At 39.2% G+C, this 209,326-nt stretch overlaps 1 protein-coding gene and 1 pseudogene across 5 annotated transcripts; both read left to right on the top strand.

Moving 5' to 3' along the window:
* Positions 1-12,252: 12,252 nt before the first annotated feature.
* On the top strand, positions 12,253-16,706 carry LOC147229431 (uncharacterized; annotated as a pseudogene).
* Positions 16,707-54,996: 38,290 nt separating this feature from the next.
* adgrb1a (adhesion G protein-coupled receptor B1a) lies at positions 54,997-198,466 on the top strand. 5 transcript variants are annotated; one of them, XM_086154899.1, is made up of 32 exons: positions 54,997-55,524; positions 86,101-87,024; positions 115,270-115,428; positions 116,786-116,890; positions 119,163-119,327; positions 119,675-119,839; positions 120,931-121,095; positions 121,550-121,714; positions 121,845-121,946; positions 122,043-122,149; positions 123,107-123,301; positions 123,469-123,537; positions 125,689-125,797; positions 127,898-128,041; positions 134,455-134,530; positions 137,102-137,204; positions 137,308-137,351; positions 145,164-145,290; positions 164,932-165,035; positions 165,695-165,797; positions 165,884-166,034; positions 166,517-166,586; positions 166,827-166,893; positions 169,512-169,597; positions 178,914-179,012; positions 185,853-186,024; positions 186,948-187,043; positions 187,162-187,201; positions 189,753-190,414; positions 192,191-192,226; positions 192,432-192,590; positions 196,748-198,466. In XM_086154899.1, exons 2-32 carry the CDS (start codon positions 86,295-86,297, stop codon positions 196,940-196,942), a joined length of 4,770 nt encoding a protein of 1,589 aa, XP_086011025.1. In that variant the 5' UTR covers positions 54,997-55,524; positions 86,101-86,294; the 3' UTR covers positions 196,943-198,466. The 5 variants fall into 5 exon arrangements, with proteins under 5 accessions (XP_086011025.1, XP_086011026.1, XP_086011028.1 ...); XM_086154900.1 differs by lacking the exon at positions 178,914-179,012 and adding an exon at positions 173,838-173,897; XM_086154902.1 differs by lacking the exon at positions 119,163-119,327.
* The last annotated feature ends 10,860 nt before the right edge of the window (positions 198,467-209,326 follow it).

Here is a 209,326-nt window from a genome sequence, read left to right as displayed (position 1 = left end):
TTGATTGGGTGTGAGCATGGTGGCACTGTCACAAACAGTACATTTCAACAGTCTATGACACTCTAAGACACTCTAAATGTCAGATGAGATACATTATTCCGCAAGCATGGTCTGGGAACGCTATGGGACCTTCTGCAAGGTGGTCGTGCCGAGAACTCCCTAACTGGAGAGGAACTCGAAAATTTGGTGCGGATATCTGGTAAGGCACACGTCCCACAGCAAGGAGAGTGAGCCACATTTGTAGAGCCAGCCGTGGAAGGGGAATTTTGCTTGTGCGCTCTCAGTGGCTGTTTGCACAGTCCAGAAAAACTGTTGAGCCACCACCCTGTGGACTCACCACTTGCAGAGAGTGTAATCATGGTCAGTTGCAGTACTTTGGCCAGCTGGAGACCTGGAAATACTGACTCCTGCTATGAAAGTCCAAAGACCTTTAGACGCTTCTGTTGAAAAAAAGAAATACAGAAAGCTTTAAAATGACCTGTATTTTGTGTTAAATTACTAAAATCTTAATTGAACTGGGCACCATGCTCTGTCCCCTGATCATCCAGAACAGAATGAAAATCAAAAAAACGTATTCAAGATCTAAGGCGTGATTCTAATATTAAAATTCCCCTCAGCTCCATATTGTCCATTTGAACCCTACATCCCTCAACCCGCAACGGTGGCAGCTCTTTTGCGGGCAAAGTGTATTCTCTCTTGGGGGGTTGTGTCTACAGAGACATCTGCCTCACAGTAACCAAAGTGACCTTCACCCCCTCCCACTGTTGGATCACTTCAGTGCATATGGCAAGAAAAGTGAGAGTCTGTAGCCAGCTGTCCTGTTCAGTATGAGATAATATCCAGTAATCAAGCCGGTAATGACACCTTTGGATGTAAGCCAATGAGCTTTATAAGGGATTCATCCTTATTTGAGTCGGTAGATGTCTATCTATCTATCTATCTTAGTCAAGATAGCTGACATTCCTCTCTGTCTTTGCTGAGGTGGTAGCAGTGGTCGTCTTAAAACCAAAAAGTTCCTATTTTTGTTCCTGAGCTCCTCCTGCACAGTGGAAGTCTTGTGGAGCGAGACACCGAACCTCTAACTGCTCTCTGGGTGCTGCCCACAGCTCACGGTTCATCCGTGATGAGATGAATAAAGAGGATTAACAATTTCCCCCATGGAATTAATAAAGTATTAAAAATCCCAAAAGATATGGTTTTACCAATGAGGTTCTCAAGCTTCCAGATATCCCACTTAACCTATTTAATGAGGTTTTGCTCAAAAGGGGCTCCAGACATCTAGAGATATTTTTTGTTGATGTTCATGTATTCAAACATTCTTATGTAGAGAAGAGAAAATTTGGTCTAGTATACAACCTGATAATACAGAAAATAATAAGAGCAATAATATTTTCTAATTCACTTTATTTTCTTTAATTTAAATTTTTCACTTTCAAGCAAGTTTTTTGGAAAGGAAAAAACAGAGAATGTGAGAGAAAGGTATTTTGATTAGGATTTTTAACTGTAATGTTAGGATGAAATATAGTCAAACCTATTACGAGAATTGTATATGCCACAGTCATATCAGTGGAGCTATTTTTGTTTTTTGTTTGAATGTCCCTGAATTTTGCAAAAAGAACCAAAATACTGCCCTAAAATGTACTAAATACTGTTTTTTGTTTTTTCACAGCTCAAAAAAATACAGTTATTTTGATGGATTGCAATACTTGACTTTATTAGTAGAGGGGAAAATGTTAAAAAGAAAAGAGAAAAATGAAACCTTTACAGCTGAAGACTCCTGGTGTTCCTTTGCCGATTACCTGGCAGAACTGCTTGAGTGGCATTTTTTCCAGATATTACTATACATAAAAACTGTATTGAAAGATGGACCCGCCAATCCATGTGTGATAATGACATTTTGTAGATGACGAAATTTCTCTAGGAATTCCATAACATGGATCAAAAACTCCTCTCACTGTGTTGTGTTGAATGTAATAGCCCTTTTTGGTGGCCCCCGCATTACATAATTTTTCAACCAGAAAGAAATCACTATCACTGAAGCGTCAACATTCAGAACTATCTCCTGTGTTTGGGTGGTGGGGTCAGACCCTGGAACAGAAATGATATGGCAAATCTAAGCAGACATGATGGAAATAGGCAATTTGATGATGTTCAGCCAAGGGGATTGGGGTCTCCACCTGGACAAAAGTTTTGTCCTTTTGACAGTATTTCCTCATCTCCACACATCCCAAACCAACAGTGTAATCTCGTCACTTCCAACATTGAGTGAGGCCATACATATAGCGGCATACCAGGCAGTTGGGGGGGGGGAGATGAGTGGTAGCTCAGGCTCTCCCTCTGTTGCCAAATCCTGCTTTGTGTCTTTGGGAACACCAATGAGACAGGACAAAAAGCAGCATGAATCTGCCTCCAGATTGAATTATGCATGGCTCCATCTGCTAACAGACAACAAGTCTGTCAGGGCCCCTCAATGTCATTACACACACACATTACATATACACACACACATTACATACACACACACACACACACACACACACACACACACACACACACACACACACACGCACAGCACACACATGCACACATGCAGACACACCACCAACCTTTTGATTGATTTCAGTGTTCCATTACTATTCATCTTCACCAAAATTGTAGAGTGGGGGAAAAATAGAAAAAATCTGAATTGAAAATCAGGGTTTTTTATGTGTTCTTTGTTTGTTTACTAGGTTAGCTTTTTGTTGTCTTTTAATACAGGCAAAGGATAGCAATTGCCCAACTGGTAAAAAAAAAATTCTGGGCACAGTTGCAGTTCATTAAACATCTCCTAAAAGATGTGATTCACCTGCATTCTTTTCTTCATTTTTCATTTTTTCTTCTTTAGTCCTGATGATATACCTGTAGAGGTATGGAAGGGTTCGGGAGAGGTCAGGGCAGAGGTTCTGGTTAGATTATTCAACAGGATCTTAGAGAGTGAGAAGATGCCTGAGGAATGGAGAAGTGTGATGGTGCCCATTGTAAGAATAAGAGGGATGTGTAGAATTGTGGTAACTATAGAGGGATAAAGTTGATGAGCCATTCAATGAAGTTATAGGAAAGAGTAGCGGAAACTAGACTGAGAGCAGAAGTCAGCATTTGTGAACAGCAGTATGGCTTCATGCCAAGAAAGAGCACTACAGATGCAGAATTTGCTTTGAGAATGCTAATAGAGAGGTACAAAGAAGGCCAGAGGGAGCTGCATTGCATTTTTATAGACCTAGAAAAAGCATATGACAGGGTGCAGAGGGTTGAACTCTGGCATTGTATGAGGAATTCTGGAGTAGCAGTGAAGAATGTTTGACTGGAGCAGGACATGTATGCTGGCTGTGAGACAGTTGTGAGGTGTGCTGTAGAGGTAACAGAGAGGTTCAACGCGGAGGTAAGACTCCATCAGGGATCGCCTCTGAGCCTCTTCTTGTTTGCAGTGGTGATGGACAGGTTAGACAGGAATCTCCATGGACCATGGTGTTTCCCCTGAAGGGAAAAGCTAAAACGAGAAGATGATTTTTAATCCCACAGAGCTCCTGTTCATGGCTTAAACAATTGGAAATAAAGTTCAAAATCTGGTGAATGGAGAGATGTCGATAAGAGAAAACAGACAATTCACTTCTTCCTCCACTTTTCAATTTTTATAAATTTTATTATTTGTTTTTACTCGATTGTCATATCCTTGGGATTTCCTGTTTGTCCCGATCCTGTACATCAAGGTCAGTTATTTATTTCTATTTTCCCATCAATGGCTGAATGGCTTGGCTTTGTTGTTGCTGTCTTTGTTCATTAAGTTTTTCCCGATAATTGGACTTGTGAGTGGTGCCTGCTGCTCATCTAGACTGTTGCCAAACTGTTTACTATCCTCATCCACCTGGAGTTTGTTATAAAGAATTCAGAGTCAATATCCTAGTTTCCATATGGCCTTGCCAAAGGGAAAAGAGCCTACTGTTCCACTGTTACTAACCATGATACTGACCACAGTTAAGTGAGGTTTTATGTTAATGTTTTTAGGAGGAATACTTCTCCTCTCGATGTAGCAAAATTATTTCTTTCGGAACAAATGTTTATACATGTAAATGCATATTTACAGAACCAATCATAGTCTATAAACCAGAATATCAGGAAAAGGTCTGGATGAACACCAGCTCAAGTCCATGGTCTCAGGACAACATAGTGCAGCAGTAAAGCTGGATATAATGTATTAGTGCCTAGAACATTTACACATGCCAAGAACATTGCCTCTATTTCAATGAAAGTCAATGTTCCTTCTTCTAATGACATTGCTTGTCATGCCATGAAAGTGAATGGATGAAGCAGAACTGAATAAAAAACAATAAGGCTTGTCTTCTTTGTTGTTTATTTCCTGTATAAATCAGTTAACAAAGTTTCTGGGCCTGTGATGTCATGGGCCCTAATCCTGCTGGGTACTGGTAAGCTACAGTTGGCTATATAAGTAGCACAGGTGAGTATTGATTGAATAGAAGCACTATACTGTTCTTAGGTCTGTTGTCATGTGCATGTTACTAATTGAGCTCTTGAAACAGAAAATTGGTACGTGGAGGATAATGTTGACAATGGGATGAATGCTAATTTCAAAGAATTTGCAAACAAACACTATTTGAAAAAGGAAACACTTGCCACTGCGCCACCATGCTGCCTTGCTTACACATTTTCGGGCAAATTTACTTTTACCATACCGGGCTTAATGATCGATGTGAAACTAACTTATGGGGAATCCTGGAAAGGGAGCATCTTACTAACTTTGATGAAGCAGTGATTATGTGGTAGCCCTTCCTCTTTGGCAGCACAAATGCACCAAAGCATGGATTTTAGCAGCCTTCCTTTGTAATAGATGTCCCAATGGATAGGTGAGAGTCAGTTTATCTTGATCTCCATGAAATGTGACAAAAAGCTGCTAAAATCACCTTACAAATAAAAAAAAAACACTCACTCTATACGCTTTTCTTGAATTCAAATTAATGACCAGGATCAAAGTTAAAGTGAAGGGCATTGACTTCCTCTATGATGTCAAATCAAGTTTAGATTTAACACCAATTCACAGCTAAGCTCTATCATGGCACTTCAGATCTGGAACACACTCTTAGAAATGATTTACAGAAAACCACCACTTACCAAGCAGTTGGCGACAGTGGGAAGGAAAAATTGCCCTTTACCAGGGAGGCTCCTTGGATGGAACTGAGCTCACCGTGGGCGGCCTTCTGTCTACGCCGGTTGGCGTAGAAAGAGAAAGAGTGAGAGACGGACAAAGATTTAGAAAGCAAATGTCGCGTCTGAAGGTGAGGAGGGACAGGTACAAATGATCGCTTACTAATGATATCATGTAATATAATGTAATAATGTAAATGAAATTTGAAATGGCCAATGTAACATGGCCAATGAAAAGGAAAAAAAAAAAAATCAGCAAATTGATGTTTTACTATCACATCTAATAGTAAGGTAGTTGTTTTGTTTTGTTTTGAAAGAAAATATTTTTGTTACCAGCTGACAATGTTGCTTCAAGCTAATGACAAATCTAAAAGTATTCATCTATGCAAGGAGCTCCAGGTAGCATATGACCATCCAGTTGATCAAAATCAAAATGAATGTGGACCGTGGGAGAAATTTCTGCTTTTATGAATTGCATGTAGAACTAATTATTAACAGAATTGTGCTTTAATTTTGGGAAAAGCTGAATAGAATGCGTCTTGCTCTTGGAGAAAAAAAGACTTGAAAGGTTGTTGCATGTAAATTGCATCAGCCACAATTAATAACACTTGTCCCTTGACCTGGAGGCCTCAGTGAGCTGTATATTACTTTTATTTTCTAAATGAATGGATAAATATTCAAGGAGAGCATATCCGAATTCTCTCGAAACAAATTAAGATTCATCCATTAAAAAAATGATGAGATCAGTAGAGAACTTTTCTGGGAAGATCACACCGTGTTGTTTACAGCAATGGAAACCAAAGCGTTTCAAATATTATTTCTCCATTTGCATTCACTGGCATCTGGAGTAAAAATTGTCACATGATAATCATCATTACACAGATTTACTTTGCTTGAGAGAAAGCGCCTCTCTGGCTTGATTTGAGATAAAACACTATTTGAAAAAGGAAACACTTGCCACTGCGCCACCATGTTGCCTTGCTTGCACATTTTCGGGCAAATTTACTTTTACCCTACTGGGCTTAATGATCCCAGTAGGGTTATCCAAGGCAAAGGCACCAGGCCCTGGGGGGGGGGGCTTGATTGTGAGCACATGGCAGCCAAGCCTCGACCTTTGGGGTCCTGCAGGGCACAGCCCAAGATGGCAGTCTAGGTCACCCTTATATAATTTTTTTTTTTTTTTTATTTCATCGTCCTCTGAAACATAAAATTGGAACCATAACTGAATGTAAATTTCCCAATTTATATTTCCAGTACTTGGATGGCTGGTCTCCACACCAATGAAATATGTTAAGTAGCGAATTCTTTGAAATTAGCATTCATCCCATTGTCATATTAGAAGCTTATTTAAGACCATTGGTCATTTGTGAACGACCCCAAAATGTCAGCCAAAAACAGATGATATTTGCCAACTGCAACAACACAATTGTACCCCACTGCTCGTAAAGCCTGTTAGCATGCAGAGCCTCCTTCTGAAACATGATTGCAGTTATTTACAGTGTGTTGCTCTCAGCTTCATTTCATGTCGCCATTATAGAAACTCATGCATGGCTTGTTTTGTCTCCCTGCGTGATGCAGAAAGTCTGGCCATGAAGTGACTGCCTCCCACACAGATGGTAGCGTGTGGAGAAATCCCACACAACCATGAACCAGGATCCACCTGGAGAAGCACAGCAAGAGGGAAGATGAGCGCTTAGTGAAGCTCTCAGTCGGCTTAATAAAACTGAATATAGGCCAAATAGTCTCTTGAACAGATAAGGCATCTGCTTTTCTTACTATTCCAAGTAGTGAATTCTAAAAAAGTTTCCTGTTGATCCTTAGACCCGCACCAAATAAAATAACACGGCTGCTCGAGAATATTTTTAACCTGGTGGTCTTATGTAGAGGTCCAATAATTTGTATCCTTAGTGGCATAAAGGACGAAACCGATCTAGTGCTATTTTGTCTCTAATTTATCAGCAATATACTTTATAGCATCCCAAATTGCAATCAAAATGAATTCAGAGCAAAGAGTGTCAGTTTAGCACAAGTTTTAATGTTTTAATTTAAATTCAAGAGCCTTGTTAATAATCAAAGTATTTAAATTTGCCTTTTTATGGTCTTTTTTTCAACTGCCAGAAAAAGGCATGAGTTTTTTTTTAACTTTATCCAAGCCAGGCCTCTCCCTGATGTTATATTACATCTTTAAATCATCTACCAAATAGTAGAATACATTAATCTAATTCAAATGTCATCATTTAAAGGCAACCTGTCATAAAAAATGCCAAATAGTGTTCTTATTGATTGCAGTTGTTTGACTATCGAGACATTTTAGGAATTCAAGAAAAATTGTTTTAACAGTAAGCACATTGAGTTATGCATTTGAAAAATGTACTTCAAGAACTGGCATGCCTTATCAGCTACATTACAGTTTTACAATATAAACTTTCTATCATGAAAGTTTAAAAAACATAAGGTTTGCTTTGTAAAAATCATTGGAATAACTAAATTATTACAGGCATCATGACACTGGCTTTGAGAACAAAGACATCATTCAAATATCTCCCTTCCAAGAATGACTTGAATGGCTTACTTTTAAGCCTACTGATATCCCATCAGTCATAATGTTTGATTATTAACCTCAGAAATTTAGATCTATCATTTTTTTTGAGACAAAATTCTTTATTGTTGCCGAATTAGAAGCTATGAAATGGGAAGCAATATTGGATTTTAGTTTTCAAAGAGGTCAACATTATGAACACCCCCCTTCAGCCAGAGGTCAAATGAAAAATATGCTAATTACAAAACATTCATTGGAAGTTTTCCTATTTTAGATCTTTTAATTAAAAGACTGGATTGCTACAGAAAGGCTAAAAACCCAGATAAAAAAGAATGGCACGCCTATGTTACGTCTCACCCATGATGAAACATGAACTTATTCAATCATACTTGATGTCATTGCTTGACTTGAGTCCAACTTGCATTGGAAATTGAAGAAATTCCTTTACTGTCTCATTTAGTAATACACAGCACAACATCAGCTAAAGCTGTCCACTGTATTTAACCCATCATGGACAAACCCTGAACAGAAGTCAGCTAAGGAGCAGCGCCAGGGGAGCATTTAGGGGTTCAGTGTCTTGCTCAACAAAACTTCAACAGACTAGGAAGGACCAGAAATCAAACCAGGAATGTTCAGTTCCGCAGATGATCGCTCTAGCTTCTGCATCACACCGCCCATAGGCCCGTGCTATTTTCTGGGCCAAGCCTCTTCAAGTATACAAACAAGCAAGCATACATACATACATACATATATTTTTACATATTATTATAAATTATTTATTTATTCTGCATCTTATCTAAACCAGAACTGTCCCATTCTATGCCTTTATTTTACCCCAAAGCTCCATTTTTGCTTCCAAATCCTTCCTCATTACTCTAAATCCAAGACGTAATAAACGCCTTCTCACTGCACCACGAATTTAAATGCCATGGACAACATCACACACTTGTTTTTGGGGAAGTTGCAGTCACATGCCTCCCACAAGCTTGGAGCCTGGAGATAACAAGAGGGAGGTGATTCTATTATGGGCTGACTCTTCTCTCAAGGTCTACCGTAGAGAGCAAGATAACAGTAAAATCAGAAGCAGAAATTAGAAAACAAATTGAAAGGGAACCCTTTTGACAATGCAGTGAGTATGAACAGGAGTATGAGAAAAAAATGAATTTTAGGTCAGAGTCCAAGTTGTTCAAGTGGCATTTAATAGATTAAAGAGGTAGGTACAGGTGGTCCTCACATAAAAACAGGTTTACGTTCCAAGGGGTCTGTACAACCGTACAGTATTTGCATACATATCAGCCATTTGTACTGTACTATTTTACCTATTTTTTCATTTAATATTTATATTTGCATGATTATAGACCAATTACAAGTGCAGGGAAGCGTGTACAATACATACTCATTCACAACTCCGCTGTTAGTGCATCCGTCATAACTCCGAGTCGTCGTTAACCAAGTATGTCGTTAAGTGAGGACAGCCTGTACTAAGTATCTGTAAAGAACTGTCCGTCTCTTACAGACCTTTTGCCTGATGGATTGAAATAAAATGTTTGCACCACTGCCACTCACCATTATCTTTGCAAGGTTTCTTAATTTGTTTTCTTTTTGATGTATTTATTTTCTTTCAGCCAGATTTTCTCACTGATATTAATATTTGTTATGAAGCGGGAATTGCATATATATCACTGCTCGGAGGGTTTCACTGAACTCTGGACACCTGACATTATAACATCATCAATCACATATAAGATATTCCCAGCTATGCTGATTAATAGATATTTATTAAAATGTTTAAAAATCTCAAAGCCTTGCGTATATGTTAAAATTGTGTTTTCTCACTATTTTCTCTGCACATGTTACCTGAAGGAAAATTAAAAAATGATGATAATTGCAAGTCATAAAAAATGTGATTCAAGTGTTGTGTGCTATGGAAAATATTAGAGAAAGGGAAAGATATGAAATGACATCTGCTTCACGCTGCCTCCTGAATATTTAAGTCCTAATGTTTAACTCGAAAGTTTCTTCTCACAGAAAGAAACAAAACAGCTGGAGGTTCCCATTTAACTTATTTATTATTAGCAAACTTGCCATGCGTGAACGGCTCATAAAGTTTTAATTTTTCTCCATTTAACAAAAGTTTAAAAAGACAGTTATTTATTATTAATAATAGTAGTGCTTCCTATTGAAAAGAACAGCACGCTTAGATGCACATGCATGTACATGTGCACCTGGCCACATCTTTATGCCAAATTATGATTTTTTTTTTTACAAGGACACTCTGGGGTGTAGCAGAATATTTACATCTTTACCATAAAACCCATCCCACAACATAAAATAGTATGTTGCTATGACAATGCCTAATTGATCAACAAAATGTATGTAAGGGAGAAAGACAAAATTATTGATAGCAGTCTTGTGATAAATGCCTCCAAAAATCATTAACCTAATTACAATTCTATGGAAAACTTTTTCACATATTCTACTGTGCAACCTGTCACACTTACTTTTCTTTCTTTTCTTATCAACCCCCAAAGGAACACTGGACATCGCTGAATGTCTGATTCAGTGTCTAATTAAATTATTACAAATGATTTAGAAATGAATCACAATCACTGATTTGTTGGTTTTTGTTTTTTGAAAAGTACATTTTTTTATAGCAACTGCAGAGGAGGATGGTTATATGACGGGAATTAATAAAAGTAATTGGGAGACGTTTCCCTATTGGAGAAATTTCCCTGTGAGACGATTGAAGACACTTTCTATTCTTTTCTATTGTAGTCCTGATAATCTGTGTATTCTGTGCTGAGGTCTCCCTGTCCCTCACTTCATGTAACAAATTCACAATAGAAATAATCATCATAGAATTTCTAACAACAATAGAACACCAGGGACATTTCATTTGATTTATGCAACTTCAGGGTGACACAGGCCAGTGTCTTGCTGAGCGAGCCATAGGGGGACACAGGCCAGTATGTCCAAGGGACGGTCACGAGCCTGGATAAATGCAGAGGGTTGCGTTGGGAAGGGTATCTGGCATAAAACTTTTGCCAAAACCAAGTATCCAAATCAAACCTAATCTCATATCGCTACAGTCAAGAAAACCGCCATTGGTGCTGGTAACCTACAGGGTACCAGTGGAAACTGTGCTACTGTGGATCAAAGAAGGAGGAGGGCTTGTTTGGAAGCAGAGAGAGAAAAGGAAAGGCAAGAGTCTGGGATTGAGAGTAGAAACTTTGAATATTGGGACGATGACAGGAAAAGGTAGAGAGTTGGTTGGCATGATGCAGAGAGGGGAAGTGGATGTACTGTGTGTACAGGAGACCGGGTGGAAAGGTAGTAAGGCTAGTAGCTTAGGAGTGGCTTTAAGTTATACTCTCAAGATAATTGAGTAGGAAAAATTGAGTGGGAGTTGTCTTGAAGGAGGAGTTTGCTAGGAATTTTCTGGAGGTGAAAAGAATGTCAGATAGACTTATGAGTCTGAAACTGAAAATTGTAGGTGTGATGCTCAGTGTTGTTAGTGGCTATGCACCACAGGTGGTCTGTGAGTTAGAAGAGAAGCAAAAGTTGTGGATTGAGTGAGATGAAGTGATGCAGAATATCCCCAGAAATGAGAGAGAGAAAATTGGTACAGACTTCAATGGACATGTTGGTGCAGGTAATAGAGGGGATGAAGAAGTGACGGGCAGATTTGGTATCCAGGATAGGAATGCAGAGGGACAGATGATGGTAAACTTTCCAAGAAGATTGGAAATGGCTGGAGTGAACATTTTTTTTCCAGAAAAGACAGGAACATAGGGTAACTTATAAGAGGGGAGGTAGGAGCACCCAGATAGACTACATCTTGTCTCGATAAGATAACCTGAAAGAGATCAGTGACTGCAAAGAAGTGGTAGGTGAGAGTGTAGCTAGACACCATAGGATGGTGATTTGCAGGGTGATTCTGGTGACAAAGAAGATCAAGAGGACAAAAGCAGAGCGGTGAAAAAGTTGTAGAAGCTGAAAAGGGAGGAATGTTATATGGTTTCATCTTACACTGTAGACAACATAGGGTCATACCAAGCAGACTACATCTACTTTCGTCAGTGAAGGGACACAGAGCGGAAAGTATTCTGCAGAAAGCTCAATTACAGCTTCTGAATGAAAGCATGACCAGGCACATTTGATGACAAATGTCTCGGAAATCATACTCACAGACAAGGAAGCACATCATGCCTACCAAGTTTCAACAGGTTTTTGAAAAGGTACAGACAGCTCAACATAACATCAACAATGAAAGACAAATGTCAATTCTGCTCCCTCCAAAACAAACTAAACAGGTCACAATACAGAAACTGAGCAAGTCCAACTTAATGTCTCAGCAACATTCTTCAGTGCCAAACCACCTCCATCCAATCTCACTTCAGAAGCGCATCTGTCAGGGTCTCACACGGCTGGGTACAATTGGTAATCAGCGCAGGCTGCCGCTAATTACCCGGCTCCATAAAGAGCAGCGGCACGCTCTGCTCGGCGCCGGGGAATTCATGAGGGGCTCGAGAGAGCTCGAGAGGGCTCGAAGGAAGGAGCGACTGGAGGTCCCAGGGCTGGAGGATTGTGGGACCCTTCCTGAGACCCTTCTTGAGACCCTTCTTGAGACCGGAGGATTGTGGGACCCTTCCTGTGACTTTGCCTGGGACCCCACTGTCAGGGTCTCACACAGCTGGGTCCAATTGGTAATCAGCACCAGCTGCCGCTAATTACCGGGCTCCATAAAGAGCAGTGGCACGCTCCGCTTGGGGACGGAGAATTCGTGAGGGCTCGAGGGAAGGAGCAACTGGAGGCCCCAGGGCTTGAGGATTGTGGGACCCTGCCTTGTGGGACCCTGCCTTGTGGGACCCTGCCTTGTGGGACCCTGCCTTGTGGGACCCTGCTTTGTGCGACTGTCTTGGGGCTGGGGAATTGCCAGAGACCCTGCCTGTGTGTGACCCTTACCCTGTAGCTCGGCCCACCATGTCCCCCTCGTCTTGCCCTGCCTAAAGAGTTCCAACCTGATTTCAGCCTTGGTGGTGTGGTTCCAAATCCGAGTCCGCCCCCCGCCCAGTGACAGCATCACCATCCTACCAGCCGATAAAGGTAAATGTACAGTGGTTCTAAATAAAAATGATTACCATGAAAAGTTTGCCAATCTCCTCAAGGACGCAAAAATGTATGAAACAATGAAACGGAACCTGACCACACATACAAAAAGAAAGAGGTCAACTGTCTACAGCTTCTAGAAGGCTTGGGCCATAGACAAATCACTTTATTATCAACTGTACCAAGGCGAAACCAAGCCTTGCATCTGCGGACAACTGAAGATTCACAAGGAGGGAGCTCCTTTCAGACCTTTTGGCAGCATCAACTCCGTCACATACAACATCGCCAAACACGTGGTAAAGCTTTTGTCACCTTTGGTTGGCAACACCAGACACCATATCGAGAATTCAAAGGACTTTGTCAGTAAGATCAAGCAGATCAGACTGGACAAGGGATGAAATCATGGTGTCGTATGATGTAACCTCACTGTTCACATGTATCCCCACATAAGATGTGATCACAGCAGTGAGGGAACACCTCATTAAGGACAACACCTTAATAAACAGAACAAAACTCTCCAGTTTTTTCCAGTTCAACGGCAGTTTCTACCTGCAAAAACATGGATGCCCCAAGGGCTTGCCTACATCTCCCATAGTGGCGAACGAACACATTGTGGTGGTTGAGAGCAAGGCCCCCACTTCGTACAGGGGAACACTGCCAAGCCACCGGCTCAGGTACGTAGATGACGCATGGGTCAAGATCAAGAAGAATGAAGTAGCAGTATTCAGTAGTCACCTCAACACAATCAATGGACGTGATCAGGACGTCAAGCCTGGACATCAAGATTTACAGGAAACCATTAAACACCAATTAGTATTTACTTTTCAACTCACACCAACCCCTTATGCACAAACTGGGGGTAATCAGAACTCTACACCAGCGGGCCAAGAACATCCCATCATGCAAGACTGAGGTACAACACATTGGGAAATCCTTGACATCTTGTGACTACCCTAATTGGGCCTTTGCCAAATCAGAAAACACTAGACACAGGAACATAGAACAGGAGGAAGATACCAAAAAATGAAAGAACATTGTGATACGATATGTTACTGGTGTTTTGGAGAAACTCTGTTGGGTGTTCAACAAACAACGTATACCAGTATATTTCAAACCCCACAACATCCGGAGGCAAAAACTGATGCACCCCAGGGGCAAAACACCCAGGCATAAGATCAAGAATGTGGTGTATGCTGTCAATTGCACTGAGGATTTTGACGACATCTATGTTGGACAGACCAAACATCCTAGCACAAATGGATGGGCCAACACAGAACCATCTGTGTTGGCCCATCACTACGGATAGCAACGTCTGTATTCTGGCCAGAGAAGACAAATGGTTTGAGCGAAGAGTCAAAGAAGCCATCTTTGTCAAAACAGAAAAAAACATTCCTGAACAGAGGAGGGGGCATGTATAACGCTGTACTGAGATCAATACCGAGACGGATTTGCACACATGGACCAGGTCCATCAACACCCCCCAAACAACCAGGAAAGACCCACCAGCAGAACCTGCCACTGGAAATGTCCACGTGAGCCTCAGTTCATGCGATCCAATTGGTTTAGTTTTACCCATTCAGATTCTAATCCAAGTAATCCCAGGGTTGCTCTTTTGTTCCAATGAACAACATCTCCATTAACATGACAATGCTTAGTTCCAACAGATTAACTCTTCGTTTATACAACAAACCACCATAACCTAAATGCCCCCCAAAAGCCTAGCAGTTATATTTGGAAACTCCCCACAGGTAATTAGAATTGAAGAAGCCTCTCGGATGAGGGGTGAAACGTCTTAAAGTGAAGAAACTCAAGTCCAGATGCTAATACAAGATTTCAACAAGAATTCACCACAACCTTGATGACTGTGAACCTCCACAAACATAAACAGGACCCAATACAACACAACCTTCATATTGAACAGGAATGACAATACCCCCAATAGGAGCAACAAAAACTGGGTAATTAACTTATCCAGCCACCAAATAAACCCTACCCAAGTTGGCGTCCTTTCTAAGGGTCTGAACTTTGTAGTCGCGCCAGACCTGAGCAAATCCACCTGAAAGTCTCAACAGCACTCCCAAGTGCGAAACCAACTCCAGCCGATCTTACACATGAGGAGAGAACAGTGCTTTCCTCACTCCAGAAGCTTGCAAATATCATCTTACCAGCCAACAAAAGTAGATGCACAATAGTAAGATAGAAAAAAATATCAATCAAGGATTCACAATGTCCTCGGGGACACAAAATCAGAGGAAACCCTAACACAGGACCCAACTAGCAGCTGAAGGAAGAAAGTGATCAGCTTTCTACAGCATCTTGAAAAGGATGCAGCCATCAATAAACCACTCAATCATCTACTGTCCCCAGGAGAAGCTATGCCCTTCATTTATGGACTCACAGAAATGTATAAGGAGGGAGCACCTCATTTGCAGCATCAACTTTATCATTTACAACATTACAAAGCATGTGGCAAGGATTCTGGCACCTCTGGTTGGCAACAACACATACCATATCCAAAATTAACAGGACCTTGCCAGCAAGGTCAGACAGTATAACTGGACCCAGATGAAACCATGATGTTGTTTGATGTGACCTCACTGAACACATGTATACCCACAATGGATGTGGTCACAGCAGTGAGGGAACCCCAAATGAAAGACAACACCTTGTTAAACAAAATGAAACTTATCACAAACCACATCTGCACCCTTCTGGATCCCTGCTTATGGACCACATATTATGAATACGACAGCAGTTTATATCGTTAAAAAATTGTGCACCATGGGCTCCCCATGTTGGTAAAGCTATACATGGAAGAAGTTGAGAACAAGGCCCTCGCTTCCTTCAGGGCAACATCTCCAAGCAACATCTCTTAGTACACACCTCAACTTGATCAATACCCACATCAAATTCCCTCGCGAGTATGTCACCAAAGACACTCCTTTCTTGGACTGATGCATTCATATTCAACGTGTTAGGAGCATGAGCGTCAAGATTTACCGGAAACCAATGCATACCAACCAATATTTGTTATTTGACTCACATCAGTCCCTTGAACACAAACCAAGGGTTATCAGAACTCTAAACCACCAGGCCAAGAACATCTCATCAACTGCTTAAGGCAAAAAATGGGGTCCAACCTATTAGGAAAGCCCTTAAATCCTGTGGCTATCCTGATCGGGCCTTTGCCAAATCTGAAACCCCCAGACGCAAGAGCACAGTACAGGAGGAGGACAATAACATATGTGAGGACATCGTCATACTGTATGTTGCTCGCGTTTCGGAAAAGCTCGGAAGGGTTTTCAATAAACACCAAATAACAGTACAATTCAATACTCAAAATACCCTGAGACAAAGACTGGTTCATTATTCGCTTCTCCCTGAACTCTTACCCTTCTTACAATGCGCTCACTCCCCATGATCATCCTTTGTCCCCTCTGTGACACCTCTTGTTTATGGGCAACTCTGGACTTCTTACAACTTCCTTGGAGATAGGTGCTACTAATATTCCATCCTTATTTGTTACACCCCCTATTTTGTGGGCAGAACCCCATTACACCATGCCTGTATTGTTCACTCCTGTATAAAGGAGGCTCACTATTATCAATAAATTGGAGTCCTGCTGGAAGAAAAGCAGAAGTAGTCTCTGTCTCTGTTTCTCTTCATTCCCTGTAGCTACAAACTAACCTCTAATACAATAGGGCTCATCCAGCATCAGCCAGGAGATCCGGCCCCCAGCTTTGGACTGAGGGGACGAGGGGGGCGCACCACTGTAGCTCCTGGGGGTCACCACCACAACCTCACCTTAAGACTGTCCACAACAATTAGAAGTTTTGAAATCTCTGTCACATTGGCTGGATAACTGAATAATAATAACAATAATAATAATAATAATAACCTCCCGCACCACACCGCCCCTATAGATCAACCTCATTTAAGAATAAAAGAGAAAGATCAACCAGACATGGAATACTAAGACAACAGTCATGAAAAGTGTAAAAGGCATTGCATTGGGAATCCCAAGAGCTGTTTGATTCCAAAACCAAGATGCCCTACATCCTGTTACCATGATGTGATTGAAAACACTTTTGGACCAACAGGGGAAGAGGTATTTTTTGCCTTCAAGACACTGCCTCAAAAATCAAATGAAAATCTCAGCATTTCTGAGAAGAATGGATAATGTATTGAATAAAATACTTCAAAAGGGGGCTTAGCCCCCGGCTCTGCTAACAAAGCATGCCTTGGCCAACTCATCAAAGGTGCAACTCTTTCTGACATAAGACTTTTAAACCTTAGGCTTAGAGAGCATAGAGATCAACCATCTACTTTCCTACAGCTGTTGAATTAAATTTGCATCGAGAATGAGTAAGAAGCCTCTTGCCACAAACTGACCTGAACAAAAAACAGTTCTCTTCAAATGCTGTTTGGGTGTTTCGGTGAATATGAGGGCGGCAATCTGTACAGAGGCAACATTCAAAGAGAATTAGATTTTGGGTGAAAAAAAATCCGGCACAGTCTATACTGGCACTGCTATCCCTGATCTCGGTCTTTGACACAGCATTCCTTTTCTTGTTGTTACCAACAACAGTGACAATATCAGAACCTTCTTTTCAAATGAGAATATATTTGAGGAGAGCCCATTCCTTGCATATACAATACACCTTAAAAATCTACCAAAAATTTTTGGGTGATAAATCACACTTTTTTTCACGGGTTGGCTGGTCTTGCAATTTATATTCAGGTGCGACTTTTATATATATATATATATATAAAATTTTGCACTGACAGCCATGAGAATGCGCTCTAGACCTGTGTTCCAGTATCTCCTATTACACCTGTACCAGAGAAAATGTAAAATTTAAACATCAACTTATATAGACAAATAAGAAAAGTAACCACAGAAAGAAAATCATATTCTGCAGATTACAAGCTGCAAGTACTGAAATATGCAGCCAAAACTGGTAATCGAGCAGCAGGAAGAAAGTATGGAGTGATCAAGAAACTTGTGAGGGGCTGACGAAAAGTGTGTGATACTGTAACTGCAATGCAAAAACAAAAAAGCTAATAGCGGGCTAAAAGCTAGATGGCAACAGCTTGAACAACGTTTTGCCAGGAGAGGCTTGTCAACGGTGCAGTTACGTCTCCACGCCCAGGTAGTTGCCAAGGTAATGAATATAAATGACTTTACTGGGGGGACTTTCTCTGTGTTACCGCTTCATGCTATGCAGCCGCCTCTCTATCACAGCACTGATAACGATATCCCAAAAACAGACACGCAGAAGAGGAAACGGTGCGCCGTCTACCCCCGGAGTTGGTGGAGTTGCTCAGAAGTGGCACCCAGGATGAAAAATTCAATGGATTTAGTGATTTGGAGTGAGACTGAAAGCGTGTCAAACTTTTTATGCTATGTTGCTGTTGCTGATATAGTTATCTGAATTGCTGTTAATATGTCACGTTGTCATGTAGCAGTCAGGGTGACAACTGACGTCTTCTTCTCTCCTTTAGGCTTTTCCCTTCAGGGGTCGCCACAGCGAATCAACCTTCTAGATCTAACCTTATCCTCTGTATCCTCCTGTCTCACACCAACTAACTTCATATCCTCTCTAACTATGTCCATAAATCTTCTCTTTAGTCTTCTTCTATACCTCCTGCCAAGTAGCTCCAATTCCAGTGTCCGTCCACCAATATATGCACTATCCCTCCTCTGGACATGACCTAACCATTTCAGTCTGGTTTCTCATCCTCATCACTCCCAAAGAGAGCCTAGCATTTTCATCTGCCTTTTCGTCATTGTTACTGTTTCTAGGCCATACAGCATCGCTGGTCTCACCACTGTCTTGTATACCTTTCCTTTCATTCTGGCTGATAGTCTTCTATTGCATAGTACCCCTGACACTTTTCTCCAACCATTGCAACCTGCTTGAACCTGTTTCTTTGCCTCTTTTCCACATTTTCCTCTGCTTTGGACTGTTGACCCCAAGTGCCTGAAATCCTCCAACTTCTTGATCTCCACTCCCTGTAGCCTCACCGTTCCAACCAGGTTCCTCTCACTCACACATGTATACTGTGTCTTGCTGTGACTAACCCTTATTCTTCTCCTTTCCAGAGCATACCTCCTCCTCTCTAGATTTTCCTCAACCTGTTCTCTGCTGTTCTCAGCTAGCATGCACCATGTCCTGCACCAGTCAAACATATTTCAATGCTACTCCAGACTTCCTCATACAATACCAGTTCCTCTCTTGGCACCCTGTCATACGCTTTTTCTCGGTCTACAAAAATGCAATGCAGCTCCCTCTAGCCTTCTCTGTACCTCTGTACCTTCTCTATTAACATTCTCAAAGCAAATACTGCATCTGTATTTGTGCTCTGTCGGCATGAAGCTACTGCCTTTCACAAATGCTGAATTGCTCTAGTTTCCACCACTCTTTCCCATAACTTAATTGAATGGCTCATCAACTTTATCCCTCTATAGTTGCTGCAATTCTGCACACCCCTCTTATTTTTAAAAAATGGGCACCATCACACTTTGTCTCCATTCTTCAGACATATTCTCACTGTCTAAGATACTGTTGAATTATCTAGCCCGAAACTCTACTGCGTGCATCTCCTAGACACTTCCATACCTCCACTGGTATATCATCAGGACCAACTGTCTTTCCACTCTTAATCCTCTCTAATGCAATCCTCACTTCACTTTTACTAATCTCTGCTACTTTGTGGTCTACAATAGTCACCTCTTTTACCCTTGCCTCTCTTTCATTTTCAACTGTCGTAAGATCGTCAAAGTAATAGTTCCATCTTCCCATCGCTCTTCTAGCATTTGTCAATACATATCCCTCTCTATCCTTATTACCTGCTGTACATCCTGTCCATCTCTGTCTCTGTCTTGCCAACCTGTATTGATCATTCTCTCCCTCCTTAGTGTCCAATCGAGCATACAAGTCATCATATGGCCTTTGTTTTGCCTTTTCTACCTCTCTCTTTACCTTACTCCTCTTGGGGTTCTAACCTTACAACTTTTCCACCTGGTCTCCTGAACACACAGTATATCCACCTTTCTTCTCTGCATCATATCAACCACCTCTCTAACTTTTCCTGTCATAGTCCAGATATTCAATGTTCCTACTGTCAGTCCCAGACTTTCACCTTTCTTCTCTCTATGCTTCCGAACATGCATTCCTCCTCCTCTTCTTCAACCCACAGTCGCCCAATTTCCACTGGTACCCTATAGGTCATCGGTACCGATGGCGGTCTTTGTTAACCTGGGCCTCGAACGATCTGGTATGAGATTATTAGGTTTGATTTGTTTTTTTGGTTTTGGCAAAAGTTTTTTAGCCGGATGCCCTTCCTGACACAACCCTCTGTATTTATCCGGGTTTGGGACCGGCTCAGGGAGACACTGGACCGTGCCACCCTGAGGCTGCATTAGTTGCCATCTCTTTATAACTATCTTTGTAACTCTTTATAACTTATCCTTTGAGTCATCTATAATGCTCATTCTGAATTAAATATCTGAACAGAATCACTTGCATAGCTTAAAAATATTATGATACTTTACCTGGAATTGAGACAACATACATAAGGGAACAATGTAATGGATATTGGTCATACACCTCACAATGCAGCTGTGTAATGTAACATTTTTTTCCAAAATAATTCAAGAGCTTATATAATATTAAAAGACAAACAGTACCAGAGCTTGATCATTAATTGACAAATACCTGCCTTTCAACAAGGATTAGTTGTTTTGATCACCACCTCAGGGAGACTGTGTTCACAACTTAACGAACAAATTACACCAAAAGGAAAAGTGAACCTGAGTTCAATCAAACAGGACTCAACGGGGCCAATGTAAAAACATCACAAATTCGAAATCCATTTTGTGCTACTCCTGTCATTCATGGTTTACTGATAGTGTAGTGCAACGAGGAAAGATGGCAGAGCCGTGGACGAGTAGAGACTTTATTTCTGAAACACTAAACAACAACCAACATTGAACTACCATGGACCATAATGCCCCCGTCCTAAACCACGTCACAGCCAATAGTCCCGTGGGGTGAGAGGTCACATCCCTTAGTGTCTGCCACAATAGAACTTTTCTTTTATCAATAAAAGCATAATTTGCCTCGAAATATAACGGCTGGGTCAACTTCACAACAATAACAGTGGTTCACACATTCCCTCAAGTGACTCTTCAGAGCTCAGAAACTGAATGGAATGACACTTTGGAGAAGAGGGGGGTAATAACAGGGCAGCGCGATAAACAAACCCTGAAAAGAAAAAGTTGGGAATAAATCTTCAAAAATCTATAGGCCCAGTTGCCCATCAATCAACCTTTCATGTATATCTATGAAAACATACAAAGATTCAATGTCTGTATTTTTGATTTATGGACCAAATTGATTTATGGACCAAATGAATTGAAAAAAAAAGAGAAAAAACTCTTTTAATTCCCAAAAATTTGTTATTTCTAGTGCTTTTTCTTCACCACATTTAGCATTTAACTATGATACTGTGTGTTTGTGTTTGTGTGTGTGTCCGTGTGTGAGTCAATGTGCTTGGTCGGTTTTTGTGTGTGGTCGGTATCAAATGTTGCCCTTGCCTTTCAGTGGCCTTGATGAAATTTAAAGTTAAAGTGTTTTTCTCAGAATCAGCATGCTGGTAGTTGCATGTGACAGCGATGGATTTCCTGTCAGTCCCCAGTTATTACCAGCAGGGTCAACATTTTTTTTCTTTTTCTTTTTTTTCTCAAAACGTGTTTGGATTTTCAGCCACACAAAATGTGATAGATTATCAAGAGACTTTTATCAGCTGTCAACACAGACATGACAGAATGAATCAGAAATTCCGGGTAAGACTCAGTAGACTACTTAGTATCAAGTTGGCTTATTTCATTTTTATTTTGTTATACAGCTGTATTGACTGCTAACATTTATTCATTATGTCTAAAGAAATGCTAACATTTGATGTAAGCAACTAAATCAGGAAACTACACACACACACACACACACACACACACACACACACACACACACACACACACACACACACACACACACACACACACATATGTTTTGTAGCAAGAGATGCTGAAGCTCCGAGGGAAAATATTTTTTTTGACATTACCACAGTTCAATGTTTTGAACTGAATATCTAAAATCTATCAAATATTAGATGAAGCTGAAACAAAAAAAATTGAAACCTGAAAAAGTTTGCAAACATGATGAGGTGTCAAGACCAGGAAGCTGTGAATGTCCAAACCTTTCCTTCCCCTCAGTTTAGTTTCCATAGTGTCCAGCTGTTTCCATTTAAGAGTGCATCAGTGACATGTGGTCAGGGGAAGCAGTTGCAAATCATGAAAAGTGAAAAAAGATAACAATAACAGAAAATGAATATCAATATTTGTCCACTGATCTGTGTTTGAAATTATTTCAACCATTTTCAACATTTTCTTAAGTAAAAAGACAAAGCCAAAGCCATCTTTATTGTCAATACCGCCATATGTACACACAATCATTACCCAAAGATCTACGGTGCTGAAGTACAAAAAATCATAAATAATTTGTCACAGAGAACAAAGAACAAGTTTAATGAGGTAGAAATTGTAGGGTTTGATTTTTAAAGTGACAGGAGTGCTAAGGTGTAGTTGAAGAAAAAGTGATAGTATGAAAGTGGACTTGCATCAATAGTTATACAGTGCACTTTTCATTTAGTGAGTCCATGAAAGAGTTCTTATGGCAGGTACTTGTTGACTCAATGGTATATGGGGAGGCGATCAAATTCTGGGCAGAAACCTAAGGTGCAGCAGCTGCCTGCCAAGTCTCACTTTTGATTGCACAATCCCTCTCAAAATGGGCTGCAAGGTATGTGATTGTTTGTTTCAAATCACAACAATAACAAGAATTGAGGTCTGCTTACTAATTGCCCAATGGAAAGGTGGAAGAAAGTTCCAGACAGATACAACATGATGCATAGATTAAGCCTTGAAGGCGGCCAAACAGAGACTCACAGCCTTGGAAACATGTCTGAAGAGACATGTCTCTTCAGACATGTTCTTTCTTGCCTTGCGGGGGGTTGAGGCTTAAGTTTCTCTCAGAAACTGAGAACAGGAATATAACTAAACTTTTTTTCAGGCAATACAGCTTAAGTGTGCTTAAACAGGTTGTGAAGAACTGCCAGACAGATCCATCTAATGCTGAAACTGAGCTCTATTGGAGGAAGATCAGGGTGCTTGAATCGAAAGCAGACAACAGCAGCCTTCCAGAACAAGGACCAATAGAAATTACCACAGCAGACATCCAAGAAAGAATGTCCAAGACAAGGAGCTGAACAGTACCAGGGCCCAACTAAAGCAGATGATGACATGATCCTCACCTACTGGCTCAAGAAGCTAACTGTATCCCATCAATGACTGGGAGCACAGATGAACCATCTGCTAAGATCAGGATCCCACACAGGGCCCGGTAACATCCAACTAACAGCCTATAATTTGCCCAAGTGCAATATGGACACTCATGTCAGTCACCACAGCAGCTAAGATGGTTAGGCACATTGATCCACCATGAGCAGGGAAGGAATTTGCAACAGTACCAGAGGAGCTTCTATACTGGCTGATGTTGGTTGACAGGCCAATCTACCAGGGCTACATTACCAGAAGTACAAACCTGTGCAATGCCAGGATTGATTACAAGAACACTGAGGACTCAAAGCCACACACATGGATACCTGGACGTGCCTGGAGCTGTACAAACAGTTCCATCTGTGGGCACACTTGAGTGTTTGGCCGCTACTACTCACCAGTTAAGTCAAGTTAAGTCAAGTCAGGTATTATTTATAAAGCGACGAATCTCAAGAGAGTTGTCTGATGACTCTTTCCGTGTAGAGTAGGTCTGGACCACACTGTTGAAAAGCATGAAAATAAAAAACAAGCACTTTCAAGATTTTATAATTTAACCGTTATTGGATGACTTTGCATGAGAGTTTACAATCTAAGTTGATTGAAAACACAAGCAGTGTTCCTGAAAGTGCTCTTGTTAGTGCTGTCTAGATGGACTGACCTACTACATCAGGATCCCTCTATCTGCATATGTATGGAGCCCATTGCTTAGTGGAGCTAAGTGAAGCCCCAGCATCTGAACTTTGACCTCACCCTCCTCCTTCCTGTTTCTCTTCTCCCCCACCCCGGAAATTGCTGTCAGTACCGGCGCATAGTCAACCACTGAGGGTTCTGGTGGAACTTCAAGTATGAGTATGACACTCCCCTCAAATAAATCCCATCCAGTCCACAATTTTGTCCTCGGCACAACGCTCCCGTAATGCCACGATCAAGCCGAGCTCGGTCGGCTAACCCCTACTGTCAAACATACCAGCCTTGTCTTCTGTCTGCTAAATATCCGCTCACTCACGAACAATGTGCAGCTGATCGAGGATCTCTTTTCAGACCATAAGTTGGATTCCCTGTGGCAACAGTTGAATGTTATTTTAGAATGTTTGTTATTTTACAACAAATCCATTCTCCTTGAGTTTGCTCACAATTCCATCACAATTCCAGGTGCGAAGATTCACCGTAAGCAATGGAAAATCCTACCTGTACCTGCCCCGGCCTTCCACTCATCGCAGCGCCCTGGAACTACCCAGGCCATCGTATTCGATGTTTATCAAATATCTAAGCTAAACAGAGATTTTCTGAATTACTTAGGTGCTCTCCTTACTCGCCTCTTCATACTGCCTCTCAACTTTGCAATCAACATTCCTATGGAGATTGACAGTAAGCCCCTTGGCAGAGACTTCACATCCTGTCTGGATAGTTTTGGACTCGGTAATAAATCTAATCCCCAACTTACTGTAAAGTCTATATCCATATTTAGTGTTTTGTATTGGCAAGCCAAATTGATTCTGTTCACTGATCACTTGTTTATCTTCTTCTAGTGAATTGAGCACTTTCTAAAACATGCATTCCTTGCCTTACCGTATATAGGAAAATCAATAAAGATTTAACCAAGACAACTTCTTATCTGGCAAAAATTACCTCTCTCACACCCACAGCCGCTCAACCCAGATGAGTTGGGTTTCCAACAATGACACCCTCAGCAATCTTAAAACAGTCTCCTTCCCTTGCCATGCACCATGGTTGACATGTTCTACGCATCTCCTCAAGGCTCAAGAATGCCAAATGGAAGGCCTCAAGAAGAAACAGGACTCATTGTATACAAGGAACACAAGGAGCAAGGCAGGTTACCATGGGGAAACAAGCCTGCATAGAATTGTAGTTTAACAAAAAGTGATGATGTAGAAGATGATGAAGATGATTCTGTTGACACCGTCTTGATTACATAAAAAGATATAATCAAAAGAGCACGGCATCAAACAAGCACCATGATCTACCTGGAGAACATTCCGCTAATGTAAATGTCTTTCTCGATTTGTGTATCTCACAGGGTTATAATAGCTCCGTCTCTGGGTGTCTATCTTTGGTCATTTGGTCTTTACTTAAACAGTACCACTGAGTTGATTAGGATGGGTGTTTATTGTCCGAGAAAGTATCCATAACAAAGGGCCCTCGATTTAAGTAGTCCATACCTTTAACCTAGTTCATTCTTGCCAGATGTCATGGCAATCTTATGAGTTTTTAAACTCAAAAGAGATATAGGTGGCAACTATGTTGACTCAGACCATTTACGGCAGCTCAATTACCTTAGCATGTACCATTGGCAGCTTGAAGGACTGGGGGTACTAATGGCCGCACAAGAGCAGGTTTTGAGCACAAAATTGACCAAGCCCTTTCCAACACACCAGATAAGACCCCAGGCACAGGCTGTGCAAAGATGTATGATGCTGGCAGGACAAACATTCAGTAAATGGAGTGGCTTGATCTGGTGGCTAATATTGCATACAGGGGTGTCTGTACCAAGTACGGGCTAGAGGTCCCAAGATCTAGTTTGAAGACATCCAAAGAACAACCAAGCAAAGATCCCGTGAGGCCACCAGTTTCAGACAGACAAAGTGATGGCGACAAACTGACTGGACAGCAGAGACGGACAGGATTCAAAGACAGCCAAAGAGGTGAGTATGGCAATGCAAAGTGGCAGCAACATCAGGAAGAAAGAGTTCATGAAGCTGGTGGAATACTAGGGCCTAAGGAGGAGCAGTAGAAGTTATGGGCCATAAAGGCACATGTGTTACCAGTAGTGATCGAGTCAGTAGGAGCAGTTGCCCCCAAGGTGGGTAAATGGCTTCTCCAGATTCCAGGAAGAACATCTGAGATCTCTGCTCAGAAGACTGAATACTTGGAACAGTTAGTAGAGGAGCCAAGGCTCAAGGAGACACTACATCAGCCAGGTGAGGTGTTATAATAATATAAAGTACAGTTAGGCCCAGAAATATTTGGACAATGACACAATCTTCATGATTTGGGATCTTTGCATTGAATTTGAATTGAAGTGCAGACTTGACTTGAACAAAAATTATAATTAATCATGTAGGAATTGTAATGAACAAAAATTATAATTAATCATGTAGGAATTGTAACTATTTTAATACAAATGCTCCTCATTTCAGGGGCTTTCATTGGGCAAATAAACATGACCCAAAGTAAAATGTCAGTTTTCAATATGTTGTTGAGAATCCTTTGCAGGCAATGACTGCCTGAAGTCTGGAGCCCATGGGCATCACCAAATGCTTGGTTTTGTCCTTTGTGATGCTTTTCCAGGCCTTTACTGCTGCTGTCTACAGTTGCTGCTTGTTTGTGGGCCGTTCTGCAAAGTTTTGTCTTGAGCAAGTGAAATGCATGCTCGGTTGAAATCTGGTGATTGACCCAGCCATCGCAAAATATTCCACTTTGCCTTAAAAACTCCTGGCTTGCTTTTGCAGTATGTTTTTGATCATTGTCTATTGGTACTGTGAAGCGCAGGCCAATCAGCTTTGCTGCATTTGGCTGAATCTGAGCAGAAAGTATATTCCTATACACTTCACAATTCACCCGGCTGCTTCTGTCTTTTGTCACGTCATTAATAAACATGTGACCAAGTGCCATTGGAAGCCACGCATGTCCATACCATCACACTGCCTCCACCATGTTTTACAGAAGATGTGGTATTCTTTGGATCATGAGCTGGAGCACCCCCCGCAGGATTGCCTGCAGGACATGATCGAATGCCTTCTCCAGCTCCACAAACCACATATAGACTGGTTGGGCAAACTCCCGCTACTGTAGAGCTTTTTGACTGCTTCAGCAACTTCAGCCCCAGAAATAGGTGTGTCCACTTCAGAGTCCGACAGCTCTGCTTCCTCATTGGAAGGTGTTTCAGCGAGGTTGAGGAGGTTGCAGAAGTACTCCTGCCACAGATCTTGAATTGAGGTCAGCAGCACCCCTCCCACTGTACATAGTGTTGATGGAGCACTGCTTCTCCCTCCTGGGCCACCGGATGGTGGACCAGAATCTCCTCAATGCCCACCAGAAGTCGTTCTCCATGGTCTCTCCAAACTCCTCCCACACCCAAGTTTTTGCTGCAGCAAGCACCGAAGCCGCCTGCTGCTTGGTCTGCCGGTACCTGTCAGCTGCCTCCAGAGCTCCACATACCAAAAATGCCCGATAGGACTCCTTCTTCATTTTGACGGCATCCATAACTGCTGGAGTCCACCAGCGGGTTCGAGGGTTGCCGCCCTGACAGGCTCCCTTGGTGATGTTGTTGTACTTCTGCTGGAGGTGGGAGTTGAAACTCTTTCTGACAGTGGACTCTGCCAGATGTTCCCAGCAGACCCTTACTTTACGTTTGGGTATGCCAGGTTTGACAGGCATCCTCCCCCACCATCGGAGCCAGCTCACCACCAGGTGGTGATTAGTTGACAGCTCCGCTCCTCTCTTCATCCAAGTGTCGAGGACATGCGGCCCCAAGTCTGACGATACGACCACAAGGTCAATCAAAGAATAGTGGCCTTTTGGTGTGTTGGTGCCAAGTGTACATATGGACACCTTTATGCCTGACCATTCCGTTAGCTATCACGCCCTTCCAAGTTGTGCTGTCGTTGCCCACGTGAGCGTTGAAATGTCCCTGTATAACGAGGGAGGAGCGCTTTTTAGTAGCACCTCTAGGGACCCCAAGAAGGGTGGGTGAACTAAACTGTTATTGGGTATAGCCACAAACAACAGTCAGAGGGAGGCAACCCTCTCGTTCACCGGGTTGAGCCCCAACGTGCAGGCATTGAGACAGGGGGCAATCAATATGCCCACACCTGCCTGGCGCCTCTCAACAGGGGCAACTCCAGAATAAAAAGGAGTCAACCTTTCGAGAGGTCTGTATCCAGAACCCACATTGTGTGTCGAGGTGAGTCTGACTTTATCTAGTTGGAATATCTCAGCCTCACGCACCAACTCGGTCTCCTACCCTGCCAGAGAGGTGACATTCCTTGTTCCAACGGCCAGCTTTTGGTCCCGGCTCGAAATCCACCCAGTCCCCTTGGCTCTTCCTGTGGATGGTGAGTCCAGGGGAAGAGGCACCCATGTCGTTCATTCAGACCGAACCCCATGGGTAAAGACCCAGCCACCAGGTGCTTGCCACTGAGCCCCGTCCCCGGGCCTGGCTCCAAGGTCCAATGAGTCATGGGAGGTCTTCTGAGCCACACTTTTTCTGCTCCCTCACCTGGTACTTGTCTGCCTTGGTTGACCCTTCAAGAAGCATAAACCCCCCACCAACATAGCCCCCTGGACCACTTGGACACACAAATCCCTCCGTCATGGTAAGGTTGCAGCATATGGAGAGGAACAGCTTCCAAATGCAAACGCCACACCTGGAATCAACTCCAGACCTTTTAACTACTTAATTGATGACAGGTTACAGAGGGAAGAGCCCAAGCACCCTTGTTGTTTTATTTTGCAGCCTTCTGTATCAAGTTTCCAAATACTTCCCTTGAAAAAGAGGCTGCTACATATTAAGGTACTGTAATTCCTAAACCCTTGCTCCAATATTGATGTAAATGCTCTCAAATTACAGCTGATAGCTGCACTTTAAGACCATATTGATTATATAATTGCATCCTGAATAAGTTTTGGTAAACAGCCAAAATAAAAAATCTTTTGTCAATGTCCAAATATTTCTGGATCTAACAGTATGTACTGTATACAGAGCGAGAGAGTGTACAGAAGATATCATGAAAATGGGATATAACTGGCACCTTGTGCACTGACACACATTTTGGCATCAATTCCCCATTTACAAGACAAACATACATTGATGCTTACATTCATTAGTCCGTTGAACACCATAGATACAGATATGTTATTTTTTGTTTACATGATTTGGTTGTATAGCAGTGTTCAAGTGAGCAGGCTACTTGACTTGACAGCTTATTTCCACTGTTGATATACTAAAGTTAAGTGAAAGTGAAATCAGAGGCGTCTTGCATCAAGTAGGACAAGAGACAAAAACACCAAGAGGTAAATAGATGAAACAGCATAGAAAGAACTACAATATGTCGGAAGTGAGGGATGAAAAGGAAATGAAACCAAAACACAGTGCAGTGTTGTTTTTGTAGAGTGGCTTTAGTTTTGTACAATAGCTCTTCTTCAATGCTCCAGCACACACAAAGGAAACATCCAACACATACATTTAATCTACTACATGGGCTCAGCATTAGGAGGGAGCATTAGTGTGTGTAGAAGAAATCAACACACATCAATATTAAGGCTACCAAACCCCATATGACATGGGTACATGAAAACATTACGAAAGAACATAAATCAACGCTGTGGGTCACCGTAATGAGTTGTTTAATTAGATGTGTTCATATCAAGAAAATAAATATCCATGGGAAAAAAAAAACAAAAAACAGATACATTGAAACTAATTATTTAAAAAAAAAAAAGCTGCACACAGAAGTATGTAGAAAGACTGTAATTATTGTAATGACTATATTATATATTACATCCATTTCATATTTTTACAAGCTTCTGTTCCAGCCTATCTCTCCTTTCATTTTCTACTGATAATTAAAAAAAAGGGGAAAAACAATGCCTGTGATACAAAGGCAAGAATTTTAAAAGCAGTAAAGGCAAGGTTTACTAATATATCATAGTTTTAAATTATGCTTGTCTTTTTTGAAGAGATAATATGACATTGTTTTCTAAACATTTTTTCCTGAGTTTACTTAAAAAGATTGAAAAAAAATAACTAAGAGCAATAATGAGATTTAGTTACATTAATAATAACGTGATTCTTTGATATTTAAATCATTGACAATGTTTTGTTATTCTTCTTAAAAACCAATAAGGGGATTCACTCGTTGTACTTCTGTTTTTGTTTTTTTTTTTGTTTTTTGTTTGTTTGTTTCTTTCTTTCTTTGTAGTTTGTTTTTAAAAGAGTGCATATTCTTCTAGGAATGAGTCACCAATGATGATGTTGAAGATATGACATTTTACATATTTCCATGATGATGTTGCTGATTATTTAAAAAAATATCCTTAAAAAATGTAATCAACTTTTTTTAATGATCAATCTGTTATTAAATTATTTTCATACTTGACATGTAAATCTGTCAAATAATCACAAGATTCTAATTTTACGGCCCAAAGTGTCATTGTGCGCTGACATATTTAGTCCAAAAAGTTGTTAAGAAACTGCAAACATACATAATATAAGACAAACAATCACAAATGAACATTTCTAATAAGGACATCAATTCAACCAATGGATCAGAAGTAGCCAAAAAGAATAAGCAAACTACACAGTCGCCTATTGCTCGCCTTACAGGGGGAGGTTGTATAAGACCACATTATTTACTTAATTTTCCAATCAACCAAATAGCTTGATTTGGTGGCATGCCCGGGCAAGAGGAAGATTATATTTAACAATAATAGAACAACAGCCTGATGGAAAGGAAACAGGACTGTGAGCCTCTTGGCTACACATAATAGCCATTGACACCTCACACTGACAGTGTGGGTTCACCCCATGACAATCACCATGGAGAAACAATTGACACATACGAGGGTTCTGATTGCACTAATTATTGTGGTTTTATGAATAAACCGGCATCCAAAGCAAAGCACCACATCCATAGTCTTCCTGCTTGAATCACCAAATTAAGAGGGGTTTGTTCAGAGAATGACAGTTTGATATAAACATTGAGTCTGAGATGCATGAACTAGAGGAATACCAACGTCAGCTTCAAGATTGTTTTTCTGTCATTATGTGGTTGAAGTTTCCTTGTATTGTCGTCATTAGTGAATGAAAAGTTGTTTTTTTTTTTCCACTCTTACTTTGACGTCTATCCATCCATTGTTTTAGTGTCAGAGCTGTCTGCTATTTTTGTTTTTAATTTGTTTGACCTCACATTTTTCCATGTATTTAAGTCAAGATGGAAAACATTAACCTTAGGAAGGACTTAATGATAAAGTGATTGTGTCGCTTGTTAAATGGTACCATTTACTGTTCACTGAGCTCGATGTTAATAAGAAACCATCATTTTGAGTGTTTAAAATTAGACCAATCCCTTAAGATTGAGGCTGTTTAATCATTTTGATGGAGTAATTACCGTGGTTACCATCAGGATCAATGACCAACTGTGATTATACAGTAGATTCTGGATCTGGTTGTGTCACACCCTTTCTTCCATTTTCAATATATTTGGTTTGATATAAATTGATACCACAGTATGCTGTCTGGTCAGGTTTCCACAGACTGCCTTTCATTTCTCCAACATCTAGCAAATCAACCACTTAACCGGTTTAACTCATGAGGAGAAATTAATTATGACAGTGAATGTTAAATTGAGCAGTTGAAATGATAAACAGGAGCCTGTACTATTATGAGAGTATCCAAGAATAGTTTCTTTGTCCAAAGGTTGGGAAAAGACATGTCACAAACATTACGGATCACAGCCAAAATACCACCAAATGAAAAAGGAAAATATCACACAAACAGCCAACTCCGCTGTGGTTTCTCCACCCCTTTTTTTGAATGTATTTACTTCTACTTTTGCCAGTAAACCCTTACAATGAACATACATCCATCATTTCTCCTGACACTGTTAAAATATATGTAATAATTTAAATTTTCAGAGGGTTACTGGGGTCTCTTTGTTTGGAGTTTTCATCTTCTCCCTGTCCCTGTGAAGGGTTTGACTGAGCCCCACCTCTTCCTCCTTCCAAGGACTAAAAACACTAGTTAAGTTAATAAAGGAGTCTTAAAGTGCTCAAAGGCGTGATTGAGAGAGTGACAATACGCTGCCCCTATGATCAACTAGCCGTGAGTCCAGGTTTAACCCTGCCTCTCACCCAATGACAGCAAGTATTGGCTCCAGTATTGCAGTAAGCCCCATCTGAAGGATATGTGCTATAGATAAAGACTGAATGAAATGAAGAAATAAATAAATAAAAGAAAATTGTTTTTATCAGAATCTAAGCCCCGTGAATCATCTTAGCGTGTGTGTGTGTGAGAGAGTTTTATCCAGGCCTAACACAGCGCTTGCTATTCAAATGCCCCTCTTATATTCAGCACAGCCTTAAGCTATCAAAGCTATTTTCAATGTTGCCGAGCATAAACACCATTTGACCCCAACATGACCTAAAATTGATAGGAGTGGACATGCCTGAATGAATGTGATGGCTCTGTAATAGCTGCTTTTAAGATGGCTGCAACATAACATCCACCTAAAAGGCTAGGTTTTTAAGCATGCGGCATTCTGCTGCCTGCCTCATTTAGTGGGGAACATCAAACACTCCACTGGGAGATAATCCCTGCTAGTTTGAGCGCCCAGGCTTTCAGCACTAATCAGAGTACAGGTAGATGCAGAATAAGTTAATCCTACAGAATAGTGGGAGTGCATTGAAATGAAGGGAGAGTCCTAGTGTTGGAAAAGGAAGAAAAGTGGCATGCTTTCAAAATCCTAAAGAGGGGAGGCTTTTCTGCAGCTGCTCTCTGACAAAAATGTCCAAATCAATCTGCAGAGATCAATACCCCCATGCCTACATCAGTATTTAAACAACTGGTATCAGTTACTTGTATCAATATTGATCACAGGTTCCAAAATACATTTTCTCTGTTTAACTTGCTTCTTGTCTTCTCCACAAGAAGCAACGCAACTACACATGTGAAATATAATATGAACTATGCTATACCACAGCTACTTGGACTCTTAACAATTCAGCCATCCATTATCTACCGTTTATCATGCATTAAGGGCTAATGAGATGTTGGAGCCTCTCCCAGCTGTAACTGAGCAAGAGGCAAGGAACACCCTGGACCGGTCACAGGACAAACAACCACTCACGCTCTCAATCATACATCAGGGAAATTTGCCTGGAAGCTTAGAAATTTAAATGAGATGTGATTTTAAATTTTGTATCTGCTAAAATCCCAAAACATCACTGTGTTAATATTATTGAAGGAAAAGTAATCTGTATCAGTTGCACATGACTGGCCTTTGTCTGGAACACATTTCTGTAATTTTGTTGACATTCTGTAACTTTTTTTTTTTTTTAAGTCAATCATGGTTCCAAACCAGGTCAATATGCCATAATTACTGATATTACTGTTATCACATTAGAGTCTGCATTAGAGCTCTCAATTGTGCCATGTAGACCTGATATCTGGATCAGACTTAGGACCTGTATGGATCTAGATTGAGAGAAATAGAGCCTAAGAACATGACAGGAGACATTGTTTTGTTTTTTTTTGCTCAGGGTGAAAAAGTTGTTCTGAAAGCATATTTGTGGGTAATTCAGGGTAAGGACAAGTGTGTTCCAGTTGTAACCATGTTTTGAAATATCTAACTCAGTACTGGGTAGTGATCATTTTGACTTACAGAATATGTGTTTAAATATTTTACATGTGTGAATATATCAATACAAAAAAGAAAAATACCTCACACCTTTTAAATGTCTGCACAATCATTGTCCGACCTCAGTTTGTGCAGGACTATCACGAAGCAACCGATGGCAACAGACAGGCTCAGACACGCGATTTAATTTCTATTTGCTCCGTGAAAAGGCTTGAATGGTTAGGTGAGGTGCGGAAAAGCAAAATATCCACATAGACACACAAGGTAGTGAGAGAACAGAATGGTGCTCTGACCCCACTCAAGTGGAAAAAATGAGGTTCAGCAACAAAAGCAAGGAAGGTAAAGATGGACAGGACCGAAGAAATCTTTGTGGGGCATCCATTGATTGTGATGACTAATCTGAAAAAAAAAAGCCCATGTTTGGATTCAGTAATTGTCAGCTGCTCTAGATGGATGGGTTTAGTATGTTGTACTTAAATCAGTTAAATCAATCAAGGACTTTTTCCAAACATACTGTGTATTTAGAGAATGAGCTCATTTTAGACAACAAGAAGCAGACACAAATATAAACCTGAGCAATTCCATGATTATGTTTCAACCCTGTTGTCACTTGGCCACATCTTAATTTTGGCGCTCTAAATAAGAACACCCATTAAATGTGCAAGTCAATAAACACCATACATAAATGAATTAGAAAAAAATTGTTATGCAGTTGGACAGCTGTTCTTTGAATTATGTTGGAATATCTTGCAGAGTGATTTTTTTCTTCTCTTTTTTTCTGGATCTTCGTATTATTCTGTTGTATTTTGCAGTCGCATCCACATAAGTTGCCTTACTGAGGGCGAAATTTGGAGTGAAATGAAGTATAAGGTACACAGAGGTAATGTCCTCAAATGTCAGTCTCAGTCCATCACTGAGTCAAAACAGGTTTTTTGTGGTCTAAGATCTAAAGCCTTAGTAGCGAACAAGTTTATCTCGCAAGTTATTAGACTGTGTGCAGTGACCCGATAGTTCAAATCAGATGTTTATATATTCTCAAGCTTTAGGGTAGAAGATCTTACAAGCCAAGAGTATACATGCAATGTGTATATGTGTGTGTGTGTGTGTGTGTGTGTGTGTGTGTGTGTGTGTGTGTGTGTGCTTGCGAGTTCTGCAATGTGTGCATAAAAACTCAAATTCTTCTGAGTGTGTTTCTGTGCTCATTCCACAGTACATGGGTAATTTTTCCAGCATTTATTATGGGGTGATCATCACTTCAGGGTATCCGGACTTGAACAGATGAAGCACATGTTTGGTTTCCAGGGAGGTGACCTCCTTCACTCAGGGTCGTGTGCGTTTCAATCTGCTCCTTTGATTTGCAGATGGAGACCAGCCAGGAATCACCTGACAAACTCAGCATGAGCCAGGTGTGTGTGTGTAAGTGTGTATGTGTGAGAGAGAGGGGGGTGGGGCCAGAGGCAGCATGCACGTGTATCAAAGCAATGTAATATATATAATTATTATAATAATGTAATTATAGCCCCAAATTCCGAAACATTTTTTTTTCAACTCATTTTGTAATTGCACTGACTTAAGGCAACCATTTGATCCAAATAAACATTTAAAACCAATACACAATTTCATTATCAAGTAAACTCTGGGCACAAGAGTTCTTATTTGATATTTTTGTAATATTCACCATAAGATCTACTCATTTATCTATTTATTTTTTTATTTTAGGCAGCCTATGACCTATGGTTATATTTTGGATATATCTCAAGAATTGCATTAGTTTGATTCTATTTTGTTTTCCTCCCTGGCCCACAACCAACCCACAGGGCAAACAAGACCAATAATCCCGGACCTCCTGAAACCAGTAATTAGCAAAAGTAGTAGAACCACACACAAAGATGCTTCTTTCTCCCTGTAAAATTTTGACAATCATGCTTCCAGATTGATGATCATACCAAGCATTTGTTTAATGTAATTTCTCTGCAGTTATAATGTCATAACTCTGATCAAGGCAATTTTCTTTCAAGGTAATTTGGTAAAAACACTGAGATTTGTCCTGTAGTTTGCCATTAATATAGCATATGAGTAATTTTATCTAAAAGTTTGTAGCACGGGCGTAGATTCGATAGTTCAAGGTTAGCGTGGTTGGCCAGATGATATAACTTTGCCTTAAGCTGCTGCAGGGGTAAAAAATTGGGCTACTCTGCTGATTATTTTTCATTCAAAGTAGTTGCATGCAAACCATTAAAAGAATAAATCATAACTCTCCATTTGCTTTGACTATTATCTAAGGCAAACAATATTCAAGTTCAAGTTCAGGAGCAACACGCAGGTTAAGTAAACAAATACCTTCATGAACAGTGTGTGAGCAATTCAATACACGGAAGTGGTGCAGGCATACACGCAGAGGAGGCTCCGCCTTAATTTGAGTGCGTTACTCGCAGCCGTAAAAGCCTTCAAAGGACCTTCAACTATTGGTCAACAATTCAGTGGTGGTGTTGAAATATACGGACTGGATGGAGACTGATGAAAAAAGGTAATACAATTTGCAGAGGAAAATCTCTGAAGGACATAAACAACAACATACTGTATATATGTATATATATATATATATATATATATATAGGAAATAGCTTGGATCAGTCCCTTTGGTGTAGCACAATAACACTAATCAAACAATTAGTTTAATAAAGGTCTCTCTCTCTCTCTCTCTCTCTCTCTCTCTCTCTCTCTCTCTCTCTCACTCAGTCAGTCACTCGTTCTCTAAATACCCATATTGTTAACTTGAAACTTTGATCAAAATTAACTGGATGCGCCAAAATTAATTCCTAGTAAACACTGAAAGGACTGTCCATTCTACCCTTACACAGCCACTTTCTCTGCACTCGTATTTTTGGGCTCTTCGTCACAAATTACATCTCACAAGTGCAAAGAGCCTAAGCAAGAAATTGAACATTGCTGTCCCATCCTACTTCTTATACATCAAGGGACTTTCTAAAAATGTGGTCAGTAATATCCAGCAAAAATTCTAAAATAGCCACACATGGCTTTATATCCAGGTGCATGGAATTATTTGACCATAGATTTTTCTCCCATATTTTATTTCAAATTAATGTAAAGCCTGTTCCAGAAAAGGCTGGTCCCAGACTTTTCCAGGAAACCGACAAAGATAGCATTCAATTCTGATCTTTCCGTCCCTTCCCAGTCCAGTGCAGTATTTATTTTAATATCTGAGATCCTAAACCCAAGGTTCTTCCTAACATCCCATAGTTCAGGACCGGACCCTGTCTTAGGGGTTGCCTCCCTGTCCACATATCCTCCTTTCAGTTTTATTTTCAAATAACAGTTTCATACAGATGCCTTTCCGAAATTTGATTGCTTAATTTTAATCTATGTCCAAGTCAATTCCTTTTTAAAGTTGCATTTTTTCAATGGTATTCAAGCTGATTAGGCCATGTCTATATGTATGGGTCGAACAATAATAAGACTCTTGAGTATGACTTTTGAGTATGACTCTGAGCCTATATGTAGCTGAGTTGTGTAATTTTGTTCAGGGATTTGCCTCTCTTAAATAAAATGTTTCTGAGAACACGACCATTGACATTGATTGTGGTAGCTGGTAAATATTACCTCCTATTTACTTTTTGTGTAGTATATTCCAAATGGTAAAGTGTCGAAGGTCATTGATGGTTAGGGACTACGATTATGGGAAAGGATAATGCAGTATAGGAGGAATTATGGGTTCATGTGAAAAAAGTGATGTTCAAAAACCAGCATTCTGCAACTATCACAGGACCCCCAAGAGTAGCTCTCAAGTTGCAAATCAAATTGAAACAGGAGAACATCTGATTCTGCTCTTCCTCATGGCAGCGGTTGAAGAAGGAAAGAGAGTTATGCAATCAGTTGAACCAGTAGTTATAGACATACAGACTCCAACCCTAGTTTTAGCTTTGTTGAGTGATCCAGGACATGGCTTGATGAAAATGAAAATAAAAAAACCCTCATAATTTCACTTTTCCTCATACTTGGTCAAAGATTTTCCACTATACTCTAGTACATGAAAAACAATTGGGCTGTAACTTGCCAGATACAGTGAAATTTGTCGTCTCTCATCAACATTAAAATTAACATGGCAAATGAAATAACCTACCTTGAATAAAATAAAATAAAATAAAATAAAATAAAATAAAATAAAATAAAACGAAATATATCACTGTTGACTTTCATGAAGACTGGTAGCATAATTTCTTCATACATTTATGGATCTAATTTTTAAAGCACAACAACATGTTTTGTTGTTTGTTTGCTTTATTTCTCTATGCACACAAACATTTAGCAATAGCATGGTAATTAGTATGTCATGTCAACTTAGTTCATGTCATTTTGATGTAACTATAAGCCTTTATTGTCACTTCTGAGACATCACACTACACTTCTTTTCATCCAACACGAATCCTACCCTTCTTTAATTCATGATTACATTACACACATACATGCACACATGCACACATGCACACACACAGACATACATAAACACACTTGGTGCATTTCAGCTTTCGTGCAAACAGATTGTCCAATGCATGCTTCATAATCTGATACATCTTTTTATATTTTTTTGCTGTCAGCAGAAACACTGCCAGGAGGTGATATGTGAGCACTGATGACTCTTCTTACTAGGATCATTCCTGCCTCCCCAGCATAGTTAATATCCTGGCCAAAAAAGAAGTGGACCAAAGACAGATCCCACATCAGTATGCTTAGCCCCACAAATCCTGAATACATTCAAACCATCCTTGATTTAATGCTTCACTTTAAGTAAGTTGTGTACAAAAGGTGGTATTAAAATATTAGCTAAGTCTTTGGTGTGCTTGAAGATATAGGGAGCATTTAAAACATTACATAGTTTCTTTGAGGTTCAGACAGAGCTGGAAGCAAATTCATCAACCAAGGGTCTGCAGATTTATCAAGGCATTAGCGTCAGCTGTCCCTGAGAGTGCTATGCATTACTTACTATATAAATTGAAATGACACTTGGTTGCATTTAGACAGTACATAGTAAAAAAGGTCATGTGAAATTTTATTTCTAAGCATTTTATTTGGTATGTACAGGTAGAGATGTGTCGACTTTGTTTTATCATACAATGCTGGGATCTAAGACATTATGTTGTACCATTCTTTTACCAAATCCCTGAAGTGCCCAGGAACAAGACGGAAGTGGTGCTGCACTTTAAGAAATAATGTTGATAAAAGTAACTTTATTTATACAGCTTCTCATTACGCTTAACATGGTACTTCCGCACATTTTCTTTATAGGTTACTGATGGTGACTCAGCAATCTCATCATGAGATTTTTAAGCAATTCTTACACCAAGAGCGAATGTTAAGAGTCATGTTTATATTTTGTGGGTGAGAGTCAAATAGCTGGCTTTACTTTCATAAATGCAGTTGAGTGAGCATGTTCTGAATGGCAGAGAAATCGTACTTGTTAATCAAAAACATATTTCAAATGCACAACTCTGTTTCAGATAGTGCTAAATACTAACATTTGTATCCTCAAAGAATCTCAACCTCATAATTCAATCTGCTACTATCATTCCTGACCTCATCATTGAGGCTCTTGTTGCCGTGATAAAAACACTATACTCACATAGACGCTTTGATAAGAACACAATAAGAATAAATAGCTGGGAATTTTTTTGGACACACATTTGTTTTTTCCTTGAAAAGCCCTGAAAGAGAGTGAATGGCAACTACCAGCTATGTTTCATGCTGTGACATTTTTCTGTATAAACTCCACATTTATCAAATCTCAGAAGACAGCTGTCAGATTTGACTCAGAGTGCAGTGTCCAAGATGACAAGACCAAACCCCAAGAGCTAAAATGTGCCCAGGTAAACCAGAAGCTCTGGGCTTTCATATAAATGCTGCACAGAAATGGCAAGTGTCAGGTGGGTGGACAGTCTGTGGCCTTATTAAATATTTGATTACACATTTAGAGACTTTTGGCCACGTGTTGAATTAGTCATGTTGTATAATGGTATGCAATGAAGATGACAGGGCTCTGCAGTCTCCAGAGCCCTGAAGGCAACCTGCTCCTCCACATTACAGGGTAGAAAGAAGCTCAGTGTGCTTGGTCAGGGTGATTGACCATGCATACACATGCACACAAATCAGTGATAACACTGAATGTGCGTGTGTGTGTGTGTGTGTGTGTGTGTGTGTGTTTGTGTGTGAGTATGTACACAGAAAATACAAATGTATATGCTTAAGTACTCATTTCATGCATAGTTTCATCACAAAATAAAAGTAATTGCATAAAATCTTCACTCAGACTAAAGTAGACTAAAAGCACTGTCTGCAAGCAAAAGGAGCCTGTCTGTCCCTTCTCATGCATATACATCCATGGGTTGTATAAGGGGAAAACGGTGAATAATGTCATATCCCATATTTGGTTTGAAAACTTATTGGGGGAGACCAAATGCTATTTTTAAACACCATTTACCTTTTTTAATAGATCTCAATTCTTTATTTGTTGATTTTTTTTTTTTTTTTTGCTTTCCATTGTCAATTCTTAAATACTTGTGTAAAGAATAGGCTGATTTAATCAATATACCTGCAAGTCAAAGCAGGAGTTATTTAAGGGCACCTGAGAGCTGGTCACAACTGCTCTTTTTATGATATTATTCATAAGCTACATTCCCCCCCTGAGCACTTTGTGACACCAGCATGGAAAACTATTTTATTAAAGCCATAATATACAATCCTTTATCCGTTTAATACTCAAACATTCAGCCTCAGTGACTGGATGGATGTACATCCACACTGCATCAAGGTGGAAAGTAATGAAGTGTAAAAAAACAACAGCAAATGCAAACACCTCTACCAAAGGAAGGTGTCGTGTGTATGTATGCGTGTGTGTTCTTTTGCTCAATTTCTAACAAAGTGTAGTGCCGAATGTTTTTTTTTCTTTTACCTGCTTCTAATGAGGTTTCTGCAGGGAGGTAGACAAAGTCCATCCCCGGCTCCCTGGTCCATCAGCTGGTGACCTGTGACATTCCATTATGGTTTTCCATTTATTTATTTTTCATTTTTGGGGGGGAGGGGTAGATCAAGCAATTCTTTGAACTCCCAGTCACCCCAAATACATCTGTTATTGAATGTCCCATGTGTTTAAAACATCCAAGATACTTCAATGGAGTAGTCTGATGAGCTATTTGAATTTGATGTTGAATCACACTTAATTGCCAAAGGCGGTAAAATCTTTTAACCTGTGGTTTAATCAAAACCGTAGTAATATTGGCCCAAATTGTATTCACACAGAAAAGCTCACAAGCACATTGCCATACTGAGGCCATAAAATTATATCATAACAAACACCAGGCTGGAAATAAAAGAAATGCACCCAAAACTACATCATAATTCTCACTAAAAAGTGCTTGAGTTCTTAAATTGATGTTGAATAACAATGTTCATTCATGCCAGGCATGAATAAATGGAGCCATCGTTAATTCCTCCCTGCCTGTATTAAGCATTAGTCTTTCTTAAATGGTTTTCTATTAGGTCGACTGCTAACACAGCTGCTTTCCCTTCATACCAATTCTGGTGCTCTCCCTGTACTTCTGGACTACAGCTAGACATAATTCCCACACAAAAGGTTTCGGGAAATGCATTCTCAGCCTCCCATAAATGCAGTTCATGACGGCGCAGCATTAGACTTTGATTCTGCCAAGAATTTGGTTGCTTCATGGGTGCGGCAAAAAGAATTGCTGGAAAGCATTTCATATATTATGCTGCTTGTAAAAGAAAGTACTCTGAAATGTTCAGACATTCTAATGAACAGGAAATGGTTTGGTGGCATCAACACATTTCATCCAGCAGTAACATCAAATATTTTGAGGCCAAACAGCATGTTCATATGAACAGCTGACAACACTACATCAAGTGGTTTATAAATGGATTTATGTCTGTGCATCTGTTTGTCCTCGTATTTACTCGCAAATGCTCTTCTGATTGAAATGGGAACAATGGCAGTGAAAAAGGGTGAGGTGTATTTGTTTGTGCAATTGCCTCAAGAAATCTCTGCAACATCCCTTGGTAGAGCGATGGAAGACTCCCCCAGATGTGTGTCTGTGCCCAATGGCCGAGCTAAAACTGTGTTTAGGTTCGAGTGTAGCAGATGGCAGGAGGTAAGGCATTGCCTGAAAACATATCATCTGCAGTGTGAAGAGGTAGAGTGACTGTCCTGACTGTTTTCCATGGAGGATTTGGGGTCAGGGTGCTGCAGAGTATGGTAAATAGAACCACTTTAATCCCTAACATGACACACCTGGCGCAATCTCTGGGGATTTAATAAACTCGTCAACTAATTTCTGATACGTAATCTTGGCTGATTTAGCTCTATTTCATGTGAAGTGACATGTATGGTATTTACACCGGTGAAGGCCTATATTCAAAATATACATCTGTTTGCTTAAGAGAGAAATATATATCAAGACAGATAGGTGAAAATGCCATGCTTGCTGTGGAATCAGCTGTAGACCGCATTTAAAAAGCTAGGCATACTAATCTACCTGAAAATAACAAAATAACAACAATCAAATTGACCATAGAATTTTATAATTGCTGGCTACCTCAAAAAAAATAAGTGAGTATTTCTAATACTTCATTTAATAGTCAATAATCTCAGACTCTATCATTTTTTCAGAATCTATGAATAATCCTTGCTGTTGCTGTTACCCATGTTATCCACCAGATGTATGTCACAAGAAAATACCTTTATTGTCACATTCAGTTCTACATGTACTACAACTTCAGTGAAATTTGACCACATTTAACCCACCATGGATCATGAGCAGAAGGCAACAGCACCCGGGGCTCAGTGTCTTGCTCAACAACACTTCGCCTGGCTAGAAGAAGCTGGGAATCATACCAGATATATTCAGTTCCATGGACAACTGCTCAAACCCCCTGAGCCAAGCCGCCCCAAAATAAGTCCTTAATAAGAAAGTACTGAAAGATTTTCCTCAAAATTGCCTTAAATAAAAAAGCTCAAATAAATAAGTAAGCTTAAAAACACATGGAAAAAAGCATATATGTAGCCCTGGCTGATGGCTGTTATGCTATTCAATTTAAATTTAATTCCTCAGCAATCAGCAGAGGCGTCTATCTCTATATTGTGGACTTAATGAACAGTGACAGAAAACTCCCATAGGACAGCTGCTAATATAAGCAAATTAATGCCGGGTGTAGCTGGATTGTTGATCTGGCGCTCAATATCAGTTGATCTTGATGTTTTTTAGATTGTAGCCACTATATATTTCACAATTCTCTTTTGTGATTTGACTAACTGGTCTATATTGGTAAGCTATGTGAGTAGCCATTAACTAAACATGATTCTAGTTAAAGGTATACTGTTGATGTTCTACCATGGCATTGTGCTAGAACATTCAAAACACTCAAAATAGTTCTAATTATTTAAGATTTTCTTTTTTTTCTATTTCCCCACTCTATTTTTAAAATTGTACTCTGACAAACAGCTCAAGGAGTTTTTAATAGAGTCTCACCAAACTTGTTGAGCTTAGCGATCAGAAATCGTAAACTTTTTCATTCCCATCACAATGTATGGGCCTGGTGAACTGCAGAAACTCAATCTTAGATTTTGTGATATTTCACATGTTTGATAAGGGTATTACCTGAAGGCATCTATGGTTCAAATTTTAAACTTAGACACAGTGCCACCCGCTGGGAATAGAAAGTGGCTTGTTCTGATTTTAGCCTGTTGACTTGAGTCTTCCAAAATCTAAAGGCACAGAGAAACCTCCACCATGAATACAAAGCTACAACCAAGCCCATGTAGGCATATTTATCCTATACTGTCATCAATTGCAATTTGAAAATTTTAGGGTAAGTTCCTGGTGTCATTATGATGAAAAATGCATCATACTATTGTGTTAGTATGATGAATGCTACAGTAATTTGTTTTGCACCAAATATGCTATTGAAGGTGGATTTGTTAACATGTGGAGGCAGAGGTGGGCACTGTTTTGAGAAATAGTAACGCTTTGTGTCGGTCAATAAACATATTTGAATAGGTTGTGACCTACCTATCTCATTGGAACATTTGTCCTACTGGAAAGTCATTTACCAACCTTACAGTGCAGCAATTGACAACTTTTATGGCACTGTCATGGCTGTTTTCATGTTGTAGAATGGAGGGAACCTCCTTGGAGAATAATTCTCTCCTGAGGCAGTTGGTAGGATTCGTTTTTTAAAAAAAGAAAGGTCATTCCCGTTCAGTTTGAACCAAGACTGCAAAATAGCAGGGATTATATAGATTTAAATGGCTAACCCTAAAACAGACTTGGTGGTCATTTTATCTTATCTTTGAATCAGGATAAGGTAGGAAGGGGAGGGATGGACCCTTCATTGTTTGATATTTGAAATATAAAGTTCTTGTTGAAGCCGTCTGAAACTATGCTTGTTTTTGAACAGGCATGGAGATTTGGTTTCTCAAGTTTACTGGCCGCGAAGTCCTGGTCTCTGTACATATATGCAAAATTATCTTTTAAACATACAAGTGGCCTCTTTCCCGCAGTGACATTTTTAAACAAAATTAGTTATACTTTTGTTTTCCCTTGTTGTAATAATGCCTCACGCTTGCAATTTCAATTTTGCAAGAAATGCATTGTTTTGGAAGCTGGTATGTTTTTGTCTTGGATGTGTAAAAGTCACTGCTATCAGACTTTGTCTGTTCCTGCCTGTAGCACTAAACACAAATGGAAAATAATCATAGTTTGGGCTTCATTGTATTTTTAGGCTGTGCCCTCTGCACCATCACTTCATAGCTGTAGATTTCAAATTACTGATGCAACAGTATTTGTAGGTCAAGTCCCTTACTCACAATTGTGAATCAGATGATTCAAGCAGATACTAAAGGAGTATCGGGCTGAAACGTATGTTCAGTATCTCAAGAAGGCAAACTGGGGTGGTGGTCCACCTTTTGGTTGGATCCTCAGTAAGGTTTCTTTCTCTGCGTTTCACGTGGCTGTGGTGACTTCATGACCATGTGACCTCCATAAGGCAATAGGACATCTGATAAGACCGTCACCTGAACACCTTCCATTTACGATATTCTGGCCATGTTCATGTCACGGGAGGAATGTTGGTCAGCACAGAACATAATGGAGGGATTTATACCAATCAGCCATAACATTATGAGCACTAGCAAGCTAGTGGAAGGGAAATCTACAGGATCTCTTGAGCATTTTTGTTCCTCAGTTTGATGTGTTGGAATATGAAAATGGGCAAGCGCAAGGATGTCAACATGTTGTGGATCGACTGGTCTTCAGTGGTCACTAGCTTTCAAAATTATAATAAAATCAATCTGTAATTATTTTAGGAACATCTTAACAAGTTCAAGTTGCTGGCCTTCAAATTCCCCAGATGTCAGTCCAATTCAGCATTTCAGAATGTGCTGGTAAAACAAATCCTATTCATGGAGCACCCATCGTAGCATCTGCAGGGATCATCTGCTAGTCATTTTGCTATACACTGCAGAACACTTCCGGAGCCCATAGCTCAATGGCCCATTACTTCCTCATACAACCTCCACCATATGAGGCAGGTGATCATTGTATTATGGCTGATTGGTGTTTTTCCAATCTGGCCCATAATAATTTGGGGTGCCAAAAGAAAATCTAGAGCGCAATCCTGGGGACGGGGACTCCTGTGTTGAAGAGCTTTGACTACTATACATGTTGTTTTGCAGTTTGAGAACAAAAGAAGAAGGGTAAATGATTTTAAAGTTTGAAATTTTCATAATGCAGCAGTTTTTCAGGCATTCCCTTACTAGACTGGTATTTCCACAGGCTATAAATTTGATGTACCCGGTTAGATTTATTTTTTATTTGCAGAGAAATAAGGAACTGGTCTGGACAGTGGAGAAACAATAAACAATCACAGGAGAAACTAATAAGAACACTAGGGAACATGAGGATGAACATGACAACAGAGCTGACTGCGTAAAGAGAGGAAGTGACAAAGGCTCATGATAAAGACAAGGCTTAAAAAACAAAGTCAACTAATTAACTGGCTGAGACTGATAAACATTGGGGTAATGAGGGCAAAGCAGGGAGCTGATTGGATCAGAACAAGAGGAAGTGGGCCGGACAGACAAGGACTTAATACACGCAGGTGAAACACATAATGTCAGAGGAGGTAACCATGCGATTGTCTCTTGCCCATTCCCTATGTCTCGATTGTTCATTTTGAATGAATGTGGGTTCAAATAAATTAGTCTCTACGTACAAGGGGAGGCCTTTGTATCAGTAAATACCTTGTCCCAGGTTTTATGTAACTCTGCATAACAAAGTTGATTAACTTTGTATATTTATATATTATTGTAGTTTATGCAACACCATTGACTTTTTTGGAAACTATCTGAAGCTAAAACCATACCAACGAAATACTCAAAGCCCCTCGTACAATGGGCCAATCGAATGAGATGTATTGTGTGGTTTTAGCTCTACTCTTTATGAGACGTTTTCACAAGTTGGCTGCTTTTCCAGCCAGTTGAGAAAATTGAATCAACAGTGGAAGCTGTCAGCGAGCTGAATCGCTTTGATCACTCGTCATCTTCAATGAATCAGTGCACAATAAGAGAAAACAAGTGAGCAAAGCAGCAAAGTCGAAGGCACACAGAAATATTCTTCTTGTGCCTCTTTTTGCAATTTGACATTTTTCATTAGCTATACTGTATTCTCATTCAGAAGCTAAATTGTGTAGCCCAAACATATTTTTTTTAAATGTGCTGCATTTGTCTTTGCAGAAAAAACACTCTGAATTGCATTTTTTGAAGACAGCCATCCACCATCTAGAGGTAAGCAGATATTTACTCCAACGCATATGCTGCTAGTTATCCAGCTAAAGTCCCTTAAGTCAGCTCATATACTTATTTGGCAGAGACACAGACATGAGTCAATGCAACCCTCATTAGGTTCAGTGATTTGATGATGGTTTTGCGTAACTTCCCTCTTACTGAAAATAACTTCCATCCTGCAATAGAGATGATAGTTGTTTAGCATGCCCAGGAATTTCATTTTTCAAACATCTGGAATTTGCATCACCACCCCTCTACACAGGCATGAGACTCATTACTGGTATGCAGTGGGCAGAGGGAAGGGGAAATATAGTATTCTAATTTCGAACTTTAGCCAATATGGCAGTTTATAACGTAATACTGATGACTTCCTCTTATAGCCTTAATCACACTTCTGTTGAAGGTGACATTCAATTCTCCCCACATTATTTATGCATCAACCCCAATATTGTAACATCTTCACTATGCAGCTACAACCCCCCCCAACAGTTATAGAAGCTGTATAAAATTTTAAAAGAGGCTGATGCACTAAAAAGGAGATGGAGATCCCTTCCCTAAATTAATTCTGCTGGCTTGCATTATGCTACGATTGTAAGAACAAAGTCTTGTTGTGTGTTAATGTCTTGTTCTCTTCTGGCTAATACGGTCAAACTTTAAAATCTCTGTGTTCATAGCATGATCAAAATGATTTCTCTTTATTTTTTATTTGTGTATTTGTTTGGAGTTTTTTTCGTTGTTTGTTCAGTAAAATCAAAACTAGATAGCCATGCCTCCTGGTAACCCAATAGTTCATTGAAGTAAATAAAATGGTGGCAGTCCCGTAACAAAGCACCATATAGTGGCAGCACTACATCTATTAATAATGACAATTGGGTATTATGTAAAATGTGTTGACACACAATCAACATACGTTCATCATAGACAAATTAAATATCTATTTCAGCATGCAGCGCTGGTGGAAATGGGGAAAAAAAAGTTTTATGTTCATTTTGGACAGCACCAGTGAAATGTATGTTTCAGGAAGCACCAAACATGAAAAACCTTGACTAAGATGAGGGAAAAAAATGTAGGTGATATTGTCACGAAAAATGAAGTATAGCTAGTTGTGGTGGGTTGGCTGTGTCACAAACATCAGAATGAACATTTAACTCACTGCTTGATCAGATGTGTCCAACTCTAGCAACTTCAGACATTATTCTAACAAGAAGAGATAAAAAAAAAAAAAGAAAAAGAATGCTATGACTGAATCAAGACTTCCTTGCTTTAATAACAAAAAGTTTTTTTACAATTTTACAATTTACAAATTTACAATTTTTTCAAAAATTCAAGGTGACCCAAATGTGAAATACATTTTTCAAGAAGCCTTTAAGAATCTACTCCAAATACATGAGTTTTCTTTAAGAATGAAGGGATCCTGTTTTGGTCCTTTCGTGTAAGTGTTATGTACACAAAAACACTGCATTTATTGAAACAAGACTGGCATATGAGATCAATCCCATTGGTTTTAGAAAAGCAGAATTGTCCAAGATATCTTTTACATTCAGAAATGTGGCACACTTTTGCATCCTTTTTCTATTTCAGTTAAAGTCAAACTGATGAAAAGCTATAATTTTAACAAAAACATCTAAGATGAGAAACAAAAAAAATCAACGTGAATTCAAATTTGCTTAAACGTGTTGGGCTATAGTTGAGAGACAGGCATTGGTTTGAAAATGATCCCTCAAAAAATAAACAAACAAGATCATATGCATTTAGAAAATAGATAAAGTAATATCAAGCTGTTTGCCCTGGGCTGTCAAGGCGAACACCTAACCACAGGACACATATCCAGGCAACATTTCACCTTTTCAACCACATCCAGAGAGGCGCCCTCTCAGCAGTGTAAGCGAGTTCTATTGCTCCACTGTGAGTCTGCTCCCTGACTCATTTTCCTGTGGGGCTTAGTTGCAGAGCTGGTTACAAAGTCCCTGCACCCCATCTCGACTGGGTGCACCTTCACCTTCCACCTCCTCACTTCAGCAGCGATGTAGCTTCTTATGCTTATGAGCTCCATCAATCTCATCTTCCAAAGGGACTATCAGCTTGATGATGTGCATGTGTTGGCAAGAATTGGACCAAAGGACAATATCTGGTCACAGGGTGGCCATTGCAGTCCAGAGGGGAAAATTATCCTCTGTCCTAGGTCAACCTCCATTTTCCAATCCGTCGCTGTATTTCCCAATCCCTGGCTACATTCAGTGAGCCTAAGTCTGTAGATGAAGAGTAGCCTTACGTTTGTCGCCTTCACAGATTAAGGATAGAGTTTGTCTGAGCAGGACTGGACTCTAATGGATACCCTCCTGTGCTCAAGTTCATCTGCCAAGCACTATAGCATATGGTTATGAAGTCAATAGGATTGGCCTTAGGTGAGGCTGGTGTTGCAGTCAAACTAGATTTGTTGAGGGTTTGCTGTGGCATGATTGGTCCTCCCTATGTCAGGGATTGAGACTTGTGGAAAAGGTCAGAACGTAATGTATGGCCTTGATAATGAAACTCAGCCTGTTGGTTTAAATACTTGATATTTCTCTTCATGTACAGTAAGTCTTCACTCTCCCACTACATCGAGCAGCCCTGTCTTGGTTGTGCTACAACTTGCAGTCTCTTCCATTTCACACACCTCTTCAGCCACCATAGTTAAATGCTTGTTTGTTGTGTTTTTATTATGAAGCCAAGGCAACCTCTGCCTTGTAGGATGTGCTCTATGACAGCTTGGTGTTGGGGGCTGCCGTAAGACCCAGCAAAGGAGCAGCTGGGGTCCACTTTGTCCCTGTTGCTAGGATAGAAGAAACTTGTTTCCTTGGAATCTGTGGGGAGACATAACCAGCCTCACCTAGTCATACATGTGCTCTTCAACCAGGATTGTAACAGGAAATGTGAGGGCTCTGGTGCTGTAGAGCCAAGCACTGCTGAGGAACATTGCCAGTCCAAGGACTTCAAAACCACTGAGAGTAAATCAGCCTCTAATTTTACATGGGATAGCAAAATGCACACATGGAAGTGTGCAAGCTTCAATGTCCTTGGAAGAGCAGTGATCTTTATTGCTTTGGGCAATTAACAGTGTCTCACTGAAATTTTACCAGTTGCTAAGGAGTATGTGAGGTACGATTTGTACCAACGTCTGAGGACTATTGGGATATGCACATTACTGATGCAGAACTGGGGAATTGTGAGTTGGTATTTCACAGTGCAGATATGATTGTATTTGATGTGGTGTGGACTCCTTCCATGCTCACTTATTGTGTTGCTCTGGAGTTTCTGTAAGAGAAGTCACATATGACTGGACACACTGGATGACTATCGACTGTTGGGAAAACAGTCAAATTTCCTGACTGTGCCTTTGTGAAATCATGACTTCAATTAATAAGATAAAACTTGGGTTTCACATAATTAAAAGCTGTGTTATTAGTTAAATGTGGTATTTACGCAGCAAGAAGGTGCAGTGGTGAGTGCTCTCACCTCATAGCAACAGGGTTCTAGGTTAATTTGCAGTGACTGACTGAGTTCTGAGGTCTGATAAGGTCAAGAGATCCTCACAAAGAGCACAAACTTTGGACCGAGTTTTCACTTGCCCAGACATAGGTCAATGGGGCCTGGCTCCAGAGCCGGGCCTGGGGGCGGGTCTTGGTGGTGAGCGCCTGGTGGCTGGGCCTTCACTCAGGATTGACATGGGGTTCTCTTCCCTTGGGCTCACCACCCACAGAAAGGGTGTGAGCCGGGCTGGGCCGGCAACCCCCAAACCCATTGGTGGAGACCAGTGGTGAGGGATACCATCAAACTGAATAAGGAGTCCTATCAGGGCTTTCTGGCCTGCGGGGCTCAAGATGCAGCTGACAGATCCAAATGGCATGCGGCTTTAGTGGTCTCTGAGGCAAAAACTCATGGGAGGAGTTCAGGGAGACAATGGAGAATGACTTCCGGTGAGCGTCGAGAAGATTTTAGTCCACCAGCCGGCAGCTCAGGAGGGGGAAGCAGCGCTCCGTCAACACTGTTTTCAGTGGGACCAGGGGGCTGCTGACCTCCAATCAAGACATTGTAGATCGGTGGCAGGAATACTTCCGAGACCTCCTCAACCCCATTGAAACTACTTCCAATGAGGAAGCAGGGCCGGGGGACTCTGGGGCAGACACACCTATTTCCAGGGCTGAAGTTGGTGAAGCAGTCAAAAGCAGTCAAAACCTCTTCTGTCGCTGTCAGTCCCTCTGGACTGGCAGGGTGATCCCCCTTTTAAAAAGGAGAATCGGATCTTGTGCTCCAACTACAGGGATTCACACTCCTCAGCCGTCCTGGTAAGGTCTATTCAGCGGTGATGGAGAAGATGGTCTGCTGGGTCATTGAACCTTGGATCCAGGAAAAGCAATGTAGTTTTCGTCCTGGTCATGAAACAGTGGACCGGCTCTGTACCCTTGGCAGGGTCCTCGAGGGGGCATGAGAGTTTGCCCAAATAGTCTACATGTGTTTTCTGGATCTTGGTCTGCATTAGCGGTTGTAAGTCGGACCCGTTTCCGGTGAGAGTTGGACTCCGCCAGAGCTGCTCTTTGTCACCGATTCTGTTCATAACTTTTATGGATAGAACTTCTAGGTGAGCCAGGGCATCGAGGGGATCCTGTTTGGTGGCTGCAGGATTGAGTCTCTGCTTTTTGCAGATGATGTGGTTCTGTTGGCTTCATTAGACCATGATCTCCAGCTCTCACTGGTATTTATAGTGCATGTGTCCTGTTTTTTGTACTTGTTTCCAAATATGTAACAATTTGCTAAAGTTAGCCAATGACAATATTTTTAACAAAAAACATTTTCATACATTTTCTACCACTTATCTTCTGTGGTTCCAGGGTAAATAAAAGTTAATAGCATTAACTTTTATTTTTGCCAATTTATTCCTGTAACTTTGTTAAAGTGATAATTTTCATATATCTCCCTTCCTGTTTTTCTTTGCCTCATTGTTTTTACACGTTCCCAAAACTTGCATAGATATTCACAAAGAATATATTTTGTTGAAGTGGGCATAATGTGGACTTGGGGCAGAAAACTAAAGATGCATTGATAAAGAGTAGAGATTGGAAGGTTTATAAAAATCACTTCTGACTGCATCAAACAGAAATCAAGGTATTGTTTGTTGCTCTTGCTATAAACATTAACTGCAGTAAATTGATACAATTTTATTGTTAATCGCACATATACTGACTTAAGAAATAGTGTTATTTTTATGCATTGCAGATATCAAAACATTTTAAGGTTAATTACAGAAATCTGTTATTTTGTGTGGAACAAATTCTATTTTTCATGAATACAAATTCTTGTGCAAAGGGCTCAATTTTCAGCCCTGTCTTCCTGTATGAAACCAATTTATATACAAAATTTCAACCCAAAACCTACACATTACCACGATTGGTAGTTTTACTTTTTGCAACAGGTTTTTTAGAGTACCTTTTCCTCGAGTGAACTTTTCAAAAAGCTTACTTTGATCACAGGGCCACAAAATGTACAGAGACATACAATAATATCAATCTCTCATTCACACATCTGGGCAATTTAGATCTCCAATGAACCTACAGCATGTTTTTGGACTATAGTTTTGGACTTGTGTGAGGGAACCAGAGAACCCAGAAGAAACCCATGCAAACACAGTGAGAGCATGGAGACTCCATACAGAAAAGCCCAATGTCAGAATTGAACCAGCATCTTTTTTTCGCTGTGACGTGGATGCTTTCTGATGCACCACTGTGCCTCAATCCAGTACTGCATATATTTCTCTTGTAACATTAACCTCAAAGACAACGATTTATGTTCTGAATTGGGGGAGTTTAATCATAGTAGCTTCTTCTTTTTCATCTTCTTCTTTTGGCTTCTCACTTCAGGTATCGTCAAAAGTGAATCCTCTGCCTCCATCTAACCCTATTGTCTATATCCTATTCTCTCACACCAACTAAGGTTATGTCTTTCACTGCATCCATAAATCTCCTCTTGGGCCTTCCTCTAGTGCTCCTCCACTGCAACTACAACCTTCGCATCCTTTGACCAATATCTTCACTATCTCTCCTCAGTACACATTTAAACCATCTCAGTCTGACCTTATCTTCCTAACATATGCTGTCCCTGTAATGGACTTATACCTGATCCTACCAATCCTCTTCACCTCCAAAGAGAACCACAACATTTTCATCTCTATTTGTTGTCTTTGCCTCAGTGCCACTGTCTGTAAACCATAAAACATTGCTAGTCTCCACATTGTCTTCTACACCTTAGCTTTCATTCTGGCTGATAATCAGTTATTATACATTACCCCTGATACTGCATTGATGATCCATTGCTTCACTTCTATTCCACATTCTCCAATGGTGACTGTTGACCTTCAGTACTTAAATTCCTTAACCTTCTTTATCTCTACTCCTTGTAACCTCACTGTTTCTCACTTTGGTTAGTCTCATTCACATACATGCATTCAGTGTTACCAACTTTCAATCCACTCCTTTCTGGGGCATACCTCCTCCTCTTTAGATTTTCCTCCACCTACTCCTTGCACTAACTATGGATCACAATGTCATCTGCAAACATCATAATCCATGGAGATTTCTGTCAAACCTCATGTGTCAACCTGTGCACCACCACTGCAAACAAGAAGGGGCTCAGAACTGATCCCTGACGCAAATCCATACCCACCTTGAATGCCTCTGTCACACCTATGGCACACCCCACGACTGTCACACAGTTCTCATGCATGTCCTGCATCAGTCGAACATACTTCTCTGCCACTCCAGATTCCCTCATACAGTGTCATGTCTCCTTTCCCAGCACTTATTCATATGATTTATTTAGGTCTACAAGGCACAGTGACACTCCCTATGAACTTCTCTGTATTTTGCTATCAACATTCCTAAGGCACATACTGCATCCGAAGTAATCTTTCTTGGAGTTTAATGATAACAACTAGTTAACATATTACAATATTGATCCAACCTTAATATAGCCAGTTCAAACTTACATTAAGTTGCAAATCTGACACCAGTTAAAATGCCAAAAATTGAGCCTTAATGCCAAATAAATGAGAAAAGAAGATGGTGTCAAAGTAGCTGACACATGTATACATGTATTTATTTGTGAATTAGTGCTTGCTTTTATGCAGGGAAGAAAATTAAATGAATAGACATCAGTTGTTCTTGGACAGGTAAAGATGAGAATCCCAATGAACCAAAGGCTTGGCATCATTATCTGTGTAACAACTTCATGTGAACATCAAGAGGCACCATCACCTGGGGGCAACAAATGATTAAAACAACAACTAGGCCGAAGAAATATTTGTTAGATTTAGTATCCAAGAAAATCACTGAAAACTGAGATAAGGTGTAAGTCAGTAAGAAAAAAAAAAAAAAAAAAAAAAATCTGCCTTTTCAATCAGAATATTTGGCAGTGGATCTTCCAAATACATTTTAATATTTCAAGAAAAAAAAAGTTTTTGAGTGAATTATTGGTATTATATGTGTTGAATTATGTTATTTGCTATACGGTGTCAATCTGTCATACTTAACCTAATTTAAAATGTGATTTTATTTGTTTTATCTATTTTTAATTTTATTTATTCATGATTTTCATTTATCTATTTTTACATATGAATAGGGCATTACATCTTGTCAAACAATACATGTGGTGGATAAAGTGCTATAAAGTAACCAGGAAGTCAGCAGGGCCATAACCTCAACTTTTACTGTTTCCCATAAGACAAAATGTACCTAGGAATTTGTAACTAAGCTTTTTTTTTTCCGGAATTCCACGGATTCCCCTGCATTACTGCAATCCTTGAAAGGAAAAGAAATCTCCACCCATCAAAGTTAGAAAAAAAGTTATGAATCGAGGAAGCCCTTTGGACAATTATCTCCCGTGCAGGGGGAGGCTTTTTTAATTCTTCCCATCTCTGTAACAAACGAAGGTGGAGCCACAGACCTGACAAAACATCCAATTGACGCTGTTTGACTCCAGAAGAGGGGGCTGATGGGTGAATTTTCTGAGAGACCCCCCCCCTCCCTTCAGCTTTTAAAGAACCGAAGACGGAATCCGGTTGGAAACCGGGCGACAGGCTTTCACAGTAAAGGCATTCCCCGGGGGAAGCGACCCACATGTCTTTATTTTGAAAGATCCGTCTGGAAGTCAGCTTTGTGCACTTGGACTTTATTTGACGCCTGCGCGAACCCACGGCTTCCAAATAAGGTATCCGGCTGTTGCTGCGCGCGGACACACAGACTGACAAAGACGCGCTGGACCCGCGAGCAGCGTGGGGACTGCGCTTCCAGAGACGCGCACGATCGCTCCTTCATTTACAGCTGAAGAAATTCTAAAAGGAAAAAAATATATATATTTACAGAAAAGATGAATAAATTGATACAAACAAAGACAAAACTCACATACAACTAGAAGACTTGCAAACTGTCAACGGCGTGGATCTCCGACGCATGGAATGACTGAGTTCAGATGGGAAATTGAGAAAGTAATTGTGGAGTAACAAACATACCAGCATTTTTTCTTTCTTTCTCTTTTTTTATTTCATTATTATAATTTTTTTTTTTTTTTTTTATGATTGGATTGTTTTTGTCTTCACATTACAGAAGAGCCCAGGACGTTCGGGTTTGGAACAGTGAGACAAAAACTGCCGCGGTTTTCTGTTCCAGTTTAATCTGAAGAATTATTGGAACTAACAGACATCCAGAACTCCATTAAGAGCTCCAGCGTTTATTTAATTTCAATAACTTTACATCTATTTTGCGTGTCACGAGAGGGCATTTCCATTAAAATCGCGCTCTGTGGACTTACCTTAGGATTTATCCTGTTTTTTTTTTGTTTGTTTATTTTGGATTTTTTTTTTTTTTTTTTGGGGGGGGGGGGGGTGGCTTGCGTGTTTTGATTCTTTTTCCACCACCTTCGGGCTCTAGGAATTAGTTGATGCCCCAAAGACGCACCGAGATTTGCCCACTAACAGGATGCATCAAAAAGGACTCATAACTTTTACAAGGTAAACTCTAATTTTAAATTCATTTCTGCGTAAATGAAGTTGGTCACGCAGCGTGTTAATTTGAGGGGGGGGGGGGGGCAGCGCATTTTCTTTTGCGGGGTGTGTCGGTTCACTGTGCGAGATTGTGCGGTTTTGTGATGATATGATGTGAAAAGGGAGAGCGGGATGGGAGTAGCGCTTCTCTTTTCGCTGCCAGTTTGTGCTCAGCGGCGAGTCGCACCGCCTTTGGACAGTCGCTCATTTAGTTCGGAAGGATGGAAGGCAGGCGCGGTGCACCGGGAACTCGGTGTTGCCAAAATAAATGATCCGTAGGTAAAAAAAAAAAATCCCCTCAAAGGCTCATACTGCCATAATCTTAGATGGTTCATCTATGCCTTTAGGTGAATTTTCTAAAGAAAACATCATCTAAGCCCTTGTAATAAATGCATAATGTCTTATAGTTTAAAAGCATGCACACTGGTTTTGAATAGTTTGACGTTTTTTTAAATCCAAGGGAATAAAGGCTACCGTTTCTGGACACCCCTTTGGCATGACCCATTGGGCGTATTTATTTATTTGTTTGCAAAGGTCATTTTCTACGTGTGTTGTCTGTAAGTGGCATTTTCATGAAAAGGGTTAGACAGTTACTTGTAAGAATTATCTTTAGTGGAATCGTTTGTCCTATTGCATAGGATTTTGCCTTGTACAAAGACTAAATTGTTGATGAATATCATGAGTGCCTTTGGAAAGGATTTACAATGTACTTTTAGTGATGAAATTTACATGCAGATGTAAATGACAAAATTAAGTAAGAGCGGTTTAAAGCCATACTTAGCTCGGCGAAATCTTAAAGACAAGCGTAGAACCGATTGCAGTGCCATACTTTGGCTCTGACGGCCAGATGACTTATTTCGCAGCAAAATGGTTTGTCATTCACTGTCCCCAACTGGTTCAAGGAGCCTCCCTGCATTTATTAATTTATTTCTCCCCTTTTCTTTTGCTGCAGAAAAATATAATGAATGGAAAATAGAGGATTTTTGAAAGAATCTTTCAAGTAGTTTGCGCAAAAGGAAATTATCTTCATCATTGTTGTATTTTTTTTTTTTTTCTTTTTCTGTTGGTAGAATGAAAACAGTGTCTGAATAAAAATCTAGTCAAGTCTCAAGCAGATTCAAGTTCCCACCTCATGCAAGTGGGGGCGCTTTCAAACACAGAAACCCCTCCCTTTTGACAAAGAAGGTTAATTATCCATAACATTGTGCACTGAACTCCTCTGTGTTGATTTACAGCAGCACATGGATTCCTTATTTTATTAGGGGATAAGGAGCAAAATAATGATGGTAATTCTGTTCATATCTTGTCACCAAATGAGGGATATCTCAACAGGTGAGGATGGTAATGATCAGCCTGAAATGCATATTCTGCTCAGCATCTCCCAAAGGCTTGTAATCATGCTATCATTTTAATTTTGCATGCATACTTTAATCAGTGATCTACTGCTCACATTGACCGAGATCAGGAGACAGTGGTTGTCCATTTCTGTCCACTTAATTTCTGGACAAGTGTACCTCAAAGGTCCAATGATTGAATTTTAAAGTACATTTCAAGGGACCAAAATTGGCATGCATGTTCCGTTGCAATAATTTGTCAATCTTATTTATCTGTCAGATCTCTTGAGGTCACATGTCAGGATCAGATGCTTTTTTTTTTTTTTTTCAAAACATCAGTATTAACTTGAAAGGTGAACTTTAGATGGTTATTTTGATTAAAAAATGACAGAAGGATATCTGACTGGCTGAGGTTGTAAAGGATCATTGGTTTGATCTCAAATTTGGGCTTTGCTGAAGTGCCTTTGAGTGGGATACCAAACAAATGCTAATTGTTTACATGAGTAGACTGGGCAGGTGTAAATTTGTCAATGTAAGTATTAAATAAAGTGTGGATGAGCAGCATTGTGAAGCATTTAAATGCATCATTGATGTTGTATAAATAGAAGTGGTATTTAGTTTGCCTTTTAAGGCAATGGTCCCCAACCCCCGGTCCCCAGATGAGTACCGGTCCACGGATCATTTGGTACTGGTACGCACAGAAAATCTTTCTTGATACAAATTCTAGTCTTTTTCATTAAACCTTCCGTATCTTATTTTGAAAATCAGCTGTTTCCACCTCCGCCTTACTGCCGCACTTAATACTATAATTGCCTAACATAAAGGCGTAATCATCGTATTTAGATTAAATACTGTGAACTGATAAAAGTTTTTGTTATTTTAATCCCGGCGCCTTTTACCAGTCCGCTGAAATATTTTCATGCATAAAACTGGTCCCTTGTACAAAAAAGGTTGGCGACCACAGCTTTAAGGGACAAAACAGCTTCCTGTTGTAGTAAAATAGTCTTTATGAGGCACAAATCATACATCTACAAATGAGCACCCATGGTAAAAAGCAACACTTTTACCCCTAAAGATACCATGATGTGCTGTATTTTTGGTGCAGCAACACAGCCATGGTATATGGTACAACAATCAATGTATAGCAATAGTAAAAATGAATAATACTATAATGTAATTTAGAAAACATATAGAGTTTATGGTGAGAAAAGCACTGAAGTCATGCATGTGAGAGAGCAAGCCACCTTAAAAATTCTGTTTCTTGATTCTACTACTTCAGCTGTTTTATGTGTTTTTTTTTTTTCTTCTGAAGGGTGCATGTATACACCCTTCGTATCAGATGTGTTCCATCAGGTTAAGCACCCCAACGGCCCCATTAAATCCTTCAGGGCCTCCTTTGACCCATGATATTAGAGCTTGAGAATGCCAAGAACATCCCCGACTTGCCTTTGCTGCATCTATTGAAGTGGTGGTTCCCAGAAAAAAAAAAAAAGTCCCCATAGCCATACAATGTTGGGAGGAGTCATGTGTACACGTCTTTGCTTGTACAACAGTTGTGCTTTTGGGACGGTACCAGACTCAGAGTCTGACAATCATCTTTCTCAGTCTTAGCTAAAGATATTAGCAGCAACGGGGTATATAACAGAAATAGACTCAAGAGCAGTGCCCTGACAGGCAGGGCTGGCTCAGAGTCATAGGGATGAGACAAGCCAGCAGCACAACACAGGCCTTTTCAGAAGCATTCATGCATGTTTCTTAACCTAGATCTACCCCCTTTGTTTCTGCATCTTGCATCCTCCTGCTGCTTTAGAAAAATACCCATCCTCCCTTTAACTTCTCATCTTTATCCTCTGATCACTCTCCTCAGAACAAGGCTCCAATGTCCAAGGCTTTGTGCTATCAGGAAACCTCATATCTGAAGTTGTGACATCAGAGGGGGGAAGAGAAGACAGTGGGAAGGGTAACAGAGGGTCTCATTGAGAGAGGGGAGATGAATAGATGGGTGATGAGGAGACAGTCAGCGGGAGGATAGAAGATGGATTAAAGGCAAGATAGAGAGGGACTGTAGACACGGTGCTGTGCGACATAGACAGACAGTGCTATTCTGCTGCCTCCAAGCAGCACAGATGACTTTGTGTGTGACACCCACCCAGCTTGGGAGTGAATACACAGCAGTCAGTCAAACACACACACCTCAGCAGCACAAGGGCTTGGAAGGCAAAACATGCTTACATACCATGTCCTTAAAGTTCCTAATGGCTTTGTAACAGTGCCGCGGGGAGAATATCTTTGCTTGGAGTAAATTGGAGGTTCACCATATCCCACAAGGTCATCAGCTCCCCTAATTAGGGATGAAACGAATAGCTTTGGAAGTCTGCTTAATGAAGCTTGTACTATGTGCTGAGGAAGACAGGAACCAAAGTTAGATTGACCTGGAAGTGCCTAAACAACCACACCTCAAAACCTGACCCATACGGATCTGTAAGTGTTCTGACTGCTATCAATCTGTCAAAGTTACTTTGTATCTTGCTACCAAAAGAAACTTATTGACAGTGTTTACTGTATCATCTTGAGTCATTAAAAATAAAATTGCAATACCTTTTTTTTTATTTTACTGTAAGCACACAAACACATAAGACTGCTATTAAAAGGGCTTAAGATGCTCACCATAATAAGTGGAAGTTGAGGCTACTTGCTCATAATAAATCTACGAATTTGTAACAGATTCCTGTGCCCGACTTTTTAAAACTCCGATAGGGGAAGTACCTTCTTGATTGATCCGTTTTTTTTTTTTTCGAGAACGATAATTGACATTTTTTGTGAAAGCAACTGAGCAAGGACAGTTCATTTATCTTCTAATTGGACTTGTAAGTTGTAATCAGTGTGTTAGGTTAGATGGTTGAACCTCTACGTAACTGACAGGATTGGAGTTGTTTATAAGACATTGCTCAACTGAAGCCTAGTTAATCAATATTAGATAATCCCATAACACCCCAAATTATGTATAATTCATATTTTTTTTAACACCATCCTCCATAACTTTTCGAAAAAAAATGGAAGGATCAGACTTGGGATAAGTGATTTTGCTATGGTAAGCACTACCAATAGAACATTTTACAGTGAATGTTGCACAAACCTAAATCTCTCTGGTTTAGTTCCGATTTTTGATAGCTTTAATGGGAATCACAAGAGTGACATGCAATGGCATAAGAAATAACATCAAACTAAAATGAGGTTAAGGGAAAGGTAAAATGGGTTATCCAACCATAAAGCAAGGAAAAGGCCATGATTATAAATAAAAAATGTACAGCTCGCAAATGGGATATTATGTCTGTGAGGCTTCATCACCCTTACATTAGCAGTGAATCTAACCACTGAACATCCTGGTAGCTATAGAGTCCTAGGGTATGTTGATACTTTTGGTGTACCACAGGGTTTGTATATCACCCTCTTTGACTGAGGAGCGATATTAAAGTGGCTGTCATGCAGCCACTCTCCAGCCACAGTAGGCAGTGGTTACATAGCATTTCCATTCTGAAAGCCATCACGCTCAGCTTGCTCTAGTGTTGCTCAACAAATGCACATATGGTACATTATACTGTAATGTTGAGTAAAGTAGATTGATAAAGAATATGTAAACTTTCATGTTGATTATCTTGAACGTTTTTCTTTCAGTCACAAACAGTTTTCTCTCCTCGCTGGTTTTATTCCATGTTGAGAAGCCTCAGTTTCGATATTTTTTGGCAAATTTACTTTTCTCTGTCATATGAATTTAGACATTGAATGGAGATCTCTTCATGGAGGGATACGTTTTCATGACCACATTTTTTATGGGGCCTAGCGGGGGTTATCTCAATCGTCTATAATGCTGTGGCTAAAGTGTATGGCCTGATGTTTCAAAACCAAATTGTATTTTTATGTCTTTTGTAAAGGCTTTAAAGTTGAATTGAATATAAATTAAAGTGGTTGTTTTGCCTTTAATACATTTAAAGGGAAGCAACCCAGGGGGATATACAGGAATTTTTAGAACCTGTTAGCTCTCCTTATTGTTAAAGATTATTTAACTGTAGGTGAACATAAAATATTCACACCTCTGTCACTCTATATTGCAGCTTGTATTTTCTCATATGTACCAGTCTTTGCAGAGCTTGACTTTTAAATGAATATTGGAACCAAAATGGAATCTTAATGGATCTTAGATTATTGTCTCTTTAACCAGACCAGTCCATTGGACAAAGATAAATGTCTACTTGCTGATTTCTTCATAAAAATGGGATCCATAAATACATTGTTTGAAATGACTCTTAGGCCACACCCTAGAGTCAATGCTTTTCAGCTGGTCTTTGTAAGAGGCTGAACTCATGGACGCATTATTTAGCAGCATTTACAGTTTGGTTAGATCAGAGCTGCAGTACTATGAATCAAGGTCCTCAAATAACCAGAATTTCTTGCCTGGTTGCTATTTATATCCATGCTCGAGAGTGTGTGATAGAAGCAGAGGAAACACCTTCGCACCTCAAGCAGCTTCTCCAAAAGTCCCTTCTGGTTAAAAAAAAAAAAGACCACAGATTTAGGAAAACAACAATAAAAAAACAAATCAAATAAAACATTAATTAATATATACTGTAAAGATGTACATTTCTTTCTACATAAAAGCATGATTGTAAACTACCAGCATGTGTAAGGATCCGAAAATGAGTCCGATTGTCATGTAAATGAATTCAAATTGTGTGAAATCTGTAATCGTCAAATGCTTCAATATCAGCACAGGCGTTTTTTTCCTCTGTTACCATTTCCAGTTCATTTATGTTAAATAAAATCAGCGTATGTATTAATATCTACAGAGAATGCAATTCTCAAAAAATAAATAACAATAATATAATAAAATTTTATCAATGCCAGGGTAGCTTTTGATCACATGATGGGTAAGGTTGGGGATGAGAAAGGCACAACAAAAACCCAGTTATGTTTTAAATCAGCAAGTTAGACAATCAATGTTCCAAGAAAATGGTTACTGCCTTCAAGATAAGCATCGGTAAATGCATTTGTAAGTCACTGAAATTAACCTCAGCTCTTAATTTGACAGATTTACTTTTCTATGGGAGTTGTACTTTTTTTTTAAAGGAAACATAATTTCAAGGATCTCAAAGGACAATCATAACAATGTCATAAAAAAAATCAGTCATAACTTTTTCCTTTCTCTTTTTCTCTAGAGTTTTATTATTTATCCCTGAATTTTGAGCACCATGTCGAGTCATGCATCGCAAAGTTTATTTCTAGCATTAGTTTTAACAATTGCAATTTGTATACCAACACATATCATTAGTTAGTGTTCACCCTGTCTGATTAAGTTATATTGGATACTTGGGGTATTTTGTTACAGCGTTGCCTTCAACTTAATTATGTTTCCTCCTCTCAGTGTTACTTAAAAATTATGTTTTTAAGTCAGAGACTGCTTAGATTGGAAAGAAGGGGGGGTTAGGTTGGGATTATTTCGTGTGAAACCATTCATTTTATCATCAATAAATATTTTTTTGTTCAAACTGTACCTACTCTGATATTTACAGTTTAACTGGCAACAGCGTCAAAAAAGCCAAGATCATGTGTTTAGACTGTCTTAACAGTCTTTTTCTTTCTTTCCTTCTAATCTGCATTAGATCTGGTGTAAATGTGCAAGCCAAATGCAGTAAATATGAAGCATTGCTGCAGGTATTAATACCCTTATGTATTTAGCTGCTTTTTTCAAAGCTTCTGATTTAATGGGAAGGTAAAAAATAAAGTCCAAACCTCATTGTCACAACATCCTTTTCACTGTGATATGCTGTGAGATGAAAAAAGGCATAAAAATTATTCACATGGTTGTAGGCATGTTCTTGGGCACCCTCCTCCCCACCCACGGCGCATACTGTGCATAGACACCTTGCTGTAGGAATCACAGATGGTTCCTCCGCAGCTTGCTCAGTGGAAATATGACCTTCTTTCTGGCTGAAACCTGAGTTCTGTTATTTCTTTTAAAACTCCTGGCATTAAACTGATTCCTTAATTACCCCCGTGCCTCATGTAGTTAAATATTACGAACCATTTTTAGAGTTTTTGCCCAGAAATCATCAGTTTGTTCGTTATCTTATCCAAAGATATCCATATGTAGATCCATCTGGATGTGTGCAGATGCATACTGTCCTCTGTAAAAGGCAGACGACTGTGCTGCTCTTTTTTTAGATCATCTCAGTAAAGCAAACACACAGTATTTCATAATGTTTGGGAAAATGAAATTTCCTTTATCTTGTGTGATGAGACAGAGGGATATCTTTGATCTGGAGTGGCTAGATAATCATCCGTAGCTGAGCCCTGATTTCCATCTCTATTCAACTCTCCCCTGGAAGCTCCATAAGCAGCCATCAACATTGGAACTAATCAGGGTTATTACCACTCTCCCTACTGAACTGCACACTTGTGCAGATGTGGGCTCTGCTGCTGTTTTTCATATTATGGACAACATTGATGAATGTGTTGTTGATGCATTGTACTGCTACTGGACATTATGCGATTATACATTTGCATTACTAATCCAGTAACGTATATATGTATGTATACGTGTGTATGTATGGCATACAGGGCTGTTCGTAACAGAAATATAAATCAGTTTGCATTATTAGGATTGTAACCAGAGGAGAATTGATAATAAAAGTGGAGGAGCACCACCCTCCACCACTCCCCTAATTACCCCTAATTGAATAAGGCTGCAATGATAGTTTTGAATATATATATATTTCCAAATGTATAGCATAATCAACAAAGTAGTTTTATTTGTGTTTAAATTGACCAACTTGTTAAATAATGCATATTTTCAGCCTTGTGTGCAAGAATTTTCGCCAACTGGTCCCCATGTTACGATTTCATAAAAAGATGACAGCTTCTTGGGCTTTTTTTTTTTTTTTTAACCGTCTAAAGTTGGCTCACCAGTTTGCTCTGTAATTTAAAAATGAGAGCACAGGAAGAGTCGGATTTTCCTGGCCAATCCTTATTTCATGCTCATGCTGTCCGCAACAATCCGCAACAAGCTATTCTCTAAGCTATTTTCTACAGAGGAGAACAGCAGGTATATCTGGGATGTGTCAGACATCTAATTAGTCTTAATACATTTTATAATAAAATGATTTAAAATGTTGTAAGAAAAACAATAGCTTCATAAAGTTTTTGTAATTTAATGAAACTGCCAATGAGGAGGAGTAAGTTAGTACCATTCCAATTGTGTGAAGTATGATTTTAACATAAACATCAGGGAAATGTGAGACCCAATGTTTTATGAAGGATAGTAACATTTTCTGAGTAATATTAAAGAAATACATTTGGAAAGATGTAGTTTCTTGCAGTGTTGACCTCAGGTATGTGGGCTGTTGACAGCAGTGATGTTGTTATGTTAACACCATCTTTTCTTGAGAGAACACATGTAAGCCAGTCTTATGATCAAGCATATGAAACAAAACAAAACTCCTTTTAGTATACAGGTCTCTCAAGAGGACTTAATTTTAGAGTATGCAATATTTGTACAGTACAAACACTTTGTTACAAGCCAAGAAAATCCATATCGCACTCGGCGCTTTTGTTTAAATGTTTGAACTCCATCCTACTCAATAAGGTGTGCATCTCACCCTTCACGCCATCTGTACAATCCATAGAACTGCGCACTATTCTTATATCTTGTCTGTCTATTTATTTTTATTTTTATCATACTCCAAGCTGGGAACTGTCATCGCAAAATATCCCTTTGCTTGCACAATGACAACGAAAAATATTGATCCTTGATCTTTGATCTGTATGTTTGTATATATTTGTATATATTGAACTATAAAAAAGTGTGACATTTCCATATAGTATAAACCACATTTACCAGAACATGTAGTAACATTTTGTTTAAATTATCTCATGAACAGTAAACAAGAAGGTGTATATTTAGATTTAAACAAGCATAGACATAGCACACTAGAATAAACTTTGCTTGCAGCCAGATGCTCCCAAAAACAGATGCAAGTACTTATCTTGGGCTGTCACTGTCATAAAATCTCTAAAATTCCTCCAAACAGAGGTCCATATGTTGGCTACACATCTGCTGCCAGTTTGCCGTCTGTTTTATTAACTATAAATAGAGTCTTCCAAAAAAGCAGATTTTCCTGCCCATTGTTGTCAACTGTACTGGATGGACATTAACTCGGTCTGGTCAGAAACTCCTCCACCAACCTAGACTCCTACACTTAGAATGGGGCACCAAAAATGTGGATTGGGGTCCACAGGGGCATAGCAAGAAACAAATGATACAAGTTTGGTTTTTTTTGTTATATTGGATAACAGATTGTTAGAAATAACTTATTTTAGTATTACTATTAGTTTAAAAAAATAGAAATAAGGTAGGGATACTGCTGGTCATCTTTGGGGTGTTACTTAAAGGACTCCATACCTGCAGAATAACCTCAACATTTGTGAATTAAATCTATGATAATAGGGAAATTATTATAGGCAATGCAGGAGATGAGCACATCCTTTCTGACCACTCCTTTTGCTTATTTTTCATTTTCTTTTTCTCTTCCCTTTGACGTCCCTTCCTGATTGTAAAGATTTCGTCTCCTTTGTTTCAGTTTTCATCCCCTGTTCTGCTCAGTAGAACTCATCCCATCTCATCCCATCAACCCCACCCTCCCACCCCGCCTTCCTCCCCCGTCCTCTCATGATCTGATCTGCTCTCGTGAATGTTTCAACTCCTCTCTTGCCTGTCCTCCTGTGCCCCAGCTCTTCATACTCTTTTTCTCTATCCTCTGGTTACAATTTGGTGTTTATTAATTGTTTTGTTTGTTTGTTTTTGTTCTGATCCCATTTTAGTTATAAAATCACCCCCCTCTCCATAGGATAAGCAGTTTGGTACTTGAAGTTGTCCTGAGCAAAAAAAATCATAACAACCTTAAAAACCTACAATGTGATATACAGTAGATTAGAATAAGTTAGAAATTAGGAAAAAAATAAATAAAACAATAATAATAAAAAAAAAAAAACATCTGAAAATCAGGAGCTTTGTTACTTGCTGAGGATCATTGAGGTCACAGTTCTCTGGTTATCTTAATTTTCTGATATTAACACAATGGCAAATAAATTGCATTTCAATACAATTCACAATTCTTTGTATTTTATTCTACTGATAGGAGACATGTATCTAATGATTTCCAAGTGCCCTAAACTAACTTTTGTAGCAATATTGTGACTACGAAGGGCATATTCTTTGAGCCATTTGGAAGCCCTCCTCTTTACTGTAATTCTTTCTCTCATTGCAGTTCTTTTTGAGTATTCAAACCCTGTTTGTTGCGGGTGCAGACCTTGATAAAGAGGTGGCCTAAAATACAAGCCTTTATCAAACCAGTGCAGATCACTTGGTTTCATTTGTTTTGTTTTTTTTGTTTTTTTTTACATATCACTTGGTTTCATTTGTTTTTTTTTCTCTCTTTTTTTCTTTTTTTTCTTTTTTTTGATGGATTTTACTTGATCCTGATAAAAACTAAATAAGACCAAGGGAAAAACGCCACAGCATCTCATCGATTGATGCGGATTAATGTGGTGTAAAAGTACTCGCACAATTAACTCAGTCAGTTTAAGATTGTTCCGAGTGTTGCGCATGCTCGGTAGGAAACCCAAACAGACGGGATGGATAGAAGGGAGGGCGGGGCTGTAGCAAGAAGTTTCAGAAATAGCCAAAATGGGTTCTCTTAATGCTAGGAAAAAGTCCTGTCTGTGGCATCAGGGAGAATGCAAGTCATTGGAATAATTCCTATGAGAGAGGGATCCCGGACAGAGACAAATACCCTATATGAACTTGTGGTTGACCTTAACTTACATCAGAGCTGCTCTTCTCCCAGGCAGCTGGAAAACAAAAGTTTAAGCTATGACTTTGCCAACAAAAGATCAGGCTGTTGATTTGAAATCTTTATTTTCTTTGGCTCAAGGGCTAAAGAGGGCATTTTGGGCAAAAGCTGACAATGATCATAAAACGTTCTTGTGTTCCACTTCCCTTCAGTGCAATGACAAAGTAATTCCTTTATTCATTCAGTATACTTTTTTTTTTTCTAATAAAAAGAAAAATTATGTGTGTTCATGGTATGGCCTGCTCAGAAGGACTACGGATATTAGGTTTATGCTGAAAAAGTAGAAAGAGAAACTATATTATTCTCTTGAGTTTAACACCATGTTAATGCCTTTATGGCAAGTCAAACTCTTAATGTCGTCAGGATGAATGCAGCAAAACAGACATTAATGTAAATGGGAAATAACATTGTCAGTCGGGTAAATGTAAAGAGAAAAAGATGTTTGGTAAAAATGCAGAGCAGAAAGTGTGAAAAAGGTAAAAGAAATGAATCTTGCTTCGCAGACAAAGTGTTTAGTGACTGGAGGACGATAAGAGGGAGCTGCCAGGGGCAGTGTGTGCGGTGATGAAGCAGGCCTGTCAATGTGTGTAATCGGCCATGTACACTGTGGCTCGCCACCAGGGAAACACACACACACACACACACTCAAACACACACACACTCACATGCATCCGCACATGCACACGCACACACAAGATCAGGCATACAGTCACCATCATCTCTTAATTAAGTTTGAATCATTTACAAACTAAGGCGGGCATTAAACTCCCTAGAGGCCATAGCAGGTGGTGCATGCTAATACAGAGCTAATAAATTGTTGAAACACTTTAGAAGGACAAAAAAAGTGAACCCCCACAAGCTGATAAAATAACCCTTGCAAACTAATTCACCTGTGCTCTTTTTTCTTTTTATTTAATTAAATCATATTTCAGGCGGCGCAATATTAGTGCCTCTGTCTCACCAGATAAAGAACCCTGATTCAATACCCACAGGGGGGTCTTTCTGTGTGGACTTTGCATGTTCTCCCCATGTCTGTGTGGCTTTCCTCTGTGTTCTCTGGTTCCTTCCTACAGTCTAAAAACATGGAGAAGGTTAAGCTTTGTCTCAATATGTGGCCCTGCGATCAACTGGCGATTGGTCCAGGATATATCTCTTCCTCTCACTCAATGACAGCTGGGAGAGGCTCCAGCATTGTGACGACCCCTAACTGCTCAATATCCGGTACATAGTGGAAAAATTGAATGAATCATATTTCTCTAAAGATATAACGTGAAACTTAATATTAAATCTGTGCTCAAATAATTGTTGACTTTCAGTCAGATCTTAATTTATGTAGAGGCTATTTATGATCCTAGATTTGCATACACATCCAGGACTGTCTCAGAAAATGAGAATATTGTGATAAAGTTCTATATCTTCTGTAATGCAATTAAAAAAAACAAAAATTACTTTTTCATGATATTCTAATATTTTGAGATAGGATTTTTGAGTTTTCTTGAGATGTAAGCGCTTGCAATATTTCAGTTGATTTTTAATGAATCCAGAATGTATGACACTTTGTTTTTGTAATTGCATTACAGAAGATAAAGAACAATATTCTAATTTTCTGAGACAGTCGTGTACATCACATACATCACAAAACAAAAAAATAATTTTGACCTCCTAAGAACTACTTTATAGATGAATAGCAGTACCACTCCGTGTGCATGTGTTTGTGTGTGTGTGTGTGTGTGTGTGTGTGTGTGTCCTTGCCTCTTGCTTTCACTGGCTAAAATGACCACGGTATTCACCTATGAATTAATATTGTGCCCAGATTGTAACTTGTTCGTGTTTAGAGGAGTTGACATGAAAGTGGAGGGAAACATGCCATATTTTGTTAAACAGTTTACCTGGCAGCAAACTGGTAAAACTAATGAATATCTAAACATTTAAACGAAGATGTTATTTCATATATTCAGGAATTCTGGATCTTGACATATGAAGCGTAAATGTAGGCATTTCTTAAAGGATCTGAATGAGATGATGCAATGAATCGCAAACTGATGAAGGAATTGCCCTATTATTAAACAGTGTTCGCAGTAGTACAAGCAAGTAGTACAAGCAAATGTTGGTGAGGATATTCCTAATCAAAATGTAATGTTGAGTTGGAATTTAATGGCCTCACTTTCTGATTAAAAGCATGCACCAAACAAAAAATGATCAGCAAAGCAGTGACAGATACTCTGGGTTCTTTGCTGTTCCAGTTGAAATTGTCCAGTTCCAGAGAGTGTGCAATAGAAATTTAGGTATGTGAAATGGAATAGAAATTTAGACATTAGACAGTAGACATTTTAGGTTGGAAAAATAAGCAAAAAAATGAAAATACACATTATCGCACATAAATAAAACTATGGGGGCTTTTGCCACACCTGTTATATGGTATGAAGGAAACAGACTGCCTGTGTCTAGGGATGGAAGCATCTTTTATTGGACAAATATTTATTTAAAAGAGTAAAAAGGGAAACCAAACTTTATTTTTGAAAATAGGTTGAGTAAGAAAATTTTAAAATATAGTTGTACTGTAGGTTTAAATCATATACATTATGATTTAATGTATATGTAAACATTATACATATACATCATATACATTGGATACATTGTATATACATACATATACATTGGAAGTAAGCAACTATTATATAGCCGATATACTGTAAGGTAAATGGCACAACTTCCAATGCATCTCTTCAGCGTGTAACCTTTGACCCCGCAAAATGGGAAAGCTTGTATTAATGTAGACAGGTGATATGAGCTGTCAGGAAAATAATACATGTGTTGACTGTAATTTGATAATTCTGGATTCATCACCTTTATAATGGATTCTTTTTAACCCTGTAACTGTGCAACTTTGCAGTAGAACCTCTATACAAACAGAAAGAATAAAATCAAGGTTTCCTTTTTTGACTTATAAATAAATGCCAATGAATTGGCCAGTGTAGTTCTGCAGGAAAGACAAAGGGATACTGTTGTTCCAGATACCTGTTCCTTATAGAATGCTGATTTTACATTTTAACCCTTGTGTGATGTTCGGTTCTGTGGGACCTGTTTTCACTTTTGTGTGTGTGTGTGTGTGTGTGTGCCCACAGACCCGAACACTACACAAAGGTTAAGTAGAGTCATAATATAAATATGTTCAACCAATATTATAATCAGGACAATAGCACCAGAGAATGAAGTACGTTCTTGGATTTAAAGCACCCAACTCTTTTTAGTTCTTTTTTGTATCAATAGTGATATGATAAAATGGGGACAAAATGTGAATCAAATGAACGATAAATCAGATGAGGGGAGGATGGCAGGTAGAGTTATTCAGTCATTATCACGATGAATGTTGCGGATAGGCTCAAATTAAGTAATTTGGCAGTACTTTCAATGGCAAAGATAAATCTGAAATTAGAAATTGCTTCTACTAATCAAACTACGCCATGAGCGCAGGGGGGCGATGAGAACACCTCGGATAAATGTTCCGTTGGCTGGAAATGGCAGCGACCGGCTGTCACCGATTCAATTTTTCAGACCTGCCGTGGTGGTTCTCGTTCTCAGTATCAGTATGACATTATGCAAGATTTTGATAAACTGAAGTTCAGTGGGAAAAGTGAAGGACATAGTGGAGTTACATTGAATCAAGGCTTGGCTATATTATGTGTTGTGGTGTTCATAGAAGCAGGTTAGTTAACGAAACTCTTGTCTAAATATGATGAAGTACCGGATACTGCTTATCCTGCAGTCAGGGTCATGGCTCTATCCCAGCAAGAGTTAGGGTTCACCCTAGATAAGTTGGGGAACATATAGAGTCATATGACTATTCACTCCCTCATTCATGCAGCTGGCCTTTTGGGGGTCTCCAGTTAACCTACTACATGCTTCTGGACTGTGGAAGGAAATCCAGAGGAAACCCTTGCAGACATGCAAACGCCACACAGAAAGCCCCCCCATCGAAAAACACCAGGCAGCTTTTTGCCCTGAGGCAGACGTATCTCAGACAACACACTGTATGAAAACATCATCACAAATATTTTGCCAAATCAAAATTCAGCTGAAACATTAGTCAAGTAGGTAATCTTGCAATTCATGATAAAGCTCTTGCATGGGTTGTTAGGAGGAATATTGAGAGGGGTTATATTTTTACATGGTTTGGCATGATGGTTTGTTAAAAAATCTTTTAGATTGTCTGTAAGGCCCATTTCAAAAAAATCAAAGACGTTTTCAGACAGGTCTAGTGAGGAAGTCAGGGAGTGTTATGAGCTTATGGTTTCAGTGATATGATATGCTAAGGGGCGCGGGGGGGGGGGGGGGTGTTCATGTATATGCAGCCGATAAGTCTTTATGGTTAGGGTTATATCATAAATCCATTACTATGTCCAGGGTTGGGGACTGGGGTGGGGGGTGTATTCCCTTAGGGAAATTATTGTAAAGGAACCACAGTAATAGCAGCTTGCGTGGGGTAATTGTGCCCTAAAGGCATGTAATGTTTTTCACTTGGGTAGTGAAGAATCACACTGCACCCCCAACCCCCATCCCTCCCTGCACGCTTAAAAACCAAGTGCACTGTATGAAGGAACTGCCAGGATTCACAGAGAGAATAAAGGCATGAACAAAATAGAGAAGCTTGCGTGATGTCAATTTTACCCGGAACTATAAATTTTAGCCTCCTAGTGGTAACTGCACGTACACGCTGGGGGATGTTTGAGCTGTGTGTGAGCCTTGAATATATGTGAGTATGGTCCAGCAGCGCTGGAAAGGCAATGAATTTTGCAGGTATTGCTATTAAAGAAACTTCAAGAAAGCTCTAGCAAACCACAATTTCAGGGCATCTTGCCTCAGGATTGCTAAACTTGAAGTTGCATGATCATGCCAGGGTTTGTGAGACACACGATTTCAAAAACCTGGGGAGATCATTTAGGCAATGCATCCACTTAAGTTGTGCATTTCAAACTTCGGGCAATAACATTACACCCTCTTTCTTCTTTTTTGTAGAAATGACAGTGGCATACTAAAAAAGTAACACAGATGCCCACAGATCAAATCCATCAAGCACTTTATTTCTTTTGTATGTATGTGGGCTGGTTGCAATCTTCAGGCCGCAGGTGCCAGCCATAAATTTCCTCCCATTGATTTGCAGTATATATGGATTTTTCCCCCGTCCTAAAGCCCTGGACTAAAATAAGCTTTGTTTGGCGACTGATGCACTTGTAAATCTGCCTGTGACATTTTGATAGTGTATGACACAATGGGGGAGAGCAAATATCATTAGAATGGGACAGGATTGAAATCTGTCACTCAAAAAGACTATTATTGACAAAAGCAGTGTAAAATGCTTCACGGCGGGTGCTGATAGGAGGCTCTCAGGGAAGGATGAAGTTTTCAGGACGATGCGGGGTGGGGGGGAGGGGGGATTTCTGGGACTGTCAGTCAGGACGACCCCGGTAAACAGAGTGGTAAATATTTCAGCCGTCACGGCCGAGTGTAGGCAGCTGGTACCCTTTGCATGGCAATGAGAGGGAAGAAGGAGAGCCCATCTCAATAGAGCCCTTCAACTGTGGGAAACTTCCACAGACAGACACGGCAGCTGAGAGATGCCCGTAGGACAGTGCAGGTCTGTGCTGCCTTGCTGGACTTGCTTAATTCCCACAGCCTCAACTTCAATCGCTGATCAAACCTCCAAATTTACAAAAACAAACAAAAAAATTTCTGGGCTTCGTGCCAAGTTAGCTGATGTCTAAATTCTATCAGTTTGTGAAAACTTTGCATGTATCAAGGACTGTATTATAACAACTAAAAACCTCTGAATTCTGAAAAAAATCAGTGCAAATTCCACACCCATTTTCATGGAATCTTGCTGAGAGGAGTCTTGCGTGTTTCCAGCAAATAGCCTAAACCAAGCCTCCTATGGTCAGAAAATGACCACAAGTATCAATTCATCCAACCTTTCAGGTGGTTAAATGATAACATCCCATCTAAAATGATAGACTGAATAAAAGTGTTACATATAAAGAGTCATATTAAAATGTTTTGTCCAAAAAAAAAAAAAAAAGAATCAAACTCTAATGGAGCTTTTCAGGAGCTGCAGTACTTATGTTGCATTGAAGCATAGTTCAAAGTAACCTATTCATTACATATGACGCATACAGTATAAACTACCCCGCACTGTTCTTTTTTTGATTTTTCCCATGCCAGCTTTTGTTTTGGCTCTAAAAAAAAGGCAGGATACTACAGAGTGTGCCTTTCTGTGCATGGCTCCAGAACAAGGGTAGCCTACAACCCTTTTTATAAGCCAGTTGACCACCTGGTCGGGTGCTACAGACTTCCTCTTTGGTTTTACATTCCATAACAAATAATGATTTATGTCCCACTCACAGTTCTCCTCCTTTTTAATTGAATTTTAGTTTATGTTGATTTTTTAATTGTACTTAATTTTATTTAATTTTATTTAATTTTATAACCAAAATTTATATTTTTGTGTGCAATTGTATGAAGAGAAAACAAACTTACTGTCCCTTGCTCTCTCTCTCTCTCTCTCTCTCTCTCTCTCTCTCTCTCTCTCTCTCGCACACACACCACACACACACACACACACACACACACACACACTCAGAATGTTAGTCCTATACATGCATGCAGTAGTTCTCAAAGGTTTAACATTGCCTTTTGGTTCAGTTTCTCTTTATATCTCCCATATCCCTGTAATCCATTTTATGATTTGCAGTTGTTGCAGTTGACAGGATTCGAAGTCATGTTGTTGGTTAATAATTTTCATGCAGTCTTGTTTTTAGCAGGATTATCTGAACTACTGTTCCAAAATCAGACATGTCCTTTACTTTAAGTTTGAAATAAGTACATGAAACATTTTTCAACCTTTTTTCACATGACAAAATGATGAATATTTATTTCACTTAACAAGGTGCAAGAAATAGATTTTCAAAAAAAGTGATATTTTATTCCTGATGTTGTTTTATTGGCTAAAGTGACATCCTCGTACTCCTGTTATGATCTCTCTCTCCTCTTTGTCACATCATACATAAAGCATACATTCAGTCATTCAGGATCTACACGACTGATAATGGACTCATCCAGAAAAACATTAAAAACCCCATTCACAATTCACCAGGTATAAAGAAATTAGATCCCCCAAAAATAGTCCAACAAATGGACAGGTTATTCTTACATTTTTTTTACTTGCCAAATAGAACAACTTGAAGAGGCAACTCATGGCTGAGAAATACAAGCTGATGGCGAGAAAAGCAAATTAATTATACCCATTTCCATGAAATTCTCTAAACACTATATTGTATATAGTACATTATGTATGTATATATATAGCACAAGTTGGTACCAAGTTAGAAAAAATAAATAAATAAAATGTGTGTTTGTGTGATATTTTTTAGCTGTGCTTTCTGTATCCTAGTTTATGAAAATGTTCAAAGTACGTCTCTAATTGTAGAGCATTCCTTGGAGTTTTTGCTATGCTCAATTGGAACATTATAGCCTGACAATATTTAAAAAAAGAAAGTTAAAAGACAATAACACATTTAAAAGAAAAGTTCCAATGATGATGTTTATATGTGTTGCAAAAAGCACAAATTGTTTTTTTTTTTTTACAAGGATAGTTGTAGTACCTCATTTGGTCATCAAGGGGATATTTGTTTTCTTTTTGTGTTGAGAGATTGCAGCCAGACTCCAGCAGTATTAATTTGAGAAGGAACATTTGAAAGAGTCAGTTGAAGTCTATCATTATTGGGGAGCACAATGTTCTTATTTGGGCTGTAACATCCAACTGAATCAATATATTGACAACAAGATCAATTGTCACCGGTCACTGATGGTGTTTAATTTTTGCATTTATCATGTCATAATGCATATAATTACAGACTGCTGGTCTGAGTCCAATCGATACTATGCTATGGCAGTCTTTGTGATGTGTTCTATAGCAATTTTTTTATTTTTTTTATTTGATAGAGTACGCATTGATATGCTTATAGCATCCCATTCGAATGGCAATGACAATATTTAGATAAATACTTATTTTTCATGTGTAAAATATGTAGTCAGTATTGTCAGTTTATGCAGTTTGTCTCTGTTTAAAATTAGTTATAGGTGTGTCTCTAGGCATATGGTTTGAGATTTTCCCATACTCCCTTTTTTGTATTATCTATTTTCATTGAAGAATCTCAATAAAATAGCTGGCCTTTGGATTGGTTTGTTGGTTATTGGCGCTAAACAAGTCCATGAATTAATGAAGGGACACAACAGCACCCGTTTGAAGAATGGGTTTGGCATAGTGGTCGTATATTTTGTGTTCACAAAAGCAGTAGGAAATTTGTCACATCGCGAATAAACGAAAATCCCCTGCGCTGCATGGTTCTGACATGGAGTTTTAGATCATTAAAATAGAGGCACACGTCTTGGATGTTCGAAAAGTCATTGATGATGTAGACTGGGTTTAGCCAACTGAATTTAGAGGTCTTCCCTTCCGGAAAAAAAAAAATGAAGAAAGAAAAATGAAATATTGTTATTGTTTTGTATTGAAGTATGTGATGATAGATCCAGCCCAATACTGAAAATGCCGAATGATTATTGGTAGATCATAGACAACTCTCTTTTTTCACAGTTTTAGCGAATGTGTGTTTGTATCTGTATGTATGTGTGTGTATGTATGTGTGTGTTCACAATACATGTGAATGTTGTACTGAAGTGACAATATCTCATGGTTACACATTGTATGTCGAGGTTGCTGTCTTTGAGCTCACCGATGCAACAGGGAGTCTTTATCAGATTGTGAGATCATGGGTGGGTGATGTCACTACTTTTCATCCTGTAAGGTCACTTTCACAAATACTTACTATACTGAGTCATCTCCCATCTCCACCAGTGTATGTATGCCTATGTCTTTGTTAGACACAAACAAACCTTGGCATTCTGTTCGTTTATATGTTCTCTCCAACCGGTTTACAATTTGTGGAATTTGTGTGTGTAATTAGTGTGAACGGCATTATGTTTATTGGCATTCCAGCGGCAAATAATACAAGTTACGCATACACAGGCTCATCAAGTAGTTCTCTACCCATACATTGGCACTCCTGGAGTAATGGATGGAGTCATTTTCAAGCTGCTTCACAGCTCAACAGCACTTGACCTGCAGCTGATCAGGAAGCTGCTCAGTGTTGACAAATGGAGACATTACCCCAGTCAGTGTTTAGTTTGTTTGTTTGTTTGGCTTTTAATTTCGAAATTAATAAATAAAATACAAGCACAGAATGCTGTTACTGAATGATTAATAGTCAGCTGAAATGGATAGTCTTTTATTTCATTAGGAAAAAAATAACGTTTTTTAATAAAAACAGTACCATTGCTAAGAGGGATGCGAGAGACAACTTGAACTCCATAGATAATTTGAAGCAACTGAACACGGGAGAATATCAAACAATTAGTACAGCATTGCTTTCTCTTCGCTGAATCATCTGTACAAACAATTGTCAACATAAGAGGAATGTGGTTCATCTTAAATTCTTCTTCTTCGTCTTCTTTTGGCTTTTCCCGTCAGGGGTCGCCACAGTGCATCAACTTTCTGGTTCATCTTAAATCATTTTGTTGAATCAGTCACAAGTGCATATATATATATTTTATTAATTATAAATATATATACGTAGTGGTTAACAAAAGACCCTGATAGGAGATTCTGACAGGGGACCTTTTTGTGTGGAGTTATCCCTGTGTCCGCTTGGTTTCCACTGGGCTAGTTAGAAAAAATAAACATGTTTAAAAAAGAAGAAAAATTGTGAAAATTACCCAGATGGGTGAACGATAGATTGAATGGTTGTCTGTCTGTTTATGTGGCCCTGCGATGGACTGATGCGATCTGTCCAGAGTGTAACCCACTTCTCACCCAGTGACACATGGATGGATTCAAGACTCAGTTCAACATTCAAGTATTTATTGTCATGTGTAAAGTGTGGAAACGTGTTCAATGAAATTCTTACTTTGCTGTCCACAGTGCACTTCGATTTGTATTGACAGTACTATGTATTGTCTTAGTTACACTATTATATAGAAAAATGAACAGTGCTGGCAGTGCAAGTAAAACATTGAATGCAGCATGGTGTGCAGCTCACAAAGTGCAGGTGCAACCTTTTAAATTGCAAGAGTGAGTAGAGTTTAAATAGCAATAGTTCCATGTCAAGAGCTGCATATAGATTGCAGAAAAGAAGAATAAGTGTTCGCTATTTAGGATTCTGATGGCAGTCGGGTAGGTGTATTTGGATGGATGGATAAATACACACACGCATGCATGTGCCTGATGTATATATAGATGTAGGTATATATATGTGTATATGCATATACAGTTCGTATAAATATGTTATTTGATATGTCTTTTGCTGAACATGCCTGGCAGACCAAAATGAAAAACTAATATGTACTGCGAGATATAAATCCTAGTGCAGACGTTGCATCCGATGTTGTCTGATTGCCTCCTTCTTATCGTTTCCATCCATCAATTCCATAGCTAGCAATTAGTACAGGTCGCTTTCTCTTGGCGACCACTTATCCTGCACTTAGGGTCACAGGGATGCTGGAGCCTATCCAAGCTGTCAATGGGCGAGAGGAGAGGGCACAACCTAAGACCAGTCACCAGTCCATGGCAGGGCCACACATAAAGACGTTCACACATTTTGACAAATTTTCCAATTTAATAACCTCCATGTTTTTATAAAGTGGAGACTCGAAGAATATCTACATACATACACACACACCCTGTGACTGATTAGCCAACGGAGAACCTGGAGGAAACCCACACAGACATGGGGAGAGCATGCAAAGTCTACATAGAAAGGCTCTCCGAGCAGAGTCCTTTGCATTGTGAGTCGAAAGGACGAACACTTTAACCATTCTCCAGTATCACCTCTCCTCCACTAGAATTATTTTTGTTTTCGGGGATGATGAGATGACAAAAAATGTTGATAGACAAGTATCTGGTGGCTAATCCAAGCTATTAATGCATTGTTAAAATGTGACATTTTCTCTTGAGTGGGTGCACAGTTTTTCCAATTAAACAAAGGGATACAAAAGCTGTCCTTTTTCCAGCTAATGTAAGTATATTCAGTTCACATTTTGAAGACATGAAAGGTTTGCGTGAAATGTATTTTACAGTTGGGTGGAAGGAAGCTGAAATGACATTGGAAAGCAGCGGGTTGGACATGATGTCGTTTTTCAGTTTTAATCCCCTCTCCATTTGTGCAAACACATAGCTTTTCTGATGAACTCATTTTCATCTGAATGTGATCCGGTGTGATTTGATTTGCTATCCAAAGCAATTGCCTTTCATATTAATGCGATTACGTCGTAGAACAAAGCAGCCATTATACTGAGACTTATGGCGGTCGTGGGGAAAAAGGACCATCACATTGCCATCGGTAACATCCCTACTGAGAGATATGGGTATTAGGGAGGAGAGATAACACACACACTCGCATATGCATCAAGACTCTAATCTTGCTTTGCCTCTTTCTCTGACTGTGGCCAGGGAACTGCTGTGACTGCAGCCATGTTAGAATCCAAAGTAGCAGATGATGTTTGTCACAATCAGCCCATTAATGTGTTTGTGCAACCACTTTAGCTGTTTGTTCTGTATGTGGCAAGGCTGTAATCTGGGGTTACTCATGTCATAAATTCTCATTGTGGTAGAATCCAATTATTGGACTGTATTTAACTCTGGATCCACTTCAGCATTGCCGTTGTTTGTCGTGTGCAGAGCAATTACTCTCCACGGTATTTTCAGCAAACTGGAGTTGCTCAACAACTTCAGTTTACACATTTGTACAGTAATAATTGCAGAAATATGGAAAAAAAAATCTAAATGTCAGTTCTAATGCCCTCTGCTCTAATGGAGGTATCTGGGGAATTCAATAACATGATGCAGGATTTATCACGAGGGAGACACAAGCTTCTTCAAATTGCTGATCATCTGTGATCATATTTTAGTCTGATTTCATTACAATGGATATGAAATGGTTGATTGTTAAACCCATTGTCTTAACCCAAGTCTGTCTCCTCCACACACACACACACACACACACACACACACACACACACACACACACATTCACAAACAATTAGACCTGGTCTGATGGGGTTTTAAATTCAAATGGGCTTCTGTGCTCAATGTGGCTTTTCACCATAAATTTTCCACAGAATTTTGGACTGCAGGGTAATTTCCACCCACACAGATCTGATGAGATTTCTGAGACTTTTTTCCACACACATCTGTCAGGTTTGTCCTTTTCTATCTATACAGAATCGGGGGAAAGATATAAGGGGGGCACACATCTTTTTCAAGAAGCCAGCGGATGCTTATTTTTATTGGTTGGTGGCAGTGCACTAATGTTTATAACTTTATTAGAAGCCTGTTCCCTTCAGTTTAACACCACCCACTGTTGATATGAGACTTCCCATGGTGCTTGGTGGGAACTGTCATGAAACATTAATCTAAATTACAGCAAGTAAATAGGTGTCTTCATGCTAAATATTCAAAACTTTCGCATTTACCTAGATAAGCACACTCAGATAAGCACAAGGGCTAGCATGATGTGGCAACTTTTGGCATTGCAGTTCTTATTGGATGTGACTATATAAACTCACAAACAAGCCTTGTTATCAACTAGCCTGACTATCATTGTATATATTTGGTATTCTTCTGCCAGACAGGGTAAATGAGTAATCCAATTCTGGTACTGCTGTTATCAGCGTTTCACAAGATTCATTCAGCATTGTTTTTTTTTCCACGGGTTTATTTGTTTGACAGAGTGTAGCTTAATCTAATGACTTTCGGTTGTCATTTATTTGATTATCCCTGTTGTCATGAAACTATGGGTCATCTGGATTCTCGATATCTGCTTTACAAATAAGGAAATACTTGGTTGTTTTGTAAATCATTTCACGACCCTCATTCCTGACTTTAGTGGGGTTCTATATGCCATATATGCCAAAAAGTTGGTATCTTTGCAAGGGATTATTAAAAGGAGTAGAAAGAAATGACATCTTTTGTAACAGAGGAGCTTGCTAGATGAACTGCAATCCTATTAAGTGCTCCGTCTACAAGCTATCAAGAGGGAAAAATAAGACATTCATTTAACACATCAGCAACCCGAGTGGTTTTACATAGAAATGTTTATTGCCTTTAGTTGCACAACATGTAACTAACTGAAATATATAATCGCAATATGTTATTATGAGAATCTTAAAAAAATGGGGAGTAATTGACAGCGCTGCTGTAAGTGAAATAATGCAAGTCCATTTTTGTTAATGCTATTAATTGTAAGTATTTATTATAATATTCCTCTCACTGTCTGCTACCATGTCAGTGATGCTGAAAGGAATCATGGTAAGTGACAGTTTAATGCATCCTGGTCCTACGCTTCTTGGGGTACTTTATTAAACAGTCTTTGAAAACCACTTGCATTGCTGATGTTTGTCAGTGTGCCCCTTCTGCATGTCAAAAATGAAGACTGTACAAATCTCATAACAATGTTTAATTTAAAAACAAAGATAAATACTAAATTCATTACATTGATACAATACAAAAAGAAAAGATTTTAGCCAATCATCCATTGAACACAGTGACCTCATTGGGAAAAAAAGCTCTCGCATTTCTCATTTTTTCCCCCTCTTTAACATATTCACATAGCCGTGCTACAGGCTGGATCACTTCTTAAAATTAGGTTATAAATGATGAAAGCACTATAAGCACTGAGATGTCAAAAGAGATATAGTTTCCCAAACCTGCTTTTTGTATTCATGTTTTACCCAAAAAGCTGTTGCTGGTGTGTTTTATAATCATCTACAGTATGGTTACGGCCACAACAATACAACAGGGACTTTAAACACATACGAAAGACTAGTGGCTCTACTTAGTGCAAGGTAAACTCTGGCCCAGTTGGCAGCTGGTCTTGCATTACACTGGGAGAGAGCATAAAAAGTCCATCCAGCCTATCACTTTTCGAGGCAACAAAAATAGAAACTGAATATTTTATCACTGGAATGCATGAAAGTTTTACGGCTTATCACTGAAAAGTGCAAATATGTTTGCAAAGGCTATACCTGCATGTTCATGGCTTGCAATGAGTATCTATTACCTACTGCCACTGACATTGTTCAAATATATGTTGAATTTAAAGAAAACTGCTGGCACAAAAGTCAAAACAAGAAAATGATGCAAACGAAAACGGTCACTTGAGATTTTCATTGAACAAAGAATAAATAAAAACCCCACGCTTATTTCTCGAAGAGAGTTATACGAAACTAACTGGCAAACAGTGCTTTTCTTTTATCCATGGCCTTTTTTTGAGTGATGAGCAAATACTACCACCACCTGCTGGTACTGAGATATTTCATGTCACACAGGTGCAGAATGTACCTGCTAGCTTCCCCTTAGATAAAGCCTTTGCATTGGGTTCGTGTAAAGTTTTCGACGCAGGTGGCCTTCATTAGTGCTAGCTCTTTGCTGTCCGACTGGTGTGTCTTTGCCCCTAAGATGCAGGCGGGATAAAGAGGAGCTTGTGATTTATTGAAAGAAAAAAAAGAAAAACAACCTAACACCGACCTGTGATCGGGTTAGAATCCATCTGAAAGAGAATATGTCCCCCTGACCCCTGAATTTTTCTATTTCTGTGTGCAGGACACTTATTACATTTTTCCTTTCATTTTGAACCTGCAATGTGTTCCCTTGGCATATTTGACTTTTAAATATGCATGTCATCCGCCCCTATACCTCGGACTTACAAGAAAGTGCTTTTTCCATCCTCTCTTTGTGCTGTCATGACCCTGGTGTATACAGACTCCTCTATAATCAACATGCAGCGGCGCACGTTTCTTTTTTTTCTGATGTCCCTGCCAAATTATTTTGCATCTGAAAGAATTTAATGGTGCAGAGGAGCAATTTTACACAATTTGTACTTCATAGAAGAGGGAATCTGTCTGTGTCTGGCAGCCCGGTGGCTTTCTGCCTTGTAGTTCATACAGCAGAGTGTGGCAGCAGGTCCCTGTGTTACTCTGCTAATCAGCCTGTAATCCCTGATGTGAGAAGTGATGCTCCATGTGACTCTATCATTTTCTCATCAGTGCTCTCTTTGTCTTTCTCTCCCCCAGCACATCTCTGTTTGAGGGACTGTTGCTTCTCTCTGATTGGGCCATTGTTCTGACTTCCTTGCAGAGCCAGCCTGTTAGGCATGTTTACATGGATTCATGGTTCTAGGCTGCTCGCTAATGCAATACCTTTGTTCTTATAATTGCTTGCCGTGGGAGCCACCGGCTAAAAGGACCGGATAATTCTGCAGTGCAAAAATCCTCAAATTTCTACCAACTGAAGAGGTTCCACCTTGGGGATGTACTTTGTTTAGGGAGCAAGCGTATTTTATGCGTCCAATAATTCAAGCTTTGCCAATGTGTTTTTATTTTTATTTTTTCGGGGGGTCTTTGTCCAAAATGTAATCTCCAGAAAAATAAACTGAAGTGTATAGTAGTCTCTTTTTTGAAGGCAGATATTTTGACAAGTTTTAATGTTCCCCAAATGAGATTAACCAGGCAGCAGCTGCAGATCTAGAACATGCTTACTTTCTGAAATGGGATGCTGAGATAATTATTTTATTTGATCCATCTTCAAATGTCTGTCTGTCTGTCTGTCTGTCTGTCTGTCTGTCTGTCTGTCTGTCTGTCTGTCTGTCTGTCTGTCTGTCTGTCTGTCTGTCTGACTGACTGACTGACTGACTGACTGACTGACTGACTGACTGACTGACTGACTGACTGACTAATTCCACCAGGGTTATTTCTGAGTGGACTTTCCATGTTATCCCCATATCTGTGTGGGTTTCTGTCCAGTTTCATCCCAAAGTCCAAAAACATTTAGTCAATGGAGAGCCTGACTTCTTTCCCTATTTACCGTTCTACATAATGAATGAATGAATAAATATCTACCTATTTATTTATTCATTTATTCATTGGTAATTGTTGATGTTGTTTTCTAAGTTTCATTTAGTTGTAATAGGTGAATTATAGAGCCATTCTCTGTGCGTACTGGTTCTTGACTAGATTTCTGCTTGACGTAAGTGCTTAGTTGTAGGTTCTTGATGGATACTTGATTTGGCGGTACGGTATAAGCAATTTCAATTTATTAAATGTTTTTGTACAAAATTAAGACTGATCTTGCAATAAGTACTGTCATGTACTGTTAGTTCTGTTTTTAGAACTTGCTTATATGACCAACTTTGGAGTGATGGAATGATGGAAATAAGGAAACAAAACATTGACATAGTCTGTTGTCAGACAGAGATTTTGAATCTCTGTCTGACAATGATTTTGTCAATAATTTCTCAGTGATATCTCAATGATTTTTCTTAATGATTTTGAATATGAAGGAAATGGTTGATACTACAAACTATTAGTTGATAACAATTTTGGTTTTCTGTTGTTTTCTGCAGTAAATCCCTCTTAGGGCTATTGAAGTTTATGAAGTTCTGCCATTCTTCAGTTTGGCATTAATAATTTTGTCTATATTTTTGACATTTGGAAAGAAGCAGGAAGATTTTGGTTCTGACTGGGATCCACATGTTCAACTATGTTGGCAATTTTCTAGATTTTCAAGTTTTCTCCAGAGTCCAAAACATGAAATACAATTCTTTCCCAATGTCAGCTGGGTTTGGCTTCAGCCCTATCATAAGCCTCTGTGCTGGATAGGTAGTATCTACAGTTTATTAATGGATTTTGTTTGCAAAAACCCGAATGAAATGATTCACATACACATGCAATTGACGGGGCAAAATCAAGTTAGTAGTTTAACTAGATTTCAGATTCAGTTTATAAAGTCATAGATTTGATGCTGCAATTGATGGCAGTACACTGAACTTAAACTGCAAAATCTATGATCAGGATATGTAGCTTACCAGAGATTTTTGGATCAAACACCATATATTTGTCTGTTTAATAATAATTACAATATCTGAATATCATAGTCTTTTCTTACCACAGACTTCAAATTGTCATAAATGCTGATAGAAATATCCCCAACGGCAAAACAATGGTGCCCTTTTCAGTACAGATTTTTTCCATATCTGTTATCCTAAAAGACCAAAAGACAGCATTCTACAGAACAGATTCAAAGACCTGCATCGATTAATTGACAGCAAACATCAAAATTAATCTTGGGGTCAAATTTAGTGCTGAGAACTACCGCGGTGCCGCTCTGACTATAATCTCTGTCACTGCCGTATCCCATTCTCCTCTGTTGCAGAGTAGATGAAAGTGTGTTAATAGCCTCTCTCTATCTCTTGGCTTCTCAAACACAGAGATCAATAGCAGATGGTGTGTTTGTGTGTCTTTCAGGGTTGGAGGTAAGAAGGCGGAGTGCAGTTGTTGTTGTTAATCATGAAGAGAGGTGTGACATGAAGAGAAAGCCCCAGCAGGCCAATATACGTTGGGTGTTCAGATTCCTCAGTAGAGTAGAATATAGAAAAAGAGGAGGCTGAGACTGATGTATGGGTCTTGAGATGGATGAGGCAGAGCTCTCAATAAAGAGCAACTCTTTTTCTCTTTTAAATCTCTGTTCATTACACCACAGCCAGACTTGTCTGTTGCAATGGTCATTGATAGTCGTCCTCAGATGTTTTTGTGTACAACGTAATGTGAGAGTGATGCTGAGACTGTGTAATTAATAAACTGACTTTGAGTATGGTTTAAGGCATCAACACACAAAAAACAAATAAAACAAGTGGTTTAATGGCAAGTAGTCTAAAAATTTGAGCAGAAACACAGTTTCATTAAGCCGAGTGATATTTTCTTCCATCACACAGAAATAATCTGTATGCTTTATGCATCCCTCACAGAAAAGGGTAATATAGGGTCTGATTTGAGGCAGATTGACAAGACAATTTGAGAATTCAAAATCTGTTCAATAACAGACGTTTCTACTTTACTGAGCTGAAAGTGTCAAGTTTGCATTGCAGAGACTTTTGAGTATCAGGATAAAGCAAGTTTAATTTCCTAGTCTTTAATCAAAAAGAAAACCATGACTTTGAGAGTAAAACAAAACAAAGCTACATTTGTTAATTTTAATTTGTTCATGAAATTCATTATCTTTTGATTATGATCATGACTTCTGGAAGGCAGATTAGTTAAGCTAGTTACCAACACAAAACATCTAGTCTTCCATTTTAGCTGTTGCATTGATTTATTCATGGTTACCCATGGATTCCTGACCTGCATTTGCTTATGTATCAACATCGAAAGAGCAGCTGGGTTGTTGGTCACTTTGAATCAGATGAATTTTGAAAGGGGTTGTAAATATCTATAATTCAGGTTTGTGGTACTCACTTCACCCTGATTCACATTTGACCTCAAAAAGCTAAGATTATCAATGGTGTTTGGATTGAGTAAACTTTAATTATGACTATTGCACATTTTATTTCTACGATCATTACAAGTAAAACCTGTACTAACAAATAAAAAAAAAAAAACATCTTGTGTTCAGTTTGTATACTAATGTGTCCACAAATGATGGCAGTTAATTCTTTTTTTTTGTATTATCAGTGTACCGATTACTATTATTTTGCTTACATTCAAAACTTAAGACATCGTCCTTATAACCGTGGGATCCCTTTTTTGTTTACGATTGTCTGGAACAGCAGATCATTTTAAGTCATGAGGCAGAAATAGTACAATTACATTAAAAAGGAACAATAACAAAAAAATACAGGAATGTATATTGGATTTCTACTGTTTATCAACTTTAAGTAATTTTCCTGATCATATCTTTTGGAGTAGAGAGAGAAAATTAAATATATTGTTTAGATTTACCATTAAACAAGAACACATCACCAACTTGTTCTTGCATTCGTGGAAGAAAGAGCCATTAAAGATGACATTGCTGTCAGTGGTTCACAACTGATTAAGTGGAGTAATGAATTGCTGCAAGTATTGCAATTTTTGTAATTAATGGTCTCATAATTGGACAAAGAAATGAGCAGGACATGTGAGGACTGCAGTTGTCTCTCAGGAAGAGCACAATCTAACCTTGTGTAATGAAGAAAGAAATGACTGCACCCCCCTCCAATATGCTTCTATTCAACTTGTTGTTCTCCAGGCCCCCAAGTTGGTTTGCAGCGTAAACAATAAAAGCTGATAACGGCTTCTTATTTCAGAGATAAATAAAACCATTGTAATCCCATCTTGTTGTCTGAAAGGATATGAAATCTCATTCATATCTTGTCTCTTCCATTTCACAGGTTCCTGTGAATCTCGGGATATTTGGATGCAGCCATGGGCTTGCTGGATCTTTGAGAACGATCTACCTCCCCCTCCATCTCTTTTTCTACCCACCCCTCCCAGTTCTTCTATTTTTCCTCTGTCCCACAGTGCTGGAAGCTGGAGTCCTCCAAAGCCTGAAACCTGTCTGTTATACCCTCTACTGCTTTAAACCATGACAAGCATTATTGTCTGGCTACCTGGCCAAGCAAAGTGGCCTCTCCCAGTGCTATTCTTATACTGCATTCCTCTGCTGCTAATGGGGTGGTGGTGCCATGCAGCACCTTCGGGCCCCGAATCAGACACCTGCTCCACCTTGGTCCAGAGCCGCTTCTTTGGTTTTTTCCTGTCATCGTCAGTGTTCCCCACCGTGCCTTGTTCCTGGACCCTGCAGAATCCTGATCCGAGACGCTACACCATCTTCATCAAAGTGACCAAACCTACCAGGGGCTGCTTACCATCGCAGCTCCGTACCTTTCAATATGACTCCTTCCTAGAAACCACACGCACCTACTTGGGCATGGAGAGCTTTGACGTTGTGGTGAGGATGTGCGACACCTCGGTCCCTGTGGCTTTCCTGGAGGCCGGGAAGCAGTTTGTCCAAATGAGGAAAGTACCCGTTCAGGCAACCAGTATAGGTAGCGGTGGAGACTTCAAAACGGAGTACCTGGTGGTGGGGAAGCGTAACCCCAGCATGGCAGCCTGCCAGATGCTGTGCCAGTGGCTGGAGGACTGCCTGGCCTCCAGTACTTCAAACAGGCCCTGTGGCATCATGCAGATGCCATGTGTGTGCTGGCAGCCGCCACCTCATCGCAGTGAGGCAAACGGCTGTTATAACAATGGAGTTTACCTAGAAAACTGTTTAACCAGCACGAAAGAGAGTGCCAAAGATGCTGAGATAAACGGTAAGTGATATGATATTTTTGTAAAAACGTATTTACGAATCGAGTTTCAACCTGAGCGCTTAGACTGATGAGAATTGTTGGTCTTTTTTTTTGTTTTTTTTTTCCCCTAGAAGAACAAAGGCCAAAAGAAATGTTTTTCTTTTTCAAGAAACTGAGTGAAAGGGAATTGTTTGTGTTTTGTCTGACCTTAAAAGTTCACCTTTGGAGATTAGCATGCACTCAGCAAAGTGACAGAGTATCTTTAGAGGTAATGAAACAGGGGAAATTGTATGTGATTTTGGAAAAAGAAAGGGTAATGGTGTGGCTGCATTTCAGAGGCAAGCTGTGCGCATTGGCTGGAGAAGAGAAAAGAGGAAATGGAAGGTTTTGTGTTTCATTTGATGGAAACAAGCTCCATGACCTTGCAAGGTCAGCACTGTATTCCATCCTTTTCTTGCCCAGGGAGGGACACTTGATCAGGGAGTATCAAGTGCTGATATTGGATAGCGTTGGCGCGACTCAGCAAGAATGGTTGGTGAAGCACAGAAAGACAAAAGGAGAAGATAGAAAGGGAAAGAAATGCAGTGGAATAAGGGCCTGTGGCTTGAGGTCTAATTGTGTGCTACTTGATCCCCCCATCCCACCCCAGCAGACAGGATGTAGCCTGACATCTCTTTCCTGGCTTCGTCAGGGCTATGGCCAGAGGGCCAGAACATTGCTCTGCTCTCGTTCCCCGCCCTAACCTTTCCACCATCTATCTCTCCCTCTTTCCTCTCTGTGGTCTTATTATCTTGGTCCTCCTCCTCCTCCTCTCCTGAGCCACCATCACTGCCTCCCCATCTTTCCCTCCTGAGGCTGATAGTGGGCTGATACAGAGACGGTCGTGGGAAGCCAACCAAGCAGAGAAGATGTTGCAGTGGGTATCTCCCGCTTTATCCTACTTCAGACTCCTGAGCGGCTAATATCGTATCCCCTCGCTACCTCAGCCTCCTCTCCGCAAGTTATTGAACTTATATAATCCTGCTTATGGTGTTCAACAGAGGGGTGTGGGCTGTTTGTGCCTCAAGGTGTGAAAAATATAAAACGGTACACCATTCAGTGTTAGCTTATATGCAGAGATTTCAAGGGAAGGACACACTATGTCTTTTTTCTTCCTCTTGGTTCCAGCCCACATGGCCAAAGTATATCACATGTGACAACCCCAGGTTCAGAGTGGCTTTGGTACCCTGTGATCTGTTAAAATGAAGGAGCCGAGTAGTCTGTGAATATCTGTCTGGATTGATTGAATTTGTGGATGAAGATAAAGAGTGGCTGGGGACTATGTAATAGATTCTGTGTGGAAATAGGTTTGGGAAGAGGGGAATAGAGGAGTTATAGATGTGAGTGATGAATGAAAGAAAGACAATACAGTGATGAGAGAGATAGAGCGGGGTGGAAAATAAAAGAAATTGAAGAAGATGACATGTACTGAGAGGAGGAGTTGTCAAAGGTGGGCTGGGTATGATGAGGATAGATATTTGTGGCAAGGTTTCCACAAAGTAGTTCCTTCAAAGTTCAGCAAAAGCAGAATATTGGGTTTTAAGCTTTCAAAATTTTGAATAACATTTGAATGACCCTGAATAACACACTGACAAAACACCCCCCTCATTCATTTTGAAGATAGTTTAACTATATTGTTGAGTGGATTTGTTTAATGGGAAAATATGTAAAACTAACATATGTGTAAGTCTATTACAATACAAGGAATCACGATCTAAGTTCCTCTCCCATTCGACAAAATAATTACATTTTAATAACTTGTGGTTTTGCATATTTGGTTGAAAGTCATTAAGGGGACCTTCCTGTTTGGAGCTTGCATGTTCTTCCCATGTCTGCACGGGTTTCCCCCAGGTTCTCCAGTTTCCTCCCACATTCAGCAGGTTAAAAGGAAAAAAATTGCCCCAAATGAGTGAGTGAGTGAATGTCTCTGTATATGTGGCCCTTTGACTAACTGGCCACCAGTCCAGGGTGTACACCTCCTATCGCCCAATGGCAGCTGGGATAGGCTCCAGCATCCCCTGCGGCCCTGAGTGCATGATGCCGACAGACAATGGATGGATGGATGACCAATTGATTTAATGTAAACAAGTAAAATAATACTTGAAATAAGGGTTTGAATATGTGTGATTACTAGAAAAATTATTCGGTTGCTTTCACACAAAGGTCTGCACAATAAAAATTGCTGGATGTATATATTCTTATTGTTTTATTTAGAGCAACCATTACCATGTATAAAGCCTTTGGTTTCGGTTTCTTGAATGTTCTAGAATATTGCTCCGAAACAGTTGTCGAGACTTGGAACTTAGCTTTAACCACACACTGCTGAACTTGCTTGGTTTCAGCACCCTCAGTAACTGAGGAGTGAATAGGTTACAGTCTGTCACCATGCATTCTTTGCCAAGCAGCAGATGATAGGGCGAGACCTGCTGTCAGTGGCTGAGCTCAGGCCTCATGTTTGGTCACTAAAGGCTGAATGAAGAGTATGGCTCACTGTACATAGTTTGGGATAATCACAAGTAATCATAGTTGTCATATCTCTAAAAAGATAAATTTTCAGTCCACAAAACACTCATGGAAATCTCTACGTATTTCAGAAGACCCACTATTTACAGACTATATACAGGACTATTCACAGAAAGCAGGGGGAAAAAATAAGTTCACTCATATACATATAGTATATATGTTCATATATATAAGTTTTCAAATTGCCTGACCCAATTAAACCCAAAGGGACCCTATTTGCGTCCACTGGCAACTTACCTGAAGTCATACCACATTCAGATGGTATTAATGTTTTGTTTCTTGTTTTTTTTTGCCTTCTTAGCATTGCACTTATTTTTAAGACCAAACTTTGGAAAGGGGCAATTTTGTAACAAAGTATACGATCGCGTTTATTTCATTCATTGTTCACTGTGCTTATCCTGCACTGTCATGGTCCAGCTAGATTAGGAGCCCAAATGCACAACCCATGGAAAAACATTTAAAATAAAATGTCTTCAATGACAAAACAAAAACACACTTAGCCACAGAAACAAACTAAAAATCCCACTATACAGCAATTATCTAAGAAGTCACAAAATAACAGACCTGACTTGGTTAATGGACGGTTGTTACCTGACAGACATACGTGCGTTGAAACTGGGAACAGGTGGAGACAATCAAAGCAATCAGACTGAAGGGAACAGGTGTGGCCAATTAGGATAATTTCCTAGTCATGATGACACTCAGAGTCTTCAATTCATCTGTGCTGTGGGGTAAGACAATTCCTGTTTATTTTATCTATTATCAATGTTATTTTTCCAGGATCAATGTTAGCACAGACTTCATCTGTTTAAAAAATTAGCCACTTTAATTTCAGTTGGACAGACTTGCGCCCATCCTTATGCTATCCAGGTGCTGTTATACTATACAGAGTGGTGTTGTAATAACTAATAGTTGCAGCAACAGAACTCATTCACAATATTCTCTCTTATCCTCTAGCTTGAACTAACTCTAAAGTCTTCAAATGGTGCTCTAGTTGACGCTGGCTATTCATAAACAAAATGATTGGGTCAACATATCGTTTTAATATTATCAGACAATCTGTGAATGCGGCACCAGTGAGTTGAGAGAAAGCGTTAACCTTTTTAGCTGAGAGGTCTGGTAGTAAGGGAGCTATTTTTAGACTGTTCTGACATTCAGATGGTCAAAGTTAAAGGTCTCAGGACAGAATATCAGTTGTTTGTAACATCAGTGGAGAAATATCATCTATTATATTCCATTTGTCGGAGCATGTGTTTCGGATGACTCAAGACACATTAGAAGGAGATGATTCATTTTCTTTTAGTCACAGGTGCAAACAGGGAAGCCTGAGCGTGATTGCAAGATAGATTTCTGAAATATGAAAAGGTGAAAAGGCGTATGACTCAATTTGAACAATAGACATGACTGTGACTATTTGGGGAAGTGATGCACAGACTCAAAGTGAAGGTGGAGAGCAAATACTTGACTCAGTCGGTCCAGTCACTGAGCAACAATGTGGGCTAGTAATTATGTTAGGTCCAGCTTTGAACGCCCGCTGTCCAAATGTTAATAGTCTGTGCTCATCCCTCAAAACCCTGTGACGACTACCTTGAATTCATATCTTTTTTGTTTGGTCACAATGAAATCAGAAGCATAAAACCACAGTAGTGATAAGTACTGCACCAAACATCAGACCAGGGTCCTTGGTATTTGTGTGTGAGTGAGAACCAAACCAGATACATATAAAGAATGTGATTCAGGAGGAAAGACAAAGTAATGTGCAATATGAATTTAAAATGGTTGCTAATAGCCTCAGCGGGGGAAGACTTACCCTAACTTCACAAGAGTAGAAGCTATAGTTTAATGATTAATTACACCAAATGACACAAAGTTTTAATAAGTTAGGCAATAACATTGGAGCTCTAATGTTCAGTTTTTTATTCATTTATTTAATTTTTATGTGCACAGACTGTGTAGTCTAAAGATACATGTGATATCACATAAATTAATGTTCAACTGTTATTTAAGGCAAAGACTTAACATCCAATCAAATGGTTGCAACTAAATACATTTAGCCATGTTGTAGGGATGGTACAAATGGCCTACCGAACAGTAAACAAAGCATTTGAATCCGGAGATAAGTGATTTAAGTGTCGTGATAGATGGAAATGCCAGATTGGCGAGTCTGATTATTTGAGAAACTACCTGTCTACTGGGATATTCTTGTGCAAGCTTCTTAGGAAATGGTAATCAGCAAATGAGAACATATCCAGTGATTGGTGTTTCTATGAAAGAAAAGTATCCTTGTTGATACCAGAGTTTTGACAAGAATAACTGAACTAGTCTGTTGTGTGACGAGGCAACGATAAGTCAGGTAATGATTTAATTCCATCACAGGTGTATAAGAATAAGAAGAACTTGATTTGTCCCAAAAGAAATTGTTGTGCCAGAGTTACTAGAAAAATAGAACAATAATGAGTAAAAGTAGAAAAATTGTATAAACAGTAAAAAATTAGAGAAAAAAGGGAGAATAAGAAATACTAATAAACTATAAAGCGTCTTAAGTAGCAAGTGAAAGATAAGGAGGGCACAAGAGTATGAAAGAATATTGTACATGTGGCTGTTATGAAATGTTGCACAGTTATGAACATATATGCAGATAAACTATTACAGTTTGAATTATTACAATTTACAGTAAGTGGGTGAGTTTTTTTTTTAAGGTTTTAAGATTTTAAGATTCCCTGCAGCTGAAGGGAGAGGAATTAAAAAGTCTGATAGCCTCAGGTAGGAAAGACCTCCTGTGGCGTTCAGTTGAGCTCCTCGGTAGTATCAGTCTACGGTTGAAAGAGCTCTGACAGGACATCAGTGTGGCATGCAGGGGGTGATGAACATTATCCATGATGCTGAGGAGCTTCCTCAGCATCCTACTCTCTGACACTTGCACAACAGACTCCAGCTCCACTCCCAGGACAGATCCAGCTCTCCTGATGAGCTTGTTGAGTCTGTGAGCGTCAGCTGTCTTGTGCCTGCTGCCCCAGCACACAACAGCATAGAAGATGACACTGGACACCACCGAGTGGTAAAACATCTGCTGCATGGTTCTGCAGACGTTGAAAGATCTGAGCCTCCTGAGGAAGAACAGGCGTCTCTGACTCTTCTTGAAGATGGAAGACCATCTCTGACCTCACAGCTTGTCAGACATTGAATAGGTGGGGTTACCGCAGTAGAGGACTAGCTTTGGCCCAACTCTTCTAGGATGTGAACAGGAAACGGAGACCACAATCCATACAAGCTGACTAAAATTAGATTATAGAAGACAGGAAAATCATTACCTTGTCTGAGTCTTGATTTCTGTTCTAACATTTAGGTGGAAGGGTCACCCTATCTTGAATCAATGTTTTGCGCTGCTCCTGGTTGGTCACTGGTCTGGGAAAGGATTCCTTGGGCACCTAAACATCAAATCCGGATCAATTTTTTTGTTGCAGATCAAATTTTCTGAAGGCTCTTCCAGCATGACCATTTTCATGTTAAAGCTCATACCACCTCACCAGGTATTTTGAATTCACAAATGAGGTAGCAGCTCTCAGCTGACATCTGCAATCACTAAATATCATTCCAATAATGCACCTGAAGGGTGTGGCAGGAAAGGGAATTCATACCACGGATATGCAGCTAACATGTCTACAGCATCTATATGAAGTTACATGTCAAGACGGACTAAAATATCTCAGGATTTTTTTTCTCAAACCCGTTGACTAGATTCTATGGAGAGGCGCCTTTCAGTTTGTTGTTTTTTTTTCATGTTATATAGTTTAATGACTTCCCTGGTAATTCTGCCATTTGTTGCTTGTCAGAACTAGATGATCATCCATCATCCCCACCCAGGCAAACAATGTGAAAGAAGGGCTATTTAATTAAAAAAAAAAACAAAAAACTATTCTTTAACTAATAATCATGCTTCGATACTTCACCTGTTGATTACCAATAAAAACAAGTGTTCAGTTAATTGAAATAAAATGCAAAGAACAACTTTGCAAAAATATTCTTTAATGTAGAATGTATATCTTGACAAACTAATTATTCCCTGTGTTTATCTTCCTTTCAAGAGCTATTTCAGAGGGTAAAATTACATTTTATTTATATAGAACCCAAGAGAACATTGCTATATCAAGGTAATAATAAACAGTGTGCAATATGAATGTAGAATAATGTAATTAAATATAGAGAAGATCTGCAATTGTTCATGTCCCCATGAACAATAAGATAATTCATCACAGTATGTAGACTTCAGTGACTGTGGCACACAATGGAGTGATTAAGGATATACCATTTGTGTAGAAAATTTCCTTGTAAATGATGATGCCCAAAATAATTCGGGAGAACTTTTAAAGCATAATCTTTGCTGACAAATATTTTTTTTGTTGTTTTTGTTTTTTTTGCATTCCTCCCTGGTATACAACCATGTCTGGTACTGAAAGTAGTTCAGGTTAGAAGACCAGCTTTATACCCTTCAGTTCAACTTCACGATTCTGATGTAGTTTTAAGAAACACTGATATACTGTAGATCACAAAACCCAGGAGTGCAAACTAAAATGATAATGTAAATTGAAAAATTGTGTTTCGATACATTGATTACATGATTTCCTCCGCTAGCAACAGGGAGCAATAATGTCTAGTTTTTGACAATAAAACATGTACTGTAGTAATGGGAAATCTCTATTTTAGGGCCCCGGAGACCTTTGCGAGACATTTGTCTACCATTTTCTCTGAGAGACTTCTGGTTTAAGAGACCTTTAAAACCTGATGTCCAGGTGCAAACAATGTGAAACCTACACAAGCAAAGAGAGAATGTGCAAAGTCCACAAAGCCAGTGGTGAACATATCAGTTGATCGAGTGAGAGGCAGCAGAGGGATTATAGGAAGGCATTGAAAGGCTCAGAAAAATTCCAGATTCTAGCTTCTTTCTAGGAGCAAGCTGCAGTTTAGGAAGATGGATGTCTACCTTATTGCAGGACCCAGTGTGTGCAGACCCACATAGTCTCTTAACAAAAGGGATTTCCAACCTGCTTCAATGAGGAACACAAAGAGATTCTGCAGCAAGTCAAACGCACTTCCTTTTAAACTCACACACTGCATGCAGTGCTTGCACACATGCGTTGTGAAATTGTCACACCATAAAATGACACTCAGGCTGATGCAATTGTGCAGTGGTCCTTGGTGAGTGAGAGTGGGTGGCTGACAGAGGGGAGAAGAAAGCTGATCTGGTATATTTCTGTTTGTGTGTTGGTCTTGGTGAGTGCATGTGTGAGCATGTGTGTATGGTGTAGAAATGTGCAAACAAATAGGCTTGGTTTTTGCAGGAGATGTTGTGTGGGAAGAATAATATGAAGGGGAGATGGCGCCAAGATGCCCCCATGCTTATGGAGCAGTAGCTTGATCTGTCGGGCTTCTTGTAGTCTGCTTGGAAAGTTTTTAAAAGTAGCTTCTTTATTTGGAGTCTGAAAAAAAGAAATCATTAATCAACATGTGAGGTGGTTTCACTTCTTTAACGTCTGAGCAGAACTAGAACCATCAAATCAGTCCTATTGAAATTTTTTTGCCATTCTGTTGGGATTGTCATGCCTTACATGAATGGATGTGTTTAACACATTCATTCAGTGTAGCCTCAAAGGTGATGTTGTGAGTTTCGTTAAAACCGTAAAAAAAAATCAAGGCTGTATCCATGTTCACAATAAATGTTCCAATTAGTTAATTTATTCACTCATTGTCCAACCATTTATCCAGGGCTGGATCAGGGTAGCGAGGAGGTTCACCCCAAAACCATTCGTAGTCCAGAGAGAATATATAATTTCTCAAGCGTGAATGCACCCGTGCAACTGCAAAATATACAAACTGGACGTAATGCAATACTTTGCAATATAAAGCACTGATAAAACTGCTCCAAATGAGCTCTCAACCAACATGGGCTGAAGACTGGTTGTGCTAAGGCGGAATTTTCATGAAACCAGATTGTGTAAAGATGCAGCATCCTGACATAACTGGATGAAATAGGATCAGCACTTTTTTATATATATAGAACCTCTAAGATTATTATCATTTATTCATATATTATAAAAAATCATGGTATAGTGATTAGATGATGCACTCATCCCAGTGACAGCTGGGATAGGCTCAACACCTACCCCCACACACACATGCAAGCACACTGCCCTGACTCCAGGATAAGTGATTTAGCTGATGACTGAATGACAATTTTTTAACAGTTGCCTACAACAGTTACCTGTTGCCTCACATATATGTGTATATATATATATATATATATATATATATATATATATTACTACAGATGCAGGACCCAGTTAAGAAATTGATGCAAAAAAAAAAGTTTCCTTTCACATTTGCAAAGAATGCCTAATTTACCCTATGTTGTGTCATAATTTTGTTTTTTTTTTCTATCTGTTTGATTGTTTTTTTATTAATTCAAATACACATAAATACCAACACAATCTGTAATGAAGTCTGTTTTTCTAAGCCAACAGCATCTTTTTTCAAAATGTCTTTTTAAGTTACCTGAAAGCAGAGAACAGTTAATTACCGCTACGGCTAGATGTTGCCCAGGGCTTTGGTCACATCTGTGTCAGCTAACTGCGTTCCATGATGTTGTCGAAACTGACAAGACAAAATTTGCTTTTTGCTGCAGCTTTGATTCACTTTGTGGAGCACCGACAATTTTCTTTTTTTTCCCTTTTCTCTGTGCATTGAATTTTGGAGTTTCAAAGATTCAACCGATTGATTGATTCAGATTTGTTGCAATAATTATATATAAAACATCTATTGTTCTATTTATTTAAAGATTCTGCTTCTCCTTTTGGCTTTTCCCTCCAGGGATCGCCACAGCGTATCAACTTTCTCCATCTAACCCTTTTCTCTGTTACCTCCTCTTTCACACCAACTACCTTCATATCCTCCCAACTACCTTTAAGACCCCTTAATGTTAGGGGCCAAAACCGTTTTCGTATAATTGCTTCATATATAATGAAGAAGGAAGATTAGAGTCTTGTGGATCCAGATATATCTACTGACCTTTACGGCTTGAATCCAAAGAGGGTAATATGCGTCAGTAAAAGAGTTTAATTGGATTTCAGTAAATGTAGTAAACAAAAATTGTATTGAACTGATGATCATAGTTGGTCACAGCCAGCATTGCTTTTTAGGCAGGGCTTCATTTTAGAATGTTAAAAATCACTGCAAACTCATGTATTTTCTTTGTAATTTTGTACACTAATGATAAAAATAAACCCAAGGTTTAGCGATGATATATAATGAGTTAAGAGGTTTCTGTTAAGAGATAATGGTTGCTGTAATGTCACAATAGTTGCCCAGACAGTCCCAAAAGCTAAAACCATCCAGGCTCACCAAGTTTTCTGTCCTTTGCCAATTGTACTTTGTCAAAAGACTGACTTTTGACTCACTTAAGTTCAAGTCAGAGCAAAGTAAGTTTGAGAATTGTGTCTTTCCTTGCTGGAGGCTGCCAGTCAATGGACAGCCAATCTGAGGTCCCTCTGCATGCAGCCTGAGGCTTTATTAAACATTCATGCTTTAATTAAGCAATTTTACCGCTGCTACTTACCGGGTGATGATAAAAGTACTGCTCCAGGACGAGCACAGCGGGTAGACGTGTGTGTGTGTCTGGGGGGGGGGTTCCTATGTGATAGTCCATTAATTTCCTGCCATAAAGGAAAGAGTGAGGATTAGAGAAAAGAGTTTTTTTTTTTCCTTCTGCCTCCCTCATCAGTCATTTGTGACTGCAGGATAATGTTGGGATGATTGTAGGATGCGATAGGGATCCCTGTGTTGTCACAGCAAGTCACTGCTTGATATCTGCCTGTATTTTGCCTCTTTTCATGAAATCCTGTAGATTCAGAAAGATTTACCCCCAGCACACACTTTTGGGAGCCACTCCTTTACCGAGAGACTGTGAATCTTTGAAGGGTGAAATTGTGAATGAGAGGGGCAAACGAAAGCACTACATGTTCGTGTTGGAGGGCTGTCCGAGATGTGATGGCATTTTAGAGTCCCAGGGTGGTTCCTTGCATTTGATGACTTAAACAGATCTAGGCTTTCCCCAAACCTTCCACTTCCATATGTTGATTTAATGTGTTGACATTATACTGCGGGTAATGCTTGCTTCTTGCTGGTTATTTCTTGCTATTTTATTAATAATTTCTTCAAAATATTGCATGGCATATTATTCTTATGATTTCTTTGGGATTTTTGGTGAATTTATCAGGTAGTATATTGCACATACATATATTACTGTGTAAATGTTTGAGAGAAAAAATATAAACATATTGGTGTCAAAAATATATTTTTTGAAGAAAATAAATAAGATGTAGTTTAAAACATCTAAACTAAATTTGCCAAACAAATCTAAACAGATTATATGGACTATATGAAAAAAAAAAAAAAAAAACATGAATGCAGAAAGTGGCACTGAGGGGAAAAAAACACAGTGATTAATATTTGCTGCCATCAGACCTTTGAATATACATTTCATATGGACTGAAGGATCTTAAGCTTCAGAAATGTTTCCCAATGTCTTGTGATTACAAAAGAACTTTGTGGTGCCATGTCAGACATCCCAGTCTTCATCAGTAATTGGCTAGTTGTCTATAAACCCTGCCCCCACACAGCATAAGAACTGTCCATTTGTTCAGCTCTTCACAATATCCACAAAAATTGGATTAAAATGGTAGGTGCTACATGAATCTGCACATTGAAATGAAATTTAAGCTTGGCAGATCCGGCTGTTTGCCAGGCTAGCCATGTGTTAGATTCGGATGGAAAAAGTGTGTGTGTGTGTGTGTGTGTGTGTGTGTGTGTGTACGCGCGCGCCCATATGCTTGTATAGAATTGAATCTTCACTTCTGTGTCCTGAAGAGTAGCCAGTGGCTCTGTGGAATGGTTGTAATGGCTGCTCTCCTCAGTGGTATCACCTGGAATGACACCCAGAGGTGACACTGTCAGAACACACACCCTGTGTAGGACATTAGGTGCACACACACACACACTAATCCTTGAGCGAATCTTGCCTAAAGCCTGCCGAGTCCAAGTAAAGAACTCATTAGTGCTATGTTCCCTGTGCTCTTTAGCATCCAAGAAAATATACTGCAAGTTAGAAACCACACCTGTCATGTTTGAAGTACATATCAATATGCATTGCTTCAAATTTTTTGTTTTTTTTTCTTTTATTTATACATCTTCACCATATCATGGCTATTACAATGTTAGTTCAACAACATCAGTAGAAGTTTCTAATTAGTAAAATATATATAAACTCTTACTCTGATACATGCCCACACAGGTACACACATATATGCAATACAGATCTGCGGCCCACTGTATATTTAAATATCTATCAATAGATGTCCATTTTAAGGAAAGTTAATCCTGGATTCAACGTCTTATATTTTAATCCCCATCATTGGGCAGGCCAGGCTCACAAAGATTCATTTCGTTATCATTTACAACGTTTACATAACATTTTTACCGAACCATCATTCTATTCTCTGCCCTGGATGGTTCCTGGCTCTCTGCATTATTCATAAGATCCTGATAAAGGTCACCTGGTCTAGCATTATCCCTTACTTTCTGCGGACTGGGCACTACTCCAGTAAATCAATGCTTTCTGCACCCATCATTTACAGTTAAATTAGTAAACTAAACATAAATTCCCTTTTTGCACCACAGCATATTTGGTAACACTTTTTCTTGTGATGCAAAGACAATTAAGTGAATCACTTTTCATGAGCTGATGAAATGGTTTTATCATTTTTCCTTTGCACTCATTATAGAAAATCGGTTCGTGAATAAGCAGTTTGATTTCATTGAAATTATTTGGATTAAGTGACTATTAATTCTTCAATTCGGTGTATTGTCACATCAAGATCAGTGCGCATTTTTGAACAGGCTCTCTTTTACATGCCTGAATACGTTTTTTATTTTTGTTTTTTTTCTGTCTGCTTTTATGAGTATAAAAGGCAATTTCAGACATCCTTATCATTATGTGGTATCAAAAACCAAAAATAAAATAAAATACCCCCCTCAAAAAAGTGAATTATAAAGAGGTTATTGACTCAGACTCCAAAGGCTCAGAGGGTCAAATCTCTCCAGTTTCCTCTAATTCCCTTTTGTCTCTGTTACTTCAAGCGTCACTAGTGTGCCTCTGCTTACGATGTAACCGATACGTTTGCCTTGTATTTTTCGGTTCTTTAACTGTTGAAGGTCATAAAAACCATCTATGCCTGCTGAAATCAGCTTGCATCCACCATATGTGTAACTTATTTTAGGAGGTCATGATAGCTCGCAAACACCACCACCAAAGTAAATATATAACAAAAAATATGCAATTTAGCTTTTGCAAAGCAATGCTTTTCTCAGACTGTAAAGCACTTTTTTTATGCCAACACCATCAGATATCTCAGTTTGGAGCAAAATAATCTGCATATCACTTTGTGGATTGCAGCAGTCGACCGATTTTAGATAAAATAAAATTCTGCAATATGAACTCCTGCATGCAGAGCCAGATAGGTACAGTAGAAACTCACACACCCATTACTAATAAAATGCTTTGTTTTTTTTCTATTGTCCATTTAATTTTTGTCTCCTCTTGGTCATCCCTGGTTTACACAACCCGTGTCTGCATCACATGACTATGTTTGCTCATTTGGTAGTAATTCACATTGTTTGAGCTGCTCTACTATCATTGACTGCATTGCTGCTGAAAGCCCCAAATATCTAAATTGAGATGGCTTTGAGAATGGCCAATGTTGATTCATATTCTACATGTATGCTTTTTTTTCTTCTTCTTATGAATCAAATTGGTTTTGCAAGACAATTTAGCTGTAAATCCTGCTGAATAGACAGGCGTCTTTGTTTCTGTAACCCTGCAATTTGGGTATTGAGGCAAAGGCCTAGATGTTGAATGACAGACACATGATTCAGACTTCTGCTATTGAAGGGATATGTTTATCCCGGATTGATGACTGAATATTTTTATGTTAAAATTCTATGACACAATATAAAATTACCGGTACTGTTATTTACTACAGAAAATGTTACTTTATTGAGAAATATTTTGTGACAATGGAAAAACCATACTGAATTATCCCCAAGTCCAACAATAAAATTCACTTCCATGGGAACGTTGTTCAAAATTAGTCGGAAATATATGTTTATCTGTTTTGATGTTCAATAAGGTTACTTCATTATCATGACCCAACACTCTCCCAGCATGCATGGACACATGTCTTCTTTGCCCTTTCTTAGCAAATAAACTGGCAAAAAGGAAACTTTGCCTTGCTTTTCATTTCACATTTTTCAGCATTCCTTATGGCCACAGACAAAAAGATGATGGTACATTTAATAAATGAAAGCAGAAATGGAATGCAAACACTCAAAAGGCCATTTTTGATGTGGCCAATCTTCTGAGTTATTGTATTGTTCTCTCCATCTCTTTTTGGCTCATCAATCTTCATGTTGAGATTGTTTGCAGAGTGCTGTTTCCCTCAAACCAGATGAAAACTAGAATTCTTAAGTCCTTTTGTCAGCTTTCACAAAGGGTAAAACAACTCATCCACTTTTTCTCCAGTTTAAATCTAACGGGTCCCTCTGCAGCACAGAACCTTAAGTTCCCACCGCATAACTCAGTTCATCTTATGTAAAAAAAAACTCTTTCTTAAAGATAAAGGCACAGCTGTTCCTGCTAGTTAGTACACCAGTACTTTATGACAAGACACACTGTCACATAGGAAACATTACTGGGCTTGTATATCGCCATCTGTCGAAGACCTCAGCGAAGAGCGTTAATGATATTGAGCCATTTTTTTATCTTAAAGGATAATGTTCTGAACACAGTTTGCCGGTTTTAGATCCTTTGCTAATGTACACATTTTAAGATGTGAAGTGATATATTGTGAACGCTGCTGGTCAATTATCATCAGTTCCATAGGAATTTAGAAAGAACTTTTTGAGTATGTATATATGTGTGTGGTACTTGTAGTGGGCAACCAATAGCATAAAGTAGGTTTTGACCTGACACTTAAATCAGATTGGTAAGAGTGAAAGTCTTTATCACACTCGAAGACAGAACTGCCAGCTGAAGTTGCTTCACTTTATGAGGCGCGCTCAGTTCCATCTCTGTAGACTTCTCACCTCTCCATCCATGAGCTCATCCAAGCTCTGCGAATCCTTCCCACCCCACCAGGGCGGACACTTCACCAGACCCCCAGCCACCTCCTTCCCCACGTTCCTCTCGGTCTCTGAGTCACAATGCAGTCACCATCCCACACTGTGTGGGGAGATGAGGGCTTCTGATGTACTGGAGTGTTATGAAGCGTGGGAAGAGCAAACCGCATTGCTCAGAGATTTGGTGTGCTTGCATGTGTTTGTGTGCCAGTGCAAGACTTATAGGTTAGCAATCCCTGGATGGTGCTGAATATATTTCACAGCCCATAGTGTGCCGTTAGGGTTCAAAATGTGCAACTGAAGGAACCACTAAGAGAAATAATGATACATTCATCAGCTGGGGAGTGAATGAAGAAGCTACAGAGAGCTCAGGACACAGCAGAGCACAGCGGGGGCGATTTTCAGCTGTAATGGCCATGTGGGGGAAGGGTGGGGAATCCACTCAAGTCCATGGAGGAAATAGCCATAAAGGCTGTGGTCGTTCCCATAGGAACACTGCAGCCTGTACTGACCGCAAGGGCGCTGAGAAAGGCAACCTGTAAACACCAAACTAAGTAAAAGACATCCTCACAGCAACTTTATTTGAAATCAACTGAATGGAGAGAAAAAAAAAAAATGCTGAGATGGAAGGCAAGCTGGTGAAGACCTCTAAAATAATTTGACAGAGATGTTTGTCGAGCAAAAGAAGCGTGTGGCATTCAGCAGCTTTGCACAATCACCATGTGAATACGCGGACTTCATAAGTACCAGGGATGGATGTGTGAAAAAAAAGCAGGACAAAAACCTTTTTTCTGGTGAGCTGTCAATCAAACTGGAGAGAAAGTAAGAAAAACATCTGATCCCTGTTGGGAGGGACCTTTTTGGGCCTCTACTTATTGTTCCCTCTGAAGTGGGGCATCTATCTTCGGAATTGAAATGTCTGGTTGGCTGACCTGCACCTGAATCAAGGGAGCTGCCTACATCGTGTATTTATAGACAATGGGTGTGGGCAGAGAGGGTGCTGCTTGTGAAGGTGAGGGGTCCGACATTTGTGCTCCTTATCTAATGTCAGCACATTACGCTGATTTGACGTTGTTGCAGAATCTTGGATTCCCACTCAGGTCTTTTGGAAAAAAAAAATGATAAAGCTAGAAAATATGTTGTATATTTTCATATGAGCACATATTAGTCACATATTAGGCACATATTAGGAGCACATAAATGAATGCTCCTTATCTAATATCAACAATTTGACAGTGTTGCAGAGTCTTGGATTCCCACTTAGATCTTTTTTTTTGGGGGGGGTAAAGCCAGAAAATATGTTGTTTATTTTCATATGAGCACATATTAGTCACATATTAGGAGCAAATAAATGAATGCTCCTTATCTAATGTCAGCCCATTACACTGATTTGACGGTGTTGCAGAGTTTTGGATTCCCACTCATGTCTTTTGGGGAGAAAAAAAGGATAAAGCCAGACAATATGTTGTATATTTTCATAAGAGAGCATATTAGGTCAAACATTGATTGGATCTGATTGATGCAGCGATCAAACAAAGATTCAAGTAAGATTTGAGGCTTATGTAATGACTCACTTTCCTACCATTAATAATTGCTTAGTTACTCTACCAGTTCACAGACATTTCTTGATTTGAGATCAGACACTCCAGGTTTAGGGCATCTGGAATAATTATGATTGAGATCAGTTTTTGTAAAAAAAAAAAAAAAACATGTCACAATGTATCATTTTAAAAGCACTTTTCAGAATAATGTTGGTTTAACTAGAACCATCATCTTTGAGAGCAATTAGACATGAATAAATGAATGAATTAAAAAAAAACAACAATGAAACATTTTGCCTACAAACAAACAGGGAGCCAGTCAGATTTCCAAGCATCCATTTCCTGCAGCATTTTTGAAGGCATCCTCTGTAATCCCTTCCATGATGTCAAATTGTCAGACTACAGGCACTAGAGCTTGTCCAGAGGCCAGATGCGTAAACACTTTGTAAACACAGACTGGCCTTTTTTTCACATTGTCATTCTTGTTGGTGGTTTATGTTAATGGGTCTCCAGTTTGAATAATTGAATTGAATAATGTTGAAATGAAAAAAGCAAAAAACAAAAAAACAAAAAAATCAAAAAGAATGATTAAATTTGAATCCAAAACATGTTGACATGTAATAATTATTTTCATGAGCCACAGTAACTACTGCCACACATGCTTGCTTTCTTTTTGTTAAAATCCTTTTAGAACATGTAATGTATCTTTGCCAAATATCAAACATGATACTACTGATTTTGGATTTCTTTCTGGTCAAATACTATTCATTGTAAGGCAAAAATAGTATGAACTATATATGATATGCATCTATGGAAGAATGGGACCCCACTGAAAAGTGGCCATGACATTTGACGAAGTCATCCCTGGTCTAGAGCTCAAAAGCCAACCAAATTAATTGCTGAAGTTGATCTAGTTTTTGTCAATCATCAAAATAGCAACTCGGACGGCAAACAAAACGTGTGTCTACCTGTCAAATTTGCCAACCGTCAGTTCAGAATGAATAAAAGAGCTTCTCTTGTTCACTCTACCACCCTTTTTTTGTTTTATTTTTTTTTTTTCAGAAGGATGAATAATCAGCAACAGCGAAGGAAAACAGATGATATATGATATGTCCATCTCCATTCATTCATGACTGTCAGTAAACGTGCAGTTATTTAATAATGTTGGACCTAATGTTTGCCAGATTGCATATGTCTAACAAAGAGTGTGTTTTCTTTTATTTCTGTTTTGTGCATTGGCATTTATATATCTGGTCCCCGAGTGTTCACAAGTGCCTCACACACCCAGACCCTTCAATTTTTTGGCAATTTCCACACTTCTAAGACATTGTCTTGAATGTGGTATTAGAAAGGGGGTGTCTCTGTCATTCTACTCACATTTGAGATTGGGCAAATTAGGAACAATATAGATGAAACAGAACAAATAGTGTGTGTGTGTATGTAAAACTAGGAATTCATACATACACCCTTGCAGTAAAAAAAAATACTACCATTCAATCTATGATTGACTGAAGGAAACATGTTTTTTTCCACATAACATGAAGCTTCACATTGTTTTCAAGACCTTGCCTTGAACCATCTTCAAATGTGCTTTCTCTTAATATATTTCAGCTTGCTGTACAGCCACATAAACAAGACGCATTATTGAGCATTACTGATTTTTTTTTTTACCCTCTCACCTGAAAGAAAATTAGAAACAAAACCAGAAAACCAAATAATTTGTGAGAAAAGACTGACCGCTCACACATAGCTCAAGTGGATACATTAGACAAGGCCTAAAATGTTGTGTCCAAGCCACGCTGTCATTGAAATGTGATAAAGTAGCAACTCATTCACTGCAAGTGAACTGCAAGTGGTTAAAAGCCCCAAGCAGAAAGCCTGAAGAAAGCATTGAAACTTTGAGACAGCCTCTGTGTACAGACATGCGTATTGCTCATATTCTCTAGAGAGAGTGGCAAAGTGGCCTTGAGCGACACACTCAACCCTTAATTCCATGCATAGCGGCCCTTTTGTGAATGGCACAACACTGTATCAACTTTTACCCGCTGATGAGGGGAAGAGGCCACTTTATAACCCGAGTCCCTTTACCACTTTGCATATATTTGTTCAGTTCAGTTTTCACCCTGTACATGAGATGACCCCGCTCTCTCGGTCACCAGCTTCAGCTTCACATATAAAAGGCAGGATTTACATCATGTTCCTCCAGTCCTCACTTCCTCTTCATAGTGAGATTTTATCAGAAAAATGCATCACAGAGTGTAGAGGTTTTTTTTTTTTTAAACCACATTGATACAGCAGAAAGAGACACAAAATGACCTTGGTCTTGTAAGATTACCTCTCATACATTCTCTCCAAATACTGTTTTACAGTCGTTAATATCTTTTCAAGAAGCTTTTTTTGTGAAATAAGGATGACATAGGGTTTTGTAAACTACATAGCAATATTCATTTATCTGTTTCATTACATAGTTAACTTGGGGACGAAGACATTAGCAGATTTCAAGCCTTGACTAAGAAATGCAGTTATGGTCATTTCACCTGTGTTATTTCTGTAAAAGTTTATCTTTGGCTTTTTAAATGTATTCATATTATTATGATTTTATCTTTTCATATATTTTTGTTATTTTTTTGTTGTTTTTTTTGTTCCAGTGAGGATAGGGTTAAAGTAATTAAATGATCAAACTCTTTACCACATCATGTATCTCACATATCCATTCATCATAGGATGCTGTTGGAACTGTAGTATTACATTAACATGATTTACCGTTGCTTATGTTATGTGACACAAAGCTCAAAATGTTCATCAAACAAAGAAATGAGTCACACTGGTGAGGTGAATGACATATCCGTCAGTTGACATGAGCACATTGCAGTTTCTGTTGTAGTGCTGTTAGAAATAGTAAAGCACTAAATGTATTTTCATCAGCGAGAGTCATAGTGAGGTCTTCAGAGAAGAACTGACAAGTGTTTGATCCGGCTTCGTTTCATGGTTCTATTGACAATAAGTTGCTGAGTCCACCAGAATGGTAGATGATGTCTGCAATCTTTTATAGCAGCTTGAATGTCAAGAACACCGTGACTGCTCAGAGCAGTGAGATGAGGTTGAATCACACTCCAATACAGTGAAGGTGAAGAGCAGGTGTACCAGGGGTAGCATCCAGAGGCAAAGTGGCGGTGTGTTATTGTGTTGGTGGCAGCTTGCTTAATGTCACAGACGCCCTGGCAGGGAGCTGATTGGGCGCCGGGTGCTCTGCAGCAGGTTCACCTGCCGGTTAAGCTTCCAGCTCCCCAGAAAGAGGCTGATCAATGGGATGCAGTTGTGTTGAAGTGTTCCCTTTTTTTTAGCATGGTATAGAGAATAGAAACAACAGGCAAGTGAGGGAAGCAAAACTGGAGAGGAGTGGCATGGACTGAAAGCATGTACAGGTTGGAGTCTTTCATTAATCAATGTTTAGACACATTTGTATAATACATTTTGGGATTCATTTTCTTTGTATACATTTTCGGGGGGGGGTTCTTCTTTGTGAACCAATGGCCATTTGTAAAAGAAAACAATTTAGATTTTCTGACCTTTACGTACGTAACAAAGGGTTAATTTCGAAACAGAAGAGAAAGTTAATGTTTGTCCAAATAGATATGATAGCCCTATGACTATAATCACGCTAGGATCCAGAAGACCAGGAACAGACTGGCAAAATGAGAAACGGCAGCTAAATGACAGGAGATGAGTGATGAGGAGAATGGGCAGCTGTATCGAGTGACATCACACATAATCACAAGCTTATTGTTAGCTTTAATTCATTGCACTGTCATTATAAATGACCACAAGAAAAAAAGGAAACTTACCCAGAGCAAATGTGCCATGTGTGGCTTGTATCACATGTGGTTTATATATATATATTTTTTCTTAAATACATCATGCAATCAATGGTATACAAGATACTCACACTCTTCCTCAAGTAAGAAAGAGAGTGTGGGTGTTTGTTTTTTTTTTTTTCTTTCTCATGAGTTAACTGTAATTATAGTCACTGACCTTGGGAGTGGAGGATGGGGTGAAAGGGTTAGACATGTTAGAGTGTGTGTACGTGTCTGATGTGTGATGCAGTTGGTTCCAAAATTGAACTTTTAGAGAGAGTGGTTTAAACAAAACATGTTTTCGCTTGTGTGGGTAATGCCTTCCGAGAATCTTAAACCTACTCGAAACCCACCAAGGCAGATGTGTACTGCCTTCTCCTAGTGGGGGAAAAAAGGCTGCTGTAGGCAGGTGGAAGTTATTGTGGCTGAACAGATTCAATAATGTCATGATTGCATATCATAAAAAGCAACTGCACTTTACTGTAAAACAACTGCTCACTCCCTGAAGCACCTATTATTGCAGATTGTGACAGGTGAAGAACAGACTCCCCTTGCAGATGTAGCGTTATAAGACTAAGTGCTTTTATTTTACAAAATAAATTAAGCCAGCCATCCTTTTATTAAAAAGATTTACTTGTATGTTCTCTAAAATGTAGTTAAATTAAACCTTTTGTTGGAGACTGACACTATTTTTCAACTGTTTCCTTTCCAACTATACAGATTTCAGAACTGAAAAATTTGAAAAATACCTTTTTCTGGAGTTTAGATCCCCTGTGAGTGTCAACTGAGCAATCAAAATGGACAAGAAGATGCTTGTCATGTTATATAGTGAAAATATACATCCATCGTTTGGGTTGTAGTGATATCGTATTAAATTAGTATGTGGAGAATTTGCTGCAGTTACACTGCACAGGTCAAACAGAAATATGTATAACACATGGGACCTGATTCTGTTTGACTAATATATTCATTCATTTACATCATGGGAAATATATCAAGTACAGTTGTCACAATTAAGTCAGCGGGTACAAAAATACTGTGTTAAATGCCAAATTATGCAGCAAACAACACTTGCGGCAAATATGAGAGATATTCCATGTATCTGAAATGCTGACATTGTGTTTGTCAGCACCCCCCCTTTTTTTTTCAGCCCCTTTTCATTTCACATCTACTCTTATCTGGCCAAACATTTTTCCCTCCTCTCACTCAATTCCCCTGTCTTCTCTACACCCTCTTCCCTCCTGCTAGCTCACTGCCTGTTATCTCCCACTTGCAGTTGACTGCTTCTGTCCTCTGGGTGTCAGCACTCGCCTTATCCTTCATTCAGCCGTACAGCTCCATATGAACCGCGTGCCCCATTTCTGCCCTGCATTTTTGTGTTACTATGATTATTTCCTTTTTCCCCCTCTCAACTCTTGTCTTTTTTTCTGGCTTCCACATCCCCTTCTACTCTCCCTCCTTGCCTTGTTTCCCGCACAGTTGTCAGCGTCGCACCTCAACCCCCCATCCCTTCTTCAAATCACAGCCCTTAATGTGTGTGCACTCACTCACTCACTCACTCACTCACTCTCTCTCACACACACACACACACACACACACACATATACCATTAGATAGGGTTGCTGTAGATCTATTGATTGAGAAGCAGTGTGTGTGTGTGTGTGTGTGTGTGTGTGTGTGTGTGTGTGTGTGTGTGTGTGTGTGTGTGTGTGTGTGTGTGTGTGTGTGTGTGTGTGCGCGTGCGTCTGAGGTTTTGGAGGTTAGATGTAACTATTGATGAGTTGGAAGCTTCAGAAACTAGATCTGTAACAGGAGAAGCCCAGTTTGAAACAGAAGGGCAGGGTGACTTTTGGGAAGTTCATTAGGCACAAACTTGAGGATAACAGAAAAAAAAACACTCAAACTCAAGGGCCAATCCAGACACAGGACAATACTTTAAGCCTAGAAATGACTATTTGTGTCATGACTTGTCAAAAACATAACGGCCCTTCATTTGATTGACTGAAAATGATTTATTGGAGACAGAGGCCAAATCAATTCTAGACGGTGATAATTTTCTGAAACATCTACATCACCATTGCAGAGCAGCACATAGCATGTCACATCATAATATTGGATCTCTTTCCGTGAAGTTGTTTGAAAATCAGTTGATGCTATTATACCTGACTAATGGTTCATGAATTGTAGGTATGTCACAGTCTTATTTAAAAATTAACAGTGGATCTGGTATCTCTGCCGTCTCTTGTTGATATTTTGCAAATTCATAAACATGTACATGGGTGGAGGTTGATGGATGCAGGTCTTTTTTGTCTAGTCATGCACCCGTAAGTAAGTGGAAAATGAAAAATCAAGTGAAAAATCATTGCAAATCTTCATGTGTAAATACATTGTCAACAGATTCGTTCAACAGATTCATCACAAATTTGAAAATGTGACTGAGATTTATTTTTTTCAGAAGTCATGTGTATTTTGATTTAGGGGTTATGGGTTTAGGATTCGGCTCTTTCGGTTTTTGGCAAAAAAGGTGAAGAAATTTAAATGCCCCTAAAAATGTAGCTTTTGATTTTGGAAGCAGCTGATCCATTTGACCTTACTCTTTTGCCTGCAAAGATGATGCCTCTCTTGATAGAACACCCACAATTAAAGTTTGCCAGATTTCTTAAAATCTTAAGTTTTCAACACTTTTACTCAAGGTTTCTGTAGTTGCAAGGGTGAGGACCGTGTGTGTGTGTGTGTGTGTGTGTGTGTGTGTGTGTGTGTGTATTTTAAAGAATGCTGAGGCTCACAGTGAAGCAGGGATTTGGAGAGTTAAAAGAGCGAGGATGGCGTTCTCAGCCACGCCTGCTACCATTTGCGGGGGAGTGGTGGTGTGTGGATGTGTGGGTGTGTGTGTGTGGATGTGTGGGTGTGTGTGCGTGTGTGTGTACGCACAGGGGGGCATTGACAAAGCCCCTCTCTGAATTATTGAGAACATAAGGAAATGTCCTTGCAGGGACAGAAGAACACTCAATTTTTCTCCCTTGCCGAGTCTGATTATTGGTCAGGGAAGAAAAAAAAGTTCATATTCTCGTCATTGTGTTTTTTATCCTGCAGAAGAATGAATCTTATCTCTAAATGGACCCCCCCGCATCCCGCCCCCACCACCACCACCACCAGCACCACCACCATTTTTTTTTTCCCTCGCTTTGCCAAAGCCTTCATTTGATAGAAGGAGCTTCTGTCCTCTGCTCCAAACTGCAGCTAATCTTTCTTTGTATTCATACAGCATATTTGTTCAAAATAAATCCCGAATGATTGAAGAGAGCAAATGAAGGTTATTCTGCTGCATCATCCTCACCTTATTGCCTATGAGTCCAGAGAAATATGCGAATATTGTGAAATGTGCACTGTAATGTTCGTAATATAAACAGGAGATGCGCAGAGAATATTTATGTTCACTTTGTAAAATGAAACATGAAAATTGATTCTTGTGCCATATTTGACAATGTAGTGTTTCTGTTTTAAATAAGAATTTTAAAGAATTGTTCAGAACAATTATACAGCAGTCATTGGTGTCAAAGATCTGGTTGGTGTCCACAGCAAAATGAAGAGTGGTCCCTAGGGAGGGGTAAATGCAAGCTGGCAGTATGAATCGGAGTTATTCAAAATATGAAATAGAAAAATATTATTAAAAATGTTTTACTGATCCTAATTATATCCGTCCATCTATCCATCATCTACCGCTTATCCTGCACTCAGGGTAACAAGGGACGCTGGCGCCTATCCCAGCTGTCATCGGGTGAGAGGCAGGGTACACCCTGGACTGGCTGGCAGTCACTCGCATGGCCACATATACCTGCTGCATGTTTTTGGACTGTTGGAGGAAACCGGAGAACTTCATACTGCGAAGCCAAAGCACTAACCACTGTGCCACCCCCTAATTATATCCATTATGTTTATTTTATAAGATAACTGGGAGTAGGGGGTACTGTTTACATTTGGAATTGAAGTGTGTGAATCGCTTTTAAACATTAGTTGCATCAAAACATTCCATATCACATTTGATATATTGAAAAGATACTACATTACTAATGCTAATACTGATGGACTCAACACAATGATTTTCAACCATTTTTATAATTTCCTTTCATCCATATCGTTTACCCAGCACTCAGGGTTGCTGAGGTGCTTAACCCCAGCTGCTATTGAGAAAGAGTCAGGTAAACTCTGGACCAGTCGTCAGCCGATTTTCCACACACTGATGTAATACCATTCACTCTCTCATTCATACATCTGGGCAAATTAGAGTTGGCCGACTGTGTGCTTTTTGACCGAGGGAGGAAACAAGAGAGCCCGGAGATGTCGACACAGGGACAACATGTAAACTCTCCCGTTTGAATCGAACCCAGGACCTCCTTGCTGTGAGGTCACTGCATCACCATGCAGCCCTTCTTGAAAATATAACATGTAAGCGCCATCTTATTTTTATGAAGAGTGACCTAACACTCACACCTGTCCTGGTTCAGATGTTTTCTGAAATTGTAGCTTTCCATCTTTGAAACAGAATAATAATGTGGATTAAGTTTTTGGCTCGGAGTTGATATGGAATGGATGACTAGCTGAATCCGAAAATGGAGCTCTTGGTGTTGCAGAAAGAGTTGATGGATATTTTGCAATCAAACATTTAGCTGTGAGACATTGAGATAACAACCTAATCTTTCCACTGATTGATAGAAATTGCCATACTGCTAGACCAGTTTGTTGATGGTTGCTCTTCCAGTGAATTAACTGGTTGTTTTATGCCAGCTCAGGTGATTGATTGTGATAGCAGAAACATGGGCACATTCAATTTCACAGCCGTAAGTAAATGTTAGGTCTCACTCGGTCAGCTTGCTGACAACAAAAACATATTGATGGTGATCACTGGTGCCTGCTAATTTCATTTCTGAGGTTAAAGAAAATCGTTTACACATTTGGACTCTTTGCTGAAATGTGTCTCTTTCAATCCATAAAGTCTGACTGATCGCACTGACAAGCCAAGATACAGCTGTAAAGGAACAATGTGTGTGTGTGTTTGTTTGTATACGCAAGTGTGTGGCCCTCTTCCTCCCAAGCCCTCAACCCTAAGGAAATTGATTTGCCAGTAATTAAAAAATGTGTGTCTGTACTCCGGCCAACTCCATGTTCTATTCATGTAGATTAATACATATTTGTCATCGCCTGTGGGGGATGAAAGGCATCTGTCTGCGCCATTAAGCTTTTACGATCGTGCGGGACACAAAGAGAGCACTCTTTACTTGCTCCTCCTCATTTCAACACACCTCGAGTGGAGAGCATTAAATCAGGGGAGCCAAACAGGGGATTTCATAGTGACAATGGCATCCATCACACCTCTGTTTTTAAAGTGAAATCTCCCCTCCAGTCCTCCTTTAAAGGGGAGATACCATCAGTCTAGGAGGTTCAGCTTTGGACCTTGTTTTGCTCACCTCTGCTGGTTTTATCCACAATGTATCTCATAGATGGGGTTTGTTGATTTGGATTATTTTGCTCCTTAACAGGAGTGTCTCTTAAAAAAGTTTTTCTTGAGAACAAAACATAAAACCCATGAGTAAGAGATAAGTGTATTTATTGTATTCAAAAATAAATCAATAAAAGAGAAAAGAGTTAGGGCAGTTTGAGGAGCTTTGGTAGGCCTAGGGCTTTTCTGCATATTTAGTCCAGTATTAGACTGACTGACACTCATGATGAGAGGGAGACTCTCATCAGGAACAACTACACTGCTTTAGAATAATTGATCTTCCATGCAATTTTACATATTTGAAATGTCTGTGAAATACACCCTTGTTAGAGAGCCTTAAAACTTTCTACCCCCCTGTACTGATTGCTCTTCAGGGGCACTTGCTGTCGGCTGGCTATGAGGCTTTTTAATACAGAAAAATATTTATACTTCTCATAGCATAATGTCAAAGTGGTCAATATCACACCACATAAAAGGTTATATCATGTGTATTCTCATCCAAAGACATTGTAATTCATATCATATATGTGTGTAATACAAGTAGTAACCATGTTTATATCATGAAATTCTATTTAATTTCTCATTTAAGTAGATATTATATGAAAATATATCTTTGTTAGATTGTTACATGAAATCAACTTCTATTTAACCAGTAATGTATACCTTGTTTTATGGCTTGGTATGATAAATAAAAAAGTAATCAAACCTTCATATACCAATCAACAATCAACCCTTTATTTACCAATCAATATTTTATATACATGTGTGTGTGTGTGTGTGTGTATGTGTATATATATATATATATATATATATATATATGTGTGTATGTGTATTTGATACATTGCTGATTTTTCCCACTTGCAAAGCATGGAGAGGTCTGTAATTTTTATCATAAGTACTCTTCAACTGTGAGAGACAGAATCTAAAACATAAATCTAGAAAATCACATTGTATGATTTTTAAGTAATTAATTTGCTTTTTATTTCAATTTGCAATCCGTAGTTGACCTGGCCGTGTTTTTTGGGTCGCTGTCGTGCTGGAAGACCAAGCCACGAGCCATCTTCAAGGCTCTTACTGAGGGAAGGTGGTTGTTGGCCAAGATCTTGCGATACATGGCCCCATCCATCCTCCCCTCAATACGGTGCAGTGGTCCTGTCCGCTTTGCAGAAAAGCATCCCAGAGAATGACATTTCCACCTCCATGCTTCACGGTTGGAATGGTGTTCTTGGGGTTGTACTCATCCTTCTTTTCCAAACACAGTGGGTACAGTTTAGACCAAAAAGCTCTATTTTTGTCTCATCAGACCACATGCACTTCTCCATTCCTCCTCTGGATCATCCAGATGGTCATTTGCAAACTTGAGCTGGGACTGGACACATGCTGGCTTGACCAAGGGGACCTTGCGTGTGCTGCAGGATTTTAATCCATGACGGTGTAGCCAGCCGTGTAGTTCTGTGCTGAGCCCTCACCTTCCTCATAATCATTGATGCCCTGCAAGATGAGATCTTGTATGGAGCACCAGACCGAGGGAGATTGATCGTCATCTTGAACTTCTTCTATTTTCTAATAACTGTGCCTGCAGTTGTTGCCTTCTCACCAAGCTGCTTGCCTATTGACCTGTAGCCCATCCCAGCCTTGTGCAGGTCAACAATTTTATCCCTGTTGTCCTTATACAGCTGTCTGGTCTTGGCCATCATTGAGAGGTTGGAGTTTATTTGATTGAGTGTGTGGAAAGGTGTCTTTAATACAAGTGCAGTTAATAAAGGTAATGAGTGGAGAACGGGACAGCTTGCAAATGTATTACTTAAAAATCATTCAATATGTTTTTTCTGGATTTTTGTTTTAGATTCTGTCACTCACAGTTGAGGAGTACCTACGATAAAAATTACAGACCTCGACCCGCTTTGCAAGTGGGAAAAGCTTAAAAATCAGCAGTGTATCAAATATTTGTTCTCCCAACTGTGTGTGTGTGTTGTCTCCTTTAGTTCAAGTTTTGGAAAGATGTCTGGCCATCTCTGATATGGTCATATGTGCATTATTACATAAAGGGTTCCGGTTCTTAATGAGTAACTGGCAATGATGTTGATGGAAATTTAAGTTGTGTCCTGTCTGTTCTATTTAGTTTGGAATCATAAAAATTGAATTTAATTCAAACTATGATATGAATTATCAACTTCCTGAGAGCCTTTTTTTTCAATCTAAGTGCCCAAAAAAGTAAAAATGACATAATAAAAAATTGTTTTAACCGCACTCATTTTTTTGAGAATGTGTTTGACTTCACACATTTGGTCTTTGGTGAAGCATATACATATATAAATATCCTGCAGATTGTTAATACAGAAAAAAAGAACATTTTGAAAGGAAAAAAGATGAAGATTTATGTGTCTGCATCTGTAAAACATTTCTATCTTCAACCAATCCTTACTATGGTAGTTTTTGAATTCTACTGGTATAAACAGCTGAAAACCATTGATATGTGAGGAGTTTACTCTTGTATTTGAACTGTAAGTTACACTTGCTATTGAGACATCTTTTTGATTCAAACATGGACAGCTATGACATTCTATTTGTGTTTGTTTGTCCCCAGAGGGGTGGAGTTTGTGGGGCCAGTGGGCAGAGTGCAGCAGTGAGTGTGGAGGCGGAATTCAAACCCGTACTCGGACTTGTCAATCACATCCTGAAGAGTCCTACCAATGTCAGGGGGTGGTGGAGGAGGGCCAGCCTTGTAACTCACAACCCTGCAGCGGTAAGCCCACCCCCACCTCTGCCTCTCAACCCCCTCCAGCAACTGTGTGTGGATTCATTTGTGAGTTCGCATTGGGGGTTACACTTCAGCATGCAGTTTCAGCAGTGTTCAGAGCAATCCAGTTTCATTGAAATGTGTTAAATGACCATGAATTCCCATCAGTGCATTACGTGATGTTGGCGCCACATCTGTGAAATATGTTAGCATCATGGAAACAATGTCAACTGAGAGTAAATCAGAGGAATTACAAAAAAAAAAAATCAATATCAGGAGAAATAGTTGGCTGGTGGTTGGCACCAACATGACAAAACTTTTATCAGTATTTTTTCTACTCTTGTTTACAACATCGCGTTTCAAAAATCATAACCTAAACTAGAGTGTTTCCATTACATTAACTGTATTGCTGTAGCCTAATCTCCTGTTTGTGTTTTCATTCATGTAGAAAGTTAACTGGTCATTTCATAAGGTAAAATGATATATGTATGAACATAGATAGATAGATGAATAGATAGATAATTCTTATTGAGGAATAGTATGTTAATAACTGTAAAGTATTTTTAGGTTCAGGCTGAAAAGCCATTGGTTAACAGTCAGAAAATATTATCGCTTGAGTAAACAATGCAACTTTAATTGATGACAGAGCTCAAACAGCCATCTTCTGCTGCAATTGTTTTTTGTTGATACCAACTCAGCCTGTCTCCTTAGAATACTTCACAGTGATTTTACTCAATATGAAAAACAGACTAGTAAAGAAAAGTGGCTCACACTGACATTGTGTCCACAGTGCAGTCCACAGTGCAGTGCTATATTATGATATTAACATATTATAAGCTATCATCACACAATGCAACATTAAGAGGTCCTTATGTCACATATTTATATATAAAAAAATATACAAGCTTTTTTTTTCATGTTTTTGATTTGTTTGCCTATCAATGATCTATGTGCAATTGTTTTTACTGAAGGAGTGCATGTTGGAGGGGGACTTTGATGGATGAAAGAAAAGGACAGTCACAGTTTCCAAGAACATGCATGTGCACTATGGATATTATTATCAAGCATACAAATCATGGTACTTACAAGTGGTCAGAAGAGGCAAGAAAATGAATACATTTTTCGCTGACAAACCACTCTGACAAGAGAAATATATTGGTGTCTATGAGGGCATTTGAAAACACTGACCTATTTTATAATTCAAAGAGAACACACAAAACACACATTTACAGCACAAAACATCCCAAGTTTGGCTGATGCTGATCTGAGTGACCAATAACGTCACGGATGTGTCCCAGCTATGACGAGCAGCTCTGCTTGCTAACCCCCGACTCCTCCCCGGCCTTGCCTCACCCCCCTTTAGGCAAAGGCCGGCATCTCTCTCGCAGCCAATCACTCCGCTCAGTGGACAACCGCAAGCGTGATGATGTAGAGAAGCCCCGCAGCGGACAGCAGAGTCCTCAGACAGGTAAGATACCAGACGCAGAGGGAGCCGATGCATCAGTCACTGTGGCAGCTTGGGTGACCACCACATTTGCAAAACACAAACAAAACAGCTGACACAAAACATCTGAAGCGGTGCTGTGAATACACACATCTATCAAAATCTCCCAAAGCAACAAGTTGTTCTCAATGGAATAAATCCAACATGAACCCTAAATGAATATATGGTAATTTTATCTTATCTGAGGTCATTCCAGGATGATGTTCCCTGTCTGTAAAATGTTGAACATCAGGCAGAATCCTCCCTGTCTGTTAAAGTGATGCTACACCCAAGTTCAGTCGACACAATCGTTTATCCCATCTGTGTAAGGTTCAGTGGTAAAATGTACTTTTGCGCCTTCCTTCCAACAGTAAGATATCACATCATGTCCAAACAACTTTTGATTTTTTCCCACTTAAATGCTATTGTACATTTTAGGTTAGGTACTTCTTGTGACAAGCTTCTATACTTCATCAAGTGGCTGTTGCTGTTCCATTCTAAATGAATAAATACTTGCTGAGACAGACAGATAATCAATGAAGGATTATTTTAAATAGATAGATAGATATCAGTATTCACCTCCATTTTCTCCCATTATGGGGAGGCTCAACATGTACAACAGCATTCTGTATATATAATTTAATACTGTCATATTACGTTCCAATATTGAATTGCTATTAGGAGTATTGCAAGACTCAACAGATCAGAGGAGAATTTGAAATAATCCTACGTCAGGTTTTTGAAGAAAATGACAAGTTGTATTGTATAAATCCTACAATGTTAATCAGAAACATGTCTGTGGAGGTTGTCAGTCATCATGGTCATGGTGAATTTTTGTCAAACTCTTGTCGTAGCACCTGGACTTAAATTTCTTCCCTTGAAGACATTTCACCCCTCATCTGAGAGTTCCAATAACCTGTGAAGAGTTTCTGAATATAACTGCCCGGGTTTTGGGAGGGTCAAGGTTATGGTGACAAAGAGTTGATTGGCAGAAACTAGGTCTAAGGGGGTTGTTATGCTAATGGTTATGTTGTTGTGCTAATGGGGCCTGTTCTGGTGGTGAATCATCCCAAAACCAGAACCATCCTCGGTAACTTCCACATGAACCTCGTTTCATATGATCAAACAGGTTTCACTCCTTTGTCTAGCTTTAACTTTTCACATTCCGGGTAATCCCCCAAAAGTTGCTCCTTTGTCCCCAATGAACCACACCACATTAACATAACAACCCTCTTAGACCAATTTTTCTGCCGATCAACTCTTTCATTTACATAACAAACCATCATAACGTAGACCTGCCCAAAACACAGACAGATACATTTGTAAACGTACCACAGGTCATTAGAATTCTCGGATGAGGGCTGTCTTCAAGTGAAGAAATTCAAGTCCAATTGTCACAAGAATGAAATCAGACACTAAGGTTGTAGTAACGGTAACAAAAAAAAAGAAGTGATCTAATCGTGGTTGTAGTTTTTAGCCAAAGGATAGGCATAATCATTATTAAACATTTGTCATCTTACAATCGTAAATAAAATTTACCTGCGAAATGTGAAAAAAGTACATTTTCCAAAATGTTGAACTTTTGAAGTTTGTTTCACTAAAGCACACAGTATGCGTAAAGACAAGTCCGTGTTTAAAAAAAAAAAAAAAACTAAATAGAGATCTATGATGTAGTATCACTTTAACAAGATAATAGGTTTCCCCACTTCCTGTTCAGTTCACCTCTCCCTGCTTCTCCAGCCGCGACAGCTCAGATTTTCCTTGGTGGTCAGTTTTGGCCAATGAAAAGATGACTCCCATATCCCCAGCTTATAGCATTTGCTTCCACTGGAAGTCAATGCAAAGGATATGATGTCAGAGCCATGCAGCTGAAGAGGGACAAGCACAACAGTATACTGAAGTCTATTTCAGGTGCCTCCTCTTTTGGAAAACATTTCTGATACATTGCCTAAAGACCTAACCACTAGCTACTATTGACATAAGTGTTGTTCCACATTGGTGCAGCAGTTATCTCAACAGCTGTATAACCTTATTCGACTTGATTCAATTGCATACACTGATTCAACGCATTTGGTTCTTGAAAGAAGGGGCTCCTAAAATGTGACAACACTCAAACCAGCCCTTTTTGCACCACATTCCCTTCCTCTTTTGGCCATGGTGGCTATATCCTGCATGGTAATTAGTTATGGCCCTCTCCTTTCCTCTTCCTCTTCTTTCTATTACCCCCCGTTCCTTTCCCACCCTTCCTCCTCAGTAGAATCAGCCTCAGGTGAGGAGTGGTCACCGTGGAGTGTGTGTTCTGCCACATGTGGGGAGGGCTGGCAGAGTCGCACTCGTTTCTGTGTGTCCTCCTCCTACAGCACCCAATGTAGTGGGCCACTGCGAGAGCAGAGACCTTGCAACAACTCTGCTGTTTGTCCAGGTAAGATTCCCGTCACGGCCAAAACAAGTCCAGCCACCTCCCTGCGCTCGCCCAGCCCTCTCCTGGACCCTGCCTCAACCAACTTCCCTCCGCAAGAACCTAGTATCATGGATCTAAGATGATTTCTTTCACTGCCTCAGAGCAATGGCTTTTGCTGCAGTTTGGAATGATTCCTGCAATTATTAGGAGGATTTCATGGCGTTGTGTCACACAGACAGACAGAAGGACTCTTTAACTTGTGGAATAGAAAATGTCCGTGTAATACTTCAGTGACAGAGATGATTATATTTCTGTTATAGGGACTGTGTCTTTTTGTATAAATCATACTTCAGCTGGTCTGATTTCAGTGCATGGCACTTGGGACGAGTGGTCGCCATGGAGTTTGTGTTCATCGACCTGTGGCCGAGGTTTCAGGTCCCGAACACGAACCTGCACCCCACCTCAGTTTGGGGGAGACCCTTGCGAAGGCCCAGAGAAACAGACTAAATTCTGTAACATAGCTGTCTGTCCAGGTGAGTGGAAAGCTCTCTCTGTATGATCTGCCGACCAAAACTACACCCAGTATCTGATTTAGATGCAGGGCATACAAAGTAAAGGTCTCTTCTCGATCTTTGGCATCTAAGAAGCCCAAAATTCAAATACTACACTGCTCAAAATAAATAAAGTCAAATTAATAAAATAAATAGTTTGTTTCTGAAGTTATTACCTTAACTTGTGCCATTTTCATTAGCAGTTTGGCTAATGTCAACAGTCAGACAAAAACATATTTATGTTTTTGCCTTTTAAATAATCACATTCACATTTTTGTGTCATTTTTGTGGCAAGACAGAGGGCTGAAATGTGTGCATTTATCTCTACAAATGCAATACAAAACTAAAGTCACTCTACTGTTACATTGTCTAAAAGACAATGTGCTATAAGTAAAATGTTTTTTTTGGTTGCTATTATTGCTTTGTTCTTACCTTGCATTCTGTATTTTTTTACATTCATACATCAGATGAAGCATTTGAGTTACTTCATCCTTTCATCCAATACAATCCTAAAGCTGAATCCTATTCCTATTTATTTATTAATTTATTCATGTATGTATGTACATGTATGAATCATTGTATTCATTTATTAACTTTTTTAGCGAGAAAAATTGTGTAATACTAAAATTGGAAGAGGGGGAAAAAGCACTTTGTTGTAGTTCTTACAAAATGAGAAATTACAAGGCACATGACTTGACATTTAAGTTAAAAGTTAATCTAGCATTTGCCCATCATCACATGTAGTCTCTAAATGCAAACCAAACAATTTGTCATTGTTCAAATTGTGTCAAAACACTTTGAAAACATCAATTTGTGTTGATGTAAATGTTGCAATACCTTCAAACTTTGTTTATTAACATTTACATTAGAATCAATTGAATATAAAAATACTGATTTATTACATGTCAAATTGATGTTGTGTTGAGACTTTGCGATGATGTTAGATATAATTTATCTAATACAACCAAATATTATTGCTTAACATTGTTTTTACCCCGCTGGTTACTTCTTGTCACATCTACTTCACTCTATAATGGCTAATAGTCATATCTTTTGGCTTTGGCTCCTCTCAGTGGATGGGGTTTGGAATGAGTGGTCCAGTTGGAGCTCATGTTCTGCTTCCTGTTCTAACGGGACCAGGCAGCGCACTAGAGAGTGCAACGGCCCCTCTTATGGGGGTTCGGAGTGCAGAGGCGAATGGATGGAGACAGTCCAATGTTTCCTTGGAGAGTGCCCCGGTATGTTACAGTACTAGTTCATCAAATACTGATGGTTTTTGCGTTGGCTAGTCTCCAACTTATATTTTGATTTATTGATAGACCACTTGTTTGAAACCGGTCCTCTTCCTTCTTGTTGTTTACAATGGCTATCTCTAATCTAAGGATGTGTGTATATGTGTGTATCTATATCTATTGCTGTATGTATTGTAGACATAATAGCTTAATAACAGAATGCATTTCTAACATTTCTTTTATCAGTTTCCATATCTTATTTATTGAATTTAATGTGTATATCTAAAGAGGGAAAATTAATATAAAGCTAAATTGGAATTTAAAGCAAATGTTTTCATATGTATGATATTCATATGACTGTTTCTTTTTAGAAAAGTCAGTGCCTTTACTGAGGATATGATTTGCAATTGTGTTAGCTCTTGTCTAAACCCCTGTGATTTATACATATTATATCCCTCAGTGGATGGTAAGTGGCAGCCATGGTCCTTGTGGTCTGGATGCTCAAAGACCTGTGGAGGGGGGAGTCAGCAAAGAAGCAGGATTTGTTATGGGCCATTATTTGGAGGGCAGCCTTGCCCCGGAGAACAAGAGGAGGTCCGCCAGTGTAATGAAAAGAGATGCCCAGGTTAGCAGAGGAGTACATGGTTTGCTTCATCAGCAGTATTCCATCAAAGAAATGCTTTGACCCCACCTGGACCTGACAGGATTACATGATGCCCCCAAATGCAGTTCATTTTTTGCCCCTCTGCGAACAGAACCTCATGAAATATGTGCAGAGGACAATTTCTCCAATGTTGTGTGGAAGATGACTCCAGCAGGGGATACAGCAGCGGTTCGCTGCCCTCCTAATGCAATGGGTTAGCAATTTGCAATACATCACCTTACAATAATTTGCCAAGTATATTTTATTAATTAAATTACATATTAACATTCCTGCACATTTCTTCACACAGGGCTTATCCTTCGTCGCTGTTGCTTTGATGAGGAAGGCATTGCATACTGGGAGAATCCCACATATATAAAATGCATTTCGAACGATTATCGCAGTATACAAACTTTGGTAAGCATCTTCTTAACTTCCTTTAGCTGAGGTTTGTTCAAATACATACTCTGATATTGGCTTTTTACATTCTCTAAGATCCAAATAGCCAAACCAAATGTAAAATGAACATGATAAGGGTTATATGAGGCATGTTGCCAACTACAAAAAACACCACTATAAAATTGATGGGACATTGATAAATGCTGAAAAATACAGCCATTGCATTCATGTTTCAAATTACTTAGCTATCCTTTAGATATAGTTTGTCAAACTAATTAAAAACTTCAGACTAACTTAACAAAATTATAAGGAGTGAAAAGGGTAAAAATTACATCTGTTATTAACAGTCTGCATATAAGATTCAGTGTCATATATAAGCCTCACATTATGATATATTTGCTTTCTTTCACAGTCCTTAACAAAGCATTAACAAAGTACAGAACTTAATATTGGAAGGCATTGCCAAATCATCCTAAAATATGTAACCACTTGAAACTACAGTGATAAAATTTTGGCAAGAAACTGTCTGCCCTAACAGTTCCCATCTAAAAATATATATATATTTAAGTAGGATATTAAAACTGAACCTTCATTAGGTAGAATCATTTTTTTACACTACATATGGCTTTGCTTCGATGTCACAATCAAATTTAGGTCATAAAGGAATCTCCTGCCCAGACAGATATAGACAGCTCTGTAAGGCTGAAATTACTGCGCAAATTTGTATAGGAACTAAGTCTTAGTGTTTTAATTGATCACATTGATATTGATTATGCTCATATTTGCATGGAAGTAATCATGCGCCTACTTTTCTATCAGTTTCCCAATTTTGTTCAAAAGCCTAATGAAACATTGAATTAGAACATTGAAGCAATATGCTGTCAGATAAGCCTTTGCAATGAAATTATAAATAGAATTGTTTGTTTGCTATGGCCTCTATGTGACAAAAGTAACAGAAGACACCATCTTTTTCAGACTCGAGAACATTTGTCCAAAGCTCAGCGGGGTCTTGTAGGGGATGGAGTGTCAGAGGTGATGGCTAAACTCAGGGTGACATCCAGTGATGGGACCAGCTACAGCGGTGACCTGCTTGCCATCGTGGACGTGCTGAAGAACATGACAGAGATATTCAGGAGGGCCTACTACAGCCCCAGCAGTGCAGATATGAGGGTGTGGTTATTTGATTGCTGTCTAGTCAGGTTGTTGCTCAAATTCAGACACACACACACACACACACTCACATATTGTGTCTGTGTCTGTCGCCTGAACATATATGGATTTGAAAACAATGATGAGATCCAATAACATGAAATATGTATCTCTGTTTTGTCCCACAGAACTTTGTGCAGTCTTTGAGCAATCTGCTCATGGAAGAGAACCGAGAGCGATGGGAAGAAGCCCAACTGGTTCGTAAGGAGCTAATTTTCTAAAAGTCGATACACTCACCTGTGTTTGCACTGCATGTAAAATGTACAGCATGACGGTATTGACAAATATGGTGCTTTTCAATTAAGCAGTTAAGACAGAATGGGTTAAACACAGGTGCGCTGGTCAAGATCAGCAACAGATGGACTGTTTGTACACCTGTTTCTTCAGACTTGAAGAACAGAAATAGCTCTGAAATAAGGGAACACGTCAAGGCAAAAACACCCACTCTACCATCTGCTGCACTCATTCACCTTCTTCTTCTCACCTCTATCTTTGCTTCAAACCAACTAGCGCAATTTAAGACCATTATTCTGCATAATCCAAATGATGACTTTGATAACAATAATAATAATAATAATATAAATCATGATAATAGCCGTTGTTGTTGGCGTTATAATAGTGGTGATAGTAGTGTTGGTCTTGTTTTTGTAGTCAGTCTGATGGGTTTGCTCTGTTTACTGTTCTCAGAACTGGCTTAGACATGCAAGCTGTAAGAAAATGTGTTAGCACTATCTGAACTTTAATAAACAGGTTGAGGAAAATCTAGAGAGGTGGAGGTATGCCTTGGAAAGGAGAGGAATGAAAATTAGTCGCAGCAAGACAGAGTATATGTATGTGAATGAGAGGAACTCAGGTGGAACGGTGAGGCTCCAGGGAGTGGAGATCAGGAAGTTGGAGGATTTCAGATATTTGGGGTCAACACTCCAGAGCAACAAAGAGTGTGGAAAAGAGGTGAAGAGACAGGTTTAAGCAAGTTGGAATGGGTGGAGAAAAGTGTCAGGGGTACCTTGTGATCGAAGACTATTGGCCATAATGAAAGGAAAGGTGTACAAGGCAGTGGGGAGACCGGCGATGCTGTATGGCCTAGAAACAGTTACAATGACCAAAAGACAGGAGGCAGAGCTAGAGATCACAGAGATGAGGATGTTTAGGTTCTCTTTGGGAGTGACCAGGATGGATAGGATCAGGGATGAGTCCATCAGAGGAACAGGACATGTTAGATATTTTGGAGAGAAGGTCAGAGAAGCCAGACTGAGATGGGTCGGTCATGTACAGAGGAGGGAAAGAGAATATATTGGTGGACGGATGCTGGAATTGGAGCTGCCAGGCAGGAGGTCTAGAGGAAGACCAAAGAGAAGATTAATGGATCTAGTGAGAGAGGATATGAAAGTGGTTGGTGTGAGAGAGGAGGATACAGAGAATAGGGTTAGAAATAGAGGGTGTCTTCTATGAACCAGCACAACTGGACAGGAGCATTGGCATTATGGCTCCTCAGTTTAGCTATGTAACATTTTTATCATTTCATACATGTCACATATTTACGTTAGTTATATCACAAAAAAATACATGATAATGACTGTTAGCTAAAGTTAAATGTTTGAATCAGAGTTGACCAAAGAGACTGTATTTAGACTAAAATTGTTTGAACAGTAAATTCAAATTTTCTGGCACACATGTAATTTTCTGTTTAAAAAAAAAAAAAAAAAAGGATTGAATAAGAACCAAAAGTCCCACTGAGCTATCGTATTACAACACAATATTAATCTTAGATCACCCAGTTTTTTTTTTGTCATACATTCATTTTAAAATTAAAAGCTAGTAAGTCTTAATTGGTGGGAACTTGGTTAAGATATGAATAGCTGTAGTATTAAGGCAGATTTGGGTGAATCATCCTTACTTTATTCAATATGAAATGTAATCTAAAAAAAACAATTACTAATCAAAACTACCTCATGTCATGTATTAATCCTGTGACCTCATGGTTTGTATTTCATTTCCATGTTACCGCTCACTTACTGGTGAAATTCATTGTCAGGAATAGTGTGTCCAAATCACATTGATTGCAGTGTCTTATAAATAATAAAATGTTTGACAAATCAGTTGCAAACTCAAATGAGAGGGAGAAAATTGAAGGGACACCTCTACTTGTCATCTTGATCATTAGGATGTTCTTTGTCTTTCTCATGATCCCATCATGAAAGCTAAGAGCCTGCCGATGGCATCTTTTATGTGCCACTAGTGGCAGGTTTTATGAGTTCACATACAAAAGGTCCTTTTTTGCCAAGCATTTTAAACAGAATGTTTACCTCTGATTTATGTATTTTTCTCTCCTCTTTATTTCCTGTAAGCTGGGACCAAACATCAAAGAGCTTTTCCATCTGGTTGAGGACTTTGTGGATGTGATTGGCCTGCGGATGAAGGATTTCCAAGACATGTATGAAGACACCGACAACCTAGGTGAGCTCTATCTCCCTCCTGTTCAACCCCTCAAACATTTTACATTTCTAATCAAAGATGCTTTTCATCCCTTTATTCTTCTTTTCTGAGGTTTTAGGGTGGCATGCATCCATAGAAGTGCAATACTGCCAACTTGGAGCTCTAGATCTAAAAATAACTTCATCTTAAAAAAAATGAATGTTGGGCATATGTAAATTCTGATAGTTATAGGAACAATGTAGTCAGCAGGGGATGTCAGGAATTACCTCCATTCAGCATCAGTTTATTTTCAATTTTAATTGAGACATTTCAGTTGACTTTCAAATACACATTATAAGCATTTGAACACAAGGACTCCATTTCCATTATCATCATTACTCATCTGGCTAGTCCTGAAATGCAAAAAATAAAACAAAAACACAAGAATAGATATTTTTTTTCTAGTTTATCAGTTAATGATAAGAAGGTACACATTTTGGTAAAATTGAACTTAACAGTTTTTGTTGATTTTATCGCTGTAGTTTTTTCTCCATCTTTTCATATTTATCTTTTTCCTGCCATTATATTTCTAAAAACACATTTAAAATTAAAAACATTAATTAAAAAAGGCCAAGGATTTTAATGCCAACGTACCCAAGCGTTAATAACCAATTAGCTAAGAATTTGCAGGTTCACATCGATAAAATGTAATAAATACAGAAATGTAAATAAATACACAAATAAAAGGGTTCTTCTATACACAATTTCACATTATTCATTGATATAGTTCATGGCTAGCTAGATGTTAAAAATATAATTTTACAACAACCTACAATCACTGTACTGTATCTACTTACACCAGTTTGATTTAAAATAAGTACCAAATGAGGCTACAATACAAATACTTTTTTTTTCAAGATAAATTAAAGTTAAATAAATGAATGTGAAAATTTTAGCAATATCCATTTTATTGACATTTGTATAACAGCATTAAATCAAATACATTAAGTACATTAATATTTTGACAACACATTAGTGAAAATAGTAAACCCAAATATATGTCAAAACATTTATACTCAGTTACTTTGTGTGGCTATGCTAAATTCACTGTCAAAGATTTCAACAGGCTGTCATATGTGCATGATTTAGGAGTGCGGCTTAATTTTTCTCTTTGGATACGGAGATACTTGAAACTTAGTTACTGGGGCTAACTACTCCAGTATTCTGATTAACCAATATTGTACTGAGGCACTGCAAACTGGTTTCTCCACATACTTTTCCTATCTTTAAAGTTGTCCCTTTATCTCCACCAAGGGAGCAAAACTAGGTAAACATTAGCTTTCCCCAGGGCAGCAGGTCTCTCCATGTTTCCCAGGGGATCTTGCATTCACAATCACCACCACCTGCTGCCTCTAGCCATCTCCCACGTACCATAAACACTATTTCTCTTAGATAGGGGAAGAAACAATGTACTGTAGTCATCACAAAGTCTCTGCTGCTCTCTCTGAAACCTCCAGATGAAAAATGAGGCTGAGTCTGAGTCGAGTCGAGGGAGAGTATGCGGGAATTGAGGCCAGATAAAAGGTCCTGTTTATAGCTGTGCCACCTCATTGTCTGGAGCCAAATAGCCGCCCACACCAGCAGTAGTTCTCCCTGGGGCAACCGACCTATCCTTCCCTCCCACACCTCATCATATGCATAGCCATCATCTGCCAATATATACAGCAGTTTGCTCAAAGTTTTCCCCTCCCACAATGTATGAACTTGTACAGGATGTTCGGTATTTCAGGCTTCTCACTTGTGCCTTTTTTTTTCTTTGTCTAAGACAAAAACTGAAAGATTTGTGCTGTTTCTCTGCATTTTTTTGCCTGGTTAAAACCAATTAGTTTAATGATTGCAGTTCAAAATTAGGATGGAAACAGATATAATGTTCCGTATTTGTTACATTTTATTCAATTATAATCAAGAGCAAAATGTGGGGAATATGGCTTATTAACAATATTTGACCGAGCTTAGTATGGTATGTCTTGATTTGCATGTCAATGTAGCTGATTGTAATTAAGTTACCAAGTGTTCAAAGCAATACTGGTACTTAAGGACAGCATATCGAAAAGAACTAAGTTTGATTTATTTCCGTTGCAGTACTGAGCATTCACAAGCGTCCAGTGTCAGGCAATTCCGACATCAGCTTCCCCATGAAAGGATGGAGGGGCATGGTGGACTGGGCCCGCACCTCCGAGGACAGAGTCACCATCCCAAAGAACATCCTGTCCACTGGCAAGCCAGGTGACTACATCTAATCTCCATGCACACACCCCAACCCATGAGTGCACACATATGGAGGCAAAATGAGACATTTTTTTTTTTGTTGTCACCACAAAAAAGCAGAGATTGTGAAAAACACTTGACTTATGAAAGTGTTTATTGCCTTTACTCTGCCAACAAAGCATTCCACTCAGACCAACAAAACAAAATCACTCCACATCACCTACTGTTAAGCAGCAACAAGTTGAACACAAAACCCTAACAATAAACTACCAATGAATTGCAGAAAGGAGTATTTATGTACCTATACACGGTCCAGAACATGCAAACTTAGCAGGATCGCTCTATTGGAGGGGGGAAATGTGGGCAGTCTGGATGTACGTCAGATTTGAAGATTTTCCTTACAGTTTAACTCTTTCTCTTCAAACGAATCTGTCAAGTGCATGCAGTGATCAAAAACATGACTAAAAATCATTCTTGTTGTAATATCCAAATGCCTCAAGTCCTCAGACAGTTTTTCATTTGACACTAATTTGTCACTGGATGTAGTGGTCTCACCTGCCATTGTGAAACATATATGAGATGGAACTTGCTTTCTCTGAGTGTGCATGGATACGCACCCTGGCTAACCCTAATAAACAAAGCCTTTTATGTTCAATTCCACCTTATGTGTTCTCTGTTGCAGAGAACAAGCGGCTACTGTTCCTTGCATTCTTGTGCCACATTTATTTTGTCAGTACCATGGGTAAGAACGTAAATCGGGAAAAAGCTTACAGCTTCGCTGCCCCTTCAGCATGGAATATGCGACAGACTGATTCGACTTGGATATTTGATTATGTTATTACATTGTAACATCAATTCTGAAAATAAAAATCTTAAGACATGTGCTGCTGACTTCTTCACCAGGTCACCCCAGCCAAAAAGATCCTGATCTCAATGATTTTTTTTTTTTACCTGGTTGAATAAAGGGAATATTGATATTCCAAAAAGAGAATATATACTACAATAGCAAAAAAGTGGTTTCAGTAGTTTGTTATTCACAAAAGCAAAGCAAAAATCATTAGCGTATCCTATGATTAGTTTTGGTTCTGAGATAGGAGTACTCAATTTTCTATTAAAATATCCAAGAGAAGATGCTATTTATTTATTTATTTATTTATTTATCAGTATTTTTCCCTTTTTCAAAACTATTGACTATTTTCTCTTAAGAATGCTTGCACACAACTCTGGAACATAAATACCTTGAAAACAATTAATTTTTTCAATGACCACAGCCCTTAGACAATTTTACCATTATGTCAGACTAATTTCTCACTGTGATTGTCATAGTAACTTTGTGTATTTCCACACCGTGTGTATACAGGGTATGCATCATTTAATGACCCTGTCTGGTGACACTCTGAAGAAGATCCTTATATTGAAAAATCTATTTCTTATTTGTGTTTACTGTCAGCACACCAGGATAAACCCATTTTATGTGGATATATGGATTAATAAATGCTGCAGAAGCTAATCAATACCAATCGGGAGGAAACACAACCATATCAGTGGCGATTATCAGGCATTCTGTAAGTTTTATATACTAGTTTATCGGGACTTGTGAAAAGAGTGTGCATTCAGGGAGGTACACAATGGAGTTTTTTTAGTTACTGCCTGCTTATTTGTCACAGAATGTTATGAGCCCTGTCCCGCTAGCATGCTAATGAAGCCGTCATCTCTAATCAGAAGTCAATCCGAGCCAATCAGGAGCAATTAAAGACAGTTTCCTCCCCAGCTGGGAGATGTTTCTCAGCCATGGAAGCCAGCGCTCTTTATGCACACAGCTTGGATGTTTTGACATGACTTAAAATAGCTTTCTCATGCTTTGTTTACACTGATTGCCTGGTCCTCCCTCACATCTCTGGATATGAGTAAAATGGGGTCTCATATATGTATATGTTTTCGAAGTTTTTTTTTTTTTTTTTTTCGAGGGCAAGCAGTACTCTTGATTAGCACTTAGCTTGCCCAAATGCCAAATTTGCTTTTTGTTCTAATGTGAGTGCTGGTAAAAGGTGGCCTTTCACAATTGCAATTTTATGTGCTTAAGAGGATGTGAAGTGTTCTATGTACTAAATCAGGACAACCCAAAGTGGGGATAGCAACAAATGGACATATAGAACTTAAATAGGCATATCACATAATTAAGAACAAAATCAAATGCACATTTAATCAAAATTTCAATTTACTTAGCAAAAAGTGGATAGTGCAGTAGAGGTCGTTAGGCTATAAAGTTAAAAACAGTACCATACAAAATATCGGAAAATATATTAAAAAAATCCATCCATCCATCCATCCATCTTCCCCTGCTTATCTGGCGTCGGGTTGTAGGGGAAGCAGCCGGAGCAGACCTCCATCTTCTCTGCCACATGGTCCAGCTCCTCTGGGGGACCCTAAGATGTTCTCAGACCAGCCTGGAGACATAGTCTCTCCAGCATGTCCTTGGTCTTCCCCATGGTCTCCTCCCAGATGGAAATGCCCGGAAAACCTCCCCTGGGAGGCGTCCAGGAGGCATCCTGACCAGATGCCCAAGTCACCTCATCTGACTTGTCTCTATGCGGAGGAGCAGCGGCTGTTCTCCGAGCTCCTTCCGGATGACCAAACTTCTTACCCTTTCTCTAGGGTAAGAAGTTTTACTCTCTAAAGAGTCTAGCCACCTTGCGGAGAAAACTCATTTCAGCTGCTTGTATCCGCAATTTCGTTCTTTTGGTCACTACTCGCAGCTTGTGACCATAGGTGAGAGTGGGGACATCTGCCGATAAATTGAGAGCTTTGCCATGTGGCTCAGATCTCTCTCCACCACAACAGACTAGTACAGAGATCGCATCACTTCAGATGCTGCACTAATTCACCTGTCGATCTCCCACTCCATCCTCCCCTCACTTAGGAACAAGACCCCGAGCTACTTGAACTCTTCCATTTTGAGTGGGCATTCCACCCTTTTCCAGTTGAGCGCGATGGTCTCGGATTTGGAGGTGCTGATCCTCATTGGCTGCTTCACACTCAGCTGTGAACGGCTCTTCTGAGAGCTGGAGATAAAGGCCTGATGAAGGAAACAGAACCACATCATCTGCAAAAAGCAGAGACTCGATCCTGCAGCCACCAAACCGGATCCCCTCAACACCCTGGCTGTGCCTAGAAACTGTGTCCATAAAGGTTACGAACAGAATTGGTGACAAAGGGCAACCCTGGCAGTGTCCAACTCTCACCGGAAATGGGTCTGACTTCCAATAGGCTATGCAGACCAAGCTCCGATACAATCATCCTTATTCAGGGACTGAATAGTCCGTTTAACAGGGTTCGGTACCCCATACTCCCAGAGCACCCCCAACAGTATTGCCTGGGGGACGTGGTCATATGCCTTCTCCAGATCAACAAAACACATGTAGACTGGTTGGCCAAACCCCCATGCCCCCTCAAGGACCCTGCTGAGGGTATAGAGCCGGTCCACGTCCACGGCCAGGACAAAAACCACCACTGAATAGACTCTACCAGGGAGGCTGAGGAGTCTGATCCCCCTATAGTTGAAACACACCCTCTGATCCCCCTTTTTAAACAGGGGATCACCATCCCGTTCTGCCAGTCCAGCAATACTGCCTGCGACATTCACGAAATGTGGCAGAGGTGTGTCAACCAGAACATCTCTACAGCATCCAGAGCCTTTAGGAACCCGGGGCCCTGCTACTGAAGAGCTTTTTGACTGCTTCAGCAACTTCAGCCCCGGAAATAGGCATGTGCACTAAAGAGTCCCCTAGCTCTGCTTCCTCATTGGATCACGTTTCAATAGCAATCCACCAATCAACAAAGCTACGAGTTGAGGTCAGCAGTGCCCCACTCCCACAGTACAGTTTTGACTATACAGCACTGCTTCCCCCTCCTGAGCCACCGGATGGTGAACCAGAATCTCCTCGACACCCACTGGGAGTTGTTCTCCATGGTCTCGCGGACTTCTTCCCACGCTCAAGTTTTTGCCTTGGCTGCATGCCGCTTGGCCTGTGAGTATCTGTCAGCTGCCTCTTGAGCCCCACAGACCAGAAAGGCCCGATAGGACTCCTCCGTCACTTTGATAGTATCTCTGGCCACAGGGGTCCACCAGTGGCCAGGGATTTGAGGGTTACCGTCCCAACAGGCACGGATCACTTTACGGCAGCAGCTCCAATCTACCACCTTGACAATGGAAGCACAGAACAGTTGATGATCAGTTGACAGTTCCGCACTTCTCGTCCACTGGGTTGAACCCCAACGTGTAGGTGCTGAGTCAAGAGCAATCAATATGCTCAAACCTGCCTGGCACCTCTAACCAGGGGCAATGCCAGAGTCAGAGTCCAGCCTCTTTCAAGAGGCCTGGTTCCAGACCTCACACTGTGCGTTGAGGTAAGTCCAACTATATCTAGTTGGAATCTCTCAGCCTCGCACCAACTCAGGCTCCTTCCCCACCAGAAAGGTGACATTCCATGTCCAAAGAGCCAGCTTCTGCAGCCGAGGATCGGACCGTCACGGATCCAGGCCCTGGCCACCGCCAGGCTCGCACTGCACCCGACTCCCTTGGCCCTTCCTGTGGGTGGTGAGTTCAGAGGAAGAGGGACCAATGTCAGTCCTTCCGGCAGTGCCCGGCCGAGCCCCATGGGCCTGGCGTCTGAGTGGGGCACAGTGAACTGCATCCGGGCAAGGGAAGACTGGATCCAATGTTTCTCCTCTTCATGGGGGTCTTATAAAAAATGCAGCAAAAAAATAGAAATAAAGTACATAAGAATATTGCAAGATATTGAAAGTAAATTGACTGATGATTAGTTACATTCCCAGTTTGAGTCTGTGTATGTCTGCATGTATGCATATGTTGAGAATGTTTTTAATAATGCTGTATGCATGTATATATGAGTCAATTTTTGTGTTTGTGCAAAAAATATATATAATTACATTGTACGTGTAGAGACATACAGACATATACAAACAAGCATCCAAATATACGTTCTCGCTAGAATATATTTCTGTATATCATGTAAATGTTCATTTAGTACTAGTGCTCAGGCATTTGCATACCATATGCATACTGACGGTTTGACATATGCAAATGTGGTCAACGGACAGCTAGTTGGCAGTGAACTGCGTAACTCCCAATACACCCATGTTTCCAGTTCCCCCCCAGGCTAATTCTTGCTGGGCACACACAGTCTAGTTGAACATTCCAGATGGGCCAGCCAGAACAGATGAAGTGGACACATAATATATTGCCTCTCCCTTACACACGCATGTGCATTCCCCTATGATGCCCAGGGGAGCTCAGCTGTTGCCTGGAAGGTGCTGCCCCTGATTGCTACTTGGCACCACTGCAGTCTCCCAGGATGAAATGTCATGTGCCCGGCCCTAGGATCTACATATATATGCAATCCCAGCAGATGGTCTTTTTTTTCACCTTTGAAAAAATTAGCTGGGAAGAGGGGGACTTTTCACCCTTCGCCTGTCCGTGCTTCATATTGTTCAGGAGTCACGCATTTGACAATTGTCCCCCAGGCAGTCATTACTTTGTCAGAAGTTCATCAGAGGGAGCTCATGCGGATATACCATTGATATCCTGCTGTGAGCGATAGAGTAAGCTATCTTAAGGGTTTGACACCAAGGTAATACGATAAATTCTGAATACATATACATGTGAAAGGACTACAAAGGCAGTGTAGCGACGGTGTGAAGTCAGTGGAATAAACGTAATCCCCCATGATGCCGAAACCTGATATATATTTTTTTTAAGACTGACCGACAGACCTGCACATTATAGTAATTTAACTTTCCAGCTGAATCTGCTTAACTTTTAAAAGCATTATCACGCAGAATGCTTTGGCCTGGAATTAGATTATCTAAAATTCACATCTTCTGCAAACTATTTTGCATAGCCTAATGGACACATGGTGGGTAAATAGAGGCTTTTCTTTTTTGATATATGATTATAGTTTTTATTTCACCCTTTTTAAAAGCCTGAAAATGGTCTGTTTTTGTTTTGACAATTACACAGTAGTCTTTAGACTGTTTTTTCTTGGTTGGTTTATATTTATTGTGTGTTTGGTTGTCCCTAATTTAAGCTGAGCCTTCACTATAGAACTATGCTCTGTCTGTATTTGAGATTAAAGTTTGCTCTTAACGATGGATACAGCTTGTAATAATCTCAACTATCTCTCTACTGTTAGTTTTTGCAAAGCTACAACTACAACATTTATAGCTGAGTAGCCATATAGGCCAGCCCCAGTATAGGGGACTGGAGGAGAGGATGCATCATGGCTGACCTGCATTCTCCTTTAATGTAGGCTTTTCTGACAAAATGATGCAAGCAATCTGTCTTGAGTCTCTTCTTGGCCTTTTTGACTTTAACACGCCTTCCTTGTGCATTTTTATGTTTATATTCCCAGAATCCGATGACTCCTCCACTTTTGTAACTGGCATCATTCTGTATAGAAACTTGGGCAGCATTCTGACTCTGCAGAGGTAAGACTTCTCTATGGCAACTCGGATTTCCAAGGCTACTTCAGGTTCACTGGAGACGGGAGATGCATGTGATTCAGTTCTTCGTCTCATCAACCGCGGTTAGAGAGTTTGGATATGTAAAATACCAATAAACAAATAAATTTGAATAATTTTAATGTCATTTGGCTTTTGTATCATTGCAAGAAAGAAACATGCCCCTTATTCTGATAAACTTGAATAACTTTCAAAGAAATTACCATTACTTTTACTTGGCCTGCAAGGCATTTAAAACTGCTTTGACATTAAAGCTATTGCCACTTGGAATACTCAACCTCTCTTACCCTTAAAAGACATTTAAGAATTATAGTAGCTGAGGAACAAAGTCTCTGTCCTTTTTTACTCACAAACTCTAAAGGTTTGCAAAAGGCCCTCATCTCGGTGCCCCACAATTATTCTATTTTAAAGGTTTTAAACTTTACCTGCAGGTCACTTGGTCCAAGATAGAGAGAATGCATACAAATGCATATAAATCTTTGGTATTGCATAACATTCATCCTTTTTCTCTCCTCATCAGGAATCTTAGCAAGAGGTAGAACTTCAGTGAAACAAACTGATAATAGAAGATAATTCTCCTTATTTGAGGCATTACTGATAATGTTACAGTTGGTTTTAAATAATGAAAAAGCAAAAAAAGCAATACACTTTCCCTCACGTTAGGCCAGTTGTAAATTTTCATCCCTATGAATGTGTGGTGCATGTAAGGCCATGCAAATTCGCCTTGGATAACCCTGCTGTTGTTAAGTGCCTTCTGTCATAACCCGGTTGAAGCGCATTGCAAACAGGTAAGACGTCAGGGAAATTAACAAACCCTGAATCTCCTCCCACGTTTGTGCTGCTGCTTAATATCCTCACTCCTCCTCACTTTTTTTTTTCGCCTTTTCATCCGTGCAGTAAGCAAAATGAGATGAGTTTGAGGCAAGAGACTAGATGACACAAAAGTTTAAGGTGACTGATTACGTTTTGGAATTTTGAGCGATTGATTGTGCATAAAGGATACAGTGATAATGTGAGAAACCAGAAAGCCCAGCACAGGCAGCTGAACATGTCTGTCCAACTGAAATCCTTCAGTGCAACACTTTCAGTGGCAATTCATTTTTTATTTTTTTTTCATTTTCCCCTGATTGTCTCATTCCACATGATCGATAGCAGCTATGAACAGTAGAAATTGCAATGCATACTAAACAGACAGGGAGAATGTAAAATCAAACATTCTAAAAATGGTATACTTTTATGCTGTTGACAAATCTGATAATGGAGACATCCCATCCTAATAATAAGCAAAAAAAATATCCAGTGATTATTTAACCATTAAACATATACGTTTGTGCAGGAATGTTCTGCACAGTATTAACCAGATATCCACTAATTTTATTTGTATCTGTAAGGCATCCTGGCACAAATCTTGTCATTGTTGTTTTTTGGCACAACTGAAACATCCATGAAGCACCCTACATCACACACAGCTGATGAGGTTGATGTTTTGAATCTCAGAATTTGGTTGGGAAAAGGATTCACAATGGCCCTTAAATCACATCGAGATTTTGATTTTGCTAAAATAAACAAAAACACCGCAAATTGTGGTCGTTTACTAAATGGCCTTTATACATGTATTTATTCATTCATTCATTTATTATATTTATCTATCAATTTATTATTATTATTATTGATAGTAGTTATAATAATGGCATTATTATTATTATTATTATGTGTCACATTTTCTTCGACTGGACTCGAAGATTTTTCTTTTTTTTTCAGAAAAGAAATGCATCTGTTGGTTGGCCCCTCTCACAGCAATCCATCCAAAAATATCCCAGCAGCTGTTTCATCTACCTTTTTTCACACTCACTACAGAACGAATCCTTCTCACTCCTCCCAACTTCCCATCTCATGCTGTCGTGAGCTCAGCATTTTGCTTTCAAATGAAGTATCCGAAACACATGCTGGACTTGGATTCACACAAACTTCAATGTCTATCGTCAGCATTAGAGTGATGACATTTATACGATCATAGTTTGTTTGGAAAGCGCCACCTAACTGGTTGGATGACCCTAAATACACATTAAGCCAATAATGTCAGTATGCTTATGTTCTGTCCAAGTGCATACTTTATCATATGTGTATTCTCTTTCTAGTGTCTCAGTTTTAGATCTTTATTAAATGTATGTTACTAGCCAGAGTAGTAATTGTTCTATGATCAATCTTGATGATTAAGGGAATCCCTGAGATCCATAGTAGATACTATTATCGGAAGGAGTTGAATGACATTTCTACCACTGTGTTGGATGCCTCATCTACATGGTTGTTGAAGAGCTTGGTTTTAAAACAACTGGGGAACCTCTTAAACAGTATCTCAGAACCTTCAAGAAAGGCTCTGGGGTTATTTGATGGTCATAGATTAACAATGTATGAGGAATGTTGTATATTCATGGTATTTGATATAGGAAGTGTCAAACTAGGCTAAAATTTGAAAATGGATGCAGAATGATGTCTAGTCCGATTTGTGACATTTTTTTCTCATTTTTTTCCCCTCAGAAACAACACCGTGCTTAACTCGAAGGTTTTGTCAGTGAGCATCAAGCCCACCCCCGCCACCCTCTCTTCTCCTGTTGCCGTTGAGTTCGCTCACCTGTACAATGTGAGCGACACATAAATTACTGTTTCTCACAGATGTCAGAATAAAGGCTGTGCATAATTACAGGCTTCATCGCAATGATATTGTCTGTTCTTCTGTTGACTAGGGCACATCTAACCAAACCTGCATATCCTGGGATGAGAGTGACAGGTAAGAGCCATCATTGAACCTTGGATGGAATTTGTGAATATATTATTTTTGGGGGATTTATTTATTTATTTATTTATTTGTTTATTTATTTATTTATTTATTTATTTGATCATAACATGGAATTCATTGGCGTTGAACAGCTGTTTTTTTCGGAATTTGCCTGAATCATGCAAATGGGGGTAAATCTCTCATACAGACTGGACACAATGTTCTATGTGGCAGAGGATAAACTAGTATAAATTTAGGAGCCCTCTGTCATTAGTACGATAAGGACTCATTTCTTTTCCCACACAACTCGTAGAGCCAAAGCTTAAAAATGGGAACAAGACATTTGATCAAACTTTTCATAATATGTTGTGCAGTGAGCAAAAGGGGCTATATTTGCTTTGTTTGGGAATAATGACAAAAATCTAACTTTTATTCACTTGCCTAGTCGGTTTACTCTAAAAACATATAATCCACACTCACAATATTTACTCCTCACCAGAAAGGAAGCCATATAGGTGTGCCAGTTTGTGTCTGCTGTCAAAACATGTCTCAAATTGTTGCTGTGGAAATCCCTGATACATCAGAAAATCAAATGCTTAATATCATCTGGAGACACATACAGCCTGACAAATTTCACAGAAGTCCCTGGGAACAGATATAAAAATGAACAAACTGTTACTTTTATGGATTTTTATTAAGGTCAGATGGGCAAGAGACAAAGCTGTTGTATGCACTTTTGCCAAGTTTGAGAAATAATGAATTTGCTTTACGACAGCTATACACTGGGCGGATTTTGAATTATCGACATGTCAGTGTTGTGTTTCCCTCATTCCCAAAATGGTGCTGGTGTAACATCACACAACAGAAAACAGACAGACGATGCCAACAATGGGATAACGTCACAATTCTCATTACCTTAATAAGTTTGTGCACCTAATGTTAGCCCTGCACTGAAAGTGATATCATTCAGGTATCAGGCCCATTTCTCCTCCTGAGTTGTCTAAAAAAATCTATATTAACACTACATGCTATGGTGTTGAGATAATTGGTGCTGTTTTCACACAGAGCAATTTCTGTTTTATATCAATTGGCATCAAACTGTGTCAACAGTCATGCTTCAAACTAAGAGCCCAAAACATACTGATGTTTGAAATTGCTCTGTCCTAAGATAAAATAAAGCTCAAATAAAAAACACAAGTGGCTCATTACTGTTTTTCTCTTTTCCTTAGAATTAATCATCGAGAAGGTTGTCTGATTATTTCTAAATTAGTGAAAATTTATCTTATCAGGCAGGTCAGCTTATAGTGACTGGTCTGGATTCCTACCGTAATTATACTATACTTCATGTGGGTGTTTTATAGACACCAGTTTCCCTCTGCAAATTGTATGCCTGGCCACAGTGTTTTCTAATCGTGACAAAGCGAGTGTGCTACTCTCGTGTAAGCGCTGCTGAGTATGTTCGACAGCTCAGCTCCTGTCTAGGACGACGCTAACCCCCCACTATCAGTGCCACAATACTGATGCAGCGTGTGGAAAATTAAAAGTGTCACTCATGGCTTTCCTCCTCCCTACAAGCCCACAGAGGCAAATCAACATGTGAGCTCAGAGAGGAGTTCAGAAGCTGTTACAGAAAAAAAAAAAGATTAGGGGGAGACTAGCAGGCCAGATGGAGTTGAAGGTACATGTTTAAATAGTTTGACATGGCCAAACTTAAAAAACTCACACATCTGCAACCTGTAAGCTTTATTTAAAGGCAACTTAGCTATTTTCATTAAAATTGGCTAACATTGTGAGCCGTAGGCTTCTTGTGTGTGTGTGTGTGTGTGTGTGTGTGTGTGTGTGTGTGTGTGTGTGTGTGTGTGTGTGTGTGTGTGTGTGTGTGTGTGTGTGTGTGTGTGTGTGTGTGCATAAAAGCATGTGTTTGTATGTGAGAAATTTTATGCTTTTATAGACTTATTTAAAACCCTGAATAAATATAGTGCAATGTCTTTGTGTTGCTGTATGGTTGAGGATAACAGACTCATGTTATATACAAATTTTTAATCCTTATTAGACAGTAGCTATGATTAATGACATCATATTTGGGGGAGAAATTAGAATCTGAAGAGGCGTCCTTGACATGATAAGAGCTGTAAGGCAGACTGGCCTTCGCCCATTCCTTGTCTCAATGTCCTGAAATCAATAACATGAACATCAGCAGCCTCTTTCTAGTGTTTCTCACTGTTTTCCCAGTACGATTCTTTTCTGTTTCATGTCTCAATAAGTGAACATGCGTAACAACTCAGGGCTTCTCCTCTGAGTATATATATATGATTGTTTAATTTTTTGGTAGAGGTCTAATAATACATCAGCCATATAATGCAATGCATTCAATGTCATATACTTAAGGCATATTTAAAAGGAAAATAATGGAACTAAAATGTAAATCTGAAATTTACGGGTTTTACATGTTTTTAACACACTTGCAAAAAGCACAAAAAAGTGTATTTATTTTTGTGTGTGTGTGAGAGTTGACTCATTACTGTAGTGCCAGACCCCTTAGGGTCACATGTGGCATTGTCTTATTCTGTATTCATAGGAAACAAATATTCATTTCTAACATGTCTAACTTTCCATTAAATTCCATCCAAAGGAAAATATGTGACCCCTACCTTTTAGAAACGCATTCAAAGCATATGTTAATTTCAAAGCTTGGTCAGAGAACATAATTCAGGGCTCATTCTTCCAGCATCATTTCCACATCCGAGCTCATGTGTATATATTTCCTCTGCTGGCAAACCGCTTCTGTTCCATGTGGCCACTTCTTGGCAGAGGACATTCGTTCATGCAGAGCTGCTGGACCCACACCTAAATTATCCAATTAGATGGTGGGACAGGGCTGTCTGCAGCATGCAGTGCAGCTCACATCAGCTCTACAGAGAAATACAATCCTTGTATATTGAATTTCACTTAGATGTAGCATTCAGGTTTGCACTGAGCCATCTTTCAGGGCAATTAAATGAACACAGACCATGCTTCTGTGTATGAAGCACTTGTTGTGTGACTTTTAAAATGTTTTTTGTGCTAAACATTTACTTGTAAACCTATTGCTCATACTCATCTGCAACTTGTTGGTGTAGATTCTCACTGGGCCTGTTGCTTGTGATCGTGACAAAGCAATGCTGTTCTTCTATTTGTGATAACAATCATACCTTTTGACAGCATAGGTTACACATCAACCTAACTAAGATTATAAATTGTTTAGCCAAAGATACAAAAGCAATGATTCTTCTACCATGCCTTTGCTACCCAGATAAGTCGGCCCCCTCCCCCTCCTAAAAAACAAACAAACTGTTTAGAATTAAGTTCATTTTCATTTGGCTTCACCAGATAGGTTTTTGGCTATGTGCTGCATCCATTTTATCGGCCAACTTAAGATGCATCCTCCAGGAATTTATTATGCGTTGAACACAACATAACTCAAGCAATTCCTCTGACCTCACCCAAACCATCCATTTCATTTTTACTGTCACTGCAACACTCACGCATTGCAGCAGTTCCCAGCAAATTTCGCGAATCAAAGCAGAGGTCTTTATTGCGAATGTAAAAGGTTTTAGGGTGATAGAGGATCGTTTTTAGTTGAACTTGAAGCAGTCTCATGTCTGTCGGTCCGCCTGGTGGACTCCTGAAAGTCAGACGAAGAAAAGATCAACATTATCATTGATACCTTCTTTTTTTACACCCAGTAAGGGAAACATGCTTGACATCAATCCGATACTTTACAGTCATCACACATCACATACTATCTTTACAAACAATCGTACTATTTTTTAGCAATTAAAATGCAAACTACTTCTTAAAAGTAGCTGTGTGTGAGCCGTATGTTGAATATTTGTTTAGTGACTAAGATCCTTGATTGGGCTGAAAACTGAGCACTTTTTGCTGGTTCTGCCAAAATGTGTTTTAGTTTTCACTTTATTTTTGTCCCTGGAGGTGACATGTCTAATTGTTCATTGATGAGTAGATGCATTCAACAAAGATCACTGATTTTCTGAATATATTATGTGTTAGGTGTAGCATGGCGCAGGAGGTAGAGCAATTGTCTTTGGAACCTGGTTCGATTCCCGGCGCTTCCAAGCGTGTCTAAGTGTTGTTGAGCAAGACACTGAACCCCTAACTGCTCCCCTGGCGCTGATTGACAGCAGCCAAATGCAGAGAACAAATTTCCCCATAAGAGATTAAGAAAGTATGAGTTATTATTGTTGTGTGTGTGTGTGTGTGTGTGTGTGGGGGGGGGGTTCTGCGGTTTCCTTCCATAGTCAGAAAGCATACAATAGCTTCATTGGAGACCTTAAACTGCCCAGATGTATAAATGAGAGAGTGAATAGCTGTACATCACTATACATGACCCTGCGATCGGCTGGTGACACCTCTGGGGATGAACCCCACTTCATGCCCAATGTCAGTTGTGACAGGCAAACATCCCCATGACCATGAGAGTAGGATAAGTGGGATAGAAAATGAATGAATGAATAAATAAATACAAATTGCTGTGGAAATCTCTTATAAAGGCAATATGTTCTTGCTGAAATGGAGTTCATACTTTGAAAATTGACAGACTTCCATTTACTCAATTGACAATTCTTTGACATTTAAGTAAAGTGAGAGTGCAATTCTTGTTCACTTAGTCCTGGTGGAATATTTTGGTTATTGCTCATGATTTTGAGAAACAAACAAATATTTACATAAATATTTTTAAAGCAAAATAAATCAGTATGGCCTTGAGTTAAAGAAAACTGTTTTTTAAATGGTTTTCAGATACAAGCCATCCCAAAGTTAACAACAGGAATATGAATATTGACAAATCACTGCTATGTGATTTTTTTTTTTTGTTACATTGTTTGAATGGATACTTCAATATAATTTAATGTAATATTTTATAGTGAGAAAGAAAGTGAGATAGTTGGAGAAAAAAGTTGTCGAAATGGAGTGTATTTTTTTGGCTCGATGAATCTTCTATCAACTTAGACCTTGAGTTCACCAACAGAAAGTCTGGAATAGTAGTAAGAATAGTTACAATAATTATTTTACTTTACCTGACATTTACTTTTGAAAGGAGAACCTCAATGTATAACAGTAAAATAATTTACAGCCAACACCAGTGGTATGTTGAGGCTGATTTCCTTTGCCAGATCTTTCTGAGCCTGTTGCAAAATCCCATGCAATGATTGACATTTCAAGAGCTCGCTATTGTCAGTGTCTGACAGATTAATTTGGACTCCGTAGCCGCAGAACAAGTCAGAGTCAAAAGCGGCATGCTGCTGCTCTTTCATGTCACAGGAAACACAAGTCGATTGGAGGGATGTATATCTGAGGAGGAGAATTGGTGTCGGTCGTTGCTGTCCAATGATAATTCATAGCACTTGGCTGCCGTTTTCACAGTTTGACTCATTTGCTTGTTTTCTGTGTACCCCGAGGCAGGGAAATGTAAGTCGAGTGAATTTTTCCTGTCCTGTTGCCAAAGAGTAGAACCCTGCATCAAAAACACGTTCCTCAGTATCAGTTGCTTAGAGTATAACACTTCATCTTCTTCCAAGTTTTATCAGTAACATTCTTTGTCCAGCCCCCCAAAAAGAGACAACAACATATATGATCACGAATGTATAGATCACAATTTTAGGTCCAAAGTGAGACACATTAAAGTCCATCAATTTGTATTTGACTTGAAATACTGTTCCAGCTATCATTGATCATTTATGAACACATATCAGATATTTAGGTTGATGGGACATTTTTCACTTTCTTTTAATTTTCTTTTTTTTCTTACTATTTGGAAAGTGTTACACTTCCCTCACCTTATGGAGAAAAATAGAATGCAGGACAGTGCGTTACATTTCAGACGTTTTCAACTTTGAACAGTAGCCAAGAACTTGGGGTCCCTGCATTGTCCACGTGCCTGCTCTCAGAATCATACTGACCCTTACAAAAGTTTCAAGATTCAAAGCATTTATTGTCACATGTATAGTGTAGAGTTACACGAGTTTCCCTGTACAAATTCCTACTTTGCTGTCCACAGTGCATTGGGAAATGTGTTATTTCCATTCATTTCCAGTTCATCATCTTTCATTTTTGTAACTTTTCAGCTGGTTTGCAATGTCAGATCTCTCATTATATTATTTGTTAGCGCAGGAATTTTCAGACAGCCTCTAAAGATAGGTGCTGTAGTAAAGTCAATTTTTTTTCTCAGCTTCATTCTTGTATTGCAGACATCACGGTAGACTTGATACATACAAAATAAATAAATATTCATTTTGTAAAAGCTGCTCAATGTTGTGATGAGAACAACTGACATGAGACAATTTCATATATAAATAAATAGATATAATTACAGTGACAGAGGTAATAATAATAATGATAAGCAATTTTCATCAAATGACATATGAGAATGAGTGAGAGTGGTACACACTGATATACAAATTTTTCCATTTAAGTATATTAATATTTCATATTCATTTAAGCCTATCATGTAGTCAGGGAGTCACAGACATCTAATAATACATACATGAATAAGTAAAAACCATGTTAAGTCTTGACCCTGTTTGTTGATTCTACATGGAGCTTTAAAACACCCAAGACACACTAGTAACTATGCAACTTAAAATAAATGAATTAATATATGTATGTCTGTCATGTTGCATTTTAGTTCCCTGCAACACTATTATGACAACTATTATTGTGACTACTACTTCTACTCCTGCTCTTGGTATTACTACTACTTCTGCTACTACTACTACTACTACTACTACTACTCATGGTGCTGCTCCTGCCAATACGGCTGAATTATTAAAATCATAACAGCAATCCAAAAGTGCAAAAAAGAACCCTACTCGAGGCATATTAGTGACTTTTTTTGATTCAAAAAAAAAAATCTTATTTGGACTTAAAGTGACTTCAACAAATGCATGAGAGATGGCTGCGGGAATCAACTGTCTTTGTTTACAAATACTCAGAAATGCCCAAGTAATTTCCAGGAAACAGTGCAATGCTTCAATGGCATTTTCATATTTAGATGTCTTTCTAGTTTATATTTCTTTATTTTTTAACATTTACATACCGGTAAGTGAAATAATTCAACCTTAGACACCCAGCCTTTCACACTTAATGTCTGTGGGAAATAAAAAAATAAAATGTGTCCAGTAGAAAACACGTGACCTACACCATACTCGAGGTCTTTTCACTTTATCTTTCCAGGGCTCTTCCTGAAACAACCTATTGAATTTAGTTTCTTTTCGTAATAGTTTTATCGTTTTATCCCTGTGGTTGGGAACTCTAATTGTTGATTAATAAATTAATAAACAAACAAACAAAAAGAAAAAAAAACATAGAAAAAACAAACAGCATTGTCGTTCTGTATTTGTCTCAGCTCATCAATTAATTTGCGCTACCTAAGGGTCTATTACTATTATTATTATTATTATTATTATTATTATTATGCTTTGGCTTGGGTTGTGTCGGTGTCGTGTACCCAGGCAGACACCTGCAGCACGCCGCCTCTCAGCCTCCTCATCCCCGCCTTCACTTCCCTCTCTCCGCGCCTCCGTTCTCAGCTGGCGGAGAAAACGTGGATTGAACCGCCTGTGTTCCGCGGTGGGATTCCAGCCGCTGTCTTACTCCTCTTTATCTTTCTATTTTTTATTTTATTTTTTGGGGTGGGGGTCTTCTTTTCGGGTGCCGATATTCACCACGTCGTGTGTGTGTATGTGTGTGTGTGTGTGTGTTGATGTGCGCCTGTATGCCCGTGTGTCTGTGCGTGGACGTTTGTGTGTGTTTTCTCCTCCCGTGCAGCTCCTCTCTGTTGGGATCTTGGTCTTCCAGGGGCTGCAAAGCCGTGCTCGTCGACTCATTCAGAACCAAATGCGTGTGTGACAGACTGTCCACCTTCGCCATTTTAGCGCGGCTAAATCTCGATATGGTAAGTCCACCTTTGACTTTGTTAAAGATAGCGGAGACGTGTGTGGATTTCGGTGCTTGAGCGTGTGTGGTTTTAATGTGGACGCATCAGCTGCGCGTGCGTGCGCGCGCGCGCGTGTATTTTGCCATCCTTTAAAGAGCATCATTGTCATTGCATCAACAGATCCTCCCCCCTCCTCTCCCCCTCTGTGTCGACATGCCAAAACCATGCTGCTAAAGGTGACTGGTAAAGATGAAGACGAAGATGAAGAAATGTATTTTTGTTACAACTAGACGGTGTGTGTGCGTGTGCGTGTGTATGTGTGTGTGTGTGTGTCATGAAGGGATATGCAGCAGGATGCTAACCTCAACACCTCTCTGCATTCACACTGATTCATAAAATGGCACGGTCATACCTGCACGCACCCAGTTTCCCCAGCAATTGGTGTCACTAAAAAGATTTATTTATTTATTTGCTGCACATCTGACTGTCAACGGTGTCTCCATGGTTACCAGGCCCTGTGGAGAATGTGCAGCATTGTGATGTGTAGATATAAATAAATAAAATGGGGCACGTTTTATTAAGCAGGCTACATTCCCTTACAATGTGTGGCTGCAGCTGGACACAGACCACGCAGGTGTGTGCACGTTCGCCGTCTGAATGTGTATATGTGTGTGCCACTTTGTGATAATAGAAAAGAATGCCAGTGACTCACACATGTCCTAGTTTCTTTGGGTGGAAAGGCCAATGTCTTTGTGGGGAATTTTCATTCACTGCGATTAGTTATTATTAGACTAGAAATTGCCTTAGAAGCAGTTTGTTCACTAGTTGCCCTGGTAACAGCATGGTTACTTAGGCTGTCTTAAAGGGATAGGAGGCAGAATGCTGTGCATCCTGGCCCAAAAGAAAGGCTTTGCTCGTGGTAGTATGTGTGAGGCTTTAGGGGTAAGACAAGATGTTGCATTTTGGTGAGGAGTACAATTGCCTTACATGTTACATGTTGCAATTGGCTTACATGTTAAAATAAGAAGTGCATACTTGAGCTGTGCTGTTCTGCTGATTCTAATATTTTGCCTATAGGGTAGGGTATAATCATGTGTCAGTCCTTGATTATTTCAATATTTAGGACTTAAATTTGCCATAACAAACAATGTCAAAACACTTTTGTGATTTATAATTCTGATCGATAGATTAACTCTTATAGATTAATTTTGCAGCAGCCGCAATGTATTGCATCAAGTCATGCCTGACCAACAAATTAGTCTACTTTTTATTCATGGTTATTCAGAAAAAAAAGTCACAAACAAGCTTTTGACTGCATTCAGTTTATCGTTAACCGAAATTAATACAGCATCTTGTATGATTGTTTAAACCACTTGGATGAAACATCTGATACACAAGGTTGTTTGGCCCATCTGTCAGTCATTTGGCTAAACCCATATGCAAGACAGAATAGTGGTTATAAACTTTAAGATCTGGATTTAAATGTGAGACACTCAGAGGAATACCAAAACTTCATCGTGGTTCAAGACCTGTATGGATTTACCAAACGGGTGTAAATATGGAAATGTGACTCATGAAATGGCCCATACCTGATCAGATTCTGGTCTTAAACTCTTTGGAGTTAAAGCTGTTCAGGACTTTCTTCAGGTCTTTTTTTTGGTCGGAAACTTGAGCCTGTGTATTGTAACTGCAACTGCCAACAACACTTTTAAAATTTGACTTGATACAATGGGAGGTATACATATTTGTCAAAATGAAAGTGGTTATCAAGTGGAACTGGTTCTTGAAAACTGTCCATAGTGGTTTGTGAGCTAAGGCTTTGATATAAGCTGTGAAATGCATGTCAACTTCACTCAAATGGCAAGATACCTTATCCTTTCCACTGTGCCCAAGAATTCTACAAAGCAGTCCAACTTGATCTCACAAATTCCTCATCTTTAGGCATATCTGAACACACGCCTCTGCATAGGTAATTGATACTTGTGTCCTGGAGTTGGTGTCTTCCATTCTCCTTTCACCGCTGAAATGCAACCACTTTGTATTCTTTTATGTTGTCGAAATACAGGCTGGTACAACAAGTCAGATAGTTCGGGTGTGAACAAACAACTTTTATTGACTGAAAAAACTGGAGAGGATAAGAGTTCAGGCTGGAAGAGGATGTGTTGTGGAGATAGGTGTTGGAGGAGATGTTATGCAATGTTGCATTTCTTGGTTTAGTATGACATAAGTGACTAAACCATAACCTTTGGATTCTGTCACGCCCAAACTAGGTTGAGAACCAACATTGACAACTTTTTCGCTCATGTGGTATTTAAGAACTATTTTGTGGTCGGTCAAAAAAATTTAAGTGGGTATGATTGATAAAGGGAAACTAAATTGTTGTGAGTTCCATCTTACCAATGCTGTGGAATGTTAAACAGTGGTGGACAGTTTAAGAAAGAAGGCATCAAAGTATGATGAATGAAAGTCTTTGTAACAGATCTAGTAATGCATATAAAGACTTTATATGCATATGGTTAGTAATTCTTTGAAAGAGTGGTGATACCTTTGCAACAAATTTGCATAGGCCAAATTGCATGTACAGATAAAGAAGAGTGGTGAGGAAATCATCCCAGCACTATACACCTCTCAGCAGGGGCCTGATCGTCGTACTAAACTGCAAACAGGCCTGTTTCAATCACTGCCGTCATCACCATGCTGCTCCTGCATTACTGTTGTTTTTGTCAACTTCCCACAATGCTTAGCAAACATAACATGTGCTGTAGTGGGCAGGGCATATGAGGACTTCCCTTGGGGCTCTGCCCCTGGGGTTCCCTTAAAATGTCATGGCAAGAAACATCTTTGTTCATGTTCTCGCAGGTCTGGGAGCGAGAACCTTGTTTACAGTTGTTGTGGAGTATTTAGAGTCCTTTAGCCTTTTACTCTGGCATCAGGCCTCATCAGTAGATACCTTGCTCTCATGCCTACCAATTGTCTAGGGCAGTTGGCCCAGGGTTTAGGGACCACTGGTCTAGGGGATGCCTTGTCCCATATGTGATCAACAGGCTATTAATTATTTTGTCTGTCAAAAACGCTTTTCCTCAGTTGACCACCCTTAGTGAACCGTGTATTTGGTGGTAATTAGTAGTAGCCATTTTAACATGTAGGACAATCTGGAAAGTAGTAAAGAAGATAAGAAACTATGCAATATTTGAGTTTGGATCAACTACCAAATCAGTAGTCTCAGTTTTCTAATCGCTCTTAGATTAGCGTGACACCAAGGCCAACATGTGTATACTTGGACCTCTTCTTCTTTCCCTTTTGGCTTTTCCCTTCAGGGGTTGTTATAGTGAATCAACCTTCTCTTTTTAACCCTATTCTCTGCATCCTCCTCTTTCGCACCAGCTAACTTCATATCATCTCTCTCTACGTCCGTAATTCTTCTCTTTGATCTTCATCTAGATCTCCACCCTGGCAGGTCCAATTCCAGTCGGTCATCTGTACATGACCAAACCATCTCAGTCTGGCTTCTCTAACCTCTCCAAATCATCTAACATGTGCTGTCCATCTGGACATTCCTGATCCTATCCATCCTTGTCATTCCCAAAGAGAACCTCAGCATTTGCATGTCTGCGAACCTCCAGCTCTGCCTCCTGTCTTTTCGTCATTGTCATTGTTTCTAGACCATACTGCATTACTGCTCTCACCACTATCCTGTACACCTTCCCTTTCATTCTGGCTGATACGCTTCTATCGCATAGCACCCATGACACTTTTCTTAACCCATTCCAACCTGCATGAATGCATTTCTTCACCTCTTTTCCACACACTCTGTTGCTCTGAGCTATTGGCCCGAAGTACTTCAGATCCAACTACTTGATCTCCACTCCCTGTATTCTCACAGTTTTCTCCAGAGTTCCTCTCATACACGCACATATATTTTGTCTTTCTGCAAATAACCTTCATTCCTCTCCTTTCCAGAGCATATCTCCACCTCTCAAGATTTTCCTCAACCCGTTCCCTGCTTTCACTACAGATCACAATATCATCTTCAAACAACATGGTCCATGGAGATCCCTGTCCACCCTAATCTGTCAGCCGGCCCATCACCACTACAAACAAGAAGGGCCTCAGAGCTGATCCCTGACCAAGCCTCACTTCCACCTTGAACATCTCTGTTACTCCTACAGCAAACCCTCAGCACTGTCTCACAGCTAGCATACGTGTCCTGCACCAGTCTAACATATGTCTCTGCCACTCAAGACTTCCTCATACAATACTAGAGTTCGTCTCTTGGCACCCTGTCGTAACCTGACCTTCTCCCTACTTCTCTGTTAGCTTTCTCAAATTAAATGCTGCATCTGCTGTACTCTTTTTAAGCACTTTAGCTGTAGCTGTCTAGTCATTTGGAAGCTCTCCCTGACCATCCAGAGCCTTCCTCAACTCCTCCCTGAACACCATACAACACTATTCCAGAACTTCTTCTCATCTAACTCACATCCCACCTGTGGGGCATGTCCATCAACAGCATCTAGCATCACATCGTCAATTTCCAATTTCAGACTCATAAGTCTATTTGACATTCTTTTCACCTCCAGAACATTCCTCACAAACTCCTCCATCAAGATAACTCCAACTCCATTTTGCTTCCTGTCAGTACCATGATGGTACAACTTAAAACGTGCTACTAAGCTTCTAGCCTCACTACCTTTCCACCTGGTCTCCTGGACACACAGCATATCAACCTTCCTTCTCTGGATCATGTCAACAAACTCTCTACCTTTTCCTGCCATTGTCCCAATATTCAAAGTCCTTACTCTTTGTCCCAGACTCTCGCCTTTCCTCTTCTCTCTCTGCTTCTGAACGCACCTTCCTCTTCTTCTTCGACCCACAGTAGCCCAATTTCCACTGGTACCGTGTAGGTTATTGGCACCAATGGGGGTCATTGTAAACCCTGGCCTCATCCTATCCGGTATGAGATTCTGAGGTTTGATTCTCATAATTGATTCTCGCAAATTTTACACTGGATGCCCTTCCTGACGCAACGCTCTGCATTTTACCAGGCTTGGGACCGGCCGAGGGAGACACTGGCCTGTACCCCTTTGAGGCTGATAGCTATTATTCTTGTCTCATTGTGGTCTTCAAGCACATTCTGGGAATCAGGCTGTATTCTTGTTATTAGAGGTGCTCAAAGTGCCAAACAGTGAGCCATGTTTCTGTTTTAGATTGTTGTTCCATCTTAAGAACTGGCATATTCATGAATAAAAGTTAGCAATGAAAAATGAAGTATCTACGCGGCCTACTTCACCTGTGAAAAACTGTTCCAATTCTCTGCTGCAGCCCGGAGACTTCACTCGCCACAAGGGAAACTGAACTGTAGCCTCCTTTGCCAGAAATGAATTCCTCACTCTGTTGTCCCTTTCCCTGCAACCTATGATGCTGTGAGACAGACATGCTTACCATGCTAATTATTCCTACTGAAACCCATAGTCGTTTCCAAATGGCCGAGTCGCTGTGTCTGCAGCTAGCCTTCGACAGCCCCAGCATGATAATCACCCCAGCCTCTTTCTCTCTCTCCCTCTCTCCCGCTTTCTCTCCTCATGCTCTTCTCTCAATCGTTTTCTTCTCTACCCTTCAGTCATGCCATGCTCTGATGCTGCATTATATTTTCACTATCCTCCTCTCCCCCTGCTTACTACATCATTTACTCTCTTACTACCACCTCTCATGTCCATTTTGCTCAGTCCAACTCCGCTGCAGGCTTTTAGAAGGAAACAGAGAGAAAAAAATTGCACTGCAGTTACAGAGAAGAAGCTCAAATACTGATCTTGGTTGACATCATTTGAGGTGCTCTTAGCCTTACCTCTGTTCAGATGTGCTATAAGGAACCTCTAAATTCAGGCACATTGTGAGGTCAGAAAGTAAATATAAGTGAATGAATATATATATTTGCAATATATTTCATTGTGCCAGTTAAACACACTTCTTGCCAATTCTAAGAAATTATTTACATTCATTTTTTTTTATCTCCCTTAATTTCCAAGAACTTTTTCAAGGAGTGTCACTGTACATAGATCAAACTGAGTCCCCAAAAGAGCAAGTACTTACCCATGAAATTGAAATAAAAACACACTATAACGGGGTGGAGCGTTGAACAGAATCTGATATAAACATTATATGGCTCCATAGATAATGATGACCAATCGTTAAAAGTTTTTCCATAATCCACACCAGATTCACTGAAAGTGAATTAAATCTTACTTTGATGCACCTGCGAAACCAGATGCATCGTGGTTATATCAACTTCCAGTGTCTTCCAGATAAGGGTCCTCACATGGCACTGTGTAATTTTCTGTGGGAACTCTATCTAATATGGGATTTATATCCTGTAATATTTTGTCCAAAGTGAGAAGAATGTCAATTGATGTCCGTATTTATTGCTGTGGCCAAGCTAGCAAAACCATGGATTTAAAATTCACAAGACCCTGTGACTTACCTCAATTTCCACTGGGATGAATAAACATATTTCTGATTCTGATATACATTCTTGACTCAAGGAAAAAACAAAATATAGATATAAGGCTGTAAATGTTTCCCATTAGTAATGTCAATAATCTAGTCTGGAGGCACTCAGTTGGAATGCAACGTATGACGTAATATCTTTGTGTTATCTACTTGAAATGTCCTATGGCTAGTTTTACCTGCTCTAGTTTTCAGGAGACTAAAGGCATTAATCTGTTTGTCCACTCACAGGTATTTCAGAAACACTGAGTTAGAGAGCTGGTAGAGAGGAGTCTGTTTGGTCAAGTCTAAATCCGTTTAGATTTGCAGTTTAGATTTAAGAGCAGGTTTCAATTTGCAGGTCAACCAGTCCAGTGTGGCTCAGCTGAAGTGTAAACAACTCATTTGTACATATGAGAACAAAGCATTACCTGAACGCGGATGGGATGGAAAGAGGAGCTCAACACCCAGGGTTTATGTCAGTTATACTTAGCCAATTTAATATTTTGCAAGTTTTATAATGAATTTGTTTCATTTGTATACATAATGGTCTGTATTTTAAACCTGACTGTCTTCAGCTCTTCCGATCCAAGCTCCAATATGGTTTGCATCTTTATTTGATTTATTTTTTAGTCTATTTGTTGTTTTGGCTAATCTGGACCTGATAAGCATAAAAAACAACCATCGTCTTTTGACATGATGTCTTTTTTGAGAAAAGCAATGTTCGCATATTGGGACACTGTCTAAATTTTCCGAAATAAAGTCAACTCAAATTTAAGGTAACACGTTGAAGCAAAATGATTTCACCATGTATGAACTACAAAAAAACAAACAAATGAAAAAAAATCCCGATGTATATCTAACATTAAGCGACTAAAATCGTCAAGCAGCATTGTCAAAGACTAACTTGCAGTACCCCAATGAAGAAATGCAAGGAAATTATATACATCTATTCAAATGCATGTATAGTAACTAAAAAAAATCATAATGAAACTGTTGACAACATCTATTCGTATGCATTTGATCAGCAATATAATTTTAACATTAAGCCTGATAGGCTAAGGGGGAAAAAAAAAAATAATCAGGAGAAATAACAGTCGTAGGAGTGATTGTAAGGTGCTGAGTTGTATGATTGAGAAGACTTGATGGAGAACAGCCCAGCTTTGCCCGTTTTCTGTCTGGGAGTGAATGATGACTTGCCCTTTGCTCATATTTCAGTGTTGTAAAGTTTATTGTCATTTATTAAGCTATTACTACATGACAATAATTATGATACTTACACATAACAGAAAATAGTGTGCGACTGACAATATGATTTGGGTCCCACATGGACTAATATAAATCTGCGTTGGATTGAACTATAAGAAAAAATGGGGGAGGGGGGCGGGGGGGGGGGTGATTGAGAGAGGGAGGGAAGAAGTAAAAGACGAGCAAATTAACTTTAATTTGATTTTTGTTCTGAATACATACACCGATCTTATAGTGTGCGCCCAGTCTCTTCTTTCAATTCAGTCAGGCATGGTACTAAACTTCCATAATGGAAACCAAAGACCGAATGCCATTTCTAGATGCTGTCTCAGTTCTAAGAAGCCTCTTGGACAGCTGGTGAAACATTTTAAGAAATAAAGAAATCTGGCTGCCATAATTCCATTAACCAAGAAGTACAAGATTTATCTAGGAAAACTGGAATTTATTGCGGATTTGTGCAAAGTAGCTCTCTTAATTCAATTCACAGTTAGTAAAAACAAATATTTAAAAGCAGTACTCAGATCACCTAATTCCCCTATAACCCATGCCTTTGTGTTTAAATGAAAATAGACCCTTAGAATGGGACCATAGCTGCTCTTTGACAGTTTCAAATAACAGAGTTCTAAGAACTGCTCAACTTGAATTTCGTTATAGGAACTACCCTCCTCCAGAGGAACATTTTTAATTTTGCATTTATACTAGCCGTGAGGGACTATGTGGCTTGTGACATGTGCCATAGGCGGTACAGTCAAACAAAAAACACTGCGAAAAATAGGAAGACGACATAGACAAAAAGGACAGCAAAGTTTCAACCTGCATGAATGCGTTTCTTTACCTCTTTTCCACACTCTCTGTTGCTCTGAGCTGTTGGCCGGAAGTACTTGAAATCCCCCAACTATTTGACTTCCACTCCCTGTAGCCTCACCGTTTCCTCCCGAATTCCTCTCATACACCCACATATATTTTGTCTGTCTGCAACTAACCTTCATTCCTCTCCTTTCCAGAGCATACCTTAACCTCACAAGATTTCCCTCAACCTGTTCCCTGCGTTCACTACAGATCACACTGTCATCTTCAAATATCATTTTCCATGGAGATCCCTGTCCACCCTCATTTGTCAGCCTGCATATCACCACTGCAAACAAGAAGGGGGTCAGAGCCGATCCCTGATGAAGCCTCTCTTCCACCTTTAACATCTCTGTTTCCCCTACAGCATACCTCACCACTGTCTCACAGCTAGCATACATGTCTTGTACCAATCTAATATACTTCTCTGCTCCTCCAGACTTCCTCATACAATACTAGAGTTCCTCTCATGGAACCCCGTCATTTGCTTTTTCTAGGTCTACAAAATTGCAATGCAGATCCCTCTGGCCTTCTCTTTACTTCTCTATAAGCATTCTCAAAGAAAATACTGCATCTGTAGTACTCTTTCTCGGCATAAAGCCATACTGCTGCTCACAAATGCTGACTTCCACTCTCGGTCTAGTTTCCACGCCTCTTTCCCTTAACTTCTTCGTATAGCTCATCGACTTTAGCACTTTATAATTGTCACAATTCTGCACATTTCCCTTATTCTTAAAAATGGGAACCATCACACTTCTGCTACCATTCTGCTGGCAACTTCTCACTCTCACTTCTCACATAAGATCATGTTGAATAATCTACCCGTAAACTCTACCGGTGCCTTCCTAGACATTTCCATTTTTCAATGAGTACATCATCAGGACCAACTGCCTTTCCACTCTTTATCCTCTTCAATGCCTTCCTCACTTTTACTAATATCTCCTACTTTGTGGTCTACAATCATCATCTCTTCTACCCTTGCCTCTCTTTCATTTCCCCTCATTTGTCATCTTATCAAAGCACTCTTTTCATCTTCCCATCACTCATGTAGCATCTGTCAATACATTTCCGCCTCTATCCTTAATCACTTGGACCTGCTATATGTCATTTCCATCTCTATCTTTCTGTTTCGCCAACCTGTATAGACCATTCTCTCCCTTCTTTCTTTCCAGCCCTTTGTTTTGCCTTTGGTACCTCTATGTTTACCTTATGCTGTATCTCCCTGTACTCCTGTTTGCTCTCTTCAGTCCCTTCAGAGTCCTGCTTCACAATCTCTGTATATTCTTCTGTACTTCCTCATTCCACCACCAAGTCTCCTTATCTACTTTCCTTCCAGATTATACATCAAGCACTCTCCTGCATATCTCGCTGATCAAATTAGCTGTGAGTTGTATCTGGAAGCTCTCTCAGACCACCCAGAACCTTTCTCAACTCCTCCCTTAAGACCATACAACACTCTTCCCATTTGTCCTCTGCTCTGCCTTTATCCTCTTGATCCTCTTTGACACCAGAGTCATCCTACAGACCATGCTATGCTTTCTTGCTACAAATCTTACCTACTACTACTACTTTGCAGTCACTGATCTCTTTCAGATTACCTTGTCTATCCAATATGTATTCTACCTGCGTGTTCGTACCTCTGCTATTTTAAGTAACCCTATGTTCCTCTTTTCCAGAAAAAAAGTATTCACCACAGCCATGTCCATCCTTTTTGCAAAGTATACCACCATCCGTCCCTCTGCTTTCCTATTCCGTTTACCAAACATGTCCATCACTTTATCACCTCTATTGCCTGCACCAACCACCATTGAAGTCTGAACCAATTATCACTCTCTCATCTCTGGGGATGTTCTGCATCGCTTCATCTAACTCATTCCAGAACTTCTCTCTAACTCATATCCCAGCTGTGGGGCATAGCCATTTACAAAATTAAGCATTGCACCGTCAATTTCCAATGTCAGACTCATAAGTCTATCTGGTACACGCTCCTAGCCTTACTAACTTTCCGCCAGGTCTCCTGGACACACAGCATATCCACCTTCCTTCTCTGCATCATGTCAACCAACTCTACCTTTTCCTGCCAATATTCAAAGCCTCTACTCTCAGTCCCAGACTCTTGGCTTTCCTGTTCTGTCTCTGCTTCCGAACGCACGTTCCTCCTCTCCTTCTTCGACCCGCAGTAGCCCAATTTCCACTGGTACCCTGTAGGTTATCGGCGCCAGTGGCGGTTGTTGTTAACCTGGGCCTCAACTAATTCGGTATGAGGTTCTGAGGTTTGATTTGCATTGTGAAATATTTTGTATATTTTCTTAAATTATAAAAACACACTGGACACTTGGACATAGTTTTGACCCCATCATGTGAATCCTCTGGCCAAGCTCTTCCATTGGCTAATCAGGAGAAAAAAAGTTTGTCTTTCTTAGCAGAGCTCTTTCCATTTTGCTGCACTCGTAATCCCCCTTTTGCGTTTAGAGAAGGAACTCACTGCAGTGCAGATTAATCAGAGGGATTTAATTAACTTGGCCCCGGCACACACATCAAACCTGGAGACAAGACAGGCTATAAACACAGCCAATTATTTCCTGCTCGAGTTGGGGGTGGGGGAGGTCCTGGAATTGAATGGATGTAGTGTTGGTTTCCAGAAACCAGACTGCAAAAGTCTTAGACTAAATATGAAGAAATTGTTCTGTTTTTGAAAAGCGAATGGGTCAACTAATCCTGTAAAACCGTTATCTGTCTTTCTGTCAGTCCCTCTGTCGGTCCGTCTGTCTGGTGCATGTCTGTTTATGCATATGTATAATATACATTTTCTGCTGGATCTGTTTGAAACAGAGGCTTTCATTCAGCCATTTGTGCAGGGTGAAAGTAAGAAATGATGCCAGACTAGGTATCAACTATCACTATTTGATCGATGACTCAGACACCAGTCTGGCTCCTCTCATACAATATCTTGTCACAGCAAAACATTACTGACCATTAATAAATTCAGTTTATTTCCAATGTCGAGTTGTCAAGCTCATGCCCTTTCTCAGTTTCCCTCATTTATCTTTTGATGTCAATCGCTATAACAATTTCCCAGCTTCAACTAAAGTTATTGCAAATTTGAAACTCCATGTCTAGGCTTTTTGTTTTTTTGGTTGAGTGCATTAACTGATCGGAATAATTGATAAGTTCAGCTCTTATTGTAGCTGGCACAATGCAAAACTAATATTGCATGACAGTTACAGTATACATAGTTAATTCTCTGCTAAAAGAGGGCTGTTTTGGCTGCCGAAAGGCTGATTTTTATTTTCAGTGCCCGAAAGCAAAGTGGATATAATCATTTTGTATTTTCTCCACAATCAGTTAATAAAATGCATATTTTATTAATGTGGAAGATAAAAGTTCTGTTTACTAAGCTGGTTTATAGATGTTAGTGGATTCCTTTCCAGGCCTTGGGTGTTTTTATCCAAGTGGAGCTAGAAAGTTATCAGTATCAGCTTCATTAGTCTCCTTAATAGGAACGGTGAAAAGCTGGGGGGGGGTTGTGGCACAGGAGGTAGAGCAATCATCTTTGGAACCGAACATTCCTGTTTCGATTTCCAGCTCCTCCTAGTGATAGAAGGCAGCCTACTGCTTATGGTTCATCCATGATGGGTTAATTGCAGAGAACAAATTTCCCAGTTCATGAACTGACGAAGCTTCCATTCCACCTTGTCCTTGATGACCTCCACAGACTTAAAGATAATCAGTCAATGAGGACTTTTACTCGAGACTTGATAATATGAATCAGTGATCATGCTTTCCAGTAGATATCCTGAGTCTTTGTCAGGAAAACCCCTGTCTAATTAATGATTGCATTTTCTCTATGCACCTTTAATAAGTATCCACCTGATATAATACCACAGGCAGCACAGACCTTGCATAGAATCCCTGCATTACGGTAGATGCAGCATTTAGCATTTACTGCCGTGTTATGGCATTGCCATGGCAACCTAAATGATGGCATGAAATAGCGCGTACGTTGGATTGGAACAATTATAGATATGCATGTTGTCATATGCAATTATCTTAGCATTGATTTTGTGTGTGTGTGTGTGTGTGTGTGTGTGGGTGTGTGTGTGTGTGTGTCTTTGGGGTGGGGGGTGTAGATGTATTGTGGTTTACACATTAATCACCTTGAGGTCACCTTGCTTTGCACCCAGCTTGCTGGCTTCATTCCTGCTGGATACCTGCATGGATTATGTGTGCGTGTATGAGTGCTTGCACATGCATGCATGTGTGTATGTGCACATGTGCATCAAGTGTGTGTGTGCGTTTTGTATATCCTGATGATATCGGAACATCTGTTTACACAACTAATGTAGGTTACCAGCTTACCATTACGGACGAAGAGTGAGATTCTATTTGGTTCAGAGGAAATATTACATTTTTAATATATACAGAAATATTAGGACGGTGACACAATTTTGTTATTTTAGCTGTTTATGAAAACATATTTAGGATACAATTATATAATCAATATGAGCTTGAGGTGCAGACTCTCAGCTGTAATTTGAGAGTATTCACATAGAAATCAGAGCAATAGTTTAGGAATTACAGTTCTTTAATACATAGCTGCCTTTTTCAAGGGGCCAAAAGTCATTGGACAATTGACTCAGAAGGCTGCAAAACAATAACAAGGCTGCATGGGCTCTTCACTTGGTGCCTTGTCATCAATGAAGCAGTTAAAAGATCTGGAGTTGATTTCAGGTGAGACGTTTGCATTTGGAAGCTTTTGCTGTGAATGCACAACATGGGGTCAAAAGAACTCTAAACAGTGGTGAAACAGACCATCCTGAGGCTGAAAAAATAGAAGAAATCCATCAGAGATAGCAGAAATTTTAGGAGTCGTTAAATCAACAGTTTGGTACATTCTGAGAAAAAAAAAGTGCACTGGTGAGCTTGGGAACTCAAAAAGTCCACGGCAGACAACTGGTGGATGATCGCAGAATTCTTTCCATGGTGAAGAAAAACCCTTAACAAAAGATTCAACACAAGGTACAAACAATTAATCAGCCTCAAAAATAGAAAACCCAGAGTTGACTTTGCCAAGAAAGACCTGAAGAAGCAAGCCTAGTTCTGGAACAGCATTTTTTAGACAGATGAGACTAAAATCAACCTATACCAGAATGATGATAAGATGAAAGTTTGGTGAAAAATTAGAACAGCTCATGATTCTGTAAAACATGGTAGAGGCAGTGTAATGGCATGGGCATGCAGGGCTTCCAATGGCACTGGGTCACTTGTTTTTATTGATGATGTGACAAAAGACAGAAACAGCTAGATGACTTCTGAAGTGTATAGGGACATACATTCTGCTTAGATTTAGACAAATGCAGCAAAGTTGATTAGACGGCGCTTCACAGTACAGATGGACAATAATCCAAAACATACTGCAAAAGCATCCCAGGAGTTTTTTAAAGCAAAGAAGTGGAATGTTCTACAATGGCCAAGTCAATCACCAGATCTCAACCGACCATGCATTTCACCTGGTCGAGAAAAAACTTAAGGCTGAAAGACCCACAAACAAGCAACGACTGAAGACAGATGCAGTAAAGGCCTAGCAAAGCATCACAAAGTAGGAAAGCCAGTGTTGGGTGACGTCCATGGGTTCCAGACTTCAGGCAGCCATTGCGTGCAAAGGATTCTCAGCAAAATATTGAAAAGTAACATTTCACGAAGGGTTATGTTTATCTAATTCCTTTTGAGCACCTGAAATGAGGAGTGTTTGTATAAAGATAGCTACAATTCCTACATGTTTAATCATATAGTTTTACCATAAAGTCTGCACTTCAATTCCATTGTAGTTGTTCAATTTCAAATCCAATGTGGTGGCATGCAGAGCCCAAATCATGAAGATTGTGTCACTGTCCAAATATTTGTGGGCCGAACTGTATATAGAGAGAGGTCCTTTGCCCCAATTTTCAGTTGTTGCCAAGTATAAGCTGATCTGCTGCTAACTATACGTTTTGATCTCTTAACAGTTCTCTTAAAAGACAACTTTGTAAAATGATATGTCAATGTACACATCCTAATACCATTTCAGAATGAATCAATTATTATGAGACTCCATTGTTACTTTTTTCCCCCCAAACCATCTACAACGAGTTACGTACACTGAGTGTGGTTGTGCCGCTGCGGTCTGCTACTTCATAGCATTGAGACTTTTAGTTCTGTTCTCGCTTTTGTAATTTCACAAGCATCAAACGCAAACTCAATTCATGGGGTCCCTCTGTATAATTCTAACACTGGATTTTATCTGAATAGTTTAACAACACCCCTGAAATGATTGTTCAGCTTCCTTGCCCTCGAAGTGGCAGTTCACTACATCTAGGACTCATTTGAAACCCTTATTTCAAGCACTAACATACAATCACTTTACCATTCTTGATGTAGTACGCTGAGAGCTTTGAAGAGGAAATACCATACTAAAAAAGTGTAATTTTCATTTTCTTATTTTCTGTGTAAGTGTGTTTTATTCTAATGGTTTGATTTTGTACCATGTAATCTGGCTAAGTACTCTTATTTCTCTTATTTAAAGAGAAATGTATTTTTTTTTTTTTTTTTTTTGCTATGAGTAAAGCCTTAGTTTGACATAGTGCAAGCCTGAGTATTGCCCTAAAATAGGTTTTCATGACATTTTACCAAACCAAGCATCAGATGGGGTTTGACTGGAGCACCAACTTGTGGGTACAGAGACATGACCGGAGAAGACATGCCAGGAAAAAAATAAGTGGAAGGCAGGCTCATCCACTGGCAGTATAGTACAAATCAAAGCCACACATTTCTACATCTATTTTGGTGTAGGTCATGCCTGTCAATTTGTGTTTTTTAACGATTGCATTCTTCCCAATGTGTACTTTTTTATTGAGAGTGGTTCAGAATAGAAACTCTGAAGTTAACTTTTGAAAATGCTTCATGTAGTTACTGATGGTGGTCAGAGGGCCACCTATTCCAGCAACTGACAGCAGCAGCCTGTCCACGATCACCTGATCAGGAGTCTTGTGAGTTTAGCAAGTCTCCACACAAGGTAGTGTGGAATGAGCAGCACAAAGCATGTGCTCTTAAAGAGTTAACGTGGACTGCAAGATGAATTAAATGTACTGAAATGGCTCGCTATATTTGCCAGATACCTCTGGCAACTCTTGAATATTGATTATGTGTGGTCATTGCATTAATTCTGATTCAGTGATGCATACTCTATTACTTTGAAACAAGTGATTCAGCACATTTTGCTACAGTGAACCACCTAACATGAGATACTGTTTAGCAGCAGGACCATCTGCCTCTCTACCATGAGAGGGAATAAAGGGATTCCAGTACATTAAGAGAATTGCCCCAAATCTGCTTGATGATATAAATGAAGAATTGTGCCACTAATCATTGCATGCCTATAAAGAGCACTGACCACGATTCACATTTCATAAAAGTTTGACTAAATGTCTAAAAGGAGTTTGATAAGTTAGTTTGTTAATGGGAAACCTTTCATTTTGAAAGATCAGCATGAATGTGACATATGTTTGGGGAAACCCAAATAGGTTTGAACTGCACATTTAAAAATGATACCAATTATTATTATCCATCCATCCATCCATCCATCCATCCATCCATCCATCCATCCATCCATCCAACCAACTCCGCTTATCCAGTCAGGTCACGGGGACAGCAGCTGGAGCACTGAGGCCAAGCCCTTCCTCTCCCCTGCCACATGGTCCAGCCCCTATTGGGGGGGCCAAGGCGCTCCCAGACCAGCCGGGTGACATAGTCTCTCCAACGTGTCCTGGGTCTTCCCTTTGCTCTCCTCCCAGATGAACATGCACGGAATGCTTTCCTCGGGAGGTGTCCAGGAGGCATCCTGAACAGATGCCCGAGCTACCTCATCTGACTCTTCTTTATGTGGAGGAGCAAAGGCCCTACTCCGAGCTTCTCCCGGATGACCGAACTTCTTACCCTTATCTCTTAGGGAGAGTCCGGCCAACCTGTGGAGGAAACTTATTTCAGCCGCTAGTATCCGTGATCTTGTTCTTTTGGTCGTTACCCACAGCTCGTGACCATAGGTGAGAGTGGGAACGTAGATCGCCTGGTAAATTGAGAGCTTCACCTTTTGGCTTAGCTCCCTTTTCACCACGAAAGACCGGTACAGAGTCCGCATCACTGCAGACGCCGCACTGATCCGCCTGTCGATCTCACGCTCCATCTTTCTGTCACTCGTGAAAAAAGACCCCAAGATACTTGAACTCCTCCACTTTGTCTTCAGCGACCTGGAGTGGGCATTCCACTTGTTTCCGGTTGGGCACCATGGTCTCGGATTTGGAGGTGCTCATCCTCATCCTGGCCGCTTCACACTCCGCTCCAGTGAGAGCTGGAGATCATGGCCCGATGAAGCCAACAGAACCACATCATCTGCAAAAAGCAGATACTCGATCCTGCGGCTACCAAACCGGATCCCCTCGACACCCTGGCTGTGCATAGGAATTCTGTCCATAAAAGTTATGAACGGAATTGGTGACAAAGGACAGCCGTGCCGGAGTCCAACTCTCAGTGGAAATGGGTCCGACTTACAATCGGCAGTGCGGACCAAGCTCAGACACTGATTATACAGGGACTAAACAGCCCATATCACTGGGTTCGGTACCCCATACTCGTGTGGGAGCACCCCCCCCACAAGATTTCCCGCGGGACACGGTCAAATGCCGTCTCCAGAGCTGGTATAGAGCTGGTTCACTGTTCTATGGCCAGGACCACACTGCTCATCCTGGATTCAAGGTTTAACAACCTGGTGGACCAATCGGTATTAGTTGATATTTTTGCTTCTTAGTTAACTGATTTATTTTTCCGAATCTACATTACTTTACTATCAGAAGTTATTTTAAAGGAAAGAGCTGTTGAAGGAAAATCAGTCATTGATTATTTTTTTTCTTTGTGTGCTTATAGTAGTGCATCTGTCATCTGACATCTAAACTTCATTTTTTATACCACATCTGCAATCTAGAAGCACTCAGATTCTTAGTAACCCATTCCATTAATCTTTGTTGTCTTATTTGTCTTATTTTATATTAAACTGCAAAAAAATGCCGGTCAGCAAAGTAAGTGATGCAGAATAAAAGAATGCAGCATGATAAAACAAAATTAAATGTAGATCAAATTTGCTAATAAATTATTTTCAAGAGAATATTCTGAAATAGCTGATGTTGATTTGAAGTCATGTACTTCTGCTCTAAGCTGTTCTGTGTTTTATCTCTATATAGAATCTCCCTTTGCACTGACTATTCAATACAGTATTTTTCTCCACAGAAATGCCTGTAATTACTTAAAATTAATCCGTGAACTTATAGTTTTGTGTCACTTCTGACTTACCATTGGCAATAGGAGCTGAAATAGAATTGCGCGGATGGAGAAATATTCTGTAATTACTGTCCATCTGGCCATGTGTGTTGGTTTTCTAAATCCAAATTGCATTCATACCTGGCAGGCAAACAGTTATGTTCATATAAGACATGACTGATAAGATCATGTTACAGCGTAATTCAAATATACAATGTCTGTTGATTTATATGCAGGGCTTTTCCTCCAAGAAGCTGACAAGGAGATGTAGTAATAGCTATCTGTCCATCACATTTTCACTTGCTGTTGTTTAAGGCTAATGTCACTCATTAAAACATAATTATGTCTTCCGACATGAGCTGAGGATCTATTTCTGAGTAGACGGGATGCCTACACAGTGGGAAACACCATGCGAGCATCTTTCTAATTAAGATCTGTAGATAGAGCTTGCATGTAAATACGAGATGGAAATGAAGCATTGAACTGTCTGATTAACCTGCTGATTCAGTTTGACCTTGGGGAAACCAATTGAGCATGCAGCCCTGAAGTAGTGATTTGCTTTCATTACGTTTTTTTCTTTTTTTCAACCCTCTGATCCCCAAAATAAATTTGCCGCACGATAACATGGATACACAGGTTCTAGTGCTAATCGTCTGCATTAACACATTGTGCTTTCTTCAAGACTGCGCATTAAATTAAAAAAAAAAGCAGATAGAAGATGCCGGCGACTTAAACATAAACAACACAGGAAGAAAAAAGAAACTGATGCTTCTTATTGCCCCAGTCTCTGAATTTTGTTTGCCAGATACACGCTATATAAGCAGCTAATTGTATCCTAACTTCTGGATGATCTCCATGCCTATTACTGACTATTTTTAGTTAAGTAACTTCCAGCTGTGACAATGAGAAATGAAATCTGGATTAAACAAAGAATATCACTTCTTCTTCATTTTTCCCCAATCTAATTTATACATTTTGTGTGTAGAGAATATGAATAGTACAAATCATTTCATTTTATTGAATTGTAAATTCCTTTTTCTCTGGCTTGGATTTAGTTATTTTTTTTCGGACTAAGGGATATGTGCTGCGTAATCTTTGCATGATAAAGCGATCAATCTTTTCTGTTTATACAGCTTTCAGCTGAGTTTTTTTTTTTTTTTCCCACTGTAGATAAATGAGCCACTGTTCATTTAATGATCCATACATACTGTATTATCACCAGCATTTAAGAGTTATCGAAATTAAGACTTGAAAGAAGAGATAGGGTGTGCAGGGTATGCAAATAATGTCTGACTGTAAGACAGAGCAATGTTGTCTTGAGAAATATGGTATCCTGAAGAACAGCAGCGAGGTTGAAATGTCAGTATGGGGAACGTTGTTGGCTGCATTTGAACCATGAGTGACCTAGTTAGGGGGCGAGCTCGAAGCAAATGGAGCCAGCAGGGTTTTTTTCTGTTTTTGCATTCATCAGTTGACAGCCCCTGTCAAAGTCTCCACACACCAGAGACCGTGCCATGTTTTTTGTTTTTTTTCCCCCCTTTCTTCCAAGTTTGTTTGCTGTGACATTTTTCACCACAATATTTATATTCATTGCATTATTGATGGGAAGCTTGGCGCTTGTGTGGAAATGTAGAGCTCAAGTAAACATGATCTGCTAACAGAATTGATTAATATTGAGTCCAGATTGCATTGTAAAACTGGCTTGTTCAATGTCTTTTTTATGTGATTTCTCTTGCACAGAACATGGATAAGGCTCAGCTCCCATCTGTGACACTGATAGTTGGCTGTGGAGTGTCTTCACTGACATTGCTGCTACTCATCATCATCTATGTGTCAGTCTGGAGGTGAGATGACGCAACCTCTGATTGACTACTGTTCCACAAATCATTGTATATTTTTCAATGCACGTGTCATATAATCTAAATTATGGAATTTATCATGGTACTCATGACATTTTCATATTACTATGAACTGATCACATGGCAGGCTGAAACACGATCTTAATTTTCAATAACTTAATGAGGAAATTGTCCAAATTAAATGTTTTTTTTCGATGGTTACTGCAAAGAAAACGCTATTTCTCATCAATTAAAAATGTTCATTTATGCAAATAAGTCCTTGGTTAACCTGGCTGGGCATCTAGCCCCTGTGACGAAAGCCAGGAGTATATACTTTTTCCACATTCCATCATTACCAGATGAATCCCAATAGCTGTCTGAACAAGTGAACTGAGCTCAAATGGTATTTGGGTGTGATCATCAGCCTACGTCCATTTCCCATGTAAACTGTGTTTGGCGGTAGTACGAAGCGCAGTGTGACTAAGGCTGAGTCGCATCTGACCTGACAGCAGCGGAAATACCAACTTTCAAATCCACCATTTTATTGACTTCAATCATGTTGTTGTATCCCAAAAAAAAAGATACCCAAGTGTTTTTTTTTGCCAGATTCTCACAAAGAAGGCGTCTTTAAATAGTGATTATCTTCTCTTGTCATTTTCTTGAAGGTACATTCGGTCCGAACGCTCAGTCATCCTCATTAACTTCTGCCTCTCTATCATCTCATCCAACGCCCTAATCCTCATCGGACAGACACAGACACGGAACAAGGTATGAGCGAGTCAGAGACCAAAGTGCAGGGTTTATCTGCTGTCACGCCAGATTGATGACACACTTTTCTCTCCCTCTGGTTTCAGGTGTTATGCACCATGATTGCGGCGTTTCTTCATTTTTTTTTCCTGTCCTCTTTCTGCTGGGTTCTGACGGAGGCATGGCAGTCATACATGGCTGTGACGGGTCGCCTCAGGAACCGTATCATTCGCAAGCGTTTTCTGTGTCTAGGCTGGGGTGGGTTTTCCCTCCGCTGCCCGCCATCTAGTTCAATATATATTTTTTTGGCCTCCTTGGCAGCTCGTTATTTCATGCTTTAGGTGAATGCGAAAACGGCACAATTGTTTCCTTGCAAATTTTGACCTTTTTGAGTGCATTAGCTGAGGAACACCTTAACGATCTGTCTTCGGGTTTGATGTCAAATTTCAATTAAGGATGAAGTGATTATATTTTCATATTCAAAATCTTGGGCCACCTGAGTGAATATACATGAATCTGACACAGGCAAAAATGTTTAATAATGTGAAATGAATAAGTTAGAGTTAGTACATTTCATGTCCAAAAGGAATGAGATCAACATGATGGTCTGCCATGCAAAACAAACAAACAAAAAAAACCTCACTTGACCCATTGGCCAAGGAGATAAAGCAATTTATCAGGTTTTTTTGTGATGTCTCTGGTTATGTCTTTATCTACATCCATTTGTATTTCCTTGGCAGGTCTCCCTGCTCTTGTTGTGGCCGTGTCAGTAGGATTCACAAAGGCAAAGGGCTATGGGACGCAAAGCTAGTAAGTAGAATGTCATCCCTTGTATACATCTTAAGTCAAATCTACAGGAATATTAAAGATGCATGTGGTTTTGCATTTGTAGCATAATAAACCTTTTTCCTCTTCTCATCTATGTTTCATCATTCACTTGCCTTATCACGCAACCTTCCTTTCACCTCTTACTCATTTTGTGTCTCTTCGTCACAACCTCCCTTCTCTGTCCATCACCAATCCCTCCCATTCTCTTCTCCTCCTCCGTAGCTGCTGGCTGTCTCTGGAAGGAGGTCTACTCTATGCATTTGTTGGACCTGCTGCCGCTGTAGTCTTGGTATTTCCTCTCTCCTCCTCGCCCTCGTTGGTTCATTTCTTAAAAATCCCTGCATCTAAATCAAGCTTAATAGCAGCGTTAGCCTCCATCCTGTGACCTTTAATTTTGTTTTTTTCAGTCGCTTTCAAAATGCACAATTGCTTTGTAACACTCTGTACATTGTTTCATGAATGATATGAAACAATCTTTGATGTCAAACAGCAAATAATAACAGACAGGCAGTTAGATTTTTTTTTTTTCATGTCAACTTTGTTTTAAAAATTCTTTATCATACAGCTTTTTTTTTTTCAAAATTTAAGCTCAAATATGACAATGTACATTGTAAGAAGAATTACTGAAGGTATACCATGATTTCAGGAAATCACAGGAAATAAGACTCTCATTTCTTCAACATTCTTATTGATGTTTTTATATTTTGCGGAAAACACACTCATTTACTATAAACATTATTATTATTTGTTTATATTTTTATGTTCTCAAAAAATAGTGATGTCGGCTGACAGTGCTGAAAATACATCAAATGGTGATGTTATTAAATTCATTTTACTTCCTCTGTATAGGAAATGATTTTTTAGTAGGGCAACCTCAATTACCTCCATGATGTTGGTCTTGAGCAGGGATGATGTATGATCACGGTATAATATACATATAATATATATAGATGAAACGAGTAACAAGTATCTCTTGTTCTTGTTAAGAAGTTGATACATCCTGTGATTCGACAAGACATTCAATAACATCTAAAAGACACCTAAAAGTGCCTTTTTTCCTCCCTGAATTCAATTCCTCCTCCTTTATTCAATTTCCCTGTTTTTCCAAATTAAGCTGTTCCTTTTCTTGATTATAAGTAATAATAATTTTTCGGGGAGCCATTGCTTAATATCCCAAGTTCAAATTTCTGCTCAAATTGCTTCAAAAACATGGGAGCCTCAACAATATGGTATTGATGTAGAGCTTTAGATTTATGTTTTATTCTATTTTGTCATGTATTGTTATTTAGAAAAGAAAGGCCTTGTAATGAACAGGCCAGTGGGCTTGGAAGAAGCTATAAGAAACAACATTGGCAGTGAGTAAGTAGTTTACTTGGATTCAGACTCAACAACAAAATATCCGCTGACGACGACCTGATAAAATAGGAGCGCTGTACATCATTGGAAGTCCCCTGGCAGAATCCAGCAATTTTCATATTTGCATATCAGGATACCTTTCACAGTGATTTGTAAAGCAATTTAGCCCAATTGCATAATGCGTTTTAGGCATTCGGGAAAATTGGATCCTCTGTGAACTTAATAGACTTATAGCAGTACAATGTAAATCCACTTTTTGGTCAAAAACTAAAAAACAAAGTCAAGTCAGTACTTTTGCACTGAAGACAGGATTTATGTTATATTTCAACAAACACTTTTGTCTCCTGTTACACACTTAATTGAGACAATGGTGCTTGTAATGTAATATGTCTAACATCACAGGCTGTATATGATACAGTCTAGATACGTAGTATGTTCACTTTGTCTATGTTTGTTGGATTTTCCACATTGAGGCAGAATGTACAGTCAGCCAGAATAGTAGGTTTTGACAGTAGGCAGAAACTCAGTCTTCTAAGGTTATTCAAAAACTCAAATCTGGATTTTGAAACGTGAGAGGTAGCTAAAGTAAATATGGGGGGGGTGGTAAAAATGTGTACTTTATCGCACTAAACACAATAACACTAAATATAAAGTTAGGAACCAGCACTGTTAAATACATTTCATTGAGAAGAGTGTTATACTGCAGAAGGGTTTTTTCATCTGATTTTGAATTTATTGAAATTGATAATGCTACCTTGGAAAGAGCCTCAGCTTCAGTGGAACATTAAGAACTAAAGTTGACATCAAAATATGAAAGACATTGCAATTGAAGTTAAGACAGCCAGTTTTCGGAAAATTGAAAATGATGATGACAACAACAGCAATAATTATAATCATCATCATCATCATCATTATTATAATTGTTGTCTTTTAGTTTAGTTTGATCTGTCTTTTTTTATGTACTCTATTTGCTGTGTCATTGGTTATTTTTTTCTTATTTTTACAACTTTGCAGTTCTGTTTTTAATGTGATTTAGCTGTTGGTTCATATGCTTGTATCATGATTTTATAAATGATTTTCAAAGCATTGCCATAAATGTGTTATAAAACAGACACAAGATAGGGCCGGAATTAAGTGGGCGCTATGAATTAAATACCGTGTCTGTGATTAAACTATGATAAATTATCAGAAGTTAAAAAGCAATATTTCAGTAAGGTGTGTCTATGTGTCATACTTTAATTGGTGTTAAACATGTATATAAATATAAATTATCAACAGCCTTAAATTGATTGCGGTTATTGAAGGTATCATATTCCAAAGCAAAGCAAACACTTAGTTATAACAACAATAATGTTATACATGTTGGTTTTATTTACATTCGCATACTTCCTTCAGAACGCAGTAAGTATAGTTTCAGGGTGCATGCCATCACCGTTGTCATGTTGTTTTTTTAATTTTTTAAAAAGTTTTTTTTTTCCCAAACAGCTTCAGCAATAGCAAATTGAAACTGTCTGTGCTCTGCTTTAATCCTGTGCCTCTTCTCTTCGGCAGGTTAACATGGTTATTGGGATTCTCGTTTTTAACAAACTGGTGTCCAAAGACGGCATTACTGATATGAAACTAAAGGAGAGGGCGGGGTATGGCTTATACCACACATCCATCATACACAGTGACCCATAACCAGGGAATGCAGTTACTAGCGCTTTCCCTCAAATTAGGCCTCAGCTATTTTTTTTAGTTTTATTGGCTCAAGAATCTGTGTCATTTTAAGACCAGAAGGGGAAAATATATAGATCGACCGCCATTGAATTTAATGGAAATAAAATATGAGATCTTATATAGCAAAAAGACTCAGGATAGTGGGAGAAAAAGGAGGATGACAAGGCTGCAAAAATCAACGAAAAACAAAGCTGTCTGGTTATTGGTCCTGCTCAGACAAAACAAAATGATGACTCATCTCATTGCTTCCTTTTACATTTCAAATGTGTCACCTTTTCCTCCAGCTGCTCTTTGTTTGCAGGTGTTGCTATTGATGTTAATTTCTGTAACTCCATCTTTGTTGTTTTACCTCCTGTTTGTTTATTTTTAGTAGGGGGAAGCAGGGTCAAAAAAAAAAAAAACTACTAATTTGGTGTTGTTTTACCGGATAATTTTCACAATGTTCTGACTTGAGAAAAGGACCAGTGTTATGAGCAAAACTGAGGGTCAGAACTACAGATATCAAACAAAATTGTGATTAAACACAATTACCTTTTACTTTTTATTACTTTGTTACATTGGAGTTAGTAACGAAGTAACACAACATCGAGATGAGTCAACAAACTGTGCAGTTTATCATCATTTGTTACAGTTGATATTGGCAATTTCACAAAGGAACACTCCCAAGTTTTGAAAAAGTATGCCCTTCTTGAGTGATTGTGTTTGGACTAATCACGGGCTAATAAATCTAAACATTTCAAACTCAGGAAGCAAATAGATAGAAATGCACATCACAGAGCACGGATTGTAGAAATGCACACGATTTTTCTTGGAGGATTATAACCCTTGGTATCCGATAAAATCAGGGGCAAAAAGCAAAACCTGGCTTGTCACTAAAATTTCAGTTCCATTTTATATGTGCTGATGAGTTTACTTTTGAGGCTTACTCTTTTCACTTGGCATGGCCAACATTATTATTGTTCCATGTGCTCTATACTTTTTGTGTGTTTTAATCCAATCTTAATTCAAATAACAAGCATTTTAGGGGTGTTTACTTTTTGTTTATGATTAAAGTTTTATCATTTTTGGCCATTTATTGCAATTTAATTCCAGGAAGAAAAAAAATGTCAAACAAAAGGTAGCCATAGTCATGCAGATGTGACTTCTTGAGACAGCTGTGAAATAATTCACAGAGTACTTCTATATGAAGGTATGGACACTGAACAAAACAGTGTTTCCTTTTTTTATTGTATTTATTCATTTATTTTATATAGCCAGGATAACCATTGGTACAGAGCAGCAACAATATGCTAAGCAGCGACTGGTTATTTTAGGCAAGGTTTTTGACAATAATACATTTAAAACAATGTTAATATTATATTGCGGTAAGCCCCTACTCCCCTTCAAATATTATTCTAGTCAGATGGGTTGCCAAAATGATTTGTTCACTCTATCACAAAGTTTTCCCTCTGGACCTCATAAATCAGAACAAGTGGAAGCGTCATACGTCATATTGTGTATCCTTTATATGCTTGGATGACAAGTGTCCTCGACTACATTCGCCAGTACATTTGCAAACGTCCCGCAGCTGTAGCCCCATTTTGCTCTCCTTATTTTGCATATATATTTATTTTATTGCCTTTGTAATTTTTATTTTTGAGATTTGACTATCAGACTTCGCTTATTTCCAAAATATTTCATAATATTGACCTTTGATAGGAGGGGGAAACATTCCCTGCCAGGAAGTATCTCAAGCCAGGCCACCATTTAAATATTTGGTTGATGATGCCAAAGGATTTTTCTTCACACAATTAATTATACTTTCTGAAACCAAATTGTGAGAGGAAGCAGAAGTTATCAAGTATAATTGATAAATTAATCTGATAAAGTAGCTGTTGCTTAAAGTTGTCCTTTGTTACCTTGAAGTTTTCAGAGACAAGGTTACATCAGAAACTCTTGTTTTTTTTTTTTTTTTTTTTCCTGTTTTAATGGGCCTCTTCACATCAACATGTTAAGTGTTTTTGTTTTTTTCCGGGGGGGGTCCTTAGAAAATGTAATGGAATACTGAGAACTTAGGCGCAATTGAAAATTCCTCAATTCCAAAAGGCATATTGTAATGTCATTAAAAATGGATACATTTAATTCTTTCTTTTCATATTTAAGAAGTAAAAAAATACTGTTTTTTTAAACCCTATCCACTTACTCACCAGTTTCAAGGAGAAAGCACTACACCAAGTATATATATACATATATATATATATATATATATACCCCACACAGTGGGGAGAACAAGTATTTGATATAGTTGATTTTTCAGCTTTTCCCAAACCATGTAGAAGTCTGTAATTTTCATCATAGGTACCCTTCAACTGTGAGTGACGGAATCTAAAAGAAAAATCACAAAAAGGCATTGTATGATTTTTAAGTAATTCATTTGCATTTTATTGCATGACATACATATTTGATCACCTACCAACCAGCGGCTCTCACAGACCTTTTAGTTCTTCTTTAAGAAGCCGTCTTGTTCTCCACTCATTACCTTATCAACTGCACCAGTTTGAACTTGATACCTTTATAAAAGACATCTGTCCACACACTCAATCAAAGTCCAACCTCTCCACAATGGCCAAGACCAGAGAGCTGTTTAAGGACATCAGGGATAAAATTGAAGACCTGCACAAGACTGTCATGAGCTGCATGACAATAGGAATGCAGTTTGTTGACAAGGCAACAATTGTTGGCACAATTATTAGAAAATTAAAGAAGTTTAAGATGACGGTCAATCTCCCTCGGTCTGGGGCACCCTGCAAGATCTCACATTGCGGGGCATCAATGATCATGGTGAAGGTGAGGGATCACCCCAGAACAACACAGTGGACCTGGTCAATGACCCGAAGAGAGCTGGGACCAGAGTCTCAAAGAAAGCCATTAATAACACAATACGCCATCATGGATTAAAATCCTTCAGCGCACACAACGTCCCCCTACTCAAGCCAGCACATGTTCAGGCCCAGCTCAAGTTAGCCTATTACCATCTGGATGGTCCAGAGGAGGAATGGAAGAAGGTCAAGTGATCTGATGAAACAAAAATAAAGCTTTTTGGTTGAAAGAAGAAGGATGAGTACAACCCCAAGAAGACCATCCTAACTGTGAAGCATGGAGGTGGAAACGTCATTCTCTGGGATGCTTTTCTGCAGAGCGGACAGGACCACTGCATCATATTGAGGAGAGGATAGATGGGGCCGTGTATCGCAAGATTTTGGCCAACACACTCCTTCCCTCAGTAAGAGCCTTGAAGATGGGTCATGGCTTGGTCTTCCTGCATGGCCATGAACCAAAATGCACAGCCAGGTAAACTAAGGAGTGGCTCCATAAGAAGCTTCTCAAGGTCCTGGAGTGGCCTAGCCAGTCTCCAGACCTGAACCTAATAGAACATCTTTCCCCTGAAGGGTCTGGAGAAGATCTGTATGGAGGATTAGGCCAAAATCCCTTCAGCAGTGTGTGCAAACCTGGTCAAGAACGACAGGAAACATCTGATCTCTGTAATTGCCAACAAAGGTCTCTGAACCTAATATTAAGTTTTGCTTTTCTGATGTATCAAATACTTGCAATGCAAAAAAAAAAGCAAATTAATTACTTAAAAATCATTCAATGTGTTTTTATGGAATTTTGTTTTTAATTCTGTCACTCACGGTTGAAGAGCATCTATGATAAGAATTACAGACCTATACATGCTCTGCAAGTGGGAGAACCTAAAACAAAAATCAGCATTGTATCAAATACGTTTTCTCCCCACTGTATATCAACAGTGTATACTCTTCCTTTTGAACATGCAGAAAACATAGACAGTTGTCTTCTACCATATATTTTTCAAACTATTGGAGGGTTCCTTTAAGCATTGGATATAGTATCACACAATCACAAATGTGTGTTTGTTCAGTTAAAGTTTACTGGTGAATATAGAGAATGAATTGTAACACATGCCCTGCTCCCCTTTACCTGACAGGCTGTTCTGTCTACATTGACATTGTTGGTGCACTCAAATGTTTATTTCTGTCTCTCTTTCTCATTCTTTACAGTATGTTTGCTTTCTTCAATGATCTCTGTTCAACTGTGCCTGTATTTTCTGTCTGAAGTGTTACGTTTGAGTTTGCACAGAATCCCCTCTCTCTCACTCAGGGCTCTTCAATCAGGAACACATCAGTCTCAGAAGCCCCCTCCCATGTCATCACTGATTGGGTAAAAACATCTGCCCTTCCCACTCTCTTCTTGGAAAAAAAAGAAATAGATAGTTGCAAGCACAAAAGCTGCTGAATCTCTAGGCTAAATATTGCTTTTCTGGCATATTTACCTCATTTTGTCACTATTTATCTTACCTGCTATTTGCTGGGTAGAACATAACACATTAACCCAATAGGCCCTGATAATTTCTGGAGAGCTCATAGACAAAGTCTGACTATGATAGGATTAACTCATCCTAGTTATATTGCCGTCTTAATACTACTATTTTACTAATACCATGACCGTCTTATCTACTTTAAGTAGTTTGATCTTTTTTCTGGGAAAGGAAAGCCAAAAATAGATAAATAATTTATTTCAATTTTAAATCTTTTTGCGAGATGGATAATTAGATAGTAAATCGAGTGAATATGTGGAGAGATGTTTCCCTCTCTTGACCCAGAGTCAGTCCTTTGTATTACATGCTGACTCAAGCCAGGGCAATTGTATCCAAAGACATCAACAATGAGGAGAGCCCCTGGAACTTGGATGGATTTCAATTAAAAGAGTCTTTTCCTGCTTGGTAGCACTTTGTACTTATGGTCCGTATGATCTTCTGGGTCTTAACTGCACTGCAGCAGTTATCGTGATAGTAATTTTAACTGCTCCGGAGTGTGTCTTTTAAATCTTTAGCCATCAATATTGATTTTGTTGCTTCTTGTGAACATGCACAGACCGCTGTGGGATGTTCTGGCTGTGAAAATGTTTTTTCCAAAGGACGTTGACTCCGTCAAATGTTCTGCTCATAGAAAGATATGTCTGAATAATGTAATTGGTTGTTTACTACTCAGACCAGGGCTTAGGACAAGTTGTTAATATGCTTTGCAAAACACCTTTAACAATGCAACAAAGATCACAGGGGCTATTCCTGAACTAGGGTTAGCTATAAAATATAAATAGGGCCAGGTGTGTGAAGTTCCCCGAGGCTCATCAATTATTTTCGCTCAGCATCGTATTGTGTGCGTGACCAGTTGACTGCTAATGCAGACATTAGGTTACAATAACCTTGGTCAAGTTGGCCCTACCCATTCTAGGCAAGGGGTGGTTAATGTTAATAAAAAATTCCACTTATTTTGAATTGCCCTTGCCATGATTTTGTATACTTAAAACAGAAACCCACAGTGCTACTTATAATGATTAATAGCACACAGGTAGAATTATTGCACTTTATTGCATCTGTTAGCCTTATTGTGAACAGTGCGGATCAACTTGACCTATTTGTTGTTGTAAGTGTCGTATGCTGCATTTAGACCAATGAATAAACCCAGGCTTTTGCAGAATTTCTTTGGGCTACTTTGGGTCGTAATCTGGGGACTCCTTTCCAAACTATGAAAAGCATAAGTGGTCCCATGTCTTTATTGCCTAGATTGCCAAGATTTATTCAGGTCAGGGAATTTCACAGTCGTCATTAGGCATATATATTGTTTTTCAGTGCCAAGCTAAAATAATTGCATGAAGCCTATATTTTGCAACTAGCAAAAAGCATTCAATATATATTTTTTTTTTTTCAAAAATATCTAATCTAGAATGGTAAAGGTTGACATTTGAATGTTTTTCAAGCTGAGCCATTTGAAATAATTGTCAAGCTGCGAGAGTCAAGCAGGTGTTACAGGCCAATGGCTTTGCTTTTCTGCTCTGATATTTCTAACTCATGGAACTTTCAGTCTAAGTGATGCTGTCTTTTGTGTCATCTCCTCTGGGAAACAAAATGCTGAAATTAAAAAAAAAAAAATAAATATATATATATATATATATAAACAAATATATATCTTCACCTTCAATAAGGAAACTATGTAAAGTCAATGCAAAATGTTATTTGAGAACAGCCATGCACAGGAAAGTGTTTTTTTTCTTTGTTCCCCTTTTGGTGCCAGACAATCTCCCTTTCTACATGATTCAGGAGGATAATGTTGAAAATGAATTATGATAAGGGTAATTATGATTTTTTTTTAAATGTATTTGTTTATTTATTTATTTTATCCACAATATCTAATCAAAGATGCTGCCACATCAGCAATAGGGATGTCACGTATCATCCGAAACACGTTTCGTCTCCTGTTCACCATGAAACTATAGGCTAAATTGCTAAGACAAGGAATAGTGAAAACAGAAGCCCATGTTTGTTTCTCACCTCAACACATTCTCAAATAGTTTCTGTCTTTAAGTCTATGTCCTTAAAAAAAATGCAAACAAGATTGACCAAACAATCATTTTGATGCAAAGCCCGTGACTGTAGACTGAACCCAGTTCTTTGGAAGTTTGGCCACGCTGAGTATGTAATTTGTCTTGCCTCGTGTATCTTTCCTCACCAAACTACCAATCTCTTCTTGCTCAATCTCCCAAGTCCAGGAAAACGGTGTATTTCAAAGAAAGTGTTGATGGCTTTTTAATATCAGTGCCCAGGGCGCACATTTAGCCGCTGCATTACCCATTTAACTTGAAATTGAATTTCTTCCATTATGTGATTTTTAATCCAGGCATCCAAAGGCTACAAAAATCGATTCACTCGCCTCTCAAGCCTTAATTGTTGTTTAGCAGGAGACCTTATGGTAACAGATTAGTTTGCTTTTACTTGTCAATTTGTTCAGCTTTGTATTTTGTTTTTTTCTTGTGAAAACAGTGAGAAACAAAGATTGACAAAAGAACTCAAATGGTTTGAGACTCTGAGAGCTGTATTGTAGTCATAGGTTAAGTTTAATCATAACCTCAATAAAAGGTCCCTATTTTTGCGTTATCCCCCTTTTTTTAACTCTTACAATTTCCTTCTTACTCGCATGACAAGTTGCTTTTTTTAATGCAGAGAAGTTCTCAGCAGTGTAAGTTAGTCATATTTATAAAGAAATCCTTTACTCAAATTATTTACTGAATTCATCCCCAAGCAATGCAGAATCTGAATATAAACTAATCAAAACGGGTAAAGTATATTATCTATCAAATCATTGCAGTGGCCTGGGTTTCAGTTGTATAAGCATTATAAAACTCACAGTAATGAGTGTTGAGGTCTTAGTAGAAGGTTGATTAGTTCCAACGGAACACAGACCTGTTTAAGAGAACTATTTTGTAGGTCCAGCTTCAGGCAGATACGTTTAGGTACATTCAGGTCTTTTTTAATACATAAGGTACCTGATTTAGACACTGAATGTTAAATCTAGTTGATAATTTTTATATTCTGGTGATCTTGACAATATCTCCTCAGAGTGCAGTATAGTGACCTTACGATTATACAATTATAACATCATGACAATGTTTTGGGCCCATGTGCAGTTGCATTTCATCCCTGGCTTTTAAATGGAAAATGCAGTATTATTCTCTGCATTTTATACCCTTTGGTATGGATAAGTAGGATGTATTTATTTTTTATTTATGTTTTTTTTTTTTATATATCTCACGTTTGAGGAAACTGCTAAAATTCCCCTATTCACATCGTGATGGTGGATTTTGGTTGAAGGTCAAGTGGGTGGTCAGAATGCTTCTTCTCAATTTAATATTGCAGAAACATGCAATATTATTATTATTGTTATATACAATCTAGTTGTTAAGTATTATTTAAATTGCAAAAATAGAGCATTTGCCTTTGCAAATGTTGAGCTGCGATGACTGAGGAAACCTGAATACACATGAATGTGGCTGTGTTAGAGTGGTGTTTTGGATGAGCAGCATCATTTATGTGTCTAGACTGAAAACAACACAAAATCTCATACATTTCAAAATTCTTTCACTAATACAACCTTGTTTGTTTTGTGCTGTTCTTGTCAAACTTTTGAAGTATAGATTACACTGGCGGATATGAGCCAAATAAGGGATAACATAAATGCTGGACTCAGAGAGAAGCATAAATGAGAATTTAAATTCAACTACTTCAGTGTAAATTCTCTGTTCTTAACATATATTGTAAGTCGCTTTGGATAAAAGCGTCTGCCAAATGCAATGTAATGTAATGTAATATGGTCAAAACGCCAATACAGCTAATCTGTATCCATTTGCATAGAAGCAGAAAAGGCCTTTACCCTTTAACCTTGTAGTGACAAAATTATTAAAGCCTATGAACATGTGTCATGTAATGATAACACATTAATAACCTGACAATCACAGGAGAAGTTTGTTCAAAGTAATTTGCCAAGTTCTGCAATAATATGCCGCTATGGCTAAAGAAAGAATGATTAATGATTGCAATATGTGTCCATTTTTTCTCACAATATCTAATTAAAGATTACATATTGACGTTATTTTGAAATTAAGTTGTCACCGTTTTCATATATAACTTAAGTTGAGGGCAGTTGCTGGCTTCCAGAATGCAGTTCTGATTTAATTTCACGAGTTTCGTTCTGCATCACTCACATATCATCAAAGCTGAGGTTCATTTTTAACATCAAGCAGATTTGTGTAACTGGATCTGCAATATTTGCATCACCTAGCAGGGTTTTTTTTTTTTTTTTGGGGGGGGGGGGGTTTATCTGTAAATTTACAGCTCCATTGTATGTTCTCAAGATATGTAAGAAATTTAATTATGCATGTTGTCTATGTATGCCATCAGAGCACGGCGTAGGTCTAGCAGTCAGCAAAAACTGATTATCAGGGGTAAAGCTGGTCCACAATGCCATATTAATGCCATCAGCAGAGGTGCAAATCATCAGCATATTAAATCCATACTGGAGATAATAATAATAAATACATTGTTTGTTTTTGTCACATGAGCTGTTAAATGGTTGACTTGGGTCAAATATTAGATACACAGAGAGGAGTCCCAATGCCCTCCAGTCATTAATGAAGAGAGTCAGGCGTGTCTTGCCCTGTCTCCCCTCCCCCAGAGTCACACACATGCACATCCCAGAAGCCCTGAGAGAGAGACTGTGCGAGAACACTGTGACTCACTGTGTGTGTGTGTCTGTCTGTGTGTCTGTGCACACACGAACATCTGTGTGTAGGTGTTTTTGTATCTGTTTGTGTATGTTACAGCGTGTTAATTTGACTTTGCAGTCAGATGACAGTGCCACTGTACAATATGACGCTCAAATGTGCCAAGTGTGGAGTTATCTCTTCGGCTGACGTTTCCACCACAGCTACCAGTAACGCCATGTTAGTCCCGCTAATTATTTTTTTCTTACCTCTTGCCTCTGTCTTCTCTCCTGTTCTCCTTCCCTTCTTTCCTCTCACTTGATTGGTTGGTTTTCCTTCGTCCCTCTATCAGTATTCTTTCCCCTTGAAGCCCTTGCTGGGTGCTGCTCCTTCATTGTGAGCGGAAGGAGCATGTGTGATTCTTTACAAACTGTGTTCAATGTAAATATTTGTATATAATTCTGCCCAAGTAGTTGGGTGAGGAGACTGTGTGTTTATGGGTGCGTGTGTGTGTGTGTGTGTGTGTGTGTGTGTAAACATGATATAGTTGGATCCTTAAATCGATCTTTTCCATTACTGTCAAACATGTCATATTGCCATTTTAGTAGTTTCTGATAGACCTTTTTCCACTGTCAGCAAGCAACTATATAGTGAACTCACAATTCACTTTATTGCGAGACATTACTCAAAATATTCGATCAAGGTGAACATTTACAGTTTTTAGTCATTCTTTCTTACCTTTATCTAGAATTTTTTTTGTTTTTTCTTTCTGCATGCAGCCCCTTGTAGACAGAGGGCAAGGCTACCACACTACATGAAAATGCAAAATCCTTATCAAGATAAGCTAGCCATGAAAATCCACAAGATATAGAATGAGTCCTGAATGTGATTCAAAAAATGGTTTGAAGTCAGCTGCATTACATATGCCACATATAAAATAATATAAAAAGCATGGGATCAATCTGTATGACATCTGTGCAGCAGCTTAACATCTTCAAATTGAAATTAATATTACATTAGACGTTTGTGTCCAGGACTCTTTCTGCAAATAATAACAAAAAATTATAGCAAAGATAAACCAAACCACTCAATGTCATTAAAAAAAGGGTGGATGGGGGCATAATCATCTTTATCACGAGCTGAAGTCCTTCCTTTTATAAATTTGTAGTTAGTACCATTCGTCACAAAACTGATACCACATTTTAGATATTACAAAACAAACTCTAGACATTTGGAATAGAATCTTGTCTTGACAGAGTTGTTTTTTTAAGGTGTATAGCTTAGACAAGATGATGGTCATTCAAAGAGCTATTCAGTGCAAAGGGTCATAGTCACTTTGGTGAATATGGTGATAAAAGGGGAGTGTGCAGGATGCAGGACCTGACTCAAAACAATGTGCTGCAGAGATGCTAGTGTTTTTTTTTTTTTTTTCACAGTATGTGGGCTACAATGTTAGTCATAAACTCACTAACTCACATAGTGGTGGTTTAAGTATCAGTACTGGAAATCAGTAGTTCCAAAACACGTTTTTCCTCCAGTCAGATTCATTTTATTTTATTATATGTTATTTTATATTTGTTTAAATGTCATCTTCGTTGAGCTCCTTCTACTGTATATTTTGATAAACCTGAGGAAGTAGTGGGAAACAGGCATAAAAAAAAAACAAAAACAAAACAATAACATGGCAATAAGAAGCTGATTGGTTTAATGTATCTTCTAACCTGCTCAAATTTTTCTTGGTTAAAAGAAAAGCACTGGGAAAAGGCCTTTTTGAATTTGCACATTCAAAAGGTGTTCAAGTGTGACACTGTTGAAATATGTAATTGTAAGGCAACAGGCCAAAAAGTTGTTGTTTTGTGTGTGTTACAGAACCAACTGTGACAATGAATAGTCTCAGATCTCATGGCCAAAAAAGTAGTCCATGGTGTTACATACTAGATTCATTGTAGTTAATGTATAGTAACCCACCACAATTAAATTAATATTAAAATGAACCCTCATGTGACAGAAAAAAACATGAGAAAGGCTTTCTATTTCACTGCAACATTTCTTTTAAAGCACTTCTACAAACAAATGTCTTATAGCAACTGGCATACTTAGATTATTCACACCTTTTACTCACATTTAAAAACTAATTTTCACATAACTGTCATGATGTGAGTGGTCAGTTATCCCATAAGGTTAATCTCTTGCACCAGAGAGAACTTTACTTTTTGAAATATTCACACTATCTGGTATTAACCCAAAACAACATTTTGAAAGAATAATTCATTGTCATTTTGTCAATGACACATCACATTCTATTTTCCATTGCCTTTTTCATCATTCCCGTATTCATTTATTCAGAGATCATTTTTAAAATATTTAAGTTAGATGTAAAGACTATTGTTTTACAATGTGATGCTTGAGTTCCATTCAGTCAGGATTGCCGTCCCGATACGGTCACCATTCATTGCATTGTCCTCTCTTGTATATTTCTTATTCTTTATTACTAGATCTAAATGTCACTCTAAATATTTACATAGTGTGATTTATAGTAGTATAATTTCCACCAATCTATTAATGGCCCAGTGATACTCCTCACAACTCTACCCATGTCACCTTGTCCTTGTCATTTTTAATTTGGAATAAACTTAATCTCTGAGATGATTATATATTTATTTTCTAATTATTATGCACAGTTCGTGATAAACTTCAGTTAAACTTTAAAATATATGCAAATAATAATGCTCTCATCTCTGCATTATGGCATCTCTGAGCCAATATACCACATAATGGGCTCTATTTTCTGCCAATCACAGTCGACCCAGTGAGAAATGTGACTACTACAGTCCAATTTCACCCGTCAAAGTGACCCTTTCCAAATTGACAGAAATCACTTGAGTGTCTGCATGTTTTTTGTCATATTTCCTGAAAATGAAGTTTGGTCAGGCAGGTTATTCACATCAGACCAAGTCAGCAAAGCTCATTATAGACCAAATCTCTTCCATTTCCAGATGATGGAAGGCGTTCAGCTCACAATATTCAGAATTTTAAACAGTTTGAAATTGTAAATGATAATCCCGTCATTACTGGACGGCATCATCCCATCCCTCTTAGTTTATTTGCGGACAATCATAACCTTAAATCATTAATAAGACCTTCAATGACTTTAATTTATTCTACAAGTAGGATAAAGGAACATGCAATTCAAAAACCAATTAGACAGATCACATTTTTTATTTATTTTTTTTTTTATTTCAGTGCACGGGGAAATATTTTTCCACACTGTACATATGACAATAAATCCTTTGAATCTTGAATTACAATTTGATGCAAGGCACCATCCTCAAATATTTGACTGTATGATTCACAAAAGATTCTGCAACCAAATGCCCTAGGGATTCTCACAGGTGTAGCTTTCCATACAGTGAGACAAAGTTCTGTTTTTTAATATTTTTTGAGAATCCTAAAGTTACCAAATTGTTTTGGTCATTTAGTCTACTTTTGTGTTGTCAGCTATTTGTTTCGTGTTTAAGAAACCATGTGTGCAAGAGTTGTCTTGAACTTTACCTTTTAAAGTAATAGTGTGTAATTTGCCCTGCTGGGGTGAAATCTTGGAAAAATAAACCAAATGGAAGTGGTGGCAAAGATTAGCAGAATAAAATGAAAGTGAGATCAGTACAAATTTTCTGTTTGCCATGCTATGCAAATGGATTTGGTAAAAAGTCTTTGCACAGACTGATGCGATCTGCATTGGGCCTTTCATGGGTGTTAAACTCCACATAATGGGGTTCTTTTGATTTCTTTTTTTTTCTTTTTCTTTTTTTTTTCTTTTTGATAAATATATTCCAAACTTTTCTAAATGACATGTATACAGTTTATCATTCATATGATTTATTTATTTATCAAGTGATTTCCCTTTTTCTTTGTTCATTATTTAGGCTTTATAGGATGATTTAGTTAAGATTATTTTGATATTCAATGATTTATCATTCACATCAGGTCTCTGCAATAGCTTATGCCTCTGCCTTTCTGCTTGTAACAACCACACTCATGTTATCAATGTGTTCAGACACCTGTGTCTTCTCTGCACCCACCTCTGAAAGCATATGAGAATTGACCTAAATAGTGAGTGTGCGCTTTGTCTAAAAACATGAATAAATTAAGTAAGTGACTTTAGAGTGGCCCTTTCGAAGTGGTGCCCCTGGCAGAATTTTTGCATCTTCACAAGACGCACAAGTCGCTCTCTTAAAATTTAATTAAACTTACCTGTTCCTTTTGCTTTGTGTTATCCTGTATACTCCATGTGCACCTGTACTCTTCACTCAGGGAAGTTTAAAAAAAAAAATCTACTCAAATGATAAATGGCCAACAAGGCTTCACAGATGGCTCGCGTAAAAAATGTCATTAAATTTTGTCTTTACCGACTTAACTCATAAAACTACCCCTCCCCCCCTTGCATGTCAGCACTCTTCTCCCGCATTGATATCCTTCCATAAGTCTATAAGGTCAGTTGGAGATTAAGGAGTATGCACAAACGATGATTAAAGCTGATTTTGTGAAATTTTTAGTCAGCGATCTTGTCACGCACGAGGACATGGGAAGAGCACATCAGGTTTCAAAAGCACATCTAATTTGGATGCTAAGATGTGAATGGATATGCTTTAATCACTTTGGGCTTGAGCTGAGCTCACTTCTAAGTTCGATTGTAATTCAGGAAATTCCCTCCCCCACAAGTCTGTGAAACAGATTTGTTCATATATTTATGAATATTCATATTTTCCAGCATTGCACGAGACAGAATATGTTTTCTACAAAAGTGTCCTAATAGTAGACAAGAACAAATATGCACAACTTCAAGTTTAATAATGGTAATTCTAATATCAAGTATGATATCTATGATAACATTTTTGTTGTTATTGTTGTTATTATTATTTTAGAGCAGTAATAGTACAGGGGTTCAAAAGCATCTAGTAGGTTTGTCACAAACTATCTAGTGTCAAGAGAGTGAATGAGAGGGTGATTGGTTGTTTGCCTCTCATTATGGCCCTGTGATAGGCTGGCTACGGATCCAGGGTGAACCTCACCTCTTGCCTGACAGATGGAATAAGCTGCAGGGTAGACGACATAGATAACAATACATAGAAACGCACATGCTTGCATCCATACATGAGCAAATTTTTGATAAACAGTTTTATGTTAGAATAAATTTTGAAAAAATAAACCACATAAATAGTGCTTGCTTCTATTTTTCCATTCAGCTGCCCCTATTTTCACAAACCCATTTTGCACTGACTTTAACAGCAGGTTGTGTTTTTCTTGTTCAATTTCTCTGAAATTAGTATTTTCCATTGTACGTATTTATTTATTTACCTAATTAATCAATTGGTTTATGTTTAGACATATTAGGCATTTTGGGAGCCAAAAGCATTCTCTTAACTTTTAGGATTGTATGTAAGCCATTGGTAAAAATATAGTTTAAAGAAAAGTCTCTGGGAGAGTTTGACACATCAGTTATTTTTACCCTCTGCTTTGACGTGAATGGAATAGGATATGGAATTTGTTCAGTCAGGCATTTCAAAAGTTCTGTCTAAAGCCAATAATAATATAGACAATGCATTAATACATAGCTAACAGTAGTCATCATTTTATTTTGTAAAACTTGGCATCAACTGTAGGTAACAATTATAGACCGCTCTCAGAGAATACACTCAGTTTCTCTGAAATTCCCCCCAAAAAGTTCACTTTTTATAACAACCGTGCTCCTGCTCCTGCCCCACTATCTTTACTCATCAAAATATTGCTATATCTGACTTTTCCCCCTAAAATGGCATGTGCTTGACGAATCTTTCAGCGAGCGTCAAACGCTTTATACCTGGTATGACTCGAGATCCCTTTGTTTTTTCTATCTATAATGTCTGTCTTATTTTTCTGGATGACTCAGAGAATTTTTAGGTCCCTTTGTCATTTCCAGTGTGTGCTGTATAAGCCTGAATGCATTTGAAACATCTGCAAAAGTGCAAACTGTGTAGATAGTTGATCAATTATGTTCGGTCTGTCAGACAATATATGTTGCTTATTTTGAGTGCAGTGAGTCTTCTGATATTCCGGAAAATCACCTCAAAATGAGCAATAAATGAAGCATTCACACTTTACAAACTGTTTTTTTTGGTGTAGAACTAAATGTAATTGAAAAATATATTTAAGAATATTCAAATAAATACCTAGATAAATATAAAGATATGAAGATGAAGTGAAAGTTTCAGTGTGATTGTTTTTTACTAAAATACTTTTCTTGCAGCAATCCAAAATATTAAAAATATCTGTGTGGTTTAATTGTAAGGGGACATAAAGCAAATCTTTTTGTAGTAGAATACTATGCAATTCAAGTCAATAAGTGTCAGTAACTGACTAAGTTATTAATAAAAGACAAAATGACAAATCGTCAGTCATCTGTATATAATAACGAAAAAGTGAGAAAATTGGCCAAAATTTTAATAGCATATTTTTCAATCACTATCAGATACCTTTTTGGTTGGACTAAACAAACATTTAATATACAGCATATGTGAAATTGTCCAACTGGGACAAAGGGAATGCCATGGACGGTCAGCTCATCTTCAAATATGCCCACTCCCCTGTCTTTCTCTGCTCTTCTTTTTCCGTTTGTCCGCATTCTCTCATGTTTTTTTTCCTCACTGCTCACCCTCAGTCCTCCTTTCTCTTGTGGCACTATCTCCAATATGGTTTGAATGAACCATTTTAAACATACATGCATGCAATTTATGTGATCGATGAACATATATATCTGGAAATAATGGATGTATGTATTTGTTTGTGACCGTAGCATAGATATTTGTCCTGATGGTTAATGCATGGATCAAGTTCAAGGCTGCTTACACAAAACTATCAACGTGGGCCCCTCTAAAGGCCAAGTATTGCTTTAGGACTCTATTTTTAATATGATAAATATGAATATTTGCAATGTGTAGTTTTTTTCAACTAAAGCAAATCTATATTTATACTTTACTCCTGTTCAGAGCCAACAATGTCTTTTTTGGGACTCTTACTGACTTCTTTTACTTTCCTGTCCTCCAGGGCATCACTGTGGAGCTCCTGTGTGGTTTTGCCACTCCTTGCCCTCACGTGGATGTCAGCTGTCCTTGCCATCACAGACCGGCGCTCTGCACTCTTCCAGATTCTCTTTGCCGTCTTTGATTCACTGGAAGGCTTTGTCATTGTCATGGTACACTGTATCCTACGAAGAGAGGTACTTGGCATTATAATAGACACCATACTGTGTAAAAACACAAAAATTGAAAAAAAAAAAAAAAAAAGAATCACTATATTTTGAGATCAAAATGAATTATACTTTTGTGTATGAATGAATACATTGAGTTGTTGCGCAGAAGAAGCAAGGAAAGAAAAAAAAGAATGATTTCGTGTCAAACACATCCAAATAGGACTAACAGTATATAAAATCTCGATCATAAGTATCACAAATTGAAAAATCTGATAGCAAAACAAGGTTGAGATTCCAAAAGCTACCAGTTTGTCCTCACAACCAACAGATATGAAGCAATGGAAAATCCCTAAATGACCTGGAAAATCATTTTGATTTGAGTGGCTCACTGTTCTCAAAAATGGATTTAACTATCAGTTCTTAAGAGACTAATTATCCAAAGGATTATATTTGATTGTAATTTCAATTTGTTACAAAATGTAAGCCATGGTTAGCTGACTTATGATGCGTGCTGAAGTTGTTACCCTAGTTTATATTGATAGTACCGGCTAAAGGTTGAGAACCAGCCTTGTTTAATCTTCATTGACTTGTTTGTTTGTTTGTTCATTCACTCATTAAAATCAATTTTTAAGTTTGTTTGTATTTGTTTGTATAATTGGGTAATTTATACAGACACATTAAATTTTATTACAAAACAGAAATTGGCAAATAAAAGCTTAATCACTGACAATCTAATATCTTAATGACCAATCGCTTTTTAGAGATTAAATCCTATTTCAGGAAACCTTGTTGACCTTAATCATTAATTATTTATTTTGTGAATTAATTTTCACATACGGATCAAAAATAATTAAGAGAAAGCTAAACAAAGACATTTATGGTTCAAGTTGTTTAAAAAATAAATAAATAAAAATCGAAAAACATGAATAGCCTTTCCTGACCCCTATCAGGTCCAGGAGGCAGTGAAATGTCGTGTTGTGGACCGCCAGGAAGACGCAAATGGAGACTCTGGAGGATCTTTCCAGAATGGCCATGCTCAGCTTATGGTTAGTAAAGTAAACAGTACACCCTTTTTATTCACAATAAATGTGTGTATATGAGGACAGATGTCTGCAGAATAGTAATAATAACAATTTTTTTTGTTTTTTTAACCTTTGTTCTCAGACTGACTTTGAGAAAGATGTTGATATGGCTTGCAGATCAGGTAAGTTTCCTTGCTCTTTGATATTGTCTTTGCGTGTTACATGAATTTTGGGATGTCGGCTCAAAGACTAAGGATGTGTGCTTCCTCTGTCTTCATTTTCTCCCGTTGAGTTGGAACAGATGCGGAGCATGTTCCCACTCAGCTATGATCTCTGTCTTACAATCAACATCACAGCAGGGTCCTTTTGACAAGAGTCTGTTGACTAGCAGCATATTAGTGCAGTACAGCATTGTTTATCGCACTGTATGAGTGGGACAATGTTGAATTGCAAGATGATAATACCTAATCCTATCAGAGTCTCTCCTACATGGCAATAGTATAATTAAGTCCCCACTAGCACTGTCCGGGGACTGATATCCGCTAGCTGTGAAAGTTTTGGTATCTCTTAAGACCGGATATGAGATCATCTAGAGCACCAAAGCAGTGGGGGCAAACAGGCCAAGTCAGACGAAGACTGAAAAATAGAGAAAGATGAATAATGTTTTCTTTGTATTACATGAAGGAGGTCACCAGATATTAAAGATGACCCCCATATTTGTATTAACTCAGGGGAACTTTTGACACAAAAACGGTGGGAGAGGCATACAAATCAATTGTAACCCATGGCATTGTCTTGCTGAAATAAGGAGGGAATGTCCCTGAAACAGAGACTGCAAGGAAAGCAGCATACACTGTTCCAGAAATTGCTTGTACCTTTCAGCACTGATGATTTTCCTTAGACACGTGAGTTGCTACCACCGCAGGCAATGACAAAAGTCCCCACCGTCACAAATGCTGACTCTTCCACCGCATTCTGTGCCATTAACTTGACTGAGGCTCAGCAGATGGTAGGATGGGCCTGTGACTAACTAGTCTCTCAAGGTGCAATCTCACCCGAGGTTTAATACCATAAATTCTCCCTCAGTCTCAAAAAAAATGAAAAAATAAAAGGAATATTCGAAGATGAACAAATCAGAGATTGCAATATCAGTCTGGTCAATTAAATGATCTAGAGTGGAGAGAGATTGGAACCATTGAAACAGTTTTTACATTTTGCCAAAATGAGAGGAATATCTAGCGAAATTTGCAGTGTGTTGCTGAATTTTTCTTTGCTCACGCATTTTTCCCATTTTTTTTGAGGGAGTTGCTGAGCTCCTACACATACTGAATGAATTGCATTTAAAATTGCAAAAATAAATAAATAAATAACAGGGCTTTAAAATCAAATAGTTGTCGGATCTAAAGTAATTTGGAGAAAAATATGATTGGCTTCAAGTAACAATTTTATATGTTATTCTTCCCTGATTTTTTTCAATAGCAAAGGGAAAATGTGCTGCATGGCTGTTGAAACTGAGAGCATCTTTTAAGGGTAAATCTTGGCACATCTATCAGAGTCATAGAGACAGGCAAATCTATGTGAGCGTGTGCATGCCTTACACAAAAAAGGATAGGGCATTGTCTGATGTTGTTTACTAGTTTGGACATGGAGTACAATATACATTCTGCCATAAGTCACCACTTGTTACACTGAAGTGGTCCACAAGGTCACAGCGAGCCATGTGCTATTAACTGGGACACACTGCAAAGCACTAACCAATGCATAGGTCAAGCAACCCCGACGTTGCTCTGAAACATTGGGTATGTTGGTATGGTATTTTGACACATTTTTCAAGCTTCGGAAATTTAATTATACGTCAAAAATACAACTCAATGCCCATTTGAGCAAGATGGATAGGTACTAAACAGAAAATGACAGAGTGCAGATAAACCCTCGAAATTTGCAAGAACATCCATCCGTCCATCTATCTAGCCCTGCTTACCCAGAGTCAGGTCGCAGGGGCAGCAGCCAGAGCAGTGAGGCCCAGACCTCCCTCTCCCCCGCCACATGGTCCAGCTTTTCAAGGGGGACCCCAAAGCGTTATCAGGCCAGCCTGGAGTCCCAATCATGCCCTTCCAAGTCTCACTGTCAATGAAGTCTCCTCGTATAACAAGGGGGTCCCCAATAGGAGCACTCTCTAGCAGCCCCTCTAGCAGCCCCTCACCTGTTCGGCGCCTCTCACCGGGGGCAACTGGAGAATATAATAGTCCAACCCCTCTCAAGAGGCCTAATTCTAGACCCCACGCTGTGCATCGAGGTTAATCTGACTGTATCTAGTCGGAATCTCTCAGCCTTTTGCTCCAGCTTGGGCTCCTTCCTCGCTAGAGAGGCAACATTCGATGTTCCAAGAGTCAGCTTCTGCGGTTGAGGATCGGACCACCAAGGTTCCCTGCTCCGGCCACCAAACATCCTTCTAAATGATCCCTTTATTTAGTGAAATATTCAAAAAAACATGTAAAAGACAACAATACAATTAAATCGAATAATGATTATAAGGAATGAAATAACTGACCATAAACAATCCAATATCACGAAGATACAAACTGTCAGTTTAAAGGTATACTTTCCAGCATTTCTCATGACCATGAAAGCATTAATTGATTGAAATTACCTCCAAATATTTCATAGATTATAGCATACAACACATGCTGATCCATATCCTCAGTTCCTAAGCCTTGTCTTGGTTTCTTCAAGGTACCACAAAACGCTCTTCCCTCCAAGGGGACGAGAAGGCCTCATCAGGAGCTCTCACTCTTCAGAAGGGTTCTAACTTTAACACCATGCCCGCTAGTATGGCCAAAGTCCATCTCCAGAACATGGCCGACTACACCAGCCACACTCTGACATTGCGCAGAGAGAAAGGCGCCACCAAGGGAATCAGCACTGAGCTACCAGGTGCTAAATCCATCTACATCTGTGATGGCGAGCTTTTCAAGCAGCTAGATGGAGAAATGCCACGGGGGAACGGAGAGGGCAGTAGCTCAGAGGGTGCTGGAAAAGGTCCGGGGTATGTTACCCTACCAAGCAACAACACCGGCACCCTGAAACCAGGCAAAGGAAAGGAGGAGCAGACAACGAAGTATAACATTGGTATGGAGCAGCTGCCTCAGACTAGGCTCATCCATCTAGCCAACCCCACCAGTGGAGAGCCAGTTCCTGGCTTTGGGCTGAAAAGCCTTCCTGCTGACCAGGTCAGTGTGTCATGCTCAGAGAGAGACTCACCTGCCCACAACCTTCAAAAAATCGCCAGAGACTCGCAGTTAGCCAGCAGCATGTGTGATGGAGCAGACTCTGGGAACTGCGGTGGAATTTCCAAGAGTGAGACGGTCTCCACACTGTCCATGAGCTCACTGGAGGTAAGATACCGATGAGAGTACTCTTTTCCCCCAAGACTTTCTAGGATAATTTGTCATATTCAAAGTAATATATGGGTGTTGAGTCTCTGAATTGTTTTATGGCTATTGACCTTCGTCTTGCTAAGAATCGTCAAGGTTTTCATGTTTTTTCTAAGTGTAGTCTTTTTAAACAAGGTTCAATTCAGTTTATGGACCAACTATCAAGTAAGCCCATTCCTAGTATTTTAAATAACTAGTGTGTAGAATTTAGTGACTGAAGTCTTTTTGAATATCAGAACTTTGTTTGTCGACATGAATGATGCTGGATCATTCATCTTGACTCTCAAAGTCCTTATCAGATAAAACTGTTCTCTGCTACAAAGAGATACTCACCTTATTATGCATAGGAATGTTACTTCTTAACTCAAACAAACTACAACAACTTTGAAAGATAAAAACATTGCAATACCTTAAATCACAATAGACACAACATTAGAAAGGAAATACTATTTGACTCACCAATTTATTCCTCGTGTCCTTCCTCTTAAGCTGGAGTATCCATAATAGCCACTGTCATTGTTATTATCCTTAAAAATAAAAATTGAGTTTAAAAAAAAATGAACCTTCCCGAAAAAACATCTCTGACTAAAAATAGTGCTGAATACTGAATAAAAACACAGAAATATAGTATAACGTATGAAATCATTATACTGAAAATTAAGCGTCAATAACCATTCCCAAATTCTACACACTGGACTAATAAGGATAATAATACTTCAGTGAGTCCTGCTTTTTTGATCATCCTACTTTTCCACTTTGTCAGTTACATCAATTCAAATGTTTTAGCATAATTGATTTTCCAACATTTGAATATAAATAGCCCAAACATTCTCCAGTGAACTTTTCTTTGAAAATATATCAATTATTGGTGACATGAATTAACTCAAATGCCATTTAATTTCAATATTTTCATGTACAGCTAAGTAAAACAACTTGACCCTATGGCAGATGGTAGATAATTAATCCCTAGTGTAGTGTTTCCCTCTGTATTTGAGAAGGGCAGTAATTTGAAACACAATTTGTTTTACAGCGAAGTATCCCTTTCAACATGAGCTTTCGTTTGATAATTTATCCCTGTTGTTCTTGTCCTCGCATGTCATCTCATTCTGTATTCACTGTCCATTGTGAAGCCACATTGGAGTTGAACCACTCAACAGTTAAAGCTTTCCATGCATTGGCTTGGTTAAGTTCCCTGCATGCTTGGGTCATCTCTCCCTCATGCTGTAATTAAGATAATCAGCCCTTGATCCACAACAATACACCCCAACATTTCTGGCTGCATAAAAGACACACATCTTTGAAAAGGTTAGTTTTCAGTCAGCAGCTTGGGCAGACAGCAGTAGCTGGATGAGACAACACAGCGATCCACACACAGCGGCCTAGACATCCGCCTGCTGGTGTCTTTTCACTTAAGGGCAAAACGCATTTCGACAGTGGCAAACGAGTCAGCAGCTGCCACAGAAGCCAAGCAGCCCGAAGGTCAGGTTTTCCTTCACCACTCCATGACAGCTGACCTAAAGGTCTTTCGGTCACAATCTGTCAACTGCAGACTTGTGCCAGTAGGGTCAGAATGACCAGCAGTAGTTTGCGACTCCTCACGCATTGACTCACTGATCTTCTCTACCGCACAAACACCCCGTCCTGACCGACTGAGGTACAAATACGAGCGCTTTTCTTCTACTAAGTCACGCAATATCCAGACACATCTTTAATCTCTCTGTCTCATCTCCCCCCCAGCGACGAAAATCACGCTATGCAGAGCTTGACTTTGAGGTAATTTTAGTCTCTTTGATTCCTCCAGACAAGAAATCTGATATGTCTCTTAGTAGATCTCTAGATTTTTGCATACGATTATTATTCAACGTTTGGGCTGTGACTGTAGTCTTGAGATGAGACAATGAATGTGAAGCAGGTGACATAGAATTAATGGTAGCCTGTGCTGTTTACCTTGTACGTCATGTGCAATGTTCTTGTGTAGAAGATAATGCACACCCGGAAACGCCACCAGGACATGTTTCAGGACCTGAGCAGGAAGATTCACAGTGCAGACAAGGATAGAGAATCTCCACCTGTTGATGCCAAAGCTGCCAAAAGATGGAGTGTGTCCTCTGCCAGCAGCGACAAGACCAACATGAGTGTAAAAAGTTTAACTTTATTCTGTTCTGCCCCTTCCTCTCTTCCATAAATCTAATACTGCTTTCCTTTTCTCGTATTGAGCGTTGCTAGTCTAGAGACTTGAGCAGTCAGGAGACTTAAGCTGGAATAATTTCAGGCCTGCGCAAAGAAAAAAAAAACAACAAACACCATTGCAGGACAGCAGTTTTTAATGACAATTTTTGATGCATCAGATTTGTTGTGGGCAACGGTTTGGAGACTATAGTTCATATTGATCGTGTATCCAGCTTAGCTGTCTGATGGATGCATCAGTCTTGTGTATTTTCTGGCCCCATTGCCAGGGAACACCAATATGGATTGTACTTGAACTTGTTGGCTGGCTACGGGTCGATACAACCTCTTTGATACCCTGAGTCCAGCCACTGTCTTTGCAGAAAGAGGTTAAAAGTATAATCTTCTATTTTAATCCAGCCAGTGAAATTTGAGACTCAAGACATTATCATTACCATCCCAAGTAGTTTCCAGTCCCCTTGACATGTCGATACGTGAGGAAAGTCGCTAATTGATCGAATCACAGTACGAAGCGGTAGTGTAACAGGAATTAAATTCAGGTTTGAATAAAATGAAAACAGCTGACATAATCAAAGGTATTGAACTCATGGTGGTAACAGATTTCTGCAAAACCGTGTCACATGGTGGATAGATTTTTTTTTTTTTCTATTTGGAATCACTAGAAATTTGCATGAGGAGGCCAAGTTACTCAAAAGAATTACAATAAATCTTCAAGAGGTTACCTTAGATTTTGGTACAGGAGAATTGAGGAGAATGTTTTCAATAAAAGAAGAGCATAGAGTGGCACAGAAGGCTTTTGTTAATACTTTGTTGTTATTCACCTGAACAAATTTAGGTGTGATGGAAAGATTGGTCTTCCAATCATTTGCCAAGTTATTTGAAAATGTCTCTCCCTTTGCGAACTTATACGTTCATCCCTGTTCAGTGTTTAAGTCCTTCGATTGTCAGTGTAGATTACTTCATGAGTTGCAGAAAAAATTTTAAAAAAAATCTCATTGCAGCTTTTCTACAAAGAACATATTTTTGTATTGATATTTTTGTTATTTTGTTTTCTGTTTTTTGTAGTGCAGGCAGCACCAGCAGTATTGTTCACTATTTCAGCATCACCAGCATTTATTTATTTAGAGCCAAATATTACTTTGTCTGTACTATAATCATATATTCAGGGACACCTTTTGTTCATGATGCAAATGAAGATTTTATTTTATTCACCTTTACATTGGGTATATACAGACGTAAAGAATAAGGTTTGGTAGGACTCGTTCAAGTTCTTCCAAATGCAAACAAGAAACACTTTTAAAAAGTCTCTCAAAGTTCAGTTGATACTTGACAAGAGAGACAAGCATCTTATTTATGGCAGAAAATTGTTAATATATGACATTAATTATCATCACTGAAATATGCAAGCTTCAGTGACCCTTTAAACTTAAATGTTGCCAAACAGGAGTTCCATTTCTCCACCCTCGCCCTAAACAAAATGTCTCTGTCCAAAATGATGAATTGCAGACATTATTATTTTTCCCCACAAATTAAAAGCTATTTCAAGAAAATACAGTCATGATACCATTACCAGTCAATACCATTGGGTTTGTTGAACTGGGGATCCCGTGTCCACTAAGAAAATAATTGTAAATACTCTCCTATGCCATTGTTTCAGTGACATCAGTATATGTTCCGTGTTATTACTCCCCCTCAGAATGTGAATAATTAGCGATTGTGTTCCGTCCATGGTTTTGTAACATCAGGTTTCAGTTGGTCAACTGTTTTTTTTTCCTCCAAACAGAAGGGGAAAAGCTCCTAGCATTTTTGTAGCCTACTCCAAAAAAGCCACAAGTAGAGGATGTAAGAGGAAGTTTATATTAGCTCTGCAGGAGCAATCACTTAATTTCCATTCCCCTCTGCTAACCGAGTTATTAACAGGCAGGGGCCCCTGTGCTCAGTTTGTCCAGCACTATGGTCTTATTTCATGCAGGGTCACCAGACTGAGCTGAAGATATTTTCAAAACTCCAAAATATATATTAGGGAGTGCGAGAAGTGAAACATATATAGACAATTCAAAGAGCTGGATGGTGCAGAGGGGTAATCATTGCCAATGTTGAGCACTACCTTGAATAAATGTGTAGGTATCAGGTTGTTTAGCAAGCATTTGAGTTATTTTTCATAACCTCATCAGCATAGAAACCCGAGTTTTCTCATGGTTTTGGAAACCTACAGTATTTATACTGCACATATAGGCTCAACTTCACTGAATTAAGAATTCCCCGATTTATAATTTCATATTACGGAAAGTATTCCCAAAGTGTACAAAGAAATAAGTATTAAAAGATGCAGTAATTATCATCACAGCCTTCCTGTGTAAGTTAGCTTTACAATTGCTCAAAGCAAGGTTTTTAAACATCTGTCCAATGCTGCACTTCATGGAAGATTGTCATTAGATATCTTTTTTTTTTTTTTTCAACTGATAAACAACTCAAGCACTCATTAGTCTCTGAGTGTAGTGGCAAGAGTTTGGATAACCAGCTCATAATGGTTTCTACTGCTGTATTGAAAACTCTCCCAGAAAGAAAATGTAATAATTCAAATTGTTTCACCTCCATCCCTAACTCCTGCAACTCTGGTTAATTCCTTCTCCAGTTGCTCCTAGCTCTGTTCAGGCACCACTCTTAAGTGCCAGGATTAAGAGAGCTGCTTTGTACCACATTAAAAAGATTTTTTTTTTTTTCTACAGCAGTTATTTTAATGCTTGACTGGTGTTAACTGTATTCTAACGTTAAAAAAAAGCACAATGATAGTCACAGCAATCTTTTTTTGCCAATTCTATTTGCATACACATGTTAAAACGGGCCATTTTGTCTGAAATATCCCCTTTCAGATCAGTATCCTGACCAAAGACATTGCTTATTATAATAACGTGTTATATTGTCAAATTACAATATAGTCAGTTACGAGTCTTGCAGTATATCGACAAGATGCACCTGTTGAGCACGTGGTTAATAGCCCCTCATAGTTAAATTACTTTCTGTTCTAAACATGTAATTGATAAATTATTTTCAGACTGACTTAACTTTTTAAGCAGCTTTTTATCAGTTTGTCAATCCTTGCATATATCACAAAGAAGTCACATGATAAACACATTTTGGATAACCCAGCCCTGCCCCCAACTTGGCTCTTGTCACATCTGCAGCCATATCATTCCATCTCCACACTTCAGCTATCAAACAGCATGCCATTGAACCTCAAGATTGTGTTTTAATCTCAGAAACAAACCTCTTCCCCCGCCATAATATACCAAAGGTGGACACATATATTAAAACAGATATTGTGTATGTTTATATTCCTTCCGGACTTCAGTTTAAGTAGGATTTTGTTGTGTATGCGATGCACAGCTGATTTGCTACATACCTATCCTTTCTTATAGTGATCCGTTGCAGCAAGAGGTATCCAGCTACAGAGATGATATCAGGACATTTTGCTTTTTCAGATGTAATGTGATGATTAATATCATGGCTTTTTTTCATTCATCTCTGCCGATCTTCTATACCAGTGTCCAGTATAGTCAGCTCTGTAACTGTTATCTCCTGTAAAAGTATGCAGATGTTAGCCATTCCTTGCTTTTGTTTACGGTTTACACGCTTTTTTTATGAAAAAAGCTGTTAAGATACCTTGACAGCACTTTTAAAAGTCATTACAATGACCTGGTGAAGTTTAGATAATTTTTGAATAACTCTACTGACCTGAAAGCTACCTGATGAGACTGTCACATATTCAAGTGTGGTGAATTTTTGAGATCCATTTGAAATGAGAATGTATCAAATTTAGTTTTACTCTTTTTTTTTTTTTTTTTTTCTTTTACCAATCACTCCCATTTTATAATGTGCTTGATGCATGCTTTGAATCGGCTCTGCACTCATAATGGTGAATTTGATTTGTGTAAATGGCTGGTTAGGATGTGCAGATATTCATTTTTTTTCCTTGGAAGGACCACCCGCTGTCCTGCCTGTTTGACACCATTCAAAGGTGGCTTCCTCAATTCTAACCATGGTGTCAGGTGACCATTTCTATCTGAGCCAAACAAATATTTTCTCTCTCTTTTTCCTGTTCATCAGGACAAGCAGCAGACCCCGAGCAAAAGAACATGGGAAGGTATCAGGAAGACCCACTCCCCCCCATCCTGGGTGAGGAAGGACCTAGAAGCTGTGGTCGCCTCCCCTCTGGAGATGCAAACTGTAGAGTGGGAGAAGACGAGTGCAACCATTCCTCTGGTGGGTCAAGAGATCATGGACCTGCAGACGGAGGTGTGATCAAGTCAGATTTCCTTTCATCCACAGCTCCCAATTTATTCCCAAATGCTTTCAGACAAAGAAGCAGACATGACACACACTGCCCTGCTCTGTATTTTGACTCAACTGGCTGGATGACCCCCAACTCCAGTGTGAAGGAGAAAGAACAGAAATTAATTTAACCAATCAAAAGAGTGAACGGTATCATGATGTCTCTTTCTATGTTCTTTCATTTAATGTTTCGTCCCACTGTCTCAATCAGAAAAAAAACTGTTTATCTCCATGTACAAGCCATCGGTGAGTCACATGGGAGGCTGATTCAGCGACTGTCATGTAATAAACAGCATAGCAAAGAAAATCATGTACTTTTTACCTGTTGCCTTGTATTATATGGTTACCATGTAATAATCATGATTTTGTCTAATTTTTCTATTTTTACTGTTGGAACTATGTTGCATCTCAGCTCAACTCTTTCTCCCTCCTGGCACATATGGCAAGTTGCTCCTGGAATTTCCGCCACCTTACCATCAATCACAGGAAGAAAATAAAAGGCTTTGAGGAAGCAGACTGCCAAAACACACACCTATGTGCCCCTCAGTGTGAATCCCTTTCCCTTTTGACTCCTCCTTATCATTGGCTCAATTTTTTTTTTTTTTTTTTTTTTTTCTTTTTAATACCCTCCTTGTTTCAGGAGGTTGGCCCCATGTGTGTGGGATGGGTAAGATGCAGGCCTGAAAAAAATGCTCATGAGCCAAAATGACAGGTTGCCTTCTCATCAGAACACCTCAGAGACATCGGCTAGCACGCAGCAATATAATGGGGTGTCAACCTCTGGCGCCCACAGAGGGAGTTTGTGGACGTCATCACTGATGTGACCAGAGGGAGCCATGTTCATTGTGTGTGACGATGTACAAGCAGGCTTGGTACAGATGATACAAAGTAGTGCGTGTGTATTTGTGTGCGTGTGAGTGTGTAATAGATGATAAGCAGGTGACTTTACATGTGGGACGGTGAAAGGCACCAGGCATGGTTTGTCAGAAATGGTGGTTGCACACAGAAAGCACAAGGCTCATTTGGAGTCCTTATGTACAGCAATGTAATTATTTCACAGAGTTCTACAGAATGGATTTTAGTCTATGAATATCTTTCTTACTGTGCTTGGGGAATAGTTGTTATCATTATTATAAATATGAACATGATTATTCTGATACTGACGCACCCCCTCGCCCCGATCCATTCAGGATACTGGACTATACGCGTGTTCTGTATCACAGTGTTATCGTGTGTGTTTTTGATATCGCCACCCATCATTGCCCCCCCTCCCAATCTGCTTTTGTTAAAATCCTTATGGTTGAATCCTGACCCCAAAACATATTTTCTTCCCACATCCTGATACTCTGTGCCCTACCTCATCATGCACACCCTTTTCAACCCCCTCTCACTGTTCTTTTTATTTTACTTGAGTTGCCTTTTTGTTAATGTACAGTTTTCAGAGCACAAAATGAATGTGTCTTATTTCTAATAAAGCATATCTATATAATAAAACACAACAGCCATCATATTTTCTTGCCAGCACTGTTAATAAAACAATATCCTTTTTTTTTTTTAATGTACCCATACATTTTTTTTATTTTTTTCAAAGAAGTGATACCTTATTATTTATGATAGCAATGTTGAGTAATCAATTTTTTAAAGGTAATTTTTATTTTTTTAACTTTCATACAGACAGTTACTGAGGAGGAGTCCTAATAGAGGCTAGGTTGATCATTCTTCTCTCTCTTCTCTCCCAGTTTCAATTGTGAACGGGCTCAGTGATGTTCAAGGATGATTTTGAAATTTACTTAGTAGCACCGGAGGGACATACCGAAATATCCAGCCCGTTACTCCGGACAACTGGATCACACACTCTAAGCAGAAGAGGAGTCTTAAGAGATCTGACCGAGGAGACTTCAATTTTCTGGCACTTTACAACACATTTGGTACAATGGGTTCTTTACACGTACCCTGGACAACCGCAAGCATGACTTCAGCTTGACCACTCAGGGTGGACACCACAGACACTGCCAAAAAATATATATGAGAAGATATAAACTTTGCTACGAACAACAGATCATAAAAGAATTCAGCAGTCGGCGGTCAGAGGTGACAACATTGGTTGTCCTGTGAATCCACTAGGGAAAGGAACATGCAAACCTGCACTGCAGCACCAAGTTAAACAACGAGGAATCATGGCTAGGTTGGACACCGCATTGCTGCTGATTCCAGTAACACTGAGGCCTCCTAGAGGTAAAAAAAAAAAACAAAAAAAAAAGTGTAGTCTTCAGATCACACAGCAAGAACTGGAGGACTGCATGAAATGCCAGGTCAGAGAAAGTCAGAAGGAAACACTGCTTGCATCACCAGATCACATATCATTCCTCTTGAGGCCCCTTTTCAGTATGACACCCTTCGTCCCCACCAGAATGTTTCAAAGTCAAACAGGTTTTGAATTAGCAGGAGCAAAGTCTACAGCTAGACCTTACAGTAGACCAATATGGACAACAAAAACCTGGGTTTCTGAAACTCTTGAGGATGTTGACTGAAATGACCTAGAGGATAGACACAAATGGGAAGATTGACTCTGAACTTTTTTTTTTTTGCAAAATGTACGATGAACTATTTCCTTTTAATCATCAGGCAGCAATGGAAGTAACCTGAGGGCAGGAGATCCAGACTTTATGGCTGTGCTGTAGAAGTCTATGATTTGGGAATAAATCCAGACAGCCAAGTCAGGTTGCCATTTGCCTTGCTTTGTCCAAAGCCAGACTTTGCATATACTATCCTCATAGGGGCCACAACCAAGACCCCTGCCAGTACCCAGAACATGAACCCTTTGATATAGATCAGAGGGAAAACCATTAGCCATTCTCCTCCCACAACATTAGCTTACAGCATCCACATTCTCTCTAAGTGCTAGGCAGTATTGATGCAGGGCAGGCACACATAGTATCATTAAAAAGTCCTGCATAAGCTGACAGAAGATACTGGAGACACACAAGCTGGAGGCAATAAGTCCGGCGCAGCGACATCCAACAGCAACCTCCAATATGTACAGAATAAGGAATGCAAAGCATCGACAGTTAAATGAAGTTTCCCAATGAGATCTGCATTATCTCCTTACCATCTTCTGGTCCAACCCTACCAAAGATCCCTCATCACATCTACTTTACATTCTTGGTGAGTAGAACCCCTTCCAGATGATACATTGTTGAGATAGACTCCCAACATTAATAACTTGTGCCGTCATTATGCAATTGTTACGGTATATGTATATGATTGTATCATTGTTTTTGCTCTGCAATGTTACAGTGACCAGACTGAGGCTTTGATTATGTTTAATTGAGTGATCGATGGGATTTACATTTCATTGTTTCTGTGTATCTACCCCCCACACACACCCCTCGTGGTCTTATTCTGGTCTGTGCTGACATACCTACCAGATGATGTTGGAAGAAAAGAAAACCAATTGACTAACAACAGGGAAATGGGTGGCCACATTGAATATCATATACCAGGCAAGTCTCAGTTTAGGGGTATGAGCTCAAAATTAACGTTTTAAAATTCAAGACACTTTCTGATTTGATTGTGTTCATGTGGTATCAAGTGGCTGACATAATGGCCTGTGAAATATTTGTTCTTCGTTTAACTCCAAATGTAAAGTGGTGTCAGTAATATGATAGTGCTTCACTTATTATTAATGCTAGTAATTAAAAATGATTATTTAAATGTGTCCAAAACTGTAATGCGGATGATTCATGCACTCAATATCCAATTAGTCAGTGGGTCCAGGTCTGCAAATAAACGTTTAACCAGACACAAATAGTCTGAAAAAAAAAAAAGTCAATGCTATGGGAATCAACAGTGCATACCCAACACAAAGCATCACACATAGACATTGTGTGCAAAATATGAGATAATTACCTGGAGTAGATGCTCATCTCCATTATTTTGAAACATTTCATCATTAACATCATGACAATGGAATGTTATTCTGAAAAACTGAAGAAGAAAACAATTACCATGTCTTGTCCCACGCACACTTTGTATATTGATAACGTATGACATTAATTACTCTCCAGGCCTCCATTACAGAGAAAGAATATTAAATGATAAATCAGGTGACAGCCCAATTATTGGTTGTATAGGCGAAGGCGTTACAATCATAGAGGAATCAGTTGACATTGACATAAAGTCCTATTCTAGAAACATTCGGTTGCTTAATATTTGTTTACAAAACACACACAGGCATATTTACAGTTGGGCCCAGAAATATTTGGACAGTGACACAAGTTTGGTTATTTTAGCTGTTTACAAAAACATAATCAGGATACAATTATGTAATCAGTATGGGCTTAAAGCGCAAACTCTCAGCTGTAATTTCAGGGTATTCGCATCCAAAAATTGGAGCAAGGGTTTAGGAATTATGGCTCTTTAATACGCAGCTGCCTCTTTTTCAAGGGACCAAAAGTAATTGGACAATTGACTCAGAAGGCTGCAAAAAAAAAAAAAAAAAGGCTGCATGGGCTCTTCTCTCGGTAACCTGTCATAAATGAAGCAGTTAAAATATCTCGAGTTGATTCTAATTTTGGTGTTTGCATTTGGAAGCTGTTGCTGTGAACACACAACATGCGGTCAAAGGAGTTCTCAATGGACGTTAAACAGACCATCCTGAGGCTGAAAAAAAGGAGACAGAAGCAGCTGAATGAATTCTGAAGTGTATGGGGATCAGTGACATGTAGTCAGTAGAGGCAGGGGAGGCCGGGCCTCACCTGTCATCATGCAAAGAAAAAAATCCAAAATGAAAAAAGTAATTAAATGTTTATATTTATTCAGTGATTTGTACTATAAAGGTTTTTCCACTTAATTTCACCATTTTCAGTTGTTTTTTTTTTTCAAATCACTGAAAAAAAATTCACATTTACCATTCAAATATGAAGAAGAGACTAGCAGTGACACGGCAACCAGCTGAGCCCACCATGGATTGCGCAATGATTCTGCTAACTGTGCTGCTATGCTATGCACTGAGACCGTATTGCTGTCTCTGTGGATGTCACAAAAAAAAAAAAAACACTTTTAATATATGAACTAAATTTCCATAATTTAGCTGATGTATATAATGTTTTTCGTCAACAACTGTAAGGTGTTTCTCGTAATCCTACAAGGACTGCAAAGAGACATTAAGTGAGGCAGGCAGTAACAGTGCCTCATGGTAGGGGCCAACGCTGATCCAAGGGATCTTTCTTACCTCTTGGCCACAAAATAATAGAATTAGTAATAGCAAGCTACAATAAATAGTTTGCAAGTAAAATGCAGCCATACAGCTATTTTTTTGCCAATCTCATCGGGCTGTATAGCTCACAAACGGTGAAGGATGAATGTAAATCTCCTGGGCAGCTTCTAAACTTTTTGGCCCAGAAGGATCTCATTCAAACTGTTCCTGAGGCGACAAAGTTGCTCAGGCCGGTGGTGACCGTTCCAGCTACAACAGCATAGTGGAGCGATCATTCTCAGGACTGAAAAGACTCAAAACATAAAGTCGGAACAGGACTGATCAAGGACGATCAAGGCCCTGAAATGAGGACCGTTTTATATAAAAATATCTACAATTCCTACATGTTTAATCATATTTTGTTCAACCCCTTGAATTAAACCTCAAGGTCTCCACATCAATTCTGTTGTAGTTGTTTCATTTCAAATCCAATGTGGTGGCCCAAAATCATGAAGATTGTTTCACTGTTCGAGTATTTCTGGGCGTAACTGTATGAATGCTGTATGTGTAAATGGGGAAAGATATTCAAGAAACCAACTTTTAAATTGCTGATTTCTATTAATTTATTTTCACATATCACATATAAACTAATTTTACACTGCCATTTCAATAAAATGAAGCCACAGGGGGATTAATACCTCGTTGATAGCTCCTATTATTAGTCCAGTAACTAGCTCAATGGTATTTTACCTCATCTCTGTCTGGATTGTCTCCAGGCAAAGCTTTTTTGAAACCTTTTCAAATCTGAAGTCTACACACTCTTTTTTCTTCTTTCTCATTTTAACTACCTTTTCAGTTACCAGTACTTTTGAATCTATATTCATTAGTACTAATTCATCCGCACCATCACTTCTTAATCTGGGTTGCTTATCTTTCCATCATCTTCAGGAACGTAACTTCCTAATCCAGAACACAATGTGGATTGTGTCCTGCAAAATGACACATGGGCATGTACACATCTTCATGTACTTCATGGTACAGAGAACAGGGAGGCATGCCTTGGGGAAAAAGCTAAATCAGTAAATAAATAAATAACATTTATTTCAACTGAAAGTGCTAAGTGACGGATGAGTACTCAGTCACAGAACCAGTGCTTTATTTCCTTGTAGTCAGACTGTGAACATAAAGGCAGTTGTTAAGAATGAGAAAGTCTTCAAGCCACCTATTTGCTTTGCCAAGTGGTGCAAAAATTTAGAAGCCTGTGAGATTTACAGCAGCTATGCACATTTTCATTCTCGCTTACTCGGAAAATAAGGACAGCCTCCTGCAAAGTCATTTTTTTTCGTTCTGTAAATAGAACTGTGGACCACAAAAAGGCCTCTCCAATCAGTGTACTGCTGATGACCCTATTGACTGTAGCCTAAAGGCTTTTTCTGTATTCACCCCATTAGCATACACTACTGGTCAGCAACAGTATGGTAAATGATGTTAAAATTCACTACACTACTGTAGTCCATGACAGATACTACAAAGGATACTCAGTTGTGGCGATCAGTCCAAATGCATTTTGGAGTGAGATTTCTACTGCTAGACAAAATCCTAAACAAGTATGACAGTGAATGTGACATATGCCACAGAGAAAATGGCAAGAGGCATATAGAGTTATATCACAAGGATCAGCAATAGGCCTCATTTGGATCATTTCAATATATTCACAGCTTTTTTTTTTTTATTTGCCTGTTTCTTGCAGGTTAAGTAGTGGTTAGTAAATCCTATAAGCTGTACAAAGTATATACAACTTTAATTGAAAATAAACAATTTACCATACACTTACACTCTAAAGCAGCTGTAACCAAAGCTTCCACACACTTGTCTCCTAATCTGATTGGTTGGCGCTTGGTTTCTGTCTGCAGTGCAAGGAGCAGGATGGTCAGCAACAACTGCACAGATCACAAAAAAACAGATCTCTCTTTTTTTTAAAATGTAAACGACTTTTAAGGTACGGTATACATATCCAAATCAATCAATTAAAAAATTAGACAGCTACAGTCTTGGAGGGGTAAGATGATGGTAACAATTTGGTTTTTGGTAATTTTTCAGACTTGAGGTCCAGTTTTGGGCTACAAAAGAGCCACCCTCTTGGGAAACACAGAATGCCTGGCACTCTTCTATGGATAAATGATTTTCAGTCTGTGAGGTCAAGTTGATTGGACTAAGCATGTCTTTCATTGTGGCGCTGGCAAAATTTTAGGTGGTATAGTATAGGCCTTTTTATGATGCTCTTTTGCCAGGAATGAGGTGCCTGTGCCCCCTTTCAGTGCCTTAGCCACAGTGACAAGCATTGAGTTAATTTAAAAAAACAAAACAAAAAAAAACCTGCCTCCACTGCTGTCTGTAACAGCGACATAAGACTCACATTTCAAAACACATTTTTTTTTTGTCTCTGACATTATTGTGCGAATGAGCATGGAACTACCATCAATTCTGACTTGAGGCAAAGAGAAATACTGATGCATTGTGCAAAGCACTGTAAGGGGGGTAAACTGGGTTGTATGTCTGCTCAATTTACTGGATATGCAGCTTTCCATGGAGCAAATCATATCCAACTTTCTCCTCTGTGTCATTAAAAATTGGTTTTGTGGTCAAATACCATGGTGCCTCTGTCCAATGGGGATCAGGCCTATAGGTGCAGAGACAGTATGACTGATGGCTGATAAAAACAGTGTTTTGGGTCCAGTTTCTCATCCACCAAATAGCAATACAGGGGATTCTATTTCCTGTTTTGTCACAGCCTGAGAATGCAATGTTTTGGGCTTGAGTCACAGCAAATGAGATTGACAGTCCGTGCAAGATGTCAAGTCAAGATCAAGATTCGAGGAACCTTTATTGTCACCTTACAGTTTGTGATACGAAAATTGTACCCAAGTCCTGTTTCAAGCCATAGAGCAAAATGTAAACAAGTAAGAACAACAATTTATTTAAAGCTGAATTTACCTCTGTTAGCACTAAAATTGCAAGCAGGAAATAGTTTATGTTATAATGGCACCTACAATAATTATACATTGCACCATGTTTAATGTGTATGTAGTGCAGGTCGATAGAGAGAGTGTTTGTGTGAGAGAGAGGGGGAGAGAGAGTTTGTGTGTGTGTGTGTGTGTGTGTGTGTCTGTGTGTGTGTGTATGTGTGTGTGTCTGTGTGTGTGTGTGTGTGTGCCTGTGTGTGTGTGTGTGTTTGTGTGTGCATGTGTGTAAGAGAGAGTATGCTTGTGTGTGTGTGTGTGTGTGTGTGTGTGTGTGTGTGTGTGTGTGTGTGTGTGTGTGAGTGCGAGACAGAGAGAAAGATAGAGAGAGAGAGAGAGAGAGAGAAAGGGAGTCTCCAGATTACGGCTCGAGTTCAGCAATCTTACAGCTTCCAGGAAGAAGCTGTTTCTGAACCTTATGCATTTGTTTTGAATGCTCCTGAACCACCTGCCTGACGCGAGCGTCTGAAACAGTCTGTGTGCGAGATGTGTGGACTCCTTCATGATGCATAATGCTCTCCCCCTGCATTGTGATGTGTAGAAGAGGTCCGAGGTGGTGGGAAGGCTGCTCCCCACAGTCCTCAGTGCAGCATATACCACCCTCTGCAGACTCTTCCTCTCACCAGCAGTGCAGCAGCCTGTGTCACACTGTGATGCAGTTACAGAGGATGCTCTCCATCACACAGTGATAGAAGCTCCTCAGGACCTGGCAACCAAGTCCAGCTTGCCGCAGCTTCCTGTGGAAGTAGAGGCGCTGGTGGGTCTTCCTGACCAGCCAGGATGTGTTGGTACTCCAGGTGAGGTTGTTGAATATGTGCACACCAAGGTACCTGTAGCTAGAGATCATTTCCACAGCTATTCCTCCAATGTGCAGGAGGGGGAGGGCACCTGTCCCATCTGAAATCCACCACCATCTCTTTGGTTTTCTCCGCATTGATGCAGGGGTTGTTATCTCTGCACCACTGCACCAGGGGTTCCACCTCCTCTCTGAAAATGGACTCATCATTGTTCGTGATGCATCCCACTACTGCTGTGTTGTCCGCGAAACTTCATAATAGGACAGCTCGGACATCTTGCCTGGCAGTCATACATCAGAAGAGTGAATAAGAGGGGGTTCAGCACACAGCCCTGGGGCGAGCCAGTGCTGAGGGTGATGGAGGAGGAAACGCTGTTGTGGATCCTGACGGTTTGCGGTCTGTTGGTCAAGAAGTCCAGGACCCAGTTCCCAAGTGTGGGACTCCGTCCGAGGGAGAAAAGCTTCTGCACCGGTCATTGGGATGATGGTGTTGAAAGCTGTGTAGAAATCAAGGAACAGCTGATGGATGTAAAAGTTCCTGCTCTTCAGAAGAGTTAGGGCTGTATGTACCACCAATGAGACGACGTACTCAGAGGAACAGTTCTAGATCAAGATAAAATTTACTTGTCACATACATAGTGCTGTGTAAAGTGAAACAGGTTTTTATGGCTGCAACCAGTATGAGGCAAAAGCAACACACACAGAATAAGGGCAAAAATGTATATCTGTGAGATAAGACAATAACTTGTTGTGTGTGTGTGTGTGTGTGTGAGAGTGTATGTTTTGCTTTATAGTTCGTGACAAAACCTAGTTGCTATCACAGTCTCCTGTAGTTGAACCACTGTATCTAATTTTCGAATTTTGGCCATCCTGCACAGTTAGCTGTTGCTGCATCATTCATTTTTTTTCTGTTTCTGCTCAATTTTATCAGTTATTTATTCAGCATCAAGCCCGAATAACCTCAAGAATTTTACTGCCATTCCAAGAACTCTACTTGTCCTCCTCCAGCATCTTTATCAAGCTCAGCTACTCCCCTTGTAACTTTTTTTGTGAACTTTTTGTGAAAGCCACCACTTCATTCATTTGCTTACCTGTCCTAATAAACTGAGCTAGTAAGTACCAGATTCAGTTGTGGCTGATTTAACCTATAAAGTCTGTGTTGTATTTTTAAAAGAATCGAAACTTTCCAAGGGATTGTTGTATTTTTGAAACACGATTGAATTGCCAAACGGGAGACGGGGAATGGGTTCTGGGAATATAGCTATAACAGGCTTTCAAGCCATATTAGTAAAAAAAAAAAAGAAAAGAAAATGCAAGAGTCTGCATGTCCGCATGTTAAATGTACTTTTCATCTTCAAGGGATGGGTCATGTTTTAAAAGTGTTTCTGGTTTTAAGGTCATGTTGTTTTGATTTTTCTGTTTTCCTTTAAATCAGTGTGTTCTGTGTTGTGGCAGGGTAGACTTTGGAGCTTGCAGTGTGCCGATCCATTACAGACATCACTTTTCACATCAGCCCAAATCACTTTTCAAACACTTAGCAGTCAGGCTGACGAAGCCAGTTATCTTGAAGCTGGTGTAGTTATTTATTTGACAGATTCATTGCTGTCACGATTAATTTGCCCCCATCTAAAAGCAGTACTGCTTCTCTGGACATGGACAGAGTGCAGAAACAATGCCTAGAGGCAGTATATTGCACATTGAAAAAAGAATTAGACAAGCATGAGACCCCCAGCTTAATGTCCTAGGTCATTTGTTAATTTGTCATGAGTGCGTCACTAATTCACGGGGACATCTGTATTTGCAACTTCTTCTTGAGTCAGATAGTGACAAGCTACTCCAGCTGCACTACAACAAAACACAACTTGATAGAATTATAAGAAGTTCAACATTAATACTCTAATGAAAAAAAAATCAACATTAACACACACATACATCCATGTACATTTTATACAGTGAGTTGAGAAATGACGACATTAAATCTAACCTCCTGATAGAATGGAATCCAGTTTCCTTAAAGTGCTATGATAACCAGAGGAACCAGGTGCTCAAACATTTTGAAAAACGTTAATCTGCGGTTCATGCAAGATGTAAAGGAGGAGTCTCCAAAGATATCATTATCATGATTATGTATTGAATCTTAACCGGTAACCAAGGATTGTTGTATTGTCAGGTACAATTTACCGACTCGAGAAATAATTTAACTACATGAAAACATGTTTCCCAACTGTGCATATTACAATGAGCACTTTGAATCTTGAATGTAAGGAAATTCTCCATTCATCCATCAATTACCTAACACTTATCCTGCAGTCAGGGTTGTGGGGATGCTGGAGCCTATCCCAGCTGTCATTGGGCGGGATACAACCAGTTGCTACTTGATTGCAAGGTAACATACAAACTAACAGCCATTCACTCCTTCATTCACCCATCCGGGCAATTTTTTTCCGATTTCTCCTTTTTTTGGACTGTTAGAGGAAACTGGAAAACACGGACGAAACCAACAGAAACAGGGTGAACATGCAAACTCCACACAGAAAGGCCCCCTGTTGGAACCAGGGTCCTTCATGCTGTGAGGTGGAAGCCCTAACCACTGCGCCACCGTGCTGCAAAATTCTAACTTCTTTGAATATAATAACACCATTAATTCTTCATACTTGAATAACTGCCTATTGTCTTATCAGCATTGCTGGAGGTTTCAACTGAAGTCTCTCAACAGCTCCCTCAGGGACTTGAATTAATCTGAAAATCCAAATTTATGGAAACCAAAGAAATTGCTCTGGGATCTTGTGTCTTGTTTATTACATTCATTTGCTCATGATTCAGCAATTACATAAATGATTTCTTATTAGCAGACTCAAAAGTGTGATAAAATACAGTCAATCAGAGTAATCAGGATCAAAATCAGAAGAACTTTATTTGTTCCAGAGGGGCATTTGGGCAATATAAGCAATGACGTGCAGTCAGTAGAGGCAGGTGAGACTGGGCCTCACCTGGCATCATGGAAAGAAAAAAAAGTAAAATGAAAAAATAATTTGAATGGTTCTATTTATTCAGTGATTTGTACTATAAAGTTATTTTCAAACTTCACAATTTTTAGTCATGTTTTTTCAAAATCGCTGAAAAAAAAAATCACATTTAGCGTTTAAATATGACGAAGAGCCGTGCGGTGACGCAGCGGAGCCCGCTATGAATTGCGCAATAACTGCGCTGCCATGCTATGTGGCTGAGACTGTATTGCTGTCTCTGTGGATGTCACTGTTAAAACTTTCAAACACTTCGAGCACTAATACATGAACTAAATTTCCATACTTTAGCTGATGTGCATAATTTTTTTCGTCAAC

Source organism: Fistularia commersonii, chromosome 11 (assembly GCF_037954325.1).
Source record: "Fistularia commersonii isolate RoL2024-O1a breed Wild chromosome 11, RoL_Fcom_v1.0, whole genome shotgun sequence".
Lineage (NCBI taxonomy): Eukaryota > Metazoa > Chordata > Actinopteri > Syngnathiformes > Fistulariidae > Fistularia > Fistularia commersonii.
Note: the sequence above shows the minus strand (reverse complement) of the source record. Positions and strands in the feature narration are given on the sequence as shown.

Bases quoted from the DNA above. Each gene is read 5' to 3' on its own strand.
- adgrb1a (XM_086154899.1), top strand. From the start codon at position 86,295: ATGACAAGCATTATTGTCTGGCTACCTGGCCAAGCAAAGTGGCCTCTC. The intron at 123,302-123,468 runs GTGTGGTTATTT...TTTGTCCCACAG, and splicing joins CCAGCAGTGCAGATATGAGG to AACTTTGTGCAGTCTTTGAG. The intron at 186,025-186,947 runs GTACTTGGCATT...GACCCCTATCAG, and splicing joins ACTGTATCCTACGAAGAGAG to GTCCAGGAGGCAGTGAAATG.